The sequence below is a fragment of the Channa argus genome, chromosome 17 (genome assembly GCF_033026475.1).
Source record: "Channa argus isolate prfri chromosome 17, Channa argus male v1.0, whole genome shotgun sequence".
In the NCBI taxonomy this organism is placed as follows: Eukaryota; Metazoa; Chordata; class Actinopteri; order Anabantiformes; family Channidae; genus Channa; species Channa argus.
In genome coordinates this window covers 10,254,261-10,505,912 of record NC_090213.1, presented here as the reverse complement: position 1 = coordinate 10,505,912, position 251,652 = coordinate 10,254,261, and the positions used below count along the sequence as shown (strand labels likewise).

Sequence of the window (251,652 nt, the reverse complement as noted above, 5' to 3'; positions counted from 1 at the left end):
CAGTTAACCAGTTTTTAACCATGATTTAACATTTCCAGCAAACTAAAACATACAGCCAACACCAATAAAGCCTAGGATGTAACCCTCTTGCAGCAGAGCCAGCTTCAAACAAAACAATAGCAGTGATAGGGGACCAAGGAAGGCAAACTTTAGCGTATGTCTGAGTGGGTTTGATCACTGTATTATGTCTCAAATTTTAAATTTGGCAAATGTTATATGTACATAAATGATTCTTCGGGACTGCTGTAAGAACGTGCAGTTTTCAATGGGTCATGTGACAGTTTAGATGCCACTGCTGTAGACCGATACATTTAACAGCTGCAAGGGGCCTCGTCTAAAGTGTTTCAGCTCTTTCACATTTGCAAACATACAGTATATATACACATACTGTATAAAAGCTTCTTTAAACAAAGTCCATTCTCCTTGTGTGGAAAGTGTCCATATTTAATAAAAATTCTATGTACCATAAACTCCTTGAAGGACATTAATAAACTGATCAAATCTGGGACTATCCTCTTTATACACCATACCAAGTTACAAACAGTGTAGGTGTATAGAACTGTGTGGTTAATTATAGTTTTCAGAGTCAGCACATTCTGTTTGTCGATACTGGTGAGGTGTCTTGCCTTCAAAGAATTTTAATTTTAAAAATCTGAACTGTCCAAATGGAAGATATTTATTAACCACCTCATTATAAAGTACCCCATTAGGTCAAATCCATGAGCATATCCCTCACCACAACTGCAAAACCTACACTCCATTTAGACCCAGTCTATGTTACATCTGAACATAATCTTAAATCATCAGAGGGACAAACTGGACCAACTATACAAACACAGCAGCATACATAGACTTTTATCAATGGTTCTGCAGTTGTAAATTCAAACGGCAGTTCATTCATACCTCAGTTTTCTACTACTACAGCCTGCTCTTCCACAAAGATGAATATGGTATTTTGAGGGGCAAACCATGAAAGCACACTATCCCAAGACTATAGTCTTAGTTGGGTTTTAATGCACAGGCTGCAGGAAATATGTCCAGTTTAGTGTATATCAAATACCACACAGCACTACATGAGCTGGCGTGATGGAATCAAAATCTTTAAGCTGTCACCATCTAAAAAGGTGATCACTGCACAACACACTGTTCCACATGCCCACTTTTCTTGCTGTACTTGAAGTAGTACAAAGAAGGTTTCGAATTTCACAAAGCTTGACTTCCACTGGGCTGAAGGCTACCATCCCCCATGACTGCAATCCAAGCAGGCTGGAATATACCCCAGCCCCTCTCCTCTCACTGAGGCGAGTCAATGCGTTCGTAGAGGGAAAATTAAATAACCTACTGCCAATGCCAGCGCCTTCCCTAATTACACTGTACCGAACTGAAAAGTATACAACCAGGCGACGAGATCAAATACACCAGGGAAGAGATGCGTGACTTAACATTGTTTGTATAAGAAATAATTTGCGGGGTATTGCGATGATTTTCTCTTCGCTTTCTCACCAACACGATATTCCTCAGTGTCAATCTCAAGACGCTGCTGCGGGAGCTCAGGCAGATGTGTAGCTTAGCAATGGATCATCTTTATACCAGTTCTGTTTCAAATTGTTTGGTGGTTTTTTGTTTGTTTGTTTGTTTTAAATATAGCTACAAGATATGCTATGGGTACTTTTAATGTTTAAGCCACTTTGGTCTCCTAACGTTGTCAACACTGGGACATCTCTCACCTGCATCCTAGGTTAATGTGTGGTGCTAGTCAGTGATGGCCCGGCAGGGTTGAATTACCAACACGGTTATTAGTCGGCAGCAGCTCCACTTTCAACCTAATATTACAAATAGTGATTCGGTTTTCAAGCAGTTTGTTGTTCTTGTGATGGGATACATCTACGTTAATGTAACGTCAATAAAGTCACATTTCTACATTAAAGACGTTACTTAAGTATACAGGGGTGAAAAATATATTAATTACCTGATACCTTGGTTGAAATTCCTCTTATATTCTTTTCATCCTTACTGGGCAGCAGAGCATGCCACCGTGGCCACAAATTTAAATCCCCGGGTCGGATCCATGATTGTACTGTCTCTGATATGAAATGTACTCCTGCTGGAAGAGGCGGCGGCGGAGAAGAATCCAGGCACTTTTTTTTTTTTTACCATAGGAGCTCTCTTGAAAGAAATAGGTGAAATACACATATAACCTTGTTTCGCTCAAAGCAAACACTAGTTTTCAAACCCAAAAAACGACTCGCCCTTTTCACTTATGGGCGACATTTGTATTGTTTCCGTTACAAACCATGTAAAATTACGCTTGTTCGTAAGAAAATATCCCCGTTGTGAACAGCGATAATGGTATGTACCACTCTATTGTTGGGGCGCGAGAAAGCGTCCCGTGTGCTCGTGGGAGGCTCGTGGAAAGCGTGCGTGTTCACAATATTGGCTAGTTGTACTGAACAATGCATTTCGATATGATTATCTTCGCTTAGCATATAAATTGTATTATTGCACAACTACTCACTACTACTACTACTGACTATAGATTGTTGAAATTTACTTGACAAATGTACAATGTTCCCTATATTTGCTATTAAATTCATCAAGATCGAGGTGACCACAAATACCAAGGAAACTGTGTTGTTATGGGTGCAAACCTGTTTTGGCAATATACATATACATATATGTATATGTATATGTACATATATTTTGTGGTTAAAAACTAGTGTTTACATATAAATATTGATATACTGTGTCCAACCAACTTTCCAGAACAAACATGAAAAGAATCAGGTAACTACAATGTGAAATGAATCCAGAAAACCTTAAAATTGTTAATTAATTAAATCCACTAAACTTAATCAATTATTTGAATTACCTAAACTTGCCAATTAATTTTCTAAAATAAATTATTAGATGTTTCAACTGGAGGACTTATCTCCATCTGACTAAATGGCTAATCTTTTTTTACAAATAAAATTTCGTTTCACTAACGTTACATCTTTACTGTCTCTATTTAAATCTCCCGAATATTTCTGCTCGTATTTGTAAATGACTAAATATATGTATATTTACTGTAATTGATTATTATGTTCTACATAAGTAACTAGCATTCAATGCTGTCACAAACAGGAATACTTTTTCTGTTTGTATTTTTTCTTTTATTTTCTTCATTTTACATCTCTCTTTTTTTTTTTTTTTTTTTGCCACAACGGAAGTGCCGTCCTCTTGTTTCCGGCGAATTCACAACATCCAAGATGTCTGCTGCCATATCTTCCCTCGTTTCGTACGGTAGCGATTCTGATTCAGAAAATGAATCTGAATCTACTGCTAGTGCTGCGAAAGTGGAGGCAGATGATTCGGACGCCACGGCTCACCTCAGACCTTTGCAATCTGGACCTACGGTGTCTTTGGACGTCCTTAATTCTGCTCCCGAGGTTGCCGTTAAGGTAAGCTAACTAAATTAGCTGCGGATTAGCTTAACGTTATTAAAATTAAAGCTAGATGTTACCAGTCGCACTTTTTTTTTTAAATGTTGTGATACGATATACGGTTGCAAAGGAAACTTAGAGATTCTGAATAAGTATTTTGTTGTTAAATGTAACTCAAAAGGACCGCAACAAAGCAGTTAGCGGGAAACACTGTTTCTAGCAGGCTAACGTAAACGTTGTTGTAAATTTCTCTTTAACGTTATTGTGTGCAATGTCAAATAATTACATGCAACTCTAGTATGTCGTTCTTTCCTGTCCAATATTTGATTCACGAAACCACTCTTTCAGTAACTTAATTCTATACTAGTCCAACAGAGTCGTGATTTTAATTGTTTTGTAACATTTCATCTTCATTTTAGGAGGCTGTTGAGACTGGCATACACCTGGATCCTTCTCTGAAAGAAGTCTCATATAACCCCACATATGAAACTATGTTTGCACCAGAGGTAACTCACACAATCTGGGTATCTGTGGCAACTTAAGTGGGGTCAGAGATTTAATCTCAATGTTGTTTTTAGGCTAGATTTTAAGTGACATGTATTACATGGCTCAATAATTGTCTCTTCCTAGTTTTAAAGGATTATGTATTTCTTCTACATTTACATCTTCTCCAGCTGCTTGGCCCATCATACAAATGAACATACACATTTTGAGCTTAATGTTTGAGGTTAATGAGCTTGTTAATGTAAATGCAAGTAATTGTTTATTACTGATAAATTTGTTATATTTTTAACCTAAATCCCTGAGTTCTCTTATGTGTATTTTGTGACTCAACTAGACACTAAATAACATGGTCAATCTTATTTATTTTTCAGATTAATATAAATAAGAAGGTGTTAAAGTCACTCTTAATAAATATAAATTAAGATTAATAGTCAGGCAAAAAAAATTTCCCTTTTGAGATTCCTTAAGGGTTAAATATAAATCGTTTTGTTTTGTCTCCTTGTAGTTTGGGCCAGTGAACCCATATAAAACCCAGCAGATGGCCGCCCCCAGGAACATGTTGTCTGGCTATGCAGAACCTGCTCACCTAAATGACTTTATGTTTGAACAGCAAAGGAGGACTTTCTCCACCTATGGCAAGCTTGTGTCTGACCTAAGTCATGGATTTATTCATTGTTGTAAATATAAGGACACTGCTTGAATTTTAATGACCTTCCAATTCTCCCCATTCTGGTAATAGGTTATGCTCTAGATCCATCTATTGACACACACCATGTATCCTCTAGTAGCTACATTGGCGCTGTGGATGAGGCTGAGAAAAATAAAGGTAATCATTTTCTCACACCCTAATTGTGTTTGTCTGTGTCCAAACTGGACTTTATTTTATGTTACGGTGTGTGTGAAGTATTTTTAAGAGATATTCAGAACTATAATATTTAATGTTCCAGGTCTAACTGTGTTTGAAAGTGGCACTAAGAAGTCCGAAAAAAGAAAAAAGGTCAAAGGTGGAGACGCAGAAGAGATTGACAGATTCCTCGGACCATGGGCAAAATATGCAGATGAGAAAGGCGTGGCTAAACCATCAGAGGTGACATTTTGTTCAGCATGTAATACCAGATAACAAAATTCTGTTATGTTGAATCTGCAAAGTACACTATACTGTCAAGTTAAGTCCATTCACAACCTGTAAAGGAAACATTGGAACAACAAACCTAATTACTCTAACACGCCAATAGGCAAGTACCATCAGGGAGGAAAAATAGTGAAATTTTATCTTAAAATCACTGCTTCAACCTTCATAGGTTTAAATTAAATTTGGGATATGGACATCTGCAGTGTCATATAAATCTCATGTAAACTTTGTTCCAAGAAATGAAGGGTAGAACAGTGTGGCCCTTATGTCTTAATTGTAGTTGCATTCCAGGTAGAAACAACCATGGACATAATGGGAATAGGAAAAGTTTCAACCAACAATGCATAAATAGCACTAAAGTTTCTATTAAGACCACCTTGAAAGATCCCAAACTATTCCATTAATATGGTAATAAGGCAGGAAAACACACACACCAAGGATTCATGTTGGGCAGTGTGGCAGATAGAAAGATTTAATTTGTGCTTGACAGGCTTTTTTTTAAAACACTAAAATAAGCTTCTTTGTATTTATTTATGCATTATTGTTTTTTTTTATGGCATTAAACATGGCACGTAGTCCACTTCACTAGTATGGGGCTGGGAATCAATTATTCTTTCTGTCCACACTATGTATGCCATAAAACAACTCACCTATAGTGCTCAAGTGTGGCCTTTTAACAGAAATTGTGTGGTTATATAGTCTGTACAAAAGGTTTGCAATACTATTGGTAAACTGGACTTTAATAGATGAGACACATGGTAGGTCATGTGCTTCTTATCAGTGGCCATTTATGCATTTACTTTACTTGAAATTTACTTTTGTTTGCTAAGCCTATCTGTAAAAGTGTATCTGTCTGGAAATTCTCTGTTCATAAAAACTTTCACTTTAAAGGATGAGCAAAAGGAGTTGGATGAGATCACAGCCAAGAGGCAGAAGAAAGGAAAGAATGAGGAAGATGCTCCAGCAGAAGAGAAAACCATTCTCCATGGTAAATTAATTCTTAAGTTTCAATGAAAACATCAGAAGTTGCATTGGTTGTTGTTCTGGACCTTTTGATAATATAATGTCTTCTTCAGCATATTAAGCTTGCCCTGTTGTTATATGATTGTGTGTGTGTATGACTCCTGGCTATAGAGCTTTGGAGTGGCTTCTCATTGCTTGTCATGGATTTAATTTCTCTAGGAACTTGTAAAAAGAAAATGCTAAACACAGCTGACAGCCCATGCTACCTTTAAACATTTATCAAAATGTTGCAGGATTTTAAAAAATGCATTTTGTCTTTTTTTTGTTCTATTCACAGTTAAAGACATGTATGACTACCAGGGCAGGTCGTACCTCTATGTCCCACAGGATGTGGGCATTAATCTGCGTTCTGCAGAAGCTCCAGACAAGTGTTACCTGCCTAAGAAACAGATTCATATCTGGTCTGGACACACCAAGGTCAGTGGAGAGGAACATAGATGACTTCTGTGTTTTTGTCTACATAATTGACAGTGTGTTTACCACTTAAGATGTTATTCTGTTGTAGGTATTCTCTTTACACAAATTCAAGTAATTCACTGTTTAAAATAATTTTAAAATGCAAACTCAGAGTAGCGTCAAGAATGTATTGAGTCACATACAGTACAGTAAGTGTGTCTGTAATCTCATACACACAAACCTCCATTAGATAGACCTTGTAAAGTCAGAAAAACCTCTAGGGTACTATGGTTACTATGGTACTAAAATGATAACAGCCATATGCAATCAGCTTGTTCCTGACATCAGAGATTATTCTGTCACATTCACAACACTGTCTTTATAATTCAAATATGGTGGCAAACACTGAGTTATTCCAAGAAAGATTTGATTCAAGCTTTAGATCTGCCAGTGTGCTTCAGGGGGAGAGAAATCACTCAAGTTTTAAATTGGCTCCTGTTCACTTTGTGCAGGAAGTTACAGCCTTCAGAGCCTAATTTGAAATACAAAGAGGTTTGACAAGATAATAAGTGTGTAGAAGTGCTGATGTCAAGATAAATGGAGGATGGTCCATATGGTGTTTGGAGAAACTTTGGTAACTTGAAGAAAGTTATCCTATTTTTGATGACTCTTCCATTGTGCAGAATGCACACACTTCATTTGCTCTGGATTCATTATTTAGCATATCAATTTCTCCTTTCTTTTTTCACCCCATTTTCTAGGGTGTCAGCGCTATTCGACTATTTCCTAGCTCTGGCCATCTACTTCTCTCTTGCTCCATGGACTGTAAAATCAAGGTAATTTGTTCAAGTTTTTTGCTTTTTGACTTTCTACATGCTTAATTAAATGTAGTGCTGGAGCAGGGTGGCCTTGCAAATCTCTCTTCACTTGTAGTTTCTTCATATTTTTTTTTTGTCACAGTTGTGGGAAGTGTACAATGAGAGGAGGTGTATTCGAACGTTCATTGGTAAGTGAGCAGATTTATCATCAAATATCTTCACTGGAAGTTATACCTTTTTAAAATTTGATATGGTAAAATTTAAATAATTGCATGGTAATAGAGAATCTTTTATACACAACAATAGATAATCAGCAAACATGCTGACATGATATATGCTTGAGGTCTTAAATACAACCTGTCTTTGGGGAAATACACAGCAGTGACAGACTGTGAGCTCAGCAATACTGGAACAGTAACAACATGTCTGCTGACTGGGGAGTGCAGGCGGGGTTTTCTTTGAATAGATAGACTGTGTTGGGGGGTATTGGTTAATACATGCAGGTCATTTTTACACACTTCCTAAAGACAGCTCACTGTCAGAATAGAGATTGTTTGCAGCCATGGTTCTGCTTGTCAGCTCCTTCACAGAATATACATAATTCAACAGCCCAGGGGCCGAGGGAAACTAGGGGCAAGGGAGGTTACAAGACATGGAGAGGAGTCTGTATAATAAAAGTCTATGTGGCTTACTTACAGATGTTTAGAAAATAAATTTTTAAATATTCCTATTTAAATTTTCCAATATTTTTCAGCAATTATTGCATTGTATATTAAATTTAAAGATAAACAAATACATAAGGAATTTGCACACAAATGTTTTTACTGCAATTAAGCTGTTTGAATCACTAAAAAACAATTCATATACATGGTTATGGAGAGTATGCATGTTATTAAATGGGAATTTGCATGTTTGGAAGCAGTCTGGGACAAAATGTAGATTTAATGATGTTTTTCCTGTTTTTTTTGATAGTTTGTGTATTTATTTCATTACCACATGTAATATAAAGGCTTTTCGTAGCAGCAGTGATGCCTTAGGTCTGCCAGCAAACAGGGTTAGAGCAATTGAGCAGGCAGGCGCTTAGCTTCAGTGGGCTCTGTTATCGCCGTGGAAACACTGTATCCCTGATAAAAGCCAGCTTTAACAAGGAAGGCATCTTTGAGTACCAAGCACACAGGGACCTCTCATCACCTATGCCAAACAGGGAAAAGCCAAAGGGTTTTATAGATTGGGATTAAGAAAAGAATAAGAAAAGGTGGAGAACAGCTAAAAAGAAAAGCATGTAATTTTTCTCTCTCTCTCTCCAAGCTCATTTAAAGATTCACTTTCCCTTGTAACCTATTGTATCTTTCTGCCTCAACATCCATTATTTCCCTCAACCAGATTTCACATTACTTAAATAAATTCATAATAGTATCAAAGGAAAACAGCTATGGAAGAAATGAAAACAAGGCAGGGTTACTATATGATAGTTAAGGGTTTTTTTTTTGTAGAAAACATTTATTTGTTTGTAGTATGTGTAAAAAAACATTTCTGTGTTTGTTAGGCCACAGCAAAGCAGTACGAGACATTTGCTTTAACAACAGTGGGACCCAGTTCCTCAGCGCTGCATATGACCGCTACCTAAAACTCTGGGACTCTGAGACAGGTAGGCTGTAATACTCTGATGTCAACAGACTCTTTTCATGTTCACACAGCTACTTTACTTGGTTCTGAATCAAAGGAGGTGTGCAGGACATGCATAGTCTATCCCTGAATAATTGTATACTGCAGAAAAAAAAATCTATCCATTCAGCATATTAACTGCAAATAATGAAAAACAGTGAGTCATACAGTTTGGTTAATTAGTCAAGGTAGTGGCAGACTTCTGTTTTTATCGCTAATTAATGTGTGAATCCAAATAATTATTTGTTCAAAATTGTTGATTGTTAGTCAGTTAATTAAATCAGTTAATTGCTATGAAATGGTTTCAACAGCCATTTTGGATTTTTGTTCCACTTTGGAAATGTACCGATAGGTACATTTGTTTTAGTTTTTTGAGTAAGTTGTTCAGTTTGAAACAGTAAGGTGTGCCTACACAAGAACTTTGTGCTCTCTGTTTTCCTGTTCTCTTTCTGGTCTGCTCATCAACCATAATTATCACCAGTTCTCTGCTCAAGTGTCAATCCAGCAGAGGGCAGAAAAGAGTTAAAACCCCCCACTAGAGGATACATTATCTTTAACCTCCTGTCCTGTTCAGGGTCGTGGGGGGTAGCTGTCATTGAGTCAGGCATGGGGTAAATCTTGGAAAGGTCGCCAGTATTTCTCAGGGCCAACACAAAGAGAGACAGACAACCATTTCCAATCACATTCACACCTATGGGCAGTTTAGAGTCCCCAATTAACTTAACACACGTCTTTGAAATGTGGGAAAGCACACGCAAGCAGAGGGAGAACATGCAAACTCCACACAGAAAGGCCAGCAGGTAGATTTGAACTTGTGCAGTTGCAGGGCTAACCATTTAACCACCATGCTGCCTGTAGTCATTATTCTAATACTTATGAATTTTTTTTACTATTACAATCTGTTAAATGCAACAAGTTCCTTAATTTTTCTATGAGGTATGTGAGTAAATTTCGACAGTTGTTTTATTCCTGCAGCTGTTCATAGCAATGATGCATAATGGGTCATTTTAGTATTTCATTTCAGATTTATCCCTAAGGCAGTGGATGTAAAACTGAAATTATGTTACTGAAAACAGTGATGGTAGCATCATTCCTGTGTTGACTCGCCTCTGCTGAATAGACACAAAGAAACAGAATTTTCTATGTAATAGCTGAGATGTTTTCACCTGCAGGAACACAGCATACAGGCTTGAAAGCTGTAGACTGACTTTTTAATTTAAATGAATTTTAAACAACTTGAATGCACCTTTCTGAAAAGCCACTATGAATTGTTCTGTAGCTTAGATGTTCAATTTGCCTCCCTCCACAGGCCAATGTATCTCCCGCTTCACAAACAGGAAGGTACCGTACTGCGTCAAGTTCAACCCAGATGAAGACAAACAGAACCTTTTTGTGGCCGGCATGTCCGATAAAAAGATTGTTCAGGTAAAGCTAACATTTGCTGCATTGCGAGCAATTCAATTGAGCCCTCACCATCACCTGATGTGTATTTCCTAGATAACCAAGCAGGTGCAAACATCAGTTTCTGTGTATACCCCCTGTGCCCACAAGAGCATGAAATATGCTGTCTTCTCATCTCCCAGCAGTACTGTGCCTCAGTGTGTATGCACAGTGAGATCTTTAGAGGCTGACAAGTTATTATTAAAAGGCAGCATTAGACTGAGAATAAGGCAAAAAGAAGAGAACAATCTGTGACAAAGCAGGAAACCTTAAATAACAAATCATATTATCATGTTTTTAGAACAAGTAATCTTGAACTTCGACAGATGAATGGTAGGGCCTTACTGTGTGTAACAAGCTGAGAGAATAAATAGATTCCCAGTGCTCGTAAGCATAAAATTTATGACCTGCAAAGATAGAACTGTTACTTCATTTTACTTTCACTGTCAGCCTTCATTAAAAATATACCAAGATGTCTATGTAGCAGGCACAAAGTTTGTCTTGTAATCATCCTGATAAGAAGTAGTCGTCATAACATTATCATGTGCCGTAATCAGGCTTACTATTAAATCTTCCAGCTCTGTCTCTGGGTTTTCAGAGCAGATGGCTAGACAGAAAAAAGAACATAAACACAATTTGTCTAAAATATAAAATGTGGGGGCCTGGTAGCTCATTGGTAAAGCAAGGGGTTGGGTTGCAGAAGGACACGGGTCACAAAGGGCCACCTTGGTCCCAGTCCCGAACCCAGATAAAATGGGAGGGTTGCGGCAGGAAGCAAAACTCAAACTCATGCCAAATCAACGTTTGCAACACGTTCAGCTGTGGCGACCCCCAAAGCGACAAGCTGAAAGTGGTTGATCTTGGTTTAAAATCTGAAAAGTGACCTGTTTGTTGCCTGGGGGACACTTTATTTATTTATTTATTTATTTTTTAAAGATTTGAATTAGTTTAGACATTTTTTTTTAATTACAAGACTGAGACCTGTTTTATTGCTGTTCACTGTCAGCACATCACTGCAATTAAAGTATTTCACTGTGTTGGCACAATTAAAATTGCACTCATTGAGTCTCTCTGAAGTTATTCTGCTAATCAGCAGAGTGTGTAGTGGAACAGGTTTGGTTGGATTTTGTGAATCCATTTTAATAGTCCACTTTGTTTTGTGTTGTAAATAAATATGTTTTCCCTCTGTCTGACTTTTTTTTCTCCTGTGACTCGGACAGTGGGACATCAGGACAGGTGAGGTCGTTCAGGAGTACGACCGTCACCTGGGGGCTGTCAACACCATCACCTTTGTTGATGAGAATCGGCGTTTTGTAAGTACGTCAGATGACAAGAGCCTTCGAGTTTGGGAGTGGTAAGTCCATAATTACGACAGCCTCAAACAGAGACACAGTATTTGGAGTAAGAGTGTGTTGTTTTATAGTGTGGGCTATTTTGCCTGGGGCCAAGGCATATAATTATTCACACGAGTGCTGAACAATAGAAGACACAAACACTTGCTGAAGAAAGGCAAAAAAAATAATGAAAACATTTTTTTTATTGTCAGGAGTTACAGTATTATATTCGGGAATGTAGAGTTATTTGAACTGTGTAAACTATATGTGGTAACACGACTGTTTTTAGAGACTGTTTCACTGTTACAGCCTCTTGGCAACATCAAGTTTCTTTGTGAAACCAGCAAACTGAGTACAACCATTTAAAACACAAAGAGCGGATTTGCCAAATGGGGTCTTGCACTGTTCCTTTCATTAGTCGTTATTAAGAAGAGGAGACTTCAAGCAATCTATAAATGATCCAGTTTAATTTTGCTTCACATGTATCTGTTGCAGTGAGTTTTTTTATTTTTACAGTGCCAGTGCTCCAGCAATAACCCCTTTAAGCCTGGGGCCTGTTGTAGTTGTATATTTTAATAAATAAGCAGTTTGAAATTGTTCCACAAAATATATTTATGCAAAGAGGTGTTTGTATGACTGGCAGATCAGGTAAAGCTTAAAACACATTTTTCTTTCAGCATCTAGTGATAACACAAATCATCCATATTAACAAAATGATGTTCTCTTGTGTGTTTTCCACACCTTTTTGTCAATACATGTCTTACTACTATGGTTGATCAAATGGACCAATGAGAACAGCCTGCAGTTCACCTGGATAAACTAGTATTTGCTGCTTTTTTTTTTTTCCATGGTCTTTTTTAGTGCAGCGTGGGAGCTAAAGCAAGTGATATGTTGGGCTAAAGAGTGGCTTTACTGTCCCTCTTTCTCTCACAGATACCACCTGGCTTGCAGCCCTCGCTCCCCTCCCTAAGCTAACCCTCCTCATGAGGGCAACATTAGGCTGAATTTACCAGAACAGTCTTATAATCACCAGAATTAAAGCAGAGGCTGGCAAAGAGGGGCCGGTTTAGAGGGAAAACCGGAAACTTGGAAAAGATTGTGAGGCCGCAAATCTACAAGACATTCACATCATGGTGCACATGCAGTGTGCCCACGTGTGATATAAAATCTGTTTTCTGCGGAGACTGCTTCATATGTAGCAGAGGTTTATCATACACAGGTGGAAAGTCAGTGTGTACATTGGTGGAGGATTACAGTCAATATAAAATGGGCAGCACTATGCCAATAAGGGGCAGCTGTTGGTTATAGAGACCTTGTACAGCTTGCATTCAAGTGGCTGATTTGGAGGGACATTTGCTATCATGATGGATTGAGGGGGAACAAGGATAAAGATGAAAAATGGTGAAGACAGAGTGGCAAGTGACAAGTTAACTGCTGTGTCCTCTAAGAACTTGTGTTCTGTAGGAATTTTAATTTAAATATCTAAACTAAAACTCAGTAGTGACTGTCAGTAGCAATAATGTTTTGTGAAATTAACTTTTCACATGAGTTCCAAATACTAAATAGAAATAGTTGAAATATGCAAGGCCTTCCCTACAGAGACATTGTCTGGATGGGAGCATATGTTGCTCTAAAACCTCTATGTACTATCAGCATTGATGCACCCCCATACCATCAGAGATGCAGGCTTTTGAACTCTCTTCTGATAACAAGCTGGATGCTCCCTCTCCTCTTTCGTCCACAGGCATCAATTGTTTCCAAAAAGAATTAAACATTTTGATTCATCTGACCACAGAATAGTTTTCCATTTTGCCTCAGACCATTTTAAATGAGGTTTGGCTCAGAGGGGAGCACACGCCAGCATTTCTGAGTCATGTTCGCATATGGCTTCTTCTTTGCACGATACAGCTTTAACTTGTGTAATTTGTGGATTGCATGACGAACTGTGCTCATAGACATTGATTTCTACAAGTGTTTCTGAGCCCATGAAGTGATGTCTAGTAAAGAATCATGATCATCATCATTTTAATGCAGTGCCACCTGAGAGCCCTCAGAACCATTGTCCCTAAGCTTGATCTAGGTGAAATACACCGAACTGTCAATCATGAATTTTTCATGAATATGCCCAGTGTATATTTTGTCATATGTTTTCTTTTTATCCTTGTCCATCACTTTCTACACAACAAAACACAAGCACACTGGTTATTTCTGGAGCACAAAAGAAGAAGCTTAGCTGTTTAGTTTGGCTTGTCTGTAGACCATTGCCCTTTTATTATGCAACTGTGTATGCTCATGAATTCAAGTGTGTTTTTGTGTACAAGGGTTTAAAATTTACCTACATCTTTGAAGCCTGTTTTTGGTTGTATGCATGTGAACATGGTCTTAGTTTAAGCAGAAGGCAAGATCACTTCAAGTGTATTGCTCTTTAGCATTCACTTGATGCAAGCATTAGACAGGCAGTAAGTAAGAGGGAAACATACATTAATGGCACTTAGTTTGCAGAAAGTCCCAACAGTCAACAGGAAAAAAGAAACAGCTGAAATTGTCACATTGTTTTCATCGCAAACAACATTGTAGATCTAAAAGATCTGTGCAGACCACTGAAGTGCAGATGAGCACATTTTCTGTCTCTCCAAAAGCAGAGAGAGACACAGCAGATCATGGAAGAGTGGAAAGCAGCGTTAAAGAGTGAAGAAGGGATTAATAAGTAATTGATTGCCAGTACAGTCTGCAGGGCAGCATCTAAGGTTTTATTTCCCCCTGAATTGATTCTGAACTGAGTTATTTACATACTGTAGCTGTTGACTGTTATGGTGGTACTTTTTTCTGTAGCCATTTTCTCTTCCTTAACAAGCTGAAATGGTAAACAAGCTACATTGCTGTGAATGGAGTCCTTTTGAGTTCTCGCTTTACAGCTGCTCAGATTATTATCTCATCCAGTCTTCACCCTGTCTTCAAGTATTTTCACATTGCCTTGTGCCTTTTTCAGGGATATCCCTGTGGATTTCAAGTACATCGCTGAACCCAGTATGCACTCTATGCCAGCTGTGACACTGTCTCCCAATGGTGAGTAGTCAAATCAAGGCAGAATATGCATACACACAGTCCAGTATACACTCTGGGGAGTTTAAACATATATTGCCCAATTGAAGTAGATTTTAAACATTTGGTATTGGCTGATAAATGGGGGGGAAAAAGGCAGGCTGAGTGCTGCTAATTGTGTGAATGAATGCTCCTCAGGATCGTGGTCTGACCCCGTACAAATCATTTTTAAATATGTGCGTATGGATGTATGTATGACCAGCTGTCACAAACACCTTGCTGGGCACTGGTAAAATATTTTAATGTGTCTTAATGCACTTGTGTGAGGGAATGAACTGCTGAGCATGCAGCAGTCACCAGTATTAAATAATGACATGCCTGTGGATGTCAGAGGTGAATGCAAGGAGCTCAAATGGGTAAAAAACAGAAAAACTGTTGATTTTACTCCACTTCAGTTATCTTTCTCTGCTGGGCCTGAATGGTTGATGTTTGTTTTACATTTTAAAAGAGCTTCTGCTTTCAAACCTATTAGGCATACAGTTGTTGTATTGTATACAGTATACACTACGGAATAGTTGCGATTTTCAGCAAGACAAATACCAATTACACCTGTCACAACTCTATCACCTGTCAGGTGTCTGCTATCCCAAGCAAGAGCAGTAACTGACTAGTGGATAGTCCCAGATCAAATAAGAGGTGAACAGTCTTTAAGAACCTTAAACATATCCAGTTGCCACCAAGTAACTTTGTGATAACCATGAACTTCCTTGAGTATTGTCATCACTGTGAGGTTTCCAGGTGGAGGCTGCACTCTGCCAAGAGATTGTCCAACTCGTAGCAGTGTATTTATAATTTTTGTTTCTAGTAAAGATTAAGACCATCAATGTATGATTCTTATAAGCATGAGCTTCCTTTGGGCAGCTTTCTTATTTGTCCCACTACTGTTTGTTTCTTGTCAGTGTGTGAATAAGAAATGTGTTCTCAGCGGGAAGCCATTTCAAGCCATGCAATTCAGCTTTCTTCCCCTAGCACCACATCAACAGTTTTTTTCCTTCACTCTCCCCATCTCTTCCTGTCTTATTAAAAGTGACAGAGCTTGAGCGTACCTGTGAAATTGACCAAGTTTAATTTTCCTGCACCTATTGCATTTGACATTTGTGGACAACAGTGTTTTGTTGGGGTGTGTGTGTGTGTGTGTGTGTAGGTGTGTGTGTGTGTGTGTGTGTATTGAGGGAGGATATAAGAGGATGCTCACACTACCACTCAATGTTTTTCTCATACCACATTAATAATTTCCAACATGTTTCTTTCAAGAAGTGCAGTGAGTTGTGTAATGCTTTGACACTGAAGCGCTGCCTCTTAGAAATGCAGAAATGTTCTCTAAAGTAGATCCCAACTAAGCAGTCACTGATTTTTCTCCTAAATTGTCTCGCTCATCGCAGTTTAATAACAGAATGATGAGTCTTTGCAGGCTGTCACCAAACTGCAATTTCCAAACTGCAATTTTTGTTTTTTGCATTAGTTTTGTTCTTGAGGCAAGTTTCTGCCAATTACCATTTACCTGTTTAGAAAAAATTATATTTGACTCTGCTTAGTGTTCCACTAGATCAGACTTGCTACAATGCCACGTTTTAGAGAATATGAAGAGCATCATGATATCTCATTAGATATATTTGGCTCTAGAGATGCTTGTTAATGAGATAGACCTACAAGGCAATAAGCACTTTTAAAACTTGTAACTTTGCACAATACTTGAATATTTTAAGGTTTTTTTTTCTCTCTCACTGATTTTGACAGCATTTTGTACTGTTACAATAGTGGTGGTACTGTGTAGCTCCAAATGTGATTGGCAGATTGCCTTACCCCGCTTGTCTTTTTCTCACCTCAGGTAAATGGCTAGCATGCCAGTCTATGGACAACCAGATTTTGATCTTCGGAGCCCAAAACCGCTTCAGACTAAACAAGAAGAAGGTCTTCAAAGGCCATATGGTGGCTGGTTATGCCTGCCAAGTGGATTTCTCTCCAGACATGAGGTAAAGCTTTATTTTGTTTCTTAATTTTATAGAGAAGTTAAAAAATACAAGTCCAATAAGGGGGAGGAAAAATCCCCTTTTTGATGAAGTGCTTGCAACTGCCTTAATGAGTAGAAACACAAACTAAGAATAATTTATTTCAATAATTGATGAAGAACCAAATTGTTAAAACAGACTCAGATTTTACTTCCAAATATACACGATGGAGAGCAAGAACAACCTCTTCATATTATCCACACGGAGAGCTTAACTGAACAGTCCAGCACCCGAATTTTAGCCAAAACACCCACTTAGTCCAGCTTTCTCCCCATTCTCACCCACCACCACCCACATATGTGAGCAGTTGCCCTCACTTCTTTTCAAGATCCATTGCAACACAACAACTCCTGGCTAGACTTCCTACCAAAAATCCAGACTCCTACCTTTTGGCAGGTGAAGTGGAGACAGAAATAATTCTTAGCAAAGTACTAGTCCTTCTATCCTCACAACCTCTCTTTTTTTTCATCCCAGCTATGTTGTGTCAGGAGATGCAGATGGAAAGCTGAACATTTGGGATTGGAAGACCACCAAGCTTTACCACAGGATCAAGGCTCATGACAAAGTGTGCATCAGTGCCCTGTGGCACCCACACGAAACATCAAAGGTCATCACCTGTGGTTGGGATGGACAGATCAAACTCTGGGATTAGACCTGTACATGTGTTTGGGTATGAGGGTTCAGGGATAATGGACAAGAAATGGTCCAATAAAGACACAGAAGTGGACAGTTTGTCCCATTGAGTTTTTTTAAATATTTTTCGAGTGAAAGCCACAGGACTGGTATCCAGTCTAATTGTAGCAGTACATTTTGTATCCTGTTCTGAAAGTTCAAAATGTACTCATGTAATATCTGTAGAAAGATGAGCACAAACATACTTTTAAAAATGTTTCTACTCTATAAGGATTATTAGAGGAGTACTTCGAATTTTTTTTATTTTATTTGCAGGTTCATGTGTAGTACACCTTTTGTAATCCTTGGTATAAATCTGTTTAATTTTTTGACCATCCTGTCGTGGAAATAAACACTGTACATTTTACCCCTTATGAAAACAATGCATTGTTTCTTTATTTATTTTTTTATGTTTCTTAGTAAGACAAATTCAACACCATAGGAAAACTGCTATTTACACAAAATGCTCTCTGTGGATCTGACTTTTTTCTATCACCTATTGCAAGGTGTTTTTAAAAAAATTTGTTTTTTGTCCTTACACTTTCATTTTCGAATATCGAGAGAAAAACACACTATATAGAAATGTGGAGCCATAACAGTGAAGTCACTTCTTGTGTTCTAGATATACTTATATTATGCTGCTGTTGATAAATCTTGTACCTCTGGATGTCCAATTTTTACCTTTTATTATCCACATCCTTTGTCTGACTGTGGATCAGATGGTCTCTCACTGTGAGGCGCAAGCTTTCACCATCAGGAGTCTCATTTCTAAATTCATGTACTATACTGTGGACTTTTGGAGTGTAATCTAGAAACTGTTTGATGACTGGACCAGTCTCCGATAGGACCGCGCTGAAAGGGAGACTGATTGAGAGGCTGACCTGCAGCCAACAACATAGCAGATTCGAGGTAGTACATAAAGTGCTTCTGGAGTAAATTATTCTGCCCCTCTACGTGACCGAGGCCAATACAGCCCTGGAGAGGAAGAGCAGGAGGATACGTAGGAGGAGGGGTTTAGCTCTTCTGAAATGTTCGGCCAGATAGGAGCTGTCTGTTGGAGAGCAAGCGTGCTCCACCAAAACATTTGTGCTGACCCTTAAAGAAACTTTGGCCTTCTTTTTTGACTACTTTTACAGGGCAAATCAGGCTGATGTTAAGTCTTTTTAAAATGAGAACATTTGGGTGATCAAAATCTGTTAGGAGGCTTGGTGATCCTCCTTCACTCTCTACTTTAGCAGGTGACATGCATGTTAAACTGGGTTGAGGTTTCATGATTCAGTGTTTGAATCCTATTGTGTTGATGCATGATGCTCGCGCTCTTCAATTTGTTGTGAAGCAATTCTCTTTGCAGACGAAATGTTTCAGTACACCTTTCTGTACTGAGGTAAATCATCAATAAAGATTAATAAGTCGAGCCCAAACCGTGTCACTACCTTCCACTTGCTTTGCAGATGAGCTTTTATGGTATGAATATTTTGGTAAAGATTAGTATGATCTCTCTTTACATCTTTTACAGTGCTCCTGTCATCAGCTGTTGGCTGACCAGTTCTGTGTATGTCGCTACTATAAGTAAACCAGTGGTTTCTTTTTTTTCTTTGGTTTTTTTCAGGACATTACAAATTGTAGTATTGGCCCTTCCAAATCTTTGCAATGCCACTAAATAATTCCCCTCATCTTTAAGATTTGAAATTATCTGCTTTCCTTCCACAGACAGCTCTTTGGCTTTCATGTTGGTTTATCCTTTTTCAAACAGCAAATACAGTCTTTGCAGGTTAAAAAAGCCTTAAACTAAAAGTAGTAATTTGGAATAATTATCGTTTGAAAATCAATCTCACAGAACACTTTTGGGTCACATGCTCCAATACATTTGCTCACTTCAAGTCTGGGTGATCTGATGGAAAAGGTGCTGTGTTTTATGTTGTTTAATGTATCTAGGCATAAATAATATTCTATGAATTAAAACCTGAAATCATATTCATCTTTTTAAACTTAATATCACACAAATATCTTTTGTGCACAGAAAAACAAACGGATTGGCTTTTCTTTTCCAGTTTTTATGAGGGGACTGAAATTGTTAGTTAGTCCTGCATCCCTCAAGACTTCCATTCGGTGTTCACCCAGCTCAGGGTATAAGCGCTGCTGGCATTGAGGACATTCTTATGTAGGAAGAGGTGAGGTTTGGCCGGGTCGCTGTAGACATGGAAGAGGTGGAAGTTGGCACGTTCCAGTTCCTTTAGCAGGCTGAACCAGTACCGCACCACAGACGGGTCATCACCACCCACCTCAAAGCCTGCCCAGTGCAGATGAAGCTCCAAGAGCAGCTGACCAACTGAGTCCAGAACTCCTTCCAAGATCAAATTCTCCAAAATCTTCCATTCTGCACTTTCCATGTCTGCCTTCAGTACATCCACCTAAAACATGGGGGGAAATCACTTTAGATGTGTCTTTTTTTAATAATTATTTCCTCTGGGTAATAAGTGAGTTCTATTAAAGCACCAAAATGACACTAAACACTTTGGAGTTATTGAACGCAAATGCTATTAAAAGATGAAAAGCAGTAAGTGAAGCTTGTCCTTTGTTCTTGCTTTAGCAGTGTTGATGATGGATGGAGGGAGAGAGCAGTCTGACAAGGCTTGCTGTGTTGGAGCGGGGAGGAAATCCTTCACGATGAATGTTAATAGCACCCTTAGGTCATGTTCAAGTAAGAAGACTCATGCATGCTCAAAGTTTAATGCGCATATTTTGGGATTTCTTCTAGATTGCTAAAGATGTCCAATGTCTGACCTTGATTTGTTTGAAGGTCTCATTGGTGGCGGTGCTTTTAATCCTCAAGCTCTGATGTTTTAGTCAACATTTTCTTTGCTAGGATAAAAAGCACCAGTGCATTAGATCTGGGGATGGATTTAGAAAACAGGATCTATCAGAAAGAGGCCCTGGGTATGAAAATGTCAAGTATATTAAATTAAAGATAACACAAGATGTAGAAATACACAGTGTGCAGTTTGAATTGTGAGAAATCTTCACATTTCTACAGCTAAACAGAGATTCTCACATTTTACATTGGCAATAAAATTCCTCTCCAACTGATGTGTTTGGTTTGGAATTCCCAGTCCTCATTAGAGGAACAGGCCTCAGAATATCTCAGAAAACAGCTATCTGTGGGGAACAAGTCCAAAAGTTGTCCTCTGTCCTCCCTATGGGCCCCGTATTTCCCACAAGCAGAAATGTGGTCCTTAATTGGACAGAAACGACATGATGGAAAATGATTTGGCATCATCAAGAAGTGATGTATTCGTTTGGTCTCTAAGGAAAGTGTGTCTCTGTCTGTGTATGTCATAGTGCGCTTGTGAGCATTTGTTAGGATTGGATGTGGGTGTGTTTTGAATGAGCAACTGTTGTTTAAGTGAGTTTTTTTGCATTTAATAAATATCCTTACTGCTTCAATGTCCCTTAACCCGATGCTTTTTGTTCTGCAGAAGAAGGTGCATGAGCTTCTAAGTTCCTGTCTGGTATTAACAAGGTCCATATGGTAATTTGGAAATATGACCTTTGCTACGCTGCTGTGCAGAGTTGAAGTCATAAATTAACTTCAAGACAACTATCAGTGTATCCGTCTTATGAAAATTTCCTAAGAAAACATTATAGATTCCAAATCCAATGTACTCAACAATAGTGGAGCTGATCGGCTCCACTGTAAAACATCAGTAAAACATTTTATGTAAAACGACTTTGCACTCCACCGTAAATCCTGCTTCCCACTGAAACTAATGTGAGATTCTTGCAAACAGTTTTTATACCCAATCAGAAAATATTTCCTCTCCTCCAGTGACTCATGCAGAATTTGATCAAAATACACATGTTAATTATTATTTCTGTAAAGCAGTCTGTGGATTAAGCGGCACATTGGGACAATTTTTCATTTAGAGACGCTTTTGATGAGAAGTTGTGAGAGTCTCTGCAAACAAACAGTTTGCTGATATGAAAAAATTAACTTTTAATGAAAGTTTAGATTCTGGCCTGTCAGTTGATCTGAAATGTGTTTATGTCCTGGTGGGCAAATCCCCGCTAATAACAACATGTTTATTTGCTTTTTCTCATTTTCTTTGGTTCAATACAGTTGGTCCTGTCAAAATAATTCAGCTGTTATTTTCTTGCCAACCAGACAGCCAAACAACACATCTTATTTGACCTTTATTGCTGTTAAATGTTTTATGTGCTTTAATTAGTGAGCCTGCTACTAAGGAGAAGATCACAATTAACTACACACCAGAGAAGTTCCCTGTGTATGTGAAGTTGGAGGCACTTTAATAAAAATGCAATAGGAGGTTCTGCTTACTTTCAGAACAGTTAACCTTAGCTGAGGGCTGTAATAAATATATTTGTCTGTATGATGACCCACAGTTTCTCCTGCCTCATCTGCCACCCAAACTCTACTTAGTGAATGAGTCATCAGTGTAGTTTTTAAACAACACAGACAAATAAAAAAAAAACGAATGCTGCACAAATGCATATTTCAACCTTTCAAAGTGACTCTCTTTTTTTTTTTTTTTGCTGCTTCTTTTTCTGTCTCTGAGGATGGGCGATTTGAGAAGATGCCTCTCTGCTGCTGCTGCTGCTGGTGCTTGCTCCTCCGGCACACTGTGTACTCACATTAAAACCTCATTATAAGCATGCAGAGTGTGGCTCTGCATTTAAAACAGGTGAGTCGTCTATAAAGCAGCATGGTGTACAAACCCGCCCACACATTATCATACAGATGTCTTGTCACTACATCTTCACATCTTTACAAGACCTGTGCGAGCCAGTCAGTCTGGATTTGTGTCGAGCTCCAGAAAAAGGGATTAACATCTCAAAGATATCAGATTAAACCATCTTAAAAAAGCGCCTGTGTAAAGCTAGGTATTGAGTGTACATGCTTCTTAAATTTAGCACTATTTGTGCACAACCTAATTGTCCTATAAACTGATTCTATAAACGTGTTTTCCTTCAAATACCATGGGAGATATATATCATGCATTGTAATCATTAAAAAAAAATCACAAAATCACATGGTTTAATGGTATCCAAGCATTCATTCATCAAACCCTGACTGGTCTCTCCCTAGTTTATAGCAATGTGTAATTAAGGCTCATGAACAAGAACAAAGAGACTGACTGTCCGTCTATGGAAGGGGCGTTTGGTTTCACTGACATTGGATTTGCATTCGGTGTTTATTAGTATGCACACCATCATTGGGATTTTGTTTGTGTGTGATAAAGTGGAACACAAACCTTTTGGGGATTTAAAAGACGTAACATTCAGGATGACAATGTTGGAATGAGGAAAAAGGTAACATGAGCAACTGATACAGAAACCAGTGAATCAGTATGTGCCACATTAAGTTGAGGTGCACAGGAAATGTAGCATGAGTTAAACTGCATAGCATAAAAAAGATCTAATCATTTTCATACATTTTGAGATTGTTTATAATCAGAATTTAGAATTTATTCATATATTGTTCCCACTGTTGTCCACTCTTTGTCTCTTACCTGTCTGTGTCCAAAGTCATTAAGAATAGTGGCAAGTTTCTTTGTGTTGGTGTACTGACGCTGAGCGACAATGGCCGGGTTTGGATCTCTCCAGTCTACAGAGAGCCTATGGAGCCACATTTCGCCCTGCTGCAGGTGAGGTAGCTTCAGGCTGGGATCGAAGCAGTGGACCTCACACCCTGACCTGGCGAGAGAACGCTCCAGGGACCGGTCGTCCACCCCCAACCTGCAGCCAGATTTAGAGATAAGGCTGAATATTAAACCTCAGTACTTTGTTGGTACAAACCAGAATACGTACCTCACACATAGACTGGTCTTCAGCCATGTGGGCAGCTCTTTGAGGACCTATAAACAAAACTTTGAAAGACCCGACGCTGACACAAATGACTAATGCAACAGAATGAAGTCTCAGAAAAACATTATACAGACAAGCTGCACATGATATATTTTACAGTCACTGTCATCGGTCTGACATGACCTGGCCACAAAAAAGCCCCCAAAATCCAAAATGATCAAAGAAAAGAGAACTGAAGCTTTTGGCCAGGGGATACTCTTCTGTTTCTCACTTATGTCTGTTATTGTCACTTATTTCTCTCTTCTGTTCTCATCCACTACCTCTCGCTTTTAAATATGTGTAATTCGAAGTAGACACACATATTCCCCTGTACTTCTGTCTCTTTCATGCTTTTGCTCTCATTCCTCCCTCGCTTTCCACTCCCTCTCTTGCTGCTAATCTCCCTTTATCCCACTCCTACCTTACATTCTCAGTGATTGTTTGCCACGTTCCCCCATGTCTTGTTTGTGCTGCCACTGTGTTCTGTAATTGTGTAAGTGTGTGGAATCTTTTACAGATAATGCACCAAGCCCCCTAACACATCCCACTAGAGGGGAAATGAGAAATGAGTGTATGGAAGAGCATGAAATGCAACCAGATGCCTTTTTTTTTTATAATACTAAAAATACTAAATAGCCCATTGGGCATTTCCTGTTCTCTAGTGGACTGTTTTTGGTTGGGAATCACTGCAGCAACACTTTAAATGTCAGGCATCAGGCAGCAGTGGGGGCTGAGCACGGTGAGTCATGGCACTTCTGGATGACAATGCTGATAGAGGAGCATCTCTGCTAGCTGTTCTATCATCTCTTGTGAGATGTATGCCTGTGCGCATGAGACAGGACAATGACTACAAACAGGTTTCAGTGGTTTTACGAAGAGACTCATTGCTGTCTAGATTATCATGGCAACCAGCTGTGAAGAAGTGTTTGCATGTGATAGGTCCCAAACACCCAGTGGATTTTAGGCCTGGTAAACAGACACTTGAATCGGTCTGTCCTACCACTGAACTATTATGTCAACAGTGTCTCTGGATGTTAACAAATGCTGGGTGGGCTGAAGAGCTTTGCTGACTTGCAGCCTCTTTCCTTTTCAGATTTTCCTTTCTACCCTTTAATATTTGCTACCACACCCTCTTGTTTCAAATCCCCTGGTGGTCTTCGAATACTGACCGAACCAAGACAGTCAGTCATGATTCAGTCTCTCCAATGCACTTTCTTCTCCTTCCATCACACATTGCACCACATCACACATGATTTTCGAGAGGTAAAATTCTGGTATTTTTGATTTAGCATACTGCATATAAATTCTGTAAGTTTCAACAACTACACAGCTACATGGCCTATAATAGATTGTCATTACTCCTCTTTCCAATTTGAGGAATAAAAATCCTCTCTGCTGGTCTTGGGTAAGGTCAACTGTATGGTAGGGCAGCTAGAGCGATTTGCATAAAAACTTTTGAAGCCACGTTCCCTGAGGCAAGAAAAATGAGAAAGTGACTAGTTGAATCTATTTTTTAACTATAATTTCTCAGAGCAGAATGAGAGAGAGAGAGGCTTCGAACTTTTCCTTGTCAGACGCATTTTACCTGCCAAAACAGGAAAGGCACAAGTGTGATTAATAACATTAATAACAGCTCACTCTGTAAGCCGTTCCGAGGGGCCAGAAAGTACACTTCACCTTCAACAGGAGACATTTCGACTCAGAAAAGCTCAGGTGTATTTAATAAAATGAATGATGATAGAAGAATCTGCTCTAGCTGCTTCATTTTCAGATTCCTGTCTTCTGTGAAAAGGTCTCTACCTCAACCTTAGCTCACAAAAATTATGTGTTAGAACGTCTGCTTTTTTTTTTTTTTTTATTACCACATAGTCACACTGTTCACATCCCACAATAGCTTCTCTGCAGATTTAAACACACAGACTGAGGTACATGCTCTGAGCTAAAATTAAATAGCACCACTCTCATGCCAACCTTAACTAAACAAAACACCTACACCTACGCTTTAACTCTCTCAGAAATAAAGGAGAACTGGCTAAGACTATAATTTTATCATGTTGTAGCTAAAATTGTTTTTTCAGAGAATAGATCCTATTTTAAAATTTGGTCCAACTTTTCTGCGTCAGAAGGGGAGGCTGTAGCTCAGATGGTAAGGCAGTCATCCACAGACCACAGGGTGAGTGGTTCAATTCCTGTACAAGACACTGAACCCTAAGAGCCCATTCCCCTCCCGACCTGTGCAGTGCCAGTCCAAGCCTGATAGAAATTGGGCAGGGTTGCACCAAGAAGGGCATCCGGTGTAAAAACCGTGCCAAACCAACATGCGGACAACGGTCGGAAATGAATTTGGGATTCCTTTACTTATTTTTTCTAAAAGCAAATAGACTGGGCTAGTTTTCTAAGCTTTTTAATTTAGTCCTTATTCCTATTCCTCTATGAAAGAGAAAGACACAGCGGTGCCATGCGTTGGCATATTATTTAGTACAGTTCTTTTTTCCTCTTTTGTACGATCTGTTTGTTACCAAGTACATATGTGATTGAGATTTCTGTTCAATTCAATTTAACAATTTGACAACAATTTAATTTAATAATAATTTAATTTAACGATTCTATTTAACTATAAATAACAGCCACAGGGACAAGAACAACAATATAATGGTTTTAATAAATAATATAATTACTAAATTTAACACAGTAGGGACAAGATTGTAAAATGTAAGTAATATTTGTCACTGGTTATACTATGAAAATTATATACCATAAAAATTGTTTATGAAGTAACAGCAACTACAGCTGGCTATTATAAAACTACAGCATAAATGATGAGTAAACATTCAGTGTTTGCTCCAATTGGCCAGAACAGGCACTTTTTACAGCAGTGGATGGTTGATAGCTCATTGAGCTAAATGAGGAGAAAAGGTTATGTAAGATCAAAAGACAGGCGCAGCAACAACCTTCCCCCCCGCTCAACACCCTTCATCCACCATCATGTGACAGACCAATCAGAGAACAGCTGCTCATCCTGTCCAGGCATAACCCTTCACAGCTCATTAAACAGCATGCAAATTAGACATATCAACCATACAGGCACAAGAGTACGCATGCATGTGTACACACAGTAATGTACTGATTTCAGCAGTATAAACACGTGCACACTTAACAGTATATGATACTTCTATTAAAGCCAGTGTTCTGTGTGTACTGGTTTTGCAAACCTGGACACCTGGCAAAGATTAAAGAGCAGGACCAAGGATTCTGTGTGTGTGTTCGTGTGTACGCTATTAAACTATGTCACATAGAGGGTAATTGGAGGATAGAAAAACAACCCTTTCATTTTTGCTTCATATCTATGTAGCTTGTCTGCAGGAATGACTTCCCATCAGTCAGTCAGGGGATGTCAGATGTGTTCTCTTCCAGTCTCTCCATTTGACCTCTGACCCTCTCTCCATTGTGAGGCAGGAAGCCAGAAACAGCGGCAGCTCTGCTCCCCTCCTTCTCGCCAGCATCTGAAATCTGCTTGCCTTGGTGCCAGCACACCTGTGCTGTCTCTCAACAGCCAAATTAACAAGCTACCCCGCTTGCAAAAAAGTATTTTGCAGGCCCAGCGAAGGCCCAGCAGGGCAGGGCTGAGCTGATCCACAAAGTCAACAGGGAGCGATTGACTCTCCAATCTTAAAAAGGTCAAATACCTTGGTGGCCTGAGTGATTACATTCAAAATTATTTTTCATTCAGTGAGAGGAAACAGAGGCGGAGTGGATGTGATCTTCCAGCTAAGGAACAGTTTAAAAAGATTATCTTTACTCTTGATATGATATTGTTACATAACAAATAAAAAATGCAATGGCATCTGAAAGTGACTATGATATCTCCATTGTGTTAGAGGTGTCATTAGAAACCTGAAAAAAAGATCTTTTAGGCCCCAGATGAGGAGATAACATGAGGAAAGTGCTCCCAAGAGAAACTTTCCTGAACAGAAGAGCCAGAAAGAGGACAGCTTAGGGGGAAAAATAAAGATGCTAACTCGTCTACAATTATATAGCACTTTTCTACCTATTGGTACTTAAAGCACTTTACACTGGTTCTTTTTCACCCATCCGCACTCACAGTCACACATTGGGGGATGGGGGAGCTGTTATGCAACTGGCCAATCACCATGAGCAACTAAGTTAGGGTTCAGTGTCTTGCTCAAGGACACTTTGACATGTGACCGGAAGAGCCAGGGATTGAACCAACAACTGCCGGGGTAGTGGACAACTGCTCTATCTCCTGTGCCACAGTCACAGAAAGACAGAGAATAAAGAGCCTGAACAGGTCCAGTCCATAACTGAAGAACAGGAGCTGGTAATTGATTACATCAGTTATTTGTCCCCAATATTACACAAAGAAAAGGAGCAACAACATAGATCAGGCAGTAAGAGGAGATAGATGTTAGACAGAAAGTTGATTTTGAAATATTCATTAAAGAGCTCTGCATGAGGGTCACAGTGGGGAAGTGGTTAAAGCTGCCACCACACAGCTAGAAGGTCCCCAGTTTGAATCCACCAATTGCCTGTAGGTGTGAATATGAGTGTGAATGGGAGAGTTGTCTGTCAGTAGATGTTTCTCTGTGTTGGCCCTAAGATAGGCTGGTGACCTGTCCATGTTGTACCCCGCCTCCCACCCAAATGACAGCAGGGATAGGCTCCAGCGACCCTGAACAGGATGAGGCGTAAAAGATGATGGATGGATGGATCTTTTTTCCATTCTTAAACCAGCTTCATTCTTCCAACATCAAGGAGGTTGTGAGTAAAATGATAGTTAGAGATAGCTGTTTATCTGACTGATTGTGTGAGTTCATCATTTCAAATACTGCTATTGTTTGCTGTTGGCTTTTGCATTTACTAAATAAAGAACAGCATCTCCAGTTATGAGGGTTTTTTTTCTTTAAATATAAACTTTTTAGTCAGTCCCATGCAGATGCAGGTAGCAGGAAAACACTAATGAGATGAAGGTAGTGAACAGCTGGATAAACTCCTTCGCCTCAGTCTAAATAGAAATCTGTTCTGTTTAACCTCAGGCAGGCTGTGTAGACCATTTAATGTGAGGGCTGACTTGGACTCTTGTACTGCAGAGCCACGGTAACAAACAGAGGAAGACAGCTCCTGCTTAAATACAGTCTCAGTGATCAGTCATTGAAATGGAAAGACATAAAACGATGCTTTGTCTTACAAGAGACTGAGATAGAAACAAACTTCATTCTCTGTTGTGTGAAAAATAGTCTTTATTCTTTGATGAAATAAAGTAAGAAAACCCTGAATTTCTCTCGCTTACTCTTACAACAGCAACAGTTCTCTCACCTGAAATGTATCACAGTCTGTCATAAAACTAGATGAAGACTAGAATTACTGAGGCATGTGCAGAAATCTCACTGACTCTCTGAAAATTGACATTTTAAACCCTCTGACTAAATCAGGTGCTGACACCGAGCTTATGTGCAGACAGCTAATTTACTAAGTGATTACAGTAATGATTAGATTGATGTGCTAATACTAAAGATTAATTTTGTAGATGAAGTAGTTGAGGTTGAAAGGTGTTCGGTGTGTGTGTGTATACCCACCCAAAAGAGTAGACCCTGCAGTGTTGTCTCTGTATCCTGTGGGTCAGGCTGTACTTTGAATCCAGACACACCGTCCAGGGACCCTTGGATCCCCCTTGAGCAGCTCCTTCACCAGCCACCAATGAACACAACAGCTGGACACATGAAAACATGTAAACATTGAAAAAGAAAATATAGTGTGTGTGTGTGTGTGTGTGCGTGTGTGTTTTTGTGTGTGTGTGTGTGTGGGGGGGGGGGTCAACTTTTTAGCTCAACATGTTTAGTGCTTATTTGAGTTTCCACATGTTTACATAAAGCATGTAACTGCATAAACTGTGTACACATGCCATTGGTTTGCAGTTAGAAGTGACTGAGCTCAACTCAAAAGTTTCTTGTTGGCTTTCTAGTTCCTGTGGACTGTGAATTATAGAGTCTGAACCTGCTCAGTGTTCTCTCAGGATATGTGAAATAAATCTGTAGAAAATAAACCTGAAATAATAAGCAGGAACTAACCGAGGAATGATTTGTGCTTTCCAAAAATATTCTGTTGTCAAGGAACAGTGAGCGTTTTATCCCACCCTCACATCTATTGTTCACTTGTTTTGACATTTGAAACTGTTCATTATGCATATTTACATTCTCTTATGAGTGAGTTTGAGTTTTATAGCTCTCAAAAGAATCTCTTAGGCATTGCTTCCTTGCTGTGGCCTTTTAAATGAACCTCGGTCGACCCTGTAATCAGAGCAATCACTGACAAGTCAGGCAGGAAGGGGGCAGTTGAGTCAAATGGAGTGCCACTGCTTGACAGTGAATAAAAGCCACCCAATCTGTTTTTGTTGTAAAAAGCACAAGAATATTATCGTACATGTGGGTGGTGCAGTAATCTATTTGAGTAAATTTGGAACAAGCTCCACTATGTTTATCATTGTTAGCAGAAAGCATTGCACACAATGCACAGTGAGCAGTGAAATGCAAAATCACTCTTGATTATTTTGCCACTTCATATCTGCAGTGTGATCAGTAGCATTGAACTGCTGACTGCTGAACATTGTTACAGGGATTAATGGGCTGTAAAAATTGACCTTAAACAATGTTTTTATTCATTACCACGATTGAACAGTAAGTAAATATTAAAATCATAAAATCATCTGCAGCACATTTCTTTCAGATAAAAATAATCTTGTTTTGGAAACACTTCTCCTTGTCTGAGCGTGTGCTGGTGCATGCATGCATGAAAGATGCCCTCACTGCTGTTGATTGGACAGTTGTGTCGCAGTCCATCTCTGTGAGTTACAGCTCCACCAGGCACTGTGTCAGTCAGCATTACAGCTGGGGATGCTGCTCTGCCCCCACCAACTCCCCCCCAGCCCCCACCCCCGCCTGTCACTGTCTATGATGGACTGTTCCCTTCTACAGCTTCCCACAAACACACACTTATACACAGCCACGCGCGCACACCCATGCAGCTTGTCCTTGTCTTTACTTTTTAACCGAATACACACAAGTGGCTGCACACATGGACTCAATTACACACATCTTGAAGCAAATTTATTGTGAGCCGAATGCTTTGTGGATGATATTGAAAGAGCGCTTAGTCACTGAGAGTTGAATACTTTGTGTTCTGGCCGCATTGTGTGAAGGAAATGATAAGTTGCTGATTTATCCCTAAGCCAATTTCATTGCCATGAAAAAAGAAAAGAAATAAAAATGCAGCACATGCAGCAGCACATTTTTATCTCTGTTTTGGATAGTGAATATTAAATTGTGTCTTTGCATTGGAGAAATCCAAGCTTTCTCAGTCCTTCAAGATCCTAAAGTTATGATGTTGAATATCTCAATCGATTTTCAGTAATTTTATACTAATGTGGATCAACAAACACTCTCTGACATCTCATTGATTAAGTATGAATAGAAAAGCTGTGAGTTCCATCTGTATGATAATCAATAGAGTAATGTGTGTGATCTTGAGCCAGACAAATACTCTGTGGCTGAGCTGAATGTGAAAGACTGGAAACCAGTGGGCACAGATTTGCATTGATATACATAACAACGGCCAGTCAAAATTATACTCTTCTCTCTCCTATTCAGATCCTGTTCCTATGTAAAAGTCAAAATACTACGTACTACTATTACAAGAAAAATGTTTGTATTCAATTTTTCACATTGTTGCCCCTTTGTTATTGGGATATTAATCTACCAGTACTTGTGTGTTAGGGTTATGGAATGATGGAATGAGATGGAATTCGTTTTTTTTTTTTATGTGTAGCCTATCTGCATATCTAATTTTGTCTAAAATAAAGCATGATAATTTATGGGCCTTTATTGTTCTGCATGTAAATCAGCTGTTGATGTAGTAAATAAAAAAGAAGCTGTAGTAAGGTAAAGTACAAAAACTCATTAAATGCATTAAGTTGCATTTGACACTCCAGCTTGCAAATTTATTTATTTATATATTCACTTCTTACTGAACCAGTTAAATAAATCTTTTTTTGAACATGCATTTTAAATGCCAGTAAGAATTCAAATGATACTAACTCACTTGTGGTGTTGTAATGTAGTTTAGGAACCTTTTGGCTTCGTCCTCCAGAGAGTGACCCTCACTGGCCCAGGGCTCCAGGGTTATATGCCACCGAAGAGTCTGCAGAGGGACATACACACTCTCACTATTACAATGAAAAGAGCAGAAAACTGACATTTAACTATAAACAAAGTAGGCCACTGTAAAGACATTCAGTACAAGGACAGTAGCAAAGGGAGCTGTATTCTATCAGGTACAATATTATATTCCACTTGTGTATAGCCCCTGATGGAACTAGGTCACAGTGTGCTCACAATGTGCTCAATGGAGGATTCTTTTCACCCCACCTGTGTGTTAGTGACAAATAAAAAAGTTCACTTCTATTGTTACTTTATTAAAATGGGGACTGTTCTTTATTCTCATATGCATCCTGTACTGCAAAGAACAGATTTAAAAAAAACTTCTACTGTACAAAGTCTGGCTGTGTTTGGCAGTTTAGCAGGCTTCACCAACAGCTGGCTATAGCAGCTTGTGGCAGCTCAGCCTCATAAAGTGTGGTCACATTACTGAAAGGTTCTGCGTCATAGCCTGCTTCATTTCTGCAGGAATGTGTCTGTTTATGATTAAGGGAGAGGCCATGAGATGGAAAGCAAAAGGAAGAGATAGTGAGGGGCTGAGCTGTGATTTTGTTTTGGTACAGAATCATTCATTGAGTCAAATATCACAGCCAACTGTTCATTAGCACTGATCATACATTGCTAATTTAGCAGCACTTGTATAAATTTTCCTGGGCCATTGCACAAAAGAGTTACATACTTACATACACTTAAATACACAAGTAAATACACAACACTGCACACACATCTTCAGTGCATATCTACTAACATGAGCACACCCTCTTAGCACTGTAGTAATGCATTATCTACAGTATGACAGCACTACATGTGCCATTTCCTCCTTCAGTGATGCTGATTGTGGAACTGCCAAAGACTGCCAGGGAATCAGCTGGCCCTTTCATGGCTGCAGAGCTGGATGCACTTAACACTATTTACTCTTTGGCAGTCTGCCTTAAATCAATTTCTGGTGTGTCAAAATATCAAAATGCTTGCCATGCCTCAACTCCTCCCATCCTTCCTGTTTCTCTCGGTTTCCTTATCTCTGTCTCTCTTCTTATGTCTCTACCATTCTGCCTCTAACCTCTCTCCTTTTTCTGTGTCTGTCACATTCACTTTTTTTCGTTGTCTCAGTATAAAATCATTACAACTTTGATGGGTGATCAACATAGTTACACTGCAGGGCAGTGAGATCACATGTGTGGGCATCAGTCTATAACTTTTATGAAATTACATTTTCCTGATTTGCCTGTTGCATCAGGTAGATACACACACACACACACAAACACTGATTCTGCATTTTGGGAAAACATAGTGGCTAGTAGATGTAAAGGACGAAGAGCCATTTAGAGTCAATTGCCCTAAGTGTCCTAATCTCATTATTGTGGCACAAGAGGTAGAGCGGTTGTCCACCAATCCCCAGCTCCTACGGTAACATGTCGAAGTGTCTTTGAGCAAGACACTGAACCCCAACTTAGCAGCTCCCCCATTGGTGTGTGATTGTGAGTGTGAAGCCCTTTGATTACCAATAGGTAGAAAAGCATTATATAAGTGCAGACCATTTAAATCTGCTCTTCTGCCTGCATTACACAACAAGCAACAAACATTTAACAGTTTAAAATGGAGTAAATTTGGTGTGTGAAGTCTCAACTGTTGGTGGAGTAATAGCAGGAAAGTCTGCAATTTAGCTTTTCAATTTCCAAATCCTTCATTTTATTTTGCCTATTCCAAAATCTAAAATTTTCTAATAAACAATAAACTTTATTCGAAAAGGGGAAGTACTTGTGCATGTGCATGAATGTGCAGAACATCGCTGGCAGTGAAGTAAGAAAGCTGGTTCTGGAACTTTTGATGCGGTTGCATTTATCCTTTGTCCAAATCATAGACATTATGTCTGTTTAAAAAGACATAACGTTTCGTCACACAGCAGAGAGCTCAAGTACTAGAGAGAACAAGGCAGGATGTGATCCTTATTATTTACACCTACACAAATACCATCTACATTTGTGCATCTCAGGGACTTTGCAAACTCCTAGAGTTTGGTGTTTCCAAGCTGCCCTTTTCATCTCCTAACTGAGGCGTCCCTGAAAAGCTTAGCTGTCAGGCCCCATAAATCAGCCTGGTACAGGTTGGGACAGGACTACTGATCAGAGGGCAGATATCTGGGACAATGGTCTCTCCAGGACCTGGCAGTGTATGAGGTGGGGCTGAAAAACAATGAAGAGGGAAAAAAGCGAAGAAGCAAGAGGACACACACACACAAACACGTATTTTACCTGAACTTTTACGGGAGAGAAGAAATGGAAATATTAGCAGATTTTTGCCAAGGGAAGAGGTGTGTATCCAAGGTTTCCAAAACATTAGTGGAAACAAAACTTGCCCTGGAGATGTCAGATAGAATAAATCTGTATTTTCTTGTTTGATTTTCTCAGCAGCTACAGTTATTATTCCCTTTATATTAAGTCACACTATGTGCTAAAAAAAAAAAAATAAATCGAATCATTATCTTAGAATCATTAAAAAAAATATGAGATCTAAAACTACTCTCATTTAAATTTGGGAGCTACAGGGATGTACAGGGTGTGTCTTTGCATGCTTTAAACATGCCTATGAGGTCATAGTAAATGCTCAATCATCACTGAGGTGTGATCAGATTAAGTGCTCAGTCAGGCAACAACAAGCCACCAGCACCTTAAAAACAGCAGAGGTAACCAGTGTTTATAAACACGCAGACCATCACTCAGAGTTGTCAAACCTTAATCCCACGTAATTCGACACTGACCACACCCTTGATGTACCCTGTATTCCCCTCATACAGCTGCAATGCGAACATCTGTATGCTTGGTACTGCTGTGTATGTTCTCAGCTAGCTCCGGGCAGGGATGGTGGGCTATTTCTCGCCTATCGCCAGTGTGATGACACTGCGGGGGTAGCAACACTGCTCCCTTTCCAGATGGGAGATTTATTTAGAAAACTCGAAAACACCACAAAGTTCTTTGACAGCACTTAATATGTGAAATACAGTATGTTAAATTGACTAAACAATCTTAGGGGGGTAAATGTAAATTATTTTCTTTGTATTACTCTGTTATTGTCATACATCCTTGCCTTTCTTTCCCACTTCCTGTCTCAAAGATATAAAAAGGATGCTTTATTTTAACACCCTACGTTTTTTCCTCACTCTGTTACATGGCCTTTCTGCTTGGCCTGCATGTCCTGATGGAGCTTGTTGAATCTGTGGATCTGTGCCCCCAGTCTGGGTGTGAGAAAGGTGTGAGCAGCCTGGCCAAGCATGAATAATAATCCCTCAGGGAGAAAAGGATGGATGAGTGAACAAGAGAGAACTGTCAGTCTAAACTGTGAAGGCAAAGAAGGGAGAAGCAGGAGGTGAATCCTCACTGTGAAGGAATTGGAGCCCTATTCCTCGATATGGATTTTCGCCAATAATAAACAAAGTCAATACACATAATAATCAATGACAGTCGGGCACAGAGCACCTGGGAGGACACATTAGACTCAGTGCTTGAGTAAACAAATTTTCACCAGTGTATCACATTTCAGAACACCCAGCCACAGGGGAGCTGTGTCTGCCTATTTGGAAACTATAAGATGACAGAGTGTTGCCAAGTAAGTCCAATCTGTTGGTACAGTGCCAATGCGGCCGAGTGTCAGACTTGCTGCTCATATTTTTGCAATTGCTTTCCCCAGACTCCAGACCCTTCAGCAAAGTATGTACCACCGAGCTGCGCAGTCAAGTTCAACAGTGCGTTTTTTTCTTTGTTTTTTTTTTTTTACACTACTGAGTGTCTTACAGTTAGGAAATGTTCTGTGACCGGTTATAGTTTCCTGACAAGTTGGGTGAAAACTCAACACAGTGCCAAATGAATGTCAAGACATGCAGCGGAGAAGTGGGCGGACAGAGGGGTTGTGCTTTAATGAAACAGCGAGTGGCTGATTCACATTAGCCTCCCTCTGTTTTCTAGTATGTGGTGAGGCCAGATGAGAGACCACTTCAGGGATTTGGGCTCCAGAGGCCTGTGCTAACGTGATTTAGGGGGGCAATGCATAACACAACACATATAGCCAACAAGGAAGAAGGCACAAGGGTTTTATTTTCAGTCAGTAACTATAGTAGTAGAGAATAGCAATGTATAGACACGCAATATGCAATGTTTTTTATCAATTATAATTAGAGTCTTAAGGCGATGCAACACACAATTATTATAACGAATAAAAGCCAATTCTTATAGCAATTACTTTTAAATAAATATTTTCATTAGGCCTGGTGTAATGTTTGAACAGTAATAAAACCTACTCACTACTCAGTAAAAGGTGTATTCATTTAGTTTTTTGAAGTTAGTTATGATCCTACTACTGCGCGCACTGTTTTGCTGTTACTGCTGTTTGTAGCTGTTGTTTTTCTGTACTTTTTTGTGCTCAATTAAATCCTCGAAAAAGTCAAAACCAACACTCTAGATGCTTGGCCTTCTTTTCTGCATTCCCTTTGGCTCTCTGCCTCAAACTCATTGGTTCCTAGATAACTCCTTAGTCATTATAAAGGGCCAAATAATTATCTCAAACAGCTGGATACTGTTATTTTTAAGCAAATACTTGAATAGAAGTGAATACTGTACAGTACATGTTGGGAATTGTTTTTAGCTGTGGACATACATTTGGTTCTCCGGTGAGTATTTAAAAACAGCAAGATGATTTACGGTATACAGGATTGACTACAGTGCCTATGTTCTAAGAGTGTAGCTTGGACAACATTTAATGCCACTTACAATATATAAAATACAGAATATTGCAGCAGATAATCCTACTTCATTCTACTACATTCTACTACAAATCCTACTACATTCTGTCCATTAGTATATGAATGCATTTTTTAGCTATGGTTTATCAATTGGTGAGAGATTGAGAAAAACACAGAGCAACAGCTGTATATTAAGAGCATAGTACAATTAGTAAAAATAAAGGATTTATATGCTCAAAGTATATCACGACACTATGATACGCATACAATATTCACAAGCATTAAAGCTTACTAAGCTTTATCAATCTAAGTAATATTGGAGATGTGGAGATTGGTAGTTTAACCAGATCCACAGTAGAGTCTCCCCTTTGGGTATCTCTATTGGCCCGGCTCGTCACGGAGATGGAGAGGTAATAACGGGAGTACAAACGGAGGATTAAATTGATCTTTTTTTAATAAAGGTGGTAATCTCAGAAGAGTTTGCTTCACAAGAAGGGTGTGGAGGAGTAGAGAAATACATGATAAATACAGAGCTGCAGAAGTAAAGTGTTGCCGTGTGTCAGAGTAACAGAGAGACTGTGTGTTTGCTTTAGGATAGACATTTAGATGTGGTGGTTAAGGTTAGAGTGGAGGGTGAGAGAGAAAGAGTGGGAAAGAACTGAATACATCCTACAAATGTTTATTTTACAGTTGTGGGGTTGAAATAACCTTTGAATATTATTTCAAAGTATTACATTTTAGCACACACAGGCTCTCATTGTTTGTTCTGCAGACCTTTTGGCAGTAGCATTATGTGCCATAAATCAAAGTTAGTAGAAGCACACATACATTCCCGCTCAACAGTTTGTGCCAATGCCTACATTGCAGAATGATTTTGTGTCAATCTAGTTTAAAACAACGGTGATCTGTGAACAGTGCTCAACCATTTTGCTTGTGCAAAGCTTTGTTATCTCACACCAACCTAAATACAGCATATTGCAAACCAAGACATTTGCAGCTACAGTAAGATCCCAAAGGTCAAAGGTGCAAACAGCTTATTATAACCCATTGTTGTGTTTCATTGTTAGGCGATGTCCAGTGGTCGTGACAGCGTCATTCTCAACAGGAAAAGTCCCAAAACAAGACTCATATTTATGTTCAAGCGTCAAGGCTATGTTGAAAGAATCATATTAGTCTTTGCGGCCATGATTTTGTAAGAAATAGCACAACAGAGAATTTTAATGACAGACGCAAAGAATTCAATTCAACAAATAATACAAAATAAATAGAAATTTTCATTAAGTTGCAATGACAAATGTCTTTAAAATACATGCAATACAAAGGATACAAGGACAGTCATTCTTGCACTTCACACACATGAATGTGTGACATATTCAATAACAACATCAAATTATTTCCCCTTTTCCACATCCACATTTTTGTAACACACATACACATTAGGGTCAGTGTGTTTTTTGGGGTCCTTTGACCTGTCGTGTAACATGCCAATGACTTAAATCTCTGTAGCACTGCCTGTTACCTTGGAAACACAGTCCCATTTCAGTCATGCCATAGTAACGTCACTCATGCATTTATAATAATGTACAGATGCTACTTTTTATTGAAATTGTTTTGTAAGAGATGGAGCCTTAGATTTAAAAAAAGACTGACACCTCCAGAGACACGTTGTCTACTGATTCAATCATATTGTGTTTAAATCGGGCCCTCTTGGCTAGCACCTCAAGAGACAGATGGAGTCTCATTGTTCGCATGTTCCCAGCTAAAACCTATATGCATGTGTCTGAGTGTGTAAGTCTATTTATGCAAGTGTACGCCTGTCTTTTTGGACAATATCCCAGATATGAGATTTGAGTTTGACGTCTGCATGGGTAGAGCAGAGTGAGCACCATATGACACGTTTTTCCTGAGATGAAGCTAGAAAAACAGACAGTTACAGCAGAATAAGCAAAGAGAGGCAGAGATTTCCTGAATCTGTTCATTATTGACTTTTGTCAATTTTTCTGCTTGTGTCCTACACATATATTATTACTTAAATTTGAAAACAAGGGTTACAAAACGAACATGGAGCTACGATCTTTTTAGTTTTAAGCAGGAACATTACAGTATGTAGTTTGGTTTGGCACAAAATATCTAGAAAGTACTAAAGTAAAATCGCTTACTGTCCATTTGTAATAACTGCTGATCTCTGCTTTGACACCGACCCATCCACAAAGCCATTCCTGCTGCTGGGGTCCTTACAATGGCCTCTAGATGTTCCCTTATCATCAGACCATCACAATCATGAGCTATTAAGAACTGAAAATGAACCATTGAATATTGTTACAACAGTAAAATCAGCTGTTTTGTGGCGTTAGATTAGTCCAAACTTCATGAGTGTCAATTTCTCTACCTTGTGTTTGTGTTTCCATTTTCACTTCCCTTGTCTGTGCATTTTTCTCCACATTTATTCTCTGTTCTCATGTTGAGTCAGTATCAGCTATCAAATAAATACAGAGGCAGAATATTCTTGTCAAACAGATATGAAGTGGCAAAGTGTTTTGAACAAGACCCAGTGTGACAGCAGGCTCTTTAAATGATTGTTCTTGCCGTTCACCTGCCTTCTCTGTTGCTTTCAGTGCTAAGTGGTGGCGGCTGTGTGTCTGTCATCTTTGTAAGTAAAACTGGTAGCAAAGGTGCATGTCAAATGCTACCGAAACGGGTTTCTGCTACACAAACAAACCACAGGCTCAGGAGAGACACATTTACTAGCAGCAAGAATTGCCGGTCTGTGTGAGTGTGTGTGTACATGCATGGGGCAGCGCAAGTGAGTGATGGAGACGAGTGGGTTCTTCGCATTTCAGAGGTCAATGCACTCATTCATATCAGCTGGGAGGGAGGATGAGAACTTTATGGAATGTTCCAGACAAGGCGTCCACTTCTGAGGGGAGTATTGTACGATCAGGACGGTGAACTTCACAATTTCACACTGACGTTACCCCCAGCGGTGGGCGTTTTGTGTAATAGCGGTTAGTGCACACAACAGACCCAATGTTTTCTCAGTCAGCAGCATTGAGTGGCCCGTGTTTCCTTACGTGCAACACATGGTTTTGATCGTCATGGTTGAGGCAGGGTTTGTGTTGAGCTATAGTCAGGAGTCAAAGTGAGCACTCAAATCTCACGTTCACAACCACAGTTTTAAAAACTGGATTGATTTGTTCAGTAATAATCCCGATTCTGCCACAACTAGGATACATATATTTCTAAAGTTAAAAATGTGTGCAAACACTTGCTCATTGCAAATAATAGTCATATTTCTATAATATTCCAGTGAGGGGATGATTGATTATCTGAAAGGTCTCTTTGTGCTTCCTCCCTCCATTACTTGGCAAAGATTCCAGTCCGGCGTGTTTTCATTAGGTGGGACTTGGACACTAATCCAAGAGCAAGCAAAGAGACGTTTATTTCTCCAGGGGGATTGGTGTGTGCACGAGGAGTGATGTGATGTCACTCCAAATGTGCTGGAAATCAAAGAGCTCGTATGTCTAAACACATTTATTTCCCTGCTCGGATTTGATCTGACTGGAGTCTTACACCTTGCTATGTAAGCCGCTTGTCATGCAGTTATCCTGCTCTTGTTGTTGCTTTACTTCGTGCCTGCCAAGAAAGCATTTCAGCACCAGACTAGCTCTTCCCTCCCTATGCTAAATTAAGCTTCCCACTATTCTAGTTATGCAGTAGCTTCATATTTAACAGCCATGGAGCACATGATATAACCTGTGAAAAGCATTTGCATAGTTTAATGCAACATTATGTCTCTCACATGCTTTAGCTTTATATGCTCTCGCTTTATATGCTCTCGCTTTATATATGCATTTTAGATAATTCAGTGACTCAAGATGAGCTTACCAGACAAATTAAGCCCTGTTGTACCTGTTGACTACATGGCGAATATTTTTACTTAAAGAAATGTCTCTTAAAAAATGCCATAAATGGTTTTGGAGTGAATTGGAATATAAGTGTATAAATGAAACAAGTTGTGCATACAGCTGGACTAAGGGCTGCTTGGAAAAGATCATTTTTGGCTCAAAAACAGATGGAGGAGGAGTGTGACCCATTTGCCATGTCAGCTTGATGGCTGATGCTTTCCTGTGACTTCCCAGTTTCTCAGATGCACTGGTTAGAGGTTAAACATGCCTGGGAACGGACTCCAGTCACACCTTTGGGATTACTGAAGTCAATCCCTTTCATTCTTCTCTAACAACCTCTCTCTCTCGCTCCCTCTCCCTCTGTTGAGCTGTGGTCTTTCAGCTTTATAAGACATGACCAAGGTCACTGGGTTTCTGCATTAAAAAATTCCAGTGGGGGGCCAATAGTGACTGGCAGTGTTTGGTACAGACAGCAGAAAGTAGCATTTTCAGATTTTTCTCCTATCTGAACATTAAACTAATCAACGCTATTGAGCAAGAAAAAAAAAAAAGAAAAAGAAAAAAAAGATAAATTACGCTAATGCCTATTTGAACAAAAGTAATTACTATAAAATCGTGCTGTTTAATTTAACCTTGATGATCTAAAAGTCTTAATTGTTGCTATAAACACAGGATGGGACATTTGTTAACTTCAACGTTGATTGACAGTATAAGGAGTAATAGGACACTTTAGTTTTGGCTTAAATCTCAGCTTTTTCAGCTCAGTCCACAGTGTGTATCTCAGCTGGGCTCAGTTTGTCAGTGTATCAATATAAATGCAGCTATATGTCTCAGTTAACTGGATGCTAAGAGATGGGAAGCAGGAAGTTGCATAACATTAAAACAACACAAGAATTTTGGGGAAGTGCTTCTTTGTGAAAACAAGCCAGTTCAGTTTGTCTCAGAGGGCATTCCAGTCTCTAGGGGACTACAAAATGGGACAACCCAGCACACTATAGCTTCTGCAAACAGCTCTATAGAGAGACACAGACTACCCAGTTTCTTTATGGTCTCATTTTTTAAGCTACCCAAACGACGTATGTGTAGGATAGAATAAAAAGTAACTTTAGTCGTCCCCTAAGCTTTCAACTGGCATCATTAGTATAAACCAAACACTAATCACATTTCCATCACTCTCAGCTGTACTTTGGGTTTATTAGGGAAGTTGATCAATTTGTCATTTGCACGATGCATAAAAAGTAAAAAAAATTATAATAAAAAATACTCAACGGCAAAAGTAATATTACTTGTTACATTTGTTCTGTTACTTAGCTGTACAAAGTCAAACCTGCTTTCAGTGATGGACTCTTTTGGACTTTTTTGATGGGCAGCGGTAAAAAAAAATAGGGCCTGATATTAGTGGGGGCACCTTTTAGAGCCCTTTAATGTGTGAGGACACCTTAGATGATACTTTATCTCATTTGTTCTAATTCAGAGGGCATTTTTGGGGCATTTGTCTGTCATCTAGAGGCCCTAATGCTGCCCCCTGTGTAAATGTTAGAATGCTAATTTAAACTAAGCCGGGAAAAATTACACCTACTAAATATCAACCTGTTAGCATTGTCTCTGGGAGCACATTAGCATGACTTATGGCATCATCCGTTAAAATTTGGAGCCGGAAGGAGCTCGTCTATGTGTGTCATCACTTTTGTAGCTTTCAGCTAGAGAGACAGAAATACTTTAGAGTATACTGTGTGTGTGTGTGTGTGTGTGTGTGTGTGAGAGAGAGAGAGAGAGAGAGAGAGAGAGAGAGAGAGAGAGAGACCTGGGGGCAATAGTTTGTTTATTACTGTGCTAAAGTCAGGAGGCTGAGTCATCAGTGGATGCTATGTCTGCCTTTCTCTATCTTTCCCTCTTTCTGTCTGCATCTCTTTTACTCCCTCCTTCCCTGCCGTTGCTTTTTGGCCCCACACAATTCATATTTGTCTATAATTTCCCAACTCACCCCTCTCCTCTGTTCCCAGCAGGGAAAAAAGCCTGCAAGAGGTAAATGATTAAAGTGTGTGGGGGGTGTATTTATGTGGAACTCTGACAACTAAGAGATTTCCTTTCGATTGGTTATTACCAGAACAGGCTGTGACACATATTTTATTAAGAAGCAGATTTTGCCAGCACCAGTCTTTCCTGTCAGCTTGCTGAACTTCAGTGCTACAGATTATTGAAAGAGTCTTTATAGGAGCTTTGCCCTTTCTGAAAGATTTCTTGTTTTACTGTGCTCAGACAAAGCCTCAAAACTAAAATTCTGCAGCACTTTCAAACGGCGGCAAGAACGACAGAGCAGCTGCTATTGTGCTTGTGAAGCAGTGTCCCCTTGTTGGTTTGTAGTAACAATGTCATCAGTCAACCAGGCGATGCAAAACTGAAAATACTATTCAGTAAAGTAATGAAGTAACATGGCACTGACATTACCCAATCACATTCAGGATTTAGCCGCATAACTCCAAATGTACATAAAATGCCATAAATACCTAAAGAGCCTTTCAATAAGTGAATATTTAATATGACCCACTGCAATATTTGGTAGAATAATGAAATATACTAAAAAGATAAATTAAAAATCCTTTTTTTGTTAAAAATCACCGGTTTCCTTTTGCCTGCTAAACATTGTGCAGGGTAAAAAAAACGAAATTCTCAATACACAAGTTATGTGTGTATTTTGATTAAATTCCTAAAGAAGCTTGGTATTCATGATTAGTGATGTTTTGACCTATCATTTGGCCCCACAGAGAGCTATCAGGCTGTGCTGTTATAAATCTGCAGGCCCCATAATAAGCAGTACAATTTTCTAGCCCTAACCTATCATAAACTGAGCATGACAGAAAGCCTATCATTACAGTGCACCCAGTTTTAAAAATAGCTGTCATTGGCAATAATGTTCAGCTACACTGGCTGTAAACACATGACAACAAGCAGCTTCATCAACATTGTCTTAATAATTTTTACCTGTTGTATCAACAAGAGGAAAAACCCCTCTGAACAATTTGTTTCTATTATCAGCAACAACACCAATATACAGCATATCTTGTATGAATGTCAGAGTGCAGGAAAGTCTACAGGGTCATCAGATGGGTGCACTCTCAAAAAGTGGGGTTTCAATGAATTCAACAGTAGGTTACAATCCCAGGACCACCCCTTTTTTATTCATTCTACACAAGCCTCCATTAGTATCTCCATCATCTATCAAACAAGCAAAGACCTATGTTTAGCAGACAAATCAGCCACTTGTTAATAGAAGTCATAATTTCTAACTGCTGATCTTATTCCCTGCTGGATTTAAAGTTACCTGCTTGGTGCCTTTATCACTCTTGTGAATGAACAATCCCCCTCTACATCTAAATTGTCAGTTTTACTTTAGCCAAAACTGAAATAATCCATAGATTGTTTGCCAAACACCTGGACTATGAGAAGGCCTGAATACTTATTTTCAATACTGCAATCTGATGAACACCAACACAGGTCTTTCTAAATAAACCCACTGACATAACACATGAATTATGAAATTTGTGAGTCCTTAGATTGGCCCTTAGATTGACTAATTTTCTCAGTGTTTCTGGAGAACATCATCCTGAGCGAGCTACAGTCATTTTCCAACCCATTTTGTCAGGTTGGTCACTAAATACCAAGCTTCATAAGGATTGTTCTCTTAACTTCTCCATTACTACTGATCACGGTCACTGGAGGTGTCCTTGTCATCTTCCTTGCAGAGCAACGGTTCTGCTTTACAGACCATTTTTTAATCTGCGATGCATGAATATGTAGGGAGAAGAGAGAGCAACGAGGTAATGAGAGAGAAGGACAGAAATTAAGTAAAATTGAAAATAAATTGAAACAGACTAAGGAGCTGAAAAAAAGCAAAAGTAAGTATGAGGGTACAAAGAATGGGGACACGGTAACATGACAGAGCAAAAGAGCAACAGCGAAGAGCAACAGCGATCTTCTCACTGCCTGAAGGGAGAAAAAATTGAGACAAAGTGTAGCTAGAAATAAGGAGTTAAATAGCAGCAGCACATGGCATGAAAATTTCATCAGGGCCCCTCCAGGGCACCTGATGTGACAAATTTCATGTTAAGAAGCAGCAAGAGTGAGCATATGGTGTATGTAATATTGATGGTGCATGAGTGCCCAGCTCTTGGTGTGACATAATAGCCCTGCAGTGATTTTATGGCCTTTAAAACTCAGCACTATTGCTCCTCAGTCTCTAGTTTCCTAGTTAAGTCATTAAACATTTAAAGACAAGTGCCAACAACAAGCATATCTTGCCCCAAATACAACAGGAGGAATAAACCCAGAAAAGAAGAAGACTGGGGGGCACAGAACGAGAGGAGAAAAAAATAGCTTTGTCTATGTACGGCTGGTGGAAGGGTTGAAGGAAATTGGCAGTGAACAGGAACAAAAGGAGGACTGATTGACGCAGAGATCAATGACACAATAAAGGTTGTTGAAGATAAGAGCAGAGATAAATCAAAGGGACACAAATAAAAGACATACAGAGACAGAGAAGGACCTGGGAGTGGGAGTTTTGTTAAGCTGGTGCTCTGATACACCCTTCACGGGTCAAGGGTCAAGTCCCTGGAGTGTGTGTGGGGGTGAATAGCTCTGTTTGCTCGCAAAGGCAGTTTGTTTGAATGGTCCTCTGTTCGATTTGTCTCCTTAAAGATTTGTAACTGTTAACAAAAAAAGCCCAAAGTGTTTGAGTGGTAACCTACAGAACACCTGTTTAAATAGCATACATCCATCAAATAATACAAATGCATATGGCTTTGTACTGATGGAAACCCCACAGACAAACTCTCTTTTTCCTACTTCAAAGCATTTCAGAGGTGCTCATTGAACATGTATTGATTCTGCCGCCTGTTCTTCCTTCTTCACCCTCCTGGGATTACTGAGCTTTAAGCCGCTGACACGAAGATGGAGTGAAAGCTCCCTACTGATCCACTCTATCTCCCACTATGCTGATCTAAGATCAGATAACCTTACAAGAATTTAATCACAGCAGTGAAGAATTTAGAAGCTGATGGGATGTTAAACATACCTTTCTGTGAGGGCGAGGAGGTGGACAGCATGAAGGCAACGAGGCATCTGTCTTCCTAAGTGTGCTCTCCTTTTGCACAGTTCGAACATACGAGATTCTACCTTTTACACTCATGTCCTGCTTCTCTGCCTCCACAGAGACCTGCTTGGTTCTGCTTCCTTGGCCCCTGTTCTGAATGGGCTGGGTGGGATGTCCCAAACCCAGGGGTGCAGGTGCTTCCCGCCAGTCTGTCTCCAGGTAAACACGAACACACACATATAAAGCAGTGAGCAGAATACCCAAACGCAGAAGAAATCCCCGAGTGAGTCGCTCTCTGCCCATGTCCGTCCACTGTTTCGTCCTTTGTGTCTCACTGGCTCACCTCAGTCCATCTCCTCAGCCAGAAGTCTTGTTTTGCCTGTTGCTTTTTTCTATCCCATTCTTCAAGTCCTGGTGACCAGAGTTGTTCTTCTCTTCTCTTGCAGCCCCGGTTTCCCTTCAGGTCCAAAGTCCACCATTTAGACCAAGTGGGTTTATTTAATGAGACCCAGCTAGTCGAGAATACCTCTGCGCATAGACCAAAACATGTGTGCCTAGGTCTTTGCCTGAATGATTGCCTGCATGCAAGTGTATGTGTGTGTGTGTGTGTGTGTAATGAAGCTCAGATTTAGAAGTACGAAATGTGCTGCCCACTTTGAAAACTTGAAGGAAGTACCTCCTCACACTTTCAAGTCCTTGCTTTACCAATAACACACACCCCTTTAATTTGCTTTCTTTTCTTTCCATCAGGATCACATCACATTACACACAGACACACATACAAACCCCTCTGTTATATTGCCCCCTCCCTCAGATTGTCTCTTCCATCCCACAAACTCTTGGGTTACCGTGTAACTCTAGATATGGGCAGGGCCTGCTGCTCTACCGCGGCCCATACAGCTCTCTCTCAACATCTGCACTGGAGTCGGCTCCTTAACAGAGCAAGACAGCTCAGCCCACATAATGGAGCAGATAGTGTTTCTTACATTTTGGCAATTATATTTCAAAAGTGTATAAATCTTTTGCTCCAAAAGTGGGCAAAAGTGCTTTTTCACACACACACGCACGCACACACACACTTTTTGGAATCCTCTTTCCAAACAGATATATTTTGGAAGCAGACTTCACTTCTGAATCATCACCCTTCACGCTTCCGTATTCCCTCCAGTACTGTATAGATTTCTAAATTCATTTTTTTGCCTGTTACTATTCATTCTTGTTTTGAAATCTCTGGCTAACACAAACTTCCCTCCTTTCATTTGACTGCCAATAACTGTCAAAAAATGCACTTGTAAGCCAGCACTGCTCTAATTGTCTTCTCAAGTCGACTCATTAACATTGTCATTAATTCCCCTCGAAAGATGTATAAATGTGTTGTTATTTATATACAAATTAATAATCAGAACCCTTGTGCTCTCATTTATTAAACATGCTATTGATGTTTTAGAAGGGCCACATCAATTATCAGGACTCCCAAAGCGGATTAGATTGGATGGAGAAAAGCAGTGCATGTGAATGGTTTGCGTGGCTTCACAGGGAATCCTGACAAAGCTAAATGTAGGAAAATGCTGGACAGTGATAAGGCTGCTGCTCTGAATCAATAACATACATTTGCTTTGCTTTGCGATAGTGGCTTAAAAGTAGCTCTCTACTGCCCCCTTTAGAGGAAAAATAACACACTGCCAGCCTCTCCAGTGATGACCATGTTGTAATTTCTGACTAATTTCATAATCGATTTCATGCCCATGGACAATAAGCTAAAAAACACAGTATTAATTCAAACACACTGATGCTGTAAATACAATATGACATCAGTTACAGTGGTAACAAGGTTAAAAAAAGACTCAGTAAGAATGTTAAATCAAGCAAATCGCAGGCAACATAAAAACACATTTTATGATACAGGATAGTACCATGTACGTTTTTATTAGTTACAGTTCTACGGTGAATTTCTCCCAAGCTAATAAAAGATGTTTTTGTGAAAATCTAAATATTTGTTTATCTTTCTTTGGAGAATATCAGTTAATTTTTTGGAAGTTAGACTTGTAATTTTCTTCTTGTAGTCTGTAAATTAGCAAGTGTAGAAAATTGTTTGTTTGATTTTCTGGGATTAGAAAGTTTTCTGGCAATGTGTCAGTTAGTTTAGTTATTAAGAAATTAGTAAAATAGAAAAAACACAAGGAGATTAAAATGCATTTGACAATCTCTACTGCCATCAAATGGTCAGTCATGAACACTTACATGCATATGGATTGGATTAGAAATCACTGGTAATGCCTGAAGTGATGTAGGTCAGACAGTTATTTAACTGGTGATGGTCCTGGAAATGGAAGCAATGAGAGAACGAGGAAAGAATTCACTCCTGTTACACAGATTTCTGTAGAAGGTCTTACAGAAAACGAGGTGTGATGCAGAAATACTGCAGAGCTCAGGTTATGTTTTTTGTCCACGTGTGCATGCATGGTTTGTGAATGTGTGTCTTTGTGTTTTTGTGTCTGTGTCTTGAAAAAATTACCAAAGCAGCTGAGAATGTCAGACCGACAAATGCTTTCAGAAACTCTTTTTTTTAAAAGATTGAACACAGCTGATTTTTTTTAATCTCTGTGGATGGCATTACACATATTGCATTGATTTGTCAGGATTTAGCTGAAATCTTCTTCCACATGAAATGCGTTTGTGTAAGTCTGACTTCTTTTTTTTCATTTTCCTCTCCTCTTCTCCACCAAAACAAACGCCAGAGCACAGAGGTCACTTAAACTCGATACACTGACATAACTCCTTTTTTTAGCAGAGCACACAAGTGAGTGCAAAGGTTAAAGAGAGGTCATGCAGAAGCCCAGGGTAAAGTTAACAAATTGATTGTAATACCCTTTTACAAGATATTTACTACTGTATGAAACCTGTCAATGTGGCAGAAAGATTTTTATTACGCAGAGGAGGTACAGAAAAAGTGCAGGTTACTTGCAGACATGATGCCATGGTGTGAACAGACAGGAGCTCCAGTGATCCGTGCAGTGCTGTCTGCAGATTCCACAACACAGCAGGTGAAACTAAACTTAACTTGGCTGAAAAATGTTAATCTGCTGAACTGAATATTCGTCCACGTATTTTTTTCTGGATGAAAAATAAACTGATTCTTGGAAAACTGTGTTGAATAGGTGGGAAGTGGCCAGTTGTGACAGGAGCAGGTGAAGGCTAGGGCGTATTTGCTTTCAAGTGGGGCCAGAAATAACACACAGAAAGGTCAGAGAGTGTGATAAAAATTCGCACACCAGCTCATTCAAACCCCAAGAGTCAAACCCTGTCATTAATAGTATGAACTTCACATGTTTCTCCTAAATATAAGTTATATAATTACAGTAACACAAACAAATAGCAGTTAACAGTTTGTAACCTTAATGATAATGACTTAACTTTTGCCGCCTGATAAATGGCAAAAACATCTGCTTATGGCATGACTCAATTTCATTTTATGTCCTAATCCATTATATTTCTTGTGAAATTGAACCTTGTGGCACAAAATCTAAAATGCTGTGTGGAGGTTGGTAGAGATTGATGATCCTCTCAGTTGTGTTTGTTTATGGTGCTCAAACCAGAGTCTTGTTAATAATGTGTGAATGATCTGTTGATGTTTAAATGATGATTTTGCAAGACAAACCTGCTGTTAATTTCAAGGCTACATGCTGGTTAGAAATTGTCACTGTCAGTCTTAATCAATTACCTATTTCATTTGCACCTGTCCTGTTTGATTATTTTGTATCTGAGGAAGTGAAGCAGATGGTGAGTCAGTGCGATGGTAAAGCAAACATTAGTTTGTTTCAGTAGCGCCGCTGATTCCAGTCAAGACAAGGTGTAGTGTGTCACTGCTATTGCACAAATCAATCATTAATCAAAGGCTTCAGTAGAAACAGAGACACTGAGAGGTCTCCTTTTTTTGGTTTGTGGAAAGACCTGTCTAATAATTGGTGCACAAAAGAATAATCAACCTGGGATGTCACCAAACATCACCAGTGTGCTCAAGACAGCAGCCCTTACAATGTATCCTAGGCTCATTGTATGTGCATATGCATGGAATTTAAAGCAATCTGATAAATGCTCATATTTTGTTACGGCAACAAAAACAGAAAGTCATATTTTTCAGCTAAACATCCAGAATGGCATGAATGATTAATACCTTTTCCTTTTAAGTTAAATGCCACAATATAACTATTTGCAGCTTATCCCGCAAAAAAATTCTATTCCTATTAAGCAACTTCCTCCTTCCACACTCTGCAGCAGACACACACACATGCATACAAATACACACAGCCTGGGCCAGCATTTGATGTTTATATGAAATTCCTGTCTGATTAAAAAAAAAAAAAAGATGCATGCAGATTGACCAAACAGATACCCCGAATGTAAATAAGAGACCACCAGAGAACTATGTGCAAGTAGCGTCTACGGTTGGTTTTCTCTTTAGTCCAAAACACTGTCATGGTCCCTAAAAATCTTTAGATAATCATAATAGGTTCCCCCTTCAATAGTTTCCACCTCTGAGTGGTAGGTAAACACTTCATTGCTTCTCAGTTTTGAGGTATCCCCCTAAACCCCCCATGACAGCTGGGATAGGCTCCAGCCCCCCATGAGCCTACACAGGATAAGCAGTTACAGATAATGGATGAATGGGTCTCATTCTGACTTAAATGATTTAATATTTGCTAAACTAAGAAAATAACGTGCCGAAAGGTTAATCATAGAATTGGTTTACACTTTTACTCAAAGAGCAATGCTATTGGAAAACACTAAAAATACATCCGTGTCTGGAATTCCGAATTTCTGAATTCAGCAACTCAGTACTTTAAAGGTGCAAATAAGTTTGCAACATGTGGTTGTTTCATTTACTTGTGAAAAGGTTGGGGCTGATAGGGAAACTATCACCTCAGAGATAAATTGTCCCCCTGATGTCATTGTGCTTCATTGGCGGATGTTATGCAAGAGCAGCCTTTCAACAGCGCTGCTTCCAGGCTGACAGCAGCTACAAACCTACATTGGAAGTCTGCAGAGTGTTGGGTTATAGATTAAGTTACATGTGAGTGGGTTCAATGGTGTAGGATGTGTCGTTAATCAGAAAAAGTAGCTCTGACTGAGAAGCTTTTTTACAGGATCGCTTCATGATGTAATCAAGCGCTCGTTTTTGGAGATGAGAAGAGCGCGTTCAGGACAGATCAGGTCCAGCTTCATCTAGGAGGACACGAGTGAATTAAGCAGAACAGCAAATGACCTGCACCACAGCAGAACTTGCCTGTGTTGTCTTGGATTCGTGTTCCAAAAATTAAAGTAGCAGCGAAGTTTGAAACTGGACCTCTTTTGTGTGTGTGTGTGTGGACGCGCGTGTGTGAGTCCGTGTGCGCGCCCCCCGCGCGCCGCCCCTACTCTCACTCCCCTGAATCAGCGCCGCAGTCCATCATTTACTTGTGACGCCCTCAGGATCCGCCGCCCGCCGGACACAGACCCGCCGTCAGAAAATGACCGTAGAGAGAATATTCGACGAGCTCGGTCACTTCAAAAGGTATCGAGAGCGTTTCCATTGTCATCCAGTTACTAAGTTGGCGTATTTCCATTCTTGTGTGAACTGGTTCCCGTATTTTTGCGGTCAGTGAGTAACCGAACAGTATCTGCAATGTCTGAAGTTATTTTTATACTATGACATGAATGCGATTTTATGATTACCATAATACCATAAACCACAACATCAGACCACGTTTGATAAGTTAGTGGTCAAAAACTGTAAACACTTGTAACAGCTCTCTTCAGCAACTCGTAAATGATTCACTGAAGATTGAATCTGCGCTCCTCTTTTTAAACCATCAAACATAACTCATTGTCGAAGAGTGTTGAAAAGTTAAAAAGCCAACTATTTTGGATTGACCCCAACAACTTGTAATTTCCTCTTGCAAAATAAATAGTTTTATATTAATGTCAATAATGTCAGACTCATAAAAGCACACGTTGGATGATTATCTACCCTGAATATCAGGTGCATCTGAGTTTTTGCACAAGGATAAAAGATGAGAGAAAACTTCACACATATTCACAGTTCAGCTTCTTTCTCCCCAGGTTTCAGGCATGTCTGTACTTTGCAGCAGTCTTCCAGGCCATATCATGTGGGATCCACTACCTGGCCTCTGTTTTCCTAGTGGACACTCCCAACTTTTTGTGCAGTGTGCCTGGCAACATCACAGATGTGTTGTACTATAACCTGACAGGACATAGTGTGGAAGACATCCTGCCAGTCTTCAAGTCAGGGACTGGGCCCCTGGTGGTGCAGACAGCTGAAGGTGACCAGTGGGAGCTCAGCCGGTGCCGCTTTGCCCTGCGCATCAACCCAGAAGCCTTTTCGTACGACTTTGTTGGCAACAAAACAGTGAAACCCTGTGACGGGAACTTCATTTACGACCACACAGAGGTTCAGCAAAGCATAGTGACGGACTGGGACTTGGTGTGTGAGAAAGAGTGGCTGGCCAAGCTATGCCAGCCCACCTTCATGTTGGGGGTGCTGATCGGAGCGTTAGTGTTTGGGGACATCGCTGACAGGTAAGTGGGGGAGGAGTAGGAGGAGGGTTTTTTTTTTTACATGTGCATGGTACAAAGCATAGGTTTCACACCAGGTTTTTAAATGTTCTGGTGTTATGAGTGGGTGTTGTCAAAGTCACAGACCCCAGGGCTCATATAAGTGAGAACTTTCACTCAGTGAGTTACAGTGAGCACCCAAAGGGGGGGAGCATCTTTTTCATTTGAAAGCTTGATGACGTCCTGTTGGTCTCGTGCTTACGTTGCTTGGCTTTGACAGGACGACATATAGTACTGGTGGCCTGGTGGCTCAATGGGTAGAGCATCAGGCTGCACTGCAAAACCCTGCAGGATCATGTCCCAGGTTATCCACCCTGAGTGGGGGACCCAGGTGCTTGTGGCTGCTCATTACTCCCCCCTGGGCTACGGGTAAAGGCAGAGGTTGATTAACATGATATCATGAATATGTGCTCAATCATGACCAAAGAAGAGTCTGTTTCTAATATTTTGTAGCAGAACTTCAGACTAAAACTGCAACTTTCTGCAAACGTGTAATAGCCTCCTGAATTCCATGTTTGATAAGATATGATAAACCTTTTTTCGTCCCCCAGTGGTGAAATTTCAATGTTGCCCCGAGAATATTTGTACAGTATAAAAAACTAAAAATAAATATAGGAAATCTATATAAATAAAAAAGAAAATCATCAATACAAATACGTACAATCATCAAACAAACAATTGGACTAGGGTTCATGTTATTGCACAGTCAGTAAGAGGAATATACATTATTCAGCTGGAGCAGCTCTAGTTGTAAAGTCCAACAGCAGCATGAAGAATAGACCTATGATATCGCTCCTCCAGGCACTTAGGATGAAGCATTCTGTCCCTGAAGGAGCAGCTCAGATTAACAGACCACAGATTAAAAAAAGGTTTTCAGTAGTGCTCCAAAAGACCTCAGAAATAGTCTGCTATGTCCTTTCCTATGAAGTCTGTCTTTGTTATCAGTGTGTGCATCTGTTGAAGTCCACCACCAACTTTTTGTTTTTTTCCCGCATTGATCTGGAGGCAACTCCACTGGCACCAGTCTGCAAAGTCCTGGATCAGTTCTTTGGACTCTCTGCCATCGTCATCAGGTTGCTGAGCTGAACATGAAATCTGCAGTGTAGACGGTGAAGAGGAACAGAGCCAGGACTGTTCCCTGCGGGGCTCCCGTGTTGCAGACAACCATGGTCCATATCGCAGTCACGACCCCTCTCATACTGTGGTTGCTTGTCTCTGTCTCTCTTTCAGAGTTGGTCGCGTGAGGATCCTGATGTTCACCAGCCTCTGTCAGTTCGGGCTCGGGGTAGCTGTGGCCTTTTCGGGAAACTATTATTTCTTTGTGGGGCTCCGCTTCCTCCTTGCCATGGTGAGTTCTGTGTGAGTTGCCTGTAAGGGAATGAAAACTTAAATAAAGTGCAATAGGATAGTTGGCTTTACTGCAATAAGGGTTAGAATAATGCCCGTCTGCATGTTGCAAGAAATCTCTGTCATTAACATGCTTGACTTTTGCAAAACACCAGTATGGGACAAGGGTGGTGCCTTATTTTCCACTGCCCACAGCCCGTGAACAAACATGTTTCTTCTGCTCCACTCTGTCCCCAATTTTTGGATGTTCCCCTCTTGGCCAGTCAATAATGTTCTCTGTGCACATATTAAGAGCCAACTCCTGTTAGTCCCACTGCACGCAGGCCAACAATGAGACCAAAGCAAGATGCTCAATCCAGCTGTGTATAACTTAGGACAGAATGGAACAAGCTTCAGTAGTGTTACTTTAAATACTTATATTTCTGCCCTCTTTCAAATTATGAATTGTTATATTTTAAAGATTTAGTTTCAATACATATACTTTCAAAAGCACCCAAGATAAATGTGAAATACTATCACACTTCTAATGCAGGAGCAACACTCTTTTAAACTACACAGATGCTAGAGGCAGCATATACTGTATTAAAAAAACAACAACTTTATCCGTGTGTATAACTGTGATATTTACACCTATCTCTCTAAAGCCAATGTTCTTTCCAAGCCATTAGGTAAATCTAAAAACGCCGCTGACAAATTAAATCCGATGCTGTGTTCTCGTAAAGGTCAGTTTGTGCAACAGTAAAAGCAAGCAATCTGTATGACATCTGAGTACACAGCAGCAGAGCAAGTAAAGCAACAGTGACAAACAAGTCTCTCTACTGTGCTTATGGCCAAATGGGAGTTGAATGTGTGCAGTAACCCGTGTGCGTGTAAAAGAACACGTCTAGAAGCCAAAGGAAAGGCCTCATTAGGGTTCTAAGCCCACATGCCAGGGAAGTTGTCTCGAACATATGCCTGTAGTCCGTCCACTGTTTCACTTCTTTCTGTCTTCGACCATCCCCCCCAGTCTTTCTCAGCCACAGCTGTTGTTTTTCACATAGAATCTGACTCAGATAGGCTCATACTGCACAGCTACACCTAACACAGTGCAGATTAACTATTCTAAGCCTGGTTATATGTGCTGTAGTTCTTTTGAACATGTTTAGCTGTAAGTTGCAGATAGCTGCAGATAACAATTCCTCATGGGGAGGAATTATCGTGGTGTTTCGTGATCTACCTTCTTTTTAGCCTTATCCCATAACTTTGTGCTGTGGCCACAGTGGATGCTGTTCAGTAAGATTTATTACTAACAACGGTTACTAAGCACTAAATATGCGCCTTTTAAGTGTTTCAATCAGAGGTGGCAAAGAACAAAAACTCAGTACCCAAGTAAATATGCAAGTACTTGCCTGAAAAGAGAACATAGTACAGCTTTAAGTGATTTACTCAAGCTAAAGGGCTAAGTACATGGTATAAAGTATACTTTGAACTCTACTTTATACACTCCACTAAAACATTTCTCTAAAGATCAGTCTGATAGTTTCTACTGAGTAATCTATGTCAAAAAATATGTGTTGAACACTACTGAGCTCCTGCAAGCCTTGTGTACTGTCAATCTATTGGCTTTCTATCACTTGTTGTAATGTAGAATACATGGTCAAATAAAATACACGTAGCAAAATTACCATTATAGTTTCTGTGTATAAAGCCTCTCTTTTTGCCCATGACCCCCTCTACTCCTTCCCTTTGATCATGGCAGGTGTCCAGCGGCTACCTCGTGGTGGTGTTTGTTTATGTCACAGAGTTTACCGGGAACAAGGTGCGCACATGGACCTCTATGCACGTGCATGCAGCCTTTGCAGTGGGCATCATGGTAGTAGCACTGACAGGGTACTTGGTCCGGGTCTGGTGGATCTACCAGATTATCCTCTCCATATGCACCTCACCCTTCCTGCTCTTTTGCTGGAAGTTTCCCGAGACCCCTTTCTACTTGATGGCCAAGAGCCGTTACAAGGACACTCAGACCCTCATGGACATGATGGCCCGCTTCAACGGGCTCGAAAGCAGACCCAAGGTGGATGAGCTCCTGGAGCAAGCGGAGAGAGAGAACGGCAGAGCTCTGATGGAACGGGAGACAGAGGAGCAACCACTGCATTCTGACAAGAAGCTGTCCATCCTGGATCTGTTTTGCAGCTGGAGGATGGCGGCTCGTACATGCACAGTGTGGGCCATCTGGTTCATCGGCAGCTTGGGCTACTATGTCTTCTCTCTGGGCTCAGTCAGTCTAGGAGGAAACCAGTATATGAATCTCTTTCTCGCTGGTAAGTGTTGGTACATTTTCGTTTGTCTCCAATAGCCATGAGCTTAGTCCAGTGCGTAAATTTGTTAAAACCTGCTTGAAAATTACCAGCTGTGTGACAGGACCCACTGGGTAATTCTGCCCCCAGTTTCTTAAATAAATACATTTTCTTAGCCATAATTTTCACATTTAAAGGTTTGTTGGCTTATGTGGAATTCTTAATTGGAGTAGTGTACGTTTGTACTTGTAGTGGAGTAATTCAGGTATATTTCAATATTTGTATTTATTTTCTATTCATAGTATTTCTCATTAATCTGCTGCACGTATTAAATAGTAAACTGACACTGATGTCTGGGAACAGCAGTTCAACAGTTCACTTACTCGTCAAAGTATTTGTTCATAATCTACTTTGCCTTTTTTTTTTCTTACACGGAACACGGAGCTGATTTAATGTGATTTGTTTTGTAGTAATATTTTATAAACGAATACTAACTTTCCGTCAAGTCATTTTAGTAGAGCACATGTGAGAGCATAAGATTCCCCAACGATTCAGGTGCTGGTTATTTAGGTCTCCTAGATAGAGTGTCACTGTGTTAGTGACATGATAACCTCTGACCCAGATCTGCTGTGATTTGTTGTTTCCAGGTGCAGTGGAGATCCCCTCTTATCTCATTGGTTGTTTTGCGATGGACCGGATTGGAAGAAAAAATACTTGTGCCCCAGCTCTTCTCCTGGCCGGGGTCGCTTGTATGCTCATCATTGTGGTGCCCGCTGTACGTACATTGTGTGTGTGTGTGTGTGTGTGAGACAGAGAGAGCATTAGTGTTCTTGCATCTTATATAAATGAATCCATTATATTTACCTCTTTAGATGCACCCTAAACACTTTCTTTGGGCTTATAAAACATCTTCTGTTAGTGTCTTTATTATAACAGTTATTATGTCACCAACTTTTTACACTTATTTTCACCCCACATTTGGAGGAAATCAACTTCAAACGGACTTCACACAAACCTTTCCTTCATGTTTAATGCGGGCAAATGATCTGCCGAGTATTTTTTTGCATTTCCAGGATCTGTCTGGAGTTCTGTTACTGTCGAGCTCTGATATATGACACATGCAGTTCTGTGAACTGTGATTTAAATAAGACCGGCTTTTGGCTGAGTTGTCTACAAGGTAGATTTATTACAGTACTTGATTTCCAAGTAAATTTAACCATTGATCCATGGCCAACACATGTGAGAGGAAACATAGTAATTAGAAGATAGTGACAGCAGCAACAAGTGTGTGAGGGACTGTTTGTTTCCGGTTTATGTCACTGCTTTATCAAACTTCCTCGGCAGTGTCCTCATAGGTAATTCACTTTAGCAGACTCCAGAGACAAATATATTGTACTGTGCATTGGTAAACATCCGAAAAGAGTTCCACAAATCAGACGAGGTCAGTTCTTTGACATGTTGAGAAATGCACTTGTTTCCCTTCTGAGGATTAGATGAAAATATTGACAGCACTCTCATGTCTGTACACTGGATATGAAGCTACCCACTAAACAAGGACATGTTTTAACATCTACATATGGAACCTGTATAGCATTTACATTTACATTTACATTTAGTCATTTAGCAGACGCTTTTATCCAAAGCGACTTACAAGTGAAGTACAAGGCAGCAAAAATCTAAGTCAAGGAGAAAACATCAAAGCAAAGTCCTATCAGAAAACTGTTCACAGTTCACGAGATGCAAGTGCGAGAAAGAGCAGAAAGGAATTTTTTTTTTTTTTTTTTTTTTGGAAGTGATTTAGGAAGATGCGGAAGAGTTCTGTTTTCAGCAGTTTTTTGAATATTGGGAGAGAGTCAGCTGAGCAACAAATGCACATTATCAGATGTCCAAATGAAGTCTTATTTACACATTCAGGTCTGTGGACATCCATGACAGACCATAAAGAAACATTTTTGTTTAGAGTCTGTTTCGGATGTCCTCCAAAAATGTGTCCAAAACAGATGTCCAGGTTTCTAAATCAAAAATGGAAATTTGTAGACTGTAATGTTTCTTTGGATACTATGTCCAACACATGTATGAATTTACTGTTCACAGAAAAGATGAGAAAAAAGTTTGCTTGGACAAGTGTTCAGGACAAAACATTCCTGTGTGTGTAATATATGGACATGTAGCTCTGTAGAACAAAGTATAATACATAAATTAAAAGTTGTTTTTTGAGGAATCAACAATGCCTTTTTGTTATAATCCTTCCTAATCCTAATCCTTCTAATGTGAAATGTTTCTCTATCCGTGTAAAAGAGTGTTTGCTCTTATTTAAACCTTGGCTGTTGATGGAGAATGATGACAAGTCTGACATTTAAAGAACAAGTGTTTGTATTTTTGTGTATGACAGAATCAGCTGTACAATTGATTAATAATCGATTATTGTGTGAGACATGCGATAAACATGCAGAGTGTTTGTCTGTCATGTACAACTCAGTTCTCTTCCACATCCCACTCCTTCTCCACAGGACATCCAGGTACTGGCCATTTTTCTCAGTATGATTGGGAAGTTTGCCATTGCCATTGCCTTTGGTCTCATCTACCTGTACACCTGTGAGCTGTACCCGACCATCATAAGGTAAGATTAGTCAAAAGAGCTGCTCCTGGACAAATGAATTTCTGGACTACAGTCAGTTTGCACTTAATGCAGTTGCCCTTAGTGCATACAAACATGATACAGTGTAGATTTTCAGAGTTTGCACTAATTGATTTTGTTAATAAATGTTGTGTTTGGACTTCATGTCTGATCTACCTGTAGGACTCTGGCTGTAGGCAGTGGCAGTATGATGTGCCGTGTCGGCAGTATCGTTGCTCCTTTCTGTGTGCACCTGGCAGATGTCTGGGTCTACCTACCTCAGGTACACATGGCTGTCAAATCAACATGTTATTAAGTGTTTCATCGCCTGTTTTAAACTTGTCCAGGTCACCTTTACATCCTGCATTCATTTGTCATAGTTGATCTGAAAAGGTAGCCTGGCAAGAAAATGAATGGGAACAAATACATTTTTTCCTGTATTTATCATAATCCCTTGTAGCTCATCGTGGGAATCCTTGCATTCATTATCGGACTGCTGACGTTAATGTTACCTGAGACCTTGGGCCGACCTCTAACAACCACCCTAGAACAGGCTGAAGGTCTGGGACGCAAGTCCAGCAAGAAGAAGGATGTGTTGGAGATGAGCTAACGTAAGGTTAAGGCCTGAGCTGAAAACATGGAGAAAAGTAGAATGGAAAGAAAGAAAGAAGAGATAATGGACACAAGAAGTGAACATTAGCATTATTAATTTATTAAGCTGTTGGAAAAAACTAAAAATCAAGCTTTCAATTAGAGTGAAATACGACCATTAGTTTAGTCTGAAAGCTCCTGAGACACTGCTGAAACACACTTGCAAGTGTAAAGATCTCAGTGATGAATCTGTCGCAGACACACCCTGTGGATTTAGTGATCAAGAAAATCATGTGCTGATTTTAGAGGGTCTTGGAACACGGTGGCATTCCCACAACCGAAAAAAGTGCAGAGGAGCAAATTAGCAGGATCATCTAAGCCACGGTATCTGAAGAACTGCATCCAGATCTGTTGCAAGTGTAGAGGTTCAAAGTTGGTTCATTAAATGTAGTGAACCCGAGGAAGAGTTTAAGAGTTTAAAATTAAAATCCTGACACTCAGCTAATACTTTATTTAGGGATAATTGCAGTAAAAAAACCAGACTTAGTGTCAAAGAAGTCATCATTGAATAACCTGTTGCATAATGATTTAGAAACCTCTCTGAACATTTGTTCAGATCATTGCTGTACCTTGGTTTTTTTCTACATATACTGTACTGTCACATCAGCTACAACATTAGGTCCACCTGTACTATCTAATACAATCCCTTAGTGCAGCTCTGCCATGAATTGTACTTTTACAAGGCCAAAACAATGCACTACAGGAGCATTCCACCACCCACTATGACCTCAGTTCACAGACTAAGATTACCAACTTTCTGACAGTTTCACCTTAAAACTAATATAGAAAATAAGAAAACATAGGCTTTTCAAAGTGGACTACATGGCAGAGCTGCTGTAGTGAATTGCATAAAATTGCACAGGTGTTCCATGTTTTGTAGTTGCTGATCACTTTAATTCCTCAATAATCCAAACAATCAAACACATCATATTAAAAAGTAAGATGTGCCTGTTTTTTACTAATTTAAAGTTAAGTGAAATTAATTTCTTTTTTTTCCACTGTTTTTTTTCTAACTCAGGGCCTCTACTCTTGGATATCACTGTGAAACAGCTACAAGGTATAATAATTTTATGCTCTGATGATTTTAGCATTGCTATGCTTTAAATGTTGCTACCTAAAGTGAATTTTATTTGTAGGCGTGTGTGTGAGTGAGTAATGTCATATGAAGCTGAAAAGTAGGTTACTTAGATGTCTGCATATTTAGATTGAGTTTGCAATCTTAATGCCGGACACACCGAAAGACAAGTACTGTATATAAAGTATATAAACTACTTGTCTGTGTGTAAGATGTGATCTCCTATTGTCAGGACCAAAGCTAGGAATATACCACAGCAGCGTGGAGTCGTATTTGCCTGCTTTGCAATATCAAAGAACAATATCTGCGTATCTTTTATTAATATAACAGAATCATATAGTACATTCATCTCAAGGAATCCACAAAGTACTGACAATCAACGAGTTCTCCAGGTGATCACCCTGCTCACTTACTGTACAACAGTATGAGTGTTTTGTGTTTGAATACACTTGGTCCTTTAGTCTTACTTTTATTATGGATGAATAAATAAGATGGTGCTGACATTGGTGGCCTCCTCTGTCTTGTTTGCTTATATCTGCTGTATCGATTGTATAAAAGATTAGAAAACTAGTAATACATTTACTGCTCTTTTTAAAAAAAAATTTCTCTCCGATTCCCTGTCAAAATAGGATATCAGAAGGTTTATGATACTGAAAAAAGTGGGGCATTCCTGGGTCTGTATGGGGCCTTGGAGCAGCTCATCAACACTAGCAGCTTTCTGTTTGTCAGGCGAGAGAAGCGCCCTCTGCACCGCTCAGCAATTTAACAAACCCTCTGTTGAGCTTCACAGTAGAAAACTCTGCAGATGCATGACCTGTGTTTTTGTGCTTCTGTGTCTATGGATGGAAAAGATAAAGTAATGCACCTCGCTTGAAACTTAACAACCAGGGTACTGTGATTGTAAAGACACTGGTTCCCCAAATGATGTAAGGTTATTATTGGACACTAATTGGCAGGGAGAAATGTATTATGTCGGTGAATGCCCTGCTACTGATGGAAATGAATAGGAACTTTTGAACCATTAGATAACGCACCAATTTTCCAATCATGGCAGTATTTCATCATTAAAAATATTAATTTGAAACTAGTTGGTTTGAAGGTTGTAGTAGATGCTTTTGGATTAATAAAACAGTGTACTAATAGTGTATTTCCCCCCCCCAAAATTGTAATAAATAAAAAATATGATTCAAGTTCAAGTTTTTCAGTCATCTGCCCCTGAAGAAGCTGAAAGAATTTTTACCTTTCTGTGACTTGTTTTTTCTTCTTCAGGTCACAACACTTTGCTTTAGTGACACACTAGCGTAACTTTTTTTGGTGATAATCTTTACCTGTCTAGAATCTTTCATCCAGGAATTCCAGCAGGATCAAGACATGATTACTTTGTCACTTTGTCGTCATTAAATCATCAGCATGTATCATCATAAAATGCATTGGGAATGATACGGTAGGAATAGATTTGTGCATGATAGGACTAAGAACAAGTGCTTAAGTACTGTAGACGAAAGACAGGTAAGTCTGGAAGGTGAGGCAATTCTAGAAAATAATACTTAGTCACAACTGTAGGCCTAGAGGAAAGATGAGTAAAGGTTGGGCTGCTGCAGAAAAGAAAGAGCATCACATGTAGGAAAAGCAGGCTGGCACGCTGGATTGTGGAGCGGGCTGCTCTGTTTGAAGCTGCCATCAATTATGGTGTGTAGCAGCATGGAAGACTTTAGCAAGGCAGCTACATAAACTGGCATTACACATACAAACCATTCAGAAACACATCATGCTCAAGTAAAGCAGAGGCATTAGCTGCTATAGTGAGAGGACATTTATTTCATATTCTGCAAAATGATGGACGACATTAGTTCTCGTTGACCAGTTTTCAACTGTTGATACAAAGGGATTTTACACACAGGTACGCCAAGACTAATTTTATAGGCACTGGAAAGCAAAGATACAAACGAATGAGTTAATAATTCATTTTTTTCCCTTCCTGAGAATCTTATCTGGAATGCAAATGAATACAAATTAATAAATTAAACTAGCAAAAAAACAAAACAAAACAAACAAACAAAAAAAAAAACAACCAAACAGACAAAAAAAAGAATTCACAAATCAGGACATTGAAAATGTACAGACAGTCGGGGTTAGGATACATAGTCACATATTAGCTTATGGTTATCGTTCTCTGGATGGATCTGGATTTGGCAAGCTCAATCTTTTACTTTGGATTAAAGAAATGATGCTTCACGCTTTTTACAGCTTGACTCTCATCCTATATTTTAGGCCTAAGTAATAAATCTATACACCTCCAATACACTGTTGGTTTGGGACAAACTCAATCATTCATGCACACACAGTTGGAATTCTCTGAATTCATAATCGAGTGCTTCCTGATTACCCTCATTTACACCTAATAATATTTTACAAGTTAAACAAAATGTTATAAACAAACTTGACAATGTCACACAACTACTCCAGCTGTGCCCAGAGGTTCCTGTCACACCTGTTAGCGGAGTTTGGCACTTACAACAGTCCTGGGTGATGAACTTACATACGCTTATAGCACTGTTTTATTTGCTGATAACATTTCCATTCATGCTTTCAGGACATTGACCCTTTCAGAAAGGATGCTCCTCTCTCTTAGACGTCTCCGACGTCCTCTCCTGCAGTATTCAGTGTCCAACACTTAGAACATTTCATTTAATTGTCCATATCTTGTGCTAATCTCTCCTGGAGATTACAGATTTTGCTTTTTAGAAACAAATCCAAAAACAAGCTCAAATTAAAGCAAAACTTGAGTCAAACTATTTGAGCTTAACATTATCTTCCACTGTTCATGGTTAGTATTTGAATAGAACATCTGTCAATCACTCAACCTCACCATAGTGTTGAGCCTGTTGTGATAGGAGTCTATTGCAGATGGTAAACAGTGCTTGTAGGACAAGCATGTCAGGATCTGCACTCACCTAAACACAACTTACTTTACCTGGGATTGCTGAAAGATGCGAGACACTCCCCTTTGCCCTCAGGCTGTCTCCAGCTATCTCTGGCCAATTTGAGCCAATCAGCTCTTTTGGCTACACCAACTGTCAATCAAACAGCCCTTAGGGATGGACCAGCCAGCTGTTGGCATCATCCAGGTCTGTGTCCGGCTCTTCGTCTTCATCCAGAGGCTCTGGGGTTCGGAGGGCCAGCTCGCGTAGGAAAGCAGGGGAGTAGGCCGGGGGGTGGGAGACGGACTTGAGGCCAATTTTTTTCTTCATGAGGTGGAACTGGTCACGGATGAAATTATAGAATGCGTACTCGTAGCGCATGCGGTGGTACAATACCTGCAGGGCCTCCAGAGTGGGCGTGTGTTTACGGACTGTGCCTGTCATGTTCCCCATTTTCCTGTAGTCTACAGGGAAAGAAAAGAAGAAGTCAGCTGCATGCAACTGGAAGAATCAAATGTATTTCACTACAACAAGAAAAATCCAGCTACTGTACAAATGTGTTACTTCAACATGGATGTACCAGGGCTCTTGTAGATGCTGAGTACCCCAGTAAAGTAATGAGGTAAGAGCCTTTCCAACAGGAGCAGAACATCCTCCAGCTCCTCCAGGATACCTACAATGAGGTAGTTCTCCAGCACATTTTGTTTGGCCCTTTCCAGAGCCCACACACCTGGCTCTCTGTTGGTGAGGGAGGAAAAATGAGTTAGAGACCAGAAAATACAAAAATATATCAGCAGACTTAAAAAAAAAAAACATGGTGTTTACCAAGGTGTTTCACAGAGCAAAATCCTTTACTTTAGAGTAGGTACCTGCATTGAGGATGCTGTCCACAGAAGTAGGGGATAATGTAGAAAACTTTAGGGTTGGAGCACTCAGGATAATTCTCTAGAATGCACACGTTGATATCCTGAAAACAGACAAACAAACAAACAAAATAAACACCACATTTTCATTCAACGTTTTCTTTCCAATAACAGCCTCAAGAAATCGCAAAGGGAGTTGTAATGATTGGATTCGGCCACTAGAGGGAGCGATTCACCAGGAGCTTTGCCTAACAACATCCTGTGCACCATGAGATACTCTCAGTATTTTGCCTCAGCTGCTCTCAGAGACTGAGATGCAAGAACAGAAAACATACAACAGGAAAAAAACTTTGAATAAGTATTTGTGTATAGTCTGATCTTAAGCATTTAGATCAGGATTGTGAACTTTTAAACAACCTGTGTTTGAACTGTGTTTACATTAAAAAACAAAAAGGGAAAAGATCAGAGGAAAGACTGAAAACACATATAATGAAGTTGGCCAGACGCTGAGTGCTGTGGAACCAGCAGTCAAATCCAGGTGACGTAAGCCTTATGGATGGAAACAAGTTCTGAGGAACAAAACACTCTATGAAGCATGACTCACACACACACACACACACACACACACACAAAGGCCCATGCCGATCCCTTACATGATTGTGCTCATATAGACAAACACGACCAGTTGGCTGCACATTAAAGAACAATTTATCAAAGCCAACACTGATGGCGACATGGTTCATCACAAAGTTTACGTTGAGACCTTGGAGTGCTGCTGTAGCTGCGATGTGAGGGGCCTGCTGGTGAGCACTGGCAACAAGTTGACTGCGCCGTAAAATACAAATCACTGGATAAAGGCAAGAAAGTACTGTAACACTCATCAGCTTAAAAGTTAGCTAACTAGCCTAAAGACTCATTTCATTTCATTTCAGCTCCATGGGACAGTTCACTGCAAAGCCGGATAGACAACGTAACTACAGGATGTGAATTGCCACACATATAAGTATCTATACATATACACATAATCCTGGATGACATAGATCAAAACACTTGGTCAGTTAAGTTTCCTTTGTAGCTGAACACTGTGATACAATTGTGTTTCTGCTTCACCAAGCATCTGCAGGGTTTGTTAGAACTTCATGCCCTGGGCTGCCCTTTACACCGGGAACGGGATTTACTGATGATCAGTGGTGCAAAATACTGGAAAGCTCTTCAAAGAAACAATAACATAACCCCAGAGGAACCGTCAGCCGTAGTTCAGCATTGTGCCTTTGATGGAGTGTTTGCATCTGTGACACGTGTGCACTGGTTTTCTTTGATTCTTAATTTTAAGCACAATTCGTTGTTGTTCTCGTGTTTTATTGCTGAAGGAATGTCAGCTCATCCAGAATTATCAATCACCCCTCCTTGTGTTTTATGCTCTCAGTGGCTACAATAAAGAACAAATATTTTGGCAGCATATTCTGTGTGAGCAACTATAAACCACTTGCTGAGATTTCAAAAGCAACAAGTCCCAGTTGATGGCTGAACTAACTTAAACTTAAATGAATAACAGTTATGGTTACATTTTACACACACACACACACACACACACACACACATACACACAGACTCTTACACTTGCCGTGCTAATAAACTTGTACTGAATCCGATACAACACATCCCAAAGAGCCAAATTAGAAACAGAAAAAGTGTGAAAACACCAGTTTTCACAAAAACAGAGAGAGGCGGACAGGATGTGACACATGTGATGCTATTCCTTGACACACATGGCTTATCGCCAGGAGTCCCTCCTCCGACACTTGATACAGGGCCCCACATGCCTCAGTTTTAGGGGACCTCCGGGAAATATCGCCCCAGCACATTTCTACGCACAATCAAATACACACACGCGTGGAGGACACAATATGCGCTCACTTTAAAAAAGCCCATTAGAATTGCAGAGAGAGCTCTTGTGTGCACACTCAGGCTGATTGTTTCTTTTTGATTAATTCACAGGTCACAACTGTGGCAAAAAGGCCCACTTCTCTCCAATAGCCTCCTGTTTTACTGAATGCATGAATTAAATCAGGGGTAACTAATGATGTAGTGTAAAAACTCTCTGTTTTCACTGGGGGGGGGGGCAGGCAGCACACAAGAGTCAAATCACATTCGAACCTGCAATAACATGTATTAGACCAATATTCGCTGTAGTCTTGAGACAATCACGTGACTCAGCTACTCACCAGTTCTTTCTGTTTCCCTGTTGTTGCTGGATTTTTTGTCACCTTTTGTGACATGTGAGGCCCCAGTCATGTGATTAATTGTCCATCTAAAAATGGAAAAACTGCTTGTAACTGATAATTCTTAACGTTTGAATTATCACATGTTCCAGGTGATTGGATCTACTGCTTCCAGGAAACATCTAAACTGTCAGATAGGTTGGTAATGTTGTTGTTTTATCTTTTATTTGAACCCTTATTCTGTTTCACTGAGAGGCCAACTGTCCTTTGCAAAAACATCTCGATAACATTTACACTTGAAACACTATATAAAAAAAATCAATAGTTAACTGATTTAATTTTTAAATAAATAAAAAAAAACTGTGAACAGTCAGTAGTAGTCAACTGTGTGACAGACACCACCTTACTGGTTTTAATGTACGGGCATGTAAGGGCCTGACTGATGCTAGTAAAGCCCCTCTGATTATGTGTATGTGCCACTGTATATGACCGATTAACAAAGAGCTGATGATTTTGCTGTGGGAATTTCACCTGCTCAGACCAGTTTTTTAAACTGTGAGGCTAAGCTGTGCTTTTTGGGTGCAGCAGAGACACCGCATTACGTTTGCAGGCTCGTTCACTCACACATACAGACACACAGGGTAAATAGCACTTATATCTGCACAGTACCTAAAATAATTTTGCAAGATCAATCTGAGTTTGCTATTTAGAATCTTTGTTTCTCCCAAATTAAAATCAGTCATTCAGGTGATCAGTGCCCCATCCTGCATGCATAAACTTTAACACACGTACTGAAAGGTACAGTGTGCCACTCAAGTGACCAGTGCGGGCCTTTGCCTTTGTATAGTGTAGAGTGTAGAGTGTGTGTGTGTAAAAATCGGCAGGGGACTGATGGAAAATCCAACCCAACCACAGGAATGTCTCAGTAACATGTGCATCAGGTTCCTTTGGCTCCTGCAAGCAAACTGACGGTGTTCTTTCATTGACACCTGTCATATAACCAGCACAGGGCAGACAGAGCTAAGGCACATCAGACAGGAATATATATCCATGACTGCTCTGAACTCTCAGTGTTGACTTAACAGGTAACGCATGCGTGCGCACACACACACACACACACACACACACACACACACACACACACACACACACACACACACACATGCAAAGCACAGGCCACACTTGTGCAGTTGTTCATTTCTTGGCCTTAAATATGGACATTAACACTCTTCAAAACACATTGAGCCTTAAAGCTGTTTTTGAATCCTTTTTTAGGTTAACACAAAATCTAGTAACTCCCTATAATGAGAAACTGTGCCTGTGCATCTGTGCTGCAGTCTCATTGTTTTGGGACACTGATCTGAAGCTCTCTGACCTCACATATAAAAATGCAAACAGCTGCTTCCAGCTCACAACGCTGAAGGCTTAACTTTGTTCATGAGCCCACCCCCCCAAAAGGTTATGTTTTAACTCCAAACCTAATCTTATGTATTCAATACATATATGTTATACTCAGTATTTACACTAAATATTAGCCTGATGTAAGTGACTCTACATGATTAATTTCGAAAATCACCTTTTTGCTTATGATTGTATTTTAACGCTTTAAAGAAAATTTGGGCTATGTACAGTTTTTAGCAGCTGTATATCAATGCAAAACATGCTTGCAGTCCCTTGTTTCTAGATTTAATTGAACACATGAATACAAGCTGTTTTTACTAATTAGGAAAGTTAGGCTTTTGTTGTTGCCGAGCACAGACAATAGAAACATCAAAGCAAAAATAAATTAAAAAAAGACGCTAAGGCAGTGAAATCTGAAAAACCTTTAGTTCCCAGAAGTATAGAAATATAGAAGAATAAACACACATACACAGGTGGGCCACAGTGCAGTTACACATTCTCACTGTCCCCTTGAACTGTGGCAAGGGGCCCCCATGGTCTGCATACTTTAATAACTCAACTCACATGGTCCGAAACGCCAGGAAAAACAGTGCAATACTTAATTACACACAGTCAGTCTCAAGCCAAAATGACATTCACTCCTCCTCTTGGCCTCCTGAGTATGGCTGGATATATGGCGTTCAGAGCTCTCAGGGTCTCTGACAGTATGGAGGACTGTGGAAGAAAGTGTACCTGTGTTTTTGCTTTTGTTTCCACAATATGTTCATTAATTCTGGATATTCACTATTTGCTTAAGAAGAATATTAGAGACATCACTTCACTGCACTACATTTCATGAACTGTAATTAACTGTATTTACTATATTTAAGTAGCACTTCAGAGGGTAATATATAGTAGATAAATGGCAATTTAAAAATTTAAGTAAGCCTGCAAATGGCATGTGCTGTAAAATATGAGACACACTGCCTTTAGTATGGTGCTACAGGGATAAACAACTCTGCAAGGCAGATGTAGAATACCAAGTTTCTGATGTGGTTATACTAAATCAGATCTTGGAATCATAATCAGATTTAAATACTGGGTTCGCATCAGGGTGCAGTGGCCTTACAATTTAACTTTCTTTCTCCTCCAGCAACACCATGTGTAGAACATCTTCAAAGGGAGCAGGTTTTAATACGTTTCTGCACTAACTAAATGTTCTGCTGCTTATATTCTAGCATTTTAGTTATGTTTGACTTCGGATAACAGGAAAAACAGAAATAGACAAAAATCCTCATCTGGGTAACAGAGGATATGGCCTTTATCAGTTATTAAATGAAGGACTGGATGCAGAAATCTCTTTTGACTAACAAAATGAATGTCTGTGGGATTATTCTTATATGTGCAATATATGAGTATATCTGTACAGTACAATCTCTACTTATGTGCATATATCTCCATAATTACAGTGTACATCAAGGTCATAGCAGAATAAGAAATTAGTCTACAGCCTTTCAATTCATGTCTCAACTGAGCTTCGGGTTATAAAAGCAGCTGGCCAGGAACCAAAACAGATATAGATTTAAAGCAATGCTATTGGCAAGCCAGTGACTCAGGCATAAAGTAACTGTGCAGCTCTGTAAAATACTGCAAATACATTAGCATTTCAAACCATAAACTTCTGTGACATTGATTTAGCTGATGTCCATTGCAGAAAAATGGCCTTTCGGGCAACGGGACTAAGATGTAAGGTAGATAGTGAGGCACAGGGTAGATTCAGTATTGACCTTTCTAACTAAATAATATGGTTATAAAGTTTACGCTGGGCTCTGGGTCTTTTGGGATCATAACCTAATGTGGTGCCTCCCAAAAAACAAAAACCAAAACACAATTTCTAGCTGTAATTCAATTACAATCATATATACAGTGTAGAGTATGTGCTCATAGTTTTATGTTTAAAATGCAATCCTCAAACTGTATAAGTGGATATTTGAGTGGAAATTGCTTATGTTTCAATAATTAGTTTAAATGTTAATTTAAGAAAGTTAAAAAAAAAGAATCCTCAATCTTCACATCAACATTTGTTGGGAAGATGTCAGTTCTATGTATTACAAAACTCTAAGGGTTATTTAGAGATGGCCGAATTTAAATGGAAAGAAAAAAACGAGGACTTCATTAGCCCAAACCTCCGGTTAATGAATTCCTCATAGTCCAACTTTCCAAACTCCAGGACAGGTGTAAAGTTCTGGCTACAGCTAATCAATCACCAGACCTCGCAGCATGTGACTATACAGTATTTTATTTACATTTTTGTCTGAAGCTGTTAACTGACTCATAATTACAAAAACAAAGACAAAAAATAGTTTCTTTCACAACACTCACCAGGTATCTCTCATCATCTTTCATCCCTGGGGTGCGGATGAGATGATTCTGCTCCCCCCTCCAGTCACCAAAGCGACGGAAGAAGTAGTTGGATAAGAACCGGCTGATGGGGTCCCGGATTATGTTAATATAAACAGGCTGCTCTATCTTGAATCTAACAAAGACAAGTAGAAATGTAAGTTAACATGTTTATAGCACACATGAAACGAACACCAGGATGATAAAGTATTTACAGTACCTGGTAAAGTTAAGGAAGTGAACATGCCGTGTGTAGAGGAATGGCTGAGGGATATTGCTGATGTTCTTCATGAGATCCACCTGAAAAAAAAAAAAAAAAAAAAACACAGTTGATTTTGTCTAAATTGATAAGACACCCACTTTTCTATAAATATGTACAATCACATGGTAGTTAGTAGATAAGTAGTTGGAAGATAACCAAAAGCATTTGCAAGTTAAGGAACACAAACCAGATAAACAAACTGTTTGAACGGAGCCCACAACCATGGATAAAAAGCATTTTAGCTGTGCACTGTTGTAGCTGTGGGACCGAGATGGAGCCACAGGTTGCTTGAAGATTGAAGACTGCTTGCTGAATCTTCCACTAAAGACTGACTTCATCACATATTTGACCTTTTACTTCACTGCTTATTGTTTTGTTTGTCACTATAGCTCTAGCTTCCACGATCCAAGTTTCCTTTTTCTCTGCTGAAAAAAAAAAAAAAAACTTCAATGCTTTCCAGATCTGCATGGACAACAACAGTGGCCAAAACAAACATATCACATGACACCACTGTATTAGCAGTGCAGTGCAGATCCCTGACATGAGCTCTTCGACTGAAGACTATGCAACTGAAACCTAATACTTAATCATTCCATACATTAATAGCTTCATCTTGGAATATTTATGCATGTGAGATCCAGTTATTCCACATGTAAGAACATTTGTAACGATGTAACAACATTTGTATTGATCAGCTTGGTGTACACTACAAAAAGTGACAAATTCTCCACAAGTCGAAACACAGCTGATGAAGTTACATATGAATTCTGCATCACAGGGGACAATGGGCACAGAAAGCAAATTAGTAAAATGTAACTGTATCGTTTCCCAGTTCCACTTTCCATTCTGGCTTCCTGTTGAGTTTCAGCAGCTGGATGTACGAAGCCGATGAGCCAAAACACTGTCAGAAACAAGTCTTTGGAAAAAGAATCTACAAGCACCAAGAGAAAACAGGTCTAGTTATTTCAGAGGAGACATGCGGCAGCAAGCTGGATGTGAAGAACTTATTGAGTTAATCTGAGTTTGGAAAGGTAGCTAATCTTTACACAATCTGACAGATTTGAAAAAGACATTAACAGGAGTTGCTCTTTTCTTGCTTCACACAGCGTCAAGACTAAAACAAGACTAAAGCCTCAAGGTTGAAAGTTAAGTATCACACCATCATGATAGCTGAGCCTTTGTTTTTATAAAAGATAGTATCACCACTATCCAAGTACCATAAACTGTTTCAACCTCTTGCCAGTCTTTCACTAATTTGGGTTGTACCCTTGATTCAGCTATGGTCACTTGTGTTGTATCCAGACTCAGTCTTTTTAATAAATACCGCTGAGGAACTAAAGGCCCTACTCTTATACACAAGGCGGTCAAATTGGGGTTTCACACCCTCCCTCTTCTCTATAAACGTAGTACATTTCCACTCACTCTGTACACGTTTCCTGCTGTAAAGTATATTTTTTAAAATTTTCATTACCGCTGTAGAAGTTATTCCAAGTCAACCCAGTCTATTTTAATTCTACGTTTAAACAAGCTTATTTTGAAGCATCATGAGTGCAGAGCAATTAGCCCAGGGCTGACCCCAGATGTCCCCTCCCCCGACACCCAGGTCACAGACCCTGAACACATTTGGTTAGGGGTCTGCTGGTGAGTGTGTGTTCTCTGACCCACCCTTCTGGTCTCTCTGGTCAGACCTCCCTCTCATTTACCAGGGAAGGCTGCAGGGAGACAGAGGGAAAGTGGTGGACAGTCTGACATTCCAGGCATACCTGTAACCCCCTGCTCCCTCACCCTCCTCCTTCCTGAGCCCCCATGGCTTTCTCAAGGGGCTCATGGAGGAAAATGAAGGAAGAGCCAAAACCACAGAAAAGCAAGACTTCTGCCCTGGACACAACCTAATTCAATTTGCCTGCACATCTCAGACTAAAAAAATTAACATAAACCCAAATGATCAAAATAAATATAAAGGTCTAACGTTTTACAAATGGACACCAACATACAGAGCATGTGAGAGATTTGCATCACAAAAACCTCAATGTCACAAAAATGGCCCAAATATGTGGCCAACGTTTTAGCAGCTACCTCAAACCAACACCTTTTACAACTCAAGCTGCTCTTTTGTAGCTTAAGTTTAGCTGCTGTTAACTGTTTACAGTGTTTGCTTGTACCGGGGCCAGACACTTCTTGGTGTTTGTGCATCTGTGGCTAAGTGATGCAGATACACAAGGTTTATGGCTACAGAGCATCTGTCTGCTGGTTAAGATTTTGGTAAGAGGGAGGAAACAGTCTCCCACATTAACCCAGACGACACACACACAATAAAGATTTTGTCCTCCTTTGGTTTTTTCTCCAGGCAAAGTCTTAAACATGAGATAGACAGATGTGTTGCTATAATGTGTTTCTAAAATCTCTAGAAGTTCTGCAAAGTTCCAGATGAGTAAGGCACCTTCAATTCTTGGCAACCCACACACACGGCATAAATCATGGGCAAACCCATTAGCACGCTCCATGGAGAGCCAGCAGAAAAATGGTCCAAAACTGCGCAGATGAGCCAGAATCACAACTGATGAGGCCAGTATCTCCAAACTAAGGCCACACATGGCTGTATCTGCATAAGGCAACACACACAGAAGTATCCATGCAAACAAGCACACAAAGACAGAGACACTCTTCACACAGAATGCACATGCAAACACAAACTCCAGAAGCACAATTGTTAAAGATCCACCTTGCATATACGCTAAAATGCCTTCACTGCTCATGAGGAGCTTTGCTTAACACAATGCACTAAGCTGTTTTGTGTCCAGAGAAGGGATGGATGTATTGCTTTTCTGACACTGTGTGTGCAGCTAGCAGGGTTTGGTGAATGGGTAAACAAGTAGTTGCTTCAATATCAGCCTAACATTTACATCAAATGGGTGAGTAATGGGTAAACATACTGTATTTAGCATATCATCTGCTCACCATTTACAAGTGGTTGGGACCTTAACCCTAAAGGGTGCTGTCAATGTGAGGATGTGAGTCACTGCAGTAATTTCCCCACACAAGCACCCACCTAAAAGACTAGTGAGGCCCTTTTCTTAGCAAGAAATGTGCCTGACAAAGATCATTATGGGAAGTTTTTCTCAGAAATCTAAATATTTTTACAGTCTACTGTGAAATGAGCTGGGAAAGACTTATTTTTTCTAAAACCTTGTCAAAGGTCAACTACAGAGCAGCATCTCTAGAGTTGTGGAAACCTCTGTAAGAACAATTCAGAGGTACACGTATAATAGTTCTTCAAATATATGCTCTTTTTGTATTAGTACATTTCAGGGGAAGAAATTGTTCTAATCATCAATGTTTCAGCTGTAATTACTAGTTTCTTTGGAAATTTCACAAAAGATAAAATGATGCTGCACAAAAATGCAGGGCTAAAGATTAAAGTCTAACAGTGTGTTTGGTGGTTAAAACCTTCAATCTTGTACAAAATTAAACAACCAAATTCTGCATGATTATAAATGAATCACTTAACGATAGAAAGGATAGAAATCAAAGTCATTATAAAAGGTTTGTCTCTGTGAGATTACCATAGCAGAAAAACAATGAAAAAGACAAACATTTTTGTGCAATACTTCTGTGTTTGTAGCTAGAAAAACATTCAGAATGCAAGGTTGCTCATAATGAAGTATTATACTGTTAATAAAAGGTCTGTATGTTTCAGTGCAGTTGTTTTGAATTAAAATAATCTGGTTGAAACTGAAACTCTGTAAACGCTCCTGCCAAACTGGAGCTTATATTGGAACTACAGTTTTCAGTCATATCTGCATCAACACACACAGTTACCAGTCAATCAGATCCCAATGCTGCTGGGAAATCCTATACTTCCATATATAGGTCTTTAAGCAGGGGAACATTTTTGTTTGGTGGAAAGGGAAAGAAGTGAATGGTTATGTCTCCCTAAAAATCGCTGCCACTTAGTTATCCTTAATGCACATTAGCATTTGCACTGACATACCCAGTAGCACAGGCCAGCACTTCTTAATGTCTGAAGAGGCTGTGGTTTTGTTAAATGAAAGCAGTTTTCCCCTGTTAAGCCAATGCTCATGTCCTTGAGATATTCCAGGAAATACTAAAAAGGGATTCCCCATCCGTCAGCCTTGTTTCTCCCAACAGACAAACTCCAGCTGCTGTTGTGTTCACTGTGACCACACAGTTGTTTCCATATACAATAAGTAGTAACTTAAACTTACTGGCGACACTGTTTGTTTTTCTAATTTGACCAGTGTCGGCTGTTTTGATTTCGTCTGTTAAAATGATTGAGCCCTTTATTGTATTTATATACACATGATGAATGCAGGAAGTTTTAGCTTTAGAAGTGGGATCTCAATACCACAGGTTGCCATACAGGCCAATGTAATTTTAACAAATGGGATTTTTAGTGTTGTTTAATTTCACAGAAGTTTGTGGTAAAATTACAATAAGCAAGCTGAATACAATAATATGTAAAAACTTAAATATGGAAATATGAACAACTGGTCTGGTCTGACAAGTGCAATATAATCAAAAGATCCAGAAAAGCAATTGAACATCAGTCTGCATAAGTGACTGTAAGACAGAATTATTCATGTCCATGCCTCTAAATAATAACAGAATATCTGAACAAATCACCAACACTCCCACCGTGATTAAACCATGAAATCCAGCCACTGCACCATGAATTTTTTCTTCTGACCTGTTCATGTTTAGTGAGACGTGTCTTATTGTGGATATCAGAGGAGACCAGGTTGAACTGGTGTTTCTCAGCCAGTAACCTCAGTAGGATGACCACTGTTCGGCTGCCGCACTTGCCCACGCGGTTATAAACCACCTGGCTGGGAAAAGGGAGCACCTGCAAAAAACACACACCGGAATACATACCAACGGTTAAAATGCGTTTAAAATGATTTGCTAAATATACGTATACATTAGTTTATTGGTTTAATAGCACTCACTTGTTAAGAGTTATACAACTAAATTAGATTCTTCTGCTTCTCTTTCTCTAACTTTGACCTCTAATTCACATATCCTCTCTCCCCTGGCCTGCATTCAATTGACCCCATAGCTTTTGCTGTCTCACGGAAAATTCAACTTTTTATCCCTGTCACATATACATGCACAAGCCACACACACACAGACACACACACGCACACACACACACACGCATGGCTTATGACTCACCAATTCCAAAAGTACCAGCTGAGCCATGATTTAGATAGTCAAACAAAGTGGATGTGTCTGTGTATGTGTGTTTGTGTGTGTGTGTAAACTTTTGTTTCACTTTAAAAAAAATGGATTGTTACTGTAAATCCCATAGTTTTTAGCATGTAGTTAAGTGGAAGTTTGACTTGTATAGGGGCCACAAGAATGCACTAATTATCCCTAAGGGCCCAGTAGGTTCACACAAGTGGCCAATAAGAATGAAGGCCATTTAAATGTATTTACCAGTATAGACAAGAGAGAGAAATGGGGGCCAGGAAAAGGTAGGACGGAGGCAGATCACTTAAAGACATCTGGAAGATTCTTCTAAAATGTGATAGAGAAATGAAGGTTCACAGAGTTCCTGTATGTGGGATGGTTATTGTACTTTTTCCAGGTGGGTGGGTGTGGATATCTTTTGGACAAGTGTGTTTGGGAACAAGTCTGACTGATAGCATTAACTAGCTCACTGGCTCACGGGATGGCTAGTTTATAGTTAATTTAGTCAGTTTTAGAGGCGACTGAATGACTGGTTCATTGGCTGTTTAAGGAAGACTGAGCCCTCACCTGCTGGTTTCTCTCTCCACTGTGACATGAAGTTATTACAGTGCTCCTCAGTTCAGTCAGTAGTTTCCATATTACAGAGCTCAATATGGTCTCACACACACACACACACACACACACACACACACACACACACACACACACACACACAGGCACGCACGCACACTCTCTCTGGCTGATTTTATCTTGTCTCTTCCAAAAGCTGCAGTCCCACCCAAGGACAGGCTCAGTAAAAACAGCAAGGGCCTCTCTGAATATTTGCCAAAAACCAGACAAATGGAAGAGAAACCAACAGAAGGAAGGGAGAATGCAGTGGAGGAACAGCTTGGAAGAAAACTTGCCAGAGAGTAGAGTGTACGTATCAATAAATTGAAAGGTCATCACTAAATTCATCTCACTTCCCTTAACCTCAATCGGGGCTTTTGACAGGATGTCACTAGATATGAAATTGATAATAACTAGATACTAGATCACTAGTCACTAGATAATAAATTTGACACAGCGTGAAAACAAAAAGCATCGGTACATTTGCCCCAGGATGAAAAGAATACAGCTAAAAACAAGCTCCCAGGTGAAATTAGCGCTTAGACAGGTTTTGCATTCTTCAGTTTGTGTCACTTGGCCAGAGCTTTGTCATCACCTACTATAAAATAATGCAAAATAATGATACTGTTCAAAAAACACCAATTCTTTCTTTCTTTTTTATTAAAGAAACAGTAAATGTTATCAAATTGAAAGTACTCAATACAGATCATGGGTGACATAAAAATAAACAGTGACAACAATTTCAGTCAGTTTGGAGACATTTTACTGCAGATAGGACATGGTTCCCTTGGACAGCGGCACAACATTCTTTTGTGTTTACTAAGTAACCACATACTCTGCTTATCACAATAATGAGGCCTATGAAATACACACAGTGCTTTGCCGGGCACCACTCCTTGCTGCTATTATGACAAATGACCACTAACAGAGTGGTGCTGTATAACATAACAATAACATTAGACATGCCAACAAAAGCCCATGTCACCCACCAGGATTGACAGCACTGAAATGGTGACCTTAAAGTTTGGGCTGTGGTGGATCCTGCTCTGAGGAGCTTAGATTTCTGATGCACACTGTGAGAATTGTTTGCATTGTCTGCCAGTAAAAGATTCTGTCAGTAGTCAATCCATAGTGTAAAAAAAAGCATTATGTAACATGTTCTCCACTGTGTCCCATCTACATGCTCCTACTTCCAAGAATTAGAGTGCTGTTTTGTTATTTATGGGCTTTGTCGTCCCTCTTCCACTTTCTCTCCTCATCCTTTTTTTTTCTAGCACCCTGCCCACTTACACTAGCAAAAAAAATACCACCCAAGGCTTCACACTAGTCTGAGACATTTCACAACTTTCGTTCTACAAACATATATAAATTATTCTATGCCTCAAAGCCTTACCAACTATGTCTGCAGAGAATGAACAGAATTCATCCACCCGCCACCTTCAATTATCTACCAGCAAATGTGAGAACATGTCCTGGTTGTTCTCAGGACCACCACACACACACACACACACACACACACACACACACACACACACACACACACACACACACACACACACACACACACAGGCACGCACACACACACACACACAAACACATACTCATCCACCTTCCTGCAGCCAAGCCTGGAAACTACACAAACACACTGCATCAACCTGCGCTCTGCTGAGCGGAGAGCAGCAAGTTTCAGTCACGGCCGAGTGGATCATCTCCCAGCTTCCTGGTATTAATGATCTATCCATTCATCTCCACTCCCAGCGAGTCTCACTGCCGTAAGTACAGTAGCTGTGACAGCCAACTTTCCATCCAAGTATGTCCATGTGAATTAGGATAAATTGAATTTCAATAGCCGAGAGGAAATGGGAAATGCTGACAGATTTTTCTCACTGCCTCAGTACCTTGGCAGCTGCTTGAACACACAACCATAATGTGTAAACACAGAAATGCTTTTGTTGAATAATCAATAATCTAAATTGCTTTAAAATATTCATGACCGTAAATGTTTTTGTATTTCATTAAATAAGGAAAATATCAGACATCTGACCTTTCTTAGACTTAATTTCTTTCTTTTTAGTGTAAGACAGACTAAATAGAGTACCTCTGGTGGCTATAAACTCATGAGGATGTAGCCAACATGTTGGGAAATTTGTCTACAAAGTAATATTTAGAAACATATTTTACATGAGTTGAAATGGATTCTTGTCGTGCTTCCATAACAACTCATAACACTATTCTGAGAACGGTGTGGTTTTTCTATACGCTTTCATTTAAGTTAGGCTTCCAACGCCATTTCTACGCTTTCCCTACGATTATAAGAACCTCAGCCGTCTGTGCACATGCTGCAATGCGAACAACCTCTTCTGAAAATGCAGATCAATCTTGTTGCAGTGGAATGTCAACAAAAAGATAATTAGATATGGGGTTGATGTAGCACTTGCCCCATACATGGTATTAGCATCGTCTGTCTTGGAGAAGAGATGATGGAAGATATGGAATCAATCAAAGTTACCAGACAATGTGCAATCACTGTCAGCTTAGTCTGTGTGTAAGCTACTTCTGTGAAGACGGAAAAGAGCTAAAGAAGGTGCAGGAAACTTTATTTGTCTTCAGACTTAAATTGATTTCAGTTACATTTGTGAGCAAAACCCAGTACTGTCCAGTATGTCACTTGCTGCTGCTCATAGGGTTTCTTCTTGTGAGGCCCTGACGGTGCTTGAAGGCACCTTCGCACGTGAATTCATCTTTATCACTCTCCCCTGATTCTTGGAGACTTTTCAACTCCATTAAAACCTCACTTTTCTGTGTCATCATGAATTCCAGAGCTTCTGTGTTTGTATAATACATGTAAATATTCAGCATTGGTTGACTGAGAACACATTCAAGCTGTTAAACTCTCAACTGTATTTTCAATGGAGAAGGAAAACAGAAGATATTTAATACATATTTCATTAATTACACCTGGCGTGTGCAAAGACCGGGTAGCAAACGAAATTTGCAGTGTGAAAAATATAAGTGATAAGCAAATCCCACCAATATCTCTGCAGTTTGTTTCATATTTCCCTGTTGTCTGTGTGAAATGTGCACTGTGTTTGCACACTTTGGCTCAGTGGACAGGACAGACTTTTCAAAGTAAACATGAAGTCCACATGCGATTTAACATAATCCAAACAGCTGCTCACATTAGCCACAAACTAACCTGAAACCACATTATTACAGACCCAGTTAGCTACATGTTCAATGCTAAAGATAAAAAGAACGAAACTCTGTCAATTAAAGCTGAAAAAGAGTGAAAATGATGGAGAAGTGAAGGAAATACAGTAGATGAGGAATGAGGAAAAAATCAGGCGCTGATTGATTTAATTAGATAATGAATGAAGGGGCAAACAGAGGAAAAAGCAGTTGGCAGGCAGCGAAAGTAGGAGCCCAGAGAAGAGATGTTCATACAGACATGCAGCTGGATGAATACAAGGCTCCTGTGTCAGCACTGCATGTGTGTGTGTGTGTGCTTGGGTGTGTGTGAGTGAGAGAGAGTGTGTTCAGAGCTTTACTGTAGCACTAAAGCTGAGTCTAGTTGGTATTTAGAGAGAGTTTGCACGAAGCAACTTCACACAGACCTAACCATTATGCCGGATGGCTTGGAAGGGCAGGGGCAGTAGTTCGGAGTCTGAGAGGATAAGAAACCACTAGGGACAAATAGGGGGTATGGGATAAAAAGAGAAAGAGAGAAAAGGCTTACTCTTGGAGCTGGGGGTCCGTGATCATCCAAATATGTGGATTCACCTACAAAGACAAGAGCGATATGTGTTAAGATTCTGGCATAGTCACATTACAAGCATGCTGACCCTTTCAGGACACCAGAAGACAGAAGACTGTGTTGATGAAGTGTTTAGTAAAAGATGTTAATATTTGTTAAAATGTTACAAATTAATGAGGATTAGTTCCGATCCTCAGTAGGTATCTTCTCACCCACCCAGAAAAGGTGTTTATGTCCAAAACAATGTAAATTTATCAGCATGATAAATAAAAGAATTAAGTGTTTTTATTGGTTACAAAAATTCTATTCATTCTTAAACTATTAACAACCATTAAAAAAATGCTTGGTCAAAACAGTGAGAGCAGGCTCATGCTTCTCAGCTCACTGAAAGAAGAGGTTTTGTAAATGGTTGGTTTTCATAGAATAGTGTTAAAAGGATAAAAATAACTAAACCACAAGTTTTTCTCAATTTGCCACATAGGAAGAAAGAAAGAGGAAACATCAACATCATGTAATGAATTAAATCATTTTTACTTGGAAACGTAAAAACAAAACAAAACATGTTTGAATGTTGAATGTTTACTCAAAAATGATCAAAACAGCTGTTTTCGTGTTGCAAATGAAAGCTTTGTCTCTTGGGGGGGACAAACGGGTATTTTAATTCACATCAGTTCACCCGCTGTCTGAGATAAAAAAAAGTCTAGATCCTTCTGCATTAAGTATTTTGTGAAGAGAATTGTAGTATCCCAAGTATTGAACACTATGAAGCTCATTCAAGGTTGCCTACACTTAAGGTCTGTGCCTGCATTTCAACCCGCACTCCAAATCCAGGCCTGGGCTTTAAACAGCGGCCTTTTCTTTGGCCCTGGACACATGCAGACGCATCCCCTACCATCATGTTAACAGCGTTCAGGTTATACTGTACGTCCGTGAGTAAGCGAGTAAGACAAATCAGAGAGTGTGTGTGGGGGAAATTAAGCTATAAAGAGAGGAAATACTACATATGAGAACAATCTCTCCCTGTGTCACTGAAATGAGATCCAGAACACAAATGAGAATAGCAACAAATGATGCATGAACACACACGTTGGTTTATAACCCATCAAAGTTTCCCACTTGGCACACACTTACAGACGTCATTATATGCTTGTACTGAACGTCTATTGTATGACTTTGTAAGTAGTGTTTATATAGTGATGCACAAGTGTTAGGCAATTAGTCTTACACTGAGCTCTAATTTGCCTTGGTTTGGCTCAGCTACAATATCACACACACACACACAAAAATACCACAGAAGGCATTTTGTGTGTGTGTTGTGACTCATTAATTGATCAGGTGGGACAGTACAGACAGACCTACACACACACACACACACTCACACACACAGGTGTTTTTAGACTCTTTCTCTGCATTTGTCTTTGTATGTCTTTCATGACCTAACACAGTTTTTCTGAGGAATGCTGAGGGAGGCATATGTTTGCAGCTCATTTCCGAGGCACTTGAGGTCATGGCAGGGCGACAGTTCAAAGAGGCAGACATCTCTGTTCCGTTATAGACACCCCCCACCAATCGACCTCCAACGCCTCCCCAACTCCCGTGCGTGCTTCTCATTAGGGTTTTGGGATAGATCGGAACTAATTTTTCCAGGGCATGAAACATGGGGCTCCTAAAAGCTGACAGCTGCCCTCTGCCTCCACCACCCAGAGAGAGAGGAAAACAAACTTGAAGAGCCACTGTATGGTGCACTGTACTCATCGACCCTATTGTCCTCTGATCCCTGGTAGAACTCTGGAGGATGTGGATGTTCATGGGACTCTGGCCTGAATACAAAATTCTTTCCAAATTTAAAAAAATGAATGAAACTCATGTACATATCACTAATCTGTGGTTTGATACTAGAAGTATGGCTCACTCTGCACCATACAATGCTCAGTCTGTTAATACAAATCCAAAGCAATAACCTTCAAACTCAGCCTGCCTTTAACGATTCACTCACACTGAGTTATGAATAAACACAGGCACAAATTTTTAAAAATTGGAATAATATATTGACTGCAGATGCTCCAAGAAACTAGGGTGGTTGGATGACTATAAAAATGATGTGAATCTCATGGTATGGCTGTCAAAGCCTCTAAACAGAAACACATTGGAGCAGTCCTGACTAAGAAACAACCTGGCACAAAAATCCCCTTTAAAATGCTTATTTAAATCAAATGAATCGGCAGTTAATGATAAATGACAGCATTTTTTTAGCACGTAAAGAGAACCAATAAACGACAGAGTATTAATTAGTTCTGCTCCTTCAACATGTCTGTGTCTGTTCATGCTTTTGGATCAATGCATTCATCAAAATTAACAATTCCATCAGCAAAATGAGGGAAAGCTTCCTGAATGAACGCCGTTGTTCATCATTCCAGCAGAGTTCAGCAGACTTGGACCACAGAGGCTGTTCTGGTGTCATGTGGTAACCTCCAAACACCACATTAATGCGCTGTATTCCTTTTCCAATCCATTCGTCACCCACACGAATGTACATAATAGCTGCTTCTAATATATGAAAGTCAATGTTACCTCTCAACACATCCTCAGTGTTTATCACATCTGTTGTGTGTATGTGTGTGTGTGTGTGTCTAAAGGTGAAGCTAACTGGAGTATAGGTAGTATGCATTGGATTGTAGCTAAATGGTTAATTGGATTAATGGGTCATATGATCCAGGATCTTGCCTCTGGCCAACAGCAGCTCCATAAGCTTTTCTAAACACAATTATCCAATCAATATTGCAATATGTTCAAAATAAATTTGCATTGCTGTGGAGTTTTCATTCTGAAATAGTCTATGTATAAAACCAGAGGAGTATAAAATAAACTAAAAAACAAAGCAACTAAAGACACCAACAACTAAAGACTACATAAGGCAGACAGCGATAGTGCTCTATACAAACTGTGGGATCATAAGATTTTGTTTCAAAAGATTCTGTTTTTAAGAAAAACAGAAATATGATCTGCAGAACGGTTTAGTCACATAGTCACATATCAAATCATATATTTTATGATTTTCTAAACAACACATGTAAGTAATGAAAGTTAAAAGATTATACTGTTGTAACATCTTCTTCAAACTGAGGGATTAGGCAACGTGATTAATACCACAGTAAACTGTAAAACTGTCTGAAGCTGATATTGTCCTGCATGAGTCATTATTTGAACGGGAATTAATTATTAGAAACCTGACAAGTGAACTCATAACTCAAACTGAATATTTTCCTCACATGTTTTTGGGAGTATAAAACATTTATATTCTTGATAATTTTAAACTTCTATTTCAAGTTTTTAATAATTTTTTATATTTTTAAAAATAATTTTAAACATCTATTTCAAGTTTCGGACCCAACACACACAAAAACAGACCAGATACTGCATATGTCCAGGAACTTGTTAAAGCACATTATAAGCTACAGCAATTCTGCACAGCTGAAGAGGGGACTCATCAGCTGTGCAGAATTTTTTTCCTCCTGTGCAGAAAAAAGTAATTTGTTGTTGTTAACTCAGAAAAAACACTTATAACAACTGCACAACTGTGCCATCCAGCTATTGCATAGAACAAGAAGATGATACTGTCACTGTCAATCCCACCTACAAAATTCTAATTAGCCCAGTTAATATTTCAAATGAGGAAACAAAAAAACAGACCTTAATGTAATGAGAAAGGAAAATCTGAGAGCTAGAATGTTATCAGACATCATGTAAGATTTAAAGACAAAAAGGTAAGAGAAATATAAAAGGGTATATGTGTCTTTTTGGGTGAAATATTATAAATATATTAAAATCAAGAAACATATTATTTTGCATTAAGAAAACACAAAAAACAAACAAAAAAACAGTATTTTCTTGAAAAATACTTCTGGAATTTTCCATTTCTTGTTGGCCTGCATCAGGAATGCTACAGCAAGTTAGGGAAATTCATAAACATATATTTAGAGCTGAGACCATTTCATTTGTTCTGTGGAACCGGGAACCTAGCTAAGTAGCGCTTAGCAAAGAACATATCCCAGAATAGGCTGAGGTGGGAGCAAAAACCACACAGGAACGGCCTTTGAAAAGAAGGCCAAGAGGATAGAGTTGAAGTTAAGGGGCATTTGCTTTGCAGTGGGACACAGCTCAAAATGTTAGGTTGCAGAGCTGCTGCCCTGGAATGTTCTACAAGTATGCAAAAACCAGATTACAGGTTTCCCAGTCTGTGAAGACTGAACTTTCTCATCTTTAACCACATCCTGCTGTAGTGATGAAACTTTGGGTATAAATAGTTTTTGCTTGTTTCAAGCCACTAGTGACCGTGTTACAGCCATATGGATTTTAACATGAACATGGACCGAGATGAGAAAGAAAAATTTGTTAAGATTTGGTAAGACTGTCAAGACATCTCCTGACAGTCTGCACTGCACTGCAAAATTACATAACTCCAGCCTGGCTGTGTAAAACACACCCAGTTAAACTTAGACACACGTCTATGGTTACAGGCGTAAACATTTGTGCCATAATAGAGAGCATATGCAAACAAAGTCAGTGTGTACGGGTTACATACATGCTTTTCTGTGTGTCTGTCTATGAAATGTGTGTGTGTGTGGTCACACAACCCTCTGATTTGGAGTGTGGGAGTGGTCCTCCATTAAAATCCAAAGCGTGACCCATTTCCCTAATTACAGAAGGGAGTTATACTAGGGGTCAGGGTCTCCACCCACTACGCCCTGCTCCACATCACCCCTCAGTCACTTGAGAATCAACAAAGGTCAGGCAGCTCAGTGATATAAATATAAAAGCTGTGCCTCTGCAATGTTATTGCAGGTGCCCAACGGCCAAAACCTGGTTGAGATACTAATTTGTGGAATTAATGCTCCCCTAAAATTTTGGTTACTAAAATGCAGCAGTAGTGTAAGAACATACACAGCTGCATACAGATATAGAGGGGTTAGGAGACTTTAGCATGACTGTCAGCATGTCATTTGTGGACACCAGTGGCAGCCACTGTATATACTGTACAACAGGAATGTACCACTAAACTGATGACCCAGCAAAGCAGAGCTTACTGTTCAGCAAAAGCCCACGTAAGAAGTAAGACAGATTGTGAGAAATGGAAAGCTTGATCATTTCCAAGGCATCAGAAAAGAACAAACAGAACATGACTGACTCATATAATTTCAAAACAGTGAATGAGTAAATGTATGCTGTAGTTGATGAAGATGACACATGACAACCCGCAGTACCCATGAAAGATATTCATAGGTGACACACTTTGAAGTAGTTGTTAGGTAATGGTTAATCAGTTACGTATTCAGACTCTAGTGCATTTCAGAATTGATGTTGAAATGAAAACACTTTGAACAGTCACGCTTAAACTACCTTTAGCAGATTTTAAAGGTGACAGAGGGAATTTATCTACATGACCCCAGTTGAGTTATCAGTTTCGCATTGACGGTTTTGAAATGACCGTGTCGAAGGATTGCCACAATAGTGACAAGAATTCTGCTGAATTTGGCACGTACCCTTAACCCCAGGAAGTGAGGCTGTCAGGATTTTTTTGGTTAACTGCCTGCCGTGTCAGCTAAATCTGGATGAATCACTTCCCATTTAAAGACAACCAGAATGCCGTGCACTTTGTACGTACCACGTTTTGGCCTTCTGACGTGGGCACAACATACTTGCATGGATAAAGAGCCTGCCAGTGGCCATTTTGACTGACCAGTAAATTTAAATCACACAAACCTAAAAGAAAAGTCAAATGGAGGGGGCCCTTTAGGTCTTACTTTAGCTTGTTGACACATGGACATGTTAGTTTATACAGTATTGTCTATTTAAAAATAGCTAAAGATGCTAATGATGATTACTAAAATGATATTATTGTTATGCGTATATGACATTCAGTCACAGCACAGTATTGTAGTGAATGACCATACACATTACATAACTACACATTATAATCTTGCCATTGGAATAAAGAAACATAAGTAAAACAATTTTTCTGGGAGTGAAAGAAAAATATGTTTCTTATTTCAATGCTATTTCAGACTATTTCACTAAATAAATAATTCTAGACCTGTGTACAACAACAACAACAACAACAACAACAACAACAACAGCACAGTTTCGGCAGCCAACCCATTAAAAACGAACCACAACCGGGCAGCTATTCAGCTGCTGTTGCTTCACACCAGCTTAGAAAGCACACACCAGATGTGGAAATTCATCATGAATAAATGGCTGGGCGCCACAACTACACACAAACACCACTGGTGACATCTGTGCCATACACAACTAGAAACTGAAGAATAAATTGTCTTGTGGTGAAATGTGCAATTAACACCAGAAATATGGTCTCTCTCCATTAACATACATACTCTGCATCGGCCATAACATAAAATCGGCTTCAATGCTGTGGTGAACAGGGGTCAGTCAGTAGGGGAGAAATAGGTGTCAGAGCACATTAATCTTGGTATTAATGTTATGGCTGATCAGAGTGCATATATATATATGAAATAAAAGAATAAATGTGAATATGAACAGTGTGTGGTACCCCACATTATCTATAAAATACGACTTTAGGAACATTAAAAATAAAAACAAATGACATAAACTGTAAATTTCCTGTACATCCCAACAGTTAGCAATTAAAGCGTATCCGTAAGACTCGTATCACCACATTGGCTCAGCCGTGATGAGAACAGAAGGCTATGTCAGCATGAAAGAAGATAAAATAACACCCTGCTTTAATTGTTTGTTTACAACACAGCTCCCTTGGCCCCGAGCCTCAACCAAACATAGTCTGTTTTTGGAAGAATCCACCTTTGTCTAGTTTTTTGAAGGCTGTCCATGTTTTTTTCTATTACATCTTCTTTCTCTGATTACAGTTATACAGAACCCAGTGTTTACCAGGAAGTGGCTTCCTTGTGAAATGCCAAAAATATCAGGTGTAACCATTTTTACCAACAGCAAAATCAGAAGATTCCTGAAAGTGACAGATTACAGTGTGTTATTACAACTTCTTTTATCATGTCGATGTCCTTGGTCAGTTGTAGAACCTATAAACATCTCACACCCTCGTTTTAGAATTCAGTGGTGCTGAGTTACATAGGAAACATGCTCTAGATAAATCTTGAAAAACACAAAGCGATGGGTGCGTACTTTACACCATCAGCACAAAACCAGATATTGTTAGACTGTTGGTGAACCAAATCTTTACATCTATTTTAAAATTGTGATGGCCCGTCACGATGATGGCTGTAAAGGTTCTTTTTTTCCCTCCTCCACTAGAAACAGACCAAAACAGTGGCCTTTATTTAACACAGGGGGCTTAGAAACCCCTGATGTTACACAACAAGAAACCTTGCTTTTTAAGTATATCTGTTCCACATGAAAACAAAATGTGCTCATGAGTCTTCAACCCGCAGAATTTCTCCGACTGTGTGTGATTTCACACTGAGCGTCAGCTCTTTGCTTGCTTTAGGTTTTATGTTTGGATGTGCATGTAGCCACTGAGAAAGGCCAAAATCTCTATCTGCATCCTTTATCACTGGTGCACAGGAAAGCCAGTCCCCCCAGCTGGGGAAACACATGACACTGTGATGAAGGAAAAAGAAAATCACATCTGTGACGAGCCTGAAATGAGCCTACAAAGTAACAAAACAGAACTTGAAGAAATCATTTACCTTTTTGGCACTGTCACTGAGACTTTAGGACAAGAGAATCAATTCAACTCAGATTATCGCACTAAATATGAACTTAACTCAAACTAAAACTAACTGACAAACAGTTGAAGAATCTCTGTGAGCGATGAAGATCACCTGTTGCCCTGCACCTAATGAAAGACAGCGGAGACGTGGATGAAGTTCTGGAAAAGAGAAAAGAGGCAGAATGGGGGCAAAGGAAGACAAAAGGTGGAATATGAAGAAGGGATCAGAGGGAACAAAATAATACGACTTAGGAACAGAATTCCTTTGGGTTCCTAATGTGAACCAAGGAACCAAATTCAAGAAAAGCAGCTGGTGCATTCTACACCACACCGAGGAAATGAAAAGAAATGCAGCCGGGCGAGGGTCAGTCAAAGGGAAACAGGAACAAATTGTTATCAAATCAGATTGTGAGCTTTCTGCGGAGGTCAGCAGAAGAAGATGAATTGCACTATCTGGCAGCTGGAGTTTCCTCCACGACCTGAAAATCCCCTTTTCAACAGACAGAAATAGAATGATTCCATCAGAAAGCACAGATACATGCGCTCCTACAATGCTCTCTACCTTCATATAGACTGTTCTTGGATGTAGAGACTGATACAAACACTTTACTGAAAAATGACAAAACTGTGTGTTTCTCTGTGTAGTAATATCTAACGTGCTTATGAAGATCAGAAATCACTTATAAAATCATAATTAATGGATGTTATGATGTATATAATGTGTTCACTGGGTATGGAGTGTTTTGGCTCAGGAATGATCCAGCTTCTAGAAAACTCCTTATGGGTGATGGCAAGAGATCCAACATTTCTATTTATATTGCTATGAGCTATGACGGAATCTTAATTATAACGAAAAGTGCATCCATGTGTGCACGTCAGCCATATGTGTGTCAAATACTCAGTCACTACAATGGCTATTGATTGTGACACCTATAACCTGACACATGTCTGTGTGTGTTCTCAATCGGTGGGAAGATACTCTTGTCCTATTATTAAAACTTCGCAAACAAAATGTTTCTACCATCAAATGTACATGGTGCCCAAATGACAGTGAGTTTTTCACAAATCTGGCATATTTTATTGAGATTGCTGTTGGACTTTAATTCCCCTAATACATCATCATTATTATTATTATTATTATTATCATACTTGGGTATTATTACTCTTCCCTAATTGCCACTTTGGATGAAATATACTCCTCTAAACCATAAGTGTCCCTCTTCACCTTCAACTACTTTTTATAAACTGCAATGCAGTGCAGATAGTTGCCAACTAGCTCATGCTTGTATGTTTTTTTCTATATTATTTTACCATATAATTTTGCGTAATCGGGCAAAAATTAAAAACATCTCTATGTCCATTGGACATGATGTGATGCTTTGCATGTATATAAGATGACTGTTGTGTGTCCTTACATGTATAACCAGACTTTGCAAAACCCCCAAACCGCTCAATAATTACACAGTGGAGCCCTGACCTCCGTGCCTGCATCATCTGTTACATAAATACTCGTCTGACGGATACTGCTGTCAGAATCCAACTTGGTCTACACTGCTGGCCAGTGCCAGGTTAAAACCACTGCTGCACCAGGATGCTGCCACTCCCTTGTATGGTGCTCGGTTCTTTCCAGATTTGTGTGCATGTGTACATATGAAGGTCTGTGTGTTTTGCATGTTTTGTACTGTTAGTGTGAAAAAAGGGGCAAAAAAGGGGCAAAAGGTTTGGATTTGAGAGTAATTAATGTCATGTGTGCTTGTCAGGAAAACAATGGTAGAGGGAAATGTGTGTGTGTGTGTCTGTGTGTATGTTTGTGTGTGTATAAGGACATTTCACAGTGCCCGGGTACCAGGAGCCACAGGATATGTGTCTGCAGCAGACCACCTTGTACCATATGACATCATTACAGTGCTCCTGACACGCTGTATACACACACACACACACACACACACGGATACTCAAACACACTTCCCTACACATAATTTTTTCCTTACCCTAGTCAGGTGCCAAATAAAGTGCATGTGCTGAGCAAATGTTGGTGACAGTGATTCGCCTCAGTGATGACGAGAACTTCACCAACACTTGAGGAATCACATATCATATATGGGTCAGGAGGTAGAGCGGTCGTCCACCCAGTTGCTGATTTGAACCCCGGCTCCTCCCGTCATATGTCAAACTGTCCTTGAGCAAGACACTGAACCACAACTTAGTTGCTCCATGTTAGTGTTTGCCAGCTGCATAACAACTGCCCTTCGGTGTGTGAGTGTGTGTGATTGTGAGTGTGAATGAGTGAATGAGAACCAGTGTAAAGTGCTTTGAGTACAAATAGGTAGAAATGCACTATATAAGTGCAGAGCATTTACATATCATGCTTGCATAATCCAAAACATCACACTGTCTGCAATATAAAGCCTTCTCATTTAACTTTTTAATATGGGGGCAAAAATGTTTTACTTAACTGTAGTGAAAAACATAAAGTGAGTGGCTCTGTTTGAACAGTTTGGTGATAATGCAGTGACAGGTGTTTGGCATTTGAATGGACCACAGTGGCCAAAATGAGGGCAAAGAGCAACAACTCAGCAATAAACAACAGATAGCAACTTGCACTTCAAGGAACAGCAAATAAGTATTTCTAAATGGAGCACTTGAAACAGGCTGCAGCAACAATCAGGGCATTTTAAATAATTCATCATCATCATGAGTCACCACAATCTGAAAGTGAACAGGACAGTCTTTGACAATAATTATCATATAGAGCACAACTATAAGATGAGCAGGACCGGAGCAGCAAAGCTTTTACAATGAGATGCACTGTGAGGCTTGAAGAGCCTTGACAGAGGAAGTAAATGCAGTTTGTAAGATTGCAGTAGCTAAATGAGGACAAATAGTATCAGTATATGATGTGTGAAAACCCTGGGTGTAGGGTGGAAACGAAAGCCACCATGACTTTTGACCATTATGACTTATTGAATATCTATACTCGATTTGTGTAAGCAATAGGCGGGAAGATACTTTTGTCCAATTACTACAGCTTCAAGTAACTGGAAATTGGCTTGTAAGCGTTAATATAAACATTATAATATAATGTTTATATGTAATATTCTGTCAAAAAAATATGTAATATTCTGTCAAAAAAAGGACTTTGTTAAAAAAAAGACCAGCATTATTGAACTCTTTGACCTTTCTGATAGTTCACACAAATATCACCACACCACCAGAAGAGAGCTGCTTATGCTCCTTCAATATCCACTTTATATATTGTGAACACAAAGACAAATTTCATTGTTGATTTAAACAACAGGCCCTTAAACTGCCATATCATGTGAAACCTTGTTAAAGATCCTAAATAAGGTCATTAGGCTACTAAGGCAAATACTTTTATGTCAACATATTTGTTTTTGCACAACAAATTCACAGCCTGACAGCGTTTTGGTCATTTCTCCTTCATTCACTGCTGTATTTTTTTGAGCACTTCCCTGGCAACAAAACCCAAACCACAAGCTCTAAAAGAGAAGCAGTGGAGAAATATACACCTATTATGGGTCATTAGGAACCTAATTTTCTTCATAAAGTGGGTTTCCTTACAGTACCAGCACAGTGCCAAGTTCAGTCCTTTTCTGTTTCTGTCATCAGTCGCAGAGGACATTTGAGAGGCTTGAAGGTGCTAACTCTGACTCTCTTACTGTGTTAAGACAGGGTTAGAAAATATATCACACCTTCTTTAAAGAAACACACTGTACAGTAGTCAGCCTCCCAACAACTGGCACCATGCTGAACCAGACATAAGCACATTCCCTCTAGATTTGTCAACACACACACACACACACACAGACACACACACTGTATAGTGACTGCACATATGCAGAAGCAAACAAACACAGCATCCACACGCTGATGCTGTTGATTCATGGTAATCCAGGCTGGGAGAGCTCCATGGTGTTAAGGTGAGGGAAACTCTCTGACCCTTGACTAATGTCTTGGAAACATGGGCTCGGCTTCAAATTCAGGCCAGACACTAGCGCACAGAGAGAGCTGCGGCAAGAAATAACTAGCTTTCATTCATACACAGCATCTGACCGTCAGCTCATTGTCAGTTTAGGGCAGCTATCATCATTAACAAAAGGCAAGCACTCATTCATGGCCAGTGACCTTTTTAAAAAAAAAAATGAAGGTGTGAAAATGAATGCTGTTGTTTGAGATGTCTTTACAAAAACTTGAGGAGAATGCCAAATAATTGCCAGAATAAAAACTATACTGAAATTTTAACCTTGTTGTTTAGTAAGGCCTCGGTCCAAACAGTTGAACCTCAATATTACTGACATTCTAGAGACGTCAGCGCTAAACCACACAACCCCAGTTTGCATAGTCATCCAACTGTATTTATGCTCTCTCCAGGTCATTTCTGTCCATATGCTGCTGGTCAGTTCACAGATTCAAACAGGCTACACTGGCCTCTAATCAGTGTATGAGATTTTGTGTGGGCAATAGCTTTTAACTCTGCCTATAAATACACAAGCAGAAATCTGCCCCACTTGTTAAGTCTAGTTTGGCAGATGACAATGTCACAGACAATGAAACAGACATTCTGTGTTTCCATGTTTCACCATTTTCCAAAAGAATGAATGGCAACGTGAAGACCAGCTCAAATGGTGTGGCATTCTACCTTTGTAAAGCCACCCATCCAGGAAAGCTGGAAATAAGTTACAGTAGGAAAAAAACCCACATGAGCCCGCTTTGTGGTGGTCCTTAAACCCCTTTATTTAGACCAACCCGCAGGGATCCTGTACACTTATAAATAGACAGGCTTAACATATGTTACTAAGACATGTGCCTCAGCAACTGTGCCTCACTGATTCATGAGGCTACTCCAGCTTGTATCAGGTTAGGATTTGATGACAGCGGCGTAAAAGTCATAGATGGTACAAACAGAGTACATCTGCTTATTTTATTTCAGTGTAAGTGTGGAGATGCTTTAATTGCAAATTTGATTCAAAATTATGATCTTTTGTTATAGGTGAAAAGATGAACTGTATATACATTTCTTGATAAATGATATGGTCAAACCTTCCACATATCTCGGCTGGGGCAAATTTCCACCTCTTACCCACCACTCACTCGGCCCTATTCTCCTCTCCATCTAAACTACGTCCCTTCTTTTATTATCCACCCGTAAAGTTTCTCCTATCATTGCTATGCAGGCACAATGTCAACTGAGAATCTTCAGTAATTGTCCCCACAAAGAAAAACATCTTAGGATCATAATTGAAAACTAACTAGACTTTACTGCCCATCTCTTGAGCATAAACATTTAAATCTCACCTGAAATTGTTAATTCAATACCAGCCTCATGTTTCTACCAGAACACCCTCATCGAGGCCTGCAATCCCTTCAGCCCACTTTGCTCTGCCAACAAACAACATTTGGTCCCTACACTATACAGCAAAAGATATCAAGATTGAAAAGCTCTTTAGCTCAATAGTGCAACAATGATGGAACAATGGAACCTTTATTGTCATCACACTCAGCGCAGGCACCGGTAGAGCAAAGTGCTGAATATCTTGCTAATGGACACATGTGGTGCATGGACAGGGATTTAATACTGCAGATTTTTTCCCCAGCCTGATGCTCTACCCATTGATCCACCAGGCCACAAGCTACCTAACTGCATGCTTTGCAGTCTCATTCCCAATATTCATAAATAATTGAATTTTGAATTTAGATTTTTTGCCCAAAGTCCACATTAAGCAGTGTACCTCACTGGCATGACTTTACCACTGGATTCTTTTGTTGAACTGCACTAACAGGAAACACCGGGCATATAATTCCAACGTACTGCACTAGAAATAAAATGTACTTGTTTCTGACTTTTTCCTGAATGCTTTGTATGTTTACCACTCACCAAAGGCACTGGGCTGCTGGCTGTGAGTGCAGGCTCCAGCAAAGCGTGGCCTTGAAGACTGAGACTCTCTTTAATTTGGCAATGTGGGCTACGCTACGCTAGCTACTATTCAGCGGTTCACTTCAGCTGTTCACAAACACCTCATTAGAACAGAACAGATAATTAAAGACAAGACAACACTAAGCTACATGTTCGAGACACAACATATAATGACCTGCTGTGACACATACAAAATATATAATCTTTTAATACACATGCATTAAAAGGATGAATAGCGATGGTTTCTGTTCCTGTGTTTGGAATTTGTTTTCGAGAAGACTTTTATGGATAGTTTGAACAGACAGAATTCTCTGCATATAATCCTTTTTTCGGTAGGTTGTATTCAATTATCTGTTCCCTGAAGCAAATTGTGTAAACAGACATAAAACTTTCTTTTTTTTGGTCCACTGCAGCCATTTACAGAAACAGATTATATAAATTATAATAACCACAAAATTGGTCTGACATTATAAATTATAACAATGTTTTAATGTATGGCAATCAGTTCACATACTTTTCATACCTGAAGCAGTTGTACAAGCATGGAGTAAGTTTACACAAACATAGGAATCTGAACTCTGAAAGTGGACATGATAACACGTATTTATAGTCTGCAAACACACACACACACACGTAGAAATAACCCATGCAAGAACAGTAACACACACATGTGTGTACATGAACAACTGGAGAAAGATACAAAACTCAGAGAGATGGTGGTTTTGAAATCATGTGCTGGGGTATGTAATGGAACTGTGTGTAGTGATTAGAGACACAAATGTTCCAGCTGGCACCACCACAAAGCCAACTCACCCAGGGGCACATCTGTGTGTTGGTGCCATATACAGCCACTGCAGAACAGAGGATAACAAAGGGGCTGCATCTGTTTGCTCAGGGTTTGCTGTCCAGGGAAGACATCCATGAGTGGAAACAGGAGGAGGACAGAGCGATGAGAGGAAAGAAACATGCCAGGAAGACACAGAAAGAAAAAATGGCAAAGGTACAGATGGGAAGAAAGAAAAGGGAAACTGGATAATGGGTGGACGAGAGTTTGGCAAATGTTTGATGGATGGATTTACAGGACATGCAGGTCCAACTGGCACAAATTCAGACTAGTCCAATCCAGACTGGTGTAGCAGAAAAGTTGTTCTGGGCCAGGCAAGTGGAAACACTACACAACCAGGATCTGGGCCAGTGACCCCGGCCAGACAATTGATGGCTTTTCAAAGGGCATAGCAACACTGTGTGTTTAAGAAATAGTGCTAAAGCTGAAGAGTAGCCCACTTAACCTCAAGCTGGATTTATACACGGTTCTGATATGACCTTCGACCTCTTGTTAAGTTCTGATGAGCTGCTAGTTTACTATATAAGGCAATATTGCCAAACCTCTTTGGTTGGTTGCAAAGAAACTAAGGTGATACTCCAACTTTTAAACACACACTTGTATTTGTCAAATGCAACCACGCCCCACTGACTTCTCTGCTGAACGCATTCCGTGTTGAGAAAAAGCACCCAATTCTGTCTTTACTGGACAGGGAAAAGAACAACTTCTTGGAAGCTGGGTGTTTATGTGTCTTTGGATAAAGAGTTTGTTAACTTTGGACTTTGTTCCTTTCACTCAAGATGTCTCTTCAAAATATCTGGAAAATGTGGTTTATCCAGCAGACCAAAACATTTGGACACGGTTATGGTTGCAGCTTAGCCCTTTACGGTTCAACTTGGCAAGAGCTATAGCAGTTGAAGGGTCTGTCGTTTGGAAGGTAAATGTCAAGAAAAATAGGTTTGGATATTGAAGAGTTTGTAAGTGTGACAAGTAATGGCAGCATGTGGATTTTAGCACTAAAGCCCCCTTTTTTTGGCAAGTGTGACATGCCGTCAGTCAAATTTTGCACTCCCATTTTCACAAAGCAGTCAGGTGTTGAAAGAGGTGCACAAAAAAATGTAAAGAAAGTGGGAGACTGAGAAAGCAATTACAAAGGTGTGTTTCAGTAAAGGGGAGCACATTTTGTCACAGAGGTGTGAGATTTGGCTGATCTGGGGTTTGCTTTCCACAGAGACGGACTAAATTCCATCTCAACATTTTAAAAATGCTTTTCAAGCCATCTTCAGAGCGCAAACACCCTCATTTTGAAGTCAATACATTAAACCGTCTCAGCCGTAGGTCTACAGAAATGAAATACTGTTTCTTTATTCCTTAAGAGCAGTTACTGTATCTAATCTGCTGCCAGAGGGGAAGGAAGACTCACAGCTGATCTAGCATCAATTATAGGATGTGTTAGACTATAAAGGTCCTTTTAAACTGAGATTATGATTTGCATTGTGAAATACTGGCAGCAGAGAGCCACCTGTTGCTCATTCACATCTAACACTGTCTACTTTTTGTTATTTATCATTGCACTATTTCTGGTGTCAAAAAGCAGTAAGAGGATAATAATAACTTTCAAGTCAACCATCTCCTGCCTAAAGGGTGTCAGAGCATTTGGTAATCATTTTTAAATGTACCTGTCAACTTCATGCGGTTACAGAGGTATGACTTCCTGAGTGATCATCAGAAATGAAGACCACTTACATAAGACATTGTTTGCACGGGGGGTGGGGGGGTGGTAAGGGTTAGTAGACATCTTTCTAGGTTTCCACTTTATTTAACTTGGCCTTTGGATATGTGGAGTGAAACTGTCAAAACTATCTTTCCCTAAACAAAACAAATGCATTCGTTCTGGCTTGTATGAAGAGTGTATTTCCTGTAAAATACTGAAAGTTGCAGTGTGAAGCAGAGAACAGCTCGGAGACTAAACAGGAAAAAGTTTTCAAAGTAACGAAACAGAAATGGGAAATATGAGATTTCAGTCACTTCTCACACCAGATGCGTGTTATCAGTGACAATCGGATCTTTAGCAACGCCTATAAGCTGCAGCTAAAATGAAATATGTGTGTTTTTATAGTTTTCGTATCATCCCAACCTCATGGGAGCATTTTATCTCTACAGTATGTAATAGTCTTTCCTTAAAGAACCAATTTTCAACTTGCTCCCTTAGGGGGCTTAGGTTTAGGGTGTAAATGCACATAAATGCTTTTAAACTTCCCACTGACTTCCCTATATGAAAATATTTCTCTGCTTATAGCTTAAAAACTCCTCCAGATGAAATCACCTGGACAAGCACCTGGAAAAGCAGGATGACAATGATCTCCATAGTATAAGTGGTGAGATGACATAATCTGGACTTCCTCCAAGTGATGTCATCTGGAAGCAATTTTGCAACTAGAAGTAGAGATATTTTAATATAGCGACGTCAGAGTCATGTTTAATGCCACTTATTAATATGTACTACCCAAATTGGAACCAAAAGAACCAATATATCAGTGAAGGCCTCATTTAACGTAAGTCCAATTCCATTTTATTAGATACCTACTAAAAGCTAACTCTGTATATACTGTATACATCAAATTATACTTGATTAAAAAAAATCACAAATTCACATTAGGTTTCACTTTTATGCTATGGATTTTAACCACAAACAGGTCTCCTAAGAGAAGCTGAAAGACCCCATTCCAATAAAGGCTGTAAAAAATGACAATTTAGTTTGAGTGTCATGTTACAAAAAGGCAACTTCTGACAGCTTTGAAGAAAAAAAATACACCTGGTATTGCCCTCAGGTCTCATTCATGGTTTCTGACAAAAAAAACATTTATAACCAGCTGAAACACTCTGTGGATCTGTTGAATTGATTTCTGCAAATAAGACCTAAGAATTGTGCATATGAAATCAAACAACATGATTTTACAAGTCACGGATAAAGTAAGTAATAAAGAGTTGGAATTAGTGACTATTATTGGTATATTTCCAACTGGAGCACCTAACAAACCTAATGATAACGATAATGATAAGACAGAATGTGCTACATGATCATTTATATGAGACCACAAATTTACAAAATTCAGGTACACTTAAATTCATTCACACATGCCCAGTAGAAAACTGGAATTCGGCTTCAACTTAGCTGAACCCCAAGAAGAAACACACTACATAAAACTGTAAAGTGCAACGGAATACATTTCCCTAAAGTAGCGCATAGTGGTTTTACAACATGGGCTGGGCATTGCTGCTCTATCTGCCCTGCTGTATATTTAAGGCTGCTATTTTAAACCAATATATTTTTTCTTTGGCATGAAATGAGGCTAGCAGACAGAGCTGTGGTAAAATCACTCAGTGTAAAGATAGGCAGAGTTCCTTGAACAAGGTATGGGGCTGACCACCAGGCAACATGTTTCTTCTTAATACGTCCCATAACAACCAATTACTTGGCTTCAGGCTGCGTGTTTGCTGTGGTCCAGGAGGAAAAAGTCAAAATCCAGTTGTGGAATCAAATTGGAAAATAATTGCTTGACTTCAGTGACCACGCAAACCTGCTGTTTGATGACAAATGTACATGTGGCCTGTTAAACGGAAACAAGTGTTCAACGTTTTGGGTGTTCTGTGGCAATATACAGAGGAATTTGGAGAGGTTCAAGCTCTGCCAATGTTAACAAAGAAACTTCCGAAATAGACTAACAACACCAGAACTAAGATTCTGTATAAGGAGAGCAAATCTGATCCAAAAGCAAACAGTGCTCACATAGCAGACTGCAATTATTGTGTTTCCAATTCTGCCATGAAAGGACGTTCACGTTCACTCAGATTAGAGGTGATTAAAGCAGGGCAGTTTACATTTTGTAAGCGGACACCTAACTTCGTCACCGAACCTCTATTTATCCTGGCTCAGATCTTTTAAATTATGGGATATACAGTACGCCTTCTTACAAGCATCAGTCAGGGTACAACCCAGTGGCTGTGGACCCTGAGCCACCCAGCCATTCACACACCCCCACAGGCACACGCATGAAAGTCATCACAACCAGCCAACTTCAGTGTCTTAGCCACATCGCAGCGCACAATTCCTACACACAACCCCGATCTCAGCTTATATGTAATGTATTCTCGCCTACGCGCACCACAAATACCTAAAATAAAGAGACTCAAGCTCAGGGCTGTGTGGAACACATCACAGAGTTGGACTATCTGGGTGATTTTACACAAACTGTTAACATTAATCACCATATGCAGAGTTACATCAGAAAGTACAGTACGAAAAGCTAAAGCCAGCAGTTGGCTAATTAGTGCAAAGGCTGAAAACAGGAGGGACAGTTACCCCATGTAACAGCATCTCTCTACCAACAGCCCCAAACCTCACAAATTAGCAGGTAATATAATCAGTGAGGTTCTCCTGTAGAACCAGTTTGGATTTTGCTACGATTATTTTGTTATACAGATATATAACACCAAGCCTCCTAACAAACCATTGGCCACACATGTGTCTGTTATTTCTCTTGGGTTATAACCATCATTGTTGAGCCTTGAACAGCAGTGGTTTAACAGCACTGGCACACGACTAATTGTTTTTCCACCAAGCACTCACTTTCTTGTTTGGCAAAAACAAATGCACTAATAGAGGATAATTAACCTGTGTTGTTTTAATCTTTGTCCGTCTCCCTGGGGAGGGCAATAGCAGCCTCTCAAGCATGGCAATGCTAATTGCTTCTATTATGTGATCACAGGGTCAACGTGAAGCTGTTTTTCAAATACTCGTAGATTTTAATAACCAAGAAAATAAGCCACACAAAAGATCAGCATTCCTCATAACTAACTGAAAAGAAAATATCCTAATCAATTTAATGTATTTGTTTAAAAAAAGAATAAAGTTGAGTCTAATTGTAGGTTTTGTTTTGATTTAAATCTTATATTTATATCCTTGCTTTGGTCTCTAATATCCTGTTATTGACCTCTAAACCCAATTAACAAGCTGGCATGCAAACAGGTAAACAAACAGGGCGAGCTGCTCTGCAGGGAGGGCTGCTCTTTTTACCATCCCAGAGGGAACTATAAGCCATGTGACTGTTTTGGCATTCAGGCCAGTTGTGACACCAGTTTGGGGGTTGTTTTAGGCTTTGTCAAAGCTAATGCTTAGTTTACTTCAACACTTCCAAGAGAACATGAAGTAGATGGAGGAAGCATGGATGAAGGAGGCCAAGCCGTCTAGCCATTACCTCGTAATGTGTCTTGTCAGCTTGAGGTGTTGGATGGGTTTAAAATATTATCCTTTCATCACCACATAAACATGAGATTATCATGAGGCCGCAGCCTTTAGTATAAAATATATATGTATTCTTGTGCTTTGGTTTGTCACCTCTGCTCAACCACGAACAAATAACAAAAATATCAAAGAGTGCAGGGAATTACATGAGCAGTTTACGTGTTTTTCCAAATGACCAGCCGGTGCACACCTGACAACACTGTTGCTCATTTAAAATTCTGAAGGACAGCGTGACCAGCGCTGGCCTTGTTTCCGTTTACTTTAATACATTAATTCGTGGACTCTGTCGCTTTGGTCAAAGACTCACTAAAATCTCACTAAATCTGTCAGTCTGAGGAACAAAATATGGCTGGATGAAATAAAGAGCTTATTTTTAATGTGCTTCAACAGGAAGTGGGCTCCATGGTGTGAATGGAAAGGAGAGGCTGCTCCAACAATCACACTTACCTGTTCGCATCTCGCTCAGTCAACAAAGCTCAATAGCATTTACGTGTCAGTTTTCTTGCAAGTCGCTATGTACATGTTTAAAATACATATGTGGCAAAATACACTTTAAATCTTCTCTAAATCATATTTAGCTAAACAGGAGTAGCAGAAGAATGCAGGTGTAAATTGCTAAGTATATACTAGGAAAGTCCCATTTTCCAATTGCGAATATTATTGTGATCTTGTGTTTGAGCAAGTGAGTTAACCACAAGAATGTAACACGTGTCTGTGCTGCGCAGCTCCCAGAATTGAAAACTTGGAATTCTGTGGTTACACAGGAGATTCCCACATGTCTAAAATGACACAAGACAAAATCTTGTGTGCAGGAAATCACATGGTCAGGTCAGATTTTCCTTTACTGCACGTGTGCTGGAGAATAGGCAACATCATAGGCAGGTGAATAAAAGCAAGGACTTATAAACGCATAACTTATGTTGACAGAAAACTGTTTACAGACACCTCTAAGCTACATATGCCGATTTTTACCACAGATAAGAAACTTTAAGAACATGTCATTACTCTTATGTTTTTACCCTGCACAGCATATGATAACATGATTATGGTCTTACAACTTATTCTCTTCAACATTTTAACATGATAATAATAATGCACTGTAATATGTTTACATTGAATTAACTCTAGACACTTTTTTGCATTGAACGGAGTGTAGACTCTGGAACATATTGGGATATTTAACATTCCTTGAACATCATTTTCCCATAGCTCAGCACATATTTTGAAACCTTTGGAATCTCAACTAGGGTTTTGAATAAAGTTGTGTTGCTGTACAGTCACAGTTCCATTATTGGATCGAGCAGCGCTGAGTATATTAAGGTTAAAAATGTCCATCAAATGAGTCAGTACACCTAAGTAACAAAGTATAACACTCACTGTATGTTTTTGTCTGACGTGTACTGCATGACAGAAGCGTACTGTGTTTGCACTGTCACCACCGAGCTAAAGAACTGTACATCCTTCTCACAGCAAATAGTCTCTTCACTTTGCCTTTCCACTTCACTGCTGTCCTCATTTTTACTCTTTTGCTCTTTATATACATGTAAAAGTTTATTGGTAGCACTACCCATTACAGCCAAGCTAAACTTTATTTGAAATCACTAAAAAGTTTGCTTTCACCCACTTCCTGACCAGCCTTGCTGTAAATATCACCGAAACTGGAAGGAGAAGAGAGATCTGAAACTTCTACTGTGTCCACACATACCTGTCTAATCCCTAACACCGCCCTACAGTCTGCAAGTCACACACTTCACCAGCGTGCCTCTTGCCAGTTACTGAGTGTTTTAAAGTTACAGAGCGAATCAAGTGTGAGGCTTACTCGCTGTATTTGGAATTTATAGCAGGAAATTTGGGAGCTGTAACAACACACACAAATATGGAGAAAAACCTGTGTACATAAGTGTCCTTAAAAAAGTATAGTACAGCAATACACGTCTGAGAATTCAGCATACAGCATATGGTGACTAATCCTGAAAGATCCACCTCAATAAGTGGAAGATTTGTGAGAACACGGAAAAAATTCTAGATTCCTTTCGTTTTGCTCTCTCGGTTCCAAGGAGTTACAAGAGGATAGCGTGCAATGTCAAAGAGCAGCAAGACACATTTTCTCATCAGTGCAATCAAAATCCCAGCGATCACAGCAAAAACTAGTCAGTTAAAACGTCACTACATTGATATGTGGCGTGTGTGATGCATGTGACTAATGAGAGCAAGAGCTTAACACAGATTTCTCTGTCTGTCTATTATATATAGTGTTTAAACCAGTATCTGAGGCAGCTGCTTGTATAAAAACGCTGCATGACTGGCTGCTAATCACAGCTAATTTGTCAATCAGCACAAATTTCGCTCTCTGAGCTGTGAACAGTCAGGGTGGGCTACAGTGGTGAACCAAGCCGTCCACCGTTCTAAAGCTAAACCAATTTAATCACGTTTCAGCCGAACAACATTGTAGCTCAGCCATGTCAAATGTCTGAGGGAATCACTGCTGCAGAGTCAGGTGTGCCTGTGTATCCACACGCACACATTGCAACACAAGACACACCACTCAAACGGATGATTTTTTGGAAAGCTGCTGGATTGGTTCGAGGGAATGTGAGTATGTTTCAGACAGAAAGAGACCCTGAGAAAGTGTGAGACTGAGGCAGTGACGCAGAACATACGGGGGCGAGCGGTGTGTAAATCCAGGTCTAAAGGTCTGCACACACCCTGTTACTGCTGCTGTACATTGAGTGACACTCTCAAACACAAACTTCTCTGCTGGCCCAAACAAAAAAGGGTCTGTTCCCAGTATGGCGTGTGTGACTGAGAGAAACACACACACACCAAGCATCCACATTCACTTTCACAGCCAGGAGTCACCATCCTCATCTTGGCAGTGTTGAGCCGAACGTAACACAACATAGTTTAAGGTACAAAAATTTGATCTTGCTAATTAGAGCCTGGCGACCTGTCCATCACACACTTACGTGGTATTTATTATAAAGATTAATTCTGCTAAATTTCCTCTTTATCTTCTTATTTAATCCTGCTGGCGAGGCAGGCAGATGCCTTTTAGAGTTAGCATCCAGTTCCTGACTCAGCTGGAAAGCTGCTCCGCTCATCGATCAGTGACACGCGAAGACAGAAAAACAAAGAGTGAAGGCTGAAAAAGACAGAGTTGGAGAGAGCTGCAGAGTGCTGTAACTGATAGGGCTAAGGTTGCAAAGGATGTACCTTCTGAAGAGGAAGTTCTCAGCCAAAATAACTTTTACTTCAAACTTTCTTTTAGAAAACCAACACAGGCCATTGTGCCACCAAATCCCAAGGCAATTCTGCACTTCAAGGACTCCAACTTCCCTCCTTTCCCCCCACATTTCGATATTTTCTCCTACAAGTACTCAGGACCACAGGTTTATGCAGAATGGGGACAACAAGCAGACCACATCTAAAAGCTTTTCTACTATTACTTTCTCCTTCCCTTCTCCCAACAAACATCCAACCTTTTCCCACCACTAGAAACCACCATAAAGCCAGATTGGCTGAATAGAGGTATTGGTCCAATTTCAAAGGGAGTTGCTTGAAATTTAGCACACTATTGCTACTGTAGGGATTAGGAATCAGAGGAGTTTCCAAAACATAACATTTAGAACTGGAACATTATTTTCACTCAGAAACAAAGCTATTTATTCTTGACTTAGGATTTTAATGAATGGAGAAACAATACTCATCCAGATCCCAGCGGAGGTGCAACACTGTTGTTGTGTCACACACTGTTACATAAGGAATCCCCCTCCTTACATTGATATTGAAAAGTTAGTGTTCCTCTGGGTCTCTGTGCAGAGCTGCAGTAAAGATCATTTCACACAGGTGCACAGGGACGTTCTTTCATCTTCCATGTGAAGGACTCCTCAATGTCCACAAATGCTGGACTGCTGGTGCAAATAATAAATTTTTCTGCGTCTCTGGTTTTAAGATTTGAGCCCATTTGCGGTTGTGCTTGTATAAAACACACAAAAGAACACACGTCTTCTCAAACCTGTGCAATATGGTGTGACTGGGTTATGGATCACTTCTCAGATGCAGAGTGCAGCTCATTGAGAGAGAAAGAAAGAGAAATTACAGCCTGTCTGACTGGGTCCACTTTAGCTTTGTGCAATTACACTGAATTTAAATGAACTTACTTGGACTGCTGGTAATTCAAAATCACATTAGGCTGCAAAGTTTTATCAGGGCGAACATGTGCATTATATATAGAGAGAGACTGCTTAGTCAATTAAGTTGTATTAAAGCTGTCTGTCATACCCAAACATAACAATAAAAACTAGCTTTTCACTTTGAAATCGTGTTTCATGTGCTGCAAAATCTTAAATGAAAACAGCCTGGGTTTTGCAACATGGATCAAATCAGATTACATTGATTTATTGACAATATATTGCAGCCGCAGTGTGCAGGCATGCATGTGTTTGAGTGTGTGTCTACAGAAAACCAATTTGACCCATGGGATTAGTGGCTGACTTGGTGAGTGACTCTGATTCTGCTTCAGATGTTTATCACTTCATAAAGGCCTTAAGCCGAGTGTGAAAAATGGGTAGGACCACAAACCTCTCAACCTCAGCACACAAACACACACTTCCTAGATGCAGCCAAGTCTAGCAGCAAAATCCATTTTGATGGATTGGAACCTGCATCTGATTATGTGCAGTGTGTCAGCTGGCTTAAACTCACAAGAATATCACCTGATCACACACAGCCACACACTCCCTTCCCTGTCTGACTTTGGTGCATTTTTTTTATCAAAACAAATGACAGTAAAGACAGACATCATTTGGCAACAAACAGACTCGCACAGTATCAGCTAGTAACACACCTGACTGTTCTAAAACACTAGGATCAGCTCATTACGCCATTGCTTCTTGTTCCACTGGTGCGCGCAGTGCGCAATAAGCGCCGAGTAGCTGGAGCGCACCAGCTGGCTCTTGATGAAGAGGTGTCAGTCAGAGTATCAAGCGTAACAGTTGCCAAGGTCTTGTTACCATAATAAATCTCAATCATGCTGCAACAAGTCAAAACCGAGACTCGCATGGTCCTAAAGAAAGCGCGTTCCTCGCCTTTTCGTCTGACAACATACAGTTTAATATCGGCTGAAACTTTGAGATGGAGATGCTGCGAAATTTGAAACGAGACAGTTATTCATGTGGAAATGTGAGGATGTCCACTCTTACTGTCAGCGTGCATCCGCTTCATACAGAGTCGAATCAACTCATCACATGTGTAGTCGCCAGAAAACAATGAATGAGAGGTCCAGTCCCTGATTATTCTCCCTATTTTTTAACGAACATTCTTTCACGGTTTATGTCCCATTAAAGAAAGACGTCCAGACGTGCAGTGCAACTTACTGATAAAAAGACTCTCTGGGAAGACGCGCTTCAGCAGAGGAAAAGGAGAAGTTCTTACCGAGATACTGTCGCATGTCCAGCAGGATTTTGGGGGGTCCTCCGTTCAGCTGGTAAAAAAGGGAGCCGAAACAGAAAAGGAAGAGTGCAGCCATGCAGAAACCATAACCTCGCAGGGAAAACCGCAACGATACAGCGGAGAGTAAGCTATAGTTTCTGTTGTTTCGCTCTCTGTGAGTCTGGTTGTTGTTGCCGTTGTTGTTGTTGTTGTGAAGGGTACTGCTGCTGAAATTCTTCATCATCTCCTCCTCACAAAGCGCCGTGGAAAGTCACCCATCCGCCTGCGCGAAGTGAAACTTGTCTCCGCTTTGAGATCATTTGAGGCGGACAGCCAGTAGTTCAGGGGCGCGCGGGCACCCAGCTCTCCTCCGGTGCCGTAGCCACGCACGCACAGGCGTTTCGCTTCTGCTCCGTCCAGCTCGCTCGCGCTCGATGGATATCCGTTCCTCCCTTCCGTGCTTCCAGTTAAGGGTCCATCCTTCTGCTTGGGTTTTTTTGGGAGGGGGGGTGTCAGATTACTAAACGTGGAAAGGAAAAAACTTCCACCTCAGAGAGAGAGAGAGCGAGAGAGAGCGCGCAGTGCTTTGGTTACAGCGCGTAAAACAGCGTCACCCAGTGTACGACGGGATTGGGACGAGTTTGAAAGATGGGCCCGCTGTGAGGTTAATATTTGATTTTAGTTTTTAATTTATTTCTCTATTTGGTGGTAAATCTTTGTCAGTTTCACTATGGGTTTATAAAATGCAAATGATATTTGATAGTAATTTGGTGGAACAAGCAGCTTTCACAGCACTGTTGGATAAATGGTGTTGATGTTGTTTGATGTATTAAAGCAGCAGGCGGGATGAGGTGATTCACTTCAAACCAGGTGCAGGGACCTAACACACATTCCACAGCAGGACCAGAACCCGCTGCACAATTGTCCAGCAAGCTCACTCAGACAGTGGTGTACTTATACTGGTGTAGTATTCAAGGGAGAACCAAAGACCAACTGTAATAAAGAGGCAGTGATTCAGGTGATTGGTCTTTACGCAGTTTAATGAATGTTCAAGTACAGTGCTGCATTTTTCAAGCTAGGCACAAAAAGGTGAACGTATTTTAGATTTATAGCCCTGCTGCCCCAATCTGCCTGGAGTATTTCTCACAGAAGTCCAGTATGTTATTAGTCGGTGCACTAAATCAGGATTAGTCTCATTTTGGTATTTGAGGAAGTCATATATTGTATATTATATATATATTTCTCAATATACACCATCCAGAAATCCTTCATGTTTGCCACAATGTAGGGATAACAGATTAAACAGAGTCATACGTGTTGCACCTTGGAAGAAAACTGGAGCACCTGGAAGAAACACACACAAACTCCACACAGACAGAACTGAGCTAGTTTTGAAAAAGTATAATGTGTTTAGATGTGCAGCAGGTTGCTGGCTTTATCTGGTAAATCAGCAGCTCAGTGCTTCAGGATATATCTTATCTGTGATCTAGTTTGTCATGTGCTGGGGCTGCAAATCAACTAAATTGTGAAATTTTACAGCAACACTCACTGTGTCTGTATTAAAGGTCGCCCATTTAAGATTTAGTGGACCTTTACACCACCACAGTAAGAATAAATGGGAGGTGCAGTGAGTGGGAATTGAGACACCAATTTAAAACCGTTGGATTTGCTTTTCAACACTTAAGAGTCCGACGTCACTAGAACCACAAACCATTAGAAGATCTATTTGAGTAACAGACAGTACAGCCACCATTCACTTTTTTACTACTAAAATGTTTTGATCCTTGTATCCCCTCATGTATCAATGCACCATGAGGAAATTGTAATCGTGACTTTTCACACTTTCCTGTAAATATACCTGTTAACTGTAAAATGTTCTGTAATGATGACACAACCAATTCATCTTTATGTATATATTGTTATTGCCCCACAGGTCATACACAAGCGTAGCACAAATAGTATCTCTAATAATAGAGAATAAGGATGGGTAGGTAGTATCACTTGTTTCCTTTTAAAATGTTTTAAATTTCATCAGCCAATGCTCCTATGCAGTCACTTGTATAGTCATGAGCTGGAGGCTAACTGCTCATTAGAGCTGTGTGAAGCTGAATATTTTACAGTGACACCAGGTAATGTTCTTATTCTTCCTGAAAGTATTCCATGTTGTGTCTCTGTGTGTTTCTAGAATCTGAGACAAGAAAAGGCACCAATTTAATCAAAGTGGGTCCATGCTGTTGTGTGTACTTATTTGAGGCTGTTTGACATGAAAGTTTTGGAAAACTGCCGTGTGCTTTGATAACAGCTGCTGCAACAACAGTTGACCTGCAGAGGAACTTGCTGTCTTGGTCCAGAGCACGTATTTTTCTAAATGAGGTATTACAAGCCAGACAAAACAAGCCATGCTCTGAAATGTCTATGCCTACTGAACATTAAACTATAAGGTACCATAGTTGTTTTTCTCTGCTACTGTACTGTGGTGTACACTTCCCAAAAAGGTCACAGAGTTGTCTGTTTTTTCCTTGTGACCTAACTTAAAAAAAAATTATATTAGCCTCTATCCTCAGTTCTAGATCTATGAATAATAACATGTTTGAAAGACAGATTTTAATCAAATAAACTCCTTCTGTTTGCATAGCTTTTTCATTTTCAATCATAAAATAAGAGTCAGCGGAGTAATCTGCAACGTCAATTAACCACACTGATGAAGACAGTCTGGAGGCCAGACCCACATCTTTCCATTACAGCGTGTGTGCATGAGTGACAAGCAGGCCAGTGTATGGCAAGAAACAGTTTTTATTATATTTCAAGATGACAAATAGTTATGGACATTACTTTTGCCATTTCAATACAGAAGCAAATATGTATGGACAATCATTAGGTACATGAAAACCCAATAAAATAATTTTTACACATATTTTACAATACATATTGTAGTTCCTCACCAGCTAAAGCAATATGCATTATGCGGGAAGGTATTGCTATTCATATATTGTAGTACAGCTAATTACAGTTGATGTGAAAAAAAAAGCAAAAATAAGTTATTCAAATATCAATTACATATACAGAATGTGTAACCTCTGCTAAGCATTTCATATATGTAATTAAGAATATATTTTTTTAAGACTGCAAAACAACTCCAAGTGAGCAACTGAAACAGGTTAACTCATGAATGGTTATTAAACTTGGCATTGGGAAGTCAATACTAAATAAAAATACCAGCATAACCCACTGAAAGCCTTTATGATACCTGACAAAAATGTCCATTTATGGACCTGTGAACAAAATGTAGCCAATTTCACTCCTGAAAGAGCTAAATTTTACCCTCTAAAGTGCATTTACAGTGTCAGTATTTTCATTCTTTACAAAACACACCTTGGGCATTTTCCTTTTTAATAATGATCCCCCAATACTTACTTTCCCAGAGCACCACTTTGATTGAAGAGCAAAAGGCATCAAACATCTATCTATCAAGTGCCCACTGCATCACTGCATCCACGGTCAAAGTTTACATGTGATGTCCATGGAATAAGTCCTGTTCACTTAACTGACTTAGATACAGAAGCTTTTGTTAGAATAAAAAAATGGGGGAAATACACAGACGGCGAGTATTTGTAGCCAAGCAAAGAATTTGTAATTGTTTTCAGCTTGATTTTTGGCCCTAAGTTGGAACAGTAACCCAACCGTGTTTCCCTGATTTGTGAGACCATTTAGTGTGTTATGATATATGCTGAGGTTAAGTTCAGCCCTTCACCTGATGCAATTGTTCATACCATCTATCCACAGTGTGTCCAATTAAGAATTAATGACAGCCATAGTATAATTTTTTTAGAACCAGAACCAGCTTATTATTCTGCTATATATTCTCAGTGCTGTAACCAAAGTCCAATAAATTCCACACATGACAGCCCAGATGTCTTTGGAACATTTAATTTTTTCCTCTCTCCCAGTTCCACTCCAACTCTCAACGTGGAAGCATGTAAAGTGGAAATGTTGATAAGTGCTAAGTATGGAATAATGTCGGTGTTTTGCCTTGGTTTTTTTGTATCATCATCACCCATGATATATCTGAAGCATGTTGTCTGGTCCATATCCATGTGAAGGAAGATGTGTACGATTATGTATGTGCTTGTTCATAAATTCTCTCCATTTCTTGTACTGTAGCTATTCAATAAGAATGATAAGGAAACAAAAATGTCCTTGGATACACAGGAATGTACTGTTGCCGATTTTAATAAAGGTGCAACAAACCAGAGCTTCTGTAAGATATTCATATTGGTGCAGGGTGTGCATCCAAGATATGGCGTGAAATAGGACAAACAGTATAATATGAAAAAATAAAAGTGGGATGTCAGCTGTTTCAACTTAGAAATGACTGAGAGTTGGCCTCAAGATAAGGCTGCAACATTCAAAATGCAAACAGATTTTAACATAATTTAAAAAATTAAGATATGCATTATGATATAATACAGAAACATAAAACAAAACGAGCCATCTCTAAACAACCATTGATTTGTGGCTTGCTGTATGTTTTTAGCTGATTAAAAGTCCAGACAGAGACTTCTGTCATCATCATCATTCTGTTACTGGGAATGAGACACTGAATGTGAAGGAAATCACCTTGGCCAAGGCCCTCAGATACTGTAGTCTTTCCACAAGAGATGAAAATGAAGCACTTATGAAATATGCAGGAAATAAACTTCTTTCAGTGTTTTAAAAAAACATCCATCCTAAAAAAGACTGTGCCATCTTCCTTATAGGCAGATCCGAGTCTTTATTTTAAGACTCTGTGGGTGTCCTCAGAATGGAAGACATCCCACAGAGTGAGTCTACAGTATTTTTTAAAAGGCATCTCAAATCTTATCTTGGCTGTGAGGAGGAACTCCTTAATGCAGTAAACATTTGATAAAGACAGAACGACAAAGAGCCAAAATCAGAGAGCAGGGTGCCTCATCTTAAGTCCTGAAACGTGCGGGACAGGAAGTATTGTAGTGCTGTGGTCACCTGGGTGGTTGTTCAGTCTTGTGGCAAATTTGCCACTGGCCACCTAAAGACCGTGTTTAAATGAGACAGTACTGACCATTAAGTTGGCACCTTTTATCCAGCCTGAACCCACCAATGCGGTTAGGGCTGCACCTCTCTGTGTGCGCTGACAAGTTGCGCCTCACTAAGCAGCCGACGGGCGTGTCTTTCATCCCGCACCCCAGCGTCCCAAACACTGCTCTCCGTTAACAAGGGCACGCGACTTAGCGTGTCGACTCCAGCAGCTGCCAGGGCTGAGGCGTACATGGGCAGGCCGATGGAGATGAGCCAATCAGAGACGGTGCTGATGTTACCTGAGGGCAGAGGCTTCCGGCACATCTCTGTCAAACCTCCAGAGGGGATCTGAGCAAATTGGATAATAAAGCATTAGTTGCTTTAGTAAATGCTTCAGTGGTGATTCCAAAATCCGTTTTTGGCAAAGCATGTAAAGTTTTTTTAGGCCAATTATAACAATAATAACAGTGATGGCACTATTGTTACCTCCTAACAAAAGCCTCATTAAGCCTCACTTAAACTAAATAAAAAGTCTTTATTCTTATGAAGCACATAGGTAAACCAGTGCTATCGTCTTACAGCCATTCGGTGTTGTTTGCGCAGCTCTTTGACCCGGAGCTGGTCCATGGTGGTAGCCACATCCTTGACGGGCTGTTCAAAGTCCTCAGAGTAACGCTGCACCAGCGGATGTGGGATCCCACACCGACCATGCTGGGGGAAAAAGAGGGTGGAAAGAGAGACTTGAGCATGGTGAGACTGAAAGATTGATAGTTCTAAAGCACAAAATTCGATACATTAACAAAAGGCATTTTGATGCATCAGAAGTACGGAGAGAAAACCAGTGAGAGCATTTTAAATTTGTTCTGCTTATGCTTATTGTCCCTATTACGGTAATCATGCAGTGTGAGATCTGGTTGTTCACAAATGACTAAAACAGACTAATGGGGTTATATTACAGGCCAGAAATGAGCACAATTCTAAAAGGAGGCAGACGTTTCAGAATAAAGACGCTATTTAGTAGACTATAACTGAACTCAGATCAGCATATTCTTTTTCTGCCTCTTAAACAGATATCACACATCATCACATTACTAACAGCTGTTTTTAGTTTTTCTGAAATTGTATAAAAGACTGAATAACATCTCATTTATCCTGATTTGCACTCACAGAAGTGAGAAATGACTAAGGTTTAGAAAAGGGGGATGGGAGGGGGGGGAAGAGTAAGATTCTAGTAATTAAAATGAATTAAAAAGTAGTGAATATGTGAGGACACGTGAAGAAGAACTATCCTGAACTTTTGTTAGTTGTTACTCTGTTTGTTTAGACACCTGCAGGTTTCCAGCAAGGCCTGGGTTTGGTTGGCCAAACTGGACCGGAGGTCTTTTGAGGATGAAATGGTGGGTGGATGAAGGACTCAATCCCTCCGGAGAGAGGAGAGCAGATGCCTTTAAACAACTAAAGTTTCAAGAGGTACAATAATGTTATTTAATTCAATCCCAACAATCTATACTTGACTGTAAATGTAACTACTTTTTAAATGGTTTAGTTTAGACAAAACGTCCACACTGTTGCTACTAAAGCAGCCGTGTGAGTCTCGTGTCTCTGCCAATCCACTTTCGGCTAAAAGAAATCCAGCAAAGCTGAGCTTTGGTCCAATGCACCATTTCTCACCTCATCTCTTCACATCTGTGTGTAGAGTTTCCCTGTGGATGCCAGGGGCCCCTCCATGTTAAAGGGGACAAATCCGGGGGTCTGGCAATTGGCACAGGGTTTTATAACCCCGTCTGCCTTCAGCACGATTTAGCCCATAAACTTAACAGTCTCAACCGCATCATAGTGAAACTCAACCCACAGCCTTTCCCCCTCAGTTCAAGGCCGTCTATTTATTACTGTGGATTCACACATGCGCACACACTTACAAATACAAGCCATTACTCAACATGGCCATGTGTACACACACAAAAAAACTCTAGTGTCTATTTTTAAACCTAAATTAGTTTTAAAGCATCCACTGATGTTGTTGGACTAAACACTGAGCAATTTTGATCCAAGCGGCAGTCAAATTACGAGTTAAGTTGGGCATGTTACAATGTTGAACCAAATGAGCCTGACGCCAGACGCCAGAAGTACAGCACCGAGATGTCTCCATTTTCACATTAACCATGGAAATTGCTTCAGTTTTTTTTAAGGTATTGTGTAAGATGTTGTTTTTAATAGAACAGCTCATCCCCTATACCTGGGGGTATAGGGGAGCAACAAGTGCAAGGTCAGTGGGTCAGTAGGTGTGTCGCGCTGTCCATTGGAGAACAGCTCCCTCTGCCTGTCGTACATACTATAATTTTACAGCTTTCTCTAGAGTAGGCGACGACTGGGTGTCAGACCAGAAAACATCAAATTTACATACGCATGAAAACTGACAAGAATAAGCAGACAATGTGACAAATATGGCAAATAGCATTTAATAGGAAGATTTGCTTTCAAATAAACAATTAGGTAAACAAGAATGACAAGTAACAGCCAGTGCATATGCCCATCCATGCATATCTAAAAATTAATTACGTTTACGAGATGTTGTGATATGTTCTAATTTGAAATAAATTGTATCCTAACATATCAATTGTTTTACTGAAAACCATTATGTGACGGCGTACAATGACATGGTCTCAGCATTCCCTGCTATATTAATGACGTACAGCTGAACATAACCACCAAACTCCTCACACCTACAACTCACTCCACCCTCTCAACTTTCCTGAAAAAGAAGAGATGCAGGCCAACTTTTTCAAAATGAACAGCTCTAAAACCAAAATAATATTGATTGGTCTAAAATCCCTCACAAAGAAATTCTCTCTCGAAACAGACACCAATACTGTCCCCAGCCTCTGGAGTTCTCTCCCCTTTGGCCTCAAACAGCCTGCCACCCTCCATAGCTTTACAAAGCCACTCAAAACCAACCTTTCAAAAGCTGCTTTAACCAATATTTACATCTGCTCTAATTTATATGCATCTTTCAGATTTTTGTGTTTTTAATGTTTATTAAACTGCTGTATAAATATAATGCACCATTATCAACATATTTAAGTGTAAAAATGTTTCAAGGGACTAGGTAAATTTCTTTTTTCTTTGGAAGCATCTTTGAAGTATATAAGCATGTATTAAGTAAATACTGAGCACACAAATACTGAGCAGTTGTGTGCTCATCAATATTTAACAGCCAAAATGTAAAGTGATTTTTTTTTTTGGCTCGTGTTTAGATTAATGATACTTTGCTAACCTTGTCCGAGTAGGGTTCCTCTGTTAGATCGATTCCCTCCAGCTCCAGTCGTTGTTCCAGCAGAGTGAGCAGGTCAGAAGTCATCTTGGCATGGGAGACTTTTCTTGCAACAGCCACCTTGCCCCCCAGATCTGAAAGCCATGGAGGCTGCACAGCTGGTGGGGTGCCTGGCTCCTCGCCCATCGATGATGTTGACGAGGTGGCACAAGGGCTGGTGTGGCTGCTTGGGCTCTTGGCGGGCAGAGCAGGGGCACTGGGGCTGCTGCTGCTACTGCTTTGGATTATGGGGCTACTGGGGTGAGAACGGTTAACGGAGTGGGTAGGAGAAGGAGTGGGAGATGGTGAGGAGGGCAGGGAGAGAGGGGGATGGTATAGACCATTAGCTAGTCTTTCCTTAGACTTTTTGGCAGGGACAGGAGGAGGGACTGGAGGCTTTTTGGGATGAGTCCGCATTACCCTCTCTGCAATAGACTCTGGGGGACTTGGACTAGGACTAGAGAAGAGCTCTGGATATTTAGGGGACTGGCTTGTGGGACAAGGAGAGCGGAGAGGCAGCTGGGAGGGTATGGGTGGTCTCTCTGCCCTTTTTTTAGGGCTAACTATTGGAGGCCCATACTGAGCTGGGACACCCTCATTTCTACTGACCTTGGTGGGGCTACCTGATTTAGGTCCTTCCTTGGTGGGTTTAACCTCGATACCCAGATCTTTCTTCTGTTCACATGTCTGCTCCCAGTGCAGATCTCCAAGAGAATGGGAGCGTTTCCAAGGTCCAGTGGAATGTGAGGGTCCATCCAGGTCCTCACAGCTGCGGCTGGCTGGGATGGGGGACTGTCTTTGAGCTTTGCGCAGCCCCAGCAAGTTGAAGCCCTTCAGGGAAGGTTTGATGAAGAAGCTCCGGGGGAACTTTGTGCGTTGGTTCTTGCTGTTCTGTTGCAGAGCCTCAGTTGAACGGGTCATGGGCAGAGTGGGGTAGTCTGGAGACTGGAGGCCTGCTGAAGAACGACTAGAACGGGAAACTTTCCTGCTCTTACCTGAAAAAGAAAATTAAAAACTAGTGTAAACAAGTTTCTAGACTGTTATAAAACACTAAAAGGGAATAAGTTCCTCACTCTTTAATTTGCTACAGCACAAATCAACAATATTCAGATCTTTTTCAAATTAATATATTGCATGACTCCGTAGTATTTTTCTGCCTCAGCTGCCTTTTATCTCCCATGTTTTATTTTGCGTCTTGTGGTGGCTGCAGTCTGACAAAGAAAAAAAAAAAGGCTGATGTTGTAAAAGCCAAAAAATGACATTAGACACAAAAACTGTATTATCGGAAAAAATCAGTTCACACCACCAGATATTTTTAGTAAGTCTGCCAGAGCTACGGCAAAATTACTTGTGCAAGTATGAAATGTTTTTTTTTGTGTTAAAGTGTATCTACAAACCACAGTCAAACCCGAAAGGGTTTATGAAGAAGAGGCAGAGTGGCACTGGGATAATTTCACACATGAACCAAATGACTTGCTGTTGTCAGAGAAGCAATTTTAAATAAAGATATGTGGAAGGAATACATTAGAAAAATTGGAACAAAAGGCTGAAGTAACTTACCCTCCATTCTTTGGCTTATAGGGAAAAATAGAGGGATGTTATGGATGCAAAAAAGTGTAACCAGCCAAAGAGCCTTAATGGTGGAAAGATAAAAAAGTTCAATAAATGGAATGCGATGAAATGTTTCCCAGAAATGTCAAAAAAAAGTGAAGAATATTGGTGTTTTCACTATCACCATTTAGGTCAGATGGATGAGAATAAATTAACTTGACAGTTTCAAGAGATGCTATATTTACTTTAATGGCTATGTTCATTTCCTGACTTCAGGATTCAGAGAAGAATGAGGTCTGCTGACTGTAACCCATCAAAATTCAAAATGCATAAACTGTTATTCAAAATGTTATTTATTAGTCAACTTTGGCAACTTTTGGCTTGTCATTGCCTAAGGATATTGGGTTTTATTGGGTTTAAATGCTTTTTGTTGTTGTTACTAAATTACTTTTTGAAAATACTTTGAGCTGAAAAATTTAGACAAAAATAATTTTAATTCTTTCACATCATGAGATCTTCTCCACTCTATGTTGAGACATTTGGATGTATTGATGGTTTAGTGATTTTTTTTAAATAATGCTTCAAGTTATACAATACTACAGCCATTCTAGCAGACCTATGAGGCTGTAGATAAACGCTCACGCTGATTTCTTAAAAACGCAAATTGTTAAATCACAACTACGCACAAAGTACAATGTCCAATACAGGTATTTGTTCAAATTGAAATGCAGACCTGATGATGGTCCAGGAACCATGAAAAGCAGGAAGAGAGCCGATTAATGTGATCCATCCTCTGGGGATCATGAAAATCTATACTAACACTTGTCCCAATCTGTCACATAGAAGAATCTGTCATCTGTCATTTTTATTGATCGAGCGAAAACTTTTGTGCAGCTGGTGGCACTGGACATGTACTTCTGTCATGCTGGAACATGTACGCACCTTAATGTAACTAAAAGTAGCAATACTACTACTGTATGCCTATGATTTCTTGGAGGTTGCTAACTGAATACCAGCATCGCTCACATTTCATTTGATTGAACTTCCATTTTTTGTGTGAATATGAAAGTAATAATATAAAATAAGATGTCAAAGTAGATTGATGTGATTATTACATCACGCCACAGTAAAACTGATGAGACACACATGTACATACCAGTGTATTGATTGACACCAAATACATTCAGGGCTCTACAGTGCCATTTTTTTCCCCAGAGCATAAAACAAAATCTGCATGATATTTTTGAATTAGCCTTTATTATTTGGCTTCGAATTATACATTTTGTTTTGATAATTTATATTAATAAATTGTGTGACTTTGTGTGTTTCTTGTTGCACTGTGGAACTGTGTGAGAAAGCTAGAAATGAACTGAAAGAAATGTTATGCAGCAAGTTTGTGAACAGAGTTTAGTGGCATGAAAGGAAAATCAGACAGAAAAAAGGTGAAACATAAAAAAAAGTCAAGCAAGCAGCATCAGAGTCCTTTATTTAAAAGAAGTGGTTTTATTATTACCACAACTTAAATCTCTATTGTGGCAGATTGCACACTTTACCCTAATGACACAGACAAACATAAGGGAGGCCCCGTGGTTACACTGGAACCCAACAGATATAGAAATCAGACAAAAGGTTGACAAAGCGGCGATTTAAGAGTTATGGTGCTACTAAAAAGAATGCTCTGTGTGGACGATGCAGGCACACAGTCTTATTCCCAGAGATAGAGCGCTCTAAAAAACAAACAACATAAATCTCACATTTAGGATCCCAAAGGTTTCAGAACTCTTACAATCTATGCACTACAATTTAAAAATATTTTCATTCACATCTTGTTTTTAGGGACATACTCCATGATTGGCTGTGCGATATAGTCACTATAAACACAAAAAAGGTGACACGGAGTCTGACAACAAAATATTTAAAAAGCAGCTGTGAGTCTTTCCTTTTTAAAAAATAATCTTATCAGGCCAGTAGAGTCACCACTGCAAAAAACAGGTATCTCTGACATGTTACTCTATAAGATCTTTTTCACTATTACAGACACTTAACAGAAATACTCTATGAGGCCATAATCATCATTCTGGGGCTCCTCTATTGGCCTCAAAACCACAGGTAAGACAGTTGAGAATCTGAGTCCATGACTGGGCAGTGAATTTATTCTCATCAGAGAAGGTCTGTGCATTGGGGAACGTCTCTCCAACTGTGCTCCCAGCAATGAGGGGTGGACTAGGCTTACTGGTCTGGGGGCTGGTTCCCTTTCAGTTACAACTGGACTTTGGCACTGATGATACAGAATGCCTACAGGATGAAAAGAATGGGGTGAAGGCACAGTAAAAGATAAGAAGTCTTTCTGTGGAGCTCCCAAACTAGACAAGCAAAGTTGGGTGCAGGTGAAGTTTTGAAGCAGACATGGCAGCGAGAGGAGCGGTCTGATTGGCAGATGCAGGTCCAGAGGAGTGGGATATGGGCAGGGTGTTAGAATGCAAAAGCATGACGGGGGATGGAGCAGAGATGGAAGCCCAGAAAGCACAAAGGCAAAAGAGTCACTGTGGCACTAGGACTATGCTAGACCCAGGATAGGTCTTAGCTAGTCCCAGTGGGGCTTGGGTAAACGTTGGGCTACACTAAGCAAAGCTAGCATTACCATTCTCCAGGTTCTCATTGCTCTCATAGCACCCGGAGTCCCGCGGGGAGTCTCCCACCAGGCCCCGACTCTCAGACAGCAGTTTCTCCTGGGAGCCTGACAGGCCGCTGCGCTCTGGATCACTGCTGCCTGATAATACAAAATAAATACAGTTTTTTTTTTTTGTTTAGTTGATAAATTAAGTGCAATTTGTTGAAAACTGCCCAAATATAGCTGAAACTCAAATAATCAGAGTGAAATCTAAACGTGTCTGTAAGTCTACTTACTGTCATATTCTTGCAGCAGTTCTACAGCAGTGAGTAGTACAGCTCTGTGCTGAGGATCTCTGATGTTCAGCTCATCCAAATCTTCTTCCTCCAGCAACTTGAATGTGTCCAGATCCTCGTACCCATTGAACAAGAAAGTGGGCATATGCTCCTAGATGACAGAAACATCAAGTGTGAATTTCATCTCTTCTGAGAAGCTAAGGCGGCTAAACAGCGAAGACCAAAAACATGGGACGGCACTAAGTAGACAGTCATGTGCCAGTGACAACAGCTTTGAAGCAGGAGCATAAAATAGGTGCACACATAGAGGTCTGGTCCAATAAACTGCTGGGTAGACACTTCTAGTCATCTGCTCATGATTTCCTATTCACATTGTGTATTGTAGAAACCGCTGCTAAGGCCAAATCTAAACTGCTAGTTAGATTTTTCGATGGTATGTAATCATGTTAAGCCATTGCTAATTGAGTTATGGCCGCCCCCACTGTCAACACACTTTAATAAGGCACAAACTTTGTCAAGTGGACAGGCATGTAAAAATGAGTTGTAGCAACATCTGTGAATTAGCTGCACCAAACACTTAACAGTGTGGAGTGTGTGGCCACAATCCCAGCTATTTTAGCTGTGACCAAAATGGGAAACGGGACTTAAAAGGGAAATCAGCCAAAAGTATTGTGGGAACATGAAGAACGGAAGGTGGAGACGACTGACATCAAAGCACTTCTCAAACACTGGAGGGGTTTCACACAACACAAACACGGACAAAGCCAGTCACTGAAACCACTGTGCTATTTAGGACAGCACAAAGGGAAAACAAGAAGAAATGTAGATACACCCTGTGTGTGCACAGTCAGCTGACACCGTCATTTAACACACTCACAACCTCTTCCACTTTGAATATTACTGGGCTCTATGCTTGTGTTACCCACGCACTTTGTTGGACGAATACATAGACTGTGTGTCACCAGCAAGACCATCAATTATAATTGGTGTGTCCACAGCAAAAGAGCTGTGTCTCTCTGCTCCATTTCTGCTGGATGACCCAGGACTAAACAAAGGACCACCGACTAACACAAACACAGGCAGCAGGGTGCTCTTATTCAGAGCATCTTTTGCTTTTATTTGGCAGATCGTCCAATAAATCGGGCAATCTGAGAGCCAAAATCTGTGAACATTTACACGTTCTGGTTCGGGCTGACACTGCTCACCATATCCAACAGAATTTCTTTCAACAAAAGAACATTACAATATTTTTTTAGTCTGATGATTTGTGACTGTGACTGCTCAAGGAGTTTCTTTCTAATTTGATTCAGCTTAAATGTTTTACCTTGTTTGTATATAACTGGTGTTGGTTGCAATAAGCAAAACCATTTTGCATTTGTCCGAGCACTGTATTATGACTACGTAATTTATCTTTTTATGAACTTAGATTTGTCATCCTGATTAAAAACAAGAAAATTGAAAACTACTTTATATTTACATACTTTATATTGATGTAACTTAAAAAATTCGAATCAAAATAATCTGATTTAAAAACTGCACGACTAAATTTCTTTTTTCATCATAAACACATACAAAACAAGAAAGTAAGGTAGGAAAATTCAGAGCGGCTGCAAACTGGAAACACAGTATGTGTTTAGTCTAACTCACCCACTCCAGGATTCTGGTGGTGACTAAAGGGTTATGACTGCTCTAATGTACTTGTAACACACAGGCTCACAGCTTGAGAAGCCTGTGTTGCCATGTTAATAATGTGCTCTGGATCTTTAATCAGCAACTCTGCCTTTTTACATGGGCCAGAGATAAAACAGACAACCCACAAGGTCTCACTTTGTCTATCTGGGGTTGTCTAGCTGCTTGGGTAGGACGGGATGACATGAAGCTCACAGCTTTGTGTAGGTTTTGATGAAAGGTGCCAGTTATTTATTGGGGCATGGTTGTGACAACGTGGGTGTTAACATGTATGCATCAACATCAGATCAGATATCCTGAGCCGTGCGCCCTGTAATTACCTACACTATATTTATCTCTGTCTCCCTCCAAATGTGTTTCCACAATATTTGTCTAAAACAACATTTTCATTTACTTTAGAAGATTTGTGTTCTCCTACTGGGGTGCCAAGCTGGGTGGGGTTTTGGACAACCAGGTTTAGTCAAAACCAGAGTAGCTCTACTTAACTTTACCGCAATTCAACCTTTGAAGTGCACATGATACTGTAAATCTAATACACCTAATTTGCACAGGGCAACAGCTAAGGTATTCTACCTTGAGGTTGATGCGCTCCAACAGCTCCTCCACAGAGGAGGGTTTGGGTGGTCGGCCCTTCCTCCTCCTCCTCACTGGCCTTTTGGGTTTCTCCTCTTCTTCATTCAGCACGTCCACATAGATGAACTTGAAGGTGCCAACTTTGTTGTTCAGCAGACCCATCCATGTTCCCATGGGTGGCTTACTAATGATGTCAATCACATCGCCATGCTAGAGAGGATCACACACACACACACACAAAAGGAAATCAGAGAAATTTGGCTTTGACATTTTGGTTTCCTATTGGTTTGGAACTGAACAGTTTTTTAGGTAAATGTCAAGTAAAACAGTGAGACATCCTCTGCCCCCCACTTCAAAAGCAATTCTCCAAATAAAATTCAAATGATGATGCAGCAGGTCTTTTGCCAGTGAGGGCTAATTGTGCTGACTAGTTTTAAAACATAAAAAAGTTTAACAAACATAGCCAGGCTCCAATAAATCATATTAATGTGTCTCATTAGACATTTGTGAGCAGCAATATGGTTTCATGCCTAGAAAGAGTACAACAGATGCAGTATTTGCTTTGAGGACGCTGATGGAGAAGTACAGAGAGGGTCATAGGGAGTTGCATTGTGTCTTCGTAGATTTAGAAAAAGCGTATGACAGGGTGCCGAGAGAGGAGCTGTGGTATTGTATGAGGACGTCTGGAGTGGCAGAGAAGTATGTTAGAGTGGTGCAGGACATGTATGAGAGCTGTAAGACAGTGGTGAGGTGTGCTGTAGGTGTGACAGAGGAGTTCAAGGTGGAGGTGGGTCTGCATCAAGGATCGGCTTTGAGCCCCTTCTTGTTTGCTCTGGTGATGGACAGACTGACAGATGAGGTTAGACAAGAATCTCCCTGGACTATGATGTTTGCAGATGACATTGTTATTTGTAGTGAGAGCAGGGAGCAGGTGGAGGAAAATCTAGAGAAGTGGAGGTCTGCTCTGGAAAACAGAGGAATGAAGCTTAGCCGCAGCAAGACAGAATACATGTGTGTGAATGAGAGGGACCCAGGTGGAACGGTGAGGTTACAGGGAGCAGAGGTGAAGAAGGTGCAGGACTTTAAGTATTTAGGGTCAACGGTTCAGAGCAACGGTGAGTGTGGAAAAGAGGTGAAGAGGCGAGTGCAGGCAGGTTGGAACGGGTGGAGAAAAGTGTCAGGTGTGTTGTGTGATAAAAGAGTATCAGCGAGAATGAAAGGAAAGGTGTTCAAGACGGTGGTGAGACCAGCAATGTTGTTCGGCTTAGAGACTGTTGCACTGAAGAAAAGACAGGAGGCAGAGCTGGAGGTTGCAGAGCTTAAGATGTTGAGGTTCTCTTTGGGAGTGACGAGGATGGACAGGATCAGGAATGAGTACATCAGAGGGACAGCTCATGTTAGATGTTTTGGAGATAAAGTCAGAGAGGCCAGATTGAGGTGGTTTGGACATGTTCAGAGGAGAAACTGTGAATATATCGGTAGAAGGATGCTGAGGTTGGAGCTGCCAGGCAGGAGGTCTAGAGGAAGACCAAAGAGGAGATTTATGGATGTAGTGAGGGAGGACATGAAGTTAGTTGGTGTGAGTGAAGAGGATGCAGAGGACAGAGTTAGATGGAGGCACATGATTCGCTGTGGCGACCCCTGAAAGGGAGCAGCCGAAAGGAAAAGAAGAAAAGAAGAAGAATGTGTCTCATTAGACACAGTCTCCAAAGTGCAGACAGACTTTAGTGGTGAAGTCTGCGTTGACAGTTGACAGCTGTGCACAGTGACGTGCATGTTCAAAGTGTTTTACCTTCAGTTTGAGGGAGTCTGTGTCATACGGACTCGGGGTGAAGTCAGTGTGGACTCTCGCACGACCACAGAATGGTCCTCTATAAGGCGGCTCCTCATCATCACCATCCTCTGACTTCACACTTTCTCTGTTACTGGCCGATGAGTCAGTGGTGCTCACTGTCTGACCACCTGGACACAAAGACATACATGTGAGCTTTGACGCAAGCAATAAATCTTTGTATCTGCAGTGAGACTTTTTGTCACAGATTCATGGAAAATTTGTTGCATTTACTGTTTCTAAGGGAAGGCTGTTGATGTGTGGGAAATGGAGTGGAGACGCGTCCACCCTAATTACTGCCGTATGTTTGCCATACTGCTTGCATGTTTGTGTGTGTGTTCTACTGTAAATCAGCCAAGTCAATTCACCCTGAGCTTGGAATCAGGGAGGGTATTTTATCCACAGCTGCGTGACAGAAACACCAGGCTGAATCAGAAGGTGTAATTAGACAAGATGACCTGATGCACTTGATAACTCTGAGATCAAAACACACAGGGCAGCTGATGGATAAAGAAAGAACTGCTCTTCATGATCATCAATCTACGAAAATCCTAATTGGTATTCAGGCAGTGCTGTAAGCACCGAGAAGGTTAAGTATTTGTGTGTATTTGAAATGAGCCAGTGGCACATGTTAGGAGCACCATCTAGTGTTTAAATATGTAGACTGTCCCTAAATATATTTTTATTGTGTGTGTGTAATGTGCTAAGGCATTGACAACGGAAAAACACATGAATGATTAAGTTTCATTTATATGCTCAAGATAGATGAAATTTAATATTCACAATATCAAAAAGCAAATGTTACTGTAGCTAAGTCTGTTTAAAAATATCAGTCTGAAGTTGACAGTCTACTTTAAAATAGTAGTTCTTACTCATTGAACTCTGTCCGCTGAGTGAACTACGCAGGCTCTCCACTGAGCCTCCAGCCTTGAGCTTAGGCTTCTCCAGAGAGTCCGTGTCAGGCTGAGGGGACTGAGGCGAACCAGGGCCTCCATCCGGACTCGACTGAAAGAGAGACAGTGAGGGGGAGATGCAGATGGGCAATGAAAGGACAGTGGGGAAAGACACAAAGGAAATGTTATGAAGTTAGGAGATGAAAAGATGTGAAGAAAGGGAAAGTGTGGTTAGGAGGTTACCAAGGGGGGAAACAATGAATACAAAGAGGTAAGAAAATTATAGGTAAGATCAATAAACAAAGAGGAGAGAGGCAAAGTAAGAGATGTCAGCATTTTGTCATAGTTTTTTTAATGTAGGAAACTGATTAACACATGCAAAAAATTGTTTCTGGCACAAATGTGAATTAGCTATTAATTTAAACTATCAATTTTGAAAAACCTACAATGTCTAGAAAATGTTCTTCGTAAAGTGTGATTATTTGTCTTAAACAATGTTTACTGACCTTTCATTTAAAAGTTCACATAAACTTACTGAATTTAATAGAAAAAAAAAAAAAGTATTCTGGCGTCTAATTTACATGTTTTATTTCAATTATCCACTAGGTGGCATTGTGGTCTATAAAATAACCAGGATGATATAGCAATTTTTCTTTGCTCTTTTCCAACAAATGGCTCCATGACTCATAACATAATAAGTGTGTCAAAGTATTGAGACCCTTGTGATGGACAGATGTGTATCTGATGTCACCCTACAGAATCGTCATTAACGCACAAACTGTAGGGCTGGACAGGCCACTGTCAGAACCACTGGGCTTTCATAAGACTTAGGCCAGAGCAGAAGACAGCTATTGTAAACTCTCACACTTTAAATCCTCATTTCCTAAGAGCAGGCCTGGGGGAGACTTGCATCACTTCATGAGCTCAGTATGAAGCACACACTCCACCCTACACACTGGGCCCAGAGAAAGCACAATCCAAATGTGCTTTAGTGCTCTCTGTTTATTCTGTAACTAACACAAATACTCCCACCCACTCACAGCTTGTGGACAGAATATGTGGCTTACACTGCAGAACTTCATCTAAATGTTTGCAGAACATGAGGAGCTTTTTCCCCCCTTTACAGCTGCACAAAGGATTAAACACATAATGAGTGGATTTGTGAGAACATTTATGTGCTAGTTGTTGCATTTAAAATAAAGTTGAGGTTTGACTATGTTCACACAGAGATGAAGAAACATGGTAAACCTACAATATGCTCAATGTAATCTGAACTTTTTACATATACAGCATTTGAATATCACATTCACGTGCGTGTGTCTAACCTGCTCAGACAAGGAACTGCTGTACTTCTTCGACATGCGTTTCCTCATCGTCTCCTTGACCGACTTAACCTTTTTGCCTAGTGAGATTCGCGATGTAGTGGGAGACTTGACCACTTCTCTGTATACAGCTTCCTGTTCTTTATTCTGTGATAAGGAAAGGATTTACGGTAGAAGAGGATGGACAGAGAGGAAGCAGATGACAGATAGAGGGGAAAGAGATGCGATGAGAGAGGGGATGAATCATGGGAGAAGACAAAGGCCAAGGAGATCAAACAAACAAGAGAGAGGACAGAGGAGAAAAAGGTGATTTAAAGTGACAACAGACTTCAGTTCAGGCTCCTCATCCTCTTCTAATTTCACAAGCTGCCAGCACTTACGTTGGCCTCGGTGCCTGCGTTGACCACATGTAACGAACGGTTGGACAGGTCAAAGCCTCCAAAGCTGCATGTTCTCTGTGGGTAGGGGAGGGGGGGGAAAACACAATCAAATGAGTCACACTCACAAGGTCACTTTAGAGTAAGTCCCCATCCGCACCCATCGGGGGTCAGCTCACAATGATTCATGCTTGGCACGACACAGGCAGTGGTTTGATTAATGTACATGGGTATACAGTTTGCTTATATGTGGGGGCATGATGTCATATGGGACAGTGGACAGCCAACAGACATGATGTAACACAAAGGGTTATATGAGCTTCTCTTTAAAATTGCAAGTTACTGCATGGTTCAAGGCAAATGAGCTGTTATATAGACTGTGGGGAGCTCAAAGTCGGCTCAAACAAGCTGCTTTAAACTTGGAATCCCTAAAGAAAGTATTAGACAAAGTTAAACCTTTCTTGATGTGGCCAACCAAAAACATAAAATTATACTCTTAAAAGTGAATATTTACTCATTGCATTTCAGTCTGATGCAACTGAGCTTGTGGTTAATTATGAGAAATGCAAAGATGGGCTTAGTATGCAAACATGCACATAGAGGCTGGTTGCTTAAAGCCAACAAGTGATTTTATACTCATCAGAAAATTATTCAGCCCCAAAACTAACAGTTCCTGCTAATAGGATGGGGAGATTTGGGGATTTGATTATTTCTTTGACTTTAAAAGGTCAACAGCAGGATAACGGGTCGACACAAAGGGGAACTTAAAGGAATCTTATCACTAAACTGGATGCGACTCTTGAATCCTACACAAACAAATATGTGGACACAGACATGCAAGAACAGCATCAGCCAAAAACACTCATGTTCAAATGGGGCTTCTACACTACTTGAATAAACTCCCACAAAACTTAGATGAGATAAATCCAAGTGAGATAAAGAAAACAGTTTTCATTAGATGTCCTGTAGTTCCATTCCCAGAAACAGTTTGAAGAAATGTCCAAAAAGAATGCGATGATAGCGATGTTTGATGAAATGGCCATGCACCCAGCAAAAAACGATGTCCTTTGTTGATAATTATAAGAAAAGAACTTAAAAAAAAAAATTAAAAAAAAAAAAAAAAATCACATTTGCAACGATAGAGGCACGGGCCAAAAAAGAACACGATAAGCAACAACAGAAAAAAGTGGATTTAGAGAGTTCTTGGATGAGAACGCCCTCCAGTGATTTCACTAGAACACGATAGGATTCAAGTACTCTCAAAGCTGCAGGATAGCTTCTCAATATCCCCGCCTAGACCAAGTGTCACTAGTTTTGCACACACGGGCTTTGTGATCGTAACAAAATGATATATGCAAGTCAACAAAACCCTTTTTAAAAAGTTGTCCTTTTTATTTGACTGTAACACATGTAGACAGCATGTTTATCTGTTCTTTCCACGTTTTGTTGCTATACTCAGCCTCACTAAATTTGAATTTTGTAAAGAAACTTCAGACGCTGAGTGTGACTGCATAAGGACATTCTCTGAAAATGTCTCTGAGGCCAAGTGCTGTGCAGTTCCAAGGAAGAGCAGCTCCAAGCTGGTACAACATCTCCTCTGCCCACAGGGATCAGTGTGACTGTGTGAGTGTGTGTGTTCTTCAGGGATCTGACATTTATAAAAAAGCACTTTAAAACAAACTCTGCTGTAACTTAACCTCCGAAGTGGGGCACTGCACATTCCATAATCATTTCATATTCAGACAAAAGGCAGTCACTTAAAGGTCAAAGAAGACGACATCCCTTTAGGGGTACTTGGCTCTGTGATAGATAGGTCAGTTCATGATGTTTTCAATATAACTGCATTAATTTCATGAACATTTTTAAAAAAACAATATTAATCCAATAAGTTAAAAACATTTGACCTCTTATATCTTATGGCTGCACCCTTTAATATAACCTCTATGCTATTCTGCAACTTTGAAGTACACTGATTCCTTCTCACACGAGGCGGTCGATTTAAACCTCATGGACCAGACTCACAGACTTCTGTTGGATGCGCAAGAGCACACGCTTGGTGCAGCGGTCCACACTGGCCGCCCACTTCCTGTCCGCCTCACGGTCGTCCTCCAATAGACAGCGGCGCTCAGCGCGGCTGAGGGTAACTGGGCGGACCAGCTGGGCCCAGTTGAGGTGACCGTACAGACTCCGTTCTACCACATAGGTGATGTTCAGCTCACTGACTGCTGTTCGACCTCGCAGTCGGCGAGATGGGAACACCCAGCCCCCTCCTACATTTCCAAAACCCTTTGATTTGGCTACATCACAGCGAGAAGGGGACGAGGGGGTGACAGACAGGGGGGAAATAGGGGTCTTGGCATTCCGTGCACGTTGGTACAGGAGGTGCTTGGTGGAGTAAGCGTAGTTGGGGTCAGGCTTCCGGTGTGTCCAGCTGCCAAGGTGTCGAGTGGCAGGTTGGTGTTTGGGGCTGCCTTGTTGACAGTCATCCAGGGAGATCAGAAGGCGGGACTGGGCACGGGGTTTAGGACGAGGTTTGGTAAGGCCATAGAAAGCATAGAGGGCCTCATTGTTACTTACCCCATGGGAGATGGAGCTCAGGGCCTTCCGCATCTCGCCGTCAGTTGTGGAACGTGAAAGCTTCCCCTCGTCATCCAATCCACAGCCATCCAACTCTGAGAAGGAAGAGCCACTCCCTCCCACAGCAGAGATGGAACCTCCTAGGCCCCCGGAGCCAACCGGTGTTCTCTTGGGTGGTCGGATGAGGCCGTGCGTGCTGGAAGACTTACTGAAAGTTTTGACCAGCTTATGTCCAGACCACGTGTCCAGGCTGCTGGAGGAAGGGGAGGTGGTCAAACTGTCTGTGTCTCCATCCAGAGAGAGTTGATCTTGAGTGAGACAGGCCTCCTTGGGTAAAGGGGGCTTCTTCAGGACCCCTGTATAAAGCGCTGTGTTGTCCTCACAGGTAGGAGATGCTTCCAGATTTAGAAAATCTGAAGAGAGAAGCATTGGGGAGTTTGTTACTCAGGAGGACACAGACATCAGGTTTCATGCAGTCCCATGACCCATCTGTGGTTTCCCAGACCACAGCTAGCCAGCAAACGTTTCAAAACACATTCTTAAAGTCTGAGTATCCGGCAAAACCCATGACAGATGAGAATGTAATAACACTGGCAAAAAAAAAAAAACATCCTCCTTTTTAACACAAGTTACAAATTTTCAATGACCAATAGATGGAAACAAAACCTTTACTTTCATTTAATTTTACTTTCACTTGAGTAAGGACTAGCAGCTCACATTTCATCAGAAAAGATTTTCAACAATTACTGCAGTGATGAAATTTGTAATTAGTTCAAGTATGATGCCTAAAGCCTTAATGTCTAAAACTAAATTGGAAAACGCTGACATATATGCCGAGCTATAAGACAATCAACAGAAGCATTACAAACCTTCAGAACCGTGTTTCTTGCCCTCTTCCACCTTGATTAGTTTTTTCCTAACCCGGCGTGTTGAGTTAACCAGTTTATGAAGCCTTTTGAATTTCACAGAGTCCTCTGATTGCTCATCGTCTGACTGTTCACGAGACTGGTGGGAGAGAGAAAGAGGGAGGGATGATACAATAAAATGGAAGGACAGTTAAACACCATGTACAAAAAAAATACACACAGGCAAAAACAGAAAAATCTTCTTTCCAGTGCAGCATAACTTTTCATGAAAGAACCGTAACACAAATGTATGGATATGTTTTGAACCTATTAAATATAAAAAGAAAAATGAAAATAAAACACAGTTTGACAAATACACTGATATTTCATGGTTGCAACAGATGGGAGCATTGTTTAGCGATGGAGTCATAGTTAGTGAGGTGAGAAATGGACTGGTGAAATGGTGGCACACTGCATTGTTCGAAATTTATATTCATAGAAAACATCAAAGAAATGCAATGATATAATGAAAACCAGATGAGACAGTAATTTGAAACAAGAAATGGGTACAATTGAGTGATACAATCAATCAGTTTTGTAATAAATGCACTGTTTGAAGTTATGCTGCCTTCTGTTTCCTCAAGAGGAAATGGAGGGACACTGGTTGTGACTTATGAGTGTCAGCGTCCTTGTTTTCTTCACCGTAAATAGCCACTGCATTTAAACTCACAGTGGGAGTGGAGTGGAAGAGAAACACAATAAAAAAAGTCAGTTTCATCATTCTCACACACAAGCCCTACTCCCATTGAGCATCCACACACATATCCACAGAAACACCCAAAGCTTTATGTGTGTATGTACATTCTTGCTAAGGCCTCGATGTAATGATGGTGATGAGATGAACATTTGGGTAAAGATAATCTGGCAGAAAGGACCCTTATAATCACAGACAACTTTATTTGTTTCTGTTTGCCACTGGTTTCCACAGCAACACCACCTCTCTGGTCACACACTGGCAGTTCCACAGTCAAGGTTGACTGGATCGCTCGCAGAGGGACCCACAAGCATGCAGCACATACACAACATAGTGGGCATAATGCTCAGTCTGATAAAATGCAGTCTTCTCTCGCTGCCTTAAAGGAAACAAACTGCCTTCTTGCTGTTCCTGAGTTTAGACCACAGGCCTGGCTCAGAGGATGCTGACATACAGTAAGGATGATGTTAACAACTGTGGTTTGGTTGGAGAAAACAGATCTGACACTGTTCACAAATCTGTGATGGAACCACAGCACTAAACCAACATTGTGAGTGTTACGAAAACTTGCTAATAGCTGAGCAAATGGAGGAAGAAACAACACGTTTATCAGTGTGCAATTAATCAAACATGCGTCCCTGTACTATCATCGCTCCACTTTTAGAGATACTAGGTCAACTCTTAACTTATGTGTCATGTCGACCCAGCAGACCAGAACTAGGGTACAGTCATTCAATTGGTAACTGACAAACCGCAGAAACAGGCTCTAATGTCCCTCGTCCAATCCTTCCTGATAATCCCTCAGCTGGACCACACAATTCTGGCTGCAGTGGGGATTCCTTTAACTTTCCATTGGCTCTGCTTTAAATGCTTGAGCGTATTAGCTTGAGAGAATATGTAATAACCAGTCTGTGTCCAAGAGGATTGATAAAAGAGACAGTGAGATGGGTGAGCCAACCATAGGTTGGACAGAAGTCCTCCTGGATCTATTTTATAGCATTCACTCGTTTCTCAGTATTTTTGCACTTAACCCACATGATTTCTTCTTTTCCTACTTGTGACAAAAGAAGAAAAGGAACGGTAGATTGTAAAATGACAATGATATATAAACCCTAACCCAACCCTTAGGATTAGAATCCATGCAAACGACCTGATAAACAGGGCGAGAGACACACACACAATGAAAGCAAAACATATGAGGTCATGAATCAGGCAGGGCTGAAAGGCCACCATTGAAAACAAGGTCAAAGCAACAATTCCACCGCCATACTTGCAATTTCCTTTCACAAACTACTACTGAGAATCCTTACCACAACTTGGAAGATGTGCTAAAACTTGGAAAAGAAGAAACCAACATCCTTTTGGTGCAATAAAAAAAAAAAAAAAAGCTTTCTTTTCATCAGTTTGACAAAAAACAGGACAACATAATCTACAAACAAACTTTGTTAAGTTTGTCCATGTGCCTTAAAACACAAAAATACAAAGATAGCACTTCCTGTGTTAACATCCAAACAGGTTAGCAAAAGTGTGTCCAGTTAATCCATAGCATGCTGATAAATGTACGGTCCAAAACATTATGTCTCCCCGTGTGCACGCTGGCAGATGCAGAGATGTAGCCTGTTAGTGAATTCAGTTTAGAGGAATGAGGGACGGACTGGAAGTGCCGGGCTGCTCAGCTAGCAGAGAAAAGGCGTGTTGTGCATGGAGAACAATCCCAGCATTTGAGCCCCCCTGACCCTGCCTTGGCCCCCACATTGCTAATAGCCAACCCTGGAATGTGGGCTCCAATAAACGGGTGAAGACAGACTGGAGAAAGACAGTATGAAAAAGGCACAGAGAAGCAAGAGACTTTTATAATGTATAACTCTGTGCACTGTATAGACACGTCTGTATATGACATACAAGCAGACATAGACACACAAAACTGTTAAGTGTTTGAATTCAGGAATGACCTAATTCCATTTGAGGGATGAGGGGCAGTACATGACAGGAATAGAGGCCCCAGCAGAGTAGAAATATTTCCTAAAGTGGCCAATTTTAGAACTTGGGGCATAGGGAGATACAGAACTTGATCTTGATGTCCACTCTCTCTCCCTCTTGTTTCCCTTCTGCCTCCAGCAGTTGCATTTGTTCACAGCCTCCAGAGCCAATCTGGGTGTTCCTCTGCACAATACTTCTTCAGTAACTTTTCATCCTATTCCTTGTCTGTATCCCCCATCTGCCCCTTCCCCTACAGTTTATCAACCTTCCTCCTGCAGGAAGTGAGGAGCTGGCAGCAGAGGGGGTAATGCAAGGGTTAACAGACTGATAAGATGATCAGTAAACTCATGCACAATTCACACATCCACATCAAAGAGTCTAGAGTAATTTACCTATTTTTCGTATGGAAGGAAATCTTCAATCATTACCCAGAGGAAGAAATTAATAAGGACCCTTGACAATGTGAGCAAGCTATTTTGCATAAGTCCGTATGCAAACCATATATTTTACACGGCCTGCTATGAATGTGTAAAAGTCTAGCACATCTGTATTGGAAGCATATTCAGCCAGTTAAAAGAAACTGATTATGGGAATGCATGCCTAGCCAAGACCTAAGCACATCTGTCTGTAGGCTGCCGTGTCAAGCTGTCATTTATTTTACCAATAACAACACAAAGTGCACATGCATTCCATTGGAAAATTGGACAAGAATAAATGCAATACAAGAGACTGTTTTAGGAAATGCTTGGAATTATTAGCACATTTCGAAATCGTAATAATGCACATTAGGTGGCTTTACTTTCAAAGTGCTTGGAATTTCCTTGTTTGGACAAACTAACATTCTCTTACAAAAAGTGGGTGAGACTGTATGACTGTTATTAATATACGATCCCACACAGTACAGAATTTTTCAAAAGCACCGTGACCACTGTGAATCAGTGTCAGAGCTGGTCTTCATTTAAAAAGGAAAAATACACTGGCATACACAAACATGCCCAACAGAAAACAAGGTAGGTCATACAGGATGTGATTGCCTGAGCTCCAGCTCTGCAACTTCTAGCATCCGTCACAAGATCGACTTTACTACATGATGTATTCTCAAAGGCCAGGACTCATTTAATGCTAATGGGGAGGTTTAGGGGTCTTCTCTCCAAGGATGACAGCTGACAAACCCTCAACTTGAGTTCCCACAATTGCAACAGCTTGATGGAAACAGACCTGACCTACATTTCAATAACATAATTTCCTTTTTACTACAGGAGCCAATTTGACTTATTTAGGACAAATTTCTAATATGGTACAACTAACCTGATTACCTGCTCTATGCTGTTTATCAATTCAAGAGCCCAACTAATTAAAACAAGGTAAGAAAAAGGCTAAGACTCACGGAGAACACACCTCTAGATTAAGGAGTCACATGACATGGTGGAGAGAATATATGCATAACAGCAAATATACTGTAGCTTGAGAGAGAAAAGGGGAGATACAGGGAAGTAGGAATGGAGGACAGAAGGATAAAAGTCAAGTGGATGTAGTTTATGCTATGGCGTATACCTAAAATTACTAAAAAAAAACTAACGTACAGGTACATGGAATTTACATTTTACATTTGGCTGAACACACACCACCATCCACACTAGTGGCGACAACATATGTTTTTGTTTTTTTTTTTTAAACCTGCCGTTCTCCATCACAACTTCGTTGTCTGAAAAATAAAACTGAAAAGTGAGAGTGGTCGAGGTGAGAGTGTTATAGGAGGGAGAATAAAAGGGAGGGTTTGGAATACTGGGGTTATGGGGTGGGGGTGTACTTACGTTGCAGTTTGAGGACTGGTTAAGATTGGGTGCAGATCCTTCAGTCCACTCTGCAGTGTCAGTACTGCTGGACTGTCTGCTGCGCTCATACTCCTTCAGCTACGTGGAGAAGAAGAGTTTAGAGAGGCAGAGGAACAGGGTGGGGGGGGCACCCACTCTCACCCAGCATGTTACATCTCTCCATATCCTACTGATAAATCTCAACAGTGTGCATTCCCAGTGCATGTATAAAGACAAAGACACACACACAAACACACAGAGACAGACAGAAGGACTCAACCAGTGATGTAGTGGTAAATACTGTAAGAAGGTGATTATCAGACAAGCAACCAAGCTATAGAGCTATTGTAATTATTTAAGCAAATAATGACATTTCTTCTACAACTTCCCTACTGCCCTTGTAAGCAGACATAACTCTCACTATTGGAACTCTATTTTGTAAATAAAAAAAAAGTGAGCCTGCAAATCACTTTGAATATTATTGGATCTATTGTCCACTACATCCCTGGAAACACACACACACACAGCTATATTGACAATAAAATCAATATGATGATGTTGATCAGTAATACAGAGAACACATACAGGACAGGACTACACAAAAGTCAACAAATATTTCCACAGAGGCTGATCATTGATTGACTGTTTGTCAGTCACTAGAGAGAGAAGCTGAGATCAAGCTACTGGCTTATAGAAATTCAAAGTTCTGAAAAAAAAAAAAAAAAAGCCTTGTGGAGAGCAATCCAGAGCTCAAATGCTGCTGGGCAGTCATGCTAACCACGGAAAAATAAAAGATTACTGACAGAAAGAAAGGAGGGAAATAAAAAGAGAAAAGACAACAGAGATGTACTGAAAGTCAGATAAAAAATAAAGTGTAAAGACATTTATAGGAGAGCCGAATAATTATCCACCATGTCCACCTAGAGAGAAAAGCCATCAAGGCACCAGATCAACCTCCCCCAACAGATGGGGCTATTGAGTTACTACTACCATCGACCCAGCAATTCAGCAGCACACCCACACACACTCCAAGAGCTCACACCCTGAAATCCCCAGACTGCTGAACCTCTGGTTTGGAGTTTGTGTGCATGTGTGTGTGCATGTGTGTGAGAGTCTGAGTGTATAAAGAGGACAATGCAGGGTTAAAATGTAGGGCTTCATAGTAGTAAGGGTGAGTCATTTTAGTAAGCCAGCACTATGTGAGAAGGGTGAAAAGTAATCCAGGAGAGGGTAGGGGGACGTAGAGGATGAACTGGCAGCTCTAAGGGGAGATGTGAGGTAGGGAGGTAACACAGATGAAGCAGAAAGTTGATGGAGCTTCCTACCCGGGCTAGAGCTTCTTCAACGGTAATCATCTTCTCTTTTACCATCATCATCAGCTGGATTCTCTCTTCATCACTCATGGTGATCTCACTGGCCACATAGCCAATGTCCTCTCCTGATGGAGTAAAATAGCAAAGAGTCAAATATGATGTGACTTCTCTTTAGTAAATCTGAAAAACGGACACACACAAACCTTTGGATGTCTGTCGTACGACGGGTTTGTGCTGAGACTTGCGAAAGTTTTGCCAAAAAGACTTGTTTTTCTTCTTATTGTCCCATTTACCTACAGGGAGAAAATGATCAGTCACTTTGGGGGAAGGCAGAAGTACTTCACTGTATTGTTGTTGTAGATGTATTTTGTTGGGAAATGAGAATTTTCCTCTAAGACAGCACAGTACCTTCAGCTATCATGGACATAATTTCACATGTATAGACTCCTATTTCTCACAACAATGACGTATGAATCATGCGTGAACATGTCTGACTACTCCTACTAGTCAGTCTAAACTAAATCAATAATTGTTATCTTATAGGAAACAAAAAAACAGTAGAAGATGTTTCTCATCCTACCTCCAGATCCATCTTCAGAGCTGGACTTGTGCAGGGGCATTCTGCGTGGAAGAATATTAAAGAATTAATAGTCAACGTTAGAAAGATGAAAAACACTCATTTCTGGATTCTCACACCTTCTCAATAAGTGTCTAGACTCTGTCAACCACAGCCCTTTGAGGCACATTACATTTAGGCTAAAACAGTTAACTTGTGGGAGAAAACCTGCAGTTTCATCAATTCACCACTTGGGGCCAGTGGTGACACTTTAGTTGTGGCAAAGCAGGCTACTGAGCGTTACAGAGAGGCTGCAGGGGAGATGGTGGAGAAGAGGCAAGTGGATGTGAAAATCGTGAGAATACAATATACTTCAAAAGCAGTAAAGGAAGGTGTATGGTCAACATGAAGAAAAATGAACAGTAAATGAGCATGTGAAATGAAAGAATGCAGAAGTAAAGTATGGAACTGATGAAGAGAAGAACAGGAGGAGAACGAGGCATGGAAGGAGGAGGAGAAACCACAGGGCAGACTCAGCCTGTTTGTGTTTCCACTTCCCTCCACAGGGTAGACAGTCACGAGGAAGACAGAGGGAAGAGTGGGAGAAGAGAGCGGGCATTAGACAGGGAGAGATGGAAAATAACAGAGAAGAAAGAAATACCTGACATGTCTACAAACCTTCCTAAACAAGCAGAACTTATGTGGGGAAAATAACAACTTGAAGACTTGTTGTGAGACATGAACTGTACTCAGCTTTGAATCAAAAAGTCATCTATGAGCAGCCTCACCCAATTTCAATTCAGCACCATGTTAGGCCAAAGCTGACGCTCCCTTGTTCGGGAGAAGATGAGTAACCACATCAATGGCAATCTATTTCCGTCTTTATATATGAAAGGGGAGGAGGAGGAGGAGGAGGGGGGAAGCTTCAGTGGTTCATGTTCAAAGTAGCTGCTGAAAACTTCACTGAAAGAGTTTGTTTTCAGATTGGGCTGAGTGGGCTGAAAAAGAGGGCGACGAGGAAGTAAAGCTTCAGGATGGATTATGTCTGTGGATTACGCCCTACAGGTGTGTTTATGCACATGTGAGTGTGGGAGTGGTGATGTCTTCACACTGCAAGTTTCTGTCCCTTTCAGTAAAAAGGAAATACATCAAAATGGGAGGCAGAGATTAGAACAGTGAATTTGTCCAGCCGAGTCCCTCGCAGAACTATTGTTTACAATCATTTACCATCTCTTGCTTGCACACTTTCACAAACCCTGTATAGTTTAGGCCTATTACACAAAGGCTGAACCATGCACTGAGACAGGTGGCTGCAACATGAAAGTGTGTGACAGGCTCAAAACACGACAGACAGGTCACTTCGCTCTCCAGTGGCGGCATGTGTGAGAATGTGTACATATGTTGATATGGTTGTTAAGACATGGCAATCCTCTCTGGGTGCAATGGGAAATCTTCGCTCAGCTTAAAGCTTGGCTACCATGGCAACTTAATGAGATGCTAATTGAATGGAAGCCTCTATGCTTTGCTGCTCTGCTCATCCCCCTCTCAGATAGGCTAGGGCCAAAGCTAATGCTAATAGGACTCACTCAATAGAAGCTTTTCAGTGGCAGTGCTGCTCCCCTCCGCCTCCATGGTCTATAAATTAACCTCCTGTTCAGCACAAACATGCATGCATTCACACACACATCCATGCACTCACATAGTTCAGAAGAGCTTGAATTTTTTACAAAGACTGTCAGTTCAGGCATTGTCTACTAGGCAACTTAATTGCGTTAACCTGAACTCTTTGGCATGCCTTTCCATTTCAATTCTGCTCTTTCCATTGAATGAGGGACATATAACTCTTTATCCCATTAGCATAAGTAGCTAACTTCCTACTTAAGGTGTAAAGTAAAATACAGTATCTTAACCTTGACTGAACCTTCACATGCTAGGTGACAGTTCTTTTTCATTATACCTCTGCAGCTTAAAATGCTACAGTACAAATGATGTTATGAGTGTACAATTGCCAAGACAAATACAGTATGAGGTAAAAATGCTGAGATTTAATATTGTGAATCATCTTTTAGAAAATATGCAGTAGCTGCACCAAAACACAATATAAGCACCCACACACAAAAAGATAAGCAGTGGTTGATATGAATGTATGACAGCAGTGCTGTTCATGAAAGATGATAAAACACCCCACACTAAGATTTGGACACACAGCTGTGTTTCCGTTTGCTTCTTACTGGCAGTTTTTTCTGCACTCAGCATAAATTAGAAAAGCACATACACTATGTGCGCAGAGTGACTTTGCCTTTTTTGCGATTACAAGGCTGTCCACCTGCAGCAAAGTTATCTCCGGTGTTCTAGTGGAGACAATGAAGGGCCGTGACCCTGTGTGACAATGGTGGTGGCCACAGGAAGAGCAGAGGGATGACCCCCATTAGGGGTCATGGAAGGGGAAGACAGAATATCATATGGCAGGAGAATAAAAAACCATAAGAATGCATGGATGTGAGAGCATTTTGTGATCCATTCTTAGCAATGAAAACATTTTCATGATGGCTACAATACACATTTCCATCCGATTTCTAGTTTTATAATCTGGGATTCCACATTCACTTATTCAAATTAAATACCTCTACAGTTACAAACCCAGTGAGTCAATCTTGATTTGTGCACATGTATGCTTTCATCAAGATCCATTTACCACTTCTGTTAAATTTACTGATAAGCTTGTGCCCCCCTTAACTGCAACAATACCCACCAATCAATCACCCTCCAAAACAGGAAGTTCCAAGTTTGAACCCTCCATCTTTTTGACAGTGTTCTGTCATCACCACTGGTATACTGGACACTGTGCCCACCCTCCTGCCAACAAAGTGACAAAGAGACACACAGACAGAGAGGAGGGGCGGCACAGTCCCGAGATGTAGTCTCGGTAATAGATGTCTCGGTAGTCTCGGTAATCTCCTCTGGGTGCTATTGTCCTACAGAGAAGTGGTGATGTAGTATCTGCACCCGTGCGTGTGAATGCACGCCCATGCCTCGTGTAAGGCTACGAGGAATGTGTAAGACGAATAGTGAGGGCTTGTCTATCAGTCTGCCTGCCCAAGATAAATCACTCTACCTGAAAGCCATTTACAAGAGTGGAAAGTGGACAATAGGGTATGTTACAAAGAACAGAGCTGGGGTGAATGAGAAGAGAAGTAGTGGCGATGAAGGATGGATTACAAAAAGAAAGTTTCTGAGGGGTTTGATAGGTGAGATGTAATCCTTGAGCATAAAAACTTAGCCTCACATCTAATATTCACACAAGAACTGGAGGCTGGAGCTTTTTAAAAAGACAAAAAGAAAAAGCTGATGTGACAGAGGTGAAGAGAGAGATAAATGTGGAGCTATGCCATTAGAGATTAACAGAGAAGACTTAGGTTGAGACAAGTATGACCATTTTTGCCAAAGGAGGTCTGGCAGAAAGCATGTGAGGCATGGGAGACAGAGAAGAAGCAGACTGATTGGGGGGAGGGGGGGACCATACAGTTATGGTCTCTTTCAGGGCCTCTTTCAAACAGCCGAGAGACGTCATTCAAAATTTGGCATCTGGTTCCCATCATCCTGAGTATTTGTCTGTGCAACATATACAGACGGAGGAGAAGAGATCATGTCTGTGGTATGCGCTTCCTTTCCTGCACGTGGACTTCATGTGAACATAATTCCACTGGGGGTCACACAGGGGTGATACGAAGGAATATTTATCAAGATTTTAAAAATCTGCGATACACATGAGATCATTTCTGCATCAAACTAAGATTTATTTAGCCTTTTTCTCTAGGCAAACACGGCAGAGTCAGACTGGGGCTCACAATTCTTGCACTACTCTCTCTGTCCACTCGTCTCCACAGGAATTTTCTTTTTAAAAAGGCCACCAATTGGCATCACTGTTCATAAAGAAAGATTTGTTCATCTTGCGAGGAAAAATCTGAGACTATTCTTGACCTTCCATCTCACTTCACAGACACCAAACAAAGCCAGTGCCTATACACAAACCAAATGTGTGTTACTGCAGTGAATTTAATTCTGTCTGACAGCAGGGCATTTAAAGAGCTGTTTTGCAGGCCATTTTAGATTACTTTAAATGTGTATAACAGTGTTTAACTGTGATCTCAACTGTGATCTGGTGGGCCATGGCAGAGAAATTTCATGGATACAAAATACAGTGCTGTGCAAAAACATTAGCGCACACACACACACACACACACAGTGTTACAGGAACCATTTAAAAGGAACCCCACCCATACCCAGTTCCATCCTGCTCTTTCGTTCACGCTTCTTTGCTGTAATCATTTGGTCATCACCCTCTCTCTCTGTCTCCCCCTCTCCATTGCTGGACACAAAGGCAGGAAGGAAACATGGACGGCCAGAGAACAGAATTGTTGCTGGACTGAGCGGGTCAGCCGGAGGAAGCAGTCAGTGGTTTTCTTCAACCATAGCAGGGAGTTTAGGGGACAAAGTGTGGGTCATACAGTATGAGTAATGCCGAGGTTCACTTTCTTATAGACGCTCACAAAAACGTTTACCTCAGTATTCTTGGAGCCTCTGTAAGTGCAGAACTGAAGAGAGTGGAGGGCATCTATAGCTGCTTTGAGCTAAAACATGTTGCAGCTTTCTAGTACTATGTATCTATTTTTTCACACATTCCCCGTGATGCCACTTAAATATTGGGCATCTTTATGTGTTTAGTGTACAGGAACAGAATTGTACAAGTAGACTGACTGAGTAAATCAGTATTTTATGTATGTCCAGTTAGGTTAAAGCTGAACCTGTGTCAAATGCCACCTCACACACACACCACCACACTTATCCATAAAATTTGAGTTTTCCACTTGAGGTGCTGACCACTCCTCCTCCCAGGAGAAAACATAAGTGCCTTTTTTTTAAACTGGCTGTCACATAAGAGATCTATCAATAACCCTTCTTTTTGTGTCTCTTGATCTTAAGCTGCGAACATGCAAAAAGACTGAACTTGATTCATGACTTTGTGTGCAGGCATGTGTGGTTTGATACAATCCAGATGAAGGCTGTGCTGCACATTGCTTTGACATGCAACAGACATGCATTTCAGTCCAAGCACATCAGATGGTTCAACATCAGGTGTGGTTACAGCAATGAAGTGGGAGGAAAACAATAAGTAAAATAAAAACCACTTACTTTCTGTCCAATTCTGGAGTGGACACTTCACTGCTGAACCCTAATGATTCCTGAGGACAGAAAGAAGAACACAGATTGAAATCTGACTTCTTATCAAAAGCAAGTGAAAAACTGAAACTTTGCTGTGCCTTGTGAACATCACATCTACCTGGATCTCATTACGGAGCTGCAGATAGGTGCTGCTTGAATCCTGTTTATCCTGAAAATAATGTAACAGGAGAGAAAGAAAGAAGGTCAGGTGTCAGTGTTACATAAAGCAAAAATCTCTATATAGAGGAGACGGTGTCTGGTCAGTTGCCTGCATAAACAGTGAGCAGTGGGTAGTATGTTCAATGCCGACAGTGCTGTGCTGAAAAGGTGTTCTTCACTCAGGTTCATGCAAACACGTAGCAGTTAAAAACAAACATGAACACGTGTGAATCCACGCATAAGCAGCCCCAACAGGTCAGGTCTAGTTTCAGGTGGTCTAACCTGCAATACTTGTTTTAATTATTTTTCAATACCACTGGGCGGTGGCACAGCCTAGTCAAGTGCTTGCTTTCCTAGAAGAACAAAACATGACAGGAGTGCAGACGTAAATGGCTTCACAGTTTGATTCCAATGACGTTAGCGTGACCCTTCCCCCCAACACAAGGGAACACATGTGCTTTTGCCTCATTTTGAAAATAGATCATAACATATTTAATTAAATGAAGAAAAAAAAGATACTGGTGAACTGGCTTATATGGAAAACAGATAATTTGGGCAAAGTTTTGTCCATATGTTTAAGGAAGAAACTGTTCAAATGATCAACCATTGTGTGCTTTTAAAAACCTTCTCTGAGAAGATTAACTAGACCCTTGTCCTCAGACTCGCCCAATGTTGCCACAGCTTTATGCTGTCGGCTCGTATACATCACACAAACAGATGGGGGCCGCACTCTGCTTAAGGACAGTGACCAGATTTTCAAAATGTGGACCAGGGACTCACAAGCCTAAGCCTTAAGGTTACCATCGTGTTGAAATTGCTCATATTTCTGTTCATTGCACAATGAGAAATCTGTGTCTCTCTTCGCCATGTGCCTTTAATCCTGCTGACATAAAGTAAAGGGTAACCAAGGACAACCAAGCAACTTATTTTATTTTTCTGTTAAGCCAACATAAGGATTAAAAATAACAAGAAAACTGTGACATTCTGCACAGTAAGGAGAATATTATGATTGTGCAGATTTTAAAGGTCATGAGCTTACAGTCAACAAGAGCAAAGAATCAAATTGTTTTGATGACCGTATTGGTTTGATATATTTTAGGACATTTTTGAGGAAGTGTCGCCATCTTAGTATTGCTGAAAGTAGTCAGCTTCCTATAAGAAGAGAAAACATAACCCAAGACAAGTTCCTCTTTCTGCTGTCTGTCTGAATTTAATATTTCACCATTTCCATTCTAGCAAATATGTAAACAAATTGTCGGTCTGCTGTAAGTAAATTACATGATTCCCCGATTGTTTTTCTTAGCCTCTATGGTACTATTACTGAAATAATGACAGATCAGTCTGTCAAATCATCATAACTCAAAGCCAATGTTGTATTTAGGTCTATTAGCTTAGCAGATGCCGTGGCTTTTTAACTGATCATCTTACGTGACGGAAGCTGACATTAGTGAAGTCAGGATGGACTTAGGAAACAGACTCCCTGTTAAATGAACAGCTGCCACACAGAAAATGCCATCAGACACTGCAGATTCCCAAATGCAGACCAGTAATAGGAAATGAGCTATTTTCGAGAAACCTGCATCAACTTCTTATCTCCACGCCCAGATATGAAATTGTAGGATACTTGTCAGAGGAAGCTGATGGTGGAGTGCTTCACTCACTTGATACATCATGTTTCCTAATCCGAGTGACCTTTAGTTTAACCTAGTGGGTGTGCGTGTGTGTATGTGTATCCTATTTGACTGAGTTTTAGTGAAGGGAGTACAAGCTTTCCACACCCCCACCCACTAAACATAAGTGGTACTTTAAGAACTTAGTCAGAAGTGACATAACCTCCTTTAAGAGCTCTTAAAGAGCCTGTAGCCTGTGTGTCATATGAGAAGAGGACCTAAAGTGCTGAGGTAACTAAAAGCTTCCAAATTTGCCTGAACCCTACACTTAACACAACAGCAATCAACTGAAAGCACATTGTTAAATGTTAGTGAGACAGTCTGACTAGCGTCATCTTTATCATTGATGTTCACTTTAGCACTACAATTAGCCCCAATTCATTTCAGTCTGCTTTTGTTATAGCTCTTTTACAGTGATCAAAGGTGAAGGGGCCGGGGACCGATATTTCTCTAGAAAGTAAAACAATTTATGCTGGAGGAGCCCTGAAACAGTTTGTCCAACCCAGGGAATATGTTGATTCCCATAATTCAGAGAACAGGTACTAAAAATTTACCAGACATACAGAGGTCCAGGGTTTTGTCTTATTACATTGCCAGGCTGCGCAGGAAGGGAAAATCTGGACTGTTGCTGGGCTGTAGGTCTTTTTCTTGCAGAGGCAGAGCTTATGTGAGACAAAGAAACAACACATCTATCCCTGCACTGTTTAAACAACTGCACTATACAGAATAATGTGGTGTACTCAGAAAAAGGTGAGGCACCATGAACAAAGTGTGTGGCCACATTCACCTGGATGTTCATCCAGGTTTCACAGAGGTAGTGGCAGATTGTTTCTGTTATCAGATCCTCTTTGATGGCCTCTCCAGTCTGCAGTGAAAGGAATGCTATTCCAATCATGCCAGTGGTACACGAATGGGGCTGGTATTTACCATAAGCCACCATGCTCAATGCCATAGCCACTTATTTTAATATACAAGGCCACACTGCTGACTGAATGCCTAGCAAACAGACAAGGACCACACACAAAGTACACATACCTTTTACGTAGCCACATATGTGGCACCACAGACATAAACACAGAAAGATTCCCAAACCAAGGAGCACCTACACACATTAACTCAACTTGCCTCCACTTCCACAGATACAGCCTCTGAGAGGTGAACACAAAGCAGCTCTCTGTTCCTCCTGCTCCTCCTCAGCTTCCCCTTTACTCCCTGTCTGTGTCTGCCTACCGCTGAGGAGGGAGGGGGTGAGAGGGCGAAAAACGAGTAGAAGATCAGTGAAAAACAAACAAACCTACATCCCGTTTGCCTTTCACTGCAGATCTGTGAGATGAATTTGTGACAGTGTAGTAAGTAGAGAGACAATTCTTAGAGAAGCTTCCTAAGGTGACCTTGATGTTCTCTAAGACTTGTTCATTGCTGAAGGAGATGCAAACTTAAAAGAGAGAATTTTCAATGCGTACAGGATGTCTGTATGTATGAGTGTGTGTGCATGTGCTTAGATCTGACAGCACACTCCCAGAGGGGGCATACCATCCTCTACTTGAACTTCCTAGCATCAGCTCGAGATACTGCCCTACTTACCCAGAATTGGCACGTATGCATGTGAATGTGCATGTGTTCTGCCTTCAAATGTCCACAGGGTTGGTTGTACACATTTCAATCTGTGTATGTGTCTATATGTGGGTGAGTTGAATTCAAGACTCTGATTGCTTAAATCTGATTAAATTAAGCATCTGCATACTAAGCAGAGCTCCGGATCACAATCTCTGCAGAATGGCAAAAACAGCATCCAAAGTGACTCGATACACACACACACACAAAAAAAAACCCCCCTTGTAAATTCACTTGTTTTCCTGTTTTAGGATCAGCCCGTGTTGCTGTGAGGGAAAAGATCGTCCTATCAGATGCCCATGACTGCAAGGCCCAACAATGACATGAGTTGACGCATTGGACTGGCTGCCAACGTTCGATGCAAAGTAAGCAGAAATGTGGCAAAACATAGATCAGGCGGCTTAGTGGACGTATGCCAACTGGCATGGTCGGGTACATATGGGTGGGCAAGTATGAGGTAGCTAGGTAGGAGTGTGAATGTGGAGGGACAGGCACCAACTGGAAAAGCTGGTGCAAGGCCATAAGACGTTAGCTGTGGGACCAGTATGGCTAGATGCAAGCCTGCAGAACTGGCTCCCTTGCAGATGTACACGTGTGCATGCATTGCCATTTTGATTTCACACAAAAGTGGTAAATTCAGAAAAAAAACAAACCTGGATGTGCCATTCCCTCTCTGAGCTGCTGCAATTTATTTTAACAAACAGAACAACACATTAGCACTTTGAGCAAGATTTTGTTCCACTTTTGTGTGTGCGCGCACGTGTGTGTGTGTGTGTGTGTGTGTGCGCGCACGTGTGTGTGTGTGTGTGTGTGTGTGTGCGCACGCATGTGCATACTTGCAACACAGGCGCGCATAACTTGACAGCGTGAAGCATTCCTAACCCTGTGGATCATCATTGTTTGGTAGTTCAAGAAAAATAGCAGAGTTGTTTCAAATTCCAATGAGAGTCAAAGCCCCAAAATGGACTAACAAATCATACAATAAAATTTAAAATATACTACTAGTTTCCCTCAAGGGTCAGGCAAATAACAGAGCTATGCCACCATCATTTCAAAGTAATCCCACAGCAAACAAAGGCCACTGTTTGAGTGTTTGTAGGTAAAACCTCAAGAAAGAACAAATACACAGCAGAATTCAAAACTGATTATTATTCTGTAGTTTTAACCCAGCCGAACTGACCCACTTTGACAAATTTCATGCAGGGTTTAGCACATTAACCACACATGGCAAAACAAAAGTCTGTTTGAGCCTTGACCCCTAAAAGTCAAACTATTCAGGTAGAAAATCATTACAGAGCATCCGGAGGCTAATAGATTAATGTGACACCAGCTGAGGCGTTTTCATGTCTTAATTGTTTAAATCATCAAGTCAACAGTCAAAAAAAAAAAAAAAAAAAAAAAACACAACTAAAGGATCTTGATTAAAGCATCAAAAGGATTTTATCTTAATGGGTTTTTTATTTATCCGCAACGTTAAAACTACCCTAAGGGATGTTACCATAGATGCTGTTGCAATGTTTCATTATGGTACAAGGATTATGTTAAAGTATCCAGAAATGTGATAAAATATCCGTCTTACAACCACAAATTCCAAAATGATCCGTCTTGATTTATATTTGATGCATTTTATCTGTTGCATCAATGGTGTTTTCATAAAGATGCTAATATGTAGTTTGATGTTTTCCCCCCTTAAATTGACACAATTATCCACCCTATCAACCAGTCTTTGCATGTCTTTTGGATCCTCCTTGTAGACTCTATGTCTATGCTTTGGCATGATTTCCCCTTCAGCAAGAGAGCTACAGTCAGACTGAACCACACAAGTGTGGCCGATTACAGGTAATGGTAAAAGAACTTTTACGGTAACAAGTAAAGACAGAAAAGACAGTTAACGCAGAACTAAAAAGCATTCTTCGACAAAATAAGTTTACATGATAGGTAACATAATAGCAGCTTTATTTTCGGTATCTTCTTTTAAGCTCAAATTTCACGGTTTTAAAATCCAGTTAATGAACTGATAAAACTTAATTCTTTCAAATGATTGTAGGTACAACAAAATGTACCTCTGGCAGGATAAGATAACTAAATATTACCTCTCCCCATTTGGAAAAGACTTTAAAAAAAAAAAAAGAACTCTGTTAACTTCCTTGTGTTTTAGCAGTCTAACACAAACTTAATGTCTATGTAACTATGATTGTATAGCCAAAAATAAGAAGCATGCAGGTTAGGTCACCATTGTATTTTCAGTGGGCTGAGTCATGCTCGATGTTTTCACAGATGTAACACAGATTATACAATTCATTGTAAATTTATATTGAGAGCAATTACTCAAAACACAGGCCTGCTTAATGTAAATCTCAGACTAAGAGGTCATCTTTAACCTTTGGCCTGACATTTTACTGAGCTGTCAGTCTAAACAACATATTTTGTTGCTATACTTGTTCCATTTCATTGCTTCCAGTCATTTCCATCTATAATCCTTATGTGTTCCTAAATCAGCAGGTCAGTGAGAACCATCCCAACCCTTGTGGTACATTGGAGCGCTGGGAATCAGTGTATGGGGGCACTAATCCATGTGTTGCATTCCCAAAGGGGATGTTTATTTAACCCCTTCTGTTCCTACAGCTCAAAAACTAACATGAAGATGCAAAAGAATAACACATCGTAAAGCAGGCAGGAAGTGCATACAGTGATATAATCACTAAAAAGGCCTCTATCATCATTTTACTACAACCTCACGTTGGTAATTTAAAAGGCCATTCAAAAGCAAAGCTAGTTGTTAAAATCATCACGTTTACAATAAATTGGTTGTGTCACAAGAGCATTTGTCATGAAAAAAATGAGCTAAAAATCTAAACAGAAACCAAAAGGTTTGCATAAAAATAAAAGTATTCCACTTGCTGACCTGAGACAACTTGAGAAGTTTTAGAGAACAGAAAGTTTAATAAAATGGTTTCTTCTCCTTCTTCTTTCTATTTGGTGGCAACATACTTACCATAGATAAACTGGGGTTTTCTTGTGGGGAATTTTACAAAAGAAAGCACTACGTGCTGTCATTAAATGACGAGAATATATGAGGACTCAGTCAGCATATATCAATCCTACGCTCTTCTTGGAAATCACTATGCTATGCCTGACCAGTGCCTCCTTTTGTAGCGTGAAGACCTGGAAAGGTTAATTCTAAGGTGACCTTTGAAGGAGTAAGCCTTTTGACCAGAGCTGATCTGTGTCGACTGTTACCAGTGGGGGAAAAAAAAAGCAGAAAAAAAAAATAAACACTGGCCTATGAATTTAGTGCAGAGTTAAAAAGAAAGACAATGACCGGAGAGGGAGTAGGTTTTTTGAAGACCTAATCACTACATCACCATCCTGTACCCTTTATAAATGACAGGTGTTCCCCCTGAAAGGCCATGTCCCTCAGGAATGCCACTTGCTAAATGTCTCCACATTAACTGTGACCTTCTCTAACAATCTGCTATAGGTCCTGAAGGAGACAGCTGCATGATGTTGGCTTGCAGTCACTGATTTCTGGACTGAATCCACAAGACTTTGTGCCTTTTACAATGACTGGGTGCCCATTGCATTGTCTGCCCGGATTCTGAGTTTATCTAAGTCTCATGAGCTTTACCTGCATCTTTTTCTCACCTCCACCTGTGTAGTATTTTCACAATGTATATCACATTTGTTTGCCTCTAGGTTTTTTCAAGATACGGTGCCACAGCCTTTCAAGATTATGAGGGCGTCCATTACAGTTGGAAAATAAAGCCTACAGAAAGCTGTGCATCAATATTGGCTAGGAGGAGGATTGTAGTCTCAATCTAGTCAAGAAAAACCCACTCAAACAGTGAATATTCCCCAAACCTAAATTTAGAAAAGGACCATGCTGAAATGCAAGGCAAAGTTCAATCCATACAGCGTGGGTTGATACTGTGCTTTTGAGAGTTCTCAATAAGGTGTTGTCTGACCCATATTCTTTCCTTCATGTTTCTTTTCCTCTTCACTTCTGCTATATTTTGGTGCCAAACTTTGTAGAGTGGTGGGACAGCTGCAGGCTCTCACATTCCCCATTCCTCTTGATTCCCCTCATCCTCCTCCCTTCACATCCTTATCCTCCTCGACTGGGTTTCAGGTCAAAGCCCAGTCAGCTCTTTTCCTCTGTTCTTCTACGCAGACATTAAAATCTCCTCTGATTGCTTCCTTTTCCCCTGTTTTATCTCCTCAGAATAATACCTTTCCAAACTATCGAGTGTGTCATTACTGTATAAATCCCTAAATAGGCGACACATAGAAAACATTTAACCGACAGTATTATCCCATTTGAAAGTTACCTACAGTATCCACAGCTATGAACCATCTCAAGTGAAAGCTGTTAGAACAGGATGTCTGCCTGGAGTCATTAGAGAGAAGAGCACAGTAAATCAGCTATCCATCTGAGCCAAACCTGTCAACCCAGCCAAAACCATGCTGCTGGCTTCAAGCAGAGGAAGTCTCCTATAAAACTGAAAAAACAGTTATGGCTGGCAAAACATATGGGCAGAAAATGTGGACACGGGCTAACGAAAAACAAAAAAAGCGGAGGTTTTAGCAAAATCCGTACAAGAGAACGCAGTAATTATTTTGTCAGACAACACTTCTACAGTGTATTTGTGACATTTGTCTTTACCTTCTTTTATTTAGGTGCTACATTTTACTTTCAAGCAGATCTATGTTTTAGAACATTAGTTACCTGAAGTCTGTTTTGTTTTTGTATTTATTTGTTTCATGAATTGAGCCTTCTCTATTATCTAAGATGTTTTTGACTTTTTTTATTTTTAAATGCCTTCAAGCAAATAGATGGTTAGGACCCATGGGAGAAGAGGCAGGGTGGTGAGGAAGGTGCCCAGCCGTGCTCAAACCCTTGACGTAGTGGGCGCTGTACCTCCAAAGGCTCAAATCAAATAGATTTAACACGACTAAACCAAAGGGCAGTTCTGAAGTTAACACTCAAAACATGCTGTTGTATGTGAGTGGACCCACTGGGAAATGTACTATACAGAGGCCGGTCCCACTGTAGCAGCACCAGCAACATTCCTTCACACATGTGCTTGCAGCTTGGCAACCAAAGAGGTGCCCCACTACCCTACATTCTTGTGTAAAGGTCCCCCAAACTCCAGAACAACACTGCATTGACATCCAGAAAAGGAACACACAGCATTTGGGAAAAGACTTAAGCCATAGCACACATTCGTATTCCTTCTGTCACTGCTTTCCTTGCCAGGCTGTTGGCTAAGATTGTGGAAATTAGACTATAAAGCAATGAGACAGTTATAAAAGGGGGATTTTTAGGGTCATTAGTACAGGATTTGCAAGAGAAACTTATCTTTTGCCAAACGCAATCTGAAAGCATGCAAGCTGAGTAGAGAAAGAGAAACAAAACTGGCAGCTGGTTTTGGTCAAATCGTGTTGCTTTACATGTTTGTGTGAGTGTATGCATTTACCATGTCAAGCTCTTGGGACACTCGTCTTTTGCGTAGCTCTTCCATGCGGTCACTGACGTCACTGAAGCAGGTGTTGTAGTAGTCCGAGTACTCCTGGGCAAGGTCATCTATGTTGCCCAAAGAACCATCCTGCAGACGGGAAAAGAAAAAGGGCTTAGCTAGTGAACTACAACATCCTGAGAAACAAAGCAGATAATCGAATTCTACAGAAGGAGAAAAAAAAAAACTGCCGTCATTGCAAAAATCAAGTTGCTATTCAGAAATAAAACTGAACCTCCAAATTAGTTAGTTAGTACCATGTTAGTTTTATCACTTTAAAACATCTCACTAGTGCTTCAGGGAAGGAAAAAAAGCCAGATAAAGCTGATCCTCTTTATGACAAGCACATCCCCCTCCATCTTCACAATTTACCCTAAAGACAGCTTTATAAAACCACTTTTACATACACTTACAATTAGTGGTCTGACAGGCATGTATTTGGGTAAACCTGATGTGGCTGGAGTGTGGCATGGGACACGAACATAATCACTCTCACATTTTCTACACCGTCTCACAGATCTAATAAACTGAACATTTTCTTTACTCCACAGAAGATGGGGATAAATTCAAGTATTGCAAACTACAAAAACAAACAAGCACGATTTGTTCATGTTGATCGACTCACCTACTCCATACCAACAGAAAATTCTAAAAATACCCCTTTAGGAAAGTTTATGTATATAGTCCAAGTCTTTGGCAAGTCCCGGCATTTTTTGCTTTGCTCACACCAAGTATGCCCTTTACCTCCTCAGACATTCACTAAAAACCCAAAGCAAACACACACTTCCGGCTGGCTGTAGTTTAGAGCGGCAGAGTTCCTGTCATTGTCTGATAAACTTGGGTTTAGGATTGAGAGAGGAAGCTGTGCATCAGTAGACATTTCAAATCTGGAAGATGCACTGGCATCTGAATGAATGGTCTCAGTTTTTGTCAGTACGGCTGTCCGCCCAACTTAAATGCCTACTTCTTAATCATTTAAAGAAATCAGTTGTTTTTTGTTTTTAGAGGAGTTCTTTTGCAAGATTTATTGTAAAATGTGGTACAGAAACCTGGCTCCAATCTCCTGCCTTGGTTAAAAGGTAGGCCGCTCTGGCAGTGATGGGCACCTGTTGAATATTCATCAGTGTTGACCTAATTTGTGCCAGACAGCTAGCATTGAGTCACTGTGCAGGGTCCAAACAGTCTCTCTCAGTCTCCGTCTTTCTTAACCGGACTCCCTATCTGGGTGCCAGGCCACAAATGAATGGATCCCTGTGAGTGCAAGTGCCACACACACACACACACACACACACACGGGCACAGGGGTTTCTTCAGAGATGGGTGTCTGGTCCGAGAGAACACGCATTAGCATGCGTACACTAGCATGCCGAAGATCTCAAAAACTTTTGACCAAAACAAACAGAGGCAAGCCAACTGCATGCAACCCAGCTCAGTGGATGGAGTTAGGAAACAACAATAACTGAGTATCAAATACAAGATCACTAAAAAGTACACAAGTTCAGTCTCAAAAGTCACAATCTGGCTGGCTTTCATCTTTCCTCCCACTCTCAGTACTTGTGAAATCCTTCTCTGGCCAGACATATGGTTCAAGAAGACTGAAATTCCCGGCGGGAACCTTCCATGCACAGGCACATGCTTTCCCCTTCATTCCTCACATTGACTGAAAGCACGCTCTAATTACTGAACTCCCAAGATGTTTTAATCACTATACACATGCCACAGTTGCTGTGATGCTTCTGCCACATCCAGACGATAAGAACAAACTCTGTCCTGTGTTACACCGCTCTTGATTGATAGATGGCTCCTCCAGTTAGTGTTGACAATGACAAATTAGTTGGGTCTTTAGAGCAGAATGAATCAATCAAGTCCGGCTGTTTTTCTGCTACAGTACTTCCAACACGAATATAAAATGCAAACATCCATTGTGGACAAGTGAAGGTGCATTAGTTTTGCTGTTTGGAGATAGATGATACTGCATGCATGTGTGTGTGTGTGCGCACGCAAGCATAGATCACAGATTCCTACAATTCACCAGTGGCATTAGATCATCGCAGTCCAACACAGCTGACCCCACCACCACAATGTAAAATGATACTGCAGAAAAACAGTCATGTAAATCGGATTCAGGACAGCACATGGAAGCAAGTGTAAAGAGTGCAAACACCTTTTAAATTGAATCACAGCGGGTGAAAAGGTAAACCAATTGTTGTGATGTTAGATTTGCAGCTGGGCATAAAGACTTAGTCCACATTTTAGAGACAACCAGTCAATGTGGGAGTAAAGGTGGAAGAGCATGCAGCCATCCGACAGTGGTCTACACATCCAGTTTAAAAATGTGAGCAGTGGGAGTGGAGGCTGGACAAGGGATGATTTGTGGGCTACTGACTAGGGCAGCTGTGGGGTGAAAGAAGGATAAAACATCTGGAGTCTTGGATGACCCAAAAAAACACGGGTCTGTGTATGATACCATATCAAGCTAAACAATAAATCATAAAAAAACATATTCTCATACAACATATCCAAAAAATATTCTTTGAAGTAACTTCACAATTACACATCTAACACTTTTCACTAGAAACTAAGACTAGTTCAGGTGATGTAACAGTTACTCCACCCTGGATGTGAGGGAGGTCAACTCCCCATTCTGACTTCAACAATGGCAACAATAGTCATACAAAAGAGCAAGAATGTGTGAATGTTTGCCTTTACGCAGTAAAGAATGTGCATTTTCCATTACTTGTCCAAACCCAATACAGTACACAGTTGTATCTGTCAAGATGGTCACCCCCATCGTGCAGCTGATATTTGTCATATGCAAGTGGAAATAAATTACATGTCACTCCACTGTCACTGTTCCAAGACTTTGTGCAGCTCAGAACAGAGAAAATATTCAGGGAAAATGTTTTGGACACATGTAAGTGGGGAAATTCTGTGTAAAAAAGTTACCACTGTGAGTTAGTGGCTGCCATGTTGTTCCACCATCAACACACAAATTACTGGTATTGCACCACAGTGGATGACTGTTTCAGTAATGTGTGAAATGATTGCTACTGAGCCATTACCAAGTGATTTACACAATATTCACTCAGGATTGCTTGGGAAGAGAACACCAGATTTCCAACATACTGTTTAAGCCTCTGCTCACATAATCAATTAGCTATGGCATTTCTGGCACTCCTAATACCACAGACATCGTCTCTACAGACATTCAGTGAAGTCAAATTAAAGCAGCATTCCTGTAATACACGGGGAGGCTGTGTATGGTGTTAGAAATGTCTACTTCCTGTGCTTATTAAGCATTTAATGTTACTATTGTGCTACGTACTGACAGGCCATAAAGACATTGCTGATGTACTGTACTCTACAAAAACACAGTACCTGCAAACTCTACTAACTCCTGTAATTTGACTTGTTGACAGAAATGCTGGGGTCACAGTCAAAGAACTGATAAAGTGTAATTATTTTGCCAGCTTTGACCCATTCATATTTGGGCTGTGGTTGTCAATATCAACAAACAAACCTGGATCTGCTACTGTTCCCATCACACTTAATAACAGATGACCTCATCCTAACTTCTTCAACACAATGGACATACTAATACTCAATCAGTACATTCCCAAACAATGACTAAAAAGGCAACCGTCACCCACCCACCAAACCCCACAGCCTGACCTCAAAGGTTTTCCTTCTCTATTAGGTGAAAACATCTCACGAGCATTGTGACTTGACACTTCCCACTGGGTGACTTTACAGTGTTCTCTTTTTAAGAAAAAAAAGCACTGATAACTTTGGCCCCCCCCTTACCCGCTCAGGAATCAATGTCAAGGCGAACAGTGAACCACGTTTCCACGTCATGTGAAATGTCTGTATGGGTCTCAAGAAAATGCTTATTCACTGTAACTGCTGATAAAGACATACCAGAAGACTAAAAAATCTAACAGGTCTGTCCTTCGGGCATTCTGGGGCTCAGTTACAGAGGGGTTGAAGGGTAGTGTGCATGCCAATAACTATTGATACCGAGCTGGCCTGGTGACTGCCCATTCAGTGGGGTAAAGAAACAATGACAATAGTTTACAATAGAGTCATGCATCTGATGTAATGTTAGAATGTCAGTAGTACGATCTCTTTCAATTGCTATGCAAACCTCGGCAGAATGAAATTGAAACAAAGACGATTTTTTGGTTTTATGTTGCACTTTTGTTTTATCAAGAAGTGACTAAATATTAGTTTAAATATGAGCCCACAAGTGAATATCTATCAAATCCCGACACAAGTCATCATGAAACCAATGGCAAGTAATTCATCCTTTACTCCTCCCAGTCCTCTTTCCACACAGTCTGTCCAGCTTCTCTAGCAGCTTTCTGGACTGATGCAGTGGAACCACTTCACTGCAAACCAGCGTTTGAAATCAGATCAGAACGCAAAAGATTTAAGATGTCAGATTTTTTAAAATAAGAGACAGATGGGTGAAAAGATGAGGGAGTGTCATGCTACATCACGTAACTATAGTTGTCTTGAAAAATAAATGCTTAGGGTACTGTAGGGAAGATGAATTCAAAAAGACAGTAAACTTAAAAAAAAACAAAAACAAAAACAAACAAACAAAAAAACCTAAAAATAAGGTGTTGGCCAAGAGTGCCACGGCCACGATGGGGGAGACTGTTGAGGAAGGTGAGGCCAGGGGCCACAGCCCACCCCCTTTTAGAGGGTTTCCTGAGGATATCCGTGGCTTGAGCTGAACAGTATTCTGCCATCCCAGTGGAGGAAATCTGCCAGATCTCTGCGTGACCTCAATAATGAAACCAGTGAAGGCGGGGGAGCAAAGAAGTGAGTTAGATTGGGCAACAATACATAAATTAGACCATGAAAAACTGTGTTACAGCATCATTGGGAAAGATATTAAGCAGTTTAGCCAATTATAGTCTGGCAGAAAGGGACAGAACACATGCTGCCATCCTATATCAAGTGTTATGTGGAAGCACATGAGGATCACCTCATTTAATCGGACATGTCTGACAGTCAGTAATAAGGCCTCAGGAGCAGCATCCAATCATACAGTCTTCTGCATAACTAGTTTTTCCTAATGGACAAACTCCCACTCACTCTGTGTCAAACTTTAGATAGAAATATCCTGTGGGCAAGTACAACATTTCCATAAAGCCTTGCCTCAAAATGATCTTTCATGTAATAAAAAGTGTTTTTTTTATTTTTTTTATTTCCATTTTAAGTCAAAAAAGGATTTATATAGATGACTGTCAGCTCTCCAGGTTTGGGATCACATTATTTAGACTGGCAGGGGCACAATTACACTATTGCCCTCACTCAAGACATGTTCGAAAATTGGCCTCTGTAATGTTGTTCTAAGAAACAGTGCAGAGATCCTAGAAATTAACATCTTCTCTACCTATTGAAAGTGAAACCTGCAAAAGGAAGTGTATGGTGATGAACTGGAGTGGACTGCAGAGATCTTAAAGTCTCTAAATATTCACACCTCAAAAAAAGAAGACTTACATGTTAAGTCGGGCAGTTTTACTGCATTTCAAGGAACATTCACTAAGTAAAGTTCAGATTTAAAGGAAAAAAAACTTCTTGTCTACAGTAACAGGTAGGACTCAAAGCAAATCCATATTCAGACATCAGTAAATCCAACCACTCTAGCATCTCCACTATGGCACTGTAAACTGTCTGACTCTTAATTAGCTGAAGAGCTATTTATTCAGCTCCAACCACACATAAATGAGTGGCTTACATAGGTGTTCTAATTTAACATGTTTCACAAGAGGCTGGTGGGTATAGTTAACATCAAAGACTGGAAAATACTACATAATGAAGTGCCCTTTGATTTGCAATCAAAGCATAATGAAAACTTATTGTGAAAGTAAATAAACTCTTTGTCAGTGGCTGTTTTAATGCTTATCTGCTTTGTCACTTGAGCGCTAAGAGGTAGCTCTTGAGTGACACTTGGCATGTGTGTTAAAACATGCAGTAAACTCTGGCAAACAGAGTTTAGCGAGCATTTTGATCCCATCTTTGTCCTGTTTCTAAATGCGGGAAGCTTAGATTAAACAGGTTTGCAACTATGACTTATGTTGGGTCAAAAGACTTGGGGCCATCTTAAATTTAAAAAAGGACATTTCCATATCCAGCAGGCTCCCGAGCAAAACAGAAGCAACTGACTGTAGGGAGAAAACAAAAGGGGCCATTTAACTGAGACTTCACTGAGGCAACAATGGAGTGGGAACAGAATCTGGTGTGATAATCAAAAGGAAAGAAATTAAAAACCATTACATTTATGTTTCTCCTCATCCAGTACAACCGATCACCAGCTGTCCACTTGTTTTCACAGAAGAGCAACCAACAGAAATGAAGTATTCTACTGGTCCTTCTCTAGTTAGGCTTAACTAGTTCTAGTATGAAAAGCTGACCTGTTGAACTTTTGATAGACATTTGCTATCAGCAGCCAAGACGACAAATCAAGCTGCATACTTTCACACCTCTAATCTTTCTAGCCTAGTTTTGTATGGAAAACAGCATAGATGGGTGCATGTGAAGCATATTTACTTAACAGACTAAACTTCTCCAAAAACCGGTTCCTGTTGTGTATGTGCTGAATTTCAGCTCAAGGGGAAAAGTTTCAAAGATGAACTCAGCCTCTCAAACAGTTGCCTCCAGTGCAATAAATGGGGATAAATTGCCTCCCACCTGGTGTCGGAGGGCACGGCAGACCCCCACCCCCAGGCTGTGCACACACAAACACACACTTCACATCTTCAGTGTCAGACCAAACCAAATTAACATCTCTGTCTTAAAAGACTGGAAGTGACGGCAACACATTTGGTCAGCAGATCAATCAAATCCCAAAGCCTGTAAAAAGGGGACTGTTTTAGCTGCCAAAAACAACGGAGACCTATGTTTTTTCAACATAGGACAGATATGTAGAAAATGGAAATGTGACTCTTTACAAACTGAAATCACAGCAGTTTATACAAACATGGCAACCAAAAGCTTTTCATGAGTAACTGAAGCAAATTTCCTGTGAACTTCAGGAAGTCTTGAGCATGTAACAATCAACATTCCCATATTTATGTTGGGCACTTCATGCAGCTTATCGTACATACAAATCTCCTCAGCTTGGAGGCCTCAGCCACAAACTTTGGCCTAGCAGCAGCCAAGCTTAGCTGGGCTCCCCCGGGTGAAACAATACAGTATGGAAGTACACCAAATGCATACAAAGCACATGCATATACACACAGTACAAAGGGTTAATTGTCCGTGCCTTACATATCCTATTCGAATTCGATTCCTTTTTGCATTCAGCTCCAGCCGCCTCAACACTCGCAGCCTGTAACCAAGCCCCCGAAGAACCAGACTACATGGAGAAAGGTGCTGCTGGATTTGAAACGCGGGCCTCCGGGGAGGTCCCACGATTTAAAGGCGTCATTTACATGCACTAACTAGTAGGTTACACAATGGCTCAATCGGCAAGTCAGTATCAGCGTGGAGCTTGTGAAGTCTCGTTTAGTTGTGAGTTTGAGGACTCCACCCCTCCCCCCCCAAAAAAACTTACCAGCATCCCCATGACGTCCGTCCACAGTTGGGAGAAACTGTCGGACGCAGCAGCGCTGTCTGACTGGGGCTCATCGGACGGCGCACTGGCCCCCTGATCATCTTCCATAATGTTAGGATATTTGTGTTCAGTCAGAGCAGTGCGGTGCAAAGCTCGAGTCCAATCCCACGGGCAAGAGCCTAATCACAACAATAAACGAGATGTCGGTGCCAAGGCTGCTCCTACAGAAAGTTGCCTTTGACGCACCGGGGAAACGATCCATTGCTCTGCACTATCCGACGTTTGGTGCGTAAGTTGCGCCCTGACATGTTGAGGAAAGTCGTGCGCTGCACTCGGACAAGAAAAACCTTCAATCCTACGTCGAGTGGAACCACAACCGTTTGTTCAGCGGAAAACGTCTGAGTGGTGCGTTTCGAAGCCGCGCATGAACCAAAGCCCACACCGCGGGTGAAGAAGTCGCCGAAGTGGGCGTCAAAGTTTTCGGAAAGTTAGAAAACTCCTTCGATGAGTAACAGAAACGTGTTTACACAAGCAGAGCGACCAAATAATGGCTTATTTCCATTAAGAAGTTCGAGAGCGAGAGAACGCCCGGAGCACAGCAAATCCTCTGAGCACTGAGCCTCCCCCTCTCCTCACCCGCCCCCTCTCTCCTTCTCGTTCCCTCTCACACACTCCTCCCAACAAAACATTACAGCAGAAACACTTGGGCCAAGGAATCACTATCATTCCAACATTCGCGGCTCATAATTAGGACGTCTAATATAAGTTGACTTAAGGGCCATTTCTTTTACCTTAACTTTAAATACAGATCTTACGGGAATTAAGAAAATGTCTGTTGTCCTTATTTGCTACTTCAGAGGCCAGTTCTGCGGACTTGTGTCATATTTGCCCCGGTAGAACCTTCTAAATGTTGGATTTATCGTTTCTTGACATTCTTTTATAGTCCCGATTCATTACAGCAGTGGGGTTCATTCAAGGTATGTTTAGAGCAGCCCAGAAAATGTTTCATCTCATACACAGCTCAGCTTTCCATCAATAATCTCCCCAGACAGTGTTGAAAAGGGACTGAACAAAGCACATTCTCCACACAAATAGAAAACAAAACAAAAAAAAAAATGCATGGGAAAATGGTTTCAAAGGACTGACGCATACAGTGCCCTATACTTATCATAAAGTGCTGAAATGCTGAACAATAGCACCAAAACATGAAGCTTTGACTATACCTAAATATGTGTTACTTTGTTTTTAGGATTGCTCCCCCCCACACACACACACACAGACACACACACCAATACAACATGCTGATGTACAATGTTCTGCGTGCTGCAGAGCTCATTTGAATACAAGGATAAAGAGAAATATGTTATGTACAAGCATGAAATTGCACAGCTATCCTGTCTGATCAGCCATTTGTTATGGTCCGCCAGCCGGCTACTCCATTGTAATAAAGAAGTCCTGACACCATCTCGGGCTCTGCTGTTGTCTGAAACATATTTTCCCAGATCAGCAACAGCTGACAGGTCTTGTGGCAGATGCAAGCAACACCAGAGATAAGTAGGTAGAGAGGAAGACTGAACATTTTAAATCACAGCTTCTAACGCTGCTCTGTTCCCTGTTGTTTTGTCGACAAATGCTGCTTCACCTTCTGTGGTGCTGTAGATCTGCCAATAACAACATGTGCATTGTAACAACAGAAGGTAGAAAAACAACAACAACAACAACAACAAAAGTTAGTCCCACTTTCCTTTCAAGAACCTCATAAAATGTGATCAGTAACACAATATTCTCCAATCACACAGTTTCACCTAAGGATTTATGCAGGGTGCAAAAGGCTTGATGTGTGGCAATGAAAAGGTTTTATTCTTTAAAAGACTTGCTCCAGACTCACATCATTACCTCACCTACTATGATAACGCAGTACACTGAACTTTTGTAGCCATGTTCCATCCAACATTTTGAGCTCACATTTTGGTATTTCCCAATTAGCAAATATAATAAAAATACAGTTTATTGGTCATAAACCAAAGCACCGGACAAACAGAAATTTTGACCTTATGATAGGTCAAAGAATAGGTGAAGTTATCAAAATTTTCACGTCATTCTATGCAGATTATTGATGTGACTGATGACCGACCTTATCCGGTGTGGGCAAAATTTGAAAATGTGCAATTTGGTTCCAATGCTAATCCTTTTGCTCCTTTTTCTTTACGCACAATATAGTGACACAAAGCATATGCGGATGCAGTTTGACAGACCTGTAATGAGTGACAGCTGCTTACAACCTGAAGACACAGAAAACATGCTCATTCAGGAGCTTCAGTGTTGGCTGGTAAGTCAACAGTGTAAGTATCTGCAATGGTGACCCCTGCATCTGTAACTTCTGTGACAACAGCAACAAGTGGAAGGACTACTAAAGTGTGTGTGTGTGTGTGTGTGTGTGTGTTTGCGCACTATTACATCACTGCTCTGACCATCAGTCTTCATCTTTCTACCGAATAGTGACAGTGTTTGTTTAAGGAGGCAGCTAGAAAGGGGGGCTTAAAGTCACCCCTCTTTATACACAGACAAACACACACACACACACACACACACACACACAAACACACACGCACAAACCCCCTTCCTGTCAACTATCACCCGCACCCCCCCTTACTCAAATACAAGACAGTGTGACCCCACCTGGAGCGCTCAAACACAGGGGTCAAACTGTTAATGAGGAAAGGAGGACGCCTGTTGAGTCAGTGCACGCTCATCAAACATGGCTGCTGTGTGTGTTTGTGTGGATGCCAGCTTTCCCCTTCTCTCACACTAGCCAGTAATCGAGGTGTCATGTTGCCAGACAAGAGGAAAACAAAAGTCGCTTGCTAGTTAACTTCACCAGATGCTAATTGCTAACTTCTTACATGTTCTTCTTACATGAGGGTCGTCTCCTTTGATCAGGTTTTTGGGAAACATTCTGTGGGAACATTTGGTCAGAAATGAGGAAAACATTTAAAACACAAGGATTCGCCTGCAAACAATTCACAGTGCATTTAAATTTGTTCTCAAAGTGGGAGTTCTTTTAACTTATTTAATGGATTGTGGCACAGAAATGGGGTTCTTCCATCAAACAAATTATTTGTCATACTGTAGGTTACTTTGAACACAGTTTTGAAAGCCTTGGAATATATCCTTAAGTGATGTCAAGTATAGTAATTAGTATGATACTTTTATTGCTTTTTATCTCTCTTTCTCAATTATTCTCCTATCTAATATCCATCTCTTATCCAACGTATTACTAATAGTGGTATTGTCTTATCATGCCGGGCTTTGCCGACCCTGCTGGATTCCTGTGGGATGGGGGTGTATAGTATTTGGAATGGACTAGGACCAGGAAAACCTCCAGAGTGGACAAAAGACAGAAGGTATTTATGTCAACATTGAACAAAGCCATATCAGTTAGAGGACATGATAAATGTGACTATTTGCGCAATATAAATCAGTTTAAAAATGTAAACAGCTACTGCTTCAAGAGGTACTTTCATCCCTGGAGCCATGGTCAGAAGCCTACAGGCGCTGGAAGTATAAATGTTGCCTTTGAATTCTTGTTTAGAAGCTCCGTAAAAGCTGAAATATGATTGGAACTAAATCAGGATCAGGAGTGAAAGGGCTGGAATAACAGCTGGATAACGTCAAAATTAAAAGAACCAGGTGGGAAACAGAAAAATGACAAGGGGAAGAAAATGCCTGGTCAAGATTAAGTGTCACCTTTTAGTCCCTCTTGTAGACAGAGGAGCAGCGAAGAGCCCGGTTTATCTTGCAGGCAACAAAACAGACACGATGGTATTGCGGGGAGCTTACATCTACAAAGAATGAACTAATCCCCTTCCTAGGTCATTTCATTAACCACTCAAACACTCCCTCAGGCTAAATCTTGTTAAAGATGCAGATAAACTTTCATCAAGGTAGGAGTTTTTCTGTAAATACACTTGCCGTGAATTATAGTGTATCGGTGTGTAATTTTCTACTGTTGATGACTCAGTGAGATTACCACAAGAAAGGGCAGCGTGTCCAAACACACTGATAAGGGAGATAATGCAAGGTGAGAAAAGAGAAAAGAGAGGAGTGAGGAAGAACACTGGAAAAGACTGGGAATGATTGTTCATTCAGTGACTGAACTCTTTAGACTAGTAAAATCATTTCTATCACATTGATGGAAGTTATTCAAAAAGAAATATTTATTTATGTGTAGAGCATTTCATTTTGATGTCTCAGGAAGAATAACCACTTGGACGTCAAAATCCACCAACCATTTGGTCCTATACTCATTGTCGGTTAGGAATAAAACTGAAGCTGATGCATGAGATGGAAAATAAAATAGTGTGGTAGAAAGGCACCCTGAGACGGATAGAGATGGAAAAAGAATGCAGATGGTGTTAAAGCAAGGAGCTGGACCTCCACCGATAGAGAAAGTGACCCTTTGAGGAGGTCAGTGACCCCAGGTCTTAAAAATAACCCCTGGGGGACTCACACACCATAGCAGAGGTGATTAACGGCATGGCGGACAGACATCAAGGGCACCACCAACGCAGCAGAGGAATGCTCTATGTGACCACACAACCCTGACATGCACATATCCGTCCAGATTTTGTGACATCTTTTCTAAAAAACCTTTCCCTAAATCCCAATTGAATTAAATGTCCTGAACCCACATCATCAGTTCTTCTTAGTTGAAGTGTCAAAGGCCTGACAGCCAATCTGGATGTACATTAAGCCTTTGTTGTATCCATTTATAAGTGTGTTTGTGTTTATGTACGGTATAATCCAATGTGCATGAAATTGTGTGTGATGAGTAGGCGGACAGGCCAGCTCCAGTGTGTGTGGGAGTTATCACACAAGCCCAATTAGCATGACAGCTAATTACTGTTTCTTAGTCCCCCTCCCCTAGCAAAGCAACTCATTAAATTAAATCAACACATTGGTGGCTCTACTGAAAACAATGATTTCAGGGAGTAATAATGAACGCCTGGTGCTTGCTGTTTATGTGCTCTAGGTATTACTTTTCATAGGGTGGTCAACCATAACACTGGAGTCTTTTGAAATCTGGGGAAGTAAACTTCAAGTATCAACAGAGGAATTGCCTCTCGGCTAAAGAGAGACAGGAAGGAATTTAAAAGGACGACAATTGAGAGTGTGTGATGAGCACAAAAGTGATACACAAGAGCAGCAGGGAGAACACCAAGAACAATAAATTGATACAGAAAAGGAGATGAAAGCTCGCCTGGGGTATAAGGTGTATGTGATAAGACGTTGTTTGCTGCATAATGCACACTGGCACTTCTCACACAACCAGTGAAGTGCACAGTATGTGTACACAGATCTCTTATATGATGTGCGGTGAGGATAAATAGAAGAAAGTAATAGATGTGCTGTATGAGGATGTCGAGTTTTTACATGTAGACAGCGTAAACCCTATCGAGCCTCCCACAGACACGCATACAGGCAGCAATCAATGCTTTCGTTAATGCACTGGTAATAGGAGGCCCCTTTCATGTGCATTGAGAAGAAAACCGCCAATATAAAAACAAAGCATATTTCTGCTAAGCCCTGGATTCCCAGATTCTCCATGCAGAGTACGCCTCTATGGCCACGTGGTAGGTGATTATGTTACACTACTGTATGTGTGTGAGTGGGAGACTGAGTGTGCAAACTGAGATTCCAGGGTGTTTTAATCAGGGGCGACTGAAAGGATAGATGTTGTGGATGTAAGTGAGCTTTCAAAGGTATGAGCAGCACCGTGTGAAAGGCCGGAGTCTTTTAACACAGTAGACGGTGTTTTGAAGCTTGGTGCATATTTGCAGGCAGGCAGATGTGGCAGGCCACGGGCGAAGATAAATCGTACCGTTGTTAAAATGCTGTTCACAAATAACAAGTACAGGATATGAAGTGTGTGTGTGTCTGGTTGTGTAATTGAGTCCACAGGTGCAGACAGAGGAGATGTGTTGCTCTCACTGTGGATGGAGGTCATGAGCTCTCGGCTGGCAGCTGAGCTGTTGTCAGGGTGGCAGTGCCAGGCTGACAGCAAATGTGTCATACATTCGACTTGTCATCTCACTCTGTGAACAGTGTGTGTGTGTGTGTGTGTGTGTGTGTGTGTGTGTGTGTGTGTGTGTGTGTGTGTGTGTGTTTCAATGGCAAGTCAGTTTCACACTATGGTAGGAGGACAAGAGATCCAGAATCTGCAACTTTTTAATGCTGGATATGATTTTAAAACACACACAACATTTATATTTACTAACATACTTTAATAAAAACAACTATAATTGAGTAAAACAAAAATACTTACCTTATAGATAACTATAGAAATCTAGTGTATGAACATACTCTTCCTGCACCACAGACATATACAATTTGATCTACTTTCACTGTTGTCTTGGCAACAATCAAAGTAAGGCTAGTCTTCTCTGGATTGGCAAACGTTGACTAAACAGGGATTTTTATTGTACTGCATAATTAGTATGTAATAATGGAAAGAATTCATAGTATGTCATTACAATAATGGAATTTATCTTAAATCTCATCTAAAGCTCCTAAATGTTGTAACTTATATAGTTGAGCCTGATTAAGTCAACTGTATTTCATCTGCATCAGGTTTGATTGTTTGGCACTGATCCCTTGCTTATCCTTAGTTTCTCTTGTATGGTTTCCCATATTTTTCTTTCTGTTTTCCTTAAGTCTTTCAAAACATTGCTTTCTCTCCAGTTGTCTTTCAAGTCGCTCTCTGAAAAAGTGGCATTAAAATGGGACACGGTGGCGCCCCCTGCTGTTGTCAAAGATATTTGGAAGCCCCTGAGCACAGAATCTACTTGCCTATTCAGGACATTAGCCTGTCAATAAAATCCTACTGTGCATCCTCTGCATTTCCTGTGCAGTGCTAAGAAGGCACTGGCCAGTGGGGCTCACTCAGATTTTAAAAGTTTGTTTTCTCTCTGCAAACAAGCTCAACTGTTGTTGAATGTCAACCATGATGTGAGACAACACAGAGAGAAGGATAACAAATGCTGGGCCGAAAAAAGTATTTAACTTGTAAATTAAGATAATATCTGCTGTGCAAGTCTTGGCTTTAGGACACGTGTAATAAAGAAGCCAGTTTTTTAGGAAACCGCCTTGATTTGTCTAATCTAGAAAACAAATCCTAGAGAAGCAGAGAAAAGCAGCGTCTCTTGTGGAGTGTGGTGTGAGATGGAATCCAGTGGTGGACATGCCACATATTCCCTTGCACACATACATAGACAGAGAGATACACAGCACACACTCAGCAGACATGGACTCACTGACACAGAGCTGCAGGTCTATGCAAACTGCAACTCAAAGCTAAAAATAGCTAAACCCCACATGTGTAATACTTTTATACTAAAAAGAAATAACACTGAACCCTGTATTACGAGGACGTAGAGCTTCTCTATTTGTATCACATTGCAAGCAGCTAGGCTGCAGACATGGCTGACATTTGGTAATGTATTAGATGTTATGATAACGTGTAACTCAGCCAGCCCCAGGCCGCTCTGTGGTACGGCCTACTGTAATTACTGTCAGTGTTCACACAGCCATCATATATCTCACACACAACCCACGACACATGATCTGTCACATCTACGTGGCCATTTACACATTAGAAGCAAATAAACGGCCATGGTAAAATACAGGCTTACATACAAAAAATGTCCTTCTGAACACTGGATAAATATCAAAACCCCAATGTGGAGAGTTTTCAACAATATACGTCACTCAATATGTCAGTGCCCTGTGCTCCTAGTAGCTACACCAGTTTGCTGTTAGAGATATTGGATAGTTAAATAGTTGTCATGCTTCAATATAATTACAAAAGCCAAAAAGGGGAATCAACTCAATTTTCAGCCTGTTTCACACAAACAGCCTGTGATAAATTGCTGTTCCTGCTGTGCCAATTTTAAGTCAAACGTAATTATTTAAACTATAAACTGTCTGAATTTGTTTCATTATTTGAAATTCCATGGTGCAGGCTCTTTCTGTCCATCCTCATCTATTTCTAAATGTCATGCTAAAAAAGACTCTAAACAACTGAGAAACGAAGTTCCTGTTTCGAACAATGGATTACATGTTCATGGTGTCCTGTAAACACAAACTCACATTAACTCAAGTTAACTGGATTGGTGTGAGCAGATGCTTAAGAAAGAGATCTTCAGGTACCACAGTAAATTGATGATTTGCTCAGTACAAGTGATTCCATACTCCGGATTTCACTGTGGTTTGTCAGTGTGTACTGAACAGTATGCGGCTTTGGTGGATCACATTATATAAGACCTCTGTACTGACATCATTAGCCAGTTTGATCCAAAGTTTAACCGTGACCACAGCACATTCGGTTCTGTTCACATTTCCTCTCCAATATCCAATTCTATTTGCTTGTGCTTCCTCTCTCAGCTATCTTTCTGCATTGTTTTCTGACCCCACAGTCAGCCACTATTTTTCACTTTCCACACCAATGCCACATTTTAAGAAACTAATGTCCCAATTTATAAAGGTCATCCGACATTTTGGGTTTTGGTAATCATTTTCATTTCAAACTTCCTGATTTCTAGTTTCACTTTACATTTTTTATGTGTGTGTGTGTGTGTGTGTGTGAAAATTATGCTAATCAGTGAAATTATAATCCATACTGTCATCTAAGTTTTTTTTCTAAGTTACCAAGCACCATTAATGAAAGTTCTTACTAAATAGCACATAACCAATAGCCACTATGCTTGTGTCTCATTCTGGCCAATAAACTGTGGTCTGTGTGTGTGTGTGTGTGTGTGTGTGTGTGTGTGTGCGTGTGCGCGCGTATGTAGCACAGTCTCAATCTGTCTCTGTCTGTCTGTCTGACTGTCGACACAAAAGTCAACCACACAACACACAAACATAGTGCAAGCTCAGCTCAACCACTTTCACAGGAATTTCCCCCCATTTTAACCCAAGAGGATCCTGCTTACTCTGGCTAAATATGAACCCAGTGGCAACATCAAGCCACAAAAAACAAAAAAACAAAATAAATATGTATGTTTTCCTAATTACTTAAACAGGTTCTCATGGCAATGTACAATGCACTGGTCAAACTTGTGGGCTGTGTTCTTAAATAAATAAGATGCTCATACAAAGGAAAGGGGAGAGGCTATTTCAAAGTGAAATCTTTTATTATTAATCTACTATATAACATTTGTGCCTTGAGCTGTAAGTAGTACTTACAGTGATTGTATTTACCACGCAAGCAGTATGAATATTTTGCCTTTGACTTACGGTCCTTATCCTAATGGACTCAACCACATTATCAACAAATTAATTTTAAAGTAATGGGCTTTAATTTTATAGTTTTTTTTTGTGTGTGTGTAAGTTAAATCACCTTTTATCATTAATTGGAAGGAAGCCAAAATCGTCAGAGGTCAAATGATCAAGATTAGTCATTAGCGCTTTTCTGGAAAAAAAAAAAATGAAATTGCAAAAAGCTTCACTTAAAACCAGGGTCTATCTAATTTAAATAAATAAACATTACAAATCAATGTTCTATGTCATAATTGGTTGATTCAGAACCTGCAAGGTGGTTAAAGGCACTGGTTGCCACAGTAAAATCCTGATGCTTGGCATAAGCTTCGATAATGGTTTCTCCAGCCTTCCAAAACCTCATTACGGGCTGGTGGGGAGTCCTGTCTGAGATCTCCAGTCTAGTTCATCACTCAGGACCAATTAACACACCTTTCTGACTCTCTCTCTTTGACTCAGTTCCCCTGTCACTCTCTGTTACCTGGGTCGGCATGGATCTGATGTTGTGTGTAATCTGTGCCAACATGCAAAGAGGCAAAACGACAACAAACAAGCATCCAGGCAGATAGACCAAACAAATGGAACAGTTGGCGGTCATTAACTTTGTGTGTTTAACGATTGTCCCTCCAGTCTGGGTTAGAGGCCAGCCAGTGCGCCAGTAATGAGTCCGCTCCACTGCCCCCTCACCCTTCTGGAAGAGTGGAGGTTCTCTGGAGCCAAGACGACTCAGCGGGCCTGTAAGCTTAATTGACTAAACTAGGTTGGAAAGAAAGAAATATTAAGAAGAATGAAGATACAGGAGGGGGTAGCGAAGACGGAGGGAGGTTACAAGTGCCCAGAGGGCAGGGAAGGACAGGGTAGTCAACAGCTGGAGCAGTAGCTCCCCCTGGGGTCAAGCAACAATAACACATATCCTCTAACAAGATCTGACTATGGACATTTGCTACTAGGTGCAGAGGCAACGAAAGTGCACCAAACTACAAGATGTTGTAAGGTTTGTGTAATACACTTTGAGATACATCCTTGTTTACCAGAAACATAGGTAAAAAGAAAAAAAACATTTTTGATGATTTTTAGGTTTAACAAACTATATTCATTTGAAATGATTTGGTGTAAAAGCCCTTCTGCACCCTATCACAGCAGAAACATGCACATTAATCTCCATTCTGCTCCTCCGACTTAGACCACACGCTGTTTTCACTTTATTGTGCTTACTTTTACAACAGCTATTAAACACCTGTCTCTCATTGAGGCTTGAATGTAGGATGACTCCAGAGAACCAAGCGCACATGCACTTGCCTAAAATGCAGAGAACTACAGAACACACGTTACTGCCTCTGTATTCATGGATGTGGTTGGCCCCTCTATGATCATTTTTCCATCTATTGCTGGCAGCACAGCTGTCCTAGGAAGAGGCAACCATTCATTTGTGGACTGACTGTTGCTTGAATCGGTGGCAAGGACTGGACAGCACTTTGCCAGCCGGGACAGAGGCTGCCATTCTGGGGAGGAAGGATGAGATGCGCTCGTGTGCCAAATAATGTCACCAAAGCACAGTGACTAGTGTGTCAACAAGCAATAGGTTTAACCGTTACAAAACATACTGATGTCAGCAACAGACCATAACACGAACATAGCTACATATGTTGCTCACTGACAAAAGCCACAGGAATCACGTGCCAGAGGCCAAAAGCCTCAAACCAAGATTGATGGCCTTACATACAGGAAATACTATAACTACACCCTATGTAAATTACAGCATATCCAAAAGTTACTATTTCAACCTGTTTCATAACAGAACAGTGGACGTTTGTTAGGTGCGTCAGAAAGTCCTGCATCAGAAACCTAATAAAGCATTTGTGAAGTTAAAGTTTTCTGTTTTGCAATATACACTGGCTGTATGTATTCGCTAGTTGTATTCTTCAAGACATTCATAGGGCTGGACCCAACTTGGGGTCATGCATAAGACGCAAAAGAGCATCGTGTACTGTTGACACCTCTTTGTTTTAATACACAAAGCAAGAAGAAAACGCCCAAAATGTAGAACCAGAATTAGCTTCAGTGGCCTATTTAATTAACACTTTAACATCAAAACACATTAAAAATAAATTGAGGAGAGGGAGAGTGAATATTAGCAATTATCGTGGACAGTCATAAGGTAAATAATATCACTATTCTTACTGACCTCTCACTACACATTCATTACTGTCTCTGTGTCTGTTTTGGAACCAATGAGGGAACCCACTCACCAAAACACTCTACATACCTAGCGATCAAGAGCTTCACCCTGTACCTCACATGTAATCCAAAACCATCCTTGACCCATATTCCATTTTGTTTTGTTCTATTAGACAATATGTGGGGCTGTGCATGTGTGCATGTCAGAGGTCTTCGTCATACTGCATACCGCTGATTTATGACCCTGGTGAGGGATCAGAACGCGGCGTTTGTGGGGGTAAGGCCCACTTTAGTTGCTAGTATAAACTCAGAGTGTGAGAAAGTCCTTCTGACGAGCAGAGGCTGCAGCTAATATGAGTCCCCTGGGACTTCCTCTCTGCTTAGATCATCCCCTCGCACTCCAACACTCGTACATCACTGCTGACATCACCGATGAGCCTCGCCAAGCATGTGCACATGGTGTTAAGAGAGAACTACCTTTATTGGTATTTGATTTACTGTAAGTTGATGGGCTACACACCATAAACACAAGTGTAATGTTTAAATGTTCGACCTTTATGACAAAGTGTGTGCAATACACTTGAAGATGGAAATGCGGGCTGACAGTAAAACATGAGATTAAACTCCTAAGTGCTAATCACTGTATTTGATGTGTGCCTGCATGTAAGTGTCTGTGTGCCTACAGCATTTCCTGCCCCCCTGCTGTGCCAGTCAATGCTTGGTATCCTGGGAAGTGGGGCGGCAGTGCCAGCAGTAATCAGAGCTCTTTGTATCCACACACCCAGTCGGGCTCTAATCGGAGAATGTTCTTTTCTCACCAATAATAGCTGTAATCCTCTCATCTCGATATGATGTGTAGCCTCTGACATGCTCAAAACTGGGATTTTGCTGGAGATTTATAACTGGCCTCTAACTTGTTTCAAAATAGATTTTATGAGTTTTTAAAGTCAGCTAGCAAGAGCAGAATTACTGGGAATTATACGGTAGTCAGAAGTAATATAAAAAAGTGCCAGTACAGAGCGGTAGGGATGATCTTCAGGAATAAAGTAAATATAAATGCTCACTGCAACTTTATGTGTATTCATATCAGGCACCGTCATATGCCTACTGTACACACGTATACTTCGCTGGAAACAATTAACTTCAAAAGACACAAACATGTCTTGTTATGGAGAAATGGGAAAATCGAGCCATGACATTTTAAAACAGAGTAGAACGATGATCATTTACGTCTGTTTCGAAACAGATTAAACCATTGTGGCAGAGTTGCAAACCCATCAAAAGCAATCAGACTGCAGACTGAATACCTCCGAGCAGATCGTTTGCAGTGACAATGGTATTGGCGCTGCTGGCACACCCACGCAATCCACACAGGGAATTGCAAAAATGAATACCATTCTTTGCTCTTTTGAAAGGAGGTTTTCATGAAATGTTTTGCCTTCCTGTAGCAGCATTTATGATCGTGGTTCATTTTGCATACACTCTACTTAACTGTACTTTTCTTCATGACTTGATCCTAAGACTGAAATTGTGATTAAACATGAATGCTTTCCAGTCAGGGAACAGATTACTTGAACACTGCCTCAAGCCCCCACTTAAAGTGAGGCTATGTTGATGCCTCGGTCTGTGGTGACACATATTTAATATGTGACATATTAAGACATATTTGACCCTAAGTTCTTGTTAAATTCCAAGAAAAAGCTTAGGAAAAAGCTCCGGTCCATATATAAATATCCCTCAGCATAATCCAACTTGAGAATACCACTATGTAATTGTAACCAATTGCAATGATGAAGGGCATTCATGATGGGAAAAAACACTACAGACAACAAAATGCCACACATCTTTTAATATGGTAAATGGTAAATGGTTAGCACTTATATAGTGCTTTTCTACCTATTGGCACTCAAATATGTTAAGGGTAATTTTATGAGTTATTATTTGACATATGATGAACACAAAAAAAGCACACACCTACATTTCTTTGTGGGCAGGCCAACAGTATGTTTTACAGCAGCTCTGACCAGAACCCCCTCTCAGGTGGTCTAATATATCCTGCCGTGTGAGGCGACTTTGAGAAATCTCTGATTCAAAACAATGGAGATGTGCATGTGAGGCTAGCGTGCATGTGTCCTGAGATAAGAGCCGAAGCATCAAAAACTAGAGACGGATAAGCGTAATGTGCGGCTCAGAAGACTCATCCATCCTAAAATAAAAGAGGCCGAATGAATGAGACAGAAAAAAAAAAAAAAAAAGCAAGAGAAAGACAAAGGGATCACAAAAAGCCATCTGGAGCCTTCGCATATGTATTCAATACAACTAACAAAGCTAACAGAACTTGTTCTCCTCATATACATAAAGACCTTATAAAATAAATACCACACATGGCTCCAATTTAACATATGAATGAGTGAATGTCGGTAAAATACATTGATATTTCTATTTGCTGATTTTCATTTGGTTTCTGGTTAGCGTCTAAAGGATCTAAATGACCTTTAGGAATGTGCACAAGGCTCTGTTTTCCTCCCTACATGTATTTTGTTAATCATGCATACTGTATATCCATTTTGTCATCAGTCGCTGTCTTGTTTCCCCTCTGTCAGATTCTCTATTTTATATTGCTGGACACAGTGTGTTGACATCACAGTGCACAGTGAATGCTATTACTTGGACCAAAACAAACCAGAGCTTTGTAACCCAGATGAACACATTTCACTCTTCTCTGCTCTGATTTGTTTGCACACATACAGTACAGTACAGTGGCTCATGTACCAAATGAGACCACCTCAGTGGCTGTATGTCACTGCCCTGCCTATTGACAAAAACTAGGACAATGTAAGATATACTAACTTGGCTGACGTCAGACTAGCCAGACTACGGCTTTTATAGGAGAAATAATAGTCTCATCTACACTGACATCAAATCACAAACCGAGGGTATTCAGACTGTAAACCTATTCAGCAGTGACCTCAGTCACTCTCTTGCCACCTGCATTGTAACATCATCACTATCCACCCATGAATGCCACAAGATGCAGTCTTAGCTTGTAATAGCCAGAAATACGCTGAAAAGTTGCAGTATAGACACAATCCAGCTGCACTGACAGAGGGAGATGGCTAAATTACACAAGCACATATGGCAGAAACTGCACAGTCAAACAGTTCTTGGGAGGCTGTGGAGGAAATGAAGGCTGGTGTTTTATCACTGTCCCAATATCCACCACCCGCAAACTCCGCAGACCATGTGTGCTGCACGAAAGCCCCAGAAGCAGATGTGAGGAAGACTTACGTCCCTTTAGGCAAGTGCCTCCATGCTGTCTCGTCTATTGCCTAACGATGTCAACATACACCTGTTGCCATGGCCACTTGGCACTAACCTGGTATGGATAAACAGGCACTCAGTGGTCGCCCAGCTCTGGCAGAGCACTTCAACAGCAGTTGGAACATATGGGTTTTGTTGGTAGAGAAAATAAAAAAGCACAGAAAAGTAAATCCAATTTGGGCCAAGTGTTTCTCTTCAAAGTGGAGCTTTTCATTATGGTTTCAACTGAAGGGAGCATCTGCAGAGTCTCTCACACACACACACACACACACACACACACACACACACACACACCGCCATAGAAAAGATATTATTTTGATAGGTAAACCCCTGTGTGAAACATCCCATTGAAAATTGGACACAAAGAAAGGGCAAAGCTCTCCAAAGAAGAATGAGCACAATATTCTCTGGGCCTAATGTTGGCTTCACTAACACTGGCAGTTCAGGGTGTGTACCTTGAATTTGAGTAAAGGTACATTTGTACCGCATGTGTTTATTATACGAACACATGTGCATCTTGTGAGGTACTGCTTCCTGTGTTTGTGTTTCCTCTTCAACAACGACGCTGTGAGGTACATTCTTCCTGTACTGCAGAGGAAGTCTACCAGGGGAACTCTGGCCTGAGTAAACTGCCCTTCCTCCCATTTCTATCCTTCTCTTTCTTCTCCCCATCCCTTCCTCCTTCCATCCGCTCCCCTGTTCCTTGTCAGCTGGTAGGGAGATCCAGATGTGCAGGGGGGGCTTGGAGAGGAAAAGGAGAGCGAGAAAGAGATGGAGAGAGATAGAAATCCACATCCCCCAGTGACCGACTTCATTGTCCAAGACCTTTTCGACAAGGCTTTAGACACATACACTCAAACAATTATGCACTACAAACAATGGAGTCCCTCTAGTCTACAAGGCTACAATTGTGTATGTGCATGTGTGTGTGTGTGTGAGTGTGTGCACGTGCATCTGGCGACAAAGTAAATCAATGAACAACATCTTGCAGGAGATTTGGTGTTGATATTTTGCTGGCTTATTTACTGAGGGTCTTGGCCAGGCATGAGACTATTGTTCTCATTCAGTGAGCGGAGAGGAGGACACAAACAAAGACCTGAGAGAGGGATGACAAATAGCAAAGCAGCATTGTATCACTGTCCTCCTCTTTCTCCTGCTGTGTGTCTCAGTTAAATTGCCATATTTGACCTTTATCAGAAATTAGGGAGGAAGTAATTGAGGACTAATAAAGAGGACTGACAGATAATCGCACAGAATTACTCCATACATTATACACAATGGCAAACACATGCACATGACACACTCACAGAACATGTAGCCATGTGTATAAAGTTAATAGAGTGAGTCAGCAAAAAGGAAACTAGTCAGCCAGAAACAAGAGAAGGGCTACAGCTCTCACTGCTGGAGCATTTTCAAACTTTCTACAATGTTTTTCTAGAAAGTTTTTCGTTTCACTGCCTTTTTTTTCTTCCCCTATTTCTAAAACATTTACCAAACTTGTAGATGAATCTCTGACAATGCAAACAAATGAATGAGACAATTCGTCTCTCCTCACCAAAGCCGAAAGTCATATTGTCAGTACTCACCGTTAGGCTGCCAAAGTCTTTTCCAGTCAATCTCTCTGCAGAACTAACCCAGACTGTGTCTCTGAGAATGAGAGCTACAAGTAGCGTAGAGTGGAGAACAATGCATGTCTGCCCCAGCACAGAAAAACATAAGCAGGGCAGAGACACAGAGGTCCAGTCATGAGGCTGCTGCTCACATGGGACGGGGAGAGGAGGGGAAGGGAGGCAGGGTTAGCCATAGGATAGTCTACAGCAACTCAGATTTGGGCAAGGGAGGGATCTCTCGCATTTCTTGTCTGTTTTAAAATCAACTTGGTCATAGCTTTCCTCTCTTTTAACACTCCCCTTTCCTTTTCTATCTTATCTCTCTTTTGTCTTCCCTACTGTCTCTCTCTCTCTCTCTCACACACACACACACACACACACACACACAGCGTCTCTTTGCTCTCATCTCTGTTATTCAGCTCTGAATAGGCTGGCATACTTCTTTCAAGGTGTAAAAATCAAGAATGTCTAGCTCCACCCAGACACACCTAAGTCAATACACACACATTACAGACCCGTTTACTCATACAAAAACACATACAAACTAACCGAGCAGGGTGAAAGAAGGAGGGCAATCACTTATTGACTGAGCTGTCTGTAATGATCATACATTCAATCACAGAAAGAGAGCAGAAAATTACAGGGATACTTAAGCTTTATATCCCTCTTTCTCTCCCTCTCTGATGTCACTGTTTTTTTTCTGCCTTTTCACTCAAAGGCCCTAATTCACAAGTGGCCCAGATACCACAATGTACTGGGGGAAAGGAAGAAAAGCAAAAAGAGAGTCGAAGAAAAGAGTAACCTGATCCAGCTAAGAGCAACAATTATTTGAATGAGTCACTCAGTAGTGAGGTTTCGAGGTTTTTTTCTATGTTAATTTGGGAGACGGAGAGAGCGACCAGAGAAGAAGAAGGGGGAAAAATCATCCCATTTTGGAATGCCGCACCTCCTGAGGACAAGATGAGGTCGTGGGAGAGGTGGAAGGAGAAATGGGGGAAGAAAAATAAAGGAAAGAATGACAGAGAGGGCAACAGGGAGCAGGGGAGGACAGACACGGGCTTGGATAAGCACCAGAGAAACTTCTCCACATCCCAAATCTGTCCTCCAGGACATGTCTCTCAGAGACAGCATTGCTGACAGAACCAAATAACATGGGTACACAGCTCTTCCAGACACAGGGGTGATGGGGAGCAGATACTGACACAGAGCCAAATAGGAAATAGGATCATAGACATAGAAGCAAGCACACAACCTAAAGCGATGGAAAATAAAAAACACTATGGGGCCACAACTAGAACTGACATGCACCTCCTAAAAAAATAATCAAGCTACACATCAAGACAACAGAGATGAAAAGACCACAAAAGCTACAAATGAACGGCTTGTTTTCTACATTTCCAGTGCTTGTGGAGACCGTCGCCAGTCAACACTGCATGAAGCAAGTAAAAGAAAAGCTCAGATATTTCTAAGTCAAACCTTCTCCTTGCTGTGATCGTTGGAAATTAGGAAATTACACAAACCTGATTAATTACTAGCCAAATCAGTGTTTACCCGACATTTCTCATGCTGACCTTCAAGCTTTCACATTGCAAAAGGCAAAAAAAGAATTTTAATGTGAATAATTGGGTTTAGAGAATACACAAGATTTGCTCAAGTGGTGAAAGTGCTCCAAGAATTGTCAGACCTGTGTTTTGCCAAATTGTACCGTATTAAAGTTCAGTTTGTTTTTTTATTTCATTTAAAATTTTATTTCATATTTTATTTTGTACTTGATTTTATTTTAAACAAACCCAGCCATAACCCTTGCCTGCCCAGACCTATCACTGAAGCACAGTTATTGCAAATACAAAGTGCTCTGAAAAGTGCAGTTTGATAAATGACACATGGTCAGAATACCCTCATGTAAAGGAATACATCATGAAAATGTCAATAGGCCGTATTCACTTAATTTTCAAAGACCGTGGTTGTTTTATCTGTATACTTCTAGTGTAGAAAGATGGCTCCTAGAAGCCAGCACAATGATGACCATCCACTGACACTCTGGCCAACCTGTATATCTCCTGTGTAAACTAATATTACAGCTGACCTGTATCCTGTTTAGACCTGCCGTCACAACGTTTAGAGAAGGAAACATAGACCAAAAGTTCATGTAAACAGACAGTGGATAGATGCAAAAAAACTACAGAAAAAGACTCCCCGGGATGTGAAGTGTGGCCAAAATATATAAACAGCCAATATACAGGCGTCTATACACATACAGATGAGGGAGCACTGGAAAAATGCGGTCAACATTCTTTGTTCAAGGGGTTGGACAGCACATTTCCTGTGTATAAAGTCAAATAAGTTTTCTGTTTCTGAGCCACTTAATAGGCCAATTTTGGATCCGTCTATTTGGTCATCTGGTCAGATCAGCCAGTTGTTATTGCAGCATCACCATGTTTGGCTTTTCACATTCACAGCTAATGAAGTACTCCATCATTTCCATGAGTTAGTCTTGATGAGAGATAATTGAGTTTTCTTTAACTTCATAGAAACAGGTAGAATACACAGAGTACAATTAACATGCTAGGCTAAAAATACACAAACAGCAAATACAAATACACAGGCAGACACATTAAATATTTATTACAGCCAGTAAGGATTACGCTTGCTGACATTAGAGAAACATCAAAGAGACCACATTTTCTACTGTTGCTGTAGGCTGAGGCTCTTTTCTTTTGTTAAGCTGGCTTTGTCAAACCTGCAAGAGCAAACAAAAACACCTCATGGTCTATGAGTTCTCTTTCTGCAAATGAAAAGACAATAGTATGACTTCAGCATGGTTTTGTAATGATCTGAAAAGCTCTTCTTCAGAGTGCGCCTCCCATTTTTCAATTCTTATCCGAGTAGTTAAGTCACCTTATTTAAACGACTTCCGTTGCTTTGTAAAGGAATTACACAGTAACTGTAAATGCTGTTTCTTTAAGGCAGTTTAAATTATATTGGTTTAAAATGCGTTTAAATGCTTTATTTGATGGTCTACATCTGGCTGTGCTTCTGCTTCTCTCTTACGTTTGATTTAAACATGCCCGCCCGCATAGATACATACACACACACACACACACACACACACACACACACAGGGCCACACAGAAAAACAGGGTCTTTAAAACCCTCAGAATCAATTAGCAGAATGTAAATAGGCTATTCAATTACTTTTAGCACCAGGCACCATCTTTGTTCCTCCTGAGGCAAACAATCAACCAGCAGACACAAATTAAACCGAACAAGAGTGCTTGCCCAAAGTCTGGCTGCCCACTAGCAATGGCCACACAAGGGAGAGGAGAAAGAGAGATAGAGAGAGTGTTTGTGTGTGTGTGTGTGTGTGTGTCTACCTATAAAAGCACGGCCATATTTTCTCTCCAAAAGAGTTTGTGAAACACAAAATTGTGTGCTGCGGGTTTGTTAGTGTTAATTTAAATTGGGAGAAATAGTTTAAATGTGCTTAAAACAACTGAATACTTAAAGGAAAAGGCATGGAAATATATATAATGCAGGATAATTCTACAGATTGAACCAGTGTGAAAAATTCCTTAACATTCCTGAACTCCCAAGTGCAGGGAGTCACTTGAACAAGCCTGGTGACGGCAGACTGCTTCAGAATACTCATCACTGGGACTTGAGGTGAACAGACTCGATATACATGTATGTGTGTACATGATATGTAAACTCGATGAACGTAGGCTCATATACACTAAACTAGTCCCCTAATAAACTGTTACCCAAGAACAAAAGACTGAGGGTGAGGGAGGTGTCCAAGCTTGGTGGGGATTTCTTTAGAACTCCAAGTCTGAATGCCCATACGCACCTGACAAGATTCTGAAATGCATAAAACAGCTCAACAGTGCATCACAAACATTCAGGAATTTTAAACAAGGAATTTAGTGGCAACATCACATTAAAAGCAATTTATATGCAAATGTGTGACAAGTGGCAGAGCACTGGAGAAGAATTAGTGCTTGCTCATTGACTTAACTGACCTGCTACACTAATATAGACTCACATTAATGAGCTACCAACCTCCATAAACCCACTGTATATGCACAGTGCTTACAAAAACACTTCGTGCCACTGATTTTCATAGATTTCATTTTTTCTGCTTTATTTCAGAAGTAATCCCCTTGACCCCACTGAAAGATTTATAGCATTCCGCCAGTAGATGGCAGTAAAGATCTGATCTTCTCCACACACAGACACATATATATACATACACACACACACACACACACACACACAGACAGTATACTGGTAGGCATGTCAGAATGAACTTGATGAAAGACCACAGCAGAATACAAACAACCAAACTCAACCACAGAGCACGTAGGACTGAGGCTTAGACTTTTCTCTCCCACAGTATCACTCCACACCAAAATGAAAAAGTTTACAGCTCCAAAGGCTGTGCCAACATGCATATAGGCCTAAAAGCTAAGTTTATTTTTTGCCTATCAAGGCTCAAAGATCACTCTGGTGGATGAGGTAAAGTTCCTTTGTTCTCTTTGAGTGGCAGCAGCAAACTTGACTGTAAAACAAAATGAACAAGCATTCTGTACTCCATATTAGTTTCAGTGCTGCAGGCTATGTGGGGGGCTGGTTGTGTGCTGATGAAGACAGACAAGCACGCTGGTGGAAACAGAACTCCATTAGATTTAGCCTGGAGGGTCAAGAAGCCCTGTCACCTGGGCTCACAGTGTCAAGCTGCATGAAACTTTCTCTTCTTTCGCCCCGAGAGGAGGCTGACTGGCTCCTGAGTGAGTGGCTGAGTGATGGCACCTGCATCACTCTCTACTTGTGTATATGTACTGGATCAAATAATAGGGCACCACTGTGCGAGGGAAATATTCTCATCAATCCCTCGTGTGTGCATGGAGCTGCCACTAGTTGTGAGCATGTTAGCATACTTGCAATGACCCAATCATACCGGGCAATGCTGTTCAATCCCAGAGAGTCATAATAATTTGGCCATTTGCGGGTCAATTAATTACTAGGAGCAAAATGCTAAGATCAAACATCAAACATGTGTGTCTGGTTACAAATCCTAGTTCTCGTGGAGTATTGCTGCCTCCAGTAAAACACTACAATCCTTTATTTCAGTGTTCTCTGTCATAAATCTTCATTCTTATCCTTATCTTCCCCCTTTTTCCTTTGTCTCACTCCACCTCACAGCGCAAATCACACATTTGAGGCCAAGAAGTCCAGTCCGGAGCAGCAGAAATCCACAGAGAGAGCTGATGATTGCCTGTGATTACACTCTGTTTCCCCCTCTCCCACCAACCATCTCCTTTGGGCTTATCTTGGAAGACCTGGGCTGAGGTAACGGTCTCCACGCTCGAACCATTAACTAGAGCAAGCTGGAGCTAGGAAAACCTCACCAGGGAGACACTGAAACGTTTTCTTCACCTTGACATTGCCTGGAGGTTGCACCATTCATTTTGTAGCAAAGTATCGTTCCAGAGGTGAGAGTTATGTGAATCAATGGTTTCTGATGCATAAAAGGTCTGTGTGTGTGTTTGAGGGAGTCTTGTTCCCTTAGCTCCGGGTGTTAAATGTGCTCCGAACTGCCGTAATGTGAGAGAGGAAAGTGTGTGTGTGTGTTGGAGACAGAGAGGGACTGTGAATCTATGTGTTTGATAATATGTGCACAAAAAACTAGCCTGAGCATAATCCCATGTTCTGACACAGCTGATTCTTGTCTGTCGGATGAGTCAGTGATAATAATAGCCGGTGTGGCTGTGCACCCTGTCTCACATTACTCAAAGAGTTTGACCAACTGTCTGTCAGAAAACATGTGTTTGCTATAAAACATGCAAATACGTGATATAATGTTTCAGAGAATATAGCGAATATGTGTCTGTGCCAGATAAGATTTGCTAGTAAGCTGTATTCACTGTGTGTCAATCAAAATGATGAGGTATGACTGACAGCTGCCTATGGCTCTTGTTAATGTGCCTTTTGAATTAAGTCTGTTGCCCTCAGAGGTGCCTTTGATCCTTACTTCCCTCACTTTTCCTTTTCCTTTCCCTCTCTCCCTCCAGGGTGTTTAGGTAGGGTAATACTGAGCCTGCCAGCGGAGTGGTGGCTGGTCTTGACGTGTTCTTCACCATTGCTCTCTGGGGATTGGAGCCCAGCCAGCTGTGTGTAATTAAAAGCCCATAAAGACAGATCAAGCTCTCTGCCGCTTCTTCTACTTAAGAATGCCTCGAGGCCGAATGCACACGATGTCCTGCTTTGTCAAGCTCCGGGGAACACCTTCGTTAAAAACGTTCAATACCTTTGTCTTTGATGAAAGTAATGATGGGAGCAAGAATCATCTACCGGATTCACAGAATGAGAAAGTTATTGTGGAGGTAAATAGGACAAATGAAAGGAATGAGCAATTATTTTTGTGTCAATGAGCTCAATGACCACATAAGCTATAAGAGGCGTGTTACTTGGTGAGAATTGGTGCCATGTTAAAGGCAAAGCACGGCCACAACTTAATCAATAAATGAATTTAATTTAGAAATAAAAGCTTTTGTTCTACTTTTAGTGCCTACAACTTTTGCACAGTACTGCGTTAAAATGAAAAAATAATAAAGACAATTTAAGGATTTAAGGAGGTCGAGACGTGTGTCACAAAAAGAAGTGGAAAGTGTAATGAGCAGTTGCAGGTTGTCAAAATTCTCAGTGTGGTCAACATTCTGTCACATGTTCTTTTTTCATTTCCACTGCTTTTCATCATATTGAACTATTGCGACTGTGTAGGTTGCACAATATCCACTCCACACATCGCTCAATTTCTCACCTTTCCTCGGCATTTCTCTACACCTTTGCGTGTTTCTACTCTCTTGGACATGAGAGTTCTATCGTTTTTGAGAACAATGGCCTTGGGATACATCTTAATCATTGCTGTATTTGACATTTTGACGACTCAATTTTTTCCAACTTGAGGGGGCGTGGTGGCACAATGGGTAGAGCATCAGTCCAGGATGCAGGTAATAAACATGCTATTTCACTATTTTGGTGGCAATGAGAGCTCAACATAACCTAGGAAACTACATGCAAATACGTAAAATACAAGCAACTTATAGGTCTGTACGAGACCTTCACCCACTCGGCAACACAAGCACAGCATTAAAAAATGTATATACAGAAAAGACATCCGTGCGCAGAAAATGTGTTGCTGTGTGTCACGGCAACACATAGCAACTGCAGTTAACTTCACAGGCTTTCTGATGGTTTAAATGTCAAATAGCATGATTCAGACATCTGTATGGGCTTGCTTTCTGTATTTGCAGTATATTTGTTTTTTGTTTTTTGTGCCGCACATTTAGAGTTTTACTTTTGCTTTTCTTTTGGTATTTGCAAATATTTGTTTTGTAATTAATGAACCTGTGTTTTCAATTTGTTTGGGTTTTTCTAATTACATGTTTGGTTACCATGTGTTGAAGGCCACTGTTCTTATAAAGGGAATATGCCTTAATAAGTTTGAGCACCCAATCTGACAAAGACAGGTTGCTACTTGACACAGGCCCCTTCACCAGAAACTCTTTTATTCTTCTCTTGCCTCTGTCTTAAATTAGTGATTAAGTTTCATGAGTGGAGGCATGGCACTTTATCCGTGGAAGGGTATTCATGCCAGGCCAATAAAAGGACTTTAAAAATTCAATTCTCACCTGCTCTGACTGCTGCGTACTTGTCACAAATCTGATTATGTATACCACCCTGAGCGAGACACACTAACGTCAAAGGGATCAACACTTCTAGACAGAAGCCGGAGGAAGTAAGGAAGAAGCAGAAGCCCAAACTGCTGAGGAGTAAATAAGTAGGCGAAAGAGGTAAAGGGTAAAATGCAGTTCATCACAGAATGAGTGCTGACATGGTTGTAAAATTCTTATACAGTGTTGGCAGTGGCATACATGAACTATCTATACCCTGAAGGCTTTCCCAGTGAGGGGAGTTCACAGACTGAGGGAAAAAATAGTGTATTAAATAACCGGGGGTAGACCACAGTTAATGATGTGTTGTATATTTTGCAGACACTGCGATTGTACACTGGTAAAGTCTTGGGTCTGGAATGTATAGTGGTTTAGGCTGCAGTGGAACGTGGAGATAATGGTTCTTGGGGTTTATTCTGGGGTGACTGAAATTTTGTTTTCTGTCAATGGACTGTAACACAACCAATGGACACAACTACCAAGAAATGACTCCCAAGGTTCCTGGAATACAAGAGGCTTCTCATTTAGCATTTTTTGGGGGGTTATATAATAAATTCTAGGTAGCATCTTTATTATTATCTTCACATTTGGTCATTCGGCCGGGAAAACTGTTGAAACAGCTTTGTCTCTGAGGAGCCTTAAGGAGATCGTAATGGTTTTGCATTTTTCACAACCGAATCGAAAAAAAAAAAAGAAATTCAACCCGAGAATGTGTAATCAATGTATATTTATGGGTGTAATGTGATGGCCATTTAAATAATCAATATTTGCCGCCTTACTGATAACCAAGGCTGCTTGTTTATGGTAGCTAAGCAATGCCCTTGAGGCCCCGTTGGACAGTCTGGGTGCTCATACATCACTTCACACACAAATGTGTGTATATACACCCTTATACACACATAGGCTTACCAGGTCAGAGACCCCATTACCGCTACAGGTTCCAATCGTGTCCAATTCTAGCCAGCGCGGGACTACAGACAAAGCCCTGGTATGGGGTTACACTCACAAAACACTGGCATTAAAAAATTCAAGACTGCAGAGGGAAGATGGAAAAAAATGGGAAGAGATTTGAGATTTATGAGTGTGAACAGGGTGTGCTTGCAACGTGCAATATCACAGTCCTGGTGTGTAATATGGTGGTGTGGCGGCAGGATGGAATTATTGAGTATCATCTTTATTTACACACACCTACGCACATGAAAAGACTGAGGTGCAGGTTTTTGTACTCAAAGCTGTGAGGAAATGCAATGATGAATATTTTCATTTGTGACAAAATGAGATAAACCTAGAAAAAAACAACAGTATTTATCATTTGTTCAGACATTTGTTCAAATCACAGCACCAAAGGAGGAACCACTGTCATATATAGTAGTAAAAACAGAAAAAAAACACTGATGCAGGGAGGAATTCAACTATCAGGACTTAAAACTGCATAATAATCTAATTACCCATATCCCTCTGACCATGAAAAGGCTTCGATCGCCTCGGTCAGCTAGCCTCTGTGTCAAATATGGGCACCTATCCTGAGCTCTTCTGCTCTCTCACTTCATCTCAGTTCCCCTTGGCTGCCTTTAATTACAGATACAGGGATAATGGAACAGCAGAGGGCCAACCTGCCAGGAAAGGGGGAATAAGAGCGGCCAGTGGTGGTCACAGGACCCAGCACAGTGCTGGGATTAGGAATCACCTTTTTCCTGGTGAACCAATATGGGCATTGTGGGCACAGCCCCCCCAAAACCCCCCTACAGACATTCGTCAAAAAATGATTGATTGCCGTGTCTTTACACATGATGGAACCAGTCTGGGGGCCCAGGGGCTGTGCACATTGCCGGAGCTGGAAAAAGCTTAACGACAGAGTGAACAATAGGACTCTGTGAAGGGTAGGACCTTTTATCCTAAAAGAATGAGACATAACAGGTGAGTGGTCAAATAATTAGTAAGCAATGTAACCCCTCTGTTCGTTTTATGCCTCCTATTATTTCAGTGTGGTCTTTTCCCGTGGTTTCTCAAGGTTAATTGATGAGGAATAATGGATGGAGCTGGGGGTTTGTGGTGGTTATTGGTGGGATGTTTCGTAACCAGCCCTGCAGCAACCCAGTGGCCCAGAAATTCCATTTAATAAAGATTAGTTCTCTTTCTTGCAGACCTCATTCTCCTTCTTAATTAAAAGATGAAGATAAAAAATTGGTGGGCTGAAAGTATCAGAAAATATCCCCGGGACTTCTTACACAAAACACAGCTCGGCGCCCACATGAAAGGCTGGGACTAATGCATATTTAATGCCAAGAGGAAACAGCTTAGATCAGTTCCTTTACCGAGGGCACTGGGAAAATATTGCTACTGTAACGTCTGCTCCTTGGGCTGTATGAATGTGTGCATACAGTTTGTGAGCAGCCAACACCATACATGTTGTACTGCTTACAGTATTATGTGTGTGTCTGCAAGGAGTAACGTGGGAATGTGGAGTTAGGTTAGCAAGGAAAGACACACACACACAAACACACACACATCACAAGATCATTGTCCCCTAACTCCCATCTTCATGTAATGAATTTCTTCTATTTCTTCGATTTCTAAGACAGAGTGTAGCCACCTTCATGCTTCACTGCTATCGCAAGATCACACTCTGGTTACTTAAACTACTTACTCAAAGAAAAACCAGAGGGGATATTCAATGTTAAACTAAAGTAGAAATTAACATAAATGTTATTTTTTTCACTTACTTCAATTGTTCAATTCAATTGAAATCACTTAAGACCACTGTGTAGGACCAACAGTGTCTGAAAAAAGCTCTGTAATAGACATAAAAAGACACAAACCCTCGCCCCTTAATTTAAAAGAACTGTGAGACAACTGAAAGAACCAAACCAGCCGTCATGCATATTTTAGCCCATTTACAACTAATTTCATGTACCTGAAATGTACAACAAATCATGGGGTTATTTTAGAAAGCTCTGTATTTTGCTGTCCGTTATGGATTCATAACAAACAAAAACCGATCAAACCACAATGACACAAAACAATAACAAATAATTAATATGTAGTGCTCCCCTTGTTTACAGGTATATCGCATTACTTCGGCCTGGCTGTCTATCAAATGCAACATGTGCTTTCACTTCACAGGTAGGTAAACACAGGTTGTTTTTGCAGGCTTTGGCGTTTTCTTTGTGCCTGTGTAGTCCTCCAACAGCAGCATTTCACAAAATATCTGTTAGCCATAAGTATCAATAAGCTACCAATAGTCACATCGCTAAAGTCCTGAGCCCTTAGGCAGCATTTTATGATGACACAAGGTCACGTGCAATGGACACTACCTTTGGGATTGAGCATCATTTCAAATCAAATTAGGTCATTCATGCACTACAGCTTCATCTTTTCTGGCAATTCAGAGGCAGAATATGAAGCTTACAAATAGAGAAACATGCACCTTAATCACCCCAACCCACTTATCTTGATCTTCACACTGCCATGTGTTATTCTCCTCCTTCTCTTTTTATTTTTTTATTCAGTAGCTGCACCTTTTCTATAACAGTGTGTCCTCTGTTCCTTACACATAGGTTGCTATGACACCCAGGTGTGCCAGTCTTTTTTTCCAGGGCATGTGAGAGAGCAGGCTAACTCATACATACATACACAATTTGTATGCGTTGTGATGTTTTGTTTTTTTTTTAACTCATGTCAGACAACACAGGATTACACATGTATGTGTCTCTTTTCCGTACATCCATCCAAAAAATTGTTTTTATCACATCACAAAACCACTATTTCATCACTTACTGTAGACTCACACTCAAGAGTTATGAGCCAGTTATTGACCTGTGTAGGCCCCTGCTGTGTGGGTCACATATGTATACTCTAGGAACCGGGCTTGACCTGACAGAGTAATTTTTGTTTTTCTTCAGACTGGTGACTGGCACAATCCATAGAGACAAAGGTTAGAAAAAGATAACCTTGTTTTCTAACTGGAATATATATATCATTGAAGGGCAGGAGGATGCATGTGAGAATGACAAAAAACTTTACAGTCCACTTCACACACAGCAGGAAACCTTCATGAGGAAAATAATTCTTCTCATCTTACTGTGGATGAAGCCATGTCCTTTAGAATCTGACAATACTGAGCCACAGCGCCACCTACTACATGTCATATAGATTTATAGCAGCAGAGCAGGATAGTGTGCACAGGATGCTTGTATAGAATATTCAAGGTCATGGTGCACCAGCAGCAGAGCGGTGGAGTTCCTCCAGCAGGTGGTTTCCCTCTCTCCTGGGGCAGCTAGCTATAAAATGTGGAAGAACATCTGGTGTTTCAGTGTTTGTGTTCATGTGAGGAAATTACACAAAACACAAAAAATACACACAGCTGTATTTTCTGGATCAAATTTCCACTCTCCCAGGGTGATGTCAAAGCCCCTTCTAGCTCCCCGAGTTCATTTAATATTTGTCACGTGCCACGAGGAGGGAATAAAGATGATGAAACTACACAAAACGCACCAAACAAACTGCCCTTCATTTGATTAAGAGCGAGAAAAAAAAACTGTTCAGTGGCAGCAGGCTTTGGCTTGTTGAACTTTAGAGTGAATGCTAATCAGGGAGGCTGGAGGAATCTGAGCCACTCCCCAAAGATGAAGAGCTGTTGGGAAAGCTCCAAAAAGGGCAGACACGTTTTTTTTTTTTTTTTATAGATGTTACACTGCTGCGTGTATATTCACACATATTATAACTCCCACACATCCCTTATGGTAAGAAGATACCCAAAAAGCTAAAGCAGCTTTTTGTTTCCCATTAAAAAAAAAACCATATCCATAACGCAAGTCTAGAACACAGATCAGTCTGGCATAAAACATTTGCATTCACCAGAGGCATGATGCATGTAAATCCAGACCCAATTCCCTCCTCAACTCCTGCTAACTCCATGCCAATTATTCAAAAATAGAAACTCGTTAACACGGTAAATATTATGACCTAATTTTGTTGAGATTGGGATTTGGAATGATTGGAAGAGTGTGTGTGTGTGCATGTGAATATAAAAAGGTCTGACATGTAAAAGGAAAATTGCTCTGCACCAACAACCATCTTAAAACAAAAAAAAAAAGATCCACGACTTTTAATTCATTCAAATGGTTTAAAATTATTGTTAAAAATTCTACTCTTTTTTTTCAAAGAACAAGCCTGGTGACATTTCAAATGGGGAAAATGTGAACAAAAGTTTGTTCAGATGCGTGGGCAACGTGCACAATAGACTAACAGGAAATGATGGAGAACGCAATATGTACACAGGCTTGTCTGCAAGTGTGAAGAGTGCATGTGTGTACATGTGCTAGCAGCTGCGTGTGTGTGTGTGTGGTACAGAGAGTGTGGGCAATAATGAGAGGCAATGTAGAGCTTGTTCCAATGCAGGGTCGTGCTGGGAACACCTTATTGATCTGCTCCACCACTGGGAGGACTGGAGCTAGATAATGATGACTAACTCTGATCTTTTATTCTTGTCCTCCCTGTCTCCATCTCTCATTTCTGTCTACCTGTCTGATTGTCGGTCCGTCTCACTCAGTAAAAAAAAAAACAACACACCCACATGTAATAGCAAAGTTATCACACTTCCAGTCTCTCTTATGCTCTTCTTAGTCTAGCAACATCAGCCAACGGATTTCAATGCAGACTGTATGATTTCATTTACATGTTTTAAAAATATGATCCTTTATTTGGTCCTCAGCAGCAGAGCAGTTGTTGGAGCACTGACAAATTGCTGATGCACAACATCAGTTCTCAAAAGGCGCGTGTCTTCAAAGAGCCAGACAGCTTTCATGTCAGCATCGGCCAGAGTAGTGAAAGTCCTTTTCATGTCCCACAGGCAACAAGCAATTTCAAAAACAGCACTGCTCTCTTTTTCAATGTCTCCCCCTCCTCTTAGGCACATTCACAAACATGAAACCGTTACACTCATCAACAGCTTTAACTCAAACCAGGAACCAAGAAGATGATTAGGAAGACAAAATAGATATGATTTCAAATTGCTGTGAAAAAGCTGTGTCCAAGGATGAAAACTACAGACAAGCTACCTTAAACTCTACTCTTCCAATGAATCCCAGATTGTTATTGACAACATAAGCAGCTGCACAGGAAACCTAATTTCTCCTATCAGTTGACAGGTCTTTCTTTAAAGAGGCTTGTTGCCATAGTAGGGAAGCTATTACTGAACTCTGGTGAATCACTGCAAAACTACAAAGAGAAGGAGACAAAAAAAAACCTACTTAAATGGGACGCATAGAAAGCTCTGATGTATGAACATGTACGATGATAAAAACAATCACAGCCCAAGACAGGTGAAGCTGACAAACTGATTCATAGATTGAATCGATCAACGGCTAATCAATAAGCCAATTCAGAAAACTTCAGCAATAGGGGCACTTTACATCCGTGGAAAAAAAAAACCCTCCAGTTCCACATAAAGGGGCTCATTGCTCTCCTTTTGAAACGGCATTATTCAATCAGACACAGCTCCATGAATAACACAGACATCCACTTGATGAGAAACCAGAGCTGGTCATTTGTCATCCACATCTCAGGCCTGTTGACAACATGCTGAAACATCCTCCTATTTTGCCACATTGCCACCCCCAACTGCTCTCCTAATGCCCCCATCATGTCCACTTCATGGTTGGCTGGAGCCATCATTAATTGCCCGCCTTGAATGATGACTGGATGAATAATGTGAATAATTGTTTGATGGGAGCCAGTAATTCAGTGTTTCAAGTATCAGTCAGGTTTATCATGGCACAGTAGCTGAATGTGTGGCCAGTTATGTGCTGATTGGGGGGTTTTTACGAGTAAGACCTGAGCATTCTGGTTATGTAAGTTATGTACTCCACAAAGCGAAGAGAAAGAAGAGGAGGAAGATGCCAACAAGGGGAAGCGATGTAATGATGATTTTAAATCACTCATTGAAAAGGACGACCTTTTCATTCCAAAGTACATCTCTGTCCTTCATTTCATTTAGAGTTCATAAACACATCTTCTAAAAACACCGGCAGTGTTCAGAGGCGCACTTAGTTATGTCAGACTTCACTGTGTGGTGATGTAAAGAACTCCTTTTTCCAGATTTCCTACATTTTAACTGTAAAAATGAGTGCATGTAATGATGAGCAAGCCAGATGTGCAGTGGTAAGCCAGCACTGCTAATGTCTCCAGTTCAAAACACACACTTTTTCATATGCTGCTCATATAGTGAATACTTACATTTCCCCATCCTGTATGAAACACACAGATGTGCACTCAAATTTCAAATTAAGCCTAGCATAAGTGTTTATGTCCTGTAACTTGACATATTTTTATAGTAGCCATAAGTTAGCTCACCTTAATTACACTACAGCTAAATTTGTGACTCGACCTCCAGTAACTAACAGTTGTATTGTATCTTATTTGTTTAATCTGTAATCAATATCCTATGCGTAAGAATGACATGTGGTTGTGGTATTAGGAGATAAAATCGGGAGAAAAAAAATTCATAACCATTTTGAGAAGCACTATTTCTTGCCATGCACAGTCGCCTTCTGTGCTGAGTTGGTTGGCAGGGAGCCTCACATTCAGGGGTGGAACTAGAAAATTATCACTTTGGGTGGGCAGACTGGGGCACATGCTCAAAATAGGGCAGCACAATTTAGAAAACCTTTTTGGGAAAACAACTAACTGTATTTTAAAAGGCTAATAGTGTGTTTATGAAGTGCATGTTCAGTGTCATGTCAAATACATAGCTTATCAACCATTTTAACTCTAAATAGTCATAAACAAATAATGATAAACAGTTGGGGAAAGGTAAAATCCATCGTTTGCAGGCATAAGCTGCCCAGGTGAAACGGTTACAAAATCATATTGCTTTAAACCATGTGAAACCACTTTAAATGTACATAATAAAATTTTAAATAAAAAATCTATTTATAATAAGATTGATTCATTTCCACTTCAGATTTGGTCAGTTCTCCTGGTTGCTGAAATTTATACAGCAGGTACCTAGCAGATTCTCACTTTGGCGAGGGGTATCACCCCTCTGGGGTCTGCTCGGTCTGCTCGGCCTCTGCTCAGCTATGTTAAGGTAAAGCCAACTGAGGGGAAGATGATTACTTTAGTTAATGTCAAACATTGTCTAATTTAAACTGCAGTCACAAACTACAAACACTGCTAAAGAATTCTAGGGAAAAGTAAATTATGAGTAATGATCAAATGAATCCTGCCCAGTTTACCCTGGGCCATTATTCTCATTACTATCCCACAATTAAAAGCTTATTCTGCAGCTTACCCATGCAGACACTATAGTATCAGTGAGCACTTGGGCAGAAAATAGCAAATTAAAAGTGAACATTCTTATGCTAATATATAAATAAACTACCTGGACTTATGTATGCGTATGCGAGAGTGTGTGCAGGCCCACACACACAGGTATGTGTGAGCAATGAATTGTGTGCCACTGTGTGTGTGTGTGCGCCTGAAGCAAAGTGTTTGGCGTCTGTAGTAGTACGTCCTTGGGGAGCAGAGCCGTGTTATTACAGGAAGTAATCTCATGAGGAAATGGAATATTCATGAGCGCTGTGTTGCCCTTAAAACAAAGCCCGATGCCTCTCAAAAAGTCTCAAACGTCTATCCATACCGATATGAAAGCAGACTGGCATTTAATAACATAAAACACTGCACATGCATAAACATTAAGTACTGTATGAATGTCACTGAGTAGTTCCATTTCAAAATGAGGCATCTACCATTTGGGAAGAAAAAACAAGGATCTATCTGAGCAAAGCAACGGCTGGCATGAAAAGTACCCACCCCCTCCTTCCTCCCCAACAGAATCTCATTTGTTTTTTATTGTCCTCAGCCAAATTAAATATAACCTGAAAATAACTGCATACTCCTTTAAAATTAAACCCTTCAGACAGACTTCTGGAACAAAATAAAGTGCTTGCACAAAAACCTTTTTTAAAAATAGGCCCCGAAAATGTAGATGCAGCCATAACTAAATATAAAGCCACTATTGTAAGCAGATTTATTTATTTTGTTAATACCTAAAGCAGCTTCTCAGCTTTGCAGCCTCATGGAGAGGCACAGAAAAGCAGGAATGAATGTGATGGCTATTCTACAATGAGGAATGACAGATTTTCAAGACCATCCACTCTCTCTCTTTTCCACACAAGCACAAACCAAAGAACCTCAGCAATTACCCCTGAAATAACCTCCTTGATTGATATCTCAATTACGCTATGCCAATCTTGTGTGTTATCTTGTCTCACACACACACACACACACACACACACACACACACACACGCCTGTCGTCATTCTCAGCTGTTCAATGGAAGCTCACTGGAGGAATGAGGTGACCTTGTTTTTTTTTTGGGTGCTTCCTTCTGTAGGCCTTCGTCTATCTGATTACTTTGTGTTCCTCTCATAGTTTATTGATTTCCCCTTTCATCTTTATTGGCCTAAATGTGTGCTGATTTAAAGAAGTGGACAGCTAGTGAAATAAAGAAAGAAAAACGTTTCCGGAAGTAAATATCTTTTATGTTAAGACAGACGTTGAGTGAAATTCAGAAAAAAATACCTCCCTGTGTTTCTCTTACTGTGCTCTAAAGGCAGTGAGGCAAAGCAACGAGCAGCTAAATTAGGTTCACTGAATATTGTGGGTTTGTCGCAATGTGACAGACAAGGACACAATCACTCGGCATGTGTAAGGCAATAAAGGAATAATGAAACCAATGACACAAATGTTTTGGCTGCGGCACATTTGTCTGAATGCAAGACTAAAGCTAAAGAATGGCATTTTAGAGTAGGAAGCATTATGGGTAATTTATTCTTACCTGAACATAATGAAGAAGAGCAGGATCCGCAGACAAAGCATGGAAGAAGCAGAAAAAAAAAAAATTACAATTTTCAAAGTCACTTGATCAACATGCTACTATGTTATTAAAACAATTAACTAATTGTTACCAAAGCATTAACAATTAACACAGTGTTTTGAATTAGTAATGGTGTTGGCTGCAAAGTATAAGCAAGCTAATGATGCTTGAGATTGCTAATTGATTTAACTTAAGTGCAGCAATTACTCTGAAGTCAGTTGTGCCAATAGTCGAGGCCACGAACTGCATTTTGAACAGGAGTTCAGCAGCAGTTCAGTATGTAATATAAGTATTTTCTAAAACTCCTATCCTACGTCCTGGGATAGCTGACAAGCAGAATACTCCCCACATTTTACAAGTGGTTGGAGCAGACTTAGATGAAGTGTAAGACACAGTCCAGACAGAAATTGAGCCTGTATCAAATATTTAATAAAGTGTCGCCGTTTTTAGTTTTATAGACATACACATGTCACTGCATCTGCTCAGGCAGCCAAATGACGGATCGAAAGCTACTTGTGATTGCTTTACCAAAGTGCATGGAAATACATTACATTCTCATGCACGCTGTTGAGGTAAATTGCTTGAGGTGTTTGCTCAGTTACAGCTAATAATTTCATACTGACAGTGTGGGTAGGCCCATATTCAAGAACAACCTTTGATGTAATTGCCTCATTTTTTTATTTTTGCTTCTCATTATTGGAGCTGTCCTCTGACAGACTGATGAACTCCCTCTCCACTGAAATGTTCTCTGCTGGCAGGAGCATGGAGGTCTATGCTGAATTACAGCTGGACTTGGCTTAGCCTCCATTAGTGTGCAGTAATTTTTCAGAGGGAAACAAACATTTGTCTTTTCAAATAAAATGGATTTTTTTGGCTCAAACCAAAAATCTAACAAATCTTAATAGTAGATGTGGTTTTGAACATGTATAAAGCTTTGGGAGCATGTGAGAACAATTTACAGACTTTAAACTCTGGTGGCAAATGAGTTTATTAGATTGTTTCATTATTCAATTGCTAAGCTTTTTCAGGGATGGCGGAAATATTTAACAATTTTCTTGTCCCCATAACCCATTAGTGTGCATGAATAGTGAAAAATGTTTATTACTATTACTATTATTATTATTATTAGTAGTAGTAGTAGTATCGCCACTGCAAAACAAACTAACCCAGCAAATGTGCATAGATTTCTCAGCAAAAAACTAATTTTAATTTCAGGTTGATTTACAAATCGACACTTGGCTGAGACATTGCACATCCTTTATGTCACTAATCGCCCCACTGAACTGAAAACTCTACTTCTCTCTACTTTACTGATTGTGTTTATAACTCAGCATCTGAGTTGCTTTCTCACATCTAGAGATGTAGAAACATCCAGTCTGCAGTATGGCCCCGGCTCATGATTGACACGAGCACGTGTAGCCCACACTCACTGCTCTCTTTTGTTCCAGTCGACACACCTACAGTGCTCCTCCTACACAGATTTATCTCGAGCCCTCTTTAAAAGACAGTCTGTCCCGCTAATAATCTGTTGGGTTTTTGCTGACGGGAACAGAATGGAGAAGAATAAATGCATCACCACAATCTGTCATCCTACTTAGACAATTTAAATTTCCTTCAGTACAGGTGCCCATGAGGCCCACACTGGTTGATAATAAATTCTCTTGCATTAACATAAAGATCAAGCCATAAGGTCAACTGCTCCGTGCTCGTCTCTCCAACAGGACTCTCAAACCTGTCAGACTGTAGCTATGCTTATACAGTCTCAGCCCCTCCTCTCTCCAAATCAGCGTGACACACTCAAGACACACACAAACACACACATCTGGTGTGACGATCTATCATTATAATAATATTTCTATTTAAATGCATATGCTGCTATTTTGCCAAAGGCACTTGTGTAAAGTAGGATTTTTTTCAGCATAAATTCCTCATAGGTTACACTGGCGATGGTCTAAGGAGCTTTTCAGAGGTAACTTAACACACACTGAGTGTCTACAGTCACCTTCTATGTCACAATAGTAATAGCTGCTTGAGATATTATAATATTAAACATTATGATTCTTTACAGTATAATTTATCATTTTAAACCCACCCATGCACATGGAGAGAGACAGCAATTACTCCATTGCAGCAGCATATTACTGTATATTACGTGCGATTATGTTCTTTTTTAAACAAAACCCTCTAAGTCCCAGAATTATGTTTTGCTGAATTTGTACAAACCATCTGTGAGCAGTAGCTGAGAGAAAGTGAGTTGCTGGTTTCTGTCCAATGCAGAAATTCTGCTTCAGGCTTTGAATGACCAACTGTGTTTCAAGTTCAAACCTCCGAGGTGATGAATAAAAGTCACTACTGCTGATACGTTTTCACTGGGAAACGTATCGGCACTGTGTAATGGTAATTTAATAACTGGACTCATGAAAAGGAAAAGAGGGCAGAAAAGGTTTGCATTCAACCAAACCCGCTGGAAAAGTGCTTGTTTTAACTAGAAACTGCTAATGGAATAATTGTTCCTGTTTTCCAAGACAGACAAGGCTTAAACAAATCATGCTGTGAATCTGCATTTCCTCAGTTAAATTCCTGAATATACCCCACTGTTAAAATATAACACCCCACCAGGAAACGTGTCACAGCGTATGCGATTCTCTGATGGGGTGGAGCGCTCTGCCAGGATGATACCACTGGGCAACTCTCACCTTTGCCCTCTATGTATGACAGCCGACAGCAAAACATATGCAGGCGCCAGCAGAAGCGGTGTCTGTGTAGAGTGGGAAAAGGTCAGCGCCAAGCGGTGTGCCACTAAGGCCTCGCCTGAGGTCACACTGGCTGTTGGCTGGCACCTGCAGGGTGATGCTGTGGGCTAAAGTGGCATTGGAAAGATACTGTGGTTCCTGGCATGGAGGGAGGGGGACATTCAAGGTGACCTTCACACCTCAACACGCTAAGATAACTGCTTCACCTCATGAGAAAGCTTGCTAGATTTGTGCCTTGGTTTGACCGAACATAGCATGGAAACATCTTGTTTATGCCTTTCTGTAATTATTTCTCAGCAACTAAATTTAAAAGTGAGAAGGAAATGTTTTCGTACTCAACAAAACATTTTGACACCTAAGGGTTAAAGCCTAAGTGTGGCAGGAGCTGAGGGGATAAAAATGTTTACAGACATTGCTGCAAAAACAAGGTTCACTCAAAGCAGGAAGTCTCACCTTTGCCTTTGAAATGATGATTTATGACACAGACGCAGGCTGAATTCAGATCATTTAAACTAGATAACATGCTCTTCTCTTTTGTCAGTTTACATAAAACAGGCCTCTCCCTCGTGCCGTTGAGCTGTCATATACAAATTGGAGGTTTACACATCTGACTTTTACATGACTTTTTCACACCAACTGACTCTGACAATTAACCCTCGGGTCAGAGATGACACCTGAGGCAAATCCAGCAAAGCTCTCATCCCAGCAAACACAGGATACATGTGTGCACACAAACACACACACACACACACACACACACACTTCCGCTTTTCTTCCCTGTGGAAACATCTAAACATCCATCATCATCATCTCACACTCACTCTATGCTGACAAGTGATGGATGCGTGTGGGAGTTTGCAGGGGCAACAAGGTGTGACGGCAAGTGTGTGTGAATGTTTTCGGACCTGTAAGTTTTAGTGTGAATATAAATGAAACACGGGTGGTGTGTGTTGCCTTTTTGGTATGTGCATGTATGTGTGCGTGTGTGTTTGGGCTGTCTATGAAAGAGAATACGGTCTGGATGCTGGTTTATCCTATTATGGCTTTAACACAGCTTTTTGTCCTTCAAGGTCTTAACGGTCTCACAGTTCAGGTTTTAAAATGCCGGACACGTAAACAAACAATTACACTTATCCCAAGGTTACATCTCTGCTGTCATAACAACTACAACACACTCTCACTAGTTCTTTCTAAAAGACAAAACAGTGCGTAATCTCTTCTACTCCTGCACTGCATCTGCATCCTGACAAAAACAACATCACAGACAAACTACTTCTCTCATCACCTCTTTGTTTGAACAGCTATTTTTTATTCTCATCTACTCCCAGCATGGGGCTTTGTGATAAAGTAGGGTGCTTTCGGACGAGTTGGAGGTAGACAAGGCCCGTCATGTTCAGCCTCTAACAGTGACACATCAAAGGAGAGGCACTGACTCAAAAAAACTCAAGAGGCTGTCAAATGGCGTCCACACTAATCTGTGACCCCAGTGAGGCTGCCGCACTTTGAGATAGTTTTGCTGGACATATAAAAGGCTGCTCGTTTCAACATGCATGGAAACACACGTGTGGATTAAAGGCAGCATGCGGATTTGAGGATCAGTAACTGTCAACACATCTTGGATCTATGAGTTTTCATCTGACTTACTGTGAAAAGTCTTAAAAATAACTTCATGGTGATTACAGCAAAACAGAGAGACATGTGCTTCGGTAACACTTTTAATAGTGAGACTATATTGCAATCCAGAAAGATGCTGCAGTGCAATAAAATGCATCCAAAAATGTCAGAGTGACAACACAAGCTAGCAATCTCAAAGAAACAAGTAAAGTAGGTGTTTGTTCACTACACTGCAATGACGTTTTTGCGGTTACAAAAACACAAATGCATGAAAAATATCTTTTTTTTTTTAATCCCAGTAACATCTTCTTACTGGCGAGAAAGAAGCAAAAAAAAGCTAATAATAACATGTTTGACAAGTCAGGGACCAGCTGCCTGTCTATCACTTTTCCACCGCCCAAGAATGTTGGACAAGTGACAGACAGGCTGGCAGCTCTAAGCGCCTGCAGCCTTTTCCAAATCGCGACTGACTGGAATCAGTTCAGTCATAAAGTGAACAGCGTGATCAATGTGTCTTGTGGGAATGCTTGTTACCCACTGCACTCGTGCAAGGAGTAACATTTCATCACATGACCTTATCAAAGCGGTGAATAATCACATGGGATCACACCCTAAGGTAATAACATCATCAAACAAGAAGGTGATATTAAATATAAAATCTCTTATTAAGCTGTCTGATACATCCATCAAGGCCCCATAAAAGTGAGTTTTCTTAAAGCGCTTGTTCGAACAAGCTTAGAGACCTGTGACCTAATATGACCACGGACTACTACCCTTTAAAGTTAACTTTATTGCTGATAGCAGAGGATGACTCAGTGAGGAACGGTTAAGATTCAACAGTATGTATTGTTCCAATCAAGCTCAGGGAAGTCAAGAGAAAATCCACAAACATATATAGCAAGGTCGTAAAAAAGTTTCTTCTGGATGCAACAACTCCTGCTTCAATACAAACAAAGTCAAGTGTCATTTTCTTGATTCTCATGCAGCAATGTGCATTTCTTTCTTTCTTCCAAGACAAAGACAAGTTCATTCATTTCAAATGGCTTAATATTTTTGTCAGCGCAGTTACATTTATAGAGGTTGACAAAAGCCACACTTCTGTGGATAATGTACGTGTGTCCCAGTAGGTTCACAATTCTTTCCTTGTTGCCTTACATGTCTCTGAAGATCACAATTCAGAGGCTCCCAATAGGACCAGAGATGAAGGGAGTCATTAAAAGTCAAGCTAGCCGAGTCTGAAATGAGACGTCCACTTAGTTTCATAAATCGATATCCTTTCCATTAGGAGGGCAATTACCCACAGATGTTTGATTTATGTGAGACTGCTGATGTTTGCGTACAAGCACATAAGCTACATGCGAACGAACATAATGAAACTGTACTCTGGAAAAAGAAAATCGATATTTTGTAGCAGTTTAGACAGATGGAGTTGAGTAATTAACTGCCGTGTGTTTTCATTTTACGAGCCTGTTTGTGTACGTGTGATTTTGTTTAAGGGTGAGCAGAGCAGTGACATGCGGTTCACCTGTGGGGGTCCACATGCCTATGTGTGCTTGTCTATGTCTGACCCCACACATACTGTAGCGGGCAGTCAGAGCACAGCAGAGGCTTAAGACACATTTCAAAGCCAAGTTCAGGACAATAGCCGGTAAAAAGTGTGTTTCACATTTTGTTTGAAAGTGACTAGAGCTCCAGTTAATATCAGTTAAAAAAAACTTACAACCTACACAAGCGCAGGTGTTTTTAATGTGTCCTTTTGACCTCACAGATGTGACTTTGTTTCACGAACAATAGCGCAGCAGTATAAACGTGAAATAGATCACTATTACAGCCATTCAAATCTTCCCAGACTTTTATTTATCTGGAAAATCGCAGGAGGAACTGTCACATAAATAAAGCTATTACAATAGCATCTACCCACTGTTGGAGTCAGCGGTTAATTTAAGTCTTTTTGTGACTTTATTTTTGGTGAACACGACCTAATTGATGCTTGTTAACTTCCTCTGGCAACCCCGAAAACAATGCAATATAACTAAAAGCAAAAAGTACAGCAGAAAATGTCTGTTGCTCAAAGTGTGGAGCTGGGGCCATCATGAACGGGTCCAAAAACCATGAAGCAATTGGGGCACAGTGACAATCTGTTTACATACCTATGTGGAAAACGTGTCTGAACAAAAAAGGACAATTTAAACACAACAAAATGCTTCAGCGTGTGTGAGCGAGTGATCGAGTACACAGACATACAAATAAAGCTTGGATATCATTACTACAAAGGGCAATAAAACCCTTTTTCCTCTTTGTGAAAGCCTGGACTTTGTTGACAGCACACAAGAGTGGGTTGCTATAAAAGTGCATTCTGGGAAATGTGAGCAGACTGAGAAAGAAATTAAAACCATACAAAACTTTCAAAAGGTTATTTATGTACTCTCCAGCTCTTATGGTTTTTTCTAAGCTATAACAGCATTTATCACCATGACCCGGTCACCATTTAAATAGAGATAGTTAATATACTGCACCAAGCATTTTCTGCCTGCTCCCATTTAAAGGTCTTCTGAGATGGCAAAACTTAAAAGATTCATTTACACTGTTAACTTTTGGACATAATTCTCCAACTTTCAGTCTCAAATCATGGCGCTCGTGATGAATATTTCATTGCCATTCCAATTACAGAACTTTTTCCTCGGAGTTTAAGGCTCTGATCTTTGGGGCAGTAGTTGATGACTTACGAGTTCCCTAAAAAGAGAAAAGACTACATGTTAAAGATACCAAAGCACAAAGAAAGGGAATCTCACAAACAATGACAAATCAAATCCTTTAGCTTTAGAATGACTTATACAAGAAAGTGATCTTCTGACTGTTGCTATAGTTTCTAGCATTAAGTTCAAAAACCTCTATTGAATCCCACATCTTGTAATGAACTATATGTTATTTAAGAAGACATATTCAATTTGTCACTTTTTTTTCTCTCCAGGGCCACAACTTGAAGATTCCACAAAAACAACATAATTACATGATTGTTACCACTGTAGGATATGCATGATCAGCCAAGTAGCACAAACACGATGATTTATGAAGATCAGTCAGACATGCAGTATCACAACTATTAAATTATTAATTATATCAAAGGCATTATTTCTGCTGGGACAAGTAGACTGTTTTTCTTTTTCCTTAGGTCTGTGTATTTGAAACTGGATCGAGACCAAAGAGGTACATTCCAGACGTGTTTTAAGTATTAAATCATGCATTCCTTGCTGCATCCAGTCTTCTCTCAGGAGTGCTGCTCACTTCATTAAAATACTGACAGGGTTCTCTCTGGAAAATTATTTTGGAGTCGCTGTAATTACAATGAGGCATAAAAACCATAGATAGATACACAGATACACACAGTTTATTTAATGGTGAAATGATAGGCGTCTGTAAAAATGGATTGCTAAGATATGCCATTATCTTAACGCTTCCGAAAGAAAATAAAAACTCAATGAAGCTAAACAGGCAAACTAATTATAGCCTGCGTTCTTGATTTTCAATTCCATTAAAGCACAAGCAAAATTCTACATGCAACAACTCATCTAAACCAGATTTAATCTAATCCATGCACACAAAACAGGCTGCTAGCTTCCACTCCCATGGTAGTGATGTCTGGGAAATATAAACACAGCTAAAAGCCTGTGAGCTAAACCACCCAGCTAATATAAGAGTTCTAAGATTCAATGATTTTTTTATTGGCGTTCTATTCACTTCAGGATCCAATTTAAGATATTATCACTCACTTTTAAAGCCCTTAATGGTCTGGCACCTTCTCATTTGGCTGATCTGGTTACTATTCATGTGGCAAATCGCAATCTCAGATCAAATCAACAGTACTGTTTAGCTGTGCCCAGATCTAGGCCAAAGCATTGGGGTGACAGGGCCTTTGCTCTTATTGCCCCTAAGCTGTGGAACTACATCTGAGCTCCATACTTTTAAATTCAAACTTATGACTCACTTGTTCAAGCAAGCATCTGATACTTAATAAGCAATCTCAGACTGCTATTGTGTTATTCTATTTTATTGTTCTATTTTTTTTTAAAAATCTTTTAACATTTTATGTTTATGTGAAGTGCTTAGATCAGTCCTTGATTGTTTTCAAGCGCTATATAAATAATTAAAGTTACATTACATTACATAACATTACGTTTAAACTTGAAGCAGTTTGTAGTTTAATGATCAGAGACTCCACAGTGTGTTTACTCCACCTTGTGGGGTAGTGGGTGGTGGGTGGGGTAGATGTCTTTTCACAGACGTGGTGCTGTGTGCTGGGAGGCCCGGCAGGCTTACAGTGGTGCGAGAGAACCGTTTTAACTGGGAGCCATGCTAACCCCTAGTCCCACTGTGCTCCACGGGATGACGGTGCCCAGCCATCCACAGCTAGGCAGACAGATAATGGATAGCAATTGATGACAGCTCTCTAAGGAGCCTCGCTCTTTACTAGAGAGAAACAATAAAGAGAGGCTGGAAGGACAGTAGGAAATATGATCTGCAGTTTCTTTTGTTGAAATCTGGACCTACTTGTTTTTGCAGATTCATATCTTTTGGACATTTACCTCTTTTAGCCTCCATACTGCTTGCAGAAGACCCTGCTCATAGGTTTGATTTGAGTGGTCACAACAGAGAACCAGTCCCTTTCAATTACAATGCCAATATACTGCTGCAGGACAACCCACACTTTTCTCCACAGGGAAAATAACACATAAAGCAAACGGTGGTGATTTTTTTTACTATGCTAATATCCTCCCAAAGCTGCCAACATACTCAGCAATGCAGAACTACCAAGCATACCTCAGAGGGAGAAGACCTCTCATATTAAATTAATGAGAGAAGCTATTGCCCTATAATTTGCCAAGTCCCCTCACCCTTCCACCCCACTGTCACCCTTCCCTGAATCCTAAATCAAGCTCTAACAAGTGCGCATAATGAGACGTTTAGGTTCTTTGCCTGCTCTGACGTTTCTGTTGATGTCTGGGCACGTTTTTAGGCTGAGAGGGGATGTTGTTTTGCCAGCGCTGAAGTTGCAGACTGATGAAGACCAGCTTGTGATTTCTACCACAATTGTGGTCTCACTGGCTCATTTTTTTTTTTAACCACAGATTGTTAAAAAAAAAAAAAAGAATCTTTATGTTTGATGGTGAGGCCGCCACAAGAAATGGAAAAGATAAGCACTAAAGTATGCTCTGTGGCTAAATGCCTGTGGAATTAGTAAAATGTGGATCTGGAAGTTTCCATACATTGAAGAAGTTACTATGCAAACTTTTGTGTGTGTTAACATAACTTTGTGGGGATTATCCCTTAGCGCTTCAGATTAAAGTGATTTTTTTGTGTCTGTATTTCTACAGACACGTCTACACGTTTGATAAACAGCTCTGCTAGATTTGGCTCAGTAATCTCCTTAGCAACTAGAAATAACACATTGGAGCGGGTTTAGCCAATTTCAATCACAGTTCCAATATGTAACACATAATACAGAGCCCAAACTTTCTTTGTGAGACAAACCCAGCACAGGTGGCCATCTATCATTACACATGCACTCCAGGTGACAGTGCCATCTGCTGCTTCATCCTCCATGCCGGAGCCTTCCTTACATATGTAGATGAAATGAATTGGACAGCTGACAAAGTAAAGAAAATGAAAACAACTACAACTACTTTTTCTTTTACTGAATCTTCATGTGAAGCTTTCTGATTTGCTACTAATCTCGCTATGCTAAATTCTAGTACAACTGCACCAACTACACAAGACTTACTGCAACTGATAACATTGGAAATAACAACATTTTCTTAATTTTTTTCTTTTTCTTTTAGATATAGTGTATCACTTGTCAAAGAGGTCAGAGGCAGGCTGCCTCCACTCTGCAGAAGTCACTCAAGCTCACAAATCTTTGCCGCACTCCCTGCGGCCAGCGCTGCCTTGTCCCACTCATGGACGACACGGCAGTGACAGAGAAAATAAATAAACACGCAAATAAATAAATAACTCTTTCCATTTTACGATGCTCTCTCGGTTCTCCCTAAAGTCATTTCCACAGACATCTGTGTTCAGGTAACAACGTGCCAGTGGCAGTTAAGTAGCTGAGATACAGGGACAAGGTCGACCCAGGTGAAAGGTGCTTTGTCAAGGCTGGAGTAGAGTAAAAAGATATCTAGAAGAGGCTGATTAAATGGTTGCTTGGGAAAGATCCAGGCTCAAGGCTGTCTCAGTCAAAAGCACAAAAAAACTTTTAATTAAGTAATTAAGAGTGAAAGAATCAGTTCTGCATAACCACATAATATGGTTTTAAATTCATTGTTTCATACAGTTAGGTGATAGCGATATCAAACGTGTGCAGTAACAAAGCATAATCTCTATTACCAAGAACTCATGAATAATAAGCAGGTTCTAACCAGAGACTCTGTATATGCCACGGAAGACTGCTAAACTCATTAAAATCATAATGCATGCATTCACATTCACATAAGACCTTATGTACAATACTGAAAAATAAAGTCTGAAGAAGTCTGGTGGAGCTTTTGCATTTCTAAAACTTTCAACAATCAACTTCAGTAAGAAAATATCCCCTTTAGCTTCAACAGTCTTGGGATTATAAATGAAAGAAGATTTTTTTTTTGCACAATAAAACTATCTCCTCTCCACTATTTCCATCATCAGTTAGAACAATGCATGTTTAAGTATACAGGACTGGCCGAGAGGAAGTAAAAAGACAGACATGGAGAGACCAAAGAGAGGCGCCAAAGATATGACCATCTTTCCAGATGTCTTTTGTATCTTTCAAGTACATGTTTGTGTATTTGTACTAACATCCCTCTATGCAGGAGTTACACTTATATAAAGCACGAATTAATATAGCATTTATGTAACAAACGGACATTTTGTAGTTTAAACAAATAATTAGTTAATACAAAATTTAACCATCAGATTGATCTGTGATTAAACTTTTGTTAGTTGCATTACATTTATGATTTTGGTCAGTCATTGGGCTTTTTCTGCATTGTTACAACAATTCAAGCAAACTGCTAACAATGTGTAGTCCATCAGTGTTGATGCTGACACATTGTTGTATCAAATAGTTATAAATACTTCCATGTTTATAGCATCAACTTGATATTTGTAGTAAATTGCTGCCATATGATGCTATGTATGGAGACCATGTGTAAATTGCAGAAAAAATCATCCCCACTGGACCAAATGGATGTTGAACTAAACCAATTTTGCTCTGTTTCATCAAGATTCTAGACCGAAACCAACAGAGGACAAAAACTACACTAATCAGTCAATGAATACATTTTTTTCTCAAATAAACAGCTGGGGGGATGAACAATTGCCTTGACACGGAAGACCCCTACACTGATTTCTATGACAACGTTATATTACAGTTAATGCCACAACAATAAATTGTTGCCGTCTACTCTGTGCGTATTAATTGAGCCGAGGGGTGAACATTACCACATGTGTGAACATAGTATTCACATTGGAAGGATGTTGTGTGACTTATTGACAGTTCCTCCATTTTCAAGTACAACCATTTTAGCTTTCAGTGTAATTACAGCCTCGCTGGGAAAATCTCTGCCATCGACTGCCTCTTTCAAACAAACAGCTCCCTTATGGCTGATACTGCTGGTGTTGGCTACAAGAAGGACAGCAGAGGCATGAAACAGGTCCAGACTGCGAAAGGTTAAAGACCAAGATGCATGTATTTGCAGAAACAGATGCACCTCTATTTCAATTAGCTTAACAAACTAGAAGCAAGGTGTAAATTGAGGTCTGCTGCATGTGACAATGGTCAGTACATTCAGTTCGTAGGGCATAGTGCACCGTTAACCAACTATTGCTGTAGGAGGCACTGCTCAGTTAGTATGGGAACAAAGTACGTGTGCCTGCAAACCAGTGAGCTCCCACTATACCTAAAAACTACTACTACAAGGTTTCCACTGGCCTTACTGTCCAGAGTGAGTCAAACAAATTACTGCACACAGCAGCATCCACAGTAATCAATATACGCATGGCACAGAAAATGCCTCTCAATTTCCCAGCATTTTCAAATAGGATATTGGCATTCAGTAAACATACCCAATACATTTTATCCATTGTATATCCTTATTATGTGATGTATTTTTAAATTAAAAAAGAAAAAGAAAAATGTGCTACTAAACCCTAATGGAAAGCAGGTAATGTCTACCAATAGGTCTTCATACACAGGAAGAAGCCTGGGCTACTGGGCTAATGTATCACAAATTATATGCAACCCCATCCAAGACACTTTCACTTCACCACAGTAATGACACATCAGGGAGAGTAGACCCCCCCTCCTGCCTTAGATATCACACATTTTCCATTTATAGAATATTCACAATAAGAATCAGCTGGTGGGGAAAAAAGTCCCACCATTTCAATCTGGTGGCAACTAATGGGACCCACTGAGGATTTATGCTGCAGTGACACAAGGTCTTTCTACTTTTCCTCATGGTTTAGGTTTCTCCATCCATCTTGAATTCAATAAAAACCAAAACAAATCATTTATGGTTACCACTTTTCTTTGGCCTCTACTGATCTTTTGTTTAATCAATGTCCCATGTGGCACCTTGCAGAGCAGACAGGAGCGGAATACATCTGCATGTTAAAGGTCAGCTTATACTGTAACTCTGGGCTAAGCTAGATGCCAAGGGTCAACAAGGGCCAATACTCTTGTTGATTATTTATAATTACAGGGAGGTGAGAGGCAGGTGTGGCATAAGATTCTTATTTTTACTGATTTAGAGAAATAGACTTATGACCTAACACCCACTACACTGTGTTTAAGCAATGTTAGAAATAATGTATGAATGATCTGTTTAATATATGGAAACTCACAGTTTGTACGACATAGGTCAATATTAGCGGCAGAGCAGCAATTTCTCAAGGAATGAATAACTCCCAACCCCCAAAATGTATTTTCTTTTGAAAAGTATAAATATCTTTTTTATAATAGATCTGTTCTCAAATACTGGAATTCACATTCACAACAAAACAAAAAAACACTACTGTACCTTCAAACTTTTAGAGGAGATCAACATCTTACCTTGGCAGAGAGTATGACAAGGCACAACACTGAGCTTCTCTAATGAATGAGCTCAGGGCTGTTTTGCTTGTCTCTCTGTCAGAGACGTATAGTGGGTGAAGACAGACATGACGGCGCAAAGACACGCTTGCAGTGTTTGATACAGCCACTGTATTCAACTTAACCTATATGGCTTTATACCGAATAAGCTTGTCAGAATGCCAAGTAGATGGGTATCATTCCAACAAGAAGATAACTTGATAACTTGATCGCATATTTTACTGTTTGGCATAGTAGTGAGGCTACTGATTCTGGAAATTCTGTGCTTACAGCTATCTTTTTAACCTGTACAAATAAAAGATGACACATACTGTAAAGGAAATCAAAATGAAATTTATGCAACGTCATGTCCATTTTCTGTAGTTATATAGTAAATTATTGGGCCTTTACAATGTAATGCTTTACTTAGGAATATGTTTTTAAGTGCACAGAATCCAAGTACTTTTTATGAAGTTGGAACTACACCCGACTGGAAGGAGTCCAACAGACAAAATATATTCCTAAATAGATTTCTCCATCTAATCAAAGTCTCAGCTTAAAATAAATCCACTCAAATAAAAAACCTAAGGTGTATTTATGTAAGGGATGTTTAAACTGCCTGAGAATGACCTAAGTTCTCAAATACTGATAATATGAAACGCAGACACAGCCTTGACTGTCATTTACTATGCTTTTGTAAAACCTAGACTATAAAATTAAAGAAATAATTAAGTCAATGAGTGAACCTGGGAATGAAAATGTCTTCCCCATTATACCCTATTGTTGTAAAAATAAATGGATTTGACAAGACTTCCCAAAGCCTTTCACTGTGCTCACCAGTGGAAACGGTCAGATTATTGGGAGCTGTAATAACTGCTTCTGTCAGCACATTGTGGCAAAGGGAGGAAAGGAGTTCTCCAGAAAAAAAGAAGGAAAACATATTTCTAAGGAAACTGAAGGGAGAGGCTTTATTAAAACAAAAACTTAGCCTTGGTTGCTTTGTAGCATTTCTCTATGTCAAATGATCCCTATCTGTATGCTAGGCTGGAAAAGTTGGATTTGCACACCTCGGGTAAATCTCTCTTGTTACAAATGGTTCTGAGAGAGACATAAAAGTCCTGCACACAACCACATAATAATAAGGTTGCCTGCTCATCAGAGGGATGCCCGTGTCTGTCTGGACAACTGAAATGATGTCACTAGTGAAACCTTCCCAAGAGCCCTGAGCAGCACATCTGGCATATGTTGTTTCTTACCATGGTAAAAATCCAGCATATTAGGACTTATCACTTATCACTTATAACTGAAGCTCATCTTTCCCCATAGTCCACTCAGTAATCAATCAATCAATCTACCTAATATCATTGTTGTAGCAAGAGATGCACATCTCCCATTACTGCATTAATACAAGCATTACACGAATTATTAAAATGAATTAGTAAGTCTGTAACACTGGCTGCTAATGCTACAGACAACCACAAAATCTGCAAACAGGGTTCCTGTTTTCTGACAGCCATTAAATAGATGATGGAGCTGGGGACAGAAGGGTTTGAAGCAGGGATCTGAAAGATGCGGATCTCTGACTGGGAGACACATGACTTCAAACCAGACAGGATCAATGATGCTGTTTGCCTATTGATCGGCTTAGCCTCTCGTGAGACTATGATTCATCAATAGAGAACCCAACTATGGGCTTAGCAGGGATTAGACATTCAGCTTTAATCTTACTAAATTTGAGCTAAATCCTCTTTGTAATGAAATGTATAGTGTTCATTTAGATGTCAGAAGGAATTCCTGTATTGAGTAGGTGTGGAATGTACAATTGTTTTTCCAAAGAGGGAATACAACTAAGGATTATGGTTGATGCAATGCAATCTGTGCACTTAGCTAAGTAAATGTAAAGCAGACTTAAATCTGATCTATATTCTCACGACGTGCAGTTCAAACTTGACTACAAAGAGCCTTAAACAAGGGGAAGAGAGATGGATCCCTGGGGAAGAATGACAGAACTACAAAGTGTTTCTGTTTATCCACCCTTCAGGGTTCAGGACAAAACCCAACACAACACACATCAAAGTGGCAATATAAAAGGATTAAGGTAAAAAAGAAAATCTGCCTCCATTTGACAATTTAATCATTCCCTTTGTGTTTGTTTAATTCCATTTCTAAGGTGTCCAAAAGGGGCACTACATCTTTCAGCAGTAAGTTGGACACGACATTAAAAGGTCACAAACGCACATGAGGTTTCCCAGCATTCTACTTTATTCTCTGCCCCGAGCATTAAAACTCCACTCGCCATCATTCTATGACTGCAAATGGAAATGGATAATAGCTAATTGCTGCCCCATTTTCACATATCTTTTACGGCATTTTAGCCAAACCATACGTCCATTATGTAACAGAGGCTATAGAAAATAGCTTGGCAAGGAAACTCTTACATACAATCTACTTTTGTATAAGTGGCTCTATTCTTTTATTTATTTATTTTTTCTCAATAGGAATCACTTCCTGATGGCACTCCATCTGTTCAACAGTGGGTTTCAGTAAGCAAAGCTTCCTCTGGAAATGACTGAGCGATACTGGCCTCAGAGATGGGGCATATGTTATAGATTACAATGGGAATGGCAATTGCTGCGACGCTGGGGCAGCATTCTGTGCGCTTTGGTCATAATCTGAGAATTCAAGTTAGATGGAACAACAACGACAACAAAAACCAGCCAGGAAAATATAAAGACCTTTGCTGGATTCCAGTGATTGATTACAAACAACTATCCAAACCCTGAACTAGGTTTGTGGCTCAAAATAAAGTCTCTATTAGTCATTTGTCAGTAGTGTATTGGAGGAAGAGCACACAGAAGGATAGCCAGTGGCTCTGGTGTTAGTGGCTAAGGGGCTCACTTAACAACAACTATTGGGGTGGGCTGGCTGTCAGCCTGCTACCTCTGTCTCTGCTATTGATCAGAATTGGGGGCTGTGATTGCCAGGAATAGATTCCACAATTTATCAGCAATGCTGGCCTCCCACTGAATCAGTATGGAAACATGCCACCATCTCTGAAAAGAAGGACAAAAGAGAAGGAAATATAGGGACAAGTGTAATGTAGCACACATTGGAATACACTGTATATGCTTGTGATGGTCTGCAGTTTGCATTATGCATGAATGACAGGGAGGACTGTAAAAACATCTGTTTGTTTTCTTTCAAGAAAAATGTGATTGCAGGATAGAATTATGAGAAGCTACTGATAATAATGTGCAGACAAGATTCTTTCCCAGCAAAGTGGAGAGATTCAGCCAATAGGCAGTGAATATAAACTCACCCATGCTCAAACACAGGAGCACATGCAGCCACTAATAAACAAACAACTGCACATTCATAAACAGACTAAAGTGGAAACGTAAAATGGTTTCCTCAAGTCACTGGGGTAGAGCTCTAAAGGCTTTGTGTGCAGCAGCTGTGCAAAGGTGATACTTAATGCATTTAGAAGACAGAGATAATTAAGTAAACAGCAGCGGAGTGACGCAGTACTTACTTACGTTTGACAAATGAATACACCCACTGATAAACCCATCAAATCCCCCAAGAGACTGACATTCAATGACAAGAGGCCCTAAATTTAGCAAAACCTCATTACTTTGTCCACTCTTTTAATATGAAACATTATATGCGGCATTAAAACCAGAGAAATCCAGGATCAAGCCAAAAATAGCATCCAAAAACTGATGATCTTGCTATGAATGAAGTACTTATAATGATTCCCATTTCTCCTCAGGAAATTTAGTGGTGCTCTTGAGGCCATTTCACAGATAACCACATCTCTCTCGTCTTTCACTCTGGCTGGCAAAATGAGTCCCACATAAAAATTTGTTTCAGGGCCCAGTGCCTCTTGTAGGCTTCCATTTCTTTATAGGATTTCCAGCTGCCAGCCACTGATAACAAAAACCATTGGCTCCTGAAGAGCACTCTTCACAGCCACAGCCAATGGCTGTCATCCAGTGCATCACCTAATTACCATAACAATGGATGTTTATCTGCAAGATTTTCATCGCAGGACAAATACTTCTTTCTCTTTCATTCTTTTCATCTAACGAAGGCCTCAGGCTGATTTAGTATTTAATTTAATATTTACAGTCTGACACCACTGTACCTCGTTTGATCTTGACAGTTTTGTCAGTTTAGACAGGTGTAAGATATGCAAATGCTGCTGTTGTTGTTATGGTGGTTTCACTTAAGTCGCATAAAACGTTTCTTCATGAGTTGTTCCGGCACACTGAATGATCACAAGTTATTTTTAGTGCTGCCTGGTAAGTATACAAAAACCATATTACATGATTGTTTGTACTTGAAGGGTGACATTTACTCTGTGTAACTAACAAGTGTAGAGAGCAGAATGAGGGACTGTGGGGCAAAGAGTTTATTAGATATACTGACAAGTTTACCAGCCAAACTGTCTGTATTTCACACAGCAAGGCAAAATGAATTGATAAACCACAGGTCTGTGGGCAAATGGCAATGCCAACTCAGCCTTGCAACTGAAGCAGTGATTTGACAAAGATGCCAAACCATGATGAGGAAAAATGAACAGTTATGCAGTCAACAGCTACTGTGGTTTTCTGCAGTTTTTTGGTCTCCCTGTGTGAGATTTAACTGAATTCTGCATTTTAAGGCAAAGCCGCAGGAAGTCCTGTTTGCCAGGGCACATCCAGGCCATATGTGACCTGATGGCTTCTGGTCTTCACACGGGCCAGTGGACGTGGGCATGTGCACTGCACGCAGACACACCTGTGCTGTTGCAATTATGTGTCCGTGCATGTTTTGAAAAGTATCCATCATTATAATAATAAATCTAATTACTATATATGGTAGAACAGTAGCCACTGTTAGGTAATATTATGTTTGCATGAAATAATTACAATATTAGCCAACTGGAATTACCCAAGGACTGGGGGGGTTCAGCTACAGACCTAACCCCATCTCTCAGAGCATCCAGACACAGATACACCCCATGTGGTACACCTCAGGATCCCTCCCCCCCTCCTCCCTCCTATCTCGCACTAACTCCAGTCAAGTCATGGACACATGGTGGATTATCACAACATTATTTTCCTCAAATACACCCAATAAAATCAATTTGAAGATTAGCAGTGATACAAACATCCAGCAAAAAATATCAAAATATCAATCTTCACCTAATACAGTATTGCTATTGGATAAGGGTTTTCTAACTGGAAAACCTAGTGACCAGGTGCAGTGCAGCTCCTGCCATAATGTCACCACAAAACATTCGCATTGGAGGCTTGGCTTAAGAGGCTTAGTGAACTGTCATGTCAGCTATAGGCCATCCGAGCATGATACAAGCACTCCAGCACACATTCTCCGCTGCCACACTTTGAGACTGCAGGGATTTATTGTTGAACATGGGGCTTCATCTCCTCTTTGAATTTTGATTAGGTTTTCCTTCGCAACCTCTTGTGCACACAACACGCGCATTTACACTATGACATTTCCCGAGAAATAAGCCGTCGCTGTGGAATATCAAATCATGTGGCTCAAGACAAGAGGACGTTTTATACAGTTTTTGTGACAAATAGATCAATCTAGAAAACAATTCCTAATGGGGTTTATGATAAGCGCTGAAAAGGCCTTAGAAATCTCAAAATGTCCGAAAGGGGGTTTCAGTTTAAATGTAAGTGACAAGGTCTAATATGGGACACACGGCCTCTCCGTTTGTGATTCACACAATGAACTAACCCAGTCATGTGCCTTGTGTGAAAGTGTGTGTTTACACCAAACAAGATTACTGACAAGGGATCACTGACAGGTCTGCACTGGCTGGGAGCAAATTTCTTGGGAGAAGAAAACAGAGTTACTGTTGTGTGGCTATACAGTATCTGGTTGAGGCCTCAGAGCATAAACTGATGAGTAACTGTCTGCTTGTAACTATGGGTGTTCCCTGGATCCTCAGGAGTGAGTTTGACAAGACAAGAGTTGTTGATTATTTTATGAGACACTTTGACGGCAACAGTCAAATCAAACAATGAAAAAGCAAACTAATTAAATGTTTGTGTTGTAAACAGGAATTAAAATAGGATCAGGATGGAGACATGCATGTGTATTCTCCAATCATGGTAAACAAGATCCTTTTAAAATCGATGAAGAAGATTAAAATATGCAAATCATTTTGAAGGTTAATTGTTTCCCCGGAACATCTTGGTATTTACCACACCTGTGCAACCGGGGAAAGAAATCACCTGAAAAAGGTCAATCACTACAATGAGATGAAACTGCCTGTGTGCTGAAACTGAAATACTAATGTTGCACTACTGAATTAGCTGCGTTCTCGGTTTAGAAAACCACATTATCTCTTTGTAGTTGTGATCCTGATCTTCATTAGAAAACATTTGCTACTGTATGCTGGAAAATATTAGTTCAAAACAACATGGAGCTGATTGCTTTGTTTTCTCCACAACACATCAAAATATAATGTTGGATAATCAAAAAGGGTAGTTCAAAAATGTAACAATGAAATATTTTTTCTTAGAATGATGTGACACGCACTGTAATCAATTTCATAGCTCTCCCCTGCTATTAAATATATATTGAAGCATTAAAATACTTAGGTACATTGTTGTGATCCTCGTGTGTGGTGTGTGATAGATATGAGCATTGAGCAGGCAAGCTGAGACTAACGGATGCAGGGCCACACACACGGGGAGATCTGTCCACAATGTGACCTTTTCATATCTGCGAGACATGTGCTTTTTGATTCGCTCACTCTTTGTCTCCTACCTGCAGTGCAGTTTACATTTTGTTGATTTTGCACTGCAAAGTCTCTGGAGAATAGTGCAGACGACAATAAACACAGATTTCCAGTGTTTTTGGCGTTTGTTGTCTCTTCTTAGAATTTTGTGCAAGCAATTTCCAGTTGCAAAGACCAATATTGGAAAATCTGCACAGCCTTGACTCAGTTTATTAAATGACCAAAATATATTATCAGTGTGTACTTGCATTTAACATTAATATTTCCAACACACAAAACACTACAGCAGTGATACGTTCTATACTATCTATACAGTAGGTGTGTGCATAACAATTTATTCTTTTTTTAATGATGCCTGAGCTCTCATTATGAAGTCACTTTGCAAAATACAATCACTAACACACTGTGCCCCGTGGCCTACTATGTAGGGTGGACTATTGCATGTGTACATTGAGACTGCTTGTATATGAACCCCACAAGCTAATGTAGCTGCCCACAAGCTGATGACTGAATTTATAAATGAGTGAACAAACAGTCCCAGGAAAAAAAAAAACATCCTGAGTGCAATCATTGGTTGTTTCGTATAAAGCAACTGTCACATACTTAGTATAAAAACCCTACTACCTTTGCCAGTACATACCCCATTGCTGAATGGGACAAAAACGCATGTCTCCGGTCACTCAGTGAGGCTGGTGTAATGACTACCCACAATGCACTGTGGGATGGATGGAGGGAGAATTGCTTTGCATAATCAAAGGGAAGAGATCTTATTTTGGCCCACTTGTGCCTTTGTCTTGCTTGTCAGGTTGTCTGTTAAACAATTATTCGGCTTTCACGTTGTGGTATGCATTCTCCCTGTGTCACTCACAGAACGAGACGCAGCCCGCACAGTCATTAGCTTTTTTTCTGCTTTCCGGTCTGGGCCTTTAATAGTTTTTTTTTTTTTTTTGTGGACAGGGGTTAATCCTAGGAGACAAAATGTTACAGCAAAAGAAGAAGTAATTGTAGTCTTTTAAGTATTGTGAAGAGGAATAAGAAAGCCACTTTAGTGAATATAAATGTCAAATTTTATGTGTGCAAGTCATATTATTGTAAGTCATATTATTGTTCTATAAAGAAGATGCTTCCTAACCCCAAGGGAAGTCTTAAAATGATGCAAGTGCTTTGCTATGGACTATAAAATGAAAAGGAAGTCAGCACTGTCTTTCCTACAGACATGCAAGCTACAGCTATAAGCTCCAAATACTGATCCTTCACCACAAGAAAATCCTTTTAAAACAAGAATTAAAATGCACAGCAAATAACCCACAATCACTTCTACAGGTCATTGTTTCACCTAAAAATACAGTATTTTCTGTTTGTCTTATAGTGTAAAAATGCAGTGACATTATCCAGTGGAATAACAACCTATGTTATCTGGGCAAGCAGCAGTCCATTCAGCATGTCTGGGTATGAGGAGGAGTGGGGCCGAGTCCTGTGTTGAAAAATGACTTGGTGTTCAAAATGATTTTGCACTTACCACCCCACAGCCCCTCGGACCCCTTACGGCAAAACACATCCACTTACCTGCAGGAGAGGAGAGACAAGAAAATCAATGACTGCACACTCAATTATATCACGACTTACCAAGCAAGTGCCCCTTTTGTTTCCTCTGGAGGAGATGGAAAACCACTTCACATCTTCACAATGTATGTAGCAGCTTATTGCGCTTTACACCTGGACGCTTAATGTGCTACTTCATTACAAAAAACTACAAAAAACGAAAAAAGCTTCTTTAGAATAGAAGAAGGCACGTTCTGATTGATGATAAAGCTCAACTTTTACATTCACCACATCTATGTGCATTTATCAAGCGCTAATAAAAAGGCTCTGCCATTGTTACTATAGAAAGGACAAGGAGCTGTTGAAAGGGACGTATAACCTTGAGTCTGCTCTTTCAATCAAGATGCCATATAACCAGATATGAATGGCTATTTGTCAAATGTAGAGGGATGACATTTCAGCATAAACACAAGGAATAGGAGGCAGGGAACAAAGGCAGAGTAGATCTCTTTGGGAATTGTTGGATTCATCATGTTCCATATCTTGTTATCTGTCCGTCCGTTAAGAGTTAATAGGCCGAGAGACCCTGACCTGGTCACAGCATTAGCACCTACTCCATGTGCAAACATCCACACGCAAGATTTGAGACAGCCTGCGAGTGACATTTCCACAGCAGTGTGGGAACATACCATGATGTCACCGTCATACCATGGATGATTTTATATACAAAAACGGGGTTCGGCAACAGTTACATTCATTCAGTCACAACAGAGAACTAACTTGGTTCATGTCATCTGACATATAACAACTGGCACTTTGACATTTGAGCCTTGTGTCCCCTGGCAAACATTTGAATCCAACTCACAACACTTGCATGTAAAATGATGGGAGGCTACAAAACTGACAATTCCAGGATGTAGGGAATCCCATTAAACACAGGCAATGGGCTGAACATAAGTCATGGGAAAACAGTAACCATTGTCAGCTGGTTTATGGTTATTTGGCTAAGAAAGTCAACAATAGGGTGAGAACAACCGGGACGTGTCTTTTCCCTTGTGTTGCATTTTCCATTTTTATTATTGGATGTTAAGTTGTGTCAGCAAATATTATTAAACTAGCCTTTTAATGAGGGATGCATCATTCCATTATAGCACGTCTGACAGTTTTGACATTAACAGCCATTAGCGTGCTAATAAACCACATGGTCTCTGGAGTCTAGCGTTCTATTAAACTAAACAGCAGTGAGGGATGCTCGGTGAGCTGGTTCAACATACATTAACACCAGGACCAACACATAGTGATGTGAGAGCAAGCAATGATTAATAACTTTTCTTTTTTATTAAATCTTTATTTGTGGTGTGTGTGTGTGTGGGTGTTTCAGTAACCAGCAGGGACAAGTGTTGAGCTTCAAAGCCCAGCATGAGGCCTTTGGTGAGTGACTTATCTCTGCATAGCTGATCAATAATTAACCATGGGACACGCTCTAATGAGGACAATAATACACTGCTAGTAAGATAACACCTCAGTGAGAGGTACTGGACCACTTCTCTTCATTTAGATCCACTCATCAGCCTATTAGTATTTGTCACTTGGTTGATTAACATACTTGTTCACTGCCTCACTGAATTTAGCAACTGTCCTTCTTTCCTTCCCATTATTATTTTGGGCTTCCTGTCTTGGGTTTGACATGCTGCCTAATCTATTCCTCCTTTCTCCTCCATCACTTCTTCTTGATGTAACCTGCTTGAAACAGTGCTGGCAACACTCCCCTGTAGCACATCTCCAGATGCTGTATGACACATGCGGTAAGGAGCATTTCTGAAACCATCCGTCAAGGAGGACAAGCCCTTGCCCATCCCCGCTACTCGGCTCTTCCACCTTCTCCCACCGTGCACATCCAGCAAACAGGGTTTAATAGGGCCCATTACTCAGTGGGCTTGTCTAGAAAAGGCCAGACTGTAATTCGGCAAGGACAGGCCTATCTTTAAGGACGTCTACATCTTCGGCATAGGCCGCATGCATCAGCACATTTAAACATGGACAGCTCGGGACATGACATCTTAATATGCAGGACAGTAAAATTTAATGTAAAAAAAAATTCTGTGTCTCAGTTGAGGTGATAAATGACTGGCTGTGGTGACAGTAACGATGGCTAGTAGAAGGCAGATACTGATAACTGCATGAGACTGATTTATCTGCCTGTGTCTTCTCCTGTATGTCAACAGTCACACTCTAGAGGCCCATTAGAAGGTAAAGGAGATCACACATTCACATCGAGTCTATATACAAACACAAGATGTTTATATTTGTAGCAGGAACGAGAAAGCCTCACATGTAAATGGTCTGCTTACGTACATGTACACATCCAGACACACACACACACACCCACACATAGCTTACACACAGAAACACACGTACACACACACACCAGAGTTCATCTTGAGTGAAAATAATCTTTCTCCGACTGGCAACGAAGCCAGGACCTCTTTTTTATGAAGATACCTCAGGCTCTTCCAGTGCCATCTGCTACACCAATACCTTCTCACAATGGAGCTGACTGAAGGCCAGTTGGCAAAGAATCTGAGTACAGCAAGACTCAAGAGATAACTGGCAAGAGAAAAATGCCGAAACTCAAGCCGGCCAAGTTGCAGCTAATATTAAATCAGTTCCCTTGAAAGAAAGACTTACTGTTTAAGGTAAATCTAACTTAGACATTCTGTATCTTTGCAGGTGCACTGGTTGATATTCTAAGGATTTATCTACACTGTGCGCCATTTCCAACTTGTAACTTTTGCCAATGGTCATATTTTGACCGTGATAACCTGGCACAGTTGCATTACCTTATAGACTTCCCTTTCAAGCCCCAAGGCAGGTAACACCAAAGTTCAAATGGCAGAAAAGCGGATTTTTGCCTCAATCCTTTTCACTACACTTTATCTCTATAATTTTTCATGTAAACAGATTTACATAAAGTCACAGCAGTGACTCAGAAAAGAAAACTTATTTACAGACTTTTAACCAAATAATATTGGTGAAATGTCACAGACCACTGCACATCTGCTAACAACAACGGATTACATCTGTCAGCCAGTTCAGTCCCCAGAGGAGACGCCTATAAAGACAGTCAGTTAGGCCATCAATAATTAAAACAGATGTAATTCCCATTAGCCATAGGAGTATTCTCATAAATAATTAACATGCTTCTTGTGGCCTTCCCCTCTCTCCTTAAATCTACTTTCATTCCCTTTCTCGTCCTCTCGGCTTTCATCAGTCTTCGTCTTCTATCCCTCTTCTGCTCCTCAAGCTTTCTTCTCTCTGAGCCTCCCCCACTTCAGAGAACAGTGTGGAGGCAGGGCTCCAACACAGACACACACCATCACACTGATTATAATGGTCCCACTGGGGAGGTTGGGTAGGATGAGGAAGGAGAGTGAGGGCAAAGAGGGGACCCCAGAGGGAACAGAGGCCGCAATTTACAACCCGGTTAGCTGGTGCAGGAAACACACAACAATGAAAAATGAGGAGTTTGTATGTTTAAAACCCAAAATAAAAGACAAAAAAAAAAAAAACTGGCTTTACATATAAAAAAAGAGTTTGTAAGTTTAAAAATGTAACTGCTCAGGAGGTCAAGTGTGGAGAAGGACTCGCTACAAAAATAAAAAATTATGATAAAAAGATACAAGAAGTGCAAGCGTGTATGCAAAAAACAAGAGTTGTTTGAGGAGAGGAGCAGAAGAGTTTCTGCACTGATGAATAGCAGACAGGATTTAGAGTGGGAGGCTGAAATTGAAACAGCCGTCTACTGATGTCACCCCATCAGTCACCGGACGCCCCTCATTAATCCAGACTCTCCCCCCGTCATCCAACTCCACCATTCATCCTCCCTGCTGCTGGCGTGTCTCCCCTGTTGAAAGAGCCACGCGTTAAACTGCGGCACTATTGGGGGGCCAACTGAACAGCCACTGTCCATCCATCTCCACAGTGACACTGGGCCGAATGTGCTGATTCTACACCCGCCGCACCGTCAGGCCTCAGGCAGTGACCACTAAAGACGAGGCCATAGATGTTCGTGGTGAACACAGTAAACTCTCAGACAAGAAAATGAGAATCTTGCCACTAGCAACATACACAAATAGCTCCAACAGCTATTCCAAATCACATCATAAGCACTTCATCTTCCAGCAAGATCAGAAAAATAGCCACGCTGAAAGTAAAACTCCTTATATGGTAGCTCTGAATGAAACATTCACGTAATGGAGTCACTTCAAGACTTCTTGACGTACACTTTGTTGCCGACATGTTACATGTGGTTAAACTAGTCTAGAGGCACTACTACTGTATGTTTAAGTGGAAAATCTCCAAATGTAATTTGTCTGACCTACATAGCCAGCAGCAGGAGTATGCCAATCCATGCCATTAATCAACCGAACATCACGGGGTTCCACAGCTTCTGTCTGAGACGAGGTCCCAGGAATTATAATCTAAACTGTAGTTGCTTTTGTCTGATGTTTGCATATTAAAAGTGCTGCATGGATAATCACAAACCACCCACTGAGTTTGGGTCCAGGGTTATCAAAACATAAAGGGAAGGAGCGAAGAGATAAATGTTTAGTTAAACAGAAAGCCAAACTAAGTGCTGCAGTGATGTATTAGTGATGACGTTGAGTTTGACCATTGACAAAGAGAGAGACAAGCTACGGTCACAGCTGATGAAGAAAACAGCTACTCTACCGTACAATATATTACATGAAAGGACCAATCAGAGTAATTGAGTTCGGCTACATTTAGTAAGCCGAAAAGAGAGATAGAATAATCATAATGGCAAAACAAGAGGACCAAAAAAAGCTTACTAAAGAAAAAAAGAAAATAACAAAAAAAACATCTGTTTGCCACCCAAAGCGAAAAGAGCACTCAATGCTTGAGGGTGTGCGACTGCGCACAGTTTTGGCCTGTGCACGCTGAACTCACCTCAGTTTGTATGCGGGTGTGTCCATCATCAATCCTGTATGAGCAAGTGGGTGTAGTGTATGATGGAGAAAACATTCCCTCGAGCATCCAGAAGCTGCATTTCATCCAATGAGTGTAACTTGGAACAATTCCTTTTGCAAATCATGACATAGTGAACACATGATACACAACAAAAGGAAAGTTTCCACTCCTTTCCTTGAAATCTATGAGAGGATTTTCCAGTATTATGGTAAGCTGAGGGTTTCATAACCTCATCACCCGCTAAGTGCAACCTGAACCATATCCAAAGCCAACTTGTTCAGTACTGCCACTCTTCCGCTTTTGCCACCAGAAGTCGTATTCCACTGTCAGAGGCCAAAATCTCTTCCGTTGGAGGGGAGCTGGCAGCTCTCTAAACAACAGAGAAAGTCATTCATCAACTCTCCAAGGAATGAGCACTACATCAATCTGTCTGTCAGCAGCCCTCCAGACCAATACGCTTCTGCCTGCCTCTGTACGTTCAATGCCAGAACTCAGTGCTCCACGGATCTCTCACTCACATCGCAGAACAGCACTGAAATATAAACATGGCAATAACTAGCATTCCCCGAGTTCTACTAAGCAGTAAAAAATGAGTACCGTAAAGTACTAGTTGGTCTCTTGATAGTTTTTGTATTAAACATGGGGCTTGTGATTATGCATCTCTTAAATGGAAAAACAGCACCACAATATTTGCTTTTTTTATGCAGTTAAAAGCCAACAGGGATGAGGTTTAATTTTACAATACACCGATGTTCCATTCAGACTGAATGAGAAATTACGCCAAGATAGATAGACGGTACAAATTACTTCAAAGCAAACTGCATCAGCATTGATCCTATGGTAAAAGTGCTGATCTCACAAAGGCTACAGATTGGGAGTTCAGTGAACCAGTGGAACCAGCAGAGAGAGCAAAATGTCAAAGGATCGGACATCCCATGGGTAAAGGATCTGTGTATAGGAGAAAGGTGGTTTTACTACTGCAGGAAAACACACGGCACCTCTTCTTATTGCTTATCAGCATTTTGCCAATTCAGCATTCTCTACTTTAGTAGTCTTTTGGGGTCTAAAGGTATGTCTCTCAACCCCGCCCCTAAATTATTTGGTTAAGGAGTTAGGAAAGGGTGGTTAGGGAGGAAAGGAGGCAGTAGACACACAGCTGCATTTACTGTCAGAAATGCTTCAAGCTCAACACTGCACTCCTGTCAGTTCGACAGTGAGAGACAGCTATTCTAAACAAGACCTTATGGTGGATTCACAGAGTGTATGTCTGTGAAGTATAGAATACCCACTGTGAAGAAGACAACGTCATGGCCAGATCAGAACAGTCAGACCCTTGTGCACAATGATAATAGTAGATTATAACAGCCTAATCAGAGTCTTAAGCCCCAAAATGGAAGTAAAGTTGGAAAGTAGAAGGTAAATAGAGACATGATAAAACAAAATACAAAACAATAACCTAGACCGGATAAAATACAAATCACAATCATCTCCATTTTAGAATGAGTCACTATAGAATTCCACCATATTCCTCAGCTGAAAAAAAGTGACTTCTGTTTTGAAGGATTTTGAACAATGAGGATTAAGAATGAGCCTTTACCATCAAACACAGACAGTAAAACAAGCCAAAACAGCATGGTACACATCAGTAACTAAGTCGGGAGTGTGGCTAAGTGTGTGTGCATGCTGCCTCGCATACACAATAACCTCTTTGTTCTAGTCACAGCTCTTTGTCAAGCTGAGAAGGCAGTGAATCTCACTTAGGTGCTGTAGCTGCACACCGGCAATCAGATCAATGACAGCTTTGCATTCAAATGGCAGAATTAAGGAACGGCCAGCCGCAGACCTTCACCCGCCTCTACATATTTCACTTTCTCATTCCCGCACTTCAACTGTCTGACAGAGTGCCTCTAACAGCCGCACCCCTCTAGCGACAGATGATTTGTGCAAAGACTTGATTCAGGCCTCTGCTGCCCTCAGCTCCTTTTTTAAAAGCCCTTGTCAGAGTGATGAGAGCTTTGTTTTCCAGGTGACGATAAGCTACGGGTTTATCACATGAGGGCACTCTGAAGAGGGAGGAGGCACGAACAGGACTTTTATAGGTATTAGCTGTAATGACTTCCCTACACCCTGATTAACACAATGGTGGCAGTTGGGTTTGTAGAGCACATGCAAACCTGTGACTCTATCCTGGATGTTCATTCCCCCACATCACCCGCACCCGTACTCAGCACCCTCGTGTTACTGTAACACACACTGCTGTCAAAAAGTTCCTTTATTTTTTTTCCACGATGAGCCAACTTAACAAGCCAATAAAATCGCCTACCATCAAAGTGAGAGTTTTATTCCCTACTCTGTCTAGCCTTTCATTCCTTATGTAAAGAATGTAGCAGGGAGGGATGTAACAGGGTTAATCCAACAGGGATACTACCAACAATAAAAAAACCTTACTGGCAGTGCCTGGTGGAATGACCCGTTTTAATTGTGCATACACTAATCTATCCCACTGCAAAAACTGCTGTGGTTATCTCCAACACTCTTCCTCTGTGGCTCAGTGGTTCATTGTGTGGGTGTGTGAGGTCTAAAGGATCAGCAATATTGTTTTTGTGAGACTCGGAAGGGCTTACAGAGGCATTTGCACCCTAAGGGCTGCACTATATTTAATCCTGTATCAAGAACTGTGCAATGGCCAATCATGGATGGATTTGATCATTTAAATCTTTTAGACTTTTAGAACACACACTTGAGATTTGTAATGCGAACCCTGTTGAACTTGGAAAAAAACATTCTCAGTTAAAGACTGATGTGTCATGTTAGTCTTGGCTAATCCCAGAAGCTGGCTGACCAGGTTTGACTGAAAAGAAAAGCAAGAGTTTCTTGTACCAGCAGTTTCTTTTCAGCAGCCGAGCTCTTTTTATGGAACTTGACGTAAAGGCAGGGCAGCTATTAGCCTATCAAGCCTTATACACATTAAAGGGCAACTTCATCAATTTCCAACTTGCTTTCTATAGCTTTAGTTTAATGTTTGAATGTACATTAATGCTTTTAAACATCCCCCCGACTATTCCTCTGCTTTCAGCGGAAAAACTCCTCCTGATGACATCATAATGAGTTTTTCATCATTAAGAGCTCGGATGTTGTAATCTGTGGGAGCCCTGGAAAAGCAGGTGGACCATTACAATCTCCATAGTGTCTAAAGGGTCCTCCAAGTGATATCATCCGGAGGTGTTTTTCATAGAAAAGTAGAGAAATATTTTACTGTAGTGAGGTCAGAGGGACGTTTAATGGTTTTTGTTTACATATACTACTCAAACTACAACCAAAAGATGCACGTTCAATTTTAATATAATAATATAATAATAATAATAATAATAATATAACAATGCAGAAACTTGAAGCCCTACAGCAGCTCTTGCAAACTAGAATTGTTGCATTTGACATGACCTCTGATTCAATCTCCATCCTCCATCCAAAGGCTTTATAGAGTATTCCCCAAGGTGGGATAAAGTAGCGAATCAGCATTTGCCTTGTTAAATAGGGCAAATAAGAACGATGCCCTTTTTGCTAAGAGAAATCTCTCGCCTATACACATCATAGCTGCAGGTTAGTACAGACATTTGGCACCACCCATTTATCTTGCAAAAGGTCATGCATTTTAGCAGGTTCTATAACGAATCATGTAAAAAATATATCAAAGTTCACACCAACACCAGAAAGGTCAGCTGATGGGGCATGTTGGCCCCCAGGGTCTCTGTTGTCAGTCACTCATCAATATCCCTATCCAACTGCAACCGCCATCACACAGTGTCAGTATTGGCACCTTTTGTTGATTCCATTCCTAGATAAATGATCGCCGCGCTATTAGTGAGAATACTGGTTATGTTTTTACAAGCCAAAGGCGAGAGAACATGCAACCGAGTGCAGTGAGTCGTGTGCAGGGGCTTCTTTCTTTCTTGCCCCTGGCACCCTGGCTTTCGCTTGCGTTAGTTTAAATCGTTGGCACGGCCTCTGCTCACCGACATGTGTTAATCATGCTTGTCATAACAAACCTGTTTGGTGGCTAACGTTTGCAAAGCCCTGGAGGGGGTTGAAAGGGGAATCCTGTAAAGCTGTGGGAACCAGATATGGCAAAAGTACACAAACTCAAATCTCAAGTAAAAGGGCAAGTATTTACATAGACAAGTACTCCATTACTAATAGAAGTGCCACTTCAGTTTTTTCATGTAGAGTTCAGGGGATATTCTTAAAAGAGTACTACACCATTTTAGTATTTCACTTGCAACACTAATTGGACTCACATTAGACAAAACCTGGTGTCTACCCCACCCACAATGCAAAAAACGCTAAGAAAACCCAAAACAAAACAAAAGTGTGTTTAGTTTTGAGTGTCTTATACTTACAGCTAATGGAGGCTTGAGCCTTTAGCCACAAGCTGAGTTGAGGAGAAGAGGCTGAGCTTACCCTCATGTTGTTTTTTTATTTTCTGACTTATAGGCCTAACCAACGTTGCCTTAAATTATGATACTTGCGGGCATTTATCAGATTTAGTGCAGCTCCCTCTGGAGCCACAAAAGGCTTTATATATCTTTTCTTGCATACAGTGTGTGGCAAAACTGTAAGAACTGTAAAAATACTTTGATGTGAAAAACTGGTGAACCTCCACTTTCATTTCCAGATTTTTCCCCTTCAGCCTAATGGGATTGTGTTGAACATTTAATTTCATATTTGTTGTGGACCTTTTCAATTCCAAAACTTTAAGCCATTGGGGACAGCTCTCCGTGTGTTCACAAGAAAAAGAAACTGCAGAGAAACGTATCTTGCACCATTTACAGCACTTTTGCAACATCCTAACATACACCAAGCATTCTGCAGGTACTTTGTCAATATGTGCTATATGTGCTTTTTAATCACTTTGGACTTAACTGCTGGAGATGTCATCAGCCAGCTGAGGGTGCATTTGAGAGCAGCACTATCACCTGGAGGAAAGTAACCCCAGACAGTTTTTGGGCACAATTACCCAGCACCTGTGCAATACAATCCAGCTACCCTGCAGCAAAAATGTTGTACTGTTCATATAATTATTAGACTTTTGTTGTGAATGTGTCAGACAGACATGGAATAGTTCTTATCGTAATGTAATATATAGTCTTTTGTAAACAGAGCAGCCTATTTTAAGATGAGCACCATGAAATAAATCTCTCATAATTTTGGAATAGATATTAAATCACATGATGTCAAAAGCCTGAAAGATTGATATTAACTGGATTCAACTTTTATACACACCTTAGTTTACACACTCAGCATAAATCTCCTTTGAACAAACAAAACGTGCACATCGACACACACATACATCAACCATTATTAAGCTTATTAGTTAATCTCTTTCCAATAGAAAGCGTGGTAACAAGCAGTGCTCCTGATATCCTGCTTAGCCACTGTTGAGCCAGTGTTTGTGTTGCTCTACATCCTGCGTTACAGATAAGAGATAAAGAGCAGCCCTGGCTGTGCGACGGGTACAAGCTGATAAGCACTACTGCTGGCCCACTGGTCTGCTGGCAGATCACTGTCCACACCAGACTTCAACAACAGATAAGACCTCACATCCTTACAAGACCTTTGTGCGAAACAGACAGCGGTAATGATAAAAACTGTTAAAAGTATAGTAAGAAGCAAAGTCGCGGAGTGTGTTTTCTCAGATTGTACCATGTCATTAAATCATGATGAAATGTTGTTGCTGTCTAAGTTGTAAAATGGCAGCTGGCCTATCTACTCAATATGTTTTTAGGATCAGCTGAGCTTAGGGTCAGTGGAAAACTGCTTCTGATGAAACACAAAGCCGTGACCAAGGGAGAGATGACAACAAGGTTGCATGAGTTACATCTGTAAGACAGTGCTCTGTGCTGTAACCTGATCGCTGCTAAATGGATGTCACAGTCATGTGTGCAGCACCTTGCAACAATTTCGGCTCCGATACCTGCGCTATGTGTATTTATAGCGAGGTCTTTAGGGAGCTGCTTCCCGAGAGCTCCTGAGATTCTCTTACAGCAGACATCTGAAAAACCTCTGACACCAAAGTGAAATACTCTGAACATGCGAGTCCTCCTCCTGCGATCATGAGAGGAGATGGAAAAATGTGTATTTTCTACATTTTCTTTTGAATGTAAACAGCCAGCTACAGATCTGCATTCATCATCTGATCTGTTTATGTTTTTTTGTCATTAAACTAGAGCTGCTCTTTACCAAACCACAATTTATTTCACAGCAGTAGCAGCTGTCCAGAGGTAAACCAATACACAGAACAATTATTGGGTGATTCTCATTGGTAGAGCAAAATTGGCTCATTGAGATTTAACAGGAGGCTGTGAGCTGAGGAATGCCTTCTAATTACCACTATACAGTGCTTTTCTGCACTCTTACCTGCTGTGTGGTCGGCCTTTTCTACAGGTCTTGCTACTTAGTCTATTATGTTGTCTAGACACAATGGGAATAATAGTTGACCAATGTGTTGGGGTGTGTTTTTCTTTGCTTTCAAAGCAAAGGGGACAACTGATATTTAAAAACCATAGTCATTAGCTGATTGGTGGGGAATCTCCTAACAACAACCTGGCAGGATACATCAACTCCCACCCACATCCCCTCCAACTTTCCCTCTGTGCCTCTGCATCTGTTGCAGTCTCCAAGGCAGATGTTCCTATGAGGAGAGGCAGCAGGCAGACAGACCTCCCCCCTCCACCCGCTACCGCCTACGATTACCTCTATCTGACTCCAACAATACCCCACACCCCATCTCACCAACTCCTCTCGCTGTAACAGACCTTTGTATGAGCTCCACTGACCCTCATCTCTAGACAAATGGGACAGATAACAAGAGGTTGGGGGCCCACTGCTTGCTAGTGGGACCCACAGATGATAAACACACAAAGGCCACTCTTTGAATAAGTTCCATAAAGACCACATTCATGCAAATGTGTGGAATGGGGGTCAGTTATTTATATATCGGTAACCACAGTGTGTTTTATAAATCTACCCTAATGATTATTTATAATACCTTTATACTAAATGGTTGAACAAGCTCAAAATCACTATGGGACTCTTGCCAGGCTTGCTGCTAAGGAGTGAACATCACACTGGATTTTAGTGGCAGAGCTCTGGCCCAGGGCCATATCTGACTGCTGTTAAGGAGAATAATGATGAATATCTGAGGTGCCATTAATCTTGGTCAGGTATGTGTGAGGCAGGCTGTGTGTGTGTGTGTGTGTGTGTGTGTGTGTGTGTGTGTGTGTGTAGGTGTGTGTGTGTGTGTGTGTGTGTGTGTAGGTGTGTGTGTCCTCTTTCATGCCACATTCCCCCTGGAGCCAGGTGGTGACCAGACAGCACAAGGTCAGAAGGGAAGGTCAGGCAGCATCATGGGCCCCTCATTGGTGACAACAGCATACAAATTCATATAAAAAAAATAAATTAAGGGTTTCATTCTGAAATACCATGTGTCCCCATTTTACCATTATGTGTCATTGCTTTACTTTGTGGAGCAGTTCATCTTCGTCAACCTTTTTTTAAACTATGAATATTTCAGATTAAATTTTCTTGTCCAAGTATCTGCAAAGACATCAACAATAACTGTCAAAAATGACAGATGGGGCTGAAAAGTGTTTGTGCATTGACAGCTACTGACATAGTTTTTGTGCTCACACACACAAAGCAAAAGGGCATGAGCAGCCTGCAGTGCTCCTGGCCTACCACTAATAATTGAGATCTTGGCCTTGGCTGCACTTGACAGGGCTGGAAGAAAATAAAAAGACTATGTATCATATAGTGTGTGCCAGCAATCAGATCTAGTTGGCTGACAATAATCCTGTAAAACTCCAAAGCAATGTGACAACATGACTTAACAAGGGTTTGTCATTTCGTATTGATCACAGTGAGGGGACAGAGGTGAGAAAAAAAGACCTCACCTGTCTGCTAAAGCCGAGTATTTGCTGCTGCATTGATGCTGAATTCACAGTTGGATGTGTCATGCATTGGGTGTCATTGTGAAAAGCTTTCATTTCGTCCTCTGTCTGGTGCAAACCTGCAGGCTTATGTCAGAAAGCACTCCCACACAACAACCATTATACACTAACACATTCATGAATACACACACACACACACAGACTTGCCAATGCTTTAAAATCAACTCAAGCACCGGCAGCAGCTTTAGCTCTGTTCTGGTTTGGGTTGTTAAGTTGCAGGTTAATTTGGTTATACATTTCCTCGCCAGGCAGTCCTGTGTGTGGGTTTCAAAAGGTTCATAATTCCCTTTGTTAACTCCTAAGCTTTGCTACAGACCCTGCAGCTAAGATGTAATCCTAAAATGAACTCTACATCACCTCCAACACAGCTAAAGGGAACAAAGTAGTGCTGGAGGGGAAGCAAGGAAAGTATGCCAACTGCCCACTCAGCCAATCATGTGTAGGATTGTTGTAGAGGACATCTTGTGGGACTGGGGGAAGAGCACATGGGGGACTGATAACCTTTTCAAGATGCGCTGTTAGCTCTTAAGATGCCAACAATATGTACCGGAGCATTGATAATGCATTAGATGCTGTGACAGGAGTTGGATTCAGCTCATCTCCAGAATACATTTTTAAGCCTTATTTTCCGTTTGATAACTATGAATTCTTCAATAGAGCAATGCAATTTCACGAGTTTTAATTCTGCCAATGTTGTGAAACTTTCTAATCTTTTTTTTTCATGAGAGCAAACCTGCTACAAGCTGTAGTGCATAATGTTATTAATGTTATAGAAAGCAATGCAATCGTGGTGTGGGAACTGCAGGCAGCAGATGTTTCAGCTCTGTTGTAAAGCAGATGGTGAATCGCAATTCTTTGTTATTCCTGATGGAATTCAAGGTGGCCTCAACTCCAATTTAAGCTTAAGAAGGAAGAGAGAAACTGCACATTTAAGTGGTACACAACTGCATGACAAAAAAGCGGCAATGTGTTTAAGATTTAAAACCATCCCTTTCTGTTCAAGGCACTTGTTCAATTTTGGTGCTTTTCTTAAACCTGACTCCCAGTGAGAGAAATTACAGCTCTGTGCACCAGAACCACCTGGTTCAATGTGCCCGGCATGTTAAGTAACCAGACAGACAGCTAGAATACACAGTCTATGCAGGGACACTGGTAATCTCTAAAGCATAGGGGAGCATGGGGAAGGAAGGACAAATGGGGTTGGAGAACTGAGCTGCAGGTCAATTTTCCAATTTAAAATTTGATTGCAGCTTAGTCCCACTTCAGTCTATTCTCTACCATCCACTAACTTTACTTCTTGTCCATCTGGTGGCGGTAAATCTGGCCGCGGCCCTTCCTCTGGAATTAGCTTCATTAAAATATTAACTTCAGCATAGACATTTGTTACGTCCACTTGATTGTCAACAAAGCTAGAGAGGTGCCAATTCCAACATTTGTCCCACCCTCCCCAAAAAAACTCTAAAACTTAATTAAGTTTAATAATTAATAATTAATTTAAGAATGAACTGCATGTTACACATTTTCCTACAATTTAATTTAATTTCTCTGAAAGAGGTTCAGCGCATTGTGTTGTTGGTCTTTGATTTCACCAAATAACCACAAACCATTTTACCCAAATTCACTCAGACATAAATCTTATTACAGGTGCTGATCGTCATGTGGATCATATTTGATTCAATGAAGTCACACTCTTAACATTCAGACAGGTGCTGTTTCGATATAAACCAAAGGCCCAATTTATTTGGCTTGGCAGCAGCTGTTCTTACCCTGCCCCAATCAAACCTGCATCTGGAGAAAGCCGGAAAATACAAATTAGGCTGTTAACAACATCCCAATAATATTGAACACATGTTCTACAGAGGAAAATTGTATGTCTACTCTTGGAAATGAGAAAGCATGCTTTTGTTCATTTGTAAAGGCGCTTTTAGTTGTTATGGAAATAGTTCACATCTGAGACCTTGTCCTATATGTGTCAACAAGATCCAGACAAGCTGCAGACTTATTTTATGGCTCCTTAGGACACTGAGGATGTTAAATTTGTTACAGCATATTGCACACTCTTGGTCATAGGATATGACTGTTTCTGAGGTGGTTGTGTTTTCAGGTTATTTCATCATCTTTGGCTAAGGTATTATTTAAGAGCCAGTACCATGTGCTTCTGTGAGTGGGGAGGTTGCAAGACAAGGCAACGCAATGATAATGTAGTTTATCGAGAGGTGTGAGGTTGAACTGATGGGTGTGAGGAGATTTGTCTCACACACAAAAAGAGCAGTAAAAAGGGATGAGACAGAAATAGGAATTAAAACAACAAAAAAGAAACAAACAATGACCCCTTTACACTTTACACATTTTGTTCTGAAGATATGAATTTAAGTGGGTATAACAGCCATTTTTAGCATCAGTCTACAGTCATTAACCCATACTGACAAAAGCAAAAACATTTTTTTTTTAAATGTGCAACCCCTAATTCTCCTTTTAACTAATACAGTCATTTACACTCCCCATGGCCTGAAGTATTTTTTTTTTAATCTTCAGGTTTATTTAGTTGTGTTTAACAAACATAACCACAGTCACTGTATATTGGGCACCAAATGCTAACAAAAAGTGATCTATACATATTACTGTGCCCACACACCTCCAATGTAGTCACACATAGATCACTGCAGTGTTGCTGCTGTTCCCATGTGCTTCCCAAGCCTACTATGCAAGTTTAAGTCTCTACGAGCTTGGCACTTCAGACAGTTTATCTCAGTCTTCTGGGCAGATCCTTTCAAGAACAGTGAGATTAGATGCGACTGACGTTCTATGGGGTTCAGGTCTGATATTTGGTGCTTGCTACTCAAGGACTTGAGACTTATCAGGAAGTCACTCCCATCTTGACTGTGTGCTCCAACTCATTGCTGTGATAAAAGGTGACCCATCAGCCAAGTCCTACGTTGCATAGACTGTAGAGCATGCTTTCTTCAAGGTCACCTGTATTTTGCTGCATTCGCTTTCCTAAATTCTGCTCAGTCTCCCAGTTCCTGCCACTGAGAATTGTGATTCTGCCACAATGGTTGATGGACTGCTGTTGAGATCTTCTTTCAGGCAGATTTTCCCATCCATCCAGAGTACATCAGAAGCTCTGTTACAGTGACTGATCTTGGTCACCTCCTTGTCCGCCAGATTTCCAACTGTAGCGAAAGTCAGAGTGATTCAAAACTTCCACAGTTTTAGTTTAATTGTTCTCCTTGGAATGGCCAACATTTTACAAATGGTTTTAAACCATTCCCCTGTTCTATTTCATGCCACAACTTTATTACTTAGGTCTAGAGAGAGTTTCCTAGATTTGGCTTGGTATTTGTCCTGACATGCATTGTGAAATGTGGCTTCACTCAGGTGTCCAATCAATTCTATTCACCACAGGTGGACTCACTCATCACTTTACCTAACCACAGTTTGCAGCGGTTCGCCACTGCAAAGGGTGTGAGTGTAGATGAATAAAAAAGCTTTGTCCCTTTATAATGAAGTCAACAATAGTTTTTAACCCACTGAATAAATAAGGGTGCAGAAATGTGCAAAGGTTGATATGTTGCACTTGGGCACAAGGGAGGTGTTTCAAAGGCAAAGACACCAAGATTATTTGATAGCTACTGCCTCATTTGTCTAGCTTGTCTGGCCTCTGATTGTGCCACGTACATGATCTCTGTTGACCTGTCGCACAGTCTAAAATGTGATTAATTCCAAAAACATACAGTTACTTTAACACAAGCAGCTCTTTACTTAAATGGAAGCAAAACTCAAATCTATACAAACCTTGAACATTTCCTATTGCATTCAGCAGCATGCGCACACACACAGCCTATTCGACTGCAAGCCTCATTCATATACTGCTGAAGGACCTGATCGATTGGGATCACCATGTTAGCATTGCAGATGGCCTTCACGTGAAAGGTATCATATGGGAATCAATCATGGCAGCAGCATTTGAGCTTTGGAGATTCCACAGGGATAACTCCGCTCAAATTTGACAGGCTGGGATTTGGCACTCCAGAGCTTTGCTTGTTACAATATTGATTTAGAAATAATTACCCAGACTGCTTAGTGATTCCTTGCATGCTCGCCTGTATCCTGCCTCCACCTCCTTCCTGCATACCACTGCAGTGAAGCAGCCCTTATTTCACCTCTGATTAGATGTACCAAACATAATCTGTGAGAGAGCTGTCTGTTTTGAAATACAGCTTAAGTAGTCAGCGCCTCCTCCAGTGAAAGCTAACAAAGATGCAAGTAAGTAATTACCATCAAAGCTGGTGGGCTAGCATACAAAGTATGACTGACAGCTATAAGCCCCCTAACTGCTGATTGGATGTGCATAGATATTATTTACTGAAATACACTGTCAAGCCAACTGATAAGTGATTGCCTGTCATATGCCTTCTCATCTCCACAGTCACCTGAAATGACTCTCTTTCATTTAAAGAGATAGGAATTCAGGGTTCTGACAGACACAATGATTCATTGCTAGGGCCAAATCTGGGAGCTTACAAGTTCTGCGATTGCTGGTCAATGCAGCCATTACCACGCAATAGACAGGGCACAGGCTCTTGCTATAAATTTTTTCTGAATTTGCTGTGCTTTACCTTGCCATGAATAATAGTTTCATGACAATAAGTGAAGTTGTTACAGAGGCAGCAGCACCATCGGTAACAGCTGCTCTGTGTCATTAAAGCCAGAACACCAGGATAAATATCTATTTCATGACTGAAAAATGAAACATGTGCAGCACGACAAGAAAAACATGTACTATGTCTTTCTACTACTGTGGTTTGTGTGGTTTTTAGGCTCTGCTGAGACAATTTGATAAAGAGTCCATGTAGTCCACCCAGCATTACTGCTCAGCAGGACTAAATGATTGGGAGACATGCTGACTTTAAGTGCTCTAATAGCACTAGATCATATAACCCCTCGCTACTGCCCAGCTGTAATAGACTAATTATGGCTCTGTGCAATACAGAAGACAGCAGCCGAGCACATTCTCTCTGCTGCAGCCTCCCAATCCATTTCTCACGCTTTCTGCTGTGTTAGTGCCTAAATTAAAGATGAAGCACGCGGTAATCCCCTTCAAACATTTCATAAACTGGACACAAGGACAGGCCAGACTGAATGTTAGATTTGTGTCTGGCTGTCTGGAAAGTTCTCCTGATTTCCACAAAAACCATGTGCCCTTTAGTTAATATTTAATACACTGAATGCCATGCAATGAACAGTATAATATCTGCTGACTTTCCTGTCTACTGACTAAACCTGGAACATTATCATATTAATCGGCAGCTCTTTTAAATAATTCTTGACAGCTTTTTACATTTAATGCACAATTAAATTTGGTATTCAAATTTCATGACATGACACCCTGATGACACAAAGAATACTGAAATATGCAAAATATTAGAAACTTATCTAATTAGGGATTTTATACTGTATGATTGAATAAAATGCATTTCCACTGCTATAATTACCATCACAATTAATTATATTTCCTATAGACATAATTGAAGGTATAATGCAGCATTAAGATATCTAAAATTGATTAAGGAATAAACCATCTAACTATCTTGTAAGGTGGTTGCCTAAACAAGTGCATTATTCAAAAGACCCGTTTCACCAGACACCATGCTTGTTGTATTCACCAATGGCATGTCTAGTAATCAGTATGGAAAGGGCAATGCATGTGTCTAGACAAGTAGAAATGTTTCTGATCCTTTGCCCTAAATACTTTATACCAGAGTTTGAAATTAGATAAGTAAAAAAAAAAAAGTCACAAAAGACAAGTCACTTTTAACTCAACAGCATGAATAAAGATTAAATAGTGACTCACAGATCCTCGAAGACAGAAAGGATCGATTCCATGGGTTTTGCAAATTCCCATGGTGCATTTAGATGCTGAGTCACATATTATTCTCATGCTTGAGTTGTAGTTTATTTGAAAAATCATTTAAGTTTGTCCAATTTTTAAAGAGGTTTGCTTGCAAAAACTAAAAACAATGGGTCTTTCATTGTTCCTAAGCACTGAAGGATTTTACGTTCCGGTTCCCCACACAAAACCCTTCATCTACACCGAAAATTCTTGTGATCCTTAATTACATCATATTTATTATAAGTCTCCAATTAAAGTCTCTGTGTGACTCAGTCATGTTTGGTGAGAACAACTGTTGTTGTTATTTAACCCCTGTCAACTTGTCATGCATTGCAGTGCAACATCAGCTTTAGTCTGAATTCTTAGCAGCAGTCTAGTATATCCGAATAACCATGTTTTCTGGAATCGGCCTCCCATTGCTCAGAATGAGTGCTACTTACAGTATCTGACTAATAGGCCTAACAGTGAAGCAGCCCCAGCGTCTCAACCCTGCCAAGTTAATGACCACATCTGTGCAAACACACAGTAAGACAATGACCAACCCCAAGAAAGCTATGGGCTAATTTGCTTGACTGGGCTCATCTCTATTAACCACAGTTACTCTCCTCTGTGTTAATATGACATTACGGTGCTGGCAGATGGTTACCTAACCTGTGATGGGCTTGAGTATGCGAGAAATCCCAGCTTTCTACTAGTAAGGGGGTAAGAGGGTTAATGACACAGATCTTCAAAGTAAAAACGCAAGTGGTCCAGTCAGCTGAAACTCACTTTTTAAACCATCCATTACTTAGGCAGGATATTCATACAGCTTCTGATATCATATATAAAGAATTGAAAAGGGTGCAGAGGTCTTCAAAGACCCCACAACCACAAACCAACAGTCTGTCCTTGAGCTGATTGATCACAGTCAGTGCTCAGTTATTGGAAATGCTAAACCATTTTAACATGTCATGGCCTTTGTGCGACCCAGAAGGGGAATATATTGACCTTATTATACAACAGGCTAAACTCTGGGGTTGTTCGTGTTAGCAGTTTGGAAGTGTTGTTAATTAAATGGTGTTACAGACAGATAATAGCTGCATGGATTATTTTTTTAACCAAACTCCAGTACATTACTTGCCAGCTGACACAAATGTAAACAGCAGCATCTCTAATTCTAGCATCATGGAAACTATCAAGGTTTGTCGACTGCTCTAGAGCCGCTGCATGGTGAATATGCAGGTCATGTGAAAGATCCAACTGTGGGCAATGTCTTGAAGAAGTTGCAAAAATATACTTTTATCCACACAAATAAATTATAAAAGGAAAAACATAAAGACCAATGGGACAAGAAGACATACAACTCAGTATTATACAGCTCATCTGCAAGGTAAATAGCATAGAGTGTTTAGATGTGGCCATGTGGCCGATGTTATCACAGAGGCAGCATTAGCAGCTTTTCACAGAGGGGACAGGGGCTAATGAAAAGTTTCTGAGATGAATGTCTGCCTATTCATATAAGATAATGACAATGGCATTTTAGTGTAGTCCATATCATTGGCTGTAAATGGATGCTGCATCAGTGTGAGGATCTTGTTTAAAAAAAAATGCCATGAACTGCCATAATATTCTGTTCTGCACTGTACGTCTTTCACTAACAATTAGACAAGTATAATTGTCTGAATTGTCTGCTTATCAAAACTTAAAAAAAGTAAAGGTTCTTAAAGGAAAAGAAGAAACTTAAGTTTGCCTTATTCTTGTATACTAAGTGATCCCCATCCAACCAAGCCAATTATCTGAATATTAATAAAATACAACATACACTAATTATTCTGCCAAGAAACATTAAATAGCTGTTGTTAGGATTTTGATGTACAGTACGATCTGCATTAAGAAATCTGTTATTAATTATTATTTTCTTTAATCAGGAATTGAAAAGCTGAGCATAAAGGAAGAACAAAAAATACTACAGCATCAGTCTTGCTTAATGATCATAACTCCCGTAGGTATTTCTTTGTAGGACAAGCAGAAACTGCCTTAATACTGACAATGAACACTAACAGCATAAACAGCCTGATAGAAATCATCCCTGTGAAATTTATACTTAAAAGAACAATAATTTACACTGTTATACTCCAAAAGCATTTTTGGCAAATCAAATTTCGTTACATTGGCTTGGAAATCAATAGAAGCTGCACACAGCCTAACATGGTTTCTTCTTTGCTTCTTTACACTTTTTAAAAGTTCTCAGACATGCCTGACTCTGTGAAGCATTATTATGTTTTTATTAATTAAAGCACATTATTGGGGCATTCAAGTGCAATAAGTGACTCTGGGTTAGTGCTGCTCTGCAACCCTAATAAATACAGAAAGCTCTAGATTAGACTATGCAGCTGTGCTTAACAAGATTATCATTCAGGGAGAAACATATACAAAGAATTAACAAGGGTTTAAATTGTTTTACTGCTTCAACCTTAATGGCATAAAAACATCAGACAAATTCATTCATATGTTTGACCACTTCTATATAGTTTGAGAAGTAATGTGGTTTGATGCATTTTAACAACACTGTTTCCTGTGTTTCCTATTACCTATCAAAGTGTTTCCTACTGAGGACAACTCTCTTGAATGAGAGAGAGACATACAAAGACAGGTAAAGTCAGACATGGGTGCAGTCTGCTTAGTCCTCTCCAGATCTCTCAGAATATTTGACACCTCTGCTGTCACCCCCTCCAGCATGGTCACTGTGTACAGTTGCACCATGCATGTGTTTGCATTAATGCACCTGATGCAAGCTACAGTAAATCAATACTGAGATGTGCAATGCTACACAAGAGCTGTAGCTGCGTTTCTACTTTGGACACTGCACCCTGCTGCTTTGCACGCTGAGAATGTTACCTCCACATGCACTGATAACATTTCCAATTCATCAGGGTGTAAGCAAACAAAATTAGACCAGACACTAGGGAGGTATTACTCCTGTAGGAAATGTTACGGTGTCTGGTGTGAAACACAGAATACTTGTCATAGTAATAGGAACATGCGATGCCCTGGTGTGGCATTTTATAGTAACTTGCAGCTGCGAGGGAAAGACCGAACAGTCAACTGAAATTATCATAGTTATTATGTATCACAAGGTGGGACACCCAGAGGGAGATAATGCTGAACCTCAGCAAAAAATGTAACTCCCACTGGGAGTAAAGCTTTTCCCGTTACACAAATCTGTCAATCCAGAGATTTAAACCCCATTTTATATTTTTAGAAAGGGAACATGGTCTATTAGAACCTACTTTGCTTTCTTGCTTTTGCACTCTCTCTATTTTTTGGTGCCTGCAGATCATCAGAGCTTTATTTGCCCTGACTAAGATGCACACAGAATCTAGCTTGGTCCCACTCCTCTATTTAGGCACAAATACAAAATAATGTCCAATCAACACTTGTACATCAACACACCATGCGGTCTAGACAATGAAAAAACAACACCGAAGGCCAATATTTGGCAACACACAAGGAACTTTGGTAAAGTGTCATGTAAAAGACACATCTGCAACCTCTTTAGTGACAATTGTTGCCATGGCAAAGACAGAGGTACTTGAGAGGTTGATTTTTCTCCTGATGAGACACTGCAAATTTCTGCCTACCCTGGATTTCTGTGGTTGCTTAGTGAAGTTTCATTATTAAAGATTACATTTGGTTTATGTCTGGTATAGTTTACAGCAATATCCCCATAACAAAATAGCAGAGAAAAAATAGTAACCAAGGGACAAGTTTCTATATTTCTGTTCCTGCCTAGTAATTACTCAATAATGCTCTTTTTTTATTAATTTAAAATTTTTCTCAACAGCTGGAATTTATTTATGTCGCCATTCCTATCTTTATTTGAGGTAAAGAAAAACGAACCACTGATGTGAGTCTGAGCAGTCTAAAGGACCCCCCTTAAACTTAGCATTCATACAAAAAATGCGCTGGGACCAGTCAAAGCTCCTTAAAACAAACATCACAGCAGACTGAAACTCTATAACTGAGCTACTTCAGGTCGGCTAAAAAGCGGCCACTTCACAAGGAGAACTGGCCATTACGCTGCGGGGCCAGACCCCAATAGCAGAAGCACATAAAAAGCATTTGTTTACCAAACAGTGCCAGGACTGCAAATGGGTTCACGATTGAGGTCACAAGTGGATTTAAGCATCACTATGAAAATGACCTTTCCGATAGGATTTCAATAAACACTAATCTGCCTGCATGACCTAGACTCATCCCTCTCTCCACCCTATTAACAAAGACCCACTGTCAGCGAGTTTTCCTTTGCTGAGAGCACACACACCCAAACAATAGATAAAGCTGCTTTGCAAGAAACATGGAGATAAATAAATAAATCTAGTTTTCTCTGCTGCTTCTTAGTTGTACTAAAATTATAATGAATAGGCAACACTTTCAAAGTAAATAAATCGATTAATTACTACAAAAACAAAAGGCACAGACTTGTATAATTGATTAAATTAGGCCTCAACTGCAAACTAACATCTTTGGAGATCGAATTGCATAAATAGACATTTATAGAGGAATCCAGTGTGTCACATAATCTTCAATCAATCAAACTGTCACTGCGTGAAGCTCTTACGCATTACTACATTTGGCAGCTCAAGCTCATCACAGGGTTGTAATTATTCAATAAATTGGTCATATCAGACCTAAAGTTGATATGACCACCAGCATTAGTGAAGCTATTTGAGACTGATGTACTGGTTTGCTATTGTGCTGAACCAAGCCAGATTGGAATTCCAATCCCAAAGTTGTTTAAACACTAAAAGTTCAAAAAAAACATAAAATATGGTGGCTTACCTTTGTGCCCAAGTGTGATTTCCATCATTGATATGATTCCCACCGAAAAGTAAAAGAAAAGAACATGATTAGTAAGTTCTACCGGGGCATAAAAGACAATATATATATATATATAAAAAAATGCAAAATACATGACAAAGCATAAAGTTTGGACATGGAAATTTGGGTCCACTCTCAAAAGTAAATAGAGTACTCTTGTAGTACTACTGTTGATTTAGTGAAATGTTTTTGTGTTTTTCCATATTTGTGTGTAATGAGTTTGTCTTTTGAGCTTCAGTAGGTGCCCAACTCTCAAATCCTCAAAAATAATGACTCACACCTTTACAGAGATCCTCAGTTTCCCTCAACAGATCATGCAACATTATGATCAACATTCCCTCTTTGCTTCCACTCATTGCCCTCTCACTGGATAAGCAGTGGATTAAAGATAACTTCCTGTATGTGTGGAAAAGGCGCTCGGCATGCTCCTGGCCCCGAGCGGCGCTCGCCACCTGGCACCAGCCACACTTCCCCTTTTGATGCGGCCGTTTCCGCCTCTGTGGACACCAGATGAATGATTCCACTCAACCTCTGACCTTCAGTAGAGGGATACGTGACACACATTTAGGAGCACATTAGCAGCTGAGAGCCTGCAGGCATGCCAGAGTTGGCTGAGTCAGGATGTTCCTACAGGACATGCCTGCGTCCTACCCTTCAGGATTGAATGACTGAGGGTCTTCATCTATAGCAACACATTCCTCCAAGGGCATGGTATTTAAGAGAAAGGCATTCGAGGGCTTGGTACTAGCACGATGCTTCCACACATTCGATCACACGCATTCTTTCAATACAGGGTGACCTACTTCTCTAGCTTTGGCTTGCACCCTAGGTTTCCTGTCCTGAGGTGTAATATGCTAGATGGAAATCAAATGAAGCAGCTGAGAAAATTACAGCACTGGGACACATAAAGTCCTAACCGAGCAACAAGACCTGATCTCCGGCATTATATGATTACTGCAGCAGGCATGTCAACGATGCCTGTCACTTGGCTTATTGTACACATGATCACAGGAGAGAGCACACCATCAAAAACCCTCAGCGGTGTGCCTACATGTTGCCTTAGAAACCTATTAGAGTAAAAAAAAAAAAAAAAAAACTTTTTTATGGCTCGGAGAAGAGGCAGGATGCCAGACTTGACATACCATAATGAGCTAGCTTTGAATGGGGTTCAGTGGGGGGCTTCAGTCAGGGCTGCGGGGACTGTCAGTATAAATAACCAAGCTTCATGCTCTCTTTCAGCAAAGACAGAATACCCAATAGTGAAGCTGTCACAGGGGCCAAATGCTAAGAGGCTTTATCAGCATCAAAATATTGTAGGTTTACAGTCTAGGTTAAGTGTAAGTGCAGCATGAATGTGGTAATGTAACAGACATACAGTGTAGATGTATGTCTAGGGAGGGTGTTCATAGAAGAAATCACACACTGAGCCCTCACACTGCATGCACAGAGACACAGCCTCAGCTCTGGACCTTAATAAAAAGCTTTGTCACACTTCTCCTGGTGTTTTACATCCCAGGGCTGTTTCCATCTCCTGTGGGGTCAGACTGCTGGGTCGATAGCGAGCGTCCTTGGCAAGAGCCCACATGGCCTTTAATCAGCCTCTGCTGGACTGCAGAGGTTGGGATGCTGAGCCTGACCAGTCGCATAACACTGAAGACTCGTGCACAACGTGGCCAAGTAAGGTCTGTATATTTAATATGCTGCAAGTTGGCCAGACAACTTTCACCAAGCTTCTGTGTCATCAGTCGAAAAGATGCCTTTACTGAACTTGCATATAAGTAAATGAGAAAAAAAAGTCTTTATTATAGTATAATTTTCGAATTAATTTAATTTTGCCATACACCAGCAGACGCTTGGAAAGAAAGTGCACATCATGTCACACTCGTCTCATCAGTCTCTTGCTGACAAACCCAGAGCCTTGTGAGCAGATTATGTAACATGAATTCAGACTTCTGTGGCCTAGTGGGATGCTAACTGGCACCAAGATGCCTGTCTGCTTTCTCACACAGCAGTAACAGTGATATGCATCTAGTGTAAAGGCCTGTTTAACAGCAGGCATGACAAGGAAACAATGAGAAAAGATTACAAACTAGATCACAGCAGTAATGTATTCATGACCTAGGGGGCTGTATATTCTTAGACCTGAAGCGTGAAGCAAGTCATGCAACCATTTATTTAAATCTTTTATATGTTGAAAACACCAGTCCCAATTTGCAATGTATTTGTGTCTATCTTAGAGTCATTAAAACAACTTGTTCGTGTGAAGTGTAACGCTGCATAAAAAATGTTCTCAGACTTCACTGTAAACTACAAAGCTGGAGAGCCTATCTGTGACATTTCTTTAAATTGATCTTTAGTGACTATTGGCTGCAAGACACATGCACCGTGTGATCATTTACGTGTATGCTCCGACAGTTCATACATTGTGCCACGTCAGTGCTTTGAGCTAAGCTTTTTTTACTGGGTACAGCAACCTGATAGGTTCCATTTCTTCTTCCAGCTGTGGTTTAGCATATAGGGCAAAAAGGTGTGCATGTTTCTGTAGCATCATTTACCTGAAAGGTAAACCTAATGTACTGTGCTGTGCTTGATAATGCTGAGCCTATGACTGCGTATTGTATGGCTTCGTACTGTTGTGTCTTAATTCGACTTGATGCCACGTGTGCAGTCTAAATGCTATTTAAATGCATAAACATTTTTTCAGCTTACAGCAAAAGCAAAGCGTTTTATGAGAGGATACACATTACTCAGGAGCAGCAGTAGCTACTAAGGCTTAACAGAAAAAAAAAACACAAATAAGAGCAACACTAAGAAAAAGAATCCAGGTTGAACTTTAATTACATCTTGCAAGCTACCTTTAAAAAAACAACTACAGCTACTACTACAGAAAGAAATTCACTACATCAGTTTGTATAAACAGCATTTTGCCCTTAGTCTCTGAGGGCATAATGCCATTTCATAACAAAAGCCCCCACCTCCAGCCTCTTTCCAAGTGAAGAGGGTTCATCATCAATATCTTGATTAGGTACAGAGAAGTTTTGTGCTAATCAACAAATAAGAACACTTGAGCTTTGTGAACTCTGTTTTGATTTTGCATGATGATGATCAAGGAAACAACGAGAGGCTCTGATTTCTAGACAAACATTTTTGAGAAATAAGATGGTGTCCCTACATTTATCTGTTGAAAATGAAGGACAATGCTCCTTTGTTCTGCTTTAATATACATTTGATGGTAAAAAAATAAATAAATAAAAAGGAAATGATGGATCGTGTATACAGTATTTGTTTGTAGTAAAAAAAAAATAAAATAAAATAAAAACACAGGAGCAACACAGTTACAACATTACACACGTCACCCATTGCTCTTCTCTATGCCACTGCCGCACAAAGCCCAAAGCTCTATTGCAAGCAGGTTGTACAATACGAACGGCCACTTTACATAACAATTGACATAAGCCTGCAGGATTCCTGCATGACAATGAAGACTGTCTTCACACATAATTACTGCCCTCAACTTCCACTGCTACACTGTGGCCTACTTCCCAAACAAGCCTTAGTATGGCTGCCACTGGAGTCACTAAAGACCTTCTGTCATCTTCAGGGAAGTATTAGCAAAGTAATCTAATCCTCAGCCTCAACTACACTTGTTCCACTTGAGGATTGTGAGGATGAAAGCCACCAGCTGGTTTGTATGTGAAGGCATCTAGCGCCGTTTTAGGAATTCGGTTTTCAGCTAAAGTCTGGGTGGAGTTAGGACACTGCTTGCTTTAGGGGCAGGTGGGGTGCAGCTGAGGAGGGGTACACAGGGCTCATAGCACTCAACCGTCCCATAAATGGATTGGACAGAAACCTAAGCTGCAGGGGCTACTGGGAGAAGAAGCCCAGTCTTGCAGCCTATTGTTCTCAGCTGACAGTGTATTCTTATCTTCTCCATGCCACAGACAAGGCTAAGTGAGCATGACAAAGACTAATATCACAATACAGTCAGACTGAGAGACACTCGGTGCAAAGCGTTCCCATGCTGCTGTTCATGGAACACATTTCCTGCCTGATCACAGTCACTGTCATATGGAGATTTAATAAAAGGGGAGATAGAGGTTAAACAAAAACCCACATGCATAATCAAGCAAAACATAAAACTACATTTGAAACCTTTTCCCTTTGAGAAAAAAAAATCATTTTAACCAGGTGACGCATCTAGAAATATGTTTAATGTATATGCTACAATTTGCTTTCTAACCTCAGTACTTATCCTTTCACAGTTTATAAACAGACTTATTATCCAATATTTCATATGTTAATTATTCAACTTTAAAACAATCTGGAGCATCTGTAATTAGAGGAATTGCTTCACACTCAAGAATGCAAACATTTTATATCCCGATGAAACTGTTTTTATAAACATAAAAATGATATTTGTGCGACAAGACTAGCACAAGAAAAATGTGAATTCTCTGACTGGCAATCTGTCTGTCAGCTCCATCTCTGCTAATATTTCTTTCTGTCTAAACCTGCATGTCTGTCTGTCTTTATCTTTTCACCTCTGATGCCTTGACAGGTTGGCCAGTCTGTCTATTTGTATCTCAGCCCATCTCCCCTGTCTGTAAGTAAGTGAGAATGAGGTGAATGAGGTGGATGTGTGGTGGAGCACAGAAATTTCCTGATGCATGACACCCCCCCCCCGCCCTCAGTTCAGGCTTGGACAGTGATCTGTCAGTAGACCAGTTCATTGTTTGGCTTTTGTGTGTGGCATCAGCTCTGTACTGCATGGATTCATATTGCAGAGGTGATTTACAGGATTAACGACACTTCCTGTGCGACCAAAGGCTGCAGCCGCTGCATTTTTTGGGGGGCAGATTATCAGCCCACTGTTACCACAGAGGAGACTCTGGTCATGGAGCCAACGTAAAATATTTAAAAGAACAAGTCGAGCTACAGGAGGTTGACCTGTTCAGAGCTACTTCGTGCGCTGTAGCTTTTCTTCATGTTGGTCCATGACATACTAGAATAATTAAAGCTCATAGTGAAGTTTTTTGGTTTCTTCCAAAACCCACGTTAATTCAAGTATTATATAGTGTAATCCTCTTTATACAAAGCTGACTGGTTATATACACTCATCAGACATGACAGAACACACAGGGCATAGCAGCTTGCTTTATATTGGTGTCGCATAGCTGCCGACTGGTCAGTGCTGAGCCCTATCAGCTAGAACATTAAAGCTAAAAGGCGCCATTTTATTTTTTTTTCTGTTCTGTTCTGTTTTTTTTGTTTTCTGATGACTTTGCTCACACCATCACCTCAGGCCAAAATTTAACTGAAAAAAAATCATGAGACTCACTTGAGGTTGGAACAATCTAAGATCTATGGATGATGGCGCCAGGTTCTTAAGGCCAACGTCTACATGTAAAAAAAAAAAAGGCAGTGTGACCAGAGAAGACCCTGTGCATATCCACATTTGTCTGAGGGACTTTCATTTTGAAAGAATTCTCGAGGGCTATTAAAGTAAATGGGTTGGTTTGGCACAGCCTAAGTTGAAAGATCTGCTGACATGAAAATGGTTGTTTTGCGGTTCACCCGCAGCAGAAGAAGCTGCACCATGAATGCACATCTCAGACATGAACAAAGGGTGACCTTAGATGGCTACACGAGCATCTCAAAATACAAGTACCCATAAAATGTATAGCTATACCCAGAGGGCAACTCTCTATGGGCTTTATCCTTAGGAAACTTTAAAGTGACAACAGTGGCTAGACATGCAGATATTTCTTGCGTTTTGTTTTTTTGTTTTTGTCCACTTTAAATGCGGCTCTCAACCTGTAAAATTCATGATTAGTAAGCCATCTAACAGGAATTCTCAGTTTAAATCACTGACTAAATTTCACTTCTTGTCTAAAATTTTGAATGAGCGAATGTGTCTAAGATTAACCCAAACAAAAACAAAGTTGATCGGACTTCACAGCACTTCAACCCCTACTAAAGTGTTAATGACGCGGGAGTTCGACTTAAAGCCCCAAAAGGGGTTTTGGGGCAGCCTCAACAATCACAGTGGAGTCCGTCCTCATCCCTGCATCTGTGGCAAGAAACTAGGCTTAAATGAATAGAACTTACATGTACAGAGGTTAAAATGCTGCAATTATAGGGATGAACTCCAGCCTTGCATACAGCGCATGTCTACATTGATCCACTAATGACTAATCTGACTAGCTGGCAGTGGTCCATTTTGGACAGAACTGCTTTCGGCTTAGCCTTGTCTCAGAAAAACTCTGTTAAGAAGTTACTCCTTTGTTTCTGTGCCACAGCATACACTAAGGAATTTTACTGACTGTTGTGTTATCAAACTCACTGGTCACTTTATTAGGTACTCCTGCAATCCAACAGTTGCAGCTATTGCCATGGAAAGCGATTATTTCTGGTGATAATTTTTCTATGTGTTTATCATTGAGATTTTAAAATTGGTAGCCAAAACATTAGAATCAAGTGGCCAGTAAGCGAAAATGATCCATTATCTGTGATCCCTTGTCTGTTGGTAAAATGCCATTTCAGCTTACACCTGTTACCTGTACACACTCCTAACCCTTCCATCCTATTACTGTAAATCAGAAAGCTTAACTCCTGTGGTAACATACTATACTTGCAATAATACGCACACACGCCTTCCAATGCAGTATTTGTATTGGAATGTACTGACACTCACAAATTTTTTGTTAATTAATATTAAGTTCATTATTATAATATTAAATGCAGTAAAACCACACTAAACGAAATGCCGGCAGTGCTTTTAAAACAGCAAGTACAATGCAAAGTATGTGTGTGAGTTTGCGTGGCTGTGTTTGAGGAATGTGGTAAACTGCCTGGTAATTAGACTTCAGATTCAGGTATGTACAGCCACAGGGAGGCCAGATCAAGAGACAGACAGACATTTGGTGGGTTTAGCATGGTTTAATTCCCTGCCAGGCACAGCCAGCACAAAAGCATTCAGGTAGGGACATATCGACATTGGTGTGTTGTCTCCATGATCAAAGCTTTCAGCACAGCCCAGCCCTGATGCCTTGGAAATGGACCAAATAGGGATGGGGGGACCTAAGAGATGCTTGCGCTGCGTTCCATACACCTAGCTGGCAGCAGCTTCAGACAAGGTAATTATACACGCTTTCCTTGTCTGTCTCTCTCGAACGCTCTTGCTTACTGCTATCATGCCTCACTCATCTCTCTACACCCCCACATTATATCCCTTAAACACAGTCCAAAGTAATATGGGCTGACATAAGCCAAACTGTAGCTACACGTAGTACAATTAAGCTCTGTTGTAAGTAGTAGTGCTTTAAAAAAAACTGCTCAATGCCTAAAGAAATCCTCAACTGCAACTAGCATGTGTTTTGCCCTTATCCTTTTGATTTATGAAGCTTGTTAGCTTGTTGCAGGAACATTGCTATAGTTGTTTTTTCAACAGCATCATCATAGGAAGGAGGTTGTGTCTTTCAGTCGAGCTAGACATTGGACCCAAGGACCCTGTTAGAATGCCAGCCAATTAATCCAGCAAACATTAACATTTAAGAGTTTGATTTTTGCATACCTGTTTGTCTCCATGGAAACATCTAACATAGTCCCTTTAAAGTGTGACCTCCAAGCTCATGGGTGTGTGAGTAAAGTTAACTAGCTTTGTTGGACTGTAGTGTCACTGGCATGATCGACATTTTGCATACAGCCCCTGCACGGTAACAATGTATGGTAAAGCATTTCTTAAAGTTCAAAGAACCCCTCACTGTAGAGTGCTCACTGTAAGCATAGTAAAAAAGGTGTAAAACATATTGTAGATGAGGATAAAGACAAAAACATATGCGGATGTGCTGATTAGCAAGTGTGTTTCCAATCTAGATCCTGGCACAAGACAGATGCTCAGGCCTGCTCTCGTGTCACTCTGCATCCTGTTGGGGCACTTGATATCTTCATTTCTCCCCCATCTTCAGTGTTCAAAGAGGACTACAGGGTCATTATTGTGCACTGCACCTACAGCAAAGGCCACTGTTGGCATGTCTGCAAACAGTCTGTAGATAGAAGCAAGCTGCTGTTATGTTTTGCATTAGGGCAGCAAAGTGTGAGAAGTGATGAAGTGTGTATAAAACAAACATGTTTACAATAGCAACTGAGCGATTAGCTTCTGTTTGCTGATGGGGTCATCTGCCTCCTGTGTATTGAACAGTAGAGGTGAACAGTTGTTTTTAAATACAATATTCCAATTTCACAAAACACAATTTTTAAAAAAGCTGCAACATTTCAAAATTGCAATTATAACTTCTTTTTTTTTGCTTTAACAAAGTTGAATCAAAACACTAATGTATTCTTATGTTGTTGTCTAAGTCACTGTGTGGGTTCTGGAGGACATTACTGTTGACACTAGAGGGGATAGCAAGCTGCTACCTTGATGTCTGTTGCATTTTGTTGTTGGCTGATTTTATCAGTTTTTTAAAACACCAACTAGCTGTGTTTGTATAAAGGACGAAGAGGGAGTGGGGGTATAGAAACGAGAGAATCAGAAATGAGACAGAACCTGTACACTACATCAAAAAGTAGTTTAAATGAGGATGATGTATGAAATACTGGGTTGTTTCCATAATTTAATCATGTTTGTACTAAATAGTACAGAAGAAAATAAACTTTTCTCATTCAACTTTGACAATCTCTACTTATAGATTTTTTGCAAAGACAACTACAGATACCGATTCCTATAGCTGACATGCAAACTAAAGTAAAAAAAAACAAAGTAACAGGACAACAGTGAGCATGCACGCTAACTAAATGCCTGTGCAATGACTAATATGTGAAAAGTCAAAAAGGGGGCAGATACACTGTGCTTCAGTATCGATACTGCAGCCTGCAGTCATTCTTGATGCAGATACTATTTGGCAATGTAGTCAGGCTGTCTGGAAGCTGCTGAAACCTTGGACCAGAATAGCACTGATAATGTATCTGTCATGAATGTGTCATCGGGACCTGTTTCCCTGCACACTGTGGAAAAAGAGATGGCTCTGCTGACTCCCTTGCCTGCTTTATTTAAAGCTGGTACCATGACTGCATAACTTTAATTAATACACATACACTGCAACTCACGTTATTTGAATAAAGACAATAAATCTCCTAAAGCATTTATACTGCAATATGTCCAATTTTTCACCATGAACTAAATGTCTAAATGTTAAATGTAAAATGTTGATGCTACCGTGGCTTGACAACTCCTGTTAACAAATGGAAGGAGGGCTCTGAAGTTTTGTTGAACAGTAAAATTTGAGCTCTGTGAAATGTCTTGTTTCTAACCAAGTTCACATGTCCAGGGACTAACAGCAGCTCACAAGCCAGCAGATCATGTGAGAAACAGCACAGTAGGAGGCTCTCTCACCCTCACTCATTCTTCCTGCTGAAATGAGAAGGCCAGCTGCAAATACAACGCAAATGCTGCTTTCCCACATTTACACATGCTCCCAGGAGATGGGTGTTCAAGGCTTTCTGACAGACTGACAGAAAGAAACTCCCCAGCTAACAGTGAATGGGCATCTTTTTGCAGTGATAGCATTTATGGGAAATATGAGAAGTGGCTGTTTATTGTTTTTGGAAGAGAGCAAAGATGTGCAAATTGTGCCACAATTAATACAACAGTATCTTCTACAGATCGGAATCGGCCACAGGCATTTGAGACAACATGGTGTGTTGTAAGACAAACTGGACATTGGTCAATTCAGTACCCACTGAGAACCTTAGGGGTATGCAGCCCATTTTATTGCCCGGGGTAAAATCCCCATCAAGAATGTGTGCTTTGGGTCAACAGAGTCAAAGGTCCCTGTGATAGCCATCATGACACAGGCTCTCCAAAGGGCTAAATACTGGCACTGGCACATTATGTTTAACCAAGTATGGTTTTAAAAGGCCCTAAACACAGTTTGTTTACAAAAAGAGCCAGTAAATGTGACTTTTTTCATCTGGTGGGGATGTGATCTATCCCATTTTAGGGCACCGTACAACCCTACTTTTTATAACATAAACAGCAGCTCACTTTGCTAATTGACTTTCTCCATCGTCTCAGGACAATGGAGCCAGTCCTTGACTTCTTTATGACTTCCCCTTTATGAGTCCTTGGTTGTTTGAGGGCCCTTAATAACCACTAAGCAAACAGGCGCTTTCAACAGAATGCATGAAAAACTGAGGCTGCTGCGAGTGGCTTTCTTCCTCGTTATGGCAAAATGCCAGCCCTATAGCATGGGACAAAGATGGGAAAAGGCTGATATTCACCCCCCACAAAAACTGCCTAAATGAAAAGGTCATGAAAAGCTTTGACTAACATGTTCCATTGAGGCAGTAAAAAAGCTCATCATTCAGCCATATAATAAGTAGAAATGTGGTCGACATATTTTACATTTTACAGCAATATAGCCCTAAACTGGAACATTGTGTAGCTGATAATAAAATGTAATAAATCCATAACAGCATAGCTTGGCCCAGAATTTTGGGTCACACTTATGGTCACTGTACTTGGAGGCAGTCGGCGTGTCAACGTATATGTTTTGGCAGCAATGCAGTGGAACATCTACTAACTTTGATTCCAACACATTTTGTTTTTGGGATCAGGGAAACGTTCATAGGTAAAACTGCTGAAATTATTTTTCATAGCAAGTAATGGCCGTTGAGGGCCCTCAACAACCACAGTGGGCCAACAGAGAGCCACATTAAGCAAAACCCTAATTTGCTGCTGAGTGAGAGTGCTGGGATACTAATCAAGATAAGAGGAGCGAGGGGGGTGTAAATGTAAGGTGGTGGACTTCCTTTTTTCTAGCTGAAGGAAGCTAATAAAAGACAGATGCCAGTCTTAGTGGTCACCTCCTGACAGCCATGACACCTGCATTTCTTACCTGCTTTAGCCCAGTTAAGCGGCAGATCTCTCACCTTCTACATTTGCTCAGCTGTTCTGTGGGGGGTCAGAAAAAGCACTTTCCTCCAACACCAGATAATGAATCCCCTACCCAATCACCCACCAAGCCTCAGCCAGCCAGCCAGCCAAAACAATGTGCCCATCTATTTACAACCCTTCCTCTCTCTGCATGACACCCAGGTTTTCATCACCCAACCATCGGCACAATGCTGGACACTTGCCCCTGCAGCCTGTTTCAATGGGCGGAAATTGGGAACGCAAAAACAGACCAGTAGTGAAAGGACATGCGGCTCCATCAGCTTCCATATAAACAATGGAGAATCTCCCAGTGTTTAGCCTCTACTTCCTCCCGACATGCAGCTCTAACAATGAGGCGCTATTATGACTGGCTCTCTGCTGTTTCCAGCACCAGTCTGTGGATGGGCATAGGATGAGAACACATCATTTGGTGCTGAGTAGAAATGTGTGTCTTGTTTTGGGATTATAGTTGTATTACCATAAGCCAGTGACAAATACTAAAAAGACTTAGTGTTGACAACATATTTAGGTCTCCTAACATCAGTTTATGAATAAATTCCTATGAAAAGAGTGAAAATAATAGTAACTATAGGATTGCTCTGTATTCAACAACAGGCAGACACACAGCATCATATTGTTCCCCGGTGAAAGATCTATAAATGCACAATGTTATTCTTTTTACATTATAATAATAAATAATACCCTCTCTCTGTCAAGGGGTCTCTACGGCCTTAATAAGGACCATGGGTATTCATTACACCTAGCAGAGCCCTATTAGTGAATTGTTTAACAAAGAGAATGTCTCACATGAAGACATTCAGCACACACACACACTGGAGAGAATTTCTGAATCTTAGTGGTTGCACTGACTACGCTTCTGGCCTGAGGACAAACGACAGAGACAGAGCCAGTGACAAAAAAATGAACAGGGAGCAGCCAGGCTTGTCCATAAAAATCCCTGTGTCCTGAGAGCACAGAGGACAGTTTAAATTTAAATCGAGGTCTTGGCTGTGCTGCAACAATAAGAATCTTTTGCATTTACATGCACGTAAGTAGCCAGGTTAATCAGAGAAATCAGCTACTGCGGGTCAACGGGGCCTGAGTTTATATGCACTTTTAGTAACCTGCCTACTGTAAATCGACATATACAAGCACCATGGAAGTTAACTAATTTAATATGTACATCTGACCTATTATTGCTCACAGATTTTATATGCCTCCTGACTTTTTTGTGTTTGTGTTGGAGCAGTCAGACCAGCAAGTGAACGAGAGGCAGACGGACACAACAGCGGTGCAAAATGTCCGAATTAAGAAAAAGAAAACAAGCTTGAATTAACTTATCAAGTTTAGACTTTTACAGGCCATTCTGTGTTAGGTTTAGTAAGACTTTTGGCCCAATAATAAGGAGTCATCGCTCCCTGTTGTGATCTCTATTTATCCTGTGAACTTTCACAGGAAATGTTGTGTCCTGTGGTTGCTCTGAGTCTGTCTCTCTGGACTAAGTCTCCACTGGGGGTGACATTTTGTCTCAAGGGCCGAGAGAGGTGGAGATATCACCAGACCAATCACAACTAACTTAGTCAAACCTCCATCAGCTGTTCACAGGTCCCTCTCTTACTCTCCTCTGACTCCTCCTGGGGAAGAAAGCACCGGAATGGAGCCAATTCCAAACTATAGGGTTACAGTCACACACATACACAAATGGAGAGAGAGAGAGAGTGACAGTCTGCAAAAGACCGGACAGACTTTGACCTGCTGATTCCCCTCAAAAGTCTCAACGCCAAAGCTTTGGCTCTAAATAAATACATCTTTCAAAGTGAAAGATAGTTTAACCCTCTGGAACCAATACTTTTCTTTGAGCCCTGGTTTGACAGATAATACCTCAAAAATCCCAAATCTCTGTGGGACTGAGATAACCAAAAAGCAGAACAAAAAGAGCTTACAAGAACATGCAAAATGTTAAATCAAAGCGGGTGTTGCTTTGAATAATAGGGATGGAATGTGCAATATTCAGGTTAAAATAAAGAGGACTGTGCACATGGATTTGTAAGGATTACAATTTTTGTTATCATGGCATTAATACAATATTGTCATATTTGGTTAGAGTTAGAGAGAAATAGTGCAGACAACTGTATATGGACATGCAATCAGACACAATCCACCTGACAGTGTTGTAACTGGGATTTTAGAAATACAAAAGGTTATTAGTTTAATCCAACAGCCCCCTATTGAGTGAAGAAAATTAGTATGGGACATTAAAATAAAACTTTTACAGCACAACTAATTTACCTTGGAAAGCTCTTTCTGCCTTTACCCCTCAGGCTCAAGCTAACGAACTGGCTCTAGGTGAGTTGAACAAATATGCATGTGCCTGACTACCACAGAAAATACGTCTTTAAGAAAACCCTGGAGGCCTAGTGGATGTAGTTTTTAGGTCAATAATTAATTGGGATATAATATCAACTGAAATATGAGCACTGCATATTTCAGGCAATACAATTTCTGGTTTTCCACATCAGCTTCCAACAACACACACAAGCTACTATTAAAGATAAGAACTGGTTTTTCCTGTCTCATGACTGCATCAGAAAGGCTATTTCTCCAGAAAGTTATTATTAAAATGTGCACATGAAAAATCGGGTTTTTTGTTTCAATTGTGGCCAAAACTATATGCTGCTGTACCTCCAAGGAAAAGATACAGTGGACATGACCTTTGCCTCCTCAGTGGCCTTCAGACATCCCAGTTCAAAGCCTTCTAGCATGTAAACACCAGTCATTCAGTGGAGCCCTCTCAGCTGGTAAGGCATATGATTCACACACTTGTGAAGAAAGGTCACTATCAGCCCTGTGAAAACAAGAGGCCCTCTCAGCCTGGCTCCTCACAGCACTGCAACTGCCTACCCAGCTGGGTGCTCTTCATTGACAGCTCATTGTCCATTCGTCAAAGCAAAGGACCAGAGCCTCTATGCTCAAGGGCTTGCTTGGTCCATCCGTGCTGAATATTGACGCAGGTCAGTGGACAGGTAAGGTCAAAGTAGATTTATAATCAGAATGTAAATATTTTTTTTTATGAAAATATGGAAAAGTCCTTCATCACCGTGACATAAGCCACACATTTCTGCAAAGAGCAGCAAAGCTGAAAATGTTTAGGTGCTACAAAAGGTATTTACCTGTGGTTTAGTTTCTGACATTAAGCGGGATGTTGATCACGTCAGCTGTACACAAGATGTGCTCTGACAGTAGCTTTCACCCAAATGATGGGTGATGCTGAGCAGGTGACAGTTCCGTAGTGTGCAAATCTGTTTTGTTTTTTTTATCCCTCTATAAATAAACACTTTAAAGAGAGTGTATGATAAATAAATAAGTTTCAGTTCCAGTTTTATTCATGTATGACTTTTTGCAGGTGATGTTACCTTTTGTGACATACAACTGACATGACCCACATCTACCACCTTTCCTTTTACCTTATTGGAGTAGGGTGGCTTGGCGAGGTTGATGCCATCTCTGAGGAGTTTATCCCTGATCATGATCTTCAGCTTCAACTTGGGGTAAATCACCTGCTCCCTCCTGTTGTTGCCCAGCGTCAGGTTCCTCTGTGCACCCACGTACCCACCGTTGCGTCCAACCCTGTCACTGTTGGGCTCGGTCCAGGACTTTGATCCCCGCAGTTTGGACTCATACTGGTCCACCATGTGACTGGTGTAAATCTCGGCTGCGGGTGGCATCGGCTCCAGAGTGAAGTATAGTCCACTGGCCGTCTCCTTGGCTTCTTCTTTTAGCCTTCTCACGGCGTCGTGAATCCTCTGCCGGTGGTGAGGGATATAGACGCCGATGGCATCCAGGTCAGGGTCTCCTATTTGTTTGCAAACCTCCAGGTCGTCATATCCATTATCCACAAAAGCCTCGACATACTGGGAAAGCTGGAGGGTCTTCAGCCACTCGTAGACGATGACAGGTCCGTTTGTTGTCATTTTGCCTGTTGCCAGATCGGCTCCAACTCGGAAGAAAAAAAAAAGACACAAAAATGACAGCTACTTTCCCATTTGACGTTTCAAACGCATTATAATGTTAATAATGCGCGTTTTAGCCGACTACTGGGAAAGTAAATTAGACTAAAGAAAATGTGGGTTATCCATAGCAACGGTTTGGTTACCATTCCAACCTTTGGAGGCCCAAATTTGAAGGTATAAGAAATCTGTCTGACACAGTCCTTAAGGCTGTAACACCTGTCAATATTTACTAATGAAAATCACTTGTTTCACTTGCCACTGCTTTAAAATCTCAAACGTAATTTGAGCATCAATTGTGCTCGCCCACGGCGACTTACCGTGCGCTGCTTCAGTAATTAGACTTCCTCAAACAAATATGAAAGCAAATGTCTCAAACTATTGTCATTCAAATAGCAACTCGACCCGATTTCGTCCTTTGCGCGCGGCAGCTGCTGCGTCTTAAAAAACCTCTTAGCAGCTCCCGCTTCTTTCCTAAAGACTCTTGCAGCGCGTTTTGAAAGAGTAGATCCCAAAATACCAAACAGGCTCCAAAAATGACGCGAACCTCGGCTGCCAACGTTTGACGGCGAACGCAGGTTTCCGCGTCCACCCGCTCAGTCTACGCGTCGTCCAGTCCTTGTTGCCGGCACATCACAACGCTGGAACTGCAGCCGGGAGCAAACACGCTCACTGGTGCTCCGCTGTCGTCCACGCCCCCCCAAACCTCACTGTACCCATTTAAAAATTGTGATGCAAGTCCTTTACCCCCTCTCCCAACTTGTCACGCCGCCTCGAGACACGCACTCTGTGACCAGGTTCCCACACACTGGGCTGAAGTTGGTTCGAAGCGCGTGCTGAAATGAAAAAGCCTTGCTGCTTGTTTGTTTCACAGTATCTCTCCTCTAAAATGTGATTTTGTCCACCGCACCTCTGGTTTTTTTCTGCCTCGCTCTTCACACGCTCTCACTCATTCAGCATTTCCACGCTTTGGTTCCTCGACACTCACGAGCTCCCTCTATGTGATGACTGGGGAACGTCTGACGATTGTGCAGCCATGGAGCTGATGTAATGGGATACTGAACTCCGGCTCATCCATGCATCATTATCTGCATGAACACGCATCCCATGCAGTTTTCTTCTTGAATTTACAACGTATCAAAGCAAGTGCAGCCTATGTCAAACTGCAGCAGCTATGGGTGTCACAAGTATGAGCCAAGTCAAACTGTCTCTAAAGTAAGAGAGACACAGTCAACAAAGGGGATAACAGCAATTGAGAAATGCTTAAAAAGATGACACCCACCGATTTAAGCCACGATAATTTGTCATTTCTTTCATCACACACA

At 40.5% G+C, this 251,652-nt stretch overlaps 6 protein-coding genes across 17 annotated transcripts in view; 2 read left to right on the top strand and 4 right to left on the bottom strand.

Moving 5' to 3' along the window:
- wasf1 (WASP family member 1) overlaps positions 1-2,317 on the bottom strand; it is a 48,942-nt gene extending 46,625 nt beyond the window's left edge. For 2 of the 5 annotated variants that reach the window (XM_067482009.1, XM_067482010.1), the window contains exon 1: positions 1,970-2,315. The gene's annotated coding sequence lies outside the window, so the exon portion shown is untranslated. Of the gene's footprint in view, positions 1-1,969 lie in introns of all 5 variants that reach the window. The other 3 variants (XM_067482011.1, XM_067482008.1, XM_067482007.1) reach the window with 3 other exon arrangements.
- Positions 2,318-3,210: 893 nt separating this feature from the next.
- On the top strand, positions 3,211-17,709 carry cdc40 (cell division cycle 40 homolog (S. cerevisiae)). The gene is made up of 15 exons (XM_067481968.1): positions 3,211-3,440; positions 3,842-3,928; positions 4,432-4,561; positions 4,666-4,752; positions 4,874-5,013; positions 5,950-6,046; positions 6,359-6,498; positions 7,239-7,313; positions 7,438-7,483; positions 8,842-8,943; positions 10,270-10,385; positions 11,621-11,754; positions 14,724-14,800; positions 16,665-16,809; positions 17,320-17,709. Exons 1-15 carry the CDS (start codon positions 3,249-3,251, stop codon positions 17,495-17,497), a joined length of 1,746 nt encoding a protein of 581 aa, XP_067338069.1. The 5' UTR covers positions 3,211-3,248; the 3' UTR covers positions 17,498-17,709.
- A 303-nt stretch (positions 17,710-18,012) lies between these two features.
- mettl24 (methyltransferase like 24) lies at positions 18,013-46,118 on the bottom strand. The gene is made up of 5 exons (XM_067481969.1): positions 45,316-46,118; positions 31,492-31,590; positions 28,974-29,107; positions 23,046-23,271; positions 18,013-19,928 (listed from the first exon to the last, which is right to left on the bottom strand). The coding sequence occupies exons 1-5, from the start codon at positions 45,634-45,636 to the stop codon at positions 19,611-19,613; spliced, it is 1,098 nt and encodes a 365-aa protein (XP_067338070.1). The 5' UTR covers positions 45,637-46,118; the 3' UTR covers positions 18,013-19,610.
- Positions 46,119-50,340: 4,222 nt separating this feature from the next.
- Positions 50,341-61,096, top strand: slc22a16 (solute carrier family 22 member 16). The gene is made up of 10 exons (XM_067482361.1): positions 50,341-50,884; positions 51,433-51,909; positions 53,176-53,293; positions 55,031-55,592; positions 56,216-56,343; positions 58,079-58,188; positions 58,369-58,468; positions 58,646-58,796; positions 59,855-59,893; positions 60,541-61,096. The coding sequence occupies exons 1-8, from the start codon at positions 50,841-50,843 to the stop codon at positions 58,793-58,795; spliced, it is 1,689 nt and encodes a 562-aa protein (XP_067338462.1). The 5' UTR covers positions 50,341-50,840; the 3' UTR covers position 58,796; positions 59,855-59,893; positions 60,541-61,096.
- A 593-nt stretch (positions 61,097-61,689) lies between these two features.
- On the bottom strand, positions 61,690-105,265 carry usta (uronyl 2-sulfotransferase a). 3 transcript variants are annotated; one of them, XM_067482362.1, is made up of 8 exons: positions 104,753-105,261; positions 79,516-79,559; positions 74,668-74,823; positions 69,918-69,997; positions 69,680-69,833; positions 63,702-63,799; positions 63,413-63,570; positions 61,690-63,296 (listed from the first exon to the last, which is right to left on the bottom strand). In XM_067482362.1, exons 1-8 carry the CDS (start codon positions 104,991-104,993, stop codon positions 63,004-63,006), a joined length of 1,224 nt encoding a protein of 407 aa, XP_067338463.1. In that variant the 5' UTR covers positions 104,994-105,261; the 3' UTR covers positions 61,690-63,003. The 3 variants fall into 3 exon arrangements, with proteins under 3 accessions (XP_067338463.1, XP_067338464.1, XP_067338465.1); XM_067482364.1 differs by having other exon boundaries at positions 63,121-63,296; positions 63,397-63,570; positions 104,753-105,265; XM_067482363.1 differs by lacking the exon at positions 74,668-74,823 and having other exon boundaries at positions 104,753-105,262.
- A 2,259-nt stretch (positions 105,266-107,524) lies between these two features.
- On the bottom strand, positions 107,525-251,279 carry sash1a (SAM and SH3 domain containing 1a). 6 transcript variants are annotated; one of them, XM_067481497.1, is made up of 20 exons: positions 249,785-251,279; positions 148,219-148,347; positions 139,417-139,467; positions 139,269-139,318; positions 134,100-134,140; positions 133,723-133,812; positions 133,532-133,644; positions 132,207-132,305; positions 127,683-127,818; positions 126,259-127,226; positions 124,240-124,314; positions 123,863-124,006; positions 122,517-122,649; positions 121,606-121,775; positions 119,814-120,023; positions 117,552-117,702; positions 117,286-117,414; positions 113,058-114,088; positions 110,363-110,494; positions 107,525-110,131 (listed from the first exon to the last, which is right to left on the bottom strand). In XM_067481497.1, the coding sequence occupies exons 1-20, from the start codon at positions 250,289-250,291 to the stop codon at positions 109,871-109,873; spliced, it is 4,620 nt and encodes a 1,539-aa protein (XP_067337598.1). In that variant the 5' UTR covers positions 250,292-251,279; the 3' UTR covers positions 107,525-109,870. The 6 variants fall into 6 exon arrangements, with proteins under 6 accessions (XP_067337598.1, XP_067337599.1, XP_067337602.1 ...); XM_067481498.1 differs by having other exon boundaries at positions 126,814-127,226; positions 249,785-251,273; XM_067481501.1 differs by lacking the exon at positions 249,785-251,279 and adding an exon at positions 172,225-172,358 and having other exon boundaries at positions 126,814-127,226.
- Between the last annotated feature and the right edge of the window lie 373 nt (positions 251,280-251,652).

What these genes read in the sequence shown, in the direction of transcription:
- cdc40 (XM_067481968.1), top strand. Translation starts at nt 3,249, where the DNA reads ATGTCTGCTGCCATATCTTCCCTCGTTTCGTACGGTAGCGATTCTGAT. An exon ending in AAACTATGTTTGCACCAGAG is followed by an intron (nt 3,929 to 4,431) that starts GTAACTCACACA and finishes GTCTCCTTGTAG; the next exon opens with TTTGGGCCAGTGAACCCATA. An exon ending in CCGATAAAAAGATTGTTCAG is followed by an intron (nt 10,386 to 11,620) that starts GTAAAGCTAACA and finishes TGACTCGGACAG; the next exon opens with TGGGACATCAGGACAGGTGA.
- mettl24 (XM_067481969.1), bottom strand. Translation starts at nt 45,636, where the DNA reads ATGGGCAGAGAGCGACTCACTCGGGGATTTCTTCTGCGTTTGGGTATT. An exon ending in CTCCTCGCCCTCACAGAAAG is followed by an intron (nt 31,591 to 45,315) that starts GTATGTTTAACA and finishes GTCCCTCTGCAG; the next exon opens with ACTCTTCGGTGGCATATAAC. An exon ending in ACTACATTACAACACCACAA is followed by an intron (nt 29,108 to 31,491) that starts GTGAGTTAGTAT and finishes TCATGTGTCCAG; the next exon opens with CTGTTGTGTTCATTGGTGGC.
- slc22a16 (XM_067482361.1), top strand. Translation starts at nt 50,841, where the DNA reads ATGACCGTAGAGAGAATATTCGACGAGCTCGGTCACTTCAAAAG. An exon ending in GAGCTCGGTCACTTCAAAAG is followed by an intron (nt 50,885 to 51,432) that starts GTATCGAGAGCG and finishes CTTTCTCCCCAG; the next exon opens with GTTTCAGGCATGTCTGTACT. An exon ending in TTTGGGGACATCGCTGACAG is followed by an intron (nt 51,910 to 53,175) that starts GTAAGTGGGGGA and finishes TCTCTCTTTCAG; the next exon opens with AGTTGGTCGCGTGAGGATCC.
- usta (XM_067482362.1), bottom strand. Translation starts at nt 104,993, where the DNA reads ATGATGAAGAATTTCAGCAGCAGTACCCTTCACAACAACAACAACAAC. An exon ending in CACTTCCTTAACTTTACCAG is followed by an intron (nt 69,834 to 69,917) that starts GTACTGTAAATA and finishes TGTCTTTGTTAG; the next exon opens with ATTCAAGATAGAGCAGCCTG. An exon ending in CAGCATCTACAAGAGCCCTG is followed by an intron (nt 63,297 to 63,412) that starts GTACATCCATGT and finishes CTTTCCCTGTAG; the next exon opens with ACTACAGGAAAATGGGGAAC.
- sash1a (XM_067481497.1), bottom strand. Translation starts at nt 250,291, where the DNA reads ATGACAACAAACGGACCTGTCATCGTCTACGAGTGGCTGAAGACCCTC. An exon ending in ACCAGTCCTCAAACTGCAAC is followed by an intron (nt 127,819 to 132,206) that starts GTAAGTACACCC and finishes CTCTCCCACCAG; the next exon opens with TCTCGTGAACAGTCAGACGA. An exon ending in AGGAACCCTACTCGGACAAG is followed by an intron (nt 110,495 to 113,057) that starts GTTAGCAAAGTA and finishes TTTTTCCCCCAG; the next exon opens with CATGGTCGGTGTGGGATCCC.